Source organism: Anabrus simplex, chromosome 1 (assembly GCF_040414725.1).
Source record: "Anabrus simplex isolate iqAnaSimp1 chromosome 1, ASM4041472v1, whole genome shotgun sequence".
Classification (NCBI taxonomy): domain Eukaryota; kingdom Metazoa; phylum Arthropoda; class Insecta; order Orthoptera; family Tettigoniidae; genus Anabrus; species Anabrus simplex.
This window is the reverse complement of record NC_090265.1, coordinates 888,467,748-888,720,943: the sequence shown is the minus strand read 5'-3', so window position 1 is coordinate 888,720,943 and position 253,196 is coordinate 888,467,748. Positions and strand designations below refer to the sequence as shown.

At 39.2% G+C, this 253,196-nt stretch overlaps 1 protein-coding gene and 1 long non-coding RNA gene across 5 annotated transcripts; one reads left to right on the top strand and one right to left on the bottom strand.

The window, feature by feature from the left end:
- Window positions 1–70,354: 70,354 nt before the first annotated feature.
- On the top strand, window positions 70,355–252,893 carry LOC136857695 (cystathionine gamma-lyase-like). Of its 3 annotated transcripts, none has more exons than XM_068225278.1 (8): window positions 70,355–70,478; window positions 151,370–151,525; window positions 174,823–175,242; window positions 189,686–189,821; window positions 192,990–193,142; window positions 199,417–199,591; window positions 230,871–231,009; window positions 250,244–252,893. In XM_068225278.1, the coding sequence occupies exons 2-8, from the start codon at window positions 151,373–151,375 to the stop codon at window positions 250,250–250,252; spliced, it is 1,185 nt and encodes a 394-aa protein (XP_068081379.1). In that variant the 5' UTR covers window positions 70,355–70,478; window positions 151,370–151,372; the 3' UTR covers window positions 250,253–252,893. The 3 variants fall into 3 exon arrangements, with proteins under 3 accessions (XP_068081379.1, XP_068081378.1, XP_068081377.1); XM_068225277.1 differs by lacking the exon at window positions 70,355–70,478 and adding an exon at window positions 80,080–80,228 and having other exon boundaries at window positions 230,871–231,002; XM_068225276.1 differs by lacking the exon at window positions 70,355–70,478 and adding an exon at window positions 80,081–80,228.
- LOC137496990 (uncharacterized) lies at window positions 201,148–231,620 on the bottom strand. Of its 2 annotated transcripts, XR_011017571.1 has the most exons (3): window positions 231,314–231,620; window positions 203,670–203,903; window positions 201,148–203,565 (listed from the first exon to the last, which is right to left on the bottom strand). It is a non-coding gene; the product is annotated as an uncharacterized lncRNA (long non-coding RNA). The 2 variants fall into 2 exon arrangements; XR_011017570.1 differs by lacking the exon at window positions 231,314–231,620 and having other exon boundaries at window positions 203,670–204,194.
- Window positions 252,894–253,196: the final 303 nt, after the last annotated feature.

Sequence of the window (253,196 nt, the reverse complement as noted above, 5' to 3'; positions counted from 1 at the left end):
ATGGTCATAACAATTGGCGATGAGGATAAACTTTCAAAACGTCAGAGGAAAATGATAATATTGTGTCTGAATACAAATATGTTCTGCGATTAGTGACTGAACGGGAATACGACTGTCGTGTTACGTATATAACCTCAACTACGTAAATGTCATATTCCTAACCTTCAATTATTTTTGTGGGAAACATAACTCAAACATTTCTCCATGGATGCAGACCAGTTTAAGCGATTTTTGGCAGCAATGCATGCCAATCAACTAGCACTCTTAGATTAACTGAGAACTCAAGCACCAGTTCAATCTACTCAACCTATTATTAATTCCAATACATTTCTAATTCCAGCCTTCGAATGTTTCAACCCACAAGCAGAGAACTTTCGAAATTACCGGCAACGTTTCGAAAACTATCTACAATTGAAAAATGTGTTCACCAACAAGAAATACGCCGCTCAGATGCTACTTAATTCAATTGGATCTACAAGTTATAACATATTATCTGCATTAGTGGCACCAAAAACACCTAGTGATTTCGATTATGACGATTTAATTGAAACCCTAGAGAAACATCTTTGTCCTAAGAAGAATGTTCTGGTAGCCCAACATAGGTTTTTATCCCCTTACCAGCTTGAAAATCAACCTATTGCTGACTATGTTGCTACATCAAGGCGTGCTACAATTGACTGCGACTTCAATTCTACATGTGAATGTAAGGTAAGCATTGCAGATGTATTTCTAAGAGCACAGTTAATTAGGGGGATTTATGACAGTTCAATTCGTGAACAATTACTCCAGGCAAATGTTTATTGAAATTTATTGAAATTGTAACAAAAGCTATCGCTCTTGAAACATGTAAGTTAGACAGCAAGGAACTATCACCATCAGCTGTATACAAGGGTACTTATAATGATTCTGTTCAAAAAATCACTCACAAATCAAGACAGGACGTATCTCACGATGATCAAAACCAAGCAACACCTGTAAGCAAGGCCAGATCAAAAATTGACTACAAGGAATTGGGAATTCAAAATATGTGTTTACGTTGTGGTAGAGACAATCATCTAGCGAAGGACTGTAGGACTGATTTTAACAATCTGAAGTGCAGTTCATGTGGGAAATTCGGCCACCTTAAGAAAGTGTGTATACGTACTTTGTTAGCAACGAGAAGGAATTCCAAAATCGACTCTCATTTTCTTCAGGAAGAAGATATTACTCAAACATTCGGTGTTAGCCATATAATAGACATCTTTCAATATCACGAATATCCACATGCGAAGAAATTTTATGCTACAGTTCTTATAGAAGGAATACTCCAGAGATTTGAAGTAGATTCTGGAGCCGGTTTTACCTTGCTATCACGTTCTAGTTTCAAAGCGCTTGACTTACGTGTACAACTCCAGAAAGCAGATGTTGCATTTCGTTCTTATACTAAGAATGTGTTTTTATCTGATGGCAAGGTTAATGTTATTGTTTCTTATCAGAATAGAACTTCATCTGAAGTGTTATATGTAGTACCGGACGACTTCGAACCGCTTCTGGGGCGTGTCTGGATCCGTCACCTTGGTATTAATCTTCAAGAAAATGACCGTGAAGCGGAATCAAATACTAGTCATATCGATATACAGTCAGTCGGTAGTATTACTGAGATAATCAAGAGATTTCCAGAAATTTTCGAAGAAAAGATAGGGTATGTGTCAAATTTGAAAGTGTCTCTTCAGCTCCGAAAGGATGCCAAGCCAGTCTTTCATAAAGAACGTGATGTTCCATATGCCTTACGGGAGAAAGTAGAAAAAGAATTAGACGATTTAGAAGCAGGTGGGATAATCTCAAAAATCAATTACAGTGATTGGGGTTCGCCACTAGTAGTGATTCCAAAGTCCGATGGCGGAGTTCGACTTTGCGTTGATTACAAGATAGGCGTCAATGACAAATTAGTAGCAGCAAACTACCCAATTCGGAAAGTGGATGACATCCTAAATAGCTTGAAGAACTCGAGGTACTTTTGACGCCTGGACATATATAAAGGATATCTTCATCTCCAGGTTGATGATGAGAGCAACAATATCCAAACCATATCAACACATCGAGGTACAAATCGCATGCATCATCTTCCCTTTGGTATAAAAACAGCTCCGTCCGAATTTAATAGAATCATAGATCAAGTTTCATCTGGACTATCAAAAACTCATTCATATTTTAATGACATTATTATTCATGGTTTTACAGAAACAGAATGTCAACAAAACCTATTTGCCTGCCTTCAAAGGCTCAAAGAATTCGACTTACATCTAAATCAAAGGAAGTGTGCTTTCTTTGAAACCAGCATCGAATATCTGGGCCTTGTTATTGAATATAATAAAATCATGAAGTCACCAGCCAAAGTTAAAGCAATACTTGAAATGCCTCGTCCGGTCAATACGGACGATGTTCGAAGATTTCTTGGAATGATAACATATTATTCAAGATTCATTCCCAATACTTCAACTATGATCTCCCCCTTGAGGCAGCTTCACCGCAAGAATAAGAAGTTTTATTGGACTAGTTCTTGTGAATCAGCATTTGCCAAACTAAAGGACGAGATCGCAAGTGATCGAGTGCTGATACCTTATAATGCAGATCTACCACTGGTTCTAGCTTGTGACGCCAGTTCAACAGGTATTGCTGGAGTCCTGTCACACATTGTTGATGATGTGGAAAAGCCTATCTCATTTGCTTCAAGGTCCTTGTCTTCAGCTGAACGTAACTACAGCCAGCTGGATCGTGAGGCTCTAGCAATTATGTTCGCTGTCAACTATTTTTATATGTATCTATTTGGACACAAGTTTAAGTTGATAACAGACAATAGTCCACTTAGCAGAATCTTCCATCAGAATTCAAGATTACCAGCTATGACTTCTGCTAGATTATTAAGATATGCTTCATTTCATTCGGGATTTGACTATGAAGTTGTATATAAAAAGGTTCAGAACATACCAACGTTGACTGCTTGTCAAGAGCAGCGATCATTCAATCACACATTTCAAAGGATATAGTGTTCAGTGACGAAGTTCATAAATTCTGTTATTCAACCATCGCTGAAATAGCAACCACGGAATTAAATCCTGACAGTATTCGAATTTCAACAGAAAAGGATGAATTGTTATCAAAAATCAAAGCAGAGCTCATGTCATCTGAATCCATAGACAATGAATTCACGCTAGATGATGGAATCGTATCCAAAGGTCAAAGAGTCGTCATTCCGTCAAAACTCCAGCCATTAGTCCTGAAGGAATTACATAGCACACACATAGGGATTACAAAAATGAAACAATTAGCAAGGCGTTATTGCTACTGGAAGAATATTGATAAGGATATTGAAAAAATGGTAAAATCTTGTCGGGCCTGCGCTGACATTCGATCCTCTACAGCGAAAGCACCGATTCACCATTGGGACGTCCCTACAGACAACTGGAGCCGCGTCCACATGGATTATGCAGGTCCATTTCAAGGATTCTACTTCCTTCTAATTGTTGATGCAAAATCCAGGTGGGCAGAAATCAAAGTAATTCGAGAATTCCGACATCTGTGAAGACAATTGAGCTATTAAGAGAAATATTTTCATTTCATGGATTTCCAATAGCGATAGTCGCTAATAACGCTACAATTTTTTTAAGTGACCTGTTCAAATCGTTCTGTAGAGAACACGGTATATTCCAAAAATTCACAGCTCCTGGACATCCCGCAACTAATGGAATGGCTGAACGAAACACCCAGACGCTAAAACGTCGACTAAAAGCTATGTCGAATGAGCCCTTGTCTATATCCAGAAAAGTGCAAGAGATCCTTCTGAAATATCGTGCCACCCCTCTAGAGTGTGGAAAATCACCAGCTGAACTGTACCTGAACAGACCGTTACGGATCAAACTAGACGCAATTCGCCCAATCAAACAGGAAGGAAATCAAGAGGAGACTCATGGACATCGCAATCTAAGCGTGGGAAACAGAGTCCAAGTGAAATTCTATGAAGGGAATAAAATGTCATGGAAGTATGGAGTAGTCATTGGAAAGTTCGGTCATTTACATTACCAGATTCAGCTAGACGATGGTTATAGTCTCAAAAGACATATTGACCAAATACTTAGAACGGAGGTCCCGAAGAAGACAGGTACAATCACTGATCAGCAATTAGGCCCAAGTCAACAAGAACAACATCCTGAATATAAACAACCTTTCATCTTCACTGACTGGATGAATGAGCCAATCCCTGGGAGTAATCAAGGATTAGAGGCAGAAGAAGACATGCAAAATCGAAGACTTGAAGCAGAAGAAAACGGACCTCCACCCCCAAACCTAACCTGCCGACCAGATAGGACACGCCGTCCGCCGCAGTACCTTAAGGACTATGTTACTTAAATGATCACCAAATTCTCTTCTTCAAAATTAAGCGTGGGAGACTGTTATATCCCAGTAGAATGCGCGCATGTCGACCACAGCATTTATATAGAAACTGTATTGTTCTTTGTAGAGGTTGCTTTATGTCAGTGTATCACGAGACACTTTTCATTACAGTGTTGGTGTAAGCAAGGTGTTCGTGTTTAATTATAAATGTCATTCGTGTATGGTCATAACACAACAGATTATGTACGGTCATATAAAAACTCACATAACTAAGTAAATGAAAAATGGTCGACCAAAGTCAAAAAATATAATATCTTCGTAATTTTATTCGCCCTCCAAAACATCACTTGAGACGGCAGTGAAAATAGAAGTTACCACTGTTTAAAAGAAATCCAGCTTTGTTCATTAGATTGAGCGCATTTTCGGGGAAATTGTACGAATAGAAACACTGTTCTGGCTGTAATTGCCGAAACTTATTCGGTGCTCGGCTGGTGTGGAATGCAAACAACTTAATTCACTGAAGCAAGTGAGATATTCTTCTGAATTGCTGACATGGGCAGCAACATTTTACTATTTCCCAACCCCTCTCTCCATGGGGATTATCACATGTTGAGGAATATACATGTGATGACTTTATCATATCCTGTCTATTTAGGACACTTTTTGACAAAAATAAGTCCAAATAGCACGCCCTTTTCAAAAAGCATTTTGAAGGTGAAGGCTAAACTTCTCCAACACAATGATAGAGTTGTGATATTGACGTTGGATGAAGTCTTTGTCAGTCCTTAACTGACATATAAAGCTGGAAAGATTTTAGGAGTGGCAGAAAATAGTTCTGAGCTGGACCCAACTACTACAATTCAGGTTTGTATGCCCTTTTCAATATTTTATTGCCACAAAGATGTTATTGGCCTCTTCCCAGTAACAAAACTAAATACAGAAATACTTTCGAAACTCACAATAGAGGTTCTAAAACTTATGAATGAATTAGGGTTTGAAGATGTGTGCATTATCTCTGACAATCATAGTACATACAGAAGAATGTTTGAACAGTTGTGTGGTGGTTCTCTTAAACCTTGTTTTCCAAACCCATTTAATTCATTGCGTGTCATTTTTCTTCCTTTTGAAATGTTCACATACTCAAGTTTATCACAAATAACAGGCTAAATAGGTACAATGAAACATTCACTATTCCAAATGTTTAAGGGACTTTTCCAGTACCGTAATTAGTAACATGCTCAGTATTCCTGATGGCACTGCTATATGTCATCCCCCTGTGGGTGGGGGTGGTAGAAGAACATCCAAGGTATCCCCTGCCTGTCGTAAGAGGCGACTAAAAGGGGTCCCAGGGGCTCTGAACTTGGGAGCGTGGGTTGGCGGCCACGGGGCCCTTAGCTGAGTCCTGGCGTTGCATCCACTTACTTGTGCCTGGCTCCTCACTTTCATCTTTTCTATCTGACCTTACTTGGTCAACTCTTATTCTTTTCCGACCCCGACGGTATTACGTATGGAGGCCTGGGAAGTCTTTCATTTTCACGCCCTTCATGGCACTCGTCTTCCTTTTGCCGATTCCTTCATTTTTCGAAGATTCGTGTCCCTTCCACATTTTCTCTTTGATTAGGGTTATATAGAGGATGGTTGCCCATTTGTACATCTTAAAACAGTAATCACCACCACCACCACTGCTATATGTCAGTATTCTACAGTTGAAGCTAGGCTTGCAGATTTGAAAGATGCATTCCACTAAGAAAAAAACATTATTTCGAAACAGACTCCGAATTTATCAAGAAAAGTCCTATTTCCCACTTCAGTAGAATGGCGGAATGTTTCTTTGGCAGTAAATATTTTTGATGTGAAAAATATTGCAGCTCTAGAAGTGTTGAAGAGTGAAGGTGTTGATATGGCTATTGGCACAATTCAGTTCTTGAAGCTAACTGGTGGGTGGTGAACAATATCCAATGTTCAGCATCCAATGAAGGAAAAATATACCAAAAATGATTACTCCAATCCCATAAATGGTCCTAATGATCCTAAATTTAATTTCCTAGGAAGTTTGAAAGTTTACATTGACGTTTGGCACATGTCGCATGCTAAACAGAAACTGAGTAATGAAACTCATCTTGCTTTGACCCATACTTTGACAGCATGAGTTCAGTTGTGTAGGTACATTTTTAGTAATTTTAACTGTCAAGTTACAGACTGATAGTTTGGAATGAAGGATTGTAGCCTATAGAAGGTAAGTGGGTGTGCTTATAATGTTTCAGATTCTTGAGTCGTAGAGAAAATGAAATGAAAGTGTTGAGCGTACTAAAAGGGCAATCTGGTAAACTTGGTGAATTCTATGGCGAATTTCCCACACATGCGATTGATGTGTTACATCCCTTGTATTTTCAACAAAAACGAAGTATTCATTGTTCGAATTTTAATGGAAGTTATCTACAGTGGCTTAGAAAAGTATAAGGACACCGAGCAAAAATTGCTTTCTTGTCACATTACACTGATAATTTTATTACAAAGAAATTACAAAAGGTCTCAAAAATGTTTCATAGAATTCCCTATACATTTAGTAGTTAATATGACCACCACGAGTCTTCCTTCAAGGGTCAACACTTTGTGGCATATTGTCAATCATGGCTCGGCATTGATCCCTAGAAATGGTACGCCAGAGCTCAACAAGATGATGTTTCATATCCTCCTTGTTTTTGGGCTTTCTTTCCTGAATTCTGGCTGCCATTGAGTTTCACAAGTTCTCCATCGGGTTTAGGTCGGGGAACTAGCGGGCCAGGGTAGGACCTCGACGTCATGATTCTGGAACCATGCCATAGTAGCATCGTAGCCTTGGACTTGTGACATGATGCGTAACCTTGTTGGAACAAGAAATTGGTTAAATCGCGCATTCCTATCTACGAAATGTCATCGTAAGATTTGTCGCAAATGGGACATAATAATAGTTTTTACTTATGTGAAGTGAAAAATCTGCGGTAAATTAAGAAATACCGTCGTTATTAGAGAAATGTGAATACATACTTAAGGCCTGTATACAGGACTCCTTTATGACGTATTTCGCTGCTGGTGCCGTCTTTTGTTAATTCCTTGAGGTACAGGGCTAGCACCGAGAAATGGGAGTGTTATGTCTGTGGGCTCGTATTATCTTTGTCCATATGAATAGAGCGGCCGGTTGAAACAGCAAAATGGAGGTCAGTAGCATTCACGATAAGAAAAATAGCATGATCCCTGGACCAATAATTTTTAATTTTGTCCACAGAATTCTTCTTATGTACATTGGCCATAGCTTTTTGTCGTCTATTAAATCTTGCATATCGCGATACAATTCCGGAAATTATGTCATTGACACCTGAAGCAATAAAACGAAAGCAAAGAACTTCAGTGAACACAGACATCACACACGAAATTTTGAAAGTAAAGAAAAACAAAAGACATACGTGTGTTACTGTGAGCGTAGCACCAAAAGTACTTGTAAAGTAGTAAAGTAAGTATACATAAATTCATATTCTCCAAAAATAAAATGTATCTTAATTTGCCGCAGATTTTAGACTTCAACTGAGTAAGAAAAATTATTATGTTCCATTTGTGACAAATTTTACAGTGAGATTTCGTAGATAGGAATGCGCGACGTAACCCAAGAAATTCTCACGCATTAATCCATTAACTGATAGAAACATAACCTCTTCCATAATATCACAATATTGAGTGGAATTCATGGTTCCATCAACAACCTTGACCTCTTCTGGGCCATCACTGGTGATACAGCCCTAAATAATCACAGCTTCGACACCTTGCTGAACGGCAGGACCTTGACAAACAGGGAGAAATTTCTCGGTTCTTGTTCTCCCCTCAAACCGACTTTCATGGGAAAATACAACTCTACGTCATCCAGTTCTTTCGTTCCCTACACCATTTAAGACGCCTTTCCTTGTGGAGGTTGTTCGTTAGTGCTTTGCATAAAGCGGCGCAAGACATCAATCCAGCGTCTTGGAGTCTTTTTCATGCAGTGAAAGTGCTGATTTCCACACCATAATGTCTTCTCATATCCACACGGCAAAGGAGCCGTAAGGTTTGCTTTGCTTTCCAGGATCGAAGCCCTGTCCTGTCGTGGTGAAGTTCGCTTAGGCCGTCCAGATCTGTGACCATTAGCTACACTGTCGGTCGCTTTAATTATTTTTACGATTTGTTCCACGCAAGTTTTGCTCTCCTTTAACTCCATTCCTATGCTTCTAAGAGACTGACCAGCCTTATGCATGCTAATAATCACCCACTTCACACTTTCGCTGACACTGGCACGGGGCATATTGCAAAACAAAGACCTACAAAATCTAAGAAGAAGTGATAAAACCGTAATTAAGCAACAGTGACTCACTGCTGGAATATTGAAAGTGCATTGTTGTTTCCAACTGTTGGGTAGACGGGAAGGAACCTTATGAGTAGGGCTGTGAAATCGCAAGTCAAGAAGACGGAAAAATTTAATTATTTTACGACCATGGACAAATTCATAATTTCCGCTTAATTTGATCTTCCAAACTTAGACATTCCAACCTAGCTGGGTCAAGAAGAACTAGTCCTAGAATAAACTTGACTTCTAATGCTGAAATCTTTCTGATAGAGCTTCATTTCTACCAAAAATGAAAATTGTACCCTAGTTGGTTGGCAAGTTATTTACTTCTCATATTAAAATACTTGATTAATTTTATGCACAGAGAGAAAAACACAAAATAATCAATAACTCTTATTTTTAAAACCTAGAGAGTTCTAGTTCTCACCAATGCAATTAAATTCTAATACAAATAAGACAAAGACAAGACAAAGTCACCTCTGTACAGGCCATGAAGGCCCTTGGAGAAGTGGAAGGTAAAGGCTTCCATCTTGTTAACCGCGGCACGTGATGGGGTAGAGTGGTTAGTTCTACGCCCGGCCGCCTGGTACTCATTTTTGGTGTAGGCTGAGTGAACCTCAGGGCCATATGCACCTCCGGAAGTGGAAGTCTCGTTTCTTAAATCTTACGACTTCCTGACGGGGATTCGAACTCACGTCTTTCCGAGCGAACAGAGCACGCCTTTACCGCCTCGGCCAGGCAGCCCCATCTAATACAAATGACCCAAAGCTTATCACATTATTTGATATTAGAAAAGTATAAGTGCAGATGATCATCTACATATATAAGAAGGTGTCCTTATACTTTTCTAAGCCACTGTATATAAAATTCGAACGCACAGCTATGATACTCAGAGATGGTTGAAACGAGCGTGGCTCTTTAGTGAGTTCTAATAATTACCAAACCACTCCAGAGATGCTAGAACGAGCATTGAACCCTTGTTAGTTGTTGATCTCTTTCGTCGGGTTGGAACGCGGAACGATTAGAAATCCGTCTAGAAGGCGCTGCAAGGTGGAATCCTGTAAGTTATCGCGTGTGGCCGGCATTTATTTGCTATTGCGAGAAATACTGGAGTTCTTGCTTGTGAGTGGTTCTTTTCTTGTGCTATAAATGATAACAGCAACAGGGAAAATAAATGAAATGTTAGTGGGCATTCGACCAGTGCAGGCTATTGTAAATAAAAATGTGTGTTAAAAAAATCCCCTGGTCCATGGAGTTTGGACAGCCAAAGTAGGAGTCTGCCTGTAGGGGTGAAGTACAGTGGGGACTTCGAGGGCCCTGGGACCGCTACGGTAGCTGTGAAGGCCCTTCAGGAACTCTGAAAAGTGGTGGCAAAAGGGGGCTCTGGTTAAGACACAGCAGGTCGTTATGCTACTTAGGTTCCAAAATGGGTAAAAAAAAAGTAAATAAATGCAACGTAAATTTTAATCTTATACCAGTTGCATAGTATTATTTGAAGTAATTCCACATACTGTATATGAGTTGACTATGTTTGTAAGTATAGGAGATATTATAAGTAGAATTTTGTAAACAATATAAATTTATTAAGGATGATCTGTTTGTTTAATAGAAGAAATTGTTAGCATAAATTGTATATTATTGTATTCTAGAAAAAATTTCTTCTCTTGTTAATTTAAAATTTAGTGCTTGACAATAATGTATTTTGGTGTACCATTTGCCACCGAGGTAGACACCTCATTTGGAAATAAGGAGATTTTTATTTGATTTGATTTGATCAATCAATCAATCACTTATCAATCACTTACTGATCTGCATTTAGGGCAGTCACACCCAGGTGGCAGATTCCCTTTCTGTTGTTTTCCTACCCTTTTCTTAAATGATTTCAAAGAAATCTGAAATTTATTGAACATCGCCCTTGGTAAGTTATTCTAATTCCTAACTCCCCTTCCTATAAACTAATATTTGCCCCAGTTTGTCCTGTTGAATTCCAGCTTTATCTTCATATGGTGATCTTTCCTACTTTTAGAGACACCACTCAAATTTATTAGCCTACTGATGACATTCCACGCCATCTCTCCACTGACAGCTCAGAACATACCACTTTTTTGTCTGTGTAAATTTTATTGTGTGTTATTTTCCACCTATTCAATACAATAAAAAATTTACACATATAAAAGAAGTAACTATCAATACGGATTTAAAAAACAATGAATTTTATAACTTACATACCAATTAGTCCAGCAGCTCGTCTCCTTTCTCTCAAGTCTTCCCAGCCCAAACTTTGCAACATTTTTGTAAGGCTACTCTTTTTTTTTTGAAATCACCCAGAGCAAATCGAGCTGCTTTTCTTTGGATTTTTTTCCAGTTCTTGAATCAGGTAATCCTAGTAAGGGTCCCATACACGAACCATACTCTAGTTGGGGTCTTACCAGAGACTTATATGCCCTCTCCTTTACATTCTTAATACAACCCCTAAACACCCTCATAACCATATGCAAAGATCTGTACCCTTTATTTACAATCATATTTATGTGATTACCCCAATATTAATACCTAGGTACTTACAGTGATCCCCATAAGGAACTTTCACTCCATCATCGCAGTAATTAAAACTGAGAGGACTTTTCCTATTTTGCGAAACTCACAACCTGACTTTTAACCCCATTTATCATAATACCATTGCTTGCTGTCCATCTCATAACATTACCGAGGTCATTTTGCAGCTGCTCACAATCTTCTAACATATTTACCGGTGTTACTCTATACAGAATAACATCATCTGCAAAAAGCCTGATTTGATTTGATTTGATTTGAATTGATTTGATTTGATTTGATTTGATTTGATTTGATTTGATTTGATTTGATTTGATTTGATTTGATTTGATTTGATTTGATTTGATTTGATTTGATTTGATTTGATTTGATTTGATTTGATTTGATTTGATTTGATTTGATTTGATTTGATTTGATTTGATTTGATTTGATTTGATTTGATTTGATTTGATTTGATTTGATTTGATTTGATTTGATTTGATTTGATTTGATTTGATTTGATTTGATTTGATTTGATTTGATTTGATTTGATTTGATTTGATTTGATTTGATTTGATTTGATTTGATAACATATGACGTGTGTGTTGTAATAAAAATAATTCAGTTTCATGTGCTTGTAGTGTAAATATCAAACAAGAAAATGCGGGAATGATGCGATTTCGAAATGACATCACACCGATCAGAGAGTAGCTCAACAGGCATGGATGAAGGAGCGCCAGGGTCAAGCGTTTCTACCGCACAAACATAATTGAATTCTAAATATTGTGTAATTGAACGACTATTAAGAGAACCATTCAGTATACTTTCTTTTGCGGAGAAAATCAGAATTATAAATGAAGGACAGCCGCGTTCAACTTTAAGTTTAACTACACAACTTAAATCCAGTGTTCGTCATTTCAACAGGAATATTTATGAAACAGACCATTGGATTAGTGGACGTGAGATCTTAAATACCGTAATGTTTTCTGTTGGCTTTGTTTGTTGTTTTCTCTTGAAAAATATGTTTGGAATGACAGTCTCTTTGCGTTGATGTTTGCAATTTTTTCGGTTACATCCCCTAACCCAGAGGTTAAGAGTCGCCACTGGTGAATTTACACTCGATGATATTTCAACTGAACTACACAATGTCCAGAAGAAACACGTTCAGAATTTAGGCAGGATAGAGCTAGCATTAAATGACATTGAGTGTGTAACAATCCCACCTCACTCACAGAGGATTCTCATTTGTATTGCCAGCTATACTAGTATGAAAATCATGGAGAAGATTAAGAATTATAACAATTGTGCTGATTGTGTTGAGATGCTACAGCCAGAAGAATGAATGGTGATAGACTGTGATGTTGACAAAATGCTCTCATATTTTAGGCAGTTAAACAGAGGTGCACATCATCGACCATGGTTTCTACTGTATGTGTATATTCATGCACTTTCAGGTCGTCATAAGTAGTGCTTATGAAACAGAATTTTTAAAATTAGGAAACGTAAGGGATGCAATAGTTGCTTTAGGACTTAAAGCCTTCCGTCGTAGCGTTGATAATGCAAGTGATGTGTGCAAGTGTGGTGTTCCTTTGACCAGAATTATGACGAAATGTGTGAAGATTCTGGCCGATATTTTACACAATTACACTATTACACAAAATTCTTAAATGAAAAGAAGATCTCCCAAGAAATTGCAAAGAAACGTGAAATACAGGGTGCTAAGAGAAAGACTGATGAAACAACTCTAGGGCATAAACAGCACATTAGGAAAAAGTTGAAACTCAGCAGCAAGTAATCTTAACCATTTCCCACGGACTATCTTTGACTCACTGTCTGGCGAAACCTAGAGTAATAATTGCTTCTCAGGTATAGTTGTGGAGTACCTTCACTAAATAATTTATTCTGTAAAAACCATTTAAGATATTGCTTTCAAATTTTGTAACAATGGAAAATACACTATCATTATTCTAAAATGATACAGTGAGGCCACCTAATTACACGCAGGACCCTCCTCCCGCCTGTTCAGAATGACACATCAAGAAGCATCCAATACGGTGCATAATTTTAAATTGCTTGTTCATGAAGTCTGTCTGAACTGTCCGACCTGATGGTGCACTTATTTTCTTTTTAATGCAGAGAACGCAGGAATTCAACCTGAATCTCCCAATTTATTTCATTTTCGGGATCCGCCGGATGAAGATATTAAGATAGCAAATCATACTTCATCTCGGACATACAAATTATAAACAGTGTTTTACTGAATGGGATTGGAAGATAAATTGACATCAGTTGGAATAATATGTAATTACGTAGAGGTGCATAGTCCGAAACAGAATTAACTGGACAATGAAAGCTGATAACTATGTTTTGTACAAGTAGGTCTAATATTTCAAAAGTAGACGGTACCTGATTGAACATTTCCTGTTCTGTGCCGTATTTCAATTAGATTCCCAACTGCTTCCCATACCATTTTTATTATCATACCTACAATTTCAAACTCACTACCATTGCATTCGACAACATATTAATCTAATTTGTAACAAATGTCCCCTGCACTCGACTGGTTATGAGCAGCCACGTTGCTGCAATGTGTTTACATTCAGTCAGCTGTCTGTTCTAGCTAATAATAATAATAATAATAATAATAATAATAATAATAATAATAATAATAATAATAATAATAATAATAATAATAATAATAATAATAATAATATTTTATTGCAGCCAATGGCCAAAAGATATTTACATTAATACACAACATTAGTCATCTCTGCAGAAGGTTATTATCGATTCGCGCCGACAAGTACAAATCATGGCATGATATCGTTCACAGCTCCTACCACAACGTTCACATACACAGTCCGTGTCTGGTTGATGAAATTTCTTTGTTTTACACACCTTATAATGAATTCCGTGTATTGCAAAGCGTGTAATCAAGTGTCTGAGCTCATATCCTCCTGCTTGCCAGTCTTTGTAAACCATTGCGTCCGTCGAGTAAAATTCGTTCCATATTGTTGTTGTTGTTGGAGAGGTTATGGGCTCTATTATTTCACCCAGCCACTACACTTATTATCGTGATATTACACTTATAATGCGAAATCACACGCAATTATTCACACTACGAAGGTCACACGCAATGAATCTCACTACGAAGGTCACAATAACAGAGTTGAGCATCATGTCTATGTACACATCTTAAGTAGCGCGTAACATAACAAAGGAAGTGCGTAGAAGCAAAAAACAGTGGAAGCAGGAGTATGTAACCGTGCGAACAATAAAAAGACAGTAATTTACAAATGAATATGAGAGTCATCCAAATAATGATTGATAGCATGTAGTGGGGAGAGCTTTCTGAAGACTGAGAAGACGAGAAATAAAAGCCGAACGAAAAGAATCATACACAGGACATTGGAATAATAAATGATTTACATCAGCACTCAGAGTACCACATAGACAGGAGGAGTGGGGGGAGAGGTTAAAACGATGTTTATACAGAGGAGTAAGGGCATGATTAAAGCGAAGACGAATAATGTTGGTAATGTGACGGCGAGAATAGTTACCCTTCAAATACCAAGGATAGGGAGGAATACAAGGCTGGATGTTGTAATAATAGTGACCTTTATAAGAAGCTGATCGAGTCCAATCTTCTTGCCACTGACGATAAGCGGAATGTTTAAGAACAGGGTAAAAATCGGGTAGAGGAACTGCAAGTTTAAGTAGGGATTTTCCATCACGAGCAGCTCGCTTAGCGAATAAATCCGACTGTTCATTCCCATAGATACCTATATGACTAGGGACCAAGACAAAAGTGAGAATCATCCCAGATTGATGCAGATGAGATGACATGAGCGACTGAACTGCACTGAGATAATCCGTATAAATAGCTGCTTTAGGTATAGAATGATGCTTAATGTACATGAGAGCTTGACGAATAGCAAAAATTTCCGCACTGCAGATAGAAAAGTCACTGGGTAAACGATAGAGTTTAGCAACATTGGTATTGACAATATAGAACGCTGCTCCAACGCCAGAAGAATATAGTGTATGTTGACGCCAGAATCACTTAGAGCAAAACGTAGCTTCTTAAAAGGAGGGCCAGTCAACGAAGAACCAGGAATAGAAGAGGAAAAAGAAGATGTAGGGGAGATAATGATAGAAGGGACAAAAAATAAACAGACAAAATTTACTGAATAAATGGGGGAAGAAGCAGTGCGTAAGATAGTTTTTTTATAGGAGAGAAGAAATTGATATGCATACAACAAAGCAGGCATCTCACGACGGCGGGCCTGTGAAAGAAGAGAATATTCATCTAATAACTGCAATTTAGGAAGCAATGGGTGTTGAGCGAGAGCAAATCATTTAAGTAAATATTTAGATGTTATCATTTTACGGCGAATTGGATGAGGGAGCTCACCGGTCTCGACAAGGAGAGCATTAGTAGGGGTAGACAACAATGCTCCAACACAAGTTCTCAGGGCTTTAAATTGTAAAGTATTTAAGTGGTTAAGAAAAGAATCCGGCGCAGTATCTATAACTTGCGCACAGTAGTCGAGTCTAGAGCGAATAGTAGCGGAATATAACAACTGAGCTGTGCCAGGGTCAGCACCCCATGATCGTCTAGTAACCACATGGAGAATTTTAATATACGTATCAGAAGAACTACGTAACTGAGTAATATGATGTTTCCAAGATAACGAGCGGTCTAGCATAACACCAAGGTATTTATGGGAGGAACAAAAAGGAATGACATGAGAATCGAAAACAAGTGGCTCAGAGTTAAACCTACGCTTAGAGGTAAAAAACATTGCACAGCATTTGGAGGTAGAAAGTTGAAGACCATGGAAAGTAAGCCATGTAATGACTTGCTCCATTAGGTGATATATATGGTGACGACACACATCGACATTACTATGAGAGTAATAAAGAACTATATCATCAGCATAAAAGAGAATGTGAGCTTTTTGTGTAACCAATTGTTCAAGATTACTCATATACAGGGCGAAAAGCAGACCACTTAAAATGTCCCCCTGAGGAACACCGACAGATGACAGACGACAGGTAAGAGAAGACTAAGCGAATTTAAGTGAAAGTTTCCGATACGTAAACAAATTACGCAAGATGTGGAGAAAATGAGCAGGAAAACCTTTCTGTGCGAGATTAGTCCAGAGAAGATGAAGTGGTATGGAGTCAAAAGCTCCTCGTATGTCCAAAAAATAGCAATAAGACAATCCTTACGAATTTGCGCTAATTAGATATCTATAAGTAAAATGTTAATAGCATCTTGAGCACAACGACATTTAAAGTAGGCGAATTGATATTTGGGAACTAAATTATAATATTCAAGAAACCACAGGATTCGTTGAAGGAGAATTTTTAAAAACGTCTTGCGGATACACGAACCAAGGACAATCCCTTGAAAGCTGTTAGCGTTAGTGTGAAGTTGACCAGGTTTGGGGATAGGCACTAAAAAAATCATTCCAAGAGGTAGGAACAGAAGTAGTGAGAAGTATATTATTATAGAGAGCTAATAAAGCTTGTTTAACACGTAGAGGGAGGTTCCGGAGCATATCATATGATATATAATCAGGGCCTGGAGACGAACTCTTTGCGTTACACAAGGTGGCCTCAAGTTCAGAAAGGTGTATAGGTTGGAGTAATACAGAAAAGCGGGAAGAGCATGGAGACAGGGGGATAGTAAAGTTGGACCCGACATAATCAGGAGTGAGGGAGTTGAGAAAGATAGATATAATCTGTGGAGGGGTGACAGAGGGTGGAATGTATTGAGAAGCTCGGGTAAGTGAACGAATTGCACTCCATAAGTGAGAAGACGAAGTATGAGCGTTTAGGGAGGAAATAAAGGATCGCCATGCAGCACGGCGTTTAGAAAGAAAAACTCGTCTAGCGTAAGCAATATGTTGTTTAAGACGGAAATAATGATGGGGGCTAATGTTTTCGTATATATCCGGAATAAACGCCTTCGTTTAAGAACCAGATTATGGCACTCTGAGTCCCACCATCGTAAAAGCGAAGAGGGACGAGCAGAGTGAGAAGAAATAGGTTTATAGGGATGGTAAAGATCGAGATAATCTTGTATAAATTGAAAGAGAGTAGAAAATGACAAAATAGTATCCGAAATAAGCTTAATACGATGGGTAACATAAGAAATAAAAGATACTCTATCAAAGTGACGGAGGGAGCGAACGTTACTGATACATGTAGGAGCGGAAGAAGAACTAGGAAACCTACCAAGACCATACGTAAGAATAATCGGGAAATGGTCGCTAGAATGTGTATCAGTAAGACGGTGCCAAGTTACAATCGAAGCCATTGCAGGACGACATTATGATAAATCCACAGCACTGGGAGGAGAGCCGGGGGGAGTGAGGCGCGTGGGAGAACCATCGTTTAAAATGACAAAGTCATGCGATTGGGAAGAAGTGAGGAAATAAGAACCCAGGGAAGTATCACTACTGCTTCCCCACATAGAATGATGAAGATTGAAGTCCCCTAAGAGGAGAAGCTCGTTATGAGAAGAAAATTGCTGCAAGAATCGACACCATTGAATATGAGAAATAGAAAGATCTGGAGGGCAATAAAGATTAATAATGGAAAGGCGATTATATGAGATACCAATAACAAACGTATGGGGTAGACAATACGAGATGTGAAGACGTTGATAGGATAAACTATGGTGAATAAATAAAGCAACACCACCGTAACCAACACCATCACAGCGTTCAAAATAAAGCCATTTAAATAAAACTCAGAGGATGGGGAAAACCAAGTCTCCTATAATGCTATAATGAAAGGGGGAATTTCATTTATCAAAAATTGTAACTCATACCGTTTAGAAGGAATACTCCTAGCATTCCACAGCAGGATACGTAGCATCTACAGAGAACATAGTGTGCACACAGTCACGAAGCTTATAAAATGTATGTGCGACATGTGGCTGGTCCCCTAATAATTGAATAAGTTGTAGAAATAGTTAATGAATACCACTTTGGAGATACGCCTTTTGGGGTAGCACAGGGGAACTAGATGATTGAGAAGGAGCTGAAGGTAAACACAGAATTACGGGACGTAGACGGAATCGGGGACGGGGAGGATGAAGATGAAGTGGATGGAAAGACCGAGGTATGTGAAGACACTGGAGTGGGTCGGATGAGATTAAGATGCCCAGACTTATCGAAACCAGGTGTTGGAATGGGACGGGGCTCTTTCATAACCACCTGAGTAAATTTACGTTTCCTCGGCGTTTCCACAGGTGAAGAGGAACTAGTAGAAGGAAGAGGTGGAAAATGATGGGTATTATTGGACATGTCAAATTGGGTCGAGGGTATTCTAGCAGACGGCTCGGAAAAGGATATCTTTTCTGTACACATAAGCTTTTTAAGGGCAGTTTGCTGTTGATGAGTAGGGCAGTTTGATGGGCCAGTATAATGTTCCTGATGACCGTGAACACAGCGGCGAATATTTTCCTGACACTCTGATGTAAGGTGATGTAACGCACAATGTCCACATCGGGGTGACTTAGCCTGACAGTGTATCCATATCGTTGAAATTTTGAACATATAATCGGAGAAAATATGAAAGGGTAAACCTCTAAATGCACTTGAAACAAAGAGACGTATTGAGGAAGAGTCTGAGAGCGAAAAACAATCTTAACTGTTCCAGTAGGAACGTAGGTCACTCCACTGAGCTCCACAACCTTACGGTTAAGCCGCTTGACCGATTTGACCCGAACATCAGATTTGAGGTATTTAAGAATGTCAGAATCAGAAACATTCTTTTCCACACCGCGTATAAGTCCAACACGAAAGATATTGGAACTGGGAATATATGCTTTCAAAGAGTGAGTTGCAAGTGTTGAATGACGTAGAAAGGAATTAGCTTGGATCGCGGAACTAAATTCCACCAATAATCTATTTCGTCCTTTGGGCGTTATACCTTTCACAAAAATATCATTATCGTAAAACAAGCGCCCAAGCGCCATGGGATGTAGCCCACCAATATTTTTCGACGTAGTTGATTCAACAAAGACAATAAATGGACCAAAATGAGCCTGTTGATAAACCTCCAACTCTTCAGGAGGTGGGGGAGGTGGAGGAGGTGGCTGAGCGTCATTAGACTGTTGAGGTTGTAAAGGCTGCTGTAATGAATTCATATTTGAAGTAAGATTAATCAAATCGGTTTGCATCGGCACCGTTTCTTCACGACCAACATTGCCATTAGATGAGGGATCCGGTGCCTCATCTCCACTATCAGTATCCATCACCAAAGCTTACACAGACAAACACTCGCCAAATGTTCACACACTACTTGTCACCGCAGGCAAACACCAGACTACAACCAAAGAACGTTCCGCACCGTACGAGACACACGAACGGACTCACTATATCAGCTGATCTGATGTCAAACGGAATTGAATCAAACAAAACACAACAGTCGACATTGATTCGCTCCATATGTCTCTCTTCTTTGCTCGCAATTTCTCTATGAACTGTAGATATGTTGGTGTAGTTGGTAGCAGTAGGTGACAACGGACATCTTCTACATAGAAAGGTTTGCGAGTTAATTCATATACAAGTCTTGAAGGTGTATACTTCGAGACACATAGTGCCTTTTTCAGAAACATAACTTTCACTTTTTCTAATTGCTCGAACTGTTTCATTTTTAGATGCGGCCATACAATTTCTAATCCATAGGTGATCACTGGTGACACTTTGAGGTCAAATAGTTTCTGGGCTGTTTTGATAGATAACTTATTCAAATTCTGTATGTCGTTGATGGCTCTAATTGCTGCATTTGTCCTGTCATTGATGTGGGTAGAGAAAACATTACCTCTAGTTTGTAGTGTGACCCCCAAATACTTGATGTTCGATACATCCTTTAGTGGTCTCCCATGTATATGAAACTCTGATGCTTTACCTCCTTTCCTAAATGTCATTGTTACTGTCTTTTTCTCATTTAACTGAAGTTCATTCTCTTCTGTCCATTTCACCAGCGCGTCAAATGTCTCTTGCAGTTTCTCGCTGGACCTCGAGGCAATCACGATATCGTCTGCATACGTATATATGCTTGTTTCTTCAGGGATTACTTCTATAACGTCGGCCGTAGCAATTATAAATAGTAGTGGGCTTAGTGGATCCCCTTGTAGTACACCGGTGGTTTGTTGAATTGGGTTGGACTTCGCTATTCCGTTACTAATTTCTATGCAGTTTGAGGCCAGTATGTTCTGAATTAGTCGTTTGAGACTTGCATTACTTCTCATTAATCTGTCTAGTTTCTCCATTATAATTTTTCGGCTGATAGAGTCGAATGCTTTGGAGAAGTCGACGAAAATGGTATACAGCTTGCTTCCCGCCCTAGTTGTACCTGCTTCAGTATCATCCAGTAGACACTTGATGGCCTGAATCGTGTTCCTCCCTCTTCTAAAACCGAATTGTTCTTTGGTAGTTTGGAATCGCCTTCTCTAGTCAGGCGTTTACATAAGAGTTTTGTTAGGATCTTTAGCATCGTACATTCGAGAGCGACGCATCTATAAGCGTTTGGATCTTCAGTGCTTCCCTTTCCTTTATATATCTAGCTAAGAAAACGTATAAAAGAACACCATATTTAGGATTCCTTGCATGCAGGTTGTATCTTGGAAGCGTAAGGAAATCACTGGTTTCAAAAAGTTATGGGCTGATTGCAGAAACAATGACTAGTTTTAAGCCTTAGACATCGTCTACCAACACAACGTCTAAATCGACCACGATCTTCCATTGCATAAACAATCTTCAGTCGATGTTTATCTAGACATCGTTTAAAGTTTCAATTTTGGTTTGAAAATGGAGACAGAAGTATCTTTCATGCAAACCTTTGCTTGTCGCAACCAATGAAATTCGTCGTTGCGCGCGCCGAACGCCAGTCAGCTGTTTGTCTTCCTACAGATTACCAAATGCAGTAGAGACAATACGCGACACTTCTGGATATAGCCTTGTTAAAATGAGAGACAATTCGCAAGTGGCGCTCCTAGAGGCGTGACCTGAAAATTCGCGCTAAAATCAAATATCAATGGAACTATATATACGGATATTGATAAATAAATTACGTCTAGAAAGAAAGTGTTGCTAAAATATTAACTTCAAAGTTGCTAAAGCAATTCTGGAACATGAATGAAGAATTATTTAACAGGTTATTATTTAAAAAACTGAAATTAGACATATAATCAAGATGTGAAATGGACTGCTGTGAAAGGGCTTGATTTTCAATTTATGCATTACTTTTATAGCTTTAGCATACCGGCCTGAACTTTTACATGTAAATGTGTCTTTTTTCTCATTTAAAAGCATTGTACACCACATTAGGACACGTGTCAATAAAGATATCGGCACATTCCTTACACACGTGATTCAATGAATTTACATTTAAGAGCTGGACATGTTTCCTTTTAACCTGAAGCCTACTAACAGAAAGAAAATCTATAAATTTAGCCGCAAAAACATTCCAAATTTCCCTATAAGCAATACTTGCAATTACATTAGGATAAAGCAAATTTGCATCATCATCACATTTCTCAACTTCCCCATATTTTCTCAGTGCTTCACAACGCATTACGGCATTTCAAATGGGGTAACTTGGAACACAACCAGCCACATACATATGCATATGCATTTTCCTGAATTAAATGAAAACTCACAGATCACACCTACAACAACACATCGGTATTGAAGGTTAACTGCTGCACTGATACAATAAAATAAACTTATTATATTTTAAGCCGGTTTAAATATGGGTCACCGGGCGAGTTGGCCGTGCGCGTAGAGGCGCGCGGCTGTGAGCTTGCATCCGGGAGATAGTAGGTTCGAATCCCACTATCGGCAGCCCTGAAGATGGTTTTCCGTGGTTTCCCATTTTCACACCAGGCAAATGCTGGGGCTGTACCTTAATTAAGGCCACGGCCGCTTCCTTCCAACTGCTAGGCCTTTCCTATCCCATCGTCGCCATAAGACCTATCTGTGTCGGTGCGACGTAAAGCCCCTAGCAAAAAAATATGGGTCGCGCAGGTCAGAAGTTTAGGAAGTAGGCCTGCTATAAAAATATCTTTGTAACTGGAAGAATATATATGCAAACACAGTACTTACATTTTCTTGTCACAAGGGAAACGGAAGAAAGACCGCGAATCCTTCTTCATTTCATAGTTATTGCATCCAAACGCAGCACATATCTTTCCACTCATATTGACAGGAGATATAAAGGAATGACACACGCTATTATTTACTTATGTCAACTAAATGCAAACGCATAAATAACCCCAAAAACTTCACAAACAAACCCACATGCTCTTACGACAGAATCAGTAACTCCCAGGTCACTCCGCTAGATAGAGCTTAATCCCTGTCCTTCGATATCTCGCAGAGTGTCGCGTATTGTCTCTACTGTATTTGATATTACTTACTCAAATATGGCTTAGCATGACTTGCCCACAGATAAGAGTATCACTTTCGGTGGAAATTAAATCTCATTATATTATCGACACTAAAGCGACACGCCACCGTACGGGGAAGTGTAGTTTCATTATAGCGTTGTTACAGTGAGTGTAATCTACCCATAAATACGGTAGCTACGACGAAGGGAAGCTGAAGCAATACTAATGTGTAACCGAGTGTGTTATACGGGCCATACAGATGCAGCTTGCATTCTGGAGATCATAGATTCGAAACGCATCATCGGCAGGCCTGAAGATTGTTTTCCGTAGTTTCCCTATTTTACACCATGCAAATACTAGGGCTGTTATTATGGCCACGGCTCTTCTTCCAGAGTCCTCTTTAAACAATAGGCTAATCACTACCACTTCCTTTTCCTATCTGATAGTTGCCGAAAACTTATACTATTAAATATATTAACCCATACAACCTACTTTTTAGTTTTCACGATTCTGTGTGTTTACTTGGCAGTAAATATAAGTGAATCCCTCCCGGTTGACGATCGGGACACGTAATTCTGATATGTACTGTATGTAGTCGAAGTGACTTATAATTCCATGGAAATTACCCCATGTATATAATAAAATATATCAGTTGCCAAGAATTGTATTCATGTTGACAGTTACCGGACTGTCACTTCGTCGGTCTCAAGAAACGAGTCTCTCGAAAAGCGAAACCTTATTTTAAGGTCTATCTCCCCGTACGTGTCAAATGAATTGCTGCGATTTAGCAGCAGGTGACCCAGAGAGAGGCCATGGGACTAACCTTTCTTCCAGAAATCGTCTCAACATGATAATACAAATTACATATTTCACGGTACATAACCTCTGATTGTGATTCACTCCTCTCATTTGAGGTTAAACAGTGCTCTCGACAATGCTTAAACATGACCGGTTGAACATCGGTTTTAGACAGTGTCTAAGTGTTAAATAACGTCTATGCAATGCGGCAGCCATACTTAGGCATTGTTTAACCGTAGACATCGTCTAAATACCGTTTCTTCAATCGGCCTTATATGTTTAGCGGGCAGATGGCAGAGGAGGTTGGTTTGAAGGTCGAGTACGCTTTACTACGCAACCCGCGGGAAAGAGTTACAATAAATTAATCAACTTTGAGTCATTAACTAATGTTTATTTTCTGGAATAGACATTTTATTTAAAATTTGTTGTTGGATATGAACAGTGCTAGTTTTGTTCGACTGCAATATTTTGATGAACGGTGAATAATGAGCGAATTAGTATGTTGTGCTAGTGTTGTTCGACTGCAGTATTTTGGTGATGGATGAATAATGAGCTAATAGGTATGTTGTGCTAGTGTTAAGAGAAGGAAAACTGATTTTTTTGTTGGTGTTGTTTTACTTAGTCTCCAATTTCTTGAATATGTATTTACATTTAAATGAAGGTGTACTTTTAACCTGCTGTTTGTTGTAAAGCTTTAAAAGTTCGCTCTATGTAACATTCTCTCCTAGATAAAGTACAATTAAAATTACCACTGTTATTTTATATTTCAAATATTTCGTCCTACAAATTTCTTACGATTATTATTAGGTTATACGTAACCACGTCAGCTTTGGCCCAGTACGACTGCCACGTTTTTTCTGCATTGTGGTCTGAGGATTGTAGTTGGTCTCAGCCATAGATTTGATGATGATGATGATGATGCTTGTTGTTTAAAGGGGCCTAACATCGAAGGTCATCGGCCCAGCCATAGATTTACGGTAGTAAATAATACACCAGCGGTATCGTTCAAATCCCAGTCACTCCATGTGAGATTTATGCTGGACAAAGCGGAGGCAAGACAGGCTTTTCTCAGGGTACTCCGGTTTTCCCTGTCGTATTTCATTCCAGCAACACTCTGCAATATCATTTCATTTCATCTGTCATTCATTAATCATTGACCCAGAGGAGTGCGACAGGCCTCGACAGCCACTAGATTGGGTCTTCATTCATTCCATACCTGACCCGGTCGGATGACTGGAAACAGGCTGTGGATTTTCATTTTTCACGCCAGCGGTAGGACTGGCGCCGCACTCGCTTGCGAAGTCGAACGAGTGTGTTGATTGGCAAAAGCTGGATTGTTTGACACCACGATTATTATTAGGTTATACGTCACCACGTCAGCTTTGGCCCGGTACGACAGCCACGTTTTTTCGGCATTGTGGTCGGAGGATTGTAGTTGGTCTCAGCCATAGAGTTAGTAAATAATACACCAGCGGTATGGTTCAAATCCCGGTCACTCCATGTGAGATTTGTGCTGGACAGAGCGGAGGCAAGACAGGAGTTTCTAGATAAATTGAGGACTTATACTTCTCTTAAGGAAAATGTCAGTCTCCTGGGCAGCTTATGGGTGCACAGGGAGGTTCATAAATGGTAAAGGAGTACCATTTTACAAGTATGTCTATTTGAAATTCATTTTCCTGCGAATAAAATAATAATTTGTGCGACATTTATCGCCATGCGGATTGGCCTACTTCGCCGACTTCGCGGTTTCTTTTTCTATCGGCGTGAATGAGATTCTTTGGACTTTACGATGAAGACTGAAATTAATGTTTTAGGAAATATAGGGGAGGACATGTTTCTTTCAATGAATGACCATGTTTTTAAAGCCTATATTACACTATCACATTTCTGTGTCAGAGAATATGATAATTTTTTTGATCACATGAATGTGATCAAATTTGCTCATTAAAGACTTATTGAGTATATTTTTTTTGCTAGGGGCTTTACGTCGCACCAACACAGATAGGTCTTATGGCGACGATGGGATGGGAAAGGCCTAGGAGTTGGAAGGAAGCGGCCGTGGCCTTAATTAAGGTACAGCCCCAGCATTTGCCTGGTGTGAAAATGGGAAACCACGGAAAACCATCTTCAGGGCTGCCGATAGTGGGATTCGAACCTACTATCTCCCGGATGCAAGCTCACAGCCGCGCGCCTCTACGCGCACGGCCAACTCGCCCGGTATTTTGTATATTACACTATGTCAAAGCTTTTATCATATGTTATATCACAGTACTGTACGTATAATGATGAATCCAGGCTCCGGGGCCAGATGAGATATAGTACCTCCGATACTCCTACAGGAAGGACGGAAGATACTCGTCAATGCCCTGACGGACCTCTTCAGAGCTAGTCTAACTTTAGGGTACGGCCCGAAATCATGGTCTGAAGCTAAAGCAGTATTCATACCTAAACCTGGAAGGGCTAACTATACCCAAACCAAAGCATACAGACCATTGTGTTTAACCTCGTTCATGCTGAAAACAATAGAGAAAATTCTGGATAAATATATCAGAAGAACGGTGCAACTGAACTCAACGTTACAAAAAAAATAATCATAGAAAGAGATGCCAAGATTATAGAACGTTAAGCTTTGTAACACATGCCTCCAAAATTATTACAAGAATTGTTTACCATCGCACGGAGAAAAGAATAGAAGAGAAAACGTTTGAAAATGTTAACTGGAATATTATGCTTAATGCCCTTAGAAGTGTGAAAGTGGACTACAGAGATCGAAAAATCATCTATCAGCTGCACAAGAACCAGATAGCGCTTATTGGAAAGGAGAAAATCAACGCAAAAATAAGGAGTACGGCAAGGATGTGGTCTGTCACCTCTATTATTAAATGTGTATTTAGAAGAAGCAATGAAAGAGTTTTCAGCCACTTCCACCCATGGAATAAAAATAAATGGCCAACTATAACAAACAATACGTTTTGCGGATGATATTGCTCTCATAGCTGAAACTGAGAAAGAGATACAGACCTCACTAAAGGAATGGAATGATCTACTAATACTAAAGTGTAACATGAATGTTACCGAGCTCGATAGCTGCAGTCGCTTAACTGCGGCCAGTATCCAGTAATCGGGAGATAGTGGGTTCGAGCCCCACTGTCGGCAGCCCTGAAGATGGTTTTCCGTGGTTTACCATTTTCACACCAGGCAAATGCCGGGGCTGTACCTTAATTAAAACCACGGCCACTTCCTTCCAATTCCTAGGCCTATCCTATCCCATCGTCGCCATAAGACCTATCTGTGTCGGTGAGACGTAAAGCAAATAGCAACATGAATGTTAACAAAACAAAAACCAAGATAATGAAATGTACTCCGGATGGTAAACAGTATGTTAATATTTGGTTGAAAGGAGAGAAACTGACTCAAGTTAATCAGTTCATTTATTTGGGAAGCATCATTACATCTGATTGAAGGTGTGAAAAGGACGTCCGTTCTCAAATACCCCAGGCTAAAGAAGCTTTCACTAAATAAAAAGAGGCCTGTTGACCTCCAAGGCAATATCCCTACCAGTAAGAAAGCATTTCATTAAGAGCTTCATTTGGAGCGTTGCGACCTATGGCTCTGAAACCTGGACTCTATTAAAGGCTGATAAGAAAAGAATAGATGCATTCGAAATGTGGTGCTGGCGTCGAATGTTACGAATACCCTGAACTCACAGGCTAACAAATGAAGAAGTTCTCAAGAGAGCTGAAGAAACCATCAGTCTAGAGAAAATTATCGCGAAAAGAAGATGTAGTTGGATAGGTCATTTACTCCGACATTCACCATGGTCCACCACACTGCTTGAAGGGAAACTGGAAGGAAAGACTAGAAGAGGACGACCAAGATCTGGGTTCCTCGATGGCATTAAAGGGCGACGTCCATATCAACTAATCAAGCAGCTGGCTCAGGATAGACGGTCGTTGGACGAGGACAGTCATGCTACCCACCAATCATCAGGTTGAGGAGAACGAGAGAGAGAGAGAGAGAGAGAGAGAGCCTTTAATAGAGTCCAGGTTTCAAAGCCATAGGTCGCAATGCTCCAAATGAATCTCCTAATGAAATGCTTTCTTTCTAGTAGGGATGTTGCCTTGGAGGTCAACAGGCTTCTTTTTTATTGAAAGCTTCTTTAGCCTGGGCTATTCGAGAACGGACGTCCTTTCCACACCTCCGATCAGATGTAATGATGCTTCTCAACTAAGAGAACTGATTAACTTGAGTCAATTTTTCTCCTTCCAACCAAACATTAACATCCTGTTTACCATGCGGAGTGCGTTTCATTATCTTGGTTTTTGTTTTGTCAACATTCATGTTACACTTTAGTATTAGTAGATCATTCAATTTTTTTAGTGAGGTCTGTATCTCTTTCTCAGTTTCAGCTATGAGAGCAATATCATCCGCGAAACCTATCGTTTGGTATAGTTGGCCATTTATTTTTATACCATGGGTGGAGGTGGCTGAAAAATCTTTTATTGCTTCTTTTAAATACACATTGAATAATAGAGGTGACAGAGCACATCCTTGCCGTACTCCATTCTTATTTTCTCGTTAATTTTATCCTTTCCTATAAGCGCTGTCTGGTTCTTGTGCAGCTGATAGGTGATTTTCCGATCTCTGTAGTCCACTTTCAGACTTCTAAGGGCTTTAAGCATACCTATTCCAGTTAACATTATCAAACGCTTTCTCTATATCAATGAAAGCAATTAGGACGTTCTAATTGATTCTTAAAGCTTGTTCAATAATTGTTATAAGGCTCAGAATTGCTTCTCTTGTTCCTCTGTTTCTTCTAAACCCACATTGATCCTCTGAGAGATTTTCTTCTATTCTTTTTTCCATGCGATGGTAAACAATTCTTGAAATAATTTTGGAGGCATGTGTTACCATGTGTTAACGTTCTATAATCTTGACATGTCTTCTATGATTACATTTTATAACGTTGAGTTCAGTTTCACCGTTCTCCTCATATATATTTATCCAAAATTTTCTCCATTGCTTTCAGCATGAAGGAGGTTAGACATAATTGTCTGTGTGGTTCGGTTTGGGCATAGTTTGCCCTTCCAGGCTTAGGTATGAATACTGATTTAGCTTCAGACCATGATTTCGGGCCGTATCCTAAAGCTAGACTAGCTCTGAAGAGGTCCGTCAGGACATTTACGCGTATCTCCCATCCTTCCTGTAGGAGTATCGGAGGTACTATATCTCATCTGCCACGGAGCCTGGATTCATAATTACAGTACTGTGACATAACATATGATAAAAGCTTTGACATAGTGTAATATACCCAAGAAGACTTTAATGAGCAAATTTGATCACATTCATGTGATCAAAGATTTTATCATATTCTGTGACACAGAAATGTGATAGTGTAATATAGGCCTAACACTGTAAAATATTTTATCACATAGACATTATCAAACTTATGTGACACAGAGGTGTGATAGTGTAATATAGGCCTAAAGGCGAACATCCAGAAAATCCAGTCAAAGAGTATACAAATATAGATATGTATACATCGTGTTGGCAGATCATACAAGCATGATCCCAATGCTAGAAGTACGTTAGCAAAGACAATTTTGTTTCGTAACCATTAGGTTGATACACTGTTACTGTTCATTATAATGAAAAAGTAATGTTGATTTCACAACATATTTCTTATAGCGCTGATTATATTGACAGGTATAATTGGTTCCTTATGACCATGATTTCTCAGTGTTTAGAGGTTAACCTGATGTACTTCCTTTCCTTTCTTGTAATGTCACTGATGTCATTGATACTGAGAGAGTAGCTGCGAGTTTTGGGTTGCGTAGCTGTGAACTTGCATGCGGGAGATAGTGAGTTCGAACTCAACAGTCAGTAGCTCTGAGAATGCTTTTTCCGGGGTTTCGTATTTTTACACCGCGACTAGGCAAAGGCTTACGTTAATTAAGGCCACGGTCGCTTCCTTACCACTCTAGCACTTTCCTACCACATCGTCTCCATAAGTTCTGCCTGTGTCGGTGCGACGTAAATCGAACTGTAAACAAACCAAATATTATTGTAAAGATTTTTTTCTGTTCTCTTCAACCATATCATTTATTACTCCCACTTTCCATTGAAGGAAGTCATTTTACAACTTAAAATCTGAAATCAAATCAAATATTTTACAAGAAGCTAAACAAAAACTCAACATTAGACTTGTAGCAGATTTTAGAAGGTAGTGAAAGACAAGAGACAAAAGAAATAACAGAAAAAATGAAAGGAGGAACCCGATATCGAGAATTCATTAATATATGTTTTTGCTTGTAAAGTCTTATTTTTGTACATACAGCAGAATAAATAAATGCATTAAATACTGATTAGTGACCAGGAGTTTTAAGCAGTAACACTGGTGACCTCCGACGTGATAAAAACAATGGCAAGTTTTCGAAGTGTAGTAAAGTGAAACATAAAGAAGCCGCCAATTAAACAACAGCACACTGTTACGTGAGTAGAAGTTTCCAGTCGCATTTATTTCATAAAGTGAAACATAAAGAAGCCGCCAATTAAACAACAGCACACTGTTACGTGAGTAGAAGTTTTCAGTCGCATTTATTTCATCATCCTGTGATGAATATACATCTTAGGCCGTAGACTGTGTTGTAAATTGTGTATTCAGAAACCTATACAATAGGAACTAACCCTGAAATGGCAACCCAGGGACACAAAGATATTCCAACTGTAGGATGCGAAGCTAACAAGGTTAGCGTAAATATTCCTCCGTTTTGGTCAGAGAAGCCCGAAATTTGTTTTTCCAAGTAGAAGCCCAGTTCAACATTAATAGAATCACATCCGAAGAAACCAAGTTTAATTACATAATTGCACAACTCGAACCAAAATATTTCTATAATATTTGGGGTATAATAACAGGACCAGGAACTGCTAAATATACGGTCGCCAAATCACGACTCCCGGATATTTTTAAAGAGAGTGAAGATGTTTACTGGTGTAGAGTTAGGAGATTACAAACCTAGTCAGCTTCTTAGAAAAATACAGTCGTAAGCTGGAAAGGATGTGACTGATAAGGTTATTATAACCCTTTGGTTAGATAAAATTCCAGATTCGATAAAAATATCCTAGTCGTGAGCGAAGAGTGCCTGGAGCGTTTCGCAGTGATGGCTGTTAAGATGATGGAGATGAACCTCCGCAATGACGTATTCAAGGTTGATACCCAAGACCCAAAAGGTACTATTATTAATGAGCTAGTTACTGAGATTGCTCATTTGAAACAACATATCGCTACGATGTCCGTAGGACAACTCAGCAGTCGAAATCGTAGTTCCCGCCGGCGAAGCTCTAGTCGTAACCGCAGCCGAAGTAGAAGAAGATACCACCCGAAAGGCAAGTACTGCTATTATCACTTCCGATTTGGTCAACAGTGCACTCCAGAGAAATGTAAACAGCCTTGTTCATGGAAGTCGTCGGAAAACTCCAACGGGCAGTAGAATTAGCGGCTAGTTCACCTGCCGAGAACCATGATAGAAGCCGCAAACACCGGTTATTCGTAACAGATAATAAAACAGGCCTGCGGTTTCTTGTTGACAGTGGGGCAGATGTGTGAATAATTCCACCAAAGAACTGTGATCGAATCGATGATTCGTTTAAACTTTATGCTGGCTATGGGACTGTAATTCCAACGTATGGCATAAAATCCCTAACTTTGGATTTAGGTTTACGCTGTCAACTTCAGTGGCCATTTGTAATGGGGCGTGAAGCCAATAACATTATTATTATTATTATTATTATTATTATTATTATTATTATTATTATTATTATTATTATTACATTTTCCTCCACAGCTTTATACATATCTCTGACAATGACGCGAATAATGCACAACTTCCTCCAAAAATATACGAGATAAGTCCAGTATTTGACCATCTGTTAGCAAAATTTTCAGAAGCTTATACCCCTGATGGCAAAATGTCAATTGATGAGAACCTCTTGCTATGGAAAGAGTGGCTAGGGTGGAAATTTTACATAAGAGGAAAACGATCACGTTTCGAAGGTGAGACAGGTTATATAATATGACCTGCTTAGATGTGTATCATAATGAACAGCTGTAAAAGACATAACACTGTGAAGACTGTAAATACGATAAATATTACCTGTATTGTAGTGTAATGTAATAAAACGAAAATACTAAGCCCAGAGAGTCGACCACTTAAAATGGGAAACCAATAAATAGAAGCTGTCGATGAGTACATCTATCTTGGACACAAGATAAAACTTGGAAAAGACAACCAACGTGCAGAAATTCCTCGCAGAATAGGTATAAGTTGGACTGCATTCCGAAAACTAAGATTCATCTTCACCAACAAGGATGTTCCAATTAACCTGAAGACCAAGGTTTATAATACGTGCGTGCTGCCAGTTACAACTTACGGTCTGGAAACGATGACTCTGACGAAGGAAAGTGCTCGCAAGCTTCAGCGAACACAACGAGCCATGGAGCGACAGATGCTAGGGATCAGCCTTAGGGATAAGATCCGTTCAGAGGACATCAGGAGAAGAACTAATGTAACAGACATCCTAGAGATAGTAGCAAGACTAAAATGGCAATGGGTAGGACACGTAGCTCGACAAGACTACAACAGGTGGACCTCTAGGATTGTTCACTGGAGACCATGGGGACACAAGAGAGGCATTGGAAGACCCCTGAAGAGATGGCTCGACGACATAAAGCTGTTGGCTGGAACACGCTGGTTCCAAGTGGCTCAAGACCGAAGACGATGGACGCACATGGAAGAGGCCTATATCCAGCAGTGGATTGAAATAGGCTAGAAAAGAAGAAGAAGAAGAAGAAGTGTAATGTAGTCCGTTTATGTCACTTAGTAATTGTAGGGAGGCTATATAAACTTGATCCCTCGAAAGCGCTAACCAACATAACAGAAAATTTCCTATTATAATAATTTATTCCATTGCACATCTTTTAAGTATATGTAAACTTTGTAAATCTACAATTTACATATAAAGAAACATTTATTTCCAGGCAGGGATTGATAGTAAACTAACTAAAATATTCAGGTAAAAGTTACTCTATAACAAAAACCAGAGCTTTGCTGTTATGAAGAAGCAATCTCGATATCACAGTGTGAAAGCACTTAGTACGTTTTTGCACAAAGTATTGAAGAATTAAAATAATATAATTTTTCAAGAATTAAATACATTATATTCAAGTAAATATTTCTCTTAGGGGCTGCCTGGCCGAGGCGGTAAAGGCGTGCTCGGTTCTCCCGGAAGGACGTGGGTTCGAATCCCCGCCAGGAAGTCGTAAAATTTAAGAAACGAGATTTCCACTTCCGGAGGTGCATATGGCCCTGAGGTTCACTCAGCCTGCACCAAAAATGAGTACCAGGTTAATTCCTGGGGGTAAAGGCGGCCGGGCGTAGAGCTAAACACTCTACCCCATCACGTGCCGTGGTTAGCAATGATCCCTTTACCTTCCACTCCTCCAAGGGCCTTCATGGCCTGAACGGAGGTGTATTTGTCTTTTGTCTTTTAAATATTTCTGTTATGGCACTTTAATAGTTCATTTTAGTCTAAGATTGTTTTAAATCAAGTAAAATATTTTCTTCAATCAGGGAAATCGCTCCCCACCTGAGAGTGAGGTAGTGTGTACCGAGCTCCCCGCTTAAGGGGTTAACATTAAATTCAGTGTAGACCAATTGTAAGCCTTCCTTAAAATATGTTCCTGCATGTAATGGTATTACACAACAATGGAATTGTAAATAAAGTTCACAGATCTCTGCTCATGGTTATGAGGGTGTTTAGGGGTTGTAGTAAGGATATAAAGGAGAGGGCATACAATTCTCTGGTAAGAACCCAATTAGAGTATGGTTCCAGTATATGGGACTCTCACCATGATTACTTGATTCAAGAACTGGAAAAATCCAAAGAAAAGCAGCTCGATTTGTTCTGGGAGATTTCCGACAAAAAAGTAGCGTTACAAAAATTTTGCAAAGTTTGGGCATGGAAGACTTGGGAGAAAGGAGACGAGCTGCTCGACTATGTGATATGTTCCGAGCTCTGATTGGAAAGATGGCGTGGAATGACATTAGTAGACGAATAAGTTTGCATGGTGCCTTTAAATGTAGGAAAGATCACAAAATGAATATAAAATTGGAATTCAAGGGGAAAAATTGGGGCAAATATTCGTTTATAGGAAGAGGAGTCTGGGTATGGAATAACTTACCACGGAAGATGATCAATAAATTTCCAATTTCTTTGAAAGCATTCAAGAAAGGTCTAAGAAAACAACAGGTAGAAAATCTGCCAGCTGGGCAACTGCCCTAAATGCAGATCAGTACAAAGTGATTGATTGAATAAAGCGGGTGCTCTCCTACCAGACTTCTGATGTCGAAATGATGGGAGCGCCCTCAGAGGTTGAGATACCCAAGTTCTGAGTGGCCTGTTGACGATGTTATGCCAGATGAAGAAAAAGTCAGTGAAGAGAAAAAAGAATGTCTACTATTTAATTTCCTCCAAATCAGAAGAAAAATAGTATTTTCAATATTTTTCGCAGTACACAAAAGTTTTTATTATAACATCCTGCATTTTGCGATACATGTACAACACTTCAGGAAAGAGAGAACGACTCATTTCATGGGAACTTGAAATGGAATAATTGAAAATAGCTGAAAGGAGGCTATTGAAGATTGTGACACATGAGGTGCTTGGATAAATTGTGCAATCATAACTCAAATCTCCCAATGTGTTTGAAGATGAACGTGGGTTACTTCGAGTCAAGACGAGGTTAATAAGGAGAAAGGATGAAGAATTATTCCTTCCTGCCATTCTGATACCTGCTAATCATAAGCTAGTTCGCATGATGATCATGGAAAAACATCTGGAATTACCTCATGCTGGAATACAACTTCTAATCTCTACTTTGCGAGAGTGATTTTGGATCGTCAAAGGTAGAAGAACCATAAGAAATGTTTTTTTCTGGCTGAGTCAAGTGTATAAGGTACGGAGTGAAAATGATTACTGCAGAGGTCGCACATTTCCCGCATGATTCAATGTGGATGCTTCTGTTTTTGAGATAGTAGGAGTGGATTTGGCTGGCCTATTACATCTCCGAGTGGGTAAAAACGCGTGGATAGTTTTCAGAGCTCTACACTTTGATCTCGTCATGACTTTGTCTATTCCTGGTGTCCTTCAGGCATTACGAAGATTCATTGCTTGGAGAGGGAGGCCGAATGTAATTTACAGTGAAAATGGAAGGAATTCTGTGACATATGAAAATGCATTCCGTGATATTGAGTGGACGAAAATGAGTGTACTGTAGAGGTTAGTTTTCTGAGAACTTCTTGGAAATTCAATCCTCCCGCAGCTGCATGTTGGGGAGCCTTTTGGGAACGTATTGTTCAGATGTTAAAGAAGTCGTTGCGATGAATCCCTTAGTCGTTCCTCTTTAGATTACGAGGTACTGTTGACAGTACTGATGGACAATGAAGCAGTTATTAATTCCCGACCATTGACTTACTTACCTGAAGACCGTTATGATTTACTAGCGTTGACCCCAACAATGTTTCTTCAGGATATTTCTAGGGTTGGAGTTCCCGTTATTGATATATTGAGCACGTTGATCAGATAAGCCATGACAAGGTATTCAGATATATACAGCATCTGAGAACAAAATTACTGAAGAGATTCAAGATAGAGTACTTAGGGCAACTTAAACCGGGGAAAGGTCAGGCGAACTCACATCGAGAGTTTAAGGTGGGGAAAGTAGTGATCCTTGGAAGTGACGGAGCATGTGGAATTGACTGGACTTAGGAAGAGCGGTTGCTGTATATCCCGGAAAAGACAATGTTGTCAGGGTGGTCAAGGTAAAGACTGCTGGGACAGGTATGTGCAGATCATCTATCCACTAGAAACAACTCCCATTACTGAGAGCCAGAATCCGGAAGAGGTCCAAGGGAAGAGCCCAGCTGTGCCTGTATCTAGCAGAACCAGTGACTGTGGGCTCCCAGGAGCACATGAGCACGTGAACACACAATTCTAATGCGTATTCACGCATTCATGGATAATTCAAAATTGTTTCCTTTGTTTCGACCTGATTGAGTCAATCGATTACAATCATTCGACTTATATCGAAGTTCCGTTACAGTGACAATTGTTCGCTTCGACTCATAATGCAGGAAGCACACTGGCTGTTGTGCTACGAGCCTGAAGACTATACGCATGCGCATACCGATGGCATCACAATTCGCACACATAAACTCCATAAGCGAGGGTCACGGTAAGGCATGTGCCTTTCTGTCTTAAGCCATCCTCAAACCAGAGAATGCATTACAGTTAGCCACAAAGGTCCGCCACCTCCGCTGTTACTGCTGGCCACAGCTCCCAGAAGTTACTATTGCATTGCATCGCCGAAATATTTCGCCCGTAGGTGATTCTGAACTGATGTTCGTAATCGTGGGAAGAAGTTTTTTTTTACAATATAGGCGGAGAATCGTTTCCAGTGAAATTAATTTGAGCACCGCTAAATGTGGTACATTTTTATGCTTGTTGGTATACCTAGGTGAACCTGGTGCTATGTAAAACCAGGAATTGTGTTCACATATTTTAATATTCTCTACAATAGCCTACAGCATTGTAGCAAAGTTGCTGTGTATTTTATTTTCACCGAGATGAGTAGCGTCGGCTAACAACGGCCACGGATTTGCTATGGCTTTTCGGGATGTGGTAGAGCTGGTATCTTCCTCCTGTCCGCTGACCTGAGAATAGTTTACCGTGGTTTTCCATTCTCTTCTCTTAAACGAATGATGAAATATACCGATACTTGCTTTTATAGGCCGCGGGCACTCCTCTCTCACGTTCTTCTCACCTCAAATCACCGCAGCACATCTCCTAAGAGGACGTCGCCCTCTAGTTGGCCTACCACCAGGGTACGGATAGAAAACATTTTAGTAGTAGTAGCCGTAATTTGATTAATAATAATGACGATATTATTTTTACGTCCCACTAACTATGTTTACGGTTTCTGGAGAAGCCGAGGTGTCGGAATTTAGTCCTGCAGGATTTCTCTTACGTGCCAGTCAATCTGCCGACACGAGACTGACGTATTTGAGCAGTATCGAACACGCTAATTTGGGGTCTGAAGGCCACCGCTTCAACCGTCTGAGCCACTCAGCCCGGCAGTGGTAATTTTAGTTTTGTTGTACACTCAGATTAATCTCGGAAAAATTCATCCTCGGCTGCAGTGGTTGTACCACATTATGAGAGGAGAAGGAAGTGTACAAGTAACTTTTAGTAAAATGATCTAAGTAAGTTGTTTTGTACTGATTTGCGTTCTAATTTGATACATTTAAGACGTGAACAAATATGTTGCTGTGAACCCCATGAAAGTTTTTTCATTAGCCGCCACTGTGCGGAACAGTTCCGCGAATGGTTACTACAAGATGTGGGAGGAAGGTACGAATTCCCTCTCTTCTCAGTTTGTAGATTCTTTCTTTGCTTTGTTTTTGTTGTAAGTTTAGTTGTTTGAATCATACGGTAATATGATTACGGTAAAAGGTGGGAGGAAGTTAAGAAAATGCGGATCAAACTGAAATTGACCAAGAAGAAGAAAGTGACACAGGATCACATTACTGACAAAAATGTTCTCCAAGATATTGGGTAATGAATAAGGCCAAAACTCCAGCAAGTATCGTACACGAGGAAGGATCAGCTTTCCAAACATGGGACAACCTCAAGACAATCATTAACTCTTCTCTCCCTGAACCATTTACTAAGACTCCCAAGCTAAGCACCCCTGGATATCGAAAACCACTCTGCTGCTGATAGAAGAGAAGAGCATACCGAAGAAACGTGGCATTCAAACCAAGCAAGACGAAGAAGCATACAATGAACTTTGCCGTGAAATACAGCGCAATTGCAGAACTGACAAGACACAGTATCTTACCAGTATTTTTAATGAAATAGACCTACATCAAAGGCTGAATCAAACACGTAATCTTTTAAAAACGTCAACAGAATTACTCGTGAGTTCAAAACACGCACATGGGTGATTGAAGATGAAGATGGCAACATTATTACTCATAAGAACAAAGCAATAGAGATGTGGAAACAATACTGTGAAATGCTGTATTGAAAAGGAAATAATTCTGCCGAATAGAAAATTTCTATAAGGTATGACAAAGAACCTGATATTTTATTCTCTGAAATTGTGAATCATTTGAAGAACAATAAAGCCCAGGTATGGATGGTATTTCGGGAGAAATGCTGAAAGTGATGGGGGAGGAGGGCATGAGTGCTTCATATTCGGTATGTAATATGGTGTGGAAAACTGGTGAATGGCCCAAGGACCGGACAACATCAATACTAATCTCTCTTCACAAAAAGGGGTCCACAAGGGATTGTTCCAATAGGGAACATGCATAATTTTCAAATTTTTTTTTTTGAAAAGTACACCACTGAAATAGTACGTAAACGTATTACATTGTGGTAAGTTGCCTTGTTTTCTGCCATTAAAACTATTTAAAAGTGCCTTTCCGCAAGGCGAGTGAAACGGCCTCTGACGTAAGCGGCGCGCTGTGACGTCACGATCCAGTACCGCATGCAGCTCTACCAGCCATTGTGCATCAGCTGTTACTAAAAGCCGATTATTTACTATTCGTGATCGCGAAAAACTTCAAAATGACAGAAGAAAGGTTCAAAACAGCACAGTCAGACAATCTACCATGTGTTGATGTCATCATTCTTGAAAAATAGTAACTTTTGTGGCCGCAGAAATTCGCGGATAAAAGCAACTTTGTAAGTGGCATATTTTATATACGTGCAATGTACTGTAACTCACAGTATTAGCATAACAACGAACCTGGATAGAAATCACATCACTTCCAACATTTCCTTCTAGACTGATTCCCATATTAAAGAATAACATTACATTTTCGGTGTTTCAGCATTAGTAAAGTAAGAAATCGGATTTCAGCACTAACATAAGCATATAGGTAGCATTATAGTACTAGTCCGCCTTTGTGGGGTAGTGGTTAATGTGATTAGCTGCCACCCCCGCAGGCCCGGTTTCGATTCCCGGCTCAGCCATGAAAGTTGTAAACAAATAGTACGAGGGTTGAAACGGGGTATACTCAGCCTCGGGAGGTCAACTGTGTAGAGGGGTTTCGAATCCCACCTCAGCCATCCTCGAAGGGGTTTTTCGTATTTTCCCACTTCTCCTCCAGGCACCTAAGACCACGGCCGTTTCCTTCCCTATTCCTTGTCTATCCCTTCCGATCTTCCCACCCTCCAACAAGGCCACTGTTGAGCATAGCAGTTGAGGCCGCCTGGGCGAGGTAATGGCCCTCCTCATCAGTTGTATCACCATGCCCAAAGTCTCACGCTCCAGGACACTGCCCTTGAAGCGGTAGAGGTGAAATTCCTCTCTGAGTCCGAGGGAGAAACCAACCCTGAAGGATAAACTGATTAAGAAAGAAGGAAAGAAACGTCATAGTACTATAGGTCTATAAAATATCATTCCCGAAAAACCGAGCTCGATAGCTGCAGTCGCTTAAGTGCGGCCAGTATCCAGTATTCGGGAGATAGTAGGTTCGAGCCCCACTGTCGGCAGCCCTGAAAATGGTCTTCCGTGGTTTTCCATTTTCACACCAGGCAAATGCTGCGGCTGTACATTAATTAAGGCCACGGCCACTTCCTTCCCACTCCTAGCCCTCCCCTGTCCCATCGTCGCCATAAGACCTGTGTCGGTGCGACGTAAAGCAACTAGCATTCCCGAAAACATATATATTTATGGTTGGGGCAACTGGCCTACCCACTTCCGGGGCCCATGAAAGAGAAACATTAAATATCTTGGTGGAGGGAAAAAGTTTAACGTGATAAAGATAAAGATAAATATGACTTCATCTAGTTTTCACAAGTTGGGCTGAGTGGTTCAGACGGTTGAGGTGCTGGCCTTCTGACCCCAACTTGGCAGGTTCGATCCTGGTTCAGTCCGGTGGTAGTTGAAGGTGCTCAAATACGTCATCCTCGTGTCGGTAGATTTACTGGCACGTAAAAGAACTCCTGCAGGACTAAATTCCTGCACATCGGCGTCTCCGAAAACCGTAGAAGTAGTTAGTGGGGCGTAAAGCCAATAACATTAATTACATTTGGCTTTTAACAAGCTGAACATATCACGCAAGAAAAGTGTCTTGCTGACATTTTAGTCATTCAATACAGGAATGTCTTTGGGTGCTGTGACTTTTACCCTTCTTTTTCTTCAATTTGCTTTAAGTCGCACAGTCACAGATAGATCTTATGGCGACGATGGGACAGGAAAGGCCTTGGAATGGGAAGAAAGCGGCCGTGGTCTTAATTAAGGTACAGCCCAAGCATTTGCCTGATGTGAAAATGGGAAACCGCGGAAAACCATCTTCATGGCTGCCGACAGTGGGGTTCGAACCACTATTTCCCGGATGTGAGCTCACAGCTGCGCGCTCCTAACCGCACGGCCAACTCGCTCGGTATTTTACTCTTCGGTTTATTGACTTGGCTTGTATAACCTAAAACTAAGGCTGAGTTGGATAATATTTTAAACACCAGCATCACTATTTTCACCTGTGTGCAATTATGTTATTTATTTATTTAATTTTATGTTGAGTATTATAATTGAGCATTGTTAACTTATAAGACCCCAACAAACAAGCATTAGTTTTGTGTAGAGATACACATTTGTTAAATTCACGTTGTTTTTATGATGTATACGCCTATTTTTTGTTATATTCTTTTTTGTTATATTTCTTTACAAATGTAGGCTCTTCAATAAAGACATAAATAACTGTCGCATGCCAAGATAAATTGGTATAATTAGAGCTGTCAATATGATTCATAACCCCTTTGATTTATTACCTTGACATGGATCACCCAAAACATAGGTTAGGTTTGGAGAATACTTTAATAATCAGCATTAATGAATGCACTGTTTATTACTTTCATATTCCAAGATGTTATTGAAGCATTTAATTAAAGCATCATACATTAAAATTTAAAGTTTTACCACTAGAAGAGCTCACATGAAAAAGTGATTGAAAATTCAATCAAATTCAACTTACGTTAAAGTGATCTTAAAAAACTGTAGACTTTTCCGATATATCAGTAGCATTTCTCCGGCTCGCCAAAATCCATTTCTCCCTAGTTTTTGGGGTCTTTGGAACATTTATAAACAATTTGCTTGGGATGGTATGCGATGTGCTATTGCCCATCGTAACTATACACCATTTATAAGTTTTCTGCCTAACTGTCTGCGCAGGATTCATTTTAAGTCTAAAATATACCACTCATATTATTATCCAATGTATAGACCTCGAATTTAACTATACCAGACACTAACATAAAGAAAAAATACGCAAAGTGTATCCTGCTTCTCATAGCACACTATGTGTTATTTCGTCTGCTAATTCAGTCAACCTGTACGATGACGTCAGAGCAATGAGATGGTGTACTTGCGTCACGTGACATTTTTGTACTTTAATTTAGATTTTTATCATATTTAGATTTATTATTTGTACATTCTGATCACATTTTTTGAATTCTGCATGAAATTTTGTATCAGATTAGCATATTTTTAATTAAAACCCTGGATCATGCATGTTCCCTATTATCGTACTATTGCATTAATATCCCATTCAAGCAAAGTTCTGCTCTACATAATATATCAACGCCTAAAACCATTCCTGCAACCTCAGATATCCGCGGAATAAATAGGCTTTGTTGCAGGTAAAGGAACACGAGAGTCAATCCTGAACATGAGACAGATAATTGAGAAATGTCGCAAGTTTTGTGTCCCTGCTTTTATTTGCTTTCTGGACTACAAGAAGGCCTTAGATTGTGTTATGTGAGAGATGTTGTGACAGGTGCTAAAGGAATTTGGTGTTGCACTGCATGTAATATCGTTATTGAAAAGCCTGTATAAAAACCATGCAACAACCGTCAAGGTGGATGGTGATCTCTCAGGCATTTTCAGTGTGACAAATGGAGTAAGCCAAGGTTGTATATTATCACTCAACTCTACATCTATGCAGAGTGTGTCATCAAAAGTGCTCTCAATGGCTGGAATAGTGGAATCTCGATTGGTGGCAGAAAAATTAACAACCTGCGCTTTTCAGATGACACTTCCCTCATCGCTGGAAGTGAAGAGGAACTTTTTGACTTGCTTACAAGGGTGAAGAACACTAGTCTTCAGTATGGTTTAGAGATAAACATTAAAAAGCTCAAACTAATGGTAGTTGATGGGTAAGGTCAAATCCGACTTACAGGATGCGTAAGGGAGCTGGATATAGTAAAGGAAATTGTATACCTGGGGTCAGTCATCATGACACGGGAAGGTGAAATAAAGAGGTAAAAAGAGGTATTGTCTTAGGTCGTGTTGCAATGGTTAAACTTACTAAGATCTGGCAGAAACCGGCAATATCAAAAGCTACGAAGATGCGCTTGGTAGAATCACTAGAGTTCTCCGTCTTTTTGTACAGCTGTGAGACCTGGACTGTGAATGCTAAAGACAAAAAGCGCATTGATGCCTTTGAGATGTGGTGTTGGCGGAGAATGCTACGTGTACCCTGGACAGAAAGAACTAATGTTTCCATTCTAGACGAACTCTGCGTCAAGAAACTTCTATCTTCCCGTGTGAGTGAGTGTTACCTCCAGTTCCTTGGTCACATTTTCAGACGAGACGGAGAGGACTTAGAAAAGATCGTTTTGCAAGGCAAAATCGAAGGCAGTAGACCACGAGGAAGAACAGCAAGTAGATGGATAGATCAGACGAAAACGATCACTGGTCTACCACTTCAGATCATATAGAAATGTGAAAACCGCTCGGGATGGAGCCAGCTCGTCAAGGTTGCAACACGGAAATGATAGAGTTATGAGGTCACGATGCTCAGTAATGAGCATAACGACTAATGATGATGATAATTTGCTCCTGGTCTCTAAATGATGGACACTGGCTGGAGCTCAATGTGGTACTTGGAGTCTGTGGCGGGTGGAGTGTGTATCGTAGAGATAGGAATGGTAGGAGGGGGAGTATTCATTCTGGTGAAAGAAGAATTTGTAAGCTAAGAAAAAGTTCAGGAAGAAAAACATAAAGTTCTGGGTGTGAGGCTCATCTCTAAAGATAATAGGCAACTTGATGTCTTTGGAGTGTACATACCGGGGATGAGGTAGCGCTGACGCTGATCCAGAATTATTTGATAAGAAAATCAGCTATGTGGGAAACGATAAGGAAAGGAACGTGATTGTAGCGGGTGATCTCAATTTACCAAATGTCAATTGGGAAGGTAATGCGAACGACAGGAAGCATGAACAACAAATGGCAAATAAGTTAATATGGGAAGGGCACCTGATTCAGAAAGTGATGGAACCAACTAGAGGGAAGAATATTTTGGATGTGGTTCTGATAAAACTGATGAGCTCTATAGAGAAACAGATGTAATAGATGGTATTAGTGATCACGAAGCTGTTTTCGTCGTAGTTAAAAATAAATGTGAAAGAATGGAAGATATTGCAATTAGGACTATTAGGCAGTACCATTTGGCTGATAAAGCAGGGATGAGGAAGTTTCTAAAAAGTAACTATGATCGCTGGAAAATGGTAAATAGACTCTGGGATGGGTTTAAAGCACTTGTTGAGGAATGTGAAAACAGGTTTGTACCTTTAAAGGTGGTAAGGAATGGTAAGGACCCACCTTATTATAATAGGGAAATAAAGAGATTAAGAAGGAGGTGCAGATTGGAAAGAAATAGAGTTAGAAATGGCCGTGTAAGTAAGGAGAAATTCAAGGAACTTACTAGGAAATTGAATCTAGCAAAGAAGGCAGCTAAGGATAACATGATGGCAAGCATAATTGGCAGTCATACAAATTTTAGTGAAAAATGGAAGGGCATGTATAGGTATTTTAAGTCAGAAACAGGTTCTAAGAAGGATATTCCAGGAATAATTAATTAAAAAGAATACTCAGTCAATCAATACTGATCTGCATTTATGGGAGTCGCCCAGGTGGCAGATTCCCTATCTGCTGTTTTCCTACCTTTTTCCTAAATGATTTCAAAGAAATTGGAAATTTATTCAACGTCTCCCTTGGTAAGTTATTCCAATCCCTAACTCCCCTTCCTATAAATGAATATTTTCCCCAATTTGTCCTCTTGAATTCCAACCTTATCTTCATATTGTGATCTTTCCTACCTTTAATAAACGCCACTCAAACTTATTCGTCTACTAATGTCATTCCACGCCATCTCTCCGCTGACAGGTCGGAACATACCACTTAGTCGAGCAGCTCTTCTTCTTTCTCTAAATTCCTCCCAACCCAAACTCCGCAACATTTTTGTAACGCTACTCTTTTGTCGGAAATCACCCGGAACAAATCGAGCTGCTTTTCTTTGGATTTTTTTCAGTTCTTTAATCAGTTAATCCTGGTGAGGGTCCCATATACTGGAACCATACTCTAGCTGGGTTCTTACCAGAGACTTATATGCCCTCTACTTTACATCCTTACTACAATCCCTAAACACCCTCATAACTATGTGTAGAGATCTGTACCCTTTATTTACAATCCCATTTATGTGATTACCCGAATGAAGATCTTTCCTTATATTAACACCTAGATACTTGCAATGATCCCCAAAGGTACTTTCCCCCCATCAACGCATTAATTAAAACTGAGAGGACTTTTCCTATTTGTGAAACTCACAACCTGACTTTTAACCCCGTTTATCATCATACAATTGCCTTCTGTCCATCTCACAACATTTACGAGGTCACGCTGCAGTTGCTCACAATCTTGTAACTTATTTATTACTCTATAGAGAATAACATCATCCGCAAAAACCTTACCTCCGATTCCACTCCTTTACTCATATCATTTCTATATATAAGAAAACATAAAGGTCCGATAATACTGCCTTGAAGAATTCCCCTCTTAATTATTACAGGGTCAAATAAAGCTTCGCCTACTCTAATTCTCTGAGATCTATTTTCTAGAAATATAGCAACCCATTAAGTCACTCTTTTGTCTAGTCCAATTGCACTCATTTTTGCCAGTAGTCTCCCATGATCCACCCTATCAAATGCTTTAGACAGGTCAATCGCGATACAGTCCATTTGACCTCCAGAATCCATTATATCTGCTATATCTTGCTGGAATCCTACAAGTTGAGCTTCAGTGGAATAACCTTTCCTAAAACCGAACTGCCTTCTATCGAACCAGTTATTAATTCCACAAACATGTCTAATATAATCAGAAAGAATGCCTTCCCAAAGCTTACATACAATGCACGTCAAACTTACTGGCCTGTAATTTTCAGCTTTATGTCTATCACCCTTTCCTTTATACACAGGGCTTAGTATAGCAACTCTCCATTCATCTAGTATAGCTCTTCTGACCAAACAATAATCAAGTAAGTACTTCAGATATGGTATTATATCCCAACCCATTGTATTTAGAATATCCCCAGAAATCTGATCAATTCCAGCCGCTTTTCTAGTTTTCAACTTTTGTGTCTTATTGTAAATGTCATTGTTATCATATGTAAATTTTAATACTTCTTTGGCCTTAGTCTCCTCCTCTACCTGGACATTATCCTTGTAACCAACAATATTTACATACTGCTGACTGAATACTTCTGCCTTTTGAAGATCCTCACATACACACTCTCCTTGTTCATTAATTATTCCTGGAATGTCCTTCTTGGAACCTGTTTCTGCCTTAAAATACCTATACATACCCTTCCATTTTTCACTAAAATTTGTATGACTGCCAATTATGCTTGCCATCATGTTATCCTTAGCTGCCTTCTTTGCTAGATTCAATTTTCTAGTAAGTTCCTTCAATTTCTCCTTACTTCCACAGCCATTTCTAACTCCTTTCCAGTCTGCACCTCCTTCTTTTTCTCTTTATTTCTCTATTGTAATAAGGTGGGTCTTTACCATTCCTTACCACCCTTAAAGGTACAAACCTGTTTTCGCATTCCTCAACAATTTCTTTAAACTCAGTCTGTTTACATTTTTATTTACCGTTTTCCAGCGATCATAGTTACTTTTTAGAAACTCACTCATGCCTGCTTTATCAGCCAAATGGTACTGCCTAATAGTCCTAATTGCAATACCTTCCTTCTTTCACATTTATTTTTAACTACGACGAAAACAGCTTCGTGATCACGAATACCATCTATTACATCTGTTTCCCTATAGAGCTCATCAGGTTTTATCAGAACCACATCCAAAATATTCTTCCCTCTAGTTGGATCCATCACTTTCTGAATCAGCTGTCCTTCCCATATTAACTTATTTGCCATTTGTTGGTCATGCTTCCTGTCGTTCGCATTTCCTTCCCAATTGACATCTGGCAAATTCAGATCTCCTGCTACAATCACATTTCTTTCAATGTCGCTTCCCACATAGCTGACTATCCTATCAAATAATTCCGAATCCGCGTCAGTGTTACCCTTTCCTGGTCTGTACACTCCAAATATATCAAGTTGCCTATTATCTTTAGAGATGAGCCTTACACCTAGAATTTCATGTTTCTCATCTTTAACTTTTTCGTAGCTTACAAATTCTTCTCTCACCAGAATGAATACTCCCCCTCCCACCGTTCCTATCCTATCTCTACGATACACACTCCAGTGCCGTGAGAAAATTTCTGCATCCATTATATCATTTCTCAGCCATGATTCAACTCCTATTACAATATCCGGAAAATATATATCTATTAAATTATTTAGTTCTATTCCGTTCTTTACAATACTTCTACAGTTCAACACTAACAATTTTATGTCATCCCTACTTGATTTCCAGTTCCCTGTTCCCTTATCACCGCTCCCAAGGCCATCCCGTTTCCCTGAATGTACCTTCCTATTACCCTTCCAAACAAATTTCCTAACTTATACGTACCACTGCGGTTTAAATGAAGGCCATCCGAGCGCAGATCCCTATCTCCTACCCACCCATTAGGATCTAGAAATTTCACTCCCAGTTTCCCACGTACCCACTCCATTGTCTCATTTAAATCCCCAATCACCCTCCAGTCAGTATCCCTCCTACACAGTATTCCACTAATAACAATCTCCGCTTTCTTAAACTTCACACGTGCTGCATTTACCAGATCCCACACATCTCCAACTATGTTGGTACTTATATCAGCTTACCTTACGTTGTTGGTCCCAACGTGAAACACTACCACCTTCTCCTTCCCCTCCTCCCTCTCTTCTACTTTCCTCAACATCTGCCTCAACCTAATTCCTGGATAACATTCTACCCTGGTTCCCTTTCCTCCACACACTTTCCCCACGTGTCTAACGATGGAATCCCCCATGACCAGAGCCTCAACCCTACCCACCTCATTTGATCCCCTCCCCTCCTGGTCAGCCCTATCTTTCCTGATAGCTGCAGAAGCTACTTCCTCCTCCCTTTTCTCCTTCCCATGACCCTGTTCCACCTGTCTTTTCCTATCCTCTACTCTACATTTCCCTTTCCTACCTTTTCCCCTCCTCCTACTTCCATGCATCTCAGCAACAGTTCGCTGTCCCTCATCTTCCCTCTGTTGTTCTACCTGGAGTGACTCGTACCGATTTCGCACAGACACCTGTCCTGAATTCTGATCCTGAATAGAGCCCTTGGCCTGCAATCTCCTTCCCGTTAGAACATTAGACCACCTGTCTTCTACAACTCCTCCCTTTCCTTCCCCTCCCTCTTGTACACCTACTGTAACCTGTACATTGTTTGAGGGAGTCCTATCTTCCTTCCTGTCTTCTGTGAGAATCCTAATTATCTCCATCAAACTTTCCAACTCCTCCCTCATACCCCTCAATGCCTCACCACACCCACAATAAGTACACTCGCGCTTCTTAGCCATTCTGTACGGGGGGAAAATTTTAAATTAAAAAATAAAGTAATTTATTTGCAAACAAATAAATGAACGGAGGGATATATTGTCTGGGATAGTACACAACAATAAGGTAATTAATATACGACTACACTACAATACTACTTAGTCGTGCTCTATTCTTTTTAAAATCCTACAACCCCCAACAGGATAAAAACTGCTGTTAATTACTGAATATCAAAAATAATACACAAGAACGACACAATTCCAAACTGCAATTAAGCCTATCCTAATTTCAACAATATTTTAGTAAGAGTTTCTACAGATACCTCTACTACACCAGTACTACACAAATATTTTACAATAATAAAATAAGCACACTAAATTCTAATAGGACTCTTTGGTCACATCAATTCAGAAAACATGGCATTACAGAGGAAGTCTCTACACTTTGAGGGAGTCCTATCTTCTTTCCTGTCTTCTGTGAGAATCCTAATTATCTCCGTCAAACTCTCCAACTCCTCCCTCATACCCCTCAATGCCTCGCCACACCCACAGTTCGTACACTCGCGCTCCTTAGCCATATATATAAATATATATAAATATATATATATATATATAAATATATATATAAAAAAATATATAAATATAAAATAACTTATTTGCAAAAAATAAATGAACGGAGGGATATATTGTCTGGGATAGTACTCAAAGATTACACTACAATAAGGTAATTTATATACGACTACACTACTATACTACTTAGTCGTACTGAATTTTTTATCCTACAAACCCTAACAGGATAAAAACTGCTGTTAATTACTGAATATCGTAATACACAAGAACTATACAATTCCAAACTGCAATTAAGCCTATTCTAATTACAACAACAGAATTTTAGTAAGAGTTTCTACGGATACCTCTACTACACCAGTACTACACCAATATTTTACGATAATAAAACAAGCACACTATATTCTAATAGGATATTACTCGTATACTACTGTACAGTACATTACAGTAATTTTTAAACTACTTTCAGACGTATCCTAATTACGATACCGGTAGCTTATGTCACTACTAAGCACAAACAGAAATGAAATTTGGAAGAACTACTGTACTCGAAGATTACCATCAAAGCTAAATGCTTAGACAAATTATTATTAATACTACGCTCTAATAGATACACACGTAAGATAACACACGAATACAGCAGGCAAGATACAGCACTATATGAATGTACTGTATTTATGCTACAATGTATCTACACTACAATTTTCAGCTGAAGTGTGGTTATATGAACTTTTGCCGCTGGTGGATTAGTATTATTTTCCGTACTACGCGGGACGGAGAATAAAAGTGTCCTTAAATGCTGAGAATAAGAGGTCGTCTACTATAATTTCTGTCAAAACCACGCCGGGGGTTTGAAGGGCAATATTATTGGGATATAGGAATTTGATTTTTAACTTTTACTCGATGAATAAACGAAGGTGGAAAGTACAAAGTATGCAGGGAACTAAGACTATAAATTATCGGAATAATGATTCAGCTGACTTTGTACTTATTTACACTACTATCATGTGCATGTAGCAACAATCGCAACAATCCAAAAAACTGTTAAGTACCGTAATTATCCAGTGAAATTACCGTGAATTCTCTTTAACTTCTCTTTAAATCGATGGTCACAGGCTTACCGTGTTATTTAATGTAATAAATTATCACCTTCGTGATAGTTAGAACGGATATCTGTACGAAATATCGGAAAAGTAGCGGCGGAAATTACAATGAGTTACAACTCCCTATGATAATCTGCCTTAGTAAGTATAATACCAACAACAGAATTTTAGTAAGAGTTTCTACGGATACCTCTACTACACCAGTACTACACCAATATTTTACGATAATAAAACAAGCACACTATATTCTAATTATTTAAAATATTTAAAAATATAGTTTTAAAAGTTAATATTATTACCTAAAGAATTTCCTAAACCTAAATTCGAAACAAAGTACACCTAGCTAGCCTACTAACCTAGTAAACGTAATCTACAAAACACCAAATGAATTACTTGTTATAAAATTCAAATAAATAACACTACTCCCAATTTCTACCAACAAGCACTAAACACCAATATACAAATAGCACTAAATGGAACGCACACACACAAAATTTAAATTATTTCAATAGGTTTTAACTACTTTTTCACTACAATAATGCAAGAGCTCTCTCAACAGCCAGCCATTCACAAGCGGATCCAACAATCCACAAAAGGGGAGTGTGTATGTGAGGATTTTCAAAATGCAGAAGTATTCAGTCAGCAGCATGTAAAGATTGTTGGTTACAAGGATAATGTCCAGATGGAGGAGGAGACAAATGCTAAAGAAGTATTAAAATGTACATATGATAACAATGGCATTTACATTAAGATACAAAAGTTGAAAACTAGAAAAGCAGCTGGAATTGATATTATTTCTGGGGATATACTAAAAGCAATGGGTTGGGATATAGTACCATATCTGAAATAATTATTTGATTATTGTTTGGTTGAAGGAGCTATACCAAATGAATGGAGAGTTGCTATAGTTGCTCCTGTGTATAAAGAAAAGGGTGATAGAAATAAAGCTGAAAATTACAGGCCAGTCAGTTTGACATGCATTGCATGTAAGCTTTGGGAAAGCATTCTTTCTGATTATATCAGACATGTTTGCGAAATTAATAACTAGTTTTACACAAGGCAGTTTGGGTTTAGGAAAGGTTATTCGACTGAAGCTCAGCTTGTAGGATTTCAGCAAGATATAGCAGATATCCTGGCTTCAGGGGGCCAAATGGACTGTATTGCGATCGACCTATCTGAGGCATTCGATAGGGTAGATTAAGGAAAACTACTGGCAAAATTGAGTGCAATTGGACTAGGAAAAAGTGTGGCTGAATGCGTGGCTCTATTTCTAGAAAATAGAACTCAGAGAATTAGAGTAGGCGAAGCTTTATCTGACCCTGTAATAATTAAGAGGGGAATACCTCAAGGCAGTATTACTGGACCTTTATATTTTCTTATATGTATCAATGATATGTGTAAAGAAGTGGAATAAGAGATAACGCTGTTTTCAGATGCTGTTATTTTGTACAGAGTATAAAATAAGTTACAAGATTGTGAGCGGCTGCAGGGTGACCTCGATAGCGTTGTGAGATGGACGCTGGATAATGGTATGGTGATAAACGGAGTTAAATGTCAGGTTGTGAGTTTCAGAAATAGGAAAAGTCCTCTCAGTTTTAATTACTGTGTTGATGGGGTGAAAGTTCGTTTCTGGGATCATTGTATGTACCCAGATGTTAATATAAGAAAAGACCTCCATTGGTGTAATCACATAAATATGATTGTAAATAAAGGGTACAGATCTCTGCACATGGTTATGAGGGCATGGATGGATGGATGGATGGATGGATGGATGGATGGTCGTACCACCATGAAACTGTTACAATGAACCTTAGGTAATCTTTTAGCATGGTTCAATCAATCAGTCACTACTGATCTGCATTAAGGGCAGTCGCCCAGATGGCAGCTCCCCTATCTGTTGTTTTCCTATCTCTTTTCTCGAATGATTCAAAGAAATTGGAAATTTATTAAACATCTCAGTTTGTAAGTTGTTGTTATAAACGGGTATTTGCCCCAATTTGTCCTCCTGAATTTCAACTTTATCTTCATATTGTGATCTTTCCTACTTTTAAAGACACCACTCAAACTTATTCGTCTACTCATGTCATTCCACACCATCTCCGAACAAACCACTTAGTCGAGCTGCTCGTCTTCATTCACCGAAGTCTTCCCAGCCCAAACTTTGCAGCGGTTTTGTAACGCTATTCTTTTGTCGGAAATTACCCAGAACAAATTGAGCTGCTTTTTTTGGTTTTTTTTCCAGTTCTTGAATGAAGTAATCCTGGTGAGGGTCCCATACACTGGAACCATTCTCTATTTGGGGCCTTAGCAGAGCGTTGTTTACTGAGCTCGATAGCTGCAGTTACTTAAGTGCGGCCAGTATCCAGTATTCGGGAGATAGTAGGTTCGAACCCCACTGTCGGCAGTCCTGAAGTTGTTTTTCCGTAGTTTCCCATTTTCACACCAGGCAAATGCTGGGACTGTACTTTAATTAAGTCCCTGGCCGCTTCCTTCCCAATCCTAGCCATCTCCTATTCCATAGTCGCCGTAAGACCTATCTGTGTCGGTGCGACGTAAAGCAAATTGTAAAAAAAAAAGAAAAAGAGACTTGTTTACCCTAGGCTCTGTCAAAAATTGAGACCAACAATAACTTCGCCAATTGCATACTGTCATCTGATGAAGCTAACTTTTATGTAATATGTGAAAGAACTGACGGATTGGTCCAATTTTCTTTTAGACAGCTGTGGATGGAGAAATATTTCGGAACATTTCCAAGTATCTTGAATCTCGGGGAAGAATATCCTACCTGGTTTTGACCAACATTTCCCTGAACTATGGACTGATCCAGATTAATTGATGTGGAACTGCCTCTGTGCAGTCGTGACCTAACATCCCTTGAATTTATTTGTGGCTTCACTTGGAAGAGATAGTATGGTATATGGAGAAAATATAATATTACTTCTGTGATCACAACTACTTGGAAAAAACTAACAACATAAGATATGTCCTCTTCTGCTTTGACTTATGTAGACAGGAAAACAGCCAGCACTTCAAACATACATGCGACCTGTTATGCGGAAATGATCCCAAAGTCGGCAATGAAAATTTTACAGCAAGTGACTAGGTTTTAAAAATTGCTTCGCAATGTTTTGACTTCTTGCGCTACCTATGGGTCTTCTTGACAAACTTACACAGCAGCTCGAATCTTTAACACTGAATGTCATGAGAACTTTGTGCAATTGGTAAGAAAATTAGTGAAAGCTGTAATTGTGTTTTTCTCAGAATAAAGTTTTCTTAATATTGGAACTTGAAATACCGTACAATCCCAGCATTTTCATTGAGACTGTGCAATGCCTCAATATAGCAACACCAGTTAAGATTATTTTAACTTTTCGAAGAATATTAGAATTGTTTTAATATATCGGCTTATCAGTAATAGCTTGTCCTTTAAATGTTCGATAAATTTCCAAGTTCCTTGAAATCATTTAAGAAAAGACTACAGAATGTAAATCATTGACAGAGAATCTGCCACCTGGGCGACAGTCCTAAATGTGTAATGATGACTGACTGAGTGACAAAATTCCAGCATCTCGGCATCTCTGATAACCGAAAAGCAGTTAGTGAAATGTAAAAACAATAACATTATTATTTCTTGTCACAACCTTTCTAACAGGAAGGTCAGGGTTTCCTCCACAGTTGTACACTTTGCTGGAACTGAGCACTCCACTGATGCTGTTACTTCCAGGGGAAACATTCTCTGGATGGGCCTTGTGGTATAGACTGAAGGTATTTTCAAATGCACCATTCGCATTTTACCATCTTTATCAGCATACAGTTTTATCACCTTTGCCATGGGCTAGTTGATTAGCTTTTTGTTCTCTCTTCTCTTTTTTTTTCAAAATGGCGCCCGGTAATGACGACGTAGTGTTTTATTCTCCGAGTAAATTAACCGTAAAATGTGACGAAAAGTGCGGAAAATGTCGAAAATTAGTGAAAAATGGAATGTTGTGTGATTCATGTGATCGATGGTGGCATTATAAGTGCGGAAATTGCCCTAGAGACGTAAAAACTAATGAAAATGTTGACTGGATTTGTGAGCAGTGTGTTCGGAATGTTGTTGTTGGGGACGGCGTTGACGAAGCACCGAAAACAGTCGATGAGGAATATAAAAGTGCATTAGAAATTATAAACATTCTAAAAAAGGACAATGAGACTCTTAAAGTTGAAAATCAAGAATTAAAAGAAAGACTGCGATCGCTAGAATTTGGGACTGACCATTCTTCGAGTGATATACCGGTACAAGTAACAAACTCGAGCACGTGGTGTCAAGTAGTTCGTGGATGGCCGGCTAAGAAGAAATCTACAACTGAATTTCCGGAAATAAACATTAGAAATAGGTTTTCTGCCCTAAATAATTTAATCCTGGAAGAAAGTGATCGCGCGCGTGAAACCAAATCATCGCGATCCGTTGCCCTGCCGAGTTTAAAATTTAGGCCTAGAATTCAGACTCAAGACCCAATTAGGCCTAAATCAGCGAAGGTAGCTGTGTTTGGTGATAGCCAAGGAAGGGGAATTGCGGGAGTGATTAACGACGAGAACATAGCAGCAACCGGAGAAATATATCCAGGAGCTTCTATCAGCAGTGTTGTGGAAAACGTAGAAGCAACAACTAGGAACTTCGGGAGCGGCGATGCAGTGCTTATCATCGGTGGGACGAACGACGTAGCTCGCGACGACGCCAAGAATGTAAGATCCCAACTTAAACATACACTAGGGAAGCTGACCCACACTAACGTTTTTGTAGTGAACGTGCCCCACAGGCATGATTTGAGTAGAGACTCGTGTGTGAACATTGAAGTGGACAAGGTCAATACAGATATTGTTAAAATTTGTAAACATTTTCGGAATACTCAGGTTATAGAATGCAGCAGTTTTGAGAGATACTGTTATACAAAACATGGCCTCCATCTAAACAATTCAGGTAAACGAAAGATAGCAAATATTGTTCTAGATTTTATTAATCTTAAGATATGAACTGTAAAACAGGCAACTCCCTTGAGTTATAATACTGACCAGGAAAACTAGTAGAAAGAGCCAGCTGTACTTCAAGCTGGCTCAGTCAACTAGAAAAAGAAACTCAGGATAGTAAGGAATTTCAAGTTACCCAATTGCAACAGTCAAGTTTTAGGGAGGAAGGGGGTCTGAGATTGCTCTTGGTAAACTGTCAAAGTGTAGTAAATAAACAATTAAAATTCGGTACATTGATGGAATCTTATGAGACTGATGTGGTGATAGAGTGGAATCGTGGTTGAAAGAAGGGGTGGGTAATAGAGAAATATTTCCAGAAGGGTACACAGTCTATCGTAGAGACCGAGGAGATAAAAAGAGAGGGGGGGTGTTTATTCTGGTGAAGGAAACTTACTGTTCACATGAATGGTTTACCGATGAAAGGGATGAAATATTAGGGATAAAATTAGTTTGTGATAATATGAAGGAGGTGGGAATTATAGGAACATACAGGCCTGGAAGAGAGGAAAGAGACATGGAAATCTTTGAAAAAATAATAGATTATACTCGTAAAAACAATAATAATGATATGGTAATAATTGGGGGAGATCTAAATTTGCCTGAAGTTGAATGGAAAGGAGCTGCAAGTGAAGCCCATGAACAGAAACTGGCAAATAAGTTAATTTGGGAGGGAGGATTTACACAAGTAGTACAAGAACCGACTCGTCTCAATAACTTACTAGATGTATTCTTGGTTAAACCATGGGAAATTGTTGATAAAACTGAGGTAATTGAAGGAATAGGAGACCATAAGGCTGTAATAATGGATGTAGGACTCGTACCAAAAAGGCTTAATAAGAGGGTTACACAAGACAAGAAATTGTACAGAAAAACTAAAGTTGATGAATTTGGGACTTACCTTAAATCACAGTTCAGTTGTTGGATAAGTGAAGGGAGTAACGTGGATACACTTTGGGCTAAATTTAAAGGAATTATTTGGGAAGGAGAGAAGAGATTTGTACCTGTTAAGAAGGGTAAAATGACCTCAGACCCTGTTTATTATACAAGGGAAATAAGAAAATTAAAAAGAAAATGTAGAATAGTAAACAGGAAAATCAAAGAGGGTAGGGAGAGTAGAGAAACTAGAAAACAGCTAATGAGGGAACTGAATAGAGTGAAAAAGGAAGCAAAAGAGAATTATATGAATGGCATACTTCAAGAGGGTAATGACCACAAAGGGAAATGGAAAAAGCTGTATTCATATATCAGGAATCAAAAAGGAAAAGGAATCCAAATTCCTACAATGGTGGGAGAAGGGGGTGAACACTATTTAACAGATACTGAGAAAGCAAACCTATTTAGTAGGGAATTTAGAGATTCAGTAGATGATTGTCAAGAGTTGGAAACCGAAACAGAAGATAGAGAGGGAGAGAGACAGAGGGAAACAAGAAGCTTCTCATTCACAAACGAAGATATTTTCAGAGAAATCCAACTGCTTCAGCAAGGAAAAGCAGCAGGAAGTGATCAAATTACTGGGGAGGTATTAAAGACAATGGGGTGGTACATAGTGCCTTATTTAAAATTTCTCTTTGACTATGTCATAAATAATAGTGTAATACCAAAGGAATGGAAGGAATCTATAATAATACCAATTTATAAAGGAAAGGGTGATAAAAGGAAACCAGAGAACTACAGACCAATCAGCCTGACCAGTATAGTTTGTAAAATTCTGGAGAGTTTAATATCGAAGTACATCAGAGGGATATGTGATGATAAAAATTGGTTCATGAGGAGCCAGTATGGATTTAGAAAGAAATTTTCTTGTGAGGCACAACTGGTGGGATTTCAGCAGGACATATCAGATCAGTTGGATTCAGGAGGCCAGTTAGATTGCATAGCCATAGATCTTTCCAAAGCCTTTGATAGAGTGGAACATGGAATATTATTAAAGAAATTGGAGGGAATAGGATTGGACGTAAGGGTTACACGTTGGATAAAAGCATTTCTAAATTCAAGGGTTCAGAAAGTCAAAGTAGGAAATAATGTATCTCAGGAAGAGAAAGTTTGGAAGGGAATTGCACAGGGTAGTATAATCGGTCCGTTACTTTTCTTAATATACGCAAATGATTTAGGGAACAATATAACATCAAAAATAAGATTGTATGCAGATGACATAATTCTTTATAGAGAAATAAATAACATTGAGGATTGTTCAGAATTGCAAAGGGACCTTGAAAGTATCCAACAATGGGTTGAAGAAAATAATATGAAGGTTAATGGAGGCAAATCAACTGTTACAACTTTTACAAACAGGAGCTTTAAAACTGAATTTGAATATACTTTGGATGAGGTAGTTATCCCAAAAGATGGCAAGTGCAAATACTTAGGTGTGAGATTTGAAAGTAATTTGCACTGGAAGGATCATATTGATGACATTGTTGGGAAAGCATACAGGTCATTACATGTCATAATGAGGCTACTTAAAGGATGCAACAAAGAATTAAAAGAAAAAAGTTACTTGAGTATGGTTCGTCCATTATTGGAATATGCAAACAGTGTTTGGGATCCTCACCATGAATACCTAATAAAAGAAATAGATAGTGTGCAGAGGAAAGCAGCAAGATTTGTAACAGGGGATTTCAGGAGAAAGAGTAGTGTATCAGAAATGTTAAAGGAACTTGGGTGGGAAACTTTAAGTAAGAGAAGGGAGAAAACTAGACTTACAGGATTATATAGAGCCTATACAGGAGAAGAAGCATGGGGAGATATCCGTGAGAGGCTTCAGTTGGAAAATAATTATATCGGCAGGACTGACCACAAATATAAAATTAGAAGGAATTTTAGCAGAAGCGATTGGGGTAAATTTTCATTCATTGGGAAGGGTGTGAAGGAGTGGAACAGTTTACCAGGGGTAGTGTTTGATCCTTTTCCAAAATCTGTACAGATATTCAAGAAGAGAATAAACAGCAACAGAGAAAATAAATGAAGTGTTAGAGGGCATTCGACCAGTGCAGGTTATTGTAAATTAAAAAAAATGTGTGTGAATAAATTAATTCCATCCCCTGGTCTAAGGAGTTTGGACAGCCAAAGTAGGGGACTGCCTGTAGGGGTGAAGTACAGTGGGGACTTCGAGGGCCCTGGGACCGCTACGGTAGCTGTGAAGGCCCTTCAGGAACTCTGAAAAGTGGTGGCAAAAGGGGCTCTGGTTAAGACGCAGCTGGTCGTTATGCTACTTAGGATCCAGAACGGGTAAAAAAAAAGTAAATAAATAAATGCAATGTAAATATTAATCTTATACCAGTTGTATAGTATCATTTGAAGAAGTAATTCCACATACTGTATATCAGTTGACTATATTTGTAAGTAGTACAGGAGATATTATAAGTAGAATTTTGTAAACAATATAAATTTATTAAGGACGAGCTGTGTGTTTAATAGAAAACATTGTTAGCGTAAATTGTATAATATTGTATTATAGGAAATATTTTCTTCTCTTGTTAATTTAATATTTAGTGCTTGACAATAATGTATTTTAGTGTACCATTTGCCACCGAGGTAGACACCTCATTTGCAAATAAAGAGATTTTGATTTGATTTGACTTCATAAAGATCAAAACTAGCATCACCTATAATAATACCCTGTATTTTCTTCCTAGGGTTAGACACTTATTCCTTAATATTTTTCATGGTACCCTTGATTCTTGTGAAAATTTTAATAACGTACATGCATTATTATTATTATTATTATTATTATTATTATTATTATTATTATTATTATAGACCATTATGCCTTTCAGCGTTCACTCTGCAAGCCCCTGTGAATTTACTAAACGTCGCCACAATTTGCAACTAGTGCTGTGGCCTCATTTTGTTCTGTATCTCTTATCTTTAAATCATTAGAAACTGAGTCTAAACATCACAGTGTTGGTCTCCCTATACTTCTCTTACCCTCCATAACAGAGCCCATTATTCTCTTACGTAACCTATCCTCATCCATTCCCCTCAGACGATCCCACCACCAAAGCCGGTTTATGTGTACAGTTTCATTTATCGAGTTCATTCCTAACTTAGCCTTGATCTCGTCATTCTGAGGACCCTCTTGCCATTGTTCCCACCTGTTTGTACCAGCAATCATTCTCATTACTTTCATATGTGTTACTTGTAACTTTTAAGATATACTTAGTCAACCCAGCTTTCGCTCACATAAAGCAAAGTTGGTGATGTAAAGATAGTTTTGTCCAGGGGCAGACTTCCTTCTTACAGAATACTGTTCATCGCAAATGCAAGCTCACTGCATTAGCTTTACTACACTTTGACTCAATCTCACTTACTATATTACCATCCTGAGATAACACACGATCTAAATACTTAAAATTATCTACCTGTTCCACCTTTGTATCACCGATCTGACATCCAATTCTGTTGAATTTCTTAGCTACCGATATCAATTTAGTCTTCGAAAGGCTAATTTTCATACCATACTTATTGCACCTATTTTCAAGTTCCAAGATATTAAACTACAGGCTTTTGGCCCAATCTGCCATTAAGACAAAGTCGTCAGCATAGGCCAGACTGCTTACTACATTTCCACCTAACTGAATCCCTCCCTGTCACTTTATACCTTTCAGTAGATGATCCATGTAAAGTACGAACAGCAAAGGTGAAAGATTACAGCCTTGTCTAACCCCTGTAATTACCCTGAACCAAGAATTCATTCTACCATCAATTCTCACTGCAGCCCAATTGTCAACATAAATGCCTCTGATTGATTTTTAATAATCTACCCTTAATTCCATAGTTCCCCAGTATGGCGAACATCTTTTCCCTTGGTACCCTGTCACATGCTTTCTCTAGATCTACAAAACATAAACATGACTGTTTATTCCTCTCGTAACATTTTTCAGTAACCTGATGCATACTGAAAATCTGATAATTAGGATACGGATCTGCAGATAGGGATCTGCACTCAGATGGCCTTCGCTTAAACCGCAGTGGTACGTATAAGTTAGGAAATTTGTTTGGAGGGGTAATTGGGAGGTACATTCAGGGAAATGGGTTTGTCTAGGGAGCGGTGATAAGGGTACAGAGATCTGGAAGTCAAGTAGGGATGACATAAAAATGTTAGTGTTGAACTGTAGAAGTATTGTAAAGAAAGGAATAGAATTAAGTAATTTAATAGATATATATTTACCAGATATTGTAATAGGAGTTGAATCATGGCTGAGAAATGATATAATGGATGCAGAATTTTTCCCATGGAACTGGAGTGTGTATCGTAGAGATAGGATAGGAATGGTGGGAGGGGGAGTATTCATTCTGGTGAAAGAAGAATTTGTAAGCTACGAAAAAGTTAAAGATGAGAAACATGAAATTCTAGGTGTAAGGCTCATTTCTAAAGATATTAGGCAACGTGATGTCTTTGGAGTGTACAAACCGGGAAAGGGTAGCGCTGACACGAATTCAGAATTATTTCATAAGATAATCAGCTATGTGAGAAACGACATGGAAAGGAATGTGATTGTAGCGGGAGGTCTGAATTTACGAAATGTCAATTGGGAAGGAAATGCAAACGACAGGAAGCATGACCAACAAATGGCAAATAAGCTAATATGGGAAGGAGAGCTGATTCAGAAATTGCTGGAACCAACTAGAGGGGAAAATATCCTGTACGTGGTACTGGTAAAACCAGACGAACTCTATAGAGAAACCGAAGTAATAGATGGTATTAGTGATCATGAAGCTGTTTTTGTCGTAGTTAAAAATGAATGTGATAGAAAGGAGGGTTTTAAAAGTAGGAATATTAGGCAGTACCATATGGCTGATAAAGCAGGTGGAGGCAGTTTTTAACCCTTGAGGACTTGCGCGAAGAAATATAAATTGAAGACTGGCATATGGGTGCATTTGACCCGGATTTTTAAAATCAATTTTTAGCCATCATGCACTACGTACGAAATGATTTTGCACATGGACTGTTCTAATGAACTGCTGTATTCTAAATCGTTTAATGTGATTTCTAAACATGTATTCAATATAACATGCAAAATATTTACAATAATTTCATGAACTGTAAAATAGGCCTTAATATTGGAAGGTAAGTATTTATCTTCAATTTCAGTCACTTAGGATCAAAAATTCTAACCAATACTCGCATGAATATATAACACAAGTCTCAATAAACGTTTTCAATCACTCAGAAATCATTACCAATATTCTTCAAAATGTGCCCTTTCATTCACGCTAGCTGCTAGCGATATCCGCACACTGGGGACGTTTTGGCGTATTGACCACAAATCATTATTCCACAGTTGTTGCACTCAGTTTTCGTCTTCCTGTCAGCCCTGGAAGGGCAATACCCACATCTTGTTCGGCCTTTCTTAGCTGGAGGTCCTGTCATCGGAGTTTGCATATCCAGCTATATTCGACCTCAGTGAACGAAGAAAGTTCTCCATTACGTCTGGGCTTTTCATATGTTCGTGGACAATTTCTTGAGACAGTTGCTTGAGAAAAGCTTGTCTAACTACCTTATCAGGTCCCTTTGGTGGACAATGAGAGTATTTATGCCAGCTACATTCTTTGCTTTTTTTGCTAATTGCTTTACGTCGCACCGACCTAGATAGGTCTTATGGCGACCATGCGACAGGGAAGAGCTAGGAGTGGGAGGGAAGCGGCCTTGGCCTTAATTAAGGTACAGCCCCAGCATTTTCCTGGTTTGAAAATGGGAAACAACGGAAAACCATCTTCAGGGCTGCCGACAGTGGGGTTCGAACCTACTATTGCCCGATTACTGGATACTAGTCGCACTTATCAGCTACATTCAGCATGGCATAAAATACCGTTAGTGGCCAGCGGTTACTCACACGTACAACGTTGCATGTTGCACAAAGCTCGTCAACAACATCAACGCCAGACTTTGTGCAGTTGTAAAATTTATTCATCTCCGGCTTATGTTTGTCATGGTTACTCCATCAATGGCTAATTATAGGCCAATATTTAATTCTCTGGTCAAAAACACCTATGTGCCAGTCTTCACAGGTTAAAAAGTAATTATGATCGGTGGAAAACGGTAAATAAGAATGTAAACAGACTCTGGAATGGGTTTTAAGAAATTGTTGAGGAATATGAAAACAGGTTTGTACCTTTAAATGTGGTAAGGAATGGTAAAGATCCACCTTTATTCCTCTCGTAACGCCTTATTATAGTAGAGAAATAAAGAGACTAAGAAGGAGGTGCAGATTGGAAAGAAATATAGAAATGGCTGTGGAAGTAAGGAGAAATTGAAGAAACTTACTAGGAAATTGAATCTAGCAAAGAAGGCAGCTAAGGGTAACATGATGGCAAGCGTAATTATTGCCAGTCATACAAATTTTAGTGAAAAATGGAAGGGAGTGTATAGGTAGGCCTACTTTAAGGCAGAAACAGGTTCCAAGAAGGGCATTCTAGGAATAATTAATGAACAAGGAGAGTGTGTATGTGAGGATCTTCAAAATGCAGAAGTATTCAGTCAACAGTATGTAAAGATTGTTGGTTACAAGGATAATGTCCAGTTAGAGGAGGTGACTAATGCTAAAGAGGTATTAAAATTTACATATGATAACAATGATATATATTTATAATAAGATACAAAAGTCGAAAACTAGAAAAGCGGCTGGAATTAATAAGATTTCTGGGGATATACTAAAGACAACGGGTTGGGATATAATACCATATCTGAAGTACTTATTTGATTATCGTTTGGTTGAAGGAGCTATACCAAATGAATGGAGAGTTGCTATAGTAGCCCCTGTGTATAAAGGAAAGGGTGATAGGCATAAAGCTGAAAATTACAGGCCAGTAAGATTGACATGCATTGCATGTAAGGTTTGGGAAGGCATTCTTTCTGATTGCATTAGACATGTTTGTGAAATTAATAACTGGTTCGATAGAAGGCAGTTCTATCATCCATTAGCTTACAAGTATAACATAAGTATTGGAACTTGACACCAGAATGTCAGTGATTCTTGATAAACTCTTAGAATTGTATCCAATTTCAAACTCAGCAAATACAATTTTTGAAATATGTAGAAATCGTGCGGCCAGGGAAGAAGCCCTCTAACCCCCAAAACTGTACCATATGTATATATCTAACCCTTAAATAATTTTAGATTAGTGGCATTCTTGTATATTTTAATAGCATTCTTGTTTAACTTTTATTTATTTTGTACAGTCGCTATTAAGCAGTTTCTTCAACAGCTGAAGATGACCTATTTGCAGGTCGAAACCGGTACTGTCCTTTTATGTAAATAATATTGACACTATGTAAAATTAAGTGTTGATTAGGTAGAGAATTCATCTTTCATACTTGTGTGCTAGAAGGCAGTTCGGTTTTGGGAAAGGTTTTTCCACTGAAACTCAACTTGTAGGGTTCCAGTAAGATATAGCAGATATCTTGCATTCAGGAGGTCAAATGGACTGTATCGCGATTGACCTGTCTAAATCATTTGATAGGGTAGATCATGGGAGACTACTGGCAAAAATGAGTGCAATTGGACTAGACAAAAGAGTGACTGAATGGGTTGCTATATTTCTAGAAAATAGATCTCAGATAATTAGAGTACCGGTAGGCGAAGCTTTACCTGACCCTGTAATAATTAAGAGGGGAATACCTCAAGGCAGTATTATTGGACCTTTATGTTTTCTTATATATATGACTAGCAGAATTACCCGTTCTTCGTACGGGTTATCAGAAACTGGCTCTATTTACTCATAGTATCGGTGTGACTGACTTCTTTGGATATTTATATCACTGGTGTATTGACTTAAATACGTAGAAATTATTTGCCATGTTCGGAATTATAGTGTAAGTATCTTCTTCCTCTTCTTCTTCTTTTCTTCATGGGGTCTCTAAATATTAGTTCTTAATTAGCGTCGAACTCTAACTCTTTTCCTACCATGATTTTCCTTCATTCCCACCTAGATATACATGCTCCCTTCACAAAGCTGCAGCTTTAGTGTAAGTATACTTCCGCTGGATAGTACCACAAATATAAATACACTGACTGACAGAGCAAATGCAACACCAAGGAGGAGTGGTTCGAAAGGGATGAAAGTTGGGAAAAAAACAGAGTCGGCACGGAAGAATAATTGATGTTTATTTCAAACCGATATGCAGGTTACACAATGCGCACGGCATCGACTCAGTAGGATGTAGGACCACCGCGAGCGGCGATGCACGCAGAAACACGTCGAGGTACAGAGTCAATAAGAGTGCGGATGGTGTCCTGAGGGATGGTTCTCCATTCTCTGTCAACCATTTGCCACAGTTGGTCGTCCGTACGAGGCTGGGGCAGAGTTTGCAAACGGCGTCCAATGAGATCCCACACGTGTTCGATTGGTGAGAGATCCGGAGAGTAAGCTGGCCACGGAAGCATCTGTACACCTCGTAGAGCCTGTTGGGAGACGCGAGCAGTGTGTGGGCGGGCATTATCCTGCTGAAACAGAGCATTGGGCAGCCCCTGAAGGTACGGGAGTGCCACCGGCCGCAGCACATGCTGCACGTAACGGTGGGCATTTAATGTGCCTTGAATACGCACTAGAGGTGACGTGGAATCATACGCAATAGCGCTCCAAACCATGATGCCGCGTTGTCTAGCGGTAGGGCGCTCCACAGTTACTGCCGGATTTGACCTTTCTCCACGCCGACGCCACACTCGTCTGCGGTGACTATCACTGACAGAACAGAAGCGTGACTCATCGGAGAACACGACGTTCCGCCATTCCCTCATCCAAGTCGCTCTAGCCCGGCACCATGCCAGGCGTGCACGTCTATGCTGTGGAGTCAATGGTAGTCTTCTGAGCGGACGCCGGGAGTGCAGGCCTCCTTCAACCAATCGACGGGAAATTGTTCTGGTCGAAATTGGAACAGCCAGGGTGTCTTGCACATGCTGAAGAATGGCGGTTGACGTGGCGTGCGGGGCTGCCACCGCTTGGCGGCGGATGCGCCGATCCTCGCGTGCTGACGTCACTCGGGCTGCGCCTGGACCCCTTGCACGTGCCACATGTCCCTGCGCCAACCATCTTCGCCACAGGCGCTGCACCGTGGACACATCCCTATGGGTATCGGCTGCGATTTGACGAAGCGACCAACCTGCCCTTCTCAGCCCGATCACCATACCCCTCGTAAAGTCGTCTGTCTGCTGGAAATGCCTCCGTTGATGGCGGCCTGGCATTCTTAGCTATACACGTGTCCTGTGGCACACGACAAAACGTTCTACAATGACTGTCGGCTGAGAAATCACGGTACGAAGTGGGCCATTCGCCAACGCCGTGTCCCATTTATCGTTCGCTACGTGCGCAGCAGAGCGGCGCATTTCACATCATGAGCATACTTCAGTGACGTCAGTCTACCCTGCAATTGGCATAAAGTTCTGACCACTCCTTCTTGGTGTTGCATTTGCTCTGTCAGTCAGTGTATTATTTAATATATTTGTTTGATCCAACATTTCGAACTATTACAAATGTTCAAGAAAATGCGCGATGTATAAAAACTACTATCATTATCGAGAATTATAATTCTCAGGGCTTGTCATTCATGTCGCACATCATATAATGAATGTTGACAAATTAATTCAAATCATGGGTGCACCATCTTAACAATTGTGTATAGGTTGTTTTCATGGGTACAATGATCATAAAAGTGGACCAAAATATCGGTACTAATAACATCACTGATACTACTACTCCATGATTTGATAGAAAATAGTTTAAACTGTAGGTAACAGGCTCCGCAAAATGCTGAAACCTAAGCCAGTACGTAAAAACGGAGGTCCGTTGGCAACCGCTGGTCGCCGTACTACGGAGATCTCCGGTGGTATTATTTTTATACTTCACTCCCTATCCATCCCCGCCCAAAGGAGTGCTATGTGCGTCTTACCCAATAGTTTATTTTTTGCAGTTAGTAAGTCGTATGTGCATCAATTTTGGCTGGCAGCTATGACCAAACGTACATGCATAATCTAGCTGCTGTAGAATCCTGGAGCTGACGTTGCCATGTTTACAGCCGTTTGTTTCTTTATCCGATTCCTAGAGCAGGGGTAGTGTGGTTCCAACACCTCCACAACGATTGGTTTTAGGGGCTTAAGACATTGTTTACGGACCCGTAGGATTTACCACGTTTTATTCTTTGCGTCATGGGGCTTAAAGTGAGCTTTGTCTCATCCTTGTACGACAAATTCGATTTCGCCTATATTAGCCTATCATTTTAATATTTTTATATCTTCCCCCGTCGCCCCTCCCCACGAATTGTTTTGAAAGTGAAATACAGCCCAAGTTACTCACTGGCAATGTAGCTTTCTATAGGTGAAGTAATTTTTAAAATCGGTTCAGTATTTTTGAGTCTACCCGTTACAAACCAATATACACATTTTTCCGCTTTATAATATTAGCATGGAAGTATAAATTACACCACTACACATACGGTAGGAAGGGCATCCAGACGTAAAACAGGGTCAAATCCACATGTGCGACGTAGTTCGCACCCGCAACCCCAGAGGTGTGGGAAAAGCGATAGAAGAAGATACTCATTTTAAAAATCCACCCCTGTTTTTATTCTCTTCAACCCCTTAAGTGGCTTTTCCAAGAAAGTGTGTTCATTTTTAAAGGAGATTCCATGTACCAATTTTAAAGTCTGTAATTCATTTTTTGAGATATATGTATCCTGACATAAATAATTCAACTCCTTCCTCACTTCTTTTCACACCCCTCCCACTTAAGTAGATTTTCTGAAAACGAATATTTGTGTTCTTTTATTTTAAAAGGGGATTCCAAATATCAATTTTCATGTCTGTAACATGTTAGGTTTTTGTGATTTATTGTAGATAATTTCGCTGCTGTAGAATCCTAGAGCTGACGTTGCCATGGTTACGGCAGTTCATTACTTTATGGGATTCCTAGAGGAGGGGTAGTGTGGTGTCAATATCTCCGTAACGGTTGGTCTTAGGGCGTTAAAACATGGTTTTCGGGCCTATAGGGCTTACCAAGTTTTTTTCTTTGCGTGAATAGGATTAAATTGAGCTTTGTCTCGTCCTTATATGACAAATTCGATATTTTGCCAATATTAGCCTATTATTTTTACATCTCCCCCCCCCCGTGGCCCCCACCTCGAATTGTTTTGAAAATGAAATACAGCCCATGTTACTCACTTGCAATGTAGCTTTCTATAGGTGAAGTAATTTTTAAAATCGGTTTAGTAGTTTTTGAGTCTATTTGTTACAAACAAATTTTTCCTTTTTATAATATTAGTATAGATGTGAGTAAAGGAGTGGAATCAGATGTAAGGCTTTTTGTGGATGATGTTATTCTGTATAGGGTAAAGTTACAAGATTGTGAGCAACTGCAAAATGACCTCGATAATGTTGTGAGATGGTATGATTATAAACGGGTTAAAAGTCAGGTTGTGAGTTTCACGATTAGGAAAATTCCTCTTAGTTTTAATTACTGTGTTGATGGGGGTGAAAGTTCCTTTTGGGGATCATTGTAAGTATCTGGGTGTTAATATAAGGAAAGTCCGACTCGTTGGATGAATGGTCAGCGTACTGGCCTTCGGTTCAGAGGGGCCCAGGTTTGATTCCCAGAGGGATTGGGGATTTTAACCTGCATTGGTTAATTCCAATGGCCCGGGTGCTGGGTGTTTGTGCTGTCCCCAACATCCCTGCAACTCACACACCACACATAACACTATCCTTCACCACAATAACACGCAGTTACCTACACATGGCAGATGCCGCCCACCCTCATTGGAGGGTCTGCCTTACAAGGGCTGCACTCGGCTAGAAATAGCCACAGAAATTTAAAAATATATAAGGAAAGATCTTCATTGGGGTAATCACATTAATATAATACAATACAAGACAATACAATAGATTTATTTTGTCTGGCAAGATTAAGGCCATTAGGCCCTCTCTTCCATCTAACCAGAAAATACAGTTTTTACATGTGCAAAATTGAAATAAACACACTTACAATTGAAACATTTTGCAACTACTAAACAATACAATATTATGATTTTAAAAATAAGAAATAGGATAAAAATATGAGAAAGATGATGGTGATGATGAATATGATTATTTACATAATTATGACATGATTAGCTCATTTCTATTATCCTTGGTAATAACAGTGGGATTATATAAATTCTATAGTTTGAGGAAAGCTAAATCTACAATATTTCCATAGCATTACTTAGTAAGTAGCAGTGACAAAGTTGCCTAAAACTAGCAGGTGAGGCTCCTCTGACAGAGACGGGTAGTGCATTCCATTGTCGTGCCGAAGAAATAACAAATGAGTTTGTGTATCGTGTGGTGCGGTGAGGTGGAATAGATAAGAGTGTATCAGATTTTGACCATGTTCCAAAACTGTGATTGGATGAGAGGTGGTGTAATTGACTGTACAAGTAGGGAGGTGAGCAAGAGCAGAGTATTCGACGAAGAAGGCATAAAGCATGAAGATTACGGCGCTGTTTGAGTTTTAGCCAACCGAGTTCATCGTAGGCAGGTGTAATATGGTCAATGTAACGTAGGTCACATATATAGCGAACACAGGCGTTTTGCACGCGTTGTAGTTTGTCGTTAAGAGTAGTAGTCAGGTCGTTGTACACGGCGTCACAGTAGTCGAAATGAAGTAATACCAGAATGCAAATGAGGCATTCTTTTAATACTCGAGAAAATATGTTGCGGAACCTTCTAAGTGAGTTAAGTGTCGCAAATACTTTCCTGGAGATGCTGGTAACCTGCTGCTTCCAAGAATGATGTTCGTCTATCATAACGCCGAGATCTTTGACAGATTCACTGAAATCAATGGATGAATTTTGTAGGTAGAGTTTTGGAAAAGTGAATTTGCTTATAGTTTTTGAACAAAGCCGAGGATGTGAAATTATTATAGCTTGAGATTTTACGTTATTTAATCCAAGTCCATGCATGTCAGTCCAGTTACAGTTTTCTTGTAAGTCTCTATTGAAATTTTTAATTTCATCGGTTAGTCCTTCCGGTTCACAGTGCAAGTTTATAATTGTATATCGTCAGTGTACATGTGGTGTCTGCAGCTGTTTACCGACGACGTAATATCATTGATATACACAGAAAGTAGAAGCGGTCCTAGGACAGACCCCTGAGGAACACCAACCTCTACGGATCGCCAGGATGAATATTCATTATTGTTATTTCTTACACACTGCAGACGACCTTGGAAGTATGAATTCATCCACTGAAGACTGTTTGTCGAGAACTGGCGTTTAAATAGTTTGGAAAGTAGTATGTCTATGTCAACAGAGTCAAAAGCTTTAGAGAAGTCAAGAAGAGCTAGTATGGTATCTTGTCTTTTGTCCACCGCATTGCGAATGTCGTCTGTAACCTTAAGTAGTGCAGTACTAGTGCTGTGGTTACGTCGGAAACAAGACTGGTGTTCGTCAAGAATATCGTGTATTTGCAAGTAGTTGGAGACATGTTGGTGTACAATGAATTCTAGGGCTTTTGAAAGGACCGATAATATGCTCACAGGTCTATAGTCAGTTACGTCTTCAGGCGATGATTTTTAGCGAGCGGGACGACGACGGCAGCTTTCCATAACGAGGGATACGTGCCAGTCATTAGTGAGTGGTTAAATATGTGAGTTACAGCAGGTAAAATTATGTCAATTACTGTCTTAAAAAGTTCTATTTCTACGTTGTCTATCCCTTTGGAATTCGATTTTATTCTAAATATGGCTTGTTTAACTTGCAAGGGTGTCACATGTGAAAAGTAGAATTTTTCTGTCAGGTGCAGGGGAGTTGTAATTGCTGTATAGTGTTCTAAGTTTCCTTTCTCTGTCAATGGTATGTCCGGGAGTGGTAAAATATGTATTGAGGGTGTCCAGGAATATGTCAATAGGATTATCGTCTCTTTGTTTACCTATTCCCACGTGTCTTAGTTCTTCCCAAGCCATTGTAGGTCTAGTATTTTGTTTTAGCAGGGTACCGGTATGTGCATGTCTAATTCTAGCGTTGCGTAGGCTACTGCCTGCGATGTCTTATTTCGTAGCCGTTTAAATGCGTCAAAATTGTCTTGTGTCGATTGTCGCTTAAACTTTCTATGTGTGGCATCTCTGCGCATGGTTATGAAGGTGTTTAGGGGTTGTAGTAAAGATGTAAAGGAGAGGGCATATAAGTCTCTGGTAAGACCCCAACTAGAGTATGGTTCCAGTGTATGGGATCCCCACCAGGATTACTTGATTCAAGAACTGGAAAAAATCCAAAGTAATTTTTTTTTGCTAGGGGCTTTACGTCGCACCGACACAGATAGGTCTTATGGCGACGATGGGATAGGAAAGGCCTAGGAGTTGGAAGGAAGCGGCCGTGGCTTTAATTAAGGTACAGCCCCAGCATTTGCCTGGTGTGAAAATGGGAAACCACGGAAAACCATCTTCAGGGCTGCCGATAGTGGGATTCGAACCTACTATCTCCCGGATGCAAGCTCACAGCCGCGCGCCTCTACGCGCACGGCCAACTTGCCCGGTAAATCCAAAGTAAAACAGCTCGATTTGTTCTGAGTGATTTCCGACAAAAGAGTAGTCTAGTGTAACAAAAATATTGCTAAATTTGGGCTGGGAAGAACTGGGAGAAAGAAGACGAGCTGCTCGACTAAGTGGTACGTTCCGAGCTGTCAGCGGAGAAATGGCGTGGAATAACATTAGTAGACGAATAAGTTTGAGTGGCGTCTTTAAAAGTAGGAAAGATCAAAATATGAAGGTAATGTTGGAATTCAAGGGGAAAGATTGGGGCAAATATTCATTTATAGGAAGGGGAGTTAGGGATTGGAATAACTTACCAAGGGAGACGTTCAATAAATTTCCAATGTCATTGAAATCATTTAAGAAAAAGCTAGGAAAACAACAGATAGATAATGTGCCATCTGGGCAGCTGTCCTAAATGGAGATCAGTATTGATTGATTGATCCTGATAGCCCCTCTGTGGTCTGAAATCACACTGGTTTTCATCCAACTTCCTCTCAACTGCTGATCGCACCCTCCTTTCCAGGATGCCAGAGAATACTTTGCCTGGTGTACTAATCCATGATATACCTCGATAGTTGTTGCAACCCTTCCTGTTCCCTTGCTTATAGATAGGTGCAATTACTGCTTTTCTCCAACCTGAAGGTAAAAAAAAATAAAAAATAAAAAAGAAGACTTCTTAAAATCCGAAGAGATGTATTTCTGACGATAGTTAGCAACACGATTATTGGGACTGTGATCTGACTAGATAAAATTTGAGTCATTTCTCTTCGCAAATGTGTTTCAACCTTGGCCTACTTAGGTTATCTTCTTAACAAACATCATGACTCTGAAGGTCACTTAGTACTGATAACGAGCGAAAGTCAGCGAAGGACATCTTATATATAGCCGGTAAACCACATCATCCTTCACCTATTCTCTTTGGTTCACTTCGAAAGCAATTAACCAACACCGCTGTTGAATTATCAGGTGAGTGACGTGTATATACGTATATTTTGATCTGTAGTTTAAAACATAGAATAGAGACATAATAAAACGTTTACAGGAAAGTGCATTAATTTGCACGATGTTCGAATAGACCTATTTCTGTACCGTAGCAGAAAGAAGTTTGTGACATTCTCAGCGACCTTCGTCTACACGGCGAGGCCGAGTTCAAACAAGAGGCAAGTTTTCTGTTCTTGACATACGTTTTGTCCATTAACAGTACATTGCTGTAAAGAGATTCATGTAAACTTACAGTATTTGTATTTACATATACGTTGTGTTTTGTAGATCATGCTCAGACTATCCCATTGCATATTAATTGTCAAGCATTAAGTGACCTCCTGTAGGTCTAAGTTGTAAAAGCATGCGGTTAGGGCTTTAGGGCAATGCAGGACTCTCGAAAATCGTTATTGTTGCATTTTGTACTAAATATTATGTATAGCCTAGTGATTTTTTTAACTTTACACTTTTCAGTGTTCCTTTTGATTCACTTGATCTCGACCAATTCGGTTGTAGTTAGTTAACTGCATCATTTTTACGACGGGTTAATGCTAAGGAACAGTCAAATGGCACCACACAAGGAACACTAACAATTTCTTCCGTAACATAAAAGGATCCACAGACACAAATCATCAGTCATCAATGCGCCCAGTCAGGCTCCATGGCTAAATGGTTAGCGTGCTTGCCTTTGTTCACAGGGGTCCCGGGTTCGATTCCCGGCAGGTTCGGGAATTTTAGCCATAATTGATTAATTCCGCTGGCACGGAGACTGGGTGTCTGTGTCGTCTTCATCATAATTTCATCCTCACCACGACGCGCAGGTCACCTACGGACGTCAAATAATAAAGACCTGCACCCGGCGAGACGCAGTCCTCGGACACATCCCGGCACTAAAAGCCATACGCTATTTCATTATTTCAATGAGCTCAAATCGTATTTTGACACCTATCACCCGATTAATTACAAAACTCAAACCACAAATAATCCGACGTACTCAATTCGTTGGTGGGATAAGGATTAGGCGACGGAAATGCCTGTTGAAAAATTTACGGAAACATTTCACACTAACCATAAAAAAGTCTTGTCTTGTCTTATCTTGTCTTGTCTTGTCTTGTCTTATCTTATCTTGTTAATTTAATGGGCTTCGCGTGATAGCGGTGTACCCAGTCATTGACCCTATAATGAACATCAAAGTATGGAGGAGGCGAAAACGCCAGAGATAAAGTTTTAAAAAAGGAGGTTATGAATTCCACAACTAATCTACAACACACAGGAGTAACACAAGGACACAAGGTACAACGGTTCACGCCAGAGCGACCTATCTCTGCGACTTGCTACCACACGAACATGACCGGGTCAACTCTAAAAGATAGAGACAAAGGGACAAAGACTAAAGGAAAGGGTTGTTTTCAGAAAGGAAGTTCGATAGAGCTACCACCGTAGTGGGCGTGGGATTGAGTATCCAACATTACAATTAAGTGGGTAAAGCTAATTGTTGCCTAAAGAGCGGCTGTAATCATTTTATTCTACTAACTTCGAGCAATGAACATTGAAACAAGATATGGTTAATTGTACCAACCGAAGTACGACATTTACAGAGGTTAGACTCGACCAATTTCATACGAAATAACTGATCAAGCGTGCACATATGATTTAGCCGCAAACGAATAATATTAGTTATGTGACGTCTAGTATAACAATGTTGAGCAAACCACGGAGATTTCGGAATATTCGGAAGGAGCGTAAACAAACTACGACCTGTTCGACACGAGGGTGACTCCAATGATCCTGCTATAATTGTCTGATCTTAGCTCGACAACCGCTCCAATAATCAGTGAAGGGTAATGCCAAATGATACGCAACGTCTTGACCTTGAGCTGCCACAAGAGCCAAGGCATCAGATTGTTCATTATCTTTAATATTTGAATGACCCGGAATCCAAATTAAGGTAACCTTTTTACCTAATTGGTGTAAATCGAAACAGAGTTTGCGAAGATTTTGAATATATCAATTTTTCAATTTTTCCGGGAAACTGGGATTATTTAAGGCTTGGAGCACACTCAGGGAATCAGAAGCAGTCTAGTGGCGAATACTTTATGCATAGTAAGGCTTGACGGTTTGCGAAAGTCTCCGCCGTAAAAATTGCTGTCTCCGACGGGAGTGAATATTGTTTTGAAATGTGTAAATCGGGTAAGAAAACAGCAGCTCCTACACCTGGAGGGTTGTGAAGTTTGGACCCAACAGTATAGAATATTGGTGAAAGGTAATGAATATCCTGGGACAAAGCTGGACGTACGTACTTCCTAGCACTGTGCGTCCAGAACGGGCTAAAGGGTTGAGAACCACCGAATGATGGTAAAATAAGAGAAGGGACATAATAGTTTGCTTGAAAGGGAAGAAGATAATTAGATGTGGACGGGGTACGAATAATAGAAGTGCGAAGGGAGTTAAAGTAATTAAATGCCCAGGCAAGGGCTGGGTAACGGCGTAGTGGAGTACCTCTTTCCTGATAGTAGCGTACGAGTAATGATAATTTGGGAAGGAGTGGGTGTGAGGGGTAAGAGAGAGAGTCCTGAGAATAAACTCGGAGGCAAGCGATTTTGTCCTTAAATGTAATGGGAATTCTGCAGCCTCGAACAAGGTTGTATTATTGGGGGAAGATTGCAGAGTTCCAATACAGAGTTTAATAAATTGGACCTGAATCGAGTCTAATTTAGCAAGCTTTTGATTGGTCGCCGTGTCTATGAAACCCGAGCCATAATCAAAGGTCGAACGAATAATGTTTCGATACAACAGTCGCATTGTACTGGGATCCGATCCCCACGATCTCTGCCGTAAGGAAAAACATAATGTTTTTTTTTCGGAAGAGACTTTCCCACAATGTATTGAACGCGAGTGCGCCATAATAGTTTCCTGTCGAGGTAAATACTTAAATATTTAGTCGACTGGTCAATCGGGATCGGAAACCTTGAAAGAGGACAGGCGGGTGATCAGTACGCTGGGACCAGGAGAAAATTACCGCTCTACATTTATCGTAGGCCACTTCTAATTGATGATCGTGAAGCCAAGTAACAAAATCCAGAAGAGTCGTATATGTAAGGAATTGCAAATAGCGTCGAGGGACGGGAGACCAAGATATATAACCAGGGGTCTGTTCGACGAACGAACTTTACAACTTTTCACTTTTCAGTTCAGATTTTGTTTCACCATCACTTTTCAGATTTAGCTTGCAAAGTGAAAAGTGAAAAGTGGAAAGATAAGAATCTTTTCACTTTTCAAGCCTGTTATGTTCTTCCAGTGGTACAGAAATGCAAAGTGCAAAGAAATGAAGTGAAAAGTTTTCATAAATCTTTCAAATAGATGATTCCCTTTTCATATGTTAATTAACAAGTATGTACACTAGTTTCTCGGCGTAGAATTTGGTTTAGTGATATAAGCACGTTACGACGTGAGCTTTTGTTAGCATCAAGTGAGGACAGTGATGAAGAATCCAATAAGAGAACGTACAAAGACAGGATTAATTGTCATATACTCACTTCGACGTAATTTCGCGAGTGTTCGTATTACCCCAACACAGGCTGGGGCTGGCTATATTCTTGAAATGATCGGCCATTTATTGAAACGTGCAACAAAAAGAAGTCAATTCCTTTCCGAAAAAGAACAAATTCTTATACGCTTATATACATTGGTTAGTAAATGGTGCCTAGCTGCACGGTGTAGCAGCAATGCATGGGACATCAAAATCAAATATTTGCAGAACTGTTATCAAAGTCGTATTTGTTATAGTAGATGTAATATTTCCTAACAGTACGTTGGCCTGATAATCCACTTAATATAGCGACAGGATTTCTAATGAAGGGTGAATTTCTTTCTGTGTGTGGATGTATTGACGGTAGCCTACTCTCGTTAACATTGATGTGTGTCATCATTTGAGTGGTTATCTTTAAAGTTGTCAAAAAAGGATGTCACGTTTATCCTTGACAACTTCCAGCACAGCCAGCTTCTTGTAATAACCTTTCTTTCCCATGATAAACACTTTAACGGCACGACAATTATACTGCCAAGTTCGCCGCGAAAAGTAAAGCATTAAAATCATAGAGTATTCGGCCTATAGAGTTTGCTTATGGAATAAACTCGATCGGATTACTCATTCACAAAGACTTTTCAATTTGCGAAAAATTGAAAAGTACAACGTAGATCATGGTGGAACAGAAAGACTTTGCACTTTGCAAGAATAGAAAAGTGAAAAGTGCAAGTTGAAAAGTTGCAAAGTTCGTTTGTGGAACAGGCCCCAGGTCATCGGCAAATTGTAACATACGAGCACTGCGTGTTAAAATTTTCTCTAGGGACATCGAATATAGTGTAAATAAAATAGGACTGAGAATGTCACCTTAAGGAAGCCCCGTAGACGTCATGCGTGTCTGAACATGAGGAAAATGTTTTAATTGAAGAATTCTGTGCGAAAGCATGTTCAAGAGAAGATTAACAAAGAGGAGCGGAAGTTATAAAGGAGCAATTTTTGAAGTAACACTTGGAGGTCAACATTATCATAAGCCCCACGAAAATAAAAAATATAGCCATCAAGGGTTTTTTCCGACAGCGTGCTAGAGTAATATCGGTTAACAAAAGGTTAATAATAGTATCAGTGGCAGAACGACCCGGTAGAAAGGCAAATTGGTATTTGGGAAGTACTGTAAATTTTTATAGTTTAGAGACCATTTAAGTCGTTCAAAAATAATGTTTTGGAAAATTTTCCGAAGGCATTGTCCCAGGTATATGCCCCTATAACTGCCGGGAAGTAAAGGGCTTTTCCCTCGTTTCAAGATGGGAAACAAATAAAATTCTTTCCAGGTGGAAGGAATCTGAACAGACTCGAGGCAACAATTGAAAATCTACAGTAAGGTCTGGCGCGCCTAGGGTGGAAGTTGTTTTAATACTGAATGCGATATATCATCCCGTCCAGAGGCCGAAGTATGTGATGTTTGGATAGCCAGATTTAATTCGTTGATATCAACTGGACTAAGGAGAGAAGACAGTTTATTGGAGATAGGAAGAATACGGAAGCAATAATGTGGGGATAGAAAATCCGGGGTTAGTTGATGAAAGAAACGTAAAAGAGCATACATATTGAAGTGTACCGTATATGGAGTACGAATAAAACGGTTGGACAGGCCGGCAATCACTCGCCATATGTGTTTGGATGATGATTATCTATTAAGAGAGGAAATAAAGGCTTTCCAAGCCAGGCGGTGTTTTTCGTTAAATACTTTTTTAATTTGGCCGACCAGTTATTTATAATGTAAGTATGCTTGGAAAGTTCCAAAACGTCGAAAGGAGCGAAGTGCTGCCTTCCGTTGTGAAATTAAAGCAGCACACTCAGCATCCCACCAGCGTGCATATTGTATAGTTTTGGGTAGGATGTGTGGCCGTTTAGGATGGTATAGATCTAAATACTGAGTGATAATTGATGTAAAAGTATTATAGGGCATATATTGACCGTCAAAAACAGATTTGTTAACCAAACACTGTTGAAACTGGGTAGTATTGAAGGGTAACATGCGCCTACTCACTTGAAGCGGGGGCATAGCGGCAGGTTGACTGTCAGCAAAGACAATAAAGACGGGGAAATGATCACTCGAATAAGTGTCCTTTACTACCTCCCATTTGACTCTGTGTGCCAGGTCGCTAGTATATATTGTTAAATCGACAACACCCTTTTTTTCATAAAGTGACGTCACTCGAGTAGGCAATCCGTCATTCAAAATGCGTAAATTACATCATGCAGCTATTTTAGCTATTTTATTCCCTTTAGGACTAGAGACCTCGCATCCCCAGCTCTGATGGCGACAGTTTAGATCTCTCCCGAGGATAAAAGGGTGCGGAAGTTGCGAGAAAAAGTGTGTCCAATTAGAGTATGAGCCTTGGATTTTCGGTGGACTATAGAGAGGAGTAAAACGTATGTTTGCGATAGCAATGGCGACCACCTTTGTACCAGGTATTCTGTAATGCAAGTATGCCGAATGGAACTGTAGTTGGTTAGACACCAAAATACAAGCCCCATCATAGTCATAGTTATCATGTAGAATACAGATGTAGTTTGGGATATGAAATTGTTTGGCTGGCCAAGTTTCACTGATCAAAATTATGTGAGGGAGTAAAAATAGTTTGTGTTTCTTATGTACGACACTATGTGAATTCCACTGGACAATAATCATGATTGGAGAAAGACAGTGCTAAGGTATTGAGAAGTGCCAGGACTTCATCCTACATGGCGAGAAGCATCTTAGACCATTTAGAATCATTTTCTGCTGCCAGAGCATAGGCAGATATTTTATCAGAAATTGCTGTAATTGTGGCAGTTACCGGAGGCGAGTCCAGGAGGCGTTCTTTGGATATAGTATTAGCAGTATCAACCGGCCTAGGAGGAACCGGTATGCGATTCCCAGATACAGAAGGCATGGGAGTAAATGCACTCCTGGAGGAGGAAGGCATTTGGAGAATTGCACGGTATCCCCGTACATCGTATCCTGGGCAACGATCGTGTTTAAGCGGAGGCGATGTGACAACCGTCGTGAATTTTCTTTTCCTGGACGGAGGAGATTGTGGAACTTGGGAAGAAGTTCGCGTGAGAGGGGGGAAGTGTTGGAGAGACTCGAGTGGGCCGAATCGATTTTCTACAGGGGTGAAAAAAGACTCAGGAGTTGAAGTATTAACGTCCATAGCCAGCTTTTTCTTCAATTCCTGTTGGCGCTTATGTTCGGGGCAGTGAATGGATCCCACTTGATGTTCCCTTGAACAGTTGATACATTGTCTGCGAGAATCCGTACACTCTTGGGTCTCGTGATTTTGTGCGCAATTGGCACACCTAGGGCCTTGAGCTCGAAAATTTTTCTGGTATGTCCATAGTGTTGACACTTACGGCAGATTGTAGGTTGTAAAACAAAGGGTTCAACCGGGGTTCGAACCTTATAAATAGAAACGAATGGAGGTAGCTTCTGACTACGGAAGGTTATCTTAATGGTTCCTGTGGGAACATATGTGACCTTGCCATCCAGCATAGAACGTCTGTTCATCTGCTGAGCGCCGACTATATGTACGGATGTTTCAAATCCCTATCCACACCTCTAATCACGCGAACCTTATAGATAGAAGCTGAAGGAATAAAGGCTTTAAGATACTTTTCCTGTAAAATAGGATTTGATAGGAAAAGATTGGCCTTGGTTCGTGTTTGAAATTCAATTTGTAGCCAATGTTTACCTCTACGAGAGATTTGGGTAACCCCAACAAATTTCCGTTCATAAAAAAGTTTCCAAGGGCCATTGGATGTAAACTACCCAATTTTTTACTTTCGTCAACAGCTTCCACAAAGACTATATATGGGCCGGTATGGTGAGCATCGTATGACTGGACGTCAGGTTTTAGAGCAGAAGGGACCGATATTAGCAGGTAGAGCAGACTTACGTTCAGGTAGGGGATTATCAGGAAGCACAATCGTTTCCTCCATGGGTATTTCGCGACTTTCAAGCACAACTGATTCCTCCATACTTTTACCGCCACTCGACTCCACCATGAGGCCAGGAGTGTGGGAGAAAATCAACACATAACAATTGCGAGACTCTCTCACCACTTCCAGTGAACAGAGAGAAGGAATAAAACACAACACCAAAACTGAACACTACTTGCACAACAAGCACAGTTAACCGCTAGCGCCTCGGGACGCTACATCAAACTTCTAAATTGACGTTTCGGCAGATTTTGGCTATGTCTGGTGGTTATGCGCTGAAGCATAGACACCAACCAATCCCAAGGTGCCATTCTTCTTCTTCTTCTTGCATATTATTGGGCTTAGTTTGACCGTTGCCTACGAGATATACAAGGCCGGGAAGTGGACCGATAGAAATGCAAGTCGCAAGTAGTTTTACGAACGTCCGCTAGAGGTCTCGACAATGTGCTATGCTGTTCGCGCGAAATACGTTAGGACCAACTAAATGTGATTTAGAGTGATTGGATGTAAAGTGAAGCACATTTAAGTGATACTTGGAATTATTTTATCTGAAGTCAAGTGCAATTAATAATAAAAGCAGTACATTAAAATGATTTACCATGATCACTGCTTGTATCACTCACATTTTTACGATCTTCCAACTTAAAAGCTTTGTCCTGAAGTTCTTTTCCAAGTCAAGAGCATCTGTCATTTTATGAGCTTCATTGTCGAGAATTGGTTTTAAAAGTTTTGTAATGAGAGTTACAGTCAGTGCTCTCTGATCACACTCGTCACATTTGAATTCCTCAATGAACTTTGGAACAACAAAAACGTTAAGTTTTTTAAACTAAATTCGTATTGCCCAGGGGTGACGCGTAAAAAATTCAACATGTTTTGCAGAAAGTAAACAAATTTTCTTGGGTGTTAGCGTAATGCTCCACGATCTTTCATTCTAATGAGGCACATCAGCAGACTGTCAGTAGGCCTAGTGGCCGAGGATATCTGTCCCAAGAATGATTCACAATTGGAATTTTCTTCCGCAACTCGAACAAGATTACAACCTATCACGGCCAAGGAAGACAACTCCAGAATGACAGGTTTCTCTGAAAAGGCATGGTCATTCTAAATATCAACAGCGTCCACGATTATAAAACTTGCAGATATCTTAGGCCTATTAAAAATAGCCCATCAGAAAGAAAAGAAAATAATCGCGAATTGATTAGTTAGCTTACCTTCGAGTATCTCATCAAATAATTCCAAACGGAGCTTGATAGCTGTAGTCGCTTAAGTGCGACCAGTATCTAGTATTCGGGAGATAGTGGGTTCGAACCCCACTGTCGGAAGCCCTGAAGATGGTTTTTCGTGGTTTCCCATTTTCACACCAGGCAAATGCTGTAGCTGTACCTTAATTAAGGCCACGCCCACTTCCTTCCAACACCTAGCCCCTTCTTGTCCCATCGTCGCCATAAAACCTATCTGAGTCGGTGCGACGTAAAGCAACTTGTGAAAAAAATCCAAAACTGTTGTTGGTCGAGATTACGATTATAGTGTACTCTGGGCTTGATAGCCATTTCAACAATGATGAAATGAAATGCCGTATGGCTTTTAGTGCCGGGAGTGTCCGAGGAAAATTTCGGCTCGCCACGTGCAGGTCTTTTGATTTGACCCACGTTGGCGACCTGCGCGTCGTGATGAGGATGAAATGATGATGATGTAGTAGTAGTAGTAGATTTATTTTCTCCAGATTGTACAGGTTTTCAACCAAATTAATCTTTACGGAGAAAATAAAAGAGAGAACAAACCCAAAAAGAAAACATATAAAATGCACACCACGATACAATCAAAACAAGATGTAAATAATGGAAAATCCTATTGAATCACGTCTTTCGGCAACACGGCTAACAAGGCAAAAACAAACAAAAAATAGCAAACTATAGCAGTCCACTACAATGGGCGTACGCCCTCGGTCAGCTGTCCGAGTCTTCCAGCAGAGTCGAGAAGCTGAGCCCTGACCTAGGACGCCACTCGTGCATGCCCGTTATCTCTCCTCACTCTGCTAACCAGCAGTGTGAGGATCTTATTTCTCTGCTGCTCATCTCATCACTCCCTGCTGACCTGTCTCCTCAGCAACATAATCGCTACGACAGGAAGTACAATATGCAGTGCATAACAGTCTTATTTGTACACCCGACTTAGCAGGTTTAATGTCTTCATAATTTCTAAATAAATCATTATCAATGCACGAGACTTGGGTAAGTTATTGCACAAGGTATTGAGAACTTAATGTTAGAGATCAAAAGTCTCGATACATCATTTTAAAAGAATAGAAATTAAAAATGCTGTGTAGTGGCCTATTTGCTTGCAACAGTCTTGTTTGTACATGTTCACTCCCTTGTGTTCGCTCCGGAACACTCCTATAGCAATCGCAACGTAAAGCAATACCCCAGAAAGTAAATATCGCCGCCCGATGCTCTTCATTTCTCTTTGTTGTAATGGCTGATCACTGCTGCCAACATGCCTGGTTACATATTAAAATCACCAGACATAACCTTAACAAACTAACCTCAATGTAAAAACCGATAATGAATGTTTCCCTACCCTAGTAAATGATAAAAGTTAAGATGAAATAAATCAAGATATTCATAATTAAGTCGGTTTCCACGCTCAATGAGGAATTAAGGAAATAAACACACTCTATCACTCAAATTAATGTTACATATATCTGCCTTTATTTTGATATACAGTAGGCGTACTATAACTATATTCTTGAAAAGAGGGGCGTGTTAAACGATGCAATTTATTTAATAAGTCTTTGCAGTGTGATTTTTGAAAGTTCCAGACATCCAATAACTTCCCTTTCTTTTGCGCGAACATATCCTTCTCTCTTCAATACCGGTAGCCAGTAAGGAGAGAGATTATTGGGCATATTTTCAGCCTGCAGGCTGGTTATATCTTCAAACTTATCAGAAAACATATAGGAATACTAATGTGCCAAGCTCCGTGAACGGAAATAAGGTCAGCTTTCGAGTTCACTGTGGATTTGAAAATAATAAAGTTATAAGTTCTACTGCCAAAATTTCGTCCCGCAAGAGTTATTTCATGAACCGGTAGATGTAGACATGAGACTGGCGTATTTGTGTACTTTCAAATACCGCCGGACTCGAACCCACCATATAGGAACACTAATTTGCCAAGCTACATGAACGGAAATTAGGTCAGCTTTTAAGCTCACGGCAGAATTGAATATTAGTTCTACTATCTACTTCTATCGTTTGCATATACTCCGAGGTGCCAGTATTTCGTCCCGCAAGAGTTCTTTATGTACCGGTAGATCTAGACATGAAGCTGGCGTATTTGAGCACTTTCAAATACCGCCGAACTCGAATCCGCCAGCCTGAGCTAGTCATACATTCTCTCCTTCACTCGCTTAAATTAATTTTAAACATTTCCTGCCTTTATTCTGATGTACGCATTACTATAACTGCATTCTTAAAGGAAGGGGGGAGGGAATATAAATTGTATAATTCATTGCGATTTCTGCAAGTTCAAGGACTTACCACATAAGACATATCTGTCCTTGCTTTTAATAATAATGCTAACAGCTTTACGTCCCACTAAGTACTTTTACGGTTTTCGGCATTTGGCATTTAAAACATATTTTCAGCTTACAAGTTGGTGTATCTCAAGCTTAAAACATTACGGAAACCAATGTACAGGAGCACTATGAGTCAAACAACATTACCAGATTTTTACAAATATAATTGGCTTAAATCACATGAAGACAGGTTGTGAGGCAAGAACGGGATAGGAAAGAGGGCTAGGATTTAAAATGTTTAAAATGTAAATAAGCGTACAGACACAGCACTAGCCTGAATTGAAAATGACGGGCGAAAAACTTCAGACCTACCGACTGTGGGCTTCGAATCCATCACCATATCCTGAAACCAAGCTCACAGCAATGTGATCAAACTGCACAGCCAGTTCACTCAATTTCCTATGACGCGTAATAGGCCTACCACATGGGCGACCCACTTACCTGTATATGGATCTTCAGCTCTTCAATTATACATGTATGCAAAAACATTATGCACCTTAGTAAAAGGTACTTCCCTAGTTGGTTGTCTGATTGGTGCACGTATAACAAATATGTTTGGGAAGAAATACTTTTATTTTATATTTATTTATATCATAAAGAAGTCATGTTGCCATAGCAAAAAGAATATGCAACGAAAAAATGAATCCAAAGATATAAGCATTATTTACTGTATTAAATATTAGTTTATTTACGTGTTAAGCGATATGTAGTAGTAATAATAATAACAACAAACGTGTGCAATAAGGAAAAAGAAAATAAATACAAGTAAATATAAATTTAAATTTACAACATTTAGAGCCATTCCATGGTCACTGAATTACAAAGCACGGTATGAATAAACAAACATAATAAACCTGAATACTAATATTTAAAAAGCAAAAAGCAAAGTCATCTCCGTACAAACCATGAAAGCCGTTGGCACTTGGTGGGCTGGAGTGGTTAGCACTACGCATTACCGTCTTTGCCCCCCAGTAGTTAACCTGGTACTCATTTATCATACGCAAAACGTTAAACCCCTGTCACTCATTATTATTATTATTATTATTATTATTATTATTATTATTATTATTATTATTATTATTATTATTATTATTATTATTATTATTATTATTATTAATAATAATAATAAATTGCAAATGGGAAATACCCCGGTGGCAACGGTCACTTACAGTAATGTAATAATAAAGTAAAGTTAACATAATTACCCAACAACAACAAACAAACAAACAAATAAGCAAAGAACAAGAGTACAAGAAGCAGATATATGGAAGGAGAATAATATAAGAATTACTGCTAGTTTAATATTCTAAATCGAGCAACATCACAGACAAATTCACACACAACTTAATTATTTACAGTGCTTAACAATATGGCTTACAATATTATAGGTTGACCTTACTACTAGCTTAACATTATAAGTGATAATAAAGTGAAGTTAAACCGTAATTACCGTACTACAACAACATTACAACAAGCAAGAAATACTACTAATTTAACTATCTAAATCCAGTGTCATTATATACATATTCGCACACAACGTAAGTATTTCCAGTACTTAACACTACAAATTACAATACTATAAATTGAACTTACTACTAGCTTAACACTACAAGTGATAATAAAGTTAAAACATACTACCCAACAACTACAACAACTCAAGTACAAAAAGGAATTCCATGGAAAAAATTTTACAAGACATACTACTAGTCATTCTAAATTCAGCATCATGTACAGTTTCATACACAATTTAATTGTTTCCAATACTTGACACTATGGCTTACAAAACTATAGATTGAGGTTACTACTAGCTTAACGTTACAACTGATAATAAAATAAAGTTAAAAACATTGTTAATTAACCAAGAAGAACAACAATAACAAAAACATGAGTACAGCAAGCAATTCCCTGGAAAGAGAATACCATAAGAAAAAACCTCCTAGTTTCACAATTGAAACCCAGCAGATAATCACAAATTCAGTGCCCGTAATTTAAAACTTTTACTTTTCACTTTACACAAACACTAATGGTCTTCTTAAATGACTTGATACCAGAAGGGAATCTATCAAAGACTGCTGCAGGTATTTTATTCCAATCCCTTATGGTCCTGTTGACGAAGGAAAACTTGCCCACATCCGTATGCTGGTTTCTGACCCTAATTTTATGCTTATGATAATTTCTCGATAAGTATGAGGGAGGTTCCAACCTATTCCTAATACAACTCCAAGCAGCCCTTCCCGTATATCTCTTATAAAGACCACACAGGTGAGCTCTAGTTCTTCTAGATTTAAGACTTTCCCAATTAATGGTATTCCTCCTATTCCCAGTTACGAAACGCATCGCTCTTCTTTGAACTTTCTCTAGGGAACTTATTAAACCCATCCTTTACGCATCCCAGCATTCAGATCCATATTCGAGAATGGGTCTTACGAAGCATTTATAAGGCTTATTTATACCTACTGGGGTGGTGAACACAAAAATAAGAATTCCAATGAAAGTATCTTCCTTCTGGACATTCATGCCGGACAGATTTTTTTAAAGAAATTGTTTTCACTATAATATGATTTATCTATAGAGCGAAACCGCTATGCAGTGTGCGTCTCATAGCTATCGAGATAGAATTGGTAATGTACTATGTATTTGCAGAGCCTATATATAAGACTTTTTACAATTACCTCCAAAGTGACATTTTAGCTATGTGACAACGCTAAAAAGACTGTGGACTTCGAGATTGGCATTCCTGAAGAGAGTTTTCTGCACTTTCCCATTTTCACACATTGATTGAAGAGTCTGTATTGGCTTGTGACAAAACTACTGTAATCTTCCGAAAACCACTGATAGGGACAGGTTTGGTTGTGATCCACCGAAAACAAATTCTAATGACCGGTTAGGTTGTGATCCACCGAAAATTGTCGCAGGGTTATGTTAGGTTCGACAGTATTTGTACTTGAGCGACTGTTGCCATTGAAAGCATTGTCGTGACGACTGAAGGCAATGAACATTAATCTGAATCCATTGGTCTACAAAGTTTTCATTCAGTAGATACGCTAGGAACTGGCGAACCAACACCGTACATACAAAGTTTACAGGAATCAACAAAACAGGATATTAATTCGTGGTACTCACCTTTCTTTAAAGAGAAGAAATATCCAGTCAACAATAGTCAACAATAGCTGCAGTGAACGTGGTTTTTCACTATTATTGTTCGGCCCAATGGCTAAATGGTTAGCGTGCTGGCCTTTGGTCACAGGGTGCGGGTTCGATTCCAGACAGGGTCGGGAATTTGAACCACCGTTGGTTAATTTCTCTGGCACGGGGGCTGGGTGTATGTCGTCTTCATCAACATTTCACTATTATTGTGTAAAATAGAAACTTACTAGTTTTGGCAAGTACAGTATGTTCAGCAGCGACTCATGAATGATGACAGGCAGGATGTCCAACCTCACTAATCTATGTTTCAGACTATTTCTACTTAAATAATTTATTTGTCCTCTAATGTGATTTTGCAATTTTTGCTGAATATTTATGTGGCTGAAATGAAGGTGGATAACCTGCATGGTCTCTTTTTTATAGGGGGAATGTATCGTGGAAATGAAACTCAATTTCGGTTTCATGTACATTACAGTTTCTCTAAGATATGTTGATAGTAATTCAGTCATGTACGACGACGATGTATTTCATGGTAAAGACAGCTGCCTCTGTGGATCAGTGGTAGAGTGACGGCCTCCGGATCCCAAGATAGCGGGTTCAAACCCGGCAGAGGTAGTCGGATTTTTGAAGGGCGGAAAAAAGTCCATTTGACACTCCATGTCGTATGATGTCGGCATGTAAAAGATCTCTGGTGACACCCGACAAAATTATTTGAATCTCAGCCATAGACGCCCAAGAGAGTTTCGGTTTACTCGGTCTGCCATCTAGTGGGCCTAGCGTAAAACGGAACGTCAAAATTGACGAGCAGACAGCCAGATGGCGTCAACTTGAAATGTCTGCACACGGTAGCTGAGGCCATACGATTATTATTATTATTATTATTATTATTATTATTATTATTATTATTATTATTATTATTATTATTATTATTATTATGGTAAAGACGAATTACTTCGCAATGCTATCTGTCTTAATGGTAATGTACTACACCCGTCGATTGGGTGGTTAAATTTATGTTCTCAGGGTGTATATGACAATTTCGTTAATGAATACGGTTTATTAAAGTATCCGTAGGTTCCGCTGAAGAGTGAGCATAATCGCTTGTAAGCCAATCTAACTCCCAAATGATAGCAGATAATCCAATATCTCTCATATCATCTCATAAATTCTTACTATAATCATATATCCTAACACTACATATCATTAGCTACTTTCAGAAAGAAAACGCAGGAATTGCCCTAATACTAGTTTATTAGCATGCTAATGCGGTATTAAACAAAATTATCTTGATTTGGAAATCGTAGAGAAAAGAAAAACATATTACGTTACATATTTCGTTTCAAATACAGTATTTTCTCAATTAACATAATTGAAATTGGGATTCCTTTCATCTTTCATCCATAACTTTCCGTTAATAACTTGTTAACTCAATACAGTCCATCATTATTACACAAAAGAAATTCAAGGGTTGTAAATGAGGTTTGATTCTTTATTATAGGAGGACAGGGTATTCTTCATATTTATTTTGTTGGATTTTTGTGTTAGCATTTCGGAATACAAGATAGTTAATAAGTTCCCTTTTGTGTGGTATCAACTGACCTTCCACATTAAATTACTATATCCATGGTAATACCAAGCAAATATAGTCATATTTATACATTTACACCAGTGAAAATCAAATATCTTATCATTAAGTGCCATTCATAGAATTATCAATCAGTATAAATTATGCAACTCGTGCTGTACATTCACATATTCATGTGCTACTATCATTGAAGAACATTCATATTATTTACCGCTGTGCCATTACTATATTGTAATTCAATACCAATTTACCTTCTCATTGGAAAACAGTCATTCAGTACGGCGATGTCTCTTACTATCCCTACATCTACTCCGTTAAATATGTGAGACTCATTTAAGCTTTCGTAAACTTTCATAACATACTACCATTCGACATTAATTCATTTGGACTGTACCTACATACTCATATAAACATAACTTAACCTTGCAGCTAGCGCCCCATTTACCATACAACATCCATAATTGACATATGAATCCGTAACAACTACTTCCTGCCATTACTCACACAATAAAATAAAATATCTTCCCATACCACCATTATTTCACATTTCTCTTATATCTCTTCTTATAACTTCACTCGCATTCATAATTCTCAACTCATTCCTTCTAAAATAACATCTCTGTTACGGTATTCAAATCCATCGACGTCATATTCTTCTTATTTAATTGCGAATTCCCAATATACATTTCTTCTTACAGTACAGCCATAATTACCTTGTCTGCCGATCTGGTCTCTTCAATATGTAGGTTTTACACTGCAATGCAATTATTCCGATGCTAATCTCACCTAGTTCAACGCTAATGACATTTCCGAGTAGTTTGATACATAACCATCAATATACACATTCCGTTCAAGCTTACAATAACCTAAATTCACATTAGGGATATAACTATCAATCAAATTGGCACGCGTTTGCGGTTAACTTCTCAAAATCTAGCATTGTGAATCACATAATGGCACATACACTTTATCTATAGGCAATTTCACACTCCTACAATTTTATTTCATTAACTACTAATAATTTTAGAATGAAAATCTGAGAATCTTATTACTTATCTCGATCCGATTTTGTCATCTGCTTACTTCTGCTGGTTTCACGCCATCTCTGCACAATCAGCTCCCGTTTCCGTCTACTTCACAGCTTGGCAATGGTCTGAGCATCTCGGCTTGGGCTACGTCATCCAAGGCGGCCTTCCTCCACCATTTTATGCGTACATCATCATATCGCCGGTTTCCATGCAATAAGAAAATAATATTAGTTGGGCGAAATGAACAGTTAGATCTTCCATTATAAGTCTTCTAACATATATGAATGGTCATTGGTATTCCTTAATGCTTCAGAAATGTTCTCTAAATATATATCCAATAAGGCTTTTTCTCATAAAATATATCGTCAGCTGAGTGTTGACTAATGCTCCTAACTAATATTTCTGTTGTTCTTGATGGTATTAGGCCGCTTATTTTCTCAGCTTTATACTGGATCGTATCATTTTCTGTCTCCGATATTTTAAAATGCGATGTATGCGTATTTCCTTATTCCCGGTTTATCTTGCACGCGTAAATGACTAAATCCAGCGCTAAGATGAATATTATCTCTCGGTTTTCCTTCCGTACGTTGACTCAACTCTTCTTGATTTGCAGTACAAGTTTACTATATTTTCCAAACTCGTTCTTCACTTACCAAGTACTTAAGAATAGCATGAATTCAACTATTTTCTTTTGGACCATAGTTGTTTCATCAAAGAACCTCTTTTCTCGTCGGTCTTCATAAGTCTACGCCTTCTAATTACGGTCAATTCGCATAGATGTTCGCACTGTTTGAAGCTACTCCGCGCCATTTTCTCCGCTACATCTGCATGTCAACGAACATCTCGACTGTAACGTAATGGTACAGTACTATGTACCTGTACTAGTGTTTGGCTACTGAGTGCATGATTCGAAGCAGTGTATCGATTCATTCAAGTGTCCGAGTGAATCGATTCACAGGAACGGCAAGCTCACGGCACACAAATCATGCACAATCACGGCTCAGTAAGCCACACGACACACACGGCTCCTTATCGGCACACTAGACACTGGCGGGGAGCCGGGCTTCCGCTGCAGCGAGACACAGTGAATCATGACACACTGAAAGAATCGTACGCAGTCACGGATCAGTGAGACACAACACACACACGGTTCATTATCGGTACACTGGACATTGGCGGGGAGCCGAACTTCCTCTGAAGCAATACATACAGAGTCATGGTACACTGAAAAATTCGTGGGACTCTCGAGCTCAGCTTATTTGAAAATAATACCCACTCGCATTCTCTGTCCTCTTCTGACAGGGAGTTTTAAATAATAGATGGATTTATTTGCAGTGTTAAAAAGATAGTCAGAACATAATTCCAAAGTAACCGAGCTTGTAAGTAGGTAGGCAATTAGGTTATTCTAATTACCGTATTAGTTTAATAAATCAGTATTTTTATAACTAGTTGACGTTCGACAATTACTTAAACTCGGCTCTCTAGCCTCCACGCCTGGCTGAGTGGCTTAGACGGTTGAGACGCTGGCCTTCTGAACCCAACTTGGCAGGGTCGATCCTGGCTCAGTGCGATGGTATTTGAAGGTGCTCAGCCTCGTGTCAGTAGATTTACTGGCACATAAAAGAGCTCCTGCAGGACTAAATTCCAGCACCTCGACATCTCAAAAAAACCATAAAAGTTGTTAGTGGGACATAAAGCCAATAACATTATTATTTAGCCTACTCTATGACTATGAGTCATGCTCATGACCACAGGAAATTGTCTGTTTTATACTCGGAAGAACCACTCGGTATTCTCTCAGTTTGTATGTCGCATCATTGCACAATACTTCAATAATCGAATTACGATGTTACCGGTGTACGCGGACAGTGAGTATGCAAGTAGACTGATGCAATAACTTAAATAAATGATGTTTAATCAGAAAACCAGTGGGCTACTGTACATCTCGTGTACCGGTAGCCTATACAAAATATGACGATTTTAAAAAAGCCTCTGCTGATAGAAAATGACATTTTCAAAGATGACCGAGTTAGTTAGCCGTGCGTTTAGGGTCGCGTAGCTATGAGCTTGCATTCGGGGAATGGTGGGTTCGAACCCTACCGTCGGCAGCCGTTAAAATTGTTTTCGGTGGTTTCCCATTTTCACAGCAGACACATGCTTGTGCTGTACCTTAATTAAGACCACGGCCGCTTCCTTCCCACTTCTAGCCCTTTCCTATCTTTTCTATTCTCTTTGTGGCCATAAGACCTATCTGTGTTGGTGCAACGTAAAGCAAATTATTTGATTTATATTTAATATGTGGGCTACTTATTGTGGACACAGGTATTTTTATATGTAATTCTCTCTCTATATATACAGTATATATGAGTTGTGACTTTCAGAGAACTATGGAAAACCATTAAATAGTGTATAAAATTTGAGTTATGTCAATAATAATACTTATTATTATTATTAACTAAGTAAGCTTTGTGCTGTAATATAATAAGCAAGTGTAGTACTGAATCTGAAAGTTAGATGACGCATATGAAAGCAGTTCATAGAATGATGACCAGATGGCAGCAGCAAGTATTGAATGTTCTTGCTGCTGTCTTATCAGTTCACACTACAGAGATGCAATAGGATCGATGACTCTAATGAGCTGGGAATCGGCACTGTATCGATTCAGTAACGTGAACGGATTTTTTTAGTATTAAAACTTCATTTTTTGTCAGTATTGACTCAAGATTTTACAATGCTTGGTAGAGCTAAAGGTTCCACCTATTCAATACATTATCATAATGGTCTGTTTAGAACATTACATATTGATTTAACGTATTGTAAAATACATCTTTGGGACCGGTTTCGGCAATCCACTATGCCATCATCAGCCATTGGAAGTTTAATAGCAAGGAACATTCAAAAAAGTAAAAATATGCTATAAAATCATTATAAAATGTATGTTTGGCATACTTTTAACAGCAAGTCCTATTCTACATGAAAAACATTAAAAATAGCTAGATAACATTGACCCATTATACTATACAAATAACATGTCTTTTTTGAAAAAGTACAGTATTATTTGGTGCGTCAAAAATTCTTTTGTATATAATTGAAAGAGTCTATGATTTGGTATAGCTTATGTACAAGAAATTTATATGAAATTAATAAGTGATTCTACAAAGCATTTGCCATTTTAAACTACAGTTTTTTTAAACAGCAAGTCTTATTCTACATAAAAGACATTAAAAATGCCCATTGTATTATACAGGTCTTTTTAGAAAAATACAGTATTATTTGGTGCGTCTAAAATTGTTTTTTAGGTGATTGAAAAAGTCTATAAATTTGGTGTAGTTGATGTACAGGAAGTTCATATCAAATTGATAAAAATCTATAAAACATCTGCCATTATTAAAGCGCAGTTTTTCGGTTCCTCATAATATGCGACTTATACTGTTTGATAATATATACAGGTTTTTCTTTCTTAAAAGTTATTGACAAATCAGTCTATGTTTGACTAATGTAAGGAGTATCAGATTTCTGATATGTTTAGTCTTATTTTAGTATTTGAACCTTGCTTCGTAATATTTTCAAGATAAATAACTGTATGGCTGAGGCCGAAACTATAGTTGAGATCTTGAATATTATTTTATATGCCAGGTGGAAGTGGGCAGTAATTGGTATTAATCTCGAACCAGCACGGACCTCAGGTTGAATGTAACGGCGTGTAGAGAGAGTGAGGAACAAATGCAAAATATTACGAAGCAAAGTTCAAATACTAAAATAAGACTAAACATATCAGAAATCTGCTACTCCTTACATTAGTCAAACATAGACTGATTTGTCAATAACTTTTAAGAAAGAAGAACCTGTACATATTATCAAACAGTATAAGTAACATTATGAGGAACCAAAAAACTGTGCTTTAATAATGGCAGATGTTTTGTAGATTTTTAATCAATTTTATATGAACTACCTGTACATCAACCACACCAAATTTATAGACTGTTTCAATCACCTAAAAACAATTTTAGACGCACCAAATAATACTGTATTTTTTAACAAAGACCTGTATAATACAACGGTCATTTTTAATGTCTTTCATGTAGAATAAGACTTGCTGTTTAAAAAAACTGTAGTTTAAAATGGCAAATGCTTTGTAGAATCACTTATCAATTTCATATACATTTCTTGTACATAAGCTATACCTAATCATAGACTCTTTCAATTATATACAAAAGAATTTTAGAAGCACCAAATAATACTGTATTTTTCAAAAAAAGACATGTTATTTGTATAGTACAATGGGTCAATGTTATCTAACTATTTTTAATGTTTTTCATGTAGAATAGGACTTGCTGTTAAAAGTATGCCAAACATACATTTTATAATGATTTTATAGCATATTTTTACTTTTTTGAATGTTCCTTGCTATTAAACTTCCAATGGCTGATGATGGCATAGTGAATTGCCGAAACCGGTCCCAAAAATGTATTTTACAATAAGTTAAATAAATATGTAATGTTCTAAACAGACCATTATGATAATGTATTGAATAGGTGGAACCTTTACCTTTACCAAGCATTGTAAAAACGTAAACGGAATAAAATGAATCAATTCATTAAAATGAATCGAATATCCTGTCACTAATCTGTACAGCCTATATATAAGACTTTTTATAATTACCTCTCAAGTGACATTTTAGCTGAGTGACAATGCTAAAAAGACTGTGAACTTAAGAGACTGGTGGTTCAAGTCGACCCGTCGCCAGGAATTTATAACCGGTAAGTTAAATTCACGTAAGGTGCAAATATATATGGTGTAAATAAATGTAAGACAAAAGAAGTATAAATTAATTCCAAGTTTGGTGATTACTGCGTTATGATTTAAAAGAAATGCATACGTATTTTAACAGGCGTACAATGTTCACATGGTGTATTGGTGTCACAGTGCTGTCTCCCCCCCCCTTCTCTCTCTCTCTCTCTCTCTCTCTCTCTCTCTCTCCCTCGCCCGCTCCTCCTCACATTTCGCCACAGCAGTTCTAGATAATTTCACTCCGATTGGACACTGATCTCCACCTGCACATCTACTGTATACCGCCCTGTAACTATTAGATACACAATTCCCACAAATTTCAAATGTAACTTCGTTATATCTGAAAGGACAGGGCAAACAGAAATGTATTATTTCCCAGCAAAGTTATAACATTCTTAATCTCATGGAATGGCTCTTACAATGGTACAGGTAACTCCTCGGCTTCTCCTTCTCCTCTTCTTCTTCTTCTTCTTCTTCTTCTTCTTCTTCTTCTTCCTCTTCCTCCTCTGATTCACTGCTTCCATGATGAATGACTAGTTCCTCCACTTCAGGAAGACCTCTCACCTCATTATTGTAGAACTCGACAATCTTCTTCTCAGTGTGTTTCACTTCATTTCTCCACATCTCTGCTGTCACCTATAGGATATATTGAAGTATCACAACCTGAGAAGTATACCGGCACTATAAACTCCACTTGCCTATAGCCAATAAATAACATTTCCACTTGGCCTACCTGATCAAGAGATTCTTTCCACGCAGCTTTAGCTCTGTCCAATCCGTGACCAGGTCTTGAAACCACTGTTTCGTTGTAATACTGTTTTGTCACAGACCATACAAATTCGATGGCATTGAAAAATGAGTTATATGGAGGAAGTCGTAGGAGAGTGTGGCCTTCACTGTGCAGCATCTCGTCAACAATGTACCTGGTTGTAAGGAAACAGAGAAATATTGTTATGCATACATGAAAGTCAACTACATGAGTGTAAACAACATTATCTAAACTTATGTTTAGGTGCTTCTGTACCTCTTTAAGTGACTTCGATTCATATTAGACAACCTTTGCAGCTCATCTTTTGTAGCATTTTCTGGTGGAGAAACTCCATTCTGCCATAACCATGACTGTAAATTAAAGGAAAATTAAAAATTAATTTCTGTAACATCATTAAATACCATTCAGTAGAAGGAAATATTCAATGAAGTTACAGTGATATGGTGCATTATCCATTACAATAACACAGGGTCCTATATTTCTTAATCCTACGATTAATTGCGTTTCCACCCACATCTGAAATTTCTCACTGTTCATAGCACCATGATAATCTTGATTTCTCTTCAAGTTTGTAGCAAATATCAAATCAGCACCTGTACGAATTTTAAGTTTCTGTATGAAGTTATTTCTTCTAAAAAAGTATTCCCTAAAAATATGAGATCACCCCTCTTCAAGGATGGGTCTATTGATTGATAAAAAAATGTGATTTCTGTTGAATGATGCAAAAAGATGTCTGATTTTAAGTGAAACCAACTACTATGTAGCAAAGTCACCTGATGAGGAAGTCAATGAATTACTACTTACACTACTTTATCCTAACATCTCTCATGAATTTATTTCCATTAGTAGGCCTATATCTGGATTAGAAGTCCACGATCACTTGCATTAAAGATGTAAGTATAAACACCCATTTCAATACCTTAGAACAAATGTAATTTCTGCGAACACTGAACCTATATCAGGCAGTAAAGAATAAGAAGCTTGGGAGGTGTTTAACAGTCAGGTATCAAGCACTGATTCAGGTGGAGATTGTCGAATGCAGAATAAACATAATAAATAGGCCTACAATACAAGTAATTTACTGATGCAAATATCCAGTAATATTATATGAAAATGCACTGGGGAAGTTTTGATTGAAGTACCTTTCTAAGGTTAATCATTGGCCTAAAGTGAATAACTGCAAGTCTTTTAATAACCGAGAGATCCCTTAACAGTGGAGAAGTCAAAATCAAAAACCACGTACAGAACCCAATGAGCGGTAAGTTATAGTGCCACTTCCGATCTCGTGCCAGTCAATTTCAATCAATCAGTCACCACTGATCTGCACTTAGGACAGTCGCCCAGGTGGAAGGTGTAGTTTCAGGGATAGGCCTAGTCTTTTCTTCAATAATTGCAAAGAATTTGGAAATTTATTGAACATCTCCCTTGGTATATTACTCCAATCCCTAACTCCATTCTTAAAGAAACAAATATTTGCTCCACTTTTCATCCTCAACTTTATCATTGCACTGTGATCTTACCTACTTTTAAAACACCACTGAAACGTATTCGTCTACCAATGTCATTCCACACCACTTCTCCACCGACAGCTCGGAACATACCACTTAGTCCAGCAGCTCGTCTCCTTTCACCCAAGTCTTCCCAGCTCAAACTCGACAAATTTTTGTAACGCTACACTTATTTCAGAAATCACCCACAACAAATCGTGCTACTTTCTTTTGAACTTTTCCAGCTCTCAAATCAAGTAATCCTAGTGAGGGTCTCATACACGGGAACTGTACTCAAGTTGGGGTCTTATCAGGGATTTATGTGCCCTCCCCTTTACATTCGTACTACAAACCCTAAATACCCTCATAACTATGTAAAGAGAGATCACTTCACTATAATAAAATGAAGTAAAATAAAGTAAGAACATACCAGGTACAAAGCAATCTTTCGTTCCAGCATGAACAATAACCAGTCTTCCTCCCTCAGACACAGGTCGACGAATTACTCCTTGAACATCTTGTCCAGATTTGTGTGGTTTATTCCAGGAGTATGTGGGTGACCCTGAAAGAGAAATGCACATCTGAAACCAAAGACACCTGATGAAGATAAACTATTCTAAGATTTTATATAAAATATAATATATAACATATATATTCACCATTCATAAAAATCCAAGTCTCATCCAAGAAAACATCAGGTTTTGGTTTCTCACTGTCCTTATTACGCATGTATTCCCTCAGAAAACAGGATCTCTTAAAACAAATGTCTTCACTTTCTCTCACATAGGCATAGGGATCCCCTTTACTCCACACAAATCCCATGGCCTTCAAAATTCTCCTTAATGATGTTTCTGAGCCCTTGTACAAATAATTGTTATAATTTGCTTTCATGTGGTCGAAAACCTTTCTTACAGTTACAACTTCTCCTGTGGGAAGAAAAAAGAGAGTTACAAGGGGCTCAAAAGGGCTGTATGTCAATACATGCACAAAACATTTCGGGGAGGTTATCTCACCTGCGTGCCAATTTCTATAAATAATGTTGCAATAGATTCCTTGTGAAGTTACCTTACCTTTATGTAATTTATCATAAATAAACCTTGCTATCGCTTCCTTAGAAAAACTGTCTATGCCGGTCACTGGATGTTTACGCTTCCGGCGTTTACCTGGTGTAGAAAATTCAACTCCTTTCCTGAAATTTCCTATTACTTTTCGGACTAAACCGAAACTGCACTGTAAGAATACACACACAGAAATATATTACATACACATATACCGTAAGTGAACAGGAATACACAAAGGTTAAGTCTTCAAACCGTATCGAAGTCGACACAAGACATGGTATAGGCCTACATGATTAGGTTAGGTTAGGTTAGGTTCAGAATGAAATACTGCTCCATTTCAACTGATTGTCATTATGTCAGAAACTTATCATAGAAACAAGATAAAAACGAACACTTACCCCAGTTAATAATGAAACTCTTGCCATTAGCTTCGTATCACTACGACTGATACCTTCTGCGTCGTCTTCGTAGCAATGTATACAAGCATTTCTTGACCTGATGTTTGTAAAGGACGTAACCTTGCTTTCCTTTTCGGAGGAGTTCTTGCAGATTTTTCTTCCTTCTTAGACATCCCAATCGAATTCTGTTCGTATAAGTATGGGGCGAAATCGGAACGTAATTAATAAAATGATGTGCTCATCATTTCACACAAACTATGTTATTAAATGCACTATCCGAACATACCACAATTCTACTTACCTGGTATTAGCCAAATAGATTTACAATTCAGCAGAAAAAGACAATATGCTTTAAATATTCTCGCAAATGTATCACTAGTGACTTTAACAGCAATGCGGTGGCAACACGCAATTCACACTAGAACAGTGATTGAACGTTGCCAACGTGCCAGATTAACGGTAAATGTAAGATGTCGTATCGGAAAGTAGGGTCCCTAAACTGTATGGTTACTGACACTGAAAAAGACCCAACAGCAAGAAAAGTAACTATAAATCAATACCTTAATATTACAGGGGAGAAAGTGTAAGGTTGCACCCTTAGGGTACGTCCTTACACGGAGACTACTATGGTTAGCTGGTGAGTATCTGTGCTGTGCTAGTGTAAATAGTTTCGCAGTTAGTGCACCAGGCCGTGTGTTACATAATGGATAAAAGAACAGAGTTTTAAGTGACGAACTAAAAATTGTAAGTGTATCTCTCGGATTGCGAGGGTGCGTAAAATTGGACGCAAAGTAAATAAACCGCATTCCACAATACACTATGTGTTGAACAAATTCAGGTATAGATGAGCCACAAAGAATTTGCCAAGGAAAGCAGAAGAAAAGGTACTGAGTAGGCGGGATGAACGCTATATTGTGAAACAAGTAAAACGAATCCACAATTAAGTGAGCCAATGATCCGCGTAATGCTGGAAGGAAGTACGATGAAGAAAATGCCAAGTCATACAATTCGTATTATATTGTGGGAATATGATTATCACGGTAGACGACCACGGAAAAGGCCGGTTGTTGCTAAGAAAAATTGACGAGCCAGAATGAAATTTTGCAGAGAGTTTGAAAACAAATATTGTATGTTCTGGAACAAAGTTATTTGGTCAGAAGAGACCAAAGTATCTCTGTACGGTTCGGATGGAACAGTTATGTATGGAGAAAAGTAAATACAGCCAATAAACCTGCAAATTAGCTACCCACCCTAAGTCATCTAGATGGATCAAGTATGATTTGCGGGTGCATATCTTCTTATGGAAAGGGAAATATCGAAATCATCAATGGCATCATGGACAGATGAGGTTATTTAAACGTTTGAAAGAACAATGTCAAACAGAGTGCAGTAAAAATGGGGTTGGGGACTCGCTACATCTTTCAGCACGACAAGGACTCAAAGCACACAGCTGATATTTGCAAGCAGTGGCTGATATGGAACGTACCAACGCAACTGCGAACTCCTGCCCAATGCCCTGATTTGAACCACATAGAACATGTGTGGGTCGATCTAAAAATAAGGGTTCATGTAAGGAAACCTCAATCACTTGACCAGTTAAGAAGTATAGTCAACAAAGAATGGGGTAAAACCGACCCAAAAAGATGTGATAAACTGGTTCATTCCATGCAGCGAATATCCAAGGCAGTTTTCAAGGCCAGAGGATACTCATGGTGGTATTAAATGCAAGATAACAAGTGTTTTTGAGTGAACTTTTCATTTTCTTCTGCAAGTGTACAAACAAGATTGTTGCACAATGAAACGTCCAGTTTTGGTACATTACTTGTAATTGTGTTAAGTTGTAAGATCACAGATCTGTATTTTATTATTTTCATTGTTTATTAGTGTATCAATTACGAGAGGGGCAATAAAATACAACGAAATAATTGTATACAAAATTTTAACCGTTATTTCGGTGCAATAAGTTGGTCTACAAACAAGACTGTTATGCACTGTATACCTGTACCTCACTGCAATCTTCTAACTTCAGTTTCCTTTAATCTCTTTATGCAACGTTTCGTAATAGCCTCTAAAAACTTGTTGAACTTCCCAGGTTCTTTCCACTCTCTCGCTATCCAGTGAATGGTCTTCCAGTCATTGTCCGACAATTTCATGGCTTCCAAGTGTCCCTCACTCATGAATTTCTCTCTCTCCGCACGAGTTCCGTTACACGCTATCAACAAGTGTAACTCCTCTCTTGTCTCCCCACACAATAAACAAATTGAGTTGTCGTTCAATCTTGTCCACCCTTTATTTCTGTGAGTCCCAACATCCACCAAATTATTGCTCTTCTCTCTAATCTATTCACATTATCTATTCTTATATTTACTACTTGTTTGATTAAAGGCTAGTAAAACAACAGACAGGAAATCTGCCACCTGGGCGATTGCCCTAAATGCAAGTCAGTAGTGACTGAATGATAAACATGTTTAGGGACGCCCTTCTCACGCACTCAGTCTCCAGCTCCTGTGAATGAATATCTTTAATCCTTTTTAATGTGTTCCTTCGACGAACTGCATTCCTTCTTTCCCAGTCCCTCCCCGAATAAATTACTAAACACGATCTCTCAATGATATTTTTCACCCTGTCAATCCAATAGTCTCCAAAGGAACTCTTCATTTGGTGCTGGTAGACCGTTTGCAGGAGTAGGCCGCCCGCTCCCGTTTCCAATCTTCTCCAGTACCCCAACACTCTCTTCATGATATCAACATCTAAGCACACATTAAACGTGTCTCTTTCCGCTGCGTTGTCCGTACAATTTGGGAGGTCCATTACAATTTTTCCAAATCTACTAACAACCTGATTTAATATACTAAAATCCTTTTCAACCCCGCATATTTCTGCTCCATATAACACCTTACTTAGATCGACTGTTTTAAATACAATTTTCTGTACTTCGTAATCGACCCCTGGAAATGTATTTTCCAGTATTCTTATAACTTAAAATGCTGCAAGCCCCTTCCACTTGGCTGGATTAATTTGTTCGGACCATTTACCACTCCTACTTATACAAACACCCAGATACTCTAGCTTATATGTCTCCTATATTACCTCCCCATTTATCACACAGTGCTTCTTTGTCTTCCAATTCCTGCTTTTCCTACATACCATTACCTTTGTCTTTGTACTATTTACTCTCAACGACGACTTCCTGGCGCACTCCGATACTTTATTTAAACTTCTCTGTAATCCTCCCTCCGTCAGCGTCATCAATAATACATCGTCTGCAAATATCAGACAAGGGATCTCTATATCACCTAATTCAGGACTAGCCCACTCCTTCCCATACCCTTCTAATATATCATTGATAACGGAAATGGGAGATAATTTGTAGCCCTGTTTTAGACCTACATTTGATTCGATCAGACCACTTACAACCCCTTCCTCTAATCTTAAACTACAGTACACTTCCTCATATATAGTCTCAATAGCAAGTCTCGTTTTTTGGAAATTCCCACCCTACCCAGTCTCTCAAGCAGCGCCTTCCTACTCACTTTGTCGAAGGCCTTTTCGAAATCAACCGCTGCTATATACACCTTGCTTCCTTCCTTCCTCACATACTTATCAATTATTGTCTTCACTATCATCACGTTATCCATTGTTCTACGTCCCTTTCTGAACCCACTCTGGTAGATCGATAAAATACAAAACTCTTCCGCCCATTTACTCAATCTATTCGCTAATACACCCGTGTACACCTTACACAATACATCTAATAGAGTTATGCCCCTATCGTTACTCGGGTTGCTCCTCGCTACTTTCTTCTTATGGATAGTGCATACGATCCTTTCTTGCCACTCTTTCGGGAAACTGGTACCTTCGAACACCTTATTAAATAACTTCACTATACACTCCCTCATCATATTAATCTTTATCGCTTTTTTCCAAAATGCATTTGTTATTTCGCTCCCACCCCCAGCTGGCCTATTTTTGGATTTGCCTAGCACTTCCAATACCTCTTCTCCTGATATTTTTTTATCCAACTTATCATTCCCTACTGCCAGCTCCCTCCCAGTCGCCTCCATCCCTCTCCCCCCTCCATCTATCCTTCCCTCCTAACAGTTTACGGAAATATTCCATATTTCGTAATCAATTTTAGGTTTACTATCCCTCCTCTGTCCCCTATTAATTTTGTTAATTCTCTCCCATACATTTTCCCCTTCCTTACTTTTGCATTCCCTATTGATCGCCACCACTTGTTCCTTTTTCCATAACTTTTTCCTTTCTATTATCTTGGCTTTGTATTTCTTCATCAGTCTACAAAACCTTTCCCTTCCTTCTCCCCCTCCGTACTTCCTAAAGTCTTTCAGCGCCCTTAGAACTACTCTCCTCAGTCCCTTACACTCACTATCGAACCACCCGTCTGTCTCTTCTACCCTTTTACCCCTACGACGTATCACCTCTGCTACCCTCTTAATGGGATGTTCTACTAGCTCTAAGCCCTGTCCACATTATTACATCTCAATGCTACTTCGCACCCTACATTAATAATATGGAATTCATTTTGTAAATACTCATCAAGCCTTGTTTTAGTCTCCTTTGTACATCCATATTTAATGAGACTCATGCCCTTTTCTCTATCACTCATTATTTTTCCCAGTCTTTCCCCGTGTTCTCCTCTCCACAGGTTTATATATATCGGGACATGGTGAGATTCAGCCCAGTTAATCACTTCCATTTTATTTATGCTCACCAACATTTCCTCCGAGCTGATTACCACGTCAATAACACTCCCTCCTTGCTTTGTAATATATGTCAACTCCTCCTCATTATCCCCAGTCCCCCATCCATTCAGAATGTATAAATTACTTGCCGAACATAATTCAAGCAGTTTCTGCCCATACCCATTTATTCCATTATCTTTAATCCTTCTTTCGCTCCTCCTGATTCCTTTCGCCTCTTTATTATATAAGGGGCTTAAGTTCGCTATTCTCGCATTCCAGTCGCCCATCAATATCATCCCTGCTTCTTCGTACTTCTCCTTTATCCCACTAATTTCCACTATCAGCTCTTCAAAGAAACTATCATTTGCATATACAGAACCACTGGGGTGGTTGTATAAAAAAGGCCAGGCATACCTCTTTCGGCTCGCCCCCACCTAGGTTAACCCTCACCCAAACCACCCCTTCCATCTGATTTTCTAAAACTTCGATCATGTCGCATATTTCTTCCTTTATTTGTAATGCTATTCCACCTGGATTTCTTCCCGTCCTTCCCCGTTTATCTTAATTATGTTCCTTACCACATACCGCTTCCAGGTTAAGCCACCAGCGAGGTAAACTCACCACACTAGCGGTTAGCAAACATGCACCGGCCGGTACTACCTATAAACCGGTGTTAAATAAATAATATTTATTAAACAAATTAAGGAAAACAGACACAAGTATAGGAAAATTACATCCAACAGTTACTTACCCAGCAAGGCCCAAATAAAACTCGCAGAGGAAATGGATAAAAATCCCTTGTTTTGGCGTTGAACCACACAGATAATGAAATAAGACACTGGTTTCAATCAAATAAGCTTTTAATTAAAGAATGAAAACTTAACATGAAACCAAAAGAATATCGTCCTACCTGAGGGAATAAAAGTATTTTAAGTAGTTCAAAAAAACAATTAGTGAATAATAGAAAATACACGGATGAAACTGAAAAACGTAGTCCTTTTCAGAAAATGATACTGATGGAAATCATTAACTTAAAACAGAAAATTGTACTAATTAAAGACACTAAATCCATCACCAGAAATAGTACACTTTGATAACATAATCATAATAACAGGAAATGATACGAATTAAAACTTAAATTGTTTACAGAAGGTTTACACGGGCCCGTTTGTTAGACTTACTAAAATGAAATAAAAGCTAACGTATTAAACCTAGGGAAAGCCAATCAATTAACGAGTTTCGCTGAACTTTCTTAGTAAGATGAGGCTTCGCAGGAGCATAGAACTCTAGCCCAATTAATAAACTACAAGGGGTCAAATAAGATCAGCAAACGGACAAAACACAGTTAAATAGGGGGAAAAGGAAGAAAACCGTAAGAGATCAAGTGAGGAGCAAAGAAATCTTCCACATAAATCGAAAATGCTTAAGTAAAACTCAGGTTCCACAATCAACACGCCAAACCCACAGGCAACAATCACCATCACGCCCCCAAAAGCAAATCGTTACCATAGCAACGAAAACATACGCCCACAAACCAATCATGGTACAAGGCACAACAAAGGCCAGAAACACAAAAATAAAATCAGGAAACACGAAAGTATAAAATACCAGAAAAATAGAAGAAGCAAGTTGTTTTTTAAAACAAGAAAACTAGAATTATATGCTTCTGCAGATCCTCACGCAGTATAAAGGCCACTAATTGCCCAACACATTTTGAATTTACATGATGAATGAAATACATTAACGGGTAAAAATGATAGTTAATTTAAAAAGGATTTCCTTATTTTCGTAGTCTTTACATACCAATAATTTTGATATATTATTAGAATTAGCCACACGTCCGTCCGCTTAGTAATTTCCAAAATAATTATTTTCACTAAATTCCACATTGAAAGAGTTAATTTCAAGACACGGATCACACGAATTTCCTTGCAATTTCATAATCACAGGATATAACTTGCCAAATGATGAAGCCACTTACTTGGGTGAAGCTGACGCTCAGGCTTGATGAGCTAGTTCCTCACATACTTACAGATGCTTGCTGATGAGTTTGGTTTCCCTGGTCAAAATTAGCTGAAAAGTATCATAATAGGACGATGCAGGAAACAAAGTAATTTGGGTTTAAAACCCACATCTCAAGACCCTCAGCCGGGGTCTATACTCCAACATGACGCCAACATCTTAAGAATCCAATTAACACAACCGCACGCCATGACTTCCCCACGCGTACTGTCAGCGGTCAAAATGGCGAGGTTTGCTCCAGCAGGAAGTAGCCGCGCTCTGATAGGTAGAAGAGCGCTTGGGGAGGGGAAACTTATTGTGGGTGACTGGCGGAAGATTGCAGCACTTATTAGAAGAGAAATGAAACAGTCCGTACAATACAGAAATGCGATAATCCAAAGACGTTGCCATCAGTCCACAATAAGAAATATAAATAAGTTCGATGAGTATCACCAAAGCACATAGTAGTACGAGGGAAACCATCCGCTTAGACATATAGAAAGATTAAGATTTTCTACGGCGATATTGCCAGTTCAAAATAGGTTCTCGGGGGAGGTTTTAAATTGTGTTACTCCGTAACAAGGTCATACTCGCTCCTTCTCCTAACTATGTCTCCAAAAGGGCCACAATGTCAAAGCTCTCCACTACTTTTATCACTCCCCCGTTGCCCAATTTACTCAGTACCCCCTCAATATTTACAAACCCTATTTTCCAATATAGGTATTTATTCCCCTCTCCCTCTTCTAACCCTTCCTCCCTTAAATTTATTTCCTTCTGTTGTGTTGATCATTCTACTTCTCGTTACCCTCGCTCCTTCTCTTTCAGCTACCCCTCTTCCTTTTTATTCATTTTGGCACTCTCCTTACTGGCCTTATAATCGTGACCTTTGTTTTCACCCCACGAGTCTTTTAAGCTTAGACTCCTTCTCCTACCCAGACCTTCTCGACGTATTATTTCTTCTCCTTCCACAGCTCTACTTGCGTATGACAGCACCAACCTCTCCTCACTCGGCGATCTACCCGACGCTCCTTAATCCTCTGGGCACTGGACGTCGGTCACTTCGTCACAGTTATACACTACTGCGTCAGCACACTCGGCACTTGCTTCGAATTTCCTTTCACCTTCACCCGCCACTTGTTCACTAACCTGTTGATACCTGTCATCCATTTCCTGGAGCTTGTTCACTCCCCACACACGGGACCACTGGCCGTTTCCAACTACCAACTGTCGATCTCTAATATGTGCTCTCAAACCTTGTTTTCTCGCTACCCAAAGATGTTTCTTCAGAATTTTCAGCTCTTTAATTGCTTCCCTGTCAATATCACTCTTCAACCATACTTTCTCCCCTTTTAAATTCCCTGCACTCCTTAGCACAATATCCGCCATCACGGTGGATAATAGCGACACTTTAATAAGCCTATTGCCCTTCCTTCTCCCCACTCTGTAAACATCATCAATGTCAAGCTCGCTGAAGTTGATCTTCATTTTGTTTTGCACCACATCCACCACCTTATACACTAAGTCCACTTTATTTTTTGGCCCCTTCTTGAATTCAATAAATAAAAATGTTTTTCCTTCTTCTTTCCTGATCGCCATTAAACCTTCCCATCTTCGCATTTACACGCTCCTCCTCCAAGTTTTTGACTTTCCGCAGTATTTCTATCTCTTCTCTGTTGTTCTCCACCTTCCTCTTAAGATCTTTCATCTCCTCCTTGATACATTGCTTGATATCCTGAGCCTGGTTCGTTAACAGATCCCGTACATGGTCTGCCTGACAAGCGTCCTTCACTAGCTCCTTTATTGCCTCAATTTCTTCCCATCCAAGAGCGCCCACATTGCCTGGATCTGGTCCTGGGTTCGTCTCAACTCCCCCGATCATTAGCAACACTGCCACCACCACTGCTACAAGCATCGCTGCCATTAGCCCCTCTTTCGTATCCTTCGTCTTCAAATCCTTTAAACCATTACTCTTCCATCTGCTCTGCCAACTTTCATTCGCAGCTCTATTTTGTTGCACGGTGTTCCCCATTCCGCAGCACTCACTAAGCACATCCGTTCCGTTCAGTTGCTTATTCAAGACTGATGAAATTATGATGAAGACGACACATACACCCAGCCCCCGTGCCAGCGAAATTAACCAATTATGGTTAAAATTCCCGATCCTTCCTGGAATCGAACCTGGGACCCCTGTGACCAAAGGCCAGCACGCTAACCATTTAGCCTTGGAGCCGGACAAAGGGATCCTAAAGTTTCCTCCACGCATGTCAAATTCGTGGCTTCGTAATGGAGCCTTTCTTTAATGAGGGATGTTATTTCAGTTTCTCCATTCAAAAAGCCGACATAATTCTTAAAGTATGTTTTGATGCGGAAGTCAGAAGGAGTGAAGTGATCGAATAAATCTGTAGCCCATAAACTGAAGTCTCAATATTAAAATGTAAATTACATACTCTGGATGACATCCCAGGCGACCAATGGGAACCTAATTTGCAGCCCTGTCTGGATACAGCAATTCTCCACTACTCCCTTAAAACTGGATCGGCAGGAAACGATTGTAAATTCCAATGTTCTCCTTTCTTTGACGAATTGGATTTACAGTACAATATACAATATATTATAGTGTATATTAAATCTACTTGAAGGGGCCGATGACCTTCGATGTTAGGCCCCTTAAAACAACAAGCATAATCATCATCATCATCAAATCTACTTGGAGTTAATTTGAACACTAAAAATAAGTGAAATATATACGTAAACTTATTAAAACATTTTTCTCCATGTGATATGCACTACAGTACATGCAAACTATAGCACGATGTTGAGACATCTGGCGGCGGTACTACGAACCTGGTTGGGGACGATTTTTATGCTCGGAACTAGCGCACAGTTTCCGGCCTTGTATATCTCGTAGGCAACGGTTTGACTCTGTACTCATTAACCGCACTGTTTATTTATTACATTTGTTTGTGTTGATCTAATATTTTTAGGTTGGTAGTCATGAGAAGTTGTTAACTTGGAAGTTGGGTTTAGAGGTTGAGAATGAAGTGAAAGAGTGTGTTTGTGCTCGTAAAAGATGATTAAAATAATATGCTAGTCCGACAGTAAATTTGGAAAGTCGTTTAGTTTCGCCTGTATGCGACATCGAGTTTGGAGTTTAAAGTTCTGTAGAGGCGGGCTAACCTTTTATTTTCCAATAACATGTTCCAACATTCCAGTTCCACTGAAACAACATGTTCCAGTAAAGGCCAGTCTCCACTGATTAACATTTAACACCAACATGTTAAATTTAATATGTTACAATTGACATGTATATTGTGATTGTGCCTTCCAATTGACTTTGCTTGTTAACTCAGAATGTTGAGGTAAACTCTTTTAACATGTTGGCGTGTTTTCCGCTGCAAGTGGAAAACATGTCAAGTCAATTCGTTGTTCGTGAGATGTCGGCACAGCTTCAGCAATTTCCGTGCTGTTTCCATTCCAACGGATAGCCTAAACGACGCAAACGACGTACTTCTCGTGAAGTGGGATTATAGTTACAACATTCCGCAGTACTCATTCTCTTTGTTATAAGCTACAAATACAATACGCGCACGTATGTCTTTCTCTCTGCACTATACCGGTACTAAAATTTATAGTCAGAAATGGAATGGAGAAAGGAGACTCCTCTGGACTTAATTCATGATACAAAGTATAATAGAAAGGCCTTGTTTGTGGGATATCTCATCAAAGGAATACAGAGTTAAAGCGAAAAAAAGTCGACAGTTTCCAGGAAATCGAAATTATCTATAATTGTTCCCGTGAGTGCATCGAAAAAACTAGCGTCCCTCCGCTCCCAGTACAGTCGAGAATTGTAAAATGTTCAGAAAATTTGGAAGCGGGAGCGGACGTTTATACTTCAAAGTGGTTTGCTTTTGAAGCAATGAGCAGGATGAGGGGAGAAATAGTGCCTAACAAAACTGCACTTCTAAATCATAACAAGAATCAACAGTGGCAATAACAAAAGCCAAATCCTCTTATTCTTTTTTTCTTTTTTCCTAGTGGCTTTACGTCGCACCGACACACAGATAGGTCTTATGGCGACGACGGGATAGAAAGGCTTAGGATTTGGAAGGAAGCGACCGTGGCCTTAATTAAGGTACAGCCCCAGCCCTTGCCGGGTGTGAAAATGGGAAAACACGGGAAAATGTCATCAGGGTTGACGACAGGGGATTCGAACCCACTATCTGCCGGATGCAAGCTCACAGCCGCGTGCCCTTACCGCACGGCCAACTCGCCCGGTAATCCTCTTCATCAGTCTAACCTTGTCAGCGATCGGGAACAAACGTGCTGAGTGGAGTGTGCCGGTAGTTTGGGAGTAAGGGTAAGTGCTAAATGGAAAAGTAAAACGGGAGGGAAGAGGAAGATGATTGGTGTGGATCAATAATGGGTAGTCATTGAAAGATGGCAGGGGAGGTGGAAGAAGGGAACAGCCAGGAATGAAGGAGGTAAAGTGGAAACAAGAATGATGGGTGAGATGATACTGGTAGCAGCTGTGGTTATGGTACTGCTAGTTATAGGGGGTGTGGAAATAATAAGCTCCGGCCCGACTTCCAGTGGCAACATGAACTGGAAAGACGTGGAGTGGTTAAAGAAGTTGTGGAAGAAGTTTGCCCGTTTGAGCAGATTAAAATATGATGAATGAACAAATGAATGAATTTGAAAATATGAGGCGTTGGATACAGGGAAAAACAGAGGAAACAATGAACAAAGTGGTAAACAACGAGAAAGAAATTATATCACTCAAGGTAAAAATAAGGGAGATGGAGGAAGATGTAGTGAAGCTGAAGGCAGAAATAGAAGACAGTAGCCAAGAACGCAGGAGGAAATGTTTATTTATATATAGAGTGCCGGAAGAAATAGGAGAGGACAAAGTGTTGACAACCTACAAAGTTGTGGAAGTCATCCAAAATATTATGAAAATTGACTTTAGTGAAGCTGATATTGATGATGTGGAAAGGATAGGCAAAGCACGGGGTAATAGGCCGATAAAAGTGAAATTGTTTCACACCCTCATGGCGGAAATAATGATAAGAGGAGCGGACAATATACGGAGTACAAAAATTTGGCTTAAAAGAGACATGGGAAGAGAAGGAATTAAGAATATAAACTCTCTGAAGAATCATTTAGCCTGGGCTAAAATGCAAGGGTTAAGAGCCTACATTAAGGGTGAACAATTAGTGGTAACAAATGGACAATGGACCAGATTCTGGACAGTAAAGGAATTACGGGAAATAGACGAGAATATGAAGAAGGAAGTGGTAATGGGAAAGAAAGTGGAAGAAAGGCAAGTTAGAGACAGTAAAGCTGGTGAAGACGGGCATGGGGAGAAAGAAAAAACCGCCATTGGAACAGAGCTTGCAGCAAGAAGAAATCAGCAGGGCAGAGGAAGGCGTGCATGCTATCTTCGAATCAATCGTAGAAGGAGCCAAGGAAGCAGCAATTGAGATGAGGAGGGAGATGAGGTGGGAAACCAGGACATTAGGTAAGGAGCTGAGGACTGAGGCCAGTATGCGTGAAGAAAGGAAGATACAGGGAGTGAATGAAGCACAAGATGTGACAAGTGCACATAAACGAAGTGAAAATACGGCTTGGACGGAGGAAGCAGAATCAAAAGATGTCTTGGCGAAAGGGAGAAGCTTGAGCCTAAAAGAGATATGGGGTAAGAAGAGCAAATTGGATGAAGGTGTAGTGACAAGAAGTATAAAAAACAGTAACAGAAAGTAAACTATTTAAGCACAGGAGAATAGTGAAGTGTGTGTGTTATTTGTAACTGAGACAAGAGCGGTCAAGTAGTTAAATTAGTAGGTGGTGAAGTGTTTATTATAAGGGCTGTCATTAGATGGTATTGGAAGACTGTAATCAAGATGAGGTGGGTATTAGGTTAGTGAGTAAGAAAGTGAGTGATTGTAAGACATGGATGGTATATGAGCTTATGGTCTAAGTTAATTTTAGTGAATAATGTAGTAGAGTGGATGTGAAAATTGTGATGAGTTAAGGCTGACGGATGAGTAGGGAGATAGTGATGTTTGGTTGGTAACGTATGGAATGGCAAGTGAGATGTTTTCATTTAATCTGGAGAATTGTCTGAAAGAGTTGAACAATGGACAATAGTAATGAAATGTAAGGAGAATAATTGCACACCGGCGCGACAGTGGATGTAATATGTAAACTAGGTTTGCAACTTAAGCAAAGCAACAGAGAGGTCAGTGTACAGGAAGGATTGCGCTGAGTTGCGAACTCGGCCGGAAGTGACATACACTTTGTTTAATTGCAGATGCCGCCTGCCGACACTATTGTTCTCCACTCAGCAATGTCATTATTTTAGATTTTTATTATCATGCTGCCGTAATGCCTTATGTCATGGCCATCAGACCACCATTAAGGGTTGATCTTAGGCCAGGCGACAGTGTTTATCCTGTCTCATTACCATTTTATTATTATTTATATTATTTTATAATTACCATTATTATTTATGGTTTTCTTCATGTGTCTGCCTATCTGGTGGCATTCTTTTCCTTTTCTTTTTGTGAGCTGATCTAGGTCAGACTTGTTATTTTTTCTCTCCATAAATTGATCATATACATTCTATGTAGAGAAAAATAAAGAAAGAAATCAATCAATCAATCAATCAATCAATCAATCAATCAATCAATCAATCAATCAATCAATCAATCAATCAATCAATCAATCAATCAATCAATCAATCAATCATCCTGTTAATCTGAGTCCACTGTCCTTGTTTGAAAATACTAGACAAACCCTAAATGTATTACCGCAAATTGATATATTGAACTACCTGTATATAGATAAAGGAAGTCAAGTTTAACATATTTATTAAGTGTGGACAGAATGTTAAATGAAACAGTATTTAACATGTTGATGGTGCCACAAGTTAACATTTACCACTTTTAACATTTAACATGTTGTTGTTAAATGTTAATCAGTGGAGACCGGCCTTAAGATGTTATAAAATAACATGTTGCAAAACTAACAAAGCATAATGTTACTGAACGAAGTTTTTGTTTGAAGGTGCCAGATATTTTGACGGATGAGTCAATCTGCACAATCTGTCGAAGGGATGGAGTTTCTCGAGAATTATTCTGGTGCAGTCTATCGCCATGTGCCTCTGACCACACAGCCACGTGTAGCGTAGTGTACTACGCCGACAGCTGTATAAACTGGGTGTGGGAAAGAGAAGAAACGCCCCGCTGATAGCCGCGTCGATATCGATTAATTACTACCGGTAAAAGTGAATCATACAGAAATAGGAGAAAACTGAATCTAGGAAATATTTTATATGTACTCGGGTTCACTCTTTGCACTAGACCTTCCATATTTCTGTACTGAATTGTAGTAAATGAATAATAATAAATGCTGTAGATTCAAAAAACAAAATGAGACCTACACAAACAATGATAGGCTTTGACTTAGATGTGTGTTTGCATTCGATAGATCGTGGGTTCGAACTCCACTGTCGACAGCCCGGAAGAAGGTCTTCCGTGGTCTCTCATTTATACACCAGGAAAATGCTGGCACAGTATCTTAAATGAGGCCATTACCACTTCCTTCCCACACCTAGGACTTCCCTATCCGATCGTCGCAGAGGCCTCTCTGTGTCGGTGCGACGTAAAGCCAATTTAAAAAGGAAAATCAAATATAAAATCAGTGAACATAAAATGAATATGGCAATGATTAAACATTCTTATAAATACCTTTTATCGTGAAAATTAGGTCTCGAAATAATACGCAAAACAAATAAGTTGAAACAATTAACGAACTTACCGCTCAATATCCGTAACCAACTTCTACTATTTCACTGGACAACGGACAACCGTACATTAAAATCAAATTCGGTGACTAGTAAATCAGGAAAGAGAAGGCAACACGAAATATCACACACTGGAACAAGACCACATATTTTAGGAAAACCTTTTTCAGTATAAATGTTACAAAACAACAACAACAACAACAACAAACCGATATCTGTTTCCCTGTGATAGGTTGTGGTGAATGAGATGACTGGGTTTCGTCTGTGGGTGTGTTGGGTATAATGTCAATGTCTCTTTTAGCATTTTCATTTCAAATTGAAGGCATAGTAGGCCATATTTATGTAGAGTCATCTTCGTCTCAACATTGGCGGTGATTGTGAAGGAGGGGGGCAGTCGCCCCACACTTTGTGGAGAAAACATTACATATATGTTCAATTTTAGCCACCTGAAACTAAAAATTATAGGAATGATTAAAAAAAGCAATTTGTACAAGCCCTGTTGTCTTATCAGCTAATTCGTTGCTTTATTTTTTAATTATTAACAAACCCATGTAGTTTTTCTTGCCGTAATTGTTTCACCCCCTCTCCACTTTTTATTGCCAAACACCACTACTATTCTTTATGTTGTGAGTAGGCCTACCGGTAGATACTGAAGGGACTGAATTTGAATGGGTTCTCATATTTAGATTGAAATTTTTTAAATTAGTGACTTTGATACAATAATACCGTACGAAGTGAGTTTATTCACTGAAAAATATTTCTTTGTATAGGCTAACCTGTGTTCGATCTTTTATTCATTATAAATCTGAGCGGAGACCTTTCGAAACGTTACGTCTTCACAGAATAATATTACGCTTCAGGAATTACATGCTGTGGCTGTTACGAGGCTGTAGTACTCTTCTTCTTCTTCTTGGTGAGTTTTTGGACATCGTCGTAAGACGCTACGTCCAGTCACTGGTGTGCGGGATAATTAATGTCTAGGAGAGGTACCAACATTAGAAGAAAATAGTACACTACAAGATAGTAGGGTTAGCTATGTAATGAAGCTAATGACAGCCGGGAATAATGAAACTGAGGAAAATACCAAGAATATGGAGGCTAATCTATCGAGGACAACACAAATAACACTGGGACACAGGGTTCTAACGCTTCACGTCTGTGTGGTCTGCCACGACGTCTTACTACGAACAAAACAGACCGGACCACATATAAGGGTTAGGATGCAAAAGTTCATACCTATAGGGAAGGAAAAGGTTACTATTGGATGTTACAGGTAACTAAAAATTTAAGGATTAAGTCTACCACGCGAAAAGACGGTTGAAACACTAAACACGAAACAGTTAACGGCAGTTAGTACCCCACATGAAGAAGCTTAGCTATGAATTCTCGACGGTGATGTTCATATGTCTGACACTGAAAAAAAATATGGTTGACAGTACCTACTGCCCGACCGCATGGACATAAGTTACTTTCGATAAGATTAAGGCGATAGAGATGAGCAGGCGTACGCACATGATTTAAGCGAAGCCGTATAATTGTAGTAATATGACGCCGAGTGAAGTTACCAAAAGCGAAACACAGTTTATTAGGAATATCAGGCAGAAGTGTGAATAAGTGCTTACCTTTCAACGGGGAAGTTCGGCGCCATACTGCACACTACTGATCGTGGATGAAGTGACGACAGTGGTCCCATAAGTCTGTGTGTGAAACTGCGATATAGTAATCCAATCCAGAACCCTGGGCAGCCTCTTTAGCTAGGATATCCGCTGTGACGTTACCGTGTATGCCAGAATGGCCCGGAAGCCATGCGAATAATACTTTAACAAGTCATAGCTTAATTTGCGTAAATTTTTAATGTACCAATTATTGGTACGTTCGGGATTGTCTAAAGCCTTCAAGGTGCTTAAAGTACAAATGAGAGCTTGTGATATTCCAGAATATTTTATGTAAAACCTGTCATACGAAAATGAAGAGGGGATTGTAACCAAGTTTCGCTCAAGAAAATTACCACAGGATCAAAAGAATTTATTAAACTCACTAATTCATGTTACTTAGTTAATATGCTCCGACAATTTCATTGCAGGAGCCGCAAGTTTTACTTGACGGTAGGGGGAGATTCCACAACTTGAACAAGATCATCAAATATTGATTTTAACTCTTTCTTCCATATGCCGGTTGTATCAATTGTTGCGATTACATCTGCAAATCTGTTAAAGAGAGGTCGACATAGTTCTTTAGGGTTAACGTTTGCTTTACCCTGTAAAGCCATGACAGAGGAAGATGACGATATTGGCGCGTGGGTATCCGAAGTTTGCCCTTGAGGACTTGGCTTCAGTGATGTAGAGGCAGTCTCGGTAGGAGGAGCAGGTATCAAACGCACTAGGGGAGGGCCAGAATGTTCTGGAACCGTTTGCGGATTACTTAGTAACCGCAAATATGATGCCCTATCATACCCTGGGGTGACAGGTGGGCGGGGGGGGTTATTAACCACCATAGTAAATTTACGCTTTCGAGGATGAGTTTCTTCCGATGGAGTTGATCTAGTGGGTAAAGGAGGAAAATGTTGGGGTATCAGAAGGGGGTTAGATAGGGACTGTAATGGGGCAAAATAGTTTTTCACTTCAAAATAGGATTTGTTTTCAACACTCATAATGCGTTTAATTTCTTTTTGTTGTTTGTGGATTTCACAATGTTCTGCTCCAGCAGGATGATTTCCGCCACAGTTAGCACATTTAACGACTTGGTGAGTGCAATCTTCAGTAGAATGAGTAAGGGAACACTTTCCACATCTCGGCTCCCTAGAACGACAATTAGAAGCGGTGTGTCCATACCGCTGACATCGTTTGCATATTAAAGGAGAAAAAATGTAGGCCTGAACCTCTATCATGACTTTAAAAATAGACACGCTTTTCGGAAGGTGTTGACTCTCGAATACAACCTTCACAGTACCTGTAGGGATATATTCAGTTTTTCCGTCTTTAGATGAGCGTCTATTTAGACGTTGTACTTTCACTACAGGATAAGGTGAATCTAAATAAGTGAGAATGTCGGATTCGGAAATAGTAGTGTCTACTCCCCTTATGACCCCTACACGCTGAATATTCGAAGACGGAATAAAAGCTTTCAATTTCTTTTCTGCAAGAATGGGATGAGAAAGAAAGGCGTTTGCAGCCTTACTAGACATAAAAGTAACTTGAATTCTATTTCGTCCCTTCCTATGGATGGCCTTGACGTCACCAATTTGCCTCTCGTAGAAAATCCGTCCCAGTGCCATAGGGTGAATATGTCCTATTTTATTTGTAGAGTCAATCGATTCAACAAATACTATGTAAGGGCCAAGATGAGTCGTAGAATAGGTAGATACAGGAACTTGCGGGCGCTGATCCGAATCACATATTGTATCGTGAGAACTGTCTCGTTGAGTAACAGTATTACTAACGTCCATGGGTAAATCCTTACGCACGGCACCTTTAGCAATATCAGGAGGTCGGCCTAAAGGGCCACCACCACTATCTACAGACATAATAGTCCAAAAGGAATTACCCTATACTAGCACCAGAACAACCACAAAAGAAAATTACTAGGATACAAACACAAACATAAAACACTCTACTTATCTACAAACAGGAAAAAAGCCGCTGCACCAGTGACCGGAGCTAGACGTGTACACCGCACAACAGCCGAACGCTGAGGCTGTAGTACTCGATTGTGGTGGAACGATGTTCCATAGAGCTGAGGGTGTTATATCGACAGAACATTAATTGTGATGTAACACTATTCCACAGAATAACACAACGGATCGTATTAGGAAGCACGCTATCGGTGTTACCTCAAGAGAACTCTCGTTGCGATGAAACAGTTTTTCACACAGCTGATGCTTTTATCTCGACACAACACTCATTGCGATGGAACACTCTTCCACAGAATAAGAGACTACGAAACGCAATCATGCTAAATCGCAATTAACTAAAATAACTTCAGTACTTATCAACTAACGTAGAATGACGAAATGACTAATGAAATAATGAAGGGTTGAGGAAGAATTGCTACCTATTACAAACATAACAGGGTTAATTTACTAACATGTTATTCTGGTAAAATGTTAGCAGGCTGGAACATTGTTATCTTAACTGTTACGTTATATACCGCCCATCCCTAGAGTTCTGCTATATTCGGTTAGTTGAGTATAGTACTGTCGATTTTCGAATAAAGATTAAGTGAAAAGGCCGGAGTATGCGTTGTATGTGTGATAATGATAATGCAGGTAATGAAATTAGGGAGCTTGTAAGCGATTGTAACTTATAATGTGATTTTACATTCATCAATAAAATTATTATTTTAACTAACGGCACTGTAGGAGTGTGAGTGAGGCAAAATACACTTGTTGGGAAAGGAACTGTATGGTCAGTTAGTGCTTGGTTTCCGTTGGTTGGAGTAGTTAGAACATTGGAATACTGTGTGGTGGATGGTGCCAAGATCTTGGTGACAGGAGCAGGTTTCTGTGTCGCTTATGTGAAATCTGTAGGTACTTATATTCGGGCGTTAGCGCATAATTGAATCTTAGGCGGATTATAGTGGTAATATGTCTCCTTGAGTATTTGCCCGTGATGAACCAGGGGGCTCGTTGAAGCTCCGGTTGTATTTGGTAATAAGATTTGCCCTTCGTTTTCGCGAAATCTTTTCAGAGGGAAGCCCTGTTTATGGAGTGTTTTCTGTTTGATAGTGAGGGAATAATCCGTGTGCGGAATAGCTAGTTGATAAGCGAGTCCTGTACCTTTAGCTGCCGCTTTTGCTAACCTATCGACCTGAATGTTACCGGGTATATTACAATGACTTAGTACCTGACTTTCGCCAGTACATCTCGGCGGAAATTTCTTGTGTAAAGGAGGAGTTACTAGTTGTTCAACAGCGTCTTGACCAGCACGAAGCCAGGGCTGACGAAGCCGAACAATACAGTAGACGGAACTGTCTACTCATACACGGGGTGAAAGAAGAACCGGCTGAGAATGTCTATGCCAAAGTGATAGAGACAGTAAAATCTTACCTACAAGTGGAATTATCGATGGATGACATCGATCGCTGTCATAGATTGGGACCTCTACGCAGATCAGCTGCGGAAGTCGTGACCTCGGGAAACAGGCCGATTATAGTCAAATTCGTCCGGTTTCATGTTCGCGATCGTGTCTGGCGCGCTAAGAAGCTCTTCAAAGGCAGCAAACTATTGGTTACGGAGTCACTGACTGCTTCTAGAAAAGATCTGTTAAATCGAGCCCGAGACCAGCTCGGAGTGCGTAACGTTTGGACCCAGGAAGGAAGAATAGTAGTTCTAGGCAAAAACAAAAACAAATTCACTGTGACCACTACAGCGGAACTAAATGCTGTTATTTCAGGGCTAGGTGATTAGTAGAGTACATGACTCATGGATTTACGATTTAATTATAAGTGGTTTTATTATAAGTTTAGTGTGAGTGAATGTTTAAATGATTTAAGTGGCTTACGTAGGCAAGAGGAAACCATGGTAAGTTGCCCTCTGTTTATTTTTGATTATGGCTAACACAGGTAATAACGTAGCTTTCTCCCTGGGCAGGGTAAACAACCTTCACCTTGATACTGAACCCTCCCACCCTTCTCTTTCCCTGACCCCCTCTCACCCCGCCCGCAGTCACCTGGAGAGAGAATTCTCGTCCTTTCCCCGCTCATTATTGTGTGCCCATGTCAATGCTCAGTCTATAATTGCCCATCACACTGAGCTGAAAGCTATTTTTGAAGGAAGCATGGTAAATGTTGTAGCAATTAGTGAGAGTTGGATGAAGGACTCGGTCCCTCTGAATTCGGTAAATATAGAAGGATTTAATGCAGTTTTTCACAATAGACCGAAGCGCCGTGGAGGAGGAGTAGCTCTATACTACAAAAATAATTTAACGGGGAAGATTATACATACTTCGACATTATCTACCGATACCTTAACTGAATATATGTTTGTAGAACTGTCTGTTGATAAGACTAAAGTACTGATTGGAGTTGTTTACAAACCACCAAAAGCAGGAAACTTCACAGACTTCGAAGAAAATTTACTAAGACTCCTACCTATCTACGAACATGTACTCATATTTGGCGACTTTAACACAAACCTGTTAATAGACTCCGTTGAAGCAAATCGTTTACAGAACATACTTACCTCTTGTAACATGTCAGTGTTGCCACTTAATCCCACTCACCACGTGCACACGGCTAACGGATCCTCACACACTCTAATAGATTTACTTATCACAAATAATCCTCAGAAAATACTAAAACACGGACAAACTTCTGTACCTGGTATTTCATACCACGATCTCATATATTTAGCTTATTCTTTGAAAGTTCCCAAAACAAAGCCGAAGTGGATAACCTATAGAGACATGAAAAATTTAAATCCTCAACAATTGATACAAGATGCTAATCTCTGCCCGTGGGACGAAATACTGCACTTGACTGACAATGACGAAAAAGTAAAGAGGTTTAACACATTATTGTTGGGATTGTATAACAAACACGTACCTAAACGTACTGCTAGGGTGACTCGAAAAGCTGCTCCATGGTTAACAAATGACATTAAGTCCGCAATGGCTGAACGAGATGCACTACACAGATGTTACAAGCAGACATTATCATCTGAAGATTTTGAAAAGTACCGTGTGCTTAGAAATAAAGTTAAACAAATAATCAGAAACAAAAAATATGCGTACTTCCAACAATTAGCCAGTAACTTAAACACAAAAAGTACCTGGAAACAACTCAGATCCGTAGGTATTGGGAGGCAAACTACAAACTCCAATACGCATGACATAAATCCAGATGAATTAAATGCCCACTTTACTAGAGAAATAGTTAATACCCACCCTCATATTATACAAACAACAATAAATTCTCTTCAATCTACTCCATTACCACAACGGCCTTTGTTCAAATTTCGTAAAGTAAATGAAAACGATGTAAGAAGAAAACTAACATCAATCAAATCGCAAGCAATCGGAGTGGACGACATCCCGATATCCTTCGTCGTTACCTTGATAGATGTAGTACTGCCAATTTTAACCCACATATGTAACTCATGTCTTTTGGAAGGCTACTTCCCAACTGTTTGGAAGGATGCCTTAATTTTCCCAGTACCAAAAAAATCTCTAGCAAATTCTCCATCTGACTATCGACCTGTCTGTATACTTTCTTCACTTTCGAAAGTCTTAGAAAAACTCATGCATGAACAACTGCTCCAATATTTGATGCATCATTCGTTACTTGATCACCTGCAATCTGGATTTAAAAAAGGACATAGTACATCTACTGCTCTTCTAAAAGTTACGGATGACGTAAGAAAAGCAATGGACGAACGCAAAGTGACCGTGCTCATTCTCCTAGACTTCAGCAGTGCTTTTGACACTATCAGTACGGACATATTAATAGCGAAATTGCATTCCTACCATTTTAGCCACGCTGCTCTCAAATTGTTCGCTTCCTACCTCCATAACCGACGACAGTGTGTTGTCATGAATGATAAGAGAACGGAGTGGAAGTACAAAGTTAATGGTGTGCCACAAGGTTCTATACTCGGCCCCCTGTTGTTTATTTTATATTTGAATGACATCTCTTCTAAGTTGAAAAACTGCAACTACCATCTCTATGCCGACGACCTTCAAATTTACTGTCACACAAAAGTGAATGACATAAATGCAGCTATTGAAAATATGAACCGAAACTTAGAACAGATCAGCTGTTATGCAGCTGAGAATTCTCTCTCCATCAACCCAACGAAAACACAAGCTATTATACTAGGCCAGAGGAAACTGCTTGCCCATCTACACAGTCTACAAATTCCAGTCATTCAACTAAATGGCGTTGCTATCCCATTCTGTAAATCAGTAAAAAGCCTTGGAGTCACTATAAATGAAACTTTAAACTGGGATGAGCATGTCACTAACATATGCAGGAAAGTTCACTCATCACTTCATCCCCTTAAGATTCACCAGACCGTATTACCTCTCAACTTAAAAATAAAACTGGTTCAAACATTGATACTTCCAATTTTTAACTATTGTGATGTTGTGTTGCTGGATGCTACCAGTGAACAAAATAGGAAATTGCAGAGAGCTTTAAACTCCTGCATTAGATTTATTTTTTCATTGAATTTTGCCTCGCATGTATCCCCTTTTTATGCACAACTTTCTTGGTTAAAAGTAGAGAAGCAGAGGAATCACCATGTATCAACCCTTATCTATCGACTCTTGACCGAAAATATACCTGAATATCTCTCCAGTAATTTCCGTTTTCTATCCTCCTTTCATGACCGTGACACGCGATCTGGGTCAACAATTGCAATACCTCCACATCATACATCTGCCTTCAGTAATTCTTTCCTTGTGTCGGGCGCTAGAATTTGGAATGCTTTACCCCCTGAAATTAGAAACTGTTCCTCATTAATTACCTTCAAAAGACAGTCTAAAGATTTCCTCTTGAATACGTAGGCTATATCATGTAGTTATGTGTGAATGTGAGAGTGAATGTCTGTAGTAAATAGTTCCCAAAAGTTTACATAAATTACTGTTATATTTTATGATTTCGACCTAGAGTAGTTAATATTGAATTTATTTTTCTAAATTTAGACTTAGGATGTAATCTTTTAGTTTTAGAGTTTATTAAGTTATATTACTATTATATTATATACACTGTGTTAAGTTTGAATATTAAGTTTGGATTCAGTATTAAGCCGCATAATGTGGTTAAGTGTAAGAGAGGGCCAAGAGCCCTAACTTCGCCACAAATAAAGACATCAATATTATATCGTGCTGATTTAAAGAGAGGGTGTGTAACAACTTGCGGATGTTCCAGATATACCAAGAGGTAGATTCATTTGGGGTTTGAATGCTTTGGAATAGACTTAAGGAATCGGTACATATGATGGCATTGGGGATATTATATTGTTTTATGCATAAAAGAGTTTGGGAATAGCGAAGGTTTCTGCCGCGTAAATTGAGGCATTAGCTGGTAGAGTAAACTTTTGCTGTATGTTATGCTGAGGTATGTAGTAGGCAGCTCCTGTAACCTCTGATGACTTGGATCCGTCGGTAAAGCAATTGGTATATTGTTTGTGCGGATGGAGAAATGCCTGTAAAGTTTTATTAACCAGAGTGGGATTATTTTTCAAGTTGCCAGGAAGGTGCTCGAAGGTTGTAGTAATAACGGAAGGTTGGTATGTGATTATGCTGTATTGGTAAGGGTATGCCGGTAACGATCTTGTTTGTATGACATTGTTCCTAAAGGGGATGCGTACAATATATGCCTGCAGAAGAGCCGGTATGTTGCTTGTTTTCAATTTGTGCCGTTGTAGATACTCTCTTAAATGTTGCAGTTATGGCAATATGGGTTGTTGGTTCAGAGATATCCTTCTAGATAAATATTTGGACGATAGATATTCCCGTCGCATAGCCAAGGGTAGCTCTGCTGCTTCAACCAATAAGGCGTTAGTGGGTGTTGTCCTTAATGCACCTAATATGATTCGAAGTGAATTGAATTGCAACGTGTCTAATCTTTTTAGGGTGGTCGCTGAAGCTATGTCGAAGAAATGGCATCCATAATCCATCCTTGCTCTGATTGATTTTTTATATAAAAGCAGTAACGTGGCCGGACCAGAACCCCATTTTCTGTGAGTTAAGAACTTAAAGATGTGAATGGTGTTTTCAATTCTATAATTCAGCTGGGCGAAATGTGTTTCCAGTTTAATTGATAGTCAGTGTAGACTCTCAAATATTTGGTATAGGATTTAATGGCAAAATGTTGAGTTGCATATTTCCGTTTTTGGGCGAAAACAATCGCGGAATTTTAGAGTAAGTTATTTCTAACCCATGCTGTTCCATCCAAATATGTATATGTGAGAGGGCTTGCGTGATTGAGTGACGACATATATCAACGTTATGTTGTGTGGAGTATATGAGTATGTCATCTGCAAATTGCAGTATGCGTGCATACGGAGTCACAACATTTTACAAATTACTTGTATATAATGCGAATAGTATGCCGCTTAGTATATCCCCCTGTGGAAGCCCAACGTTAACATGTCGTGCGTTAGAATTAAATTGATAATTTTTCAAATGTAATGTGCGAATTACTAGCAGGTTTTTGAAGATATGAATGAGGGATAGTGGGAGGTTTATCTTTTGTAATTTTGGGAGCAGAATGTTAAGGTCAACATTATCGTATGCTCTATCGTATCTAAGAAAACGCCTATGGTGTCTTGTTTTCAGCATGGTGCTAATAATAGGTCCGTTAAAAATGTTTAAGGCGTCAGTGGTACTTCTGCCTTTTATGAAGGCGAATTGAAATGTCGGTAAAGCGTTATAATGTTCTAGATTCCATATTAATCTTCGGGGAAGTATTCATTGAAAGGTTTTGCGTAGACATGACACTAATATTATACCTCTGTAATTTTGAGGGTGTAAGGGGTCCGTTCCTGTCTCATGTATTGGAATAATGTCACAAATGTTCCAATCTGATGGTATTACTGTGTCGGTTAAAATCTTATTATACTGGTTAAAATGATTGATTTAGTCCTAAATGGTAAGGAGATGCGTATCTTATACAAGTTATTAAATCTGGCCCTGAGGATGTAGTTTTTGTGAAGAGCGATATCTAATTCCTGATATGTAATCGAATTCAGTAAGGTTTGATATTTAGTACAGGGGTGTGTATAAGTTAATGAATCTTCAGGGTGAACGAAATCTGGTGTTAGATTGCGATGCAATTGATATAATTTAGGAGGTGGTAGGTCGACAGGCTGTGGTTTGCACCTAGAGTTATTAAGGGAGCGAATTTTGACCCATGTGCTTTTACTGGGTGTAGTACTATTTATACCCTCTACGAAGACCTTTCATGCGGCTCTACGTTTAGTGTTGAATATATATGTAATTTTTTGCACAGATTCGTTTATATTGCGAATAGTTAGCGTGAATGTTTCCGTAAATCTTTCGTCGGACTTCTTCGTCGTCTAATCCGGAGCTCACATTAGTTATCCCACCAACGAATGGTGTACGTCGGATTATTTGTGGTTGGAGTTTTATAAATAATCGGAAAATAGATATCACGATACGATTTTATACATTGTAGGAGCGAATCATATTCCGCTGATGTCGATTTGGAGGCATGGCTGAAATAGTCCTGTATAAAATGCGTAAAAAGATCGTAAACAATATTATGCAAATTACGTATAGGTATCTTAGAAAGCGTGTTGCAGTAGGGAGGCTTGCTATTGGAACATATAACAAGAATGGGGAAATGATCACTAGCATGAAGATCTTTAATAGTTTGCCAAGTCAATTTATGTGCTATATCCGTAGTATGCATAGTTAGATCCACCACACTCGGAGTGTTTGAAAGGGCTGTTAACAGCGTGGGTGATCCGTCATTAAGGAGGTTCTCTTGAAGGGAGGAGTTAAATATGTGTGTTCCTTTGTAGCTATTGCTGGTGCTTCCCCAGGTTATATGATGAGCATTGAAATCACCAAATATAATATTATGATTCGTACTGGTAAATTGGGTAAACAAATTAAGCCAATGTTAATAGGAGCCATGTATGTTGGGAGGACAGTAAAAGTTAGAAATGATAATATATTTTATTTGTATGCGATGGAAGTAAGTGTCTGATAAGGCTTGTTCCGATTGTATAAGATTATAGGGTATGTGATTCTTAATGAGTGTTGCAATTCCGGCGTATCGTAGGGCATCTAATCGTTCGATATTATATACTTTGATTATAATTTTTTAATTGGAAGCCAAGTTTCTTGTAATAAGATAAGATTGGATTGGAAATCGTTAATGAGTAAAATTAGCTCATATAGTTTGTTCATTACACGCCTACAGTTCCATTGCAGTATCTGCATACTTGGGGTCTAAAATTGTGATTATCTTATCGTGTATCAGTTTTAAGTGTTTCCATTGGGTGTTTTGACCCATAATTTCCATTAGATTGATGAAGTCGTCCTGAATCTCTTTACGTAAATCTTTAACGTGGAGTTTATGTGGTGTGGAAGGGGTTATTCCCTTGTCATTTTCGCAAGCAATAATTGTAGGTTCCGCCGGTGTTGTTGTATGGGTGTTCGGAGTTAGTGTAGTTGGTTGTTGTTCCATTTGAGGGGTTCTTATTATGTTGAGATATGTCTCTCTATCATTGCCGGACGCGGGGGTGGGTGGTTCACCCTGTGTACGTACGTAGTTATTTTGCGCTTTCGCGGCTTGGCATTGCGAGGCCTATTTACTAGGGTTCCATTTAAGGATGGGAAATGATTTGGTATAATCGTCAGGTTATAGGTGTATGGCTGCAGTCTATATTTGGCTTCTTCGAAAGAAGTGTTTTCAGTACACATGTGTTTCTTAATAGCAGTCTGTTGTTGATCTACAGCACATCGAGAGTATCCTACCGGGTGATTTTGACTACAGTGGAGGCATTTGACGAGCGTTTGTTGACATTTTCTTGTGTTATGATTATTGCTACATCGGCCACAACGGGGCATTTCTGCTCGACAATTAGTTGCTGTATGCCCTTAGCGCTGACAATTTTTGCAAATGATAGGATTAAATATGAAGACTTGTACATCTAAGATGACACTGAAATAGAAATCTGCTGTGGTAGAGTTTGAGTTTCGAATGTGATTTTCACAGTTGCAGTTGGTATATACTCGAATGAGTCGTCTGTAGATTTCCTTCTATTATGTCGTTGGACACTTATAACCGGGACCGGCGAGTCTATAAATTGCTTAATTTTATCTTCAGATAAATTCAAATCCACTCCCCTGACTAGACCAATACGGAATACATTGGAATAAGGTATATAAGATTTTAGGATTTTCTCATTGAGGATGGAGTGTCGCATAAGAATGTTAGCAGCGTCAGCTGTGAAAAAAGTTCACTGGATACGGTTTTTCCCTTTTCTATGAATAGCTCTGATGCCCGGAATTTTCCGTTCATAAAAGAGCCTACACAATGTCATTGGGTGTAAGTTGCCTACATTATTGGTGGCATTTGCTTCGACGAACAATAGGTAGGGGCCCATATGATTGCCTGGGTATAGTGTCGATGGTGGAATCTTACTCCTGAGAGGCATTGATGGTTATGAATTTCATGTTTTTGGTCCGTATTGAACAATATATAAGTAATAATAATAATAACTTAAATGTTTCCACCTTTTCAATACAATATATTCACAAAATTACAAAATTATACGGTACTAGTTTCGACCCATCTAGGGGTCATCATCAGCCGTATTGGAGCAAAGATCATTTGTGGCGAAATCCTAAGACAATATTATTTTAAAGAATAATAATAATTTTAAAGAATAATAATTATTATTTTAAAGAATAATAATATTGTCTTAGGATTTCGCCACAAATGATCTTTGCTCCAATACGGCTGATGATGACCCCTAGATGGGTCGAAACTAGTACCGTATAATTTTGTAATTTTGTGAATATATTGTATTGAAAAGGTGGAAACATTTAAGTTATTATTATTATTATTACTCCTGAGAGGCATTTGTGAATTATTATTAATTCCATCCCCAGGCTGGAGATTATCTGACTGCTGAGTAAGGGTACCTGGTGTTTGTGGTAAGTTAGTAAGGCTACCCGCTTGTGAATCGATAGAGACATATGCTCCATTAGTTGAATTGAAGATAATTGAATCGCCCATATCAACTGTTCCATCTACCAATAAATCGTCACCCGCAAGGTGGTTCGGATCAAGATTAGCTCCTCCCCCACTGTCAAAAGCCATTGTGAAGAAATTACATTAAATTCATTAAAGAACACTGAATGTAGCACACGATATATAACACCAGGTCACTATGCTATCAAGGTAGCTACTTGCACACGCTATGAACAATCACATTCGTATCTGCGTTGTGAACGACTGCACTTGATGAGAGTTCGCACACGAACGAAGCTTCATATCGATTTATATCGGCATAGTACGATCTCGAAACCTAGTTACCAACCCTAATGTTTACATTCACCACGTGGTTAACCTGTCTCGCTCAGCATGTATGGTATTCGGTACGGTTCGCGATCTTTTGCATTTTCCTTCAGTAATTAGTGTGCTTTTCATATTAGTATTTTCTCTCTACTAGAGTACAGTATAGTTTAGCATAGCATAAGTTAGTACAATATAGGTTTAATTATTCAGAGTATAAAATAGCTGTAGTTTTATTTACGTCCGTTTATAAATGTACATAGTTCGTCGTGTTTACGATGTCTCAGTGCAGTTCGGGAAAGACAAGTGGCAAGAAATCGAAAGGTGCGGGACAAGGCACGCCCTTGAGAATCCAGGCCCGTGAAATTGTGTCCAGCATGCACGAGTACTTTGAGAAAGAAAAGGAAAACGGTGCTACATTGTTTCCTTTAGCACATACCGTACAGAGAACTGCCAACCCTACCAAAGTAAGTAAATACACAGTAGTGACAGTTAGAAAGGAGAAATACCACACTGAGGAACATTCTCCTGGATCCTTTAAGTTCGAAACGCCGGTTAAGGAAAGGAATCGGGCCAAACCAGTGACGAATTTGGACAGTTTCCCGAAAGATGCCATTCTTCGGCATATTTATGACTACTACAGCAGAAAAGACCACCCTACTCTTGCAAAACTACGTCAGTCTCTGAGGGAAAGCGAACTATTTAAGGGAAGTAAGATTTCACTGAATGTTGTGGTAAAGGAACTGGGATTCCGTTACAAGAAATTAAACGGCCGGCGAGTATTAATGGAGAGAAGTGATATAGTGATGTGGCGCTGCCGGTTTTTAAGGGACGTTATGAAGGAAAATTTTGATTCGATCATGCGGTTAGATGAACATAGATCAATGCAAACCATACCGTAGGAAAAGCCTTGTCAGGTGATAGTCTGGAAGGTATAATGACAGTGCCCATTGGCAAGGGGGGGAGTTATTTTGCTACATGCCGATACCGCAAACGGATTTTTACCTGTTTATATTGCCCCCTTCTGACCGGGCAGAGCTCAGCCGGAGAACGAGAGTCCCGAGCGTGGACCGCTCGTTATTTGGCTTTACTTATTTTCGAAGGCAGGAAAAGAGACAAGAACTAGCGACAATAACACAAAAATATAAAACAACAGGTTCTGACATTTATTATCAACTAACACATTTAACAATAACAATTTTAATTAACAATCTTGATGAGAAATTTATTTTTCTTCTCTGCCAGTTCCTTTTCAACTGTACATAATCTCCAATATTCTCGGTCGACGTTATTATGGAAATATACACACGTTTATTAGCATACTTCTGGCTCAACGAAATAATAACAAAAATAAAAATTTTGTGGGAGGACCTCAATAATGATATTATTCTTTATAAGTTAAAAGAAAGTGAAAATGGTCTCATTCCTATTTCTCTTGAACGTCGAATTACCATATTGATTCATTTCAACATTTATCTCAAGCAAATCCTTCCTCCTTCAATGTGCTGAATAAAGCGTTACCTCAATTAAATTGAAAATTAATGAAACCAAAATCTTATCATAATATTACTCAAAAATGTCTCCATTGGATTAAATTTTGCACCATTGTGCCCGTACAATAATTATTCCTCTTAATCTTCCTCTAATATTTTGTCTGACAAACGTAAATCAATCTTTGATATTTGACACTCCTAAGGAAAATTTTAACGTCGTAGGCTTTACAAAATTAAATGGTGAACCGATTCCACGGAAATGATCCTTCCTTATTCATTACCATGTGATACTCTGAACCTTTCTTTACTTAAATGCCAAATAAAATTCACTAATGGTTTAAATTTCAAAAAGTTATGCCAACACAAACAACGACGCTGACAGTCAGGACTCATCGTAACGAACACGTGGTCGAGTCAAAATCATGGTCAAAGAAAATATCACAATGCACTGAAATAATATCAATCACACACACACACACACACAGCATTCACACTAAGGCACACGAGAATTATTTACACTATTTACAACGAATTCTAGCCTTTGAATATTAATTTTTGATTTTTAATCCTAAATATTTGAAATTTCTCGATGACGGTATCGGGGAAAGAAAAAAATATTTTCGTCCCTCAGGAATGTGATGAAGTCTGGATAATCACTTAATTAAAGAAGGCGAAATTAACAACGTTGATCATGATAATATCGGCGGTTGATGTCTGAAGAAATTGTCGACTACAGAAACGCACATAGAACAGGTCAAATATAAGCATTCGCCCTCCAGATTCATGAGTCACGACATTATTATTACTCAACTCCACGTCTATCAATTAACACGTGCTCCACTTGAAAAAATTACGTTCAACAACACGTATTCTCCAAAATAAGACGCAACAAATGGATTCACAAGTCCATAACACACAGTAAATAATCCATCCTCAAGTCAATAAAATATAATAAATAATCCGACGAGAATCCGCCATATTCCAGGCTCATATTCACCCTAATTGAGCACACATTAACACCATACACACAAGATCAAGCAATATTTAAACTCATGACCCCTATTCATTTATTTAACCCGAGATGAAAATTTATTATTATTATTATTATTATTATTATTATTATTATTATTATTATTATTAGATGTGCGAGATCTCAAATTCGCGGAACTGGGATTCGACAATATGCCAGATGACACTAACACGCCTTAAATCACACATGAAGAAAATCTTACATAGAAATCCGGCGTAACACAACATGCCGTAAATCTGTCCCACACGACTTCAAAAAATATTTTCAAAAATTAAATTGTTAATTATCGGTGGGGACAATGATTTTTAAACACACTAGCCTATTAAATGGGACAGCTAGAATAATCGTAGAAGACACACACACGTTCTAGCTAGATTAATAGAGATCAATAATCATTCACACACAAATGACAAAACTACTATCTCCTACATGAAAGAAGAGTGAAAATATTCAAATCTACTGCAAGACTAGAAGAAATATTACCGCTAATGAATAAGAAAGCATTATTTCTACAAAGATGAACAGATAAACATTAGTAAAGTGTACTTAAATGAATGATGGAACTGGATCTTCGCCGATGATCTGGAACAGGTGGAAAGTTATCTGCCCGTGGTCGCTATCTTCCCATGCCGGAGATCGCCTACATTTTACCAGAACATCGTAGCCTCGAGGTTCCAAGTAAAGTTGCGGCAAACTTCCTCTTCACAACGTAACAGCATCTTGAAACACTCGTTCCAACACGTGGCGATTTTCTTCCTTCTTCTCGTGGAGTAGAAGCTGAAACTGACAAACAATTTTAAGATGTGCTCCACACACACGCGCGATGAAATTAATGATTGAAAAATACGTAACTTGTTTCTAAGAAATCTGCCAGGCTCGTTGATCCAACTACTAGTGAATGGTGACTGATTTTACTGCCAAATAATTAATTCAAGAAGTAACAATCTCGGAGAAGACGTCAAATAGCATGTCGAAGTCCACAGCACGTCTAAGTTCGCAGCATAAGAACACGTCGAAGTTCGCAGCACAGCACAGCTAGAAGAACACAGCCAAAAGAGAACGTTTCTTTTGGAAACACGAGTTTTTATGCATATCCAGGGAAAGGGGTGTGGCACTATAATCGTCCGTAATTGGTCGACGTCTAGCGTTCAATTCTCGACAGTACTTCTGCCTGAGATTTGACATGTGCTGTCCGCGTGTCGAGACGACCTTGGCCCGCTCCCTAGTGCGTCACGTGGGCCAGCTGATAGCTCCGTAAAAAATCAGTACATCTCACCCCTACCAATAAGACCGGTTTTGAACTGCTGAAGCTGTCTCTGTAGTGCATGGCTGGAAAATATCGTTCGCGCTAATGAAATAAATCTTACACACGCAAATACAATAAATGCTTATTGTAGGCCAATTTGAAGGGGACAATATGTAGTGAGGTGTAAGGCGGTTACCACGAGGAGATTAATATTGTTAATTTTCAGAACTGGTTTGAATACACGTTAATGGATAACCTGTCTGAAAATTGTACGATAATAATGGATAACGCCCCCTGCCATTCCGTAATTCAGGAAAAAGTTCCGACAGTGGCAGAAAAGAAGTGGATTCTTGCTGAGTGTTTTAAGAGGCACAACATCCCTGTGCGGGACGACATGAAGAAAGGAGAACTGTTGCGGCTTGTGAAAGAAAACAAGCCACAATTTCCAGTGCATTAATTGGATGGAATAACAAGACGTCATGGACATGAAGTTATTTGACTTCCACCTTAGCATTGTCATTTCAATGCAAGAGAGAAAATTTGGGCTCAGATTAAGGGTTATGTTGCAACCAAAAATAAGCGGTTTACAGTATCCGAGGTGGAAAACCTGTTAGCCGAAGCTGTGGCGAATGTCAGTGCTGATGACTGTAGGAAAGTTGTGCGCAGTACACAAGGCTTAATACGTGAGGCGTGGGAAAATGAAGATGTAGTGGATAACGTCATCGAAAGTTTCATAATATCTTTGGGAGCTGGTGATGGTGACAGTGATTCACTGTTGGAGGGTGCCAGTGACTCTGAGATCAGTGGAGTGTTCCCTTTTTAGTCTATAACCCCTGTTTATACTCTGATAGATTATTCATCCAGATGATTGCAGCCTCATCTGAAGAAGAATATAAACAAATTGACTTTGAAAACACAATTCAGCACACTAGGGCCGAGGTAGCCTACAACATACTTGCAGCTGATTTGTAAAATAGAAAAAACCAACAGAAGTATAGTGAACTTGTATGTGGATCTTCAACAAGTATTATTTTGTCCCGTTACACCATTTTTCTGTGTTTTATCGACGTAACAACACTGCTTTCATGTATTTCTGGCATGAAAGTATTGCCAGAAGGAGGGCAGCAGAGATATGATCATGCATATTGAAATACGTTACTACACACTTCAATCCACTTAAAGATGGTGAAATTTGTTACCTGATAGTCTGGTCTGACCACCGTATTGGTCAAAATAATAATTGGCGAATGTTAGTTCTGTACCGAAATCTGATCGTCTAAATATGTTTTACAGCTGTGGAACAAAAATTATTTATCACAGGGACTTCACCATTATAGAGAGGAACAAAAATTCATTTTCTGTGTATGGGCCATTTGAATGAGTACCGGTACCTGGTTTTCTGGTTTCCACGATGTAAAGTAGTTAAGCATTAACCATTTTTTGTTCTCCTGTAAAATTTAATTTTGTTGGATACAACGTTGTTCGAGTGCCGTGTGGCAGTCCTCCTTCCGGCCTTCGTGAAGGGAAGCCAGTATTTTCTGTAAGCTGAAGATAGGTCATGGACGTTCCATGCACTCTTATCACCTAAAGATGGAAGACCCTCCTTATGTGTTCTTGTGGTGCAGAATTCATTGTGGACCACCTCACAGAATGTATGGATTTCTCTGACCTAAGACAGAACCTCAGCCTGCAGGAGAAACGCGAACTCATACTAGCCGACGATGAGAGTACTGCTGATCTCATCATTCGGTTTATGTGTGGGAATAATTTAATCAAGGGCACATCAGTTTCAAGGGTTTCTATCCCTCTTGGCTTAGTAAAATACTTTTTGTTTAATTTGTTAAATCCTTTTTAAATTTCCTTGTTGAATATTTTATTGTTGTTTCCACTTAATTTGTTTATAGGATGGTTACCTAGTTGTACTTCCTCTTAAAACAAGTCACCACCACACAGCTTTAGCCCTGGAACACTGTGTGGTTGAATGCTGATGCCCAACTTGTTTGAACAATATTCACTCCAGGAAAAGAGATGTGCTGCTCAGTCAGGCCATGCAAATAATTACAGGCTGTATAAGTAGCACAAGCTGTTTTAGTAACATTCCACCTCCAGCTATACAAAGATCAGAAATGCTCTTGAAAATCTGGAGAAACATTCAAAATAATCTGTAGCTACCCAACAACACCAGTGCCTGAAGTCATGAAAACCACCATGGCGTACAGCAGTTTATCTTGAAGAGTTTTCTGGCAGTGTCAGTATAGCATGAAAAACTCAGTGGGAACAGTTATCAATATTCAACAAAAATCTGATTGGAAACTCCTCCATATATGTCGTAGGATTTGACTTTCTGACGCACTAGTGGTGGATCATCAACCAGATCCGCCCAGAAAGGGCTAGACTGCATCTGCAGGTTGTGACTGTGGGACCACCTTACAAATTATTGCACATTTTTGTCAACTGCCCAATACAGTCATTTAATGGCTCAGTAATGGACATCCATTTTGCCTCTGCTGAAACGGTTAAATAGACTAATAACGTGGACTGTGAGATATAAGATTTTACTGTTTACCTTATTCACAAACTTGAGATTTTACGCAATTTGTTAACATTCTGTGTCTGTATGTATACTACTGTCAAAATTTTAAACTTGCTATTAGGCAGCAGATCCGTGATATTTCAAATGACATATATTTCTAAACCTGGCGAATAGGCTGATAAGTCACATTAACAAAAATGAGATGTCTACACCAATTTAGTCTCATTTACATCTTCCACATTCATTCATAAACAGGTCATCACTGACCCTTCTCCTTGTTGCATACAGGCAATGTGTATAAGCACACATCTACATTTGAGATATGTGGTTATGTGTTTAACCAGATAAGTTAATTTTATGACTTACCAGCTTATTCACAGGAGGCATCAATATACAAATGTAGGCATCCAATATACACAAACCAACACAATTTAAAGCTATTTATGCTTCAAATAATGGAAAACTACACTGTTCAAAACCTGTGCTTGTCTGTTGCTTTTGTTATTGAACCAACACTGACTTTTCTTTAGTAACTTACTGTTCTCATTTTTGCAGGATAGAGACTGAAAAAAGAAAAAATTAAAAACCCTAACATAAGTGAAGAAAAGGATGCTACCATAAGTGCCTACAAGTTAGCACTTGTCGGCTCTGATTACTGCTCCGCAAATACGTGGCTTTCTTCTGATTAGTTTTCCCAACATCTTTGAGTTATAGTTCCCCATGCTTGCAAAATATTGTTTGAGATCTTTACAACTGTTTGCCTTAATGTCGAGTTCATCACAACAACTCGATGTGTGATAAATTGGGTACTGAAGGGGCCAAGTCATTACTTGTAGAATTGGTGTGTCTTTGTTTCTTAAATACTTCTTGCACAGATTTTACGTGTGTTTGAGTCCATCCTGCTGCAGAACAAGCCCTCTTACAATAATTTGGGTCCAGATGGTACTGCGTTGGCACTGCTCCTTCCTCAAGATACCTTCCATTCTCACCAAATATTACACTTTATTGATACCAAAACAAACCCAAACCACAGCACTACCACCCCGATGCTTCAATCTTGGTGATAGGCAGTCTTCTAACATTCTTTCTCCTTGACATCGGTGGACATAACGATGATGATTTGACCCAAACTTCTCAAATAATTTGTACTCATCAGTCTATAGCACACATGTCTTCACTGGTCTGTGGTCTAGTTCTTGTGATTTCTGGCCCACCAAAGTCTCCGAGATTTATGCCTACGTGTTAAGAGGATTTTTGGCAGACACACGACCACACAACCCAATATCATTTAAATGATCCTTAACAGTCAACACTGACACTGGTTATTCTCTATTTCTGTTGATTTCAGCAGCAGATGTTCTTGTATGATGTCCACTATATACTCTATCTTTGTGAGTGCCCATGTCCTGCCTTTGCTTCGCAGCAGAGCAAATGCCAAATTCAGAAATCCCTAATTTTGCAGCAGTCTGCTGGTTTGACCAACTGGCTGACTTGTAGGCACTTTTCTTCACTTATGTCAGGGTTTATAATTTTTCTTTTTTCAGTCTCTATCCTGCAAAAATGAGAACAGTAAGTTAGTGAAGAAAAGTCAGTGTTGGTTCAATAACAAAAACAACAGAATCTGTTAACGTTTGTAAATGTAACCTTGTTTCAGCTTACACCAACAAATAAACTTAAAAGGTTATGAATTTTAAACGCATAATGAAAACATTAGAAAACACACGAGAATGACAGACTCGAAGCAGCATAAAACCTAAAGAGCTTGGGAAACTTGACGACTATCAAAGGACGTGGGAAACGGCATGGAAACCCTATGAGGTAGATGGAGTGTATTACTTGTAAAAGAAAAATTGATAGAAGGTAATTACCCTTCGACAACTTCATTTTTAATAAACTAACAGACCAGTATAAAAGGCCAACTCAAAATGAAACAATAACGAAAGTAAACAAATGCATTTACAAAATGAATGTGATTTCTAACTTCATCTACAGATGTGCGTTACATACGACGACAATATCAAATTACACTTAAAAAGGAAAAATAGAAGGAACTTTACATGGTTTATAAAGAGAGCTAATCCCTTATTACTAACTTAAGAGGAAAGAAATAAATTAAAACTTAACACAGAGGCCAATTAAGTTGCTTCCTTTCTAAGAACACCTCTAGCAAGGAGCAAAGCTTTAATTGGTTTGAGTTAACTCAAACAGCACTACGGGAGATAAGCTCAAGGGAAATCTAAATTACATGTTCGTTACAATGTTCCTAAACAAAAGAAAAGGGAATTGCCTCCAAAGAAACAATGATATGACTTTAGTAGAAGGCTAAGTCATTATAACGATTTTTAATATGAATGTAAATTCCGGGGGTAAATTCCTACGCTAAAAGGGAAATTTACATTTGAATAAAGTTACAGTCCGAAAAACAAGGAGAAATAGTGCTTACCCCGAGGCCGGTATCCCATCACGGGACGGATGCAGGAGCGCGACCGCTCGCAAGGCAGGTCCGAAGGAAAGACACAGATGCAAGCTTCGCTCTCACGAAGAAGCGAGAAGTCGGAAATTGTGCAACAACCGAGGTGACCAATCAGGCAATAGAATTTTACTACTATTACTAAACGTGTTTATTCCTCCCCTGAAGGTGGAGGCGAGACTGTTAGACGTTGACACCGTCTCTCAGGCCGGGAGATTTGTTACGGCGAAGGAGATGTGCGGAGAAGGTGACGGGGGTGGACGGCCGTGGTCTATACTACGAACTGTCCCTGCATTCGCCTTAGTGCAGGAGAATGGAAAACTACGGAAAACCATTCTCAGGACAGCCGACGACTGGGGCCAGCCGTGAGGTCCAGCCGTGTTTCTTCTCCCGAATGTAGAGGCGTAGAGCCACGGTAAAGCCGTGGCCACCTCTCCTCTGCTCGGTTGGCCGGTCAGAGTACAGAGCTGTTGAACCACGGACAAGCCGTGGCCTCTCAAGGGACGAAACCCACTCTTCATCTACCGACCTAGAATTTTACTCCCGAATTTCACATTTGTGACAATATTACAGTAATATATATATTGTACCGGAAACGCCGCTACGAGAGATGTCCGAAGTATGTTTGTTGAACTTCGCGCGAGGAGGAAGGTAGGCAGCCCGCCGAACGTAGTGACGTACCCAGCGAGTGACGTGGCCGCCGTAAGCCAGCTATTCGTGCCATATATGGTAATGTTCCAACTCACCCTCAAAAGTACATTTTGAGCTACTTTATCGCTATTTTGACACTGCCATCTTAAAAACCTTTACAATGGACGTCATCTGTCAAGATTTCAAGAAAATCCACCGAGTATTATAGAAGTTGTAAGGGTAGATAGTAACCGAGTTCTAGACACTTCCATGCGAACGTGTATAAAAGGAGGACCGCCCGACCTACGAATTCAGTGTCAGTCACTCCGCCATCTCTGTGACACGGGTGACAAAAGAAGTATTGTGTGTGTCGAACTTCTGGTTGACAGTCTGCGAAATCCAAGTATTGGAACTTCGGTATTTTCTCTAAGTGTTGTATCGGGACTTCATCATATTCTTGAAGTGCCTGAATGGGACTTTGTTACTTTCTGCGAGCATCGTATTGGAATTTTTTCATATTGACACATTGGAACATTGTTATTTTTCCTGTGTCGTAATTGGACTTTGATATTTTCTTAAAGTGCCATATAGGAACTTCGTTATTTTTTCGGAAGCGTTTCATTGGAACTTTTTTATTTTCGCCAAGTGTCGCGATAAGACTTTATTATTTTCTTAAGGTGACATATTGGAACATTGTCATCGAAACTTTATTTTCTTCGAGTGTCATGTTGGGACTTTAATATTTTTGACATATCGGAACTTTGTTATTTCTACACATTGGAACTTTATTTTTTTGAAGTGCCACATAGGGACTTGCTTATTCGACGACGATTGAAAGGACTTTGAATTTTCACGAGTGTTGTGTACCGCATTGAACTTACGTTTCGAACTTATTCGAACTTGTATTTTTTTGAATCAATTTCTGGAACATTGAAATTTTCCGAGCGTGTAGGATGAACTTGTGCCCTACCAACATAAACTTTCGTGTGAACGATATGACTTGTTTTCTCAAGTGCCTCACTGAATTTACGCCGTGTAAAGACTATGAAACTTAGGGGACGTTCAACATTACGTTTAATTGCGAAATATGCAATACTTTCCAAGTGCTGCACAGGGACTTATGTTTTGATTCTTAAAGACTGTGACAATTCAGAATACGTATATCGCGTTCCCAGAAAGCCTAGAACTTTCCAGTATTTTGAGTGATCCATAATTTATGAAGTCAGACTTTTTCTTTCAAATATTATTTTCTTTAATGGCTATTCACTTCGCCTATTGACGGAACAGGACAGTTTCCGAGTGCTACTTATTCAGTTCATTGCCAATATGTTTTAAATCTTCAGAACTATGCGTTTAGGACTGCAGTGACTGTAATCCTCTAAAACATTCTGACTTGCAGTGAGCTTGCATTATGAACTTGCATTTCTACCAGTACTTGTTCTTCGAATGATTATTCCAGAACGTTTTGATTGAATAGCTAGAGTGCAGCAACCATAATTAAAAAGTCATATCTGTTCAGACAGTGCCATGAATGTGTGGAGTGCCGTGCAGGAAATTCAAGTGTGAATTACGTCTCGAATCGAACCCAGGAACGTGTGCCAATCTTCGAGATATTCCAGAACGTCGAGATTTCCAGAACGTCGAGACTTTTCCAGAACCTCTAGACATTCCAGAACTCCTCATCCGAGCAGGTGTGGTCCCTGCCCAGTCGATGTCCAGCACCATCCCAGGACTTGGAGGTACCAACCAGCCACGACACTTCCACGCTGCTGTACCAAGGTGATATTAACTTCCTCTTGATGATCAATAAACTCAATTTATCAAAAGAATCTCTAAAATTGATAACTATACCTCTCTCTGTACCAGCTCCAATGATGAAGCCACTCCCTAGGTTAAGAATCATGCTCGTTAATCTAATATCAAGCGCCTTAAAGATATGCACACATATTTACGGGTACAATATATATTTAAATTTGGATCTGACTGTATTCGAGAAGTCGTACAATTAAATTACGTATCCGTATGGCACGGCTAATCTATATGATGAGGCGCATGGAACATTTGCCTACGTTTCTCCGGCTCATTACATATAAGACTATTGTAGTACATCGTCACCGGATTATTCTCAAACCTTTCTCCTGTTTGGCAGTATGTGTTGTGTATCAGACAGCAAAGTGAACTCCGACGGCCTCTCCAGAGCGCCCAATGATCGCTAGACATTACCGTTCTCAGGCGGTCTTCTTCGGCAAGGGGCTGTCTGCCGTTAGAACTCATTGTAGACGGACGCTGGCAGTCATGCCTCCGCTTTCATCACTTAAAATGAGCGATAATAATACAGGAATCGGATCAAGCTCTTCTGAGAATCCCTTTAAGGGATCAAACTAAGTTTTGGTTTTTAAAATTAGAATGTAAGATCTTGTAAATACTGTACTTGTTTGGTAACGGTAATTGCCACCGCATGGGTCAGCATTTGGGTATGAGGCTATCGTATATTTCTTCACGACTGTAAGTACCTTAGTTTCTTTTCATTTTCTTTGTGGAGTCATAATATACCTCAATGATGTCTCATTGTGATTTTGCTGCGGGGATTTTTGTGAGATTTGGTGTATGTTCTACTCATATTCGCCGTTTGTACTTCATGTTGGTACCATTTAAATTATATGTCATTGTTTGAACGGAAACTTTGAAATTCGTTTTGGCTTTTCTAAATTTTATTTTTCCCCACTGAAATATTTTTATTCTGCTCGTTTGGCTTGTGTTTCATGATATTAATTCCGTGGTGTGTGTGTTTTGCTATTAATTCTGTTTGCGGGTCGTTGCTATGCAATTCTTGCCTGTATTGGTGTTAATTTTCATTTTGTCTTTCCGTTCTGGATTAATTGATTTTCATTCCGTTGGTTTCGACTCCGTAATGACCGTGTGTTGACCTATGTGCTTCGTAATCACCATTTGTCATCCTTCACTTTTCTTCTTCTTAGTTAATATACTTAATTATTATTAATAATTCATTTTAGCCCAGTAAAGTGTATATCTTCCTTTATATTAATAGCTTTCATTTAATTAGAACTTCATTTTAAATACAAGATTTCTGTTCCTATACATATAAATGTAAATTCTGGAACGTACAAAATATTAAGTTGGTTTTATTTCAAGTTGTAGTTTTAATAGTGTAACATTCTAAGGTGGCAGTTCTTTAAAATTATATGTTTCTTTGTGGGCTTTTGGACAGTCCTTAGTGATGGTTTTCTAACGTTCGGTATCCTTATCTTTGTCACATTGTTGTATTATTTTATCTCTGCCTGGTCATTACATAACTGTGTCATTGTTGCTCTTATCTTGTGATTGCTTCTTGTTTTTGCGTGGCGTCGCTAATGATAATTACATTAATTGCTTTGATCCTGACGGAAGATCGTGTTTGACTCTTGGTGTATATTGATGTTTTGTGTTACCTGACCTGAATTGTTCTTGATTTTACTGACTATGGATATTAATTTTCTTGATTTTCTTATATGTTGGATTTTATTGGGATGTGAGTTAAATTAATTTATGTTATTATTGTTCTAATTTTGGGCCGGCTGATGTGTTAAATATTTTTTGGCGGGATATTTTTATCGTTTTAATTTCGTGTGATGTGTTATGGAACTATGCTTTCCGACCGTGTTTCTGGTGTAAAATTCCTCCGCCAGGGTTTGTTCTAAGACACTCAACGTCATCTCCTTGATTTGCCTGGGTAAACAAAATTTAAGTCAGTTAAAGGAGCTCCTTACATAGTTTGTTAAGTAAATGAAATATATTTATTTTACAAATGCTCTATTTATTTTAATTTCATCGTTTCGTTTTTGTTTTAAAAGATTTTATTATATTCAATATAGATTTGTTTATTTATATTTTAAAATTTTTCTTTTACATTTCTAAGTAGCTGAAAAATTTTCAAAATTTCTCATTTAGCAACCACTAAAGGTTTTAATTTTATTTAATGTACAAATTTCATTTAATCTAGGATATAGTGTTTTTTAAAATGGTGTTATTTTTTAGTAGTTAGTTCAGCAATCCCTGTAGATCTTCGACTTTTTCATGGGATGGGCTCACATCGCAGATTCTTGCTTCCACTGATGTATGATAAGTTATTTATCTGAAGTGTTGTATTGTATTATTGTTTTGTCCTTCTATCACTTGTCGTACACGTTACCCTATGGCGTTGTCAGCGTAACGTCATTCTTTGTCATATCGGGGTGGCGTTGCAGATTCACAAATAAAATTTGTTGTTATTCATACCAATTAGAGTTCTCTTCGAGATATTTCTTTTACGGAACATTACGCACACCGCACACTAATTTCGCCACCAAAAACGGCACGTGTAAGTACACGCTGCCTCATAAGTAGATACATAATTTCAAAACATACAGCTACATGATAATTTAAACACAATATTTTTCCAAACGTAATTCTTCCAAATAGATATCTTACACAAATAATTTTTTAAATAGACATGATATAGGCTTTTGGGCTTATGCTGTGTCAAGAAAATAAGGTGAAATTCTTTAAGTTTCGCAGATAACTGTGCTCTGCGTCATCAGAAGATAATCTCAACTGTCACGAGAAAGGCTTCTTAAACAACACTACGAGCCTTCAAATCTTTACGCGCATGATGCCAAGTAGCACGGATCGTTTCTGGATTGGCGACCTCAGGTAGAAAATCGTTAATGGACCATAGATTCGAAAGTGGAGAATTAGGAGTAAAAGCTAGCATTAATGAAGCAGGCGTTTGCTTATGACTCTCATTGACAGCAGTATCAAATGCAAACCACAACCGAGTGATGAATCCCACTTAGAGTGGTCAGCAGAGTGATAGGCAACAAGAGCATATCTAAGATTTCTATTAACTCTTTCGGTGTAATTTGGCCTCGGATAAAACGGTGTAGTGGCTACATGAGATTTTGACGAATCAAAACAAAAATTACGGAACTGAATAGAGGTAAAAGCTCTGGCATTGTCCCTGACTAAAAATTGACAATGTCCAAAGGAAGCAAAGATCTGTTTCAAACAAGAGATTGTAGTTTTAGCATTAGACATACGAGCTGGGAACAGCCACAAAAAACGCGAGAAGGCGTCAACACACACAAGTATGAGTCGTTGGTCGGTTTGTGACCTCGGGAAAGGACCAATGTAATCTATGAATAATCTCTCCATAGGACGAAAAGCTAGCTCAGATGACAACAGACCTAGGCGAGTATTAGGAACATGTTTACTAATGTTACAGGTTTTGCAAGATTTGATAAGCGTACGGATTTCACCTTTCATGGATTTACAAATGAAATGCTCACTGATTTTCTCTCTTTTTTGAAAACACCAAGATGGCTACCAATTGGGGACTCATGATAATATTTGAAAAGAGCAGGAACTAGGTTAGATGGAACGGCAATTTGGTGGTCTCTTCGATCGCGAACAGGACAACATAGAACACCATTTGTAGGAACATAAGGTTTAACATGTTCACCAGATTTAATTCTGCCAATAATAGCCTTTAATTCTGCATCATCTTCCTGATGTTTGAAAATATCTTTGAAAAGAAAAGGCGAATTAGGTAGAACTACATTCACAGAGGCCGAAACTTGGTTAAGAGAGGAATCTGAAGGCTCTGATTGAGGATCAGATCTACCTGGATAGAACATTCTACTGAGGCAATCAGCTACAACGTTTTCAGTGCCACGACTGTGACGAGCTGCGAACTGAAATGCTGAGATGCGTACTACCCAACGCGCAAGACGACTGCTCCGTCTTGGTTTGGCCAATACCGAACTCAATGCGTGATTATCAGTTTCAAGATCGAAAGGGATATGTTCAAGGTACATTGTGAACCATTCTAAAGAAAAAACAAAAGCTAAGGCTTCCAATTCATAAATAGAATAGTTTCGCTCAGTAGGATTTAGACCACGTTAAGCATAAGAAATGGGACGATGTCCATCTTCAAATTCCTGAAGAAGAACACCAGATATTCCTGTGGAAGAGGCACCAGTTTGAAGGATGAAACGTTTAGAAAAATCTGGCATCACCAGAACAGGAGTGTTTCATAAGGTAGATTTCAAATCATGAAAGGCTTCAAGTTGGGCATCAGCCCACACGAATTTTGTATCCTTTCTTCTCAAAGTATTTAATGGGGATGCTCTTTCAGCGAAATTGGGGATGAATTTACGAAAGAAATTGACTATGCCAATTAATCTGGCTACAGCTCTGACATCTTTAGGGGTAGGAAAAATTTGGGTGGCAGCTGTACGTGACTGATCAATGGAGACAACCCTCTTGGACACAATATGCCCAAATAATAACATTTGGGGTTGTGCGAAAGTAACATTTCTAGCCTTAAGGGTTAGCCCTGCTTTGCGCAGCCTTTCAGGGACTTCGTTGAGATGGATAAGGTGCTCTTCCAATGTTTCAATGAAAATGACCAAATCGTCAAGGTAATTGTACACAAGCTTGAATTTAATATCTGACAGAATATTATCTAGCAACCGAGTAAGGACAAGTACACCCGTACTTAAAACGAACGGCACCCTTTCAAATTCATACAGGCTCCAATCAGTGGCAAACGAAATGAGGTGCTTGGGTTCCTCAGCAAGGGGTATCTGATAATATGCCTGATTCAAATGAAAAGTAGTAAACAATTTTGGCATTAGCAACCCAAGAAAAACACGAGTGAAAAGCAGGAAGGGGAACAGATTGAAGGGCAAATCTTTTGTTCAAGATTCAATAATCAATGACAGAACGAAAACCACCCTGCGGTTTAGGGACAAGAAACATAGGGGTAGAATAAGCAGATTTAGAAGGACGTATTACACCGTCAGCAAGCATTTGGTCGATAATGGCTTTAAGGGATTTCATTTTGGGTGCAGACAGGTGATACGGAGGAGAACGAATAGGGATGTTATCATTGACTTCAATTTTGTACTCTAAAACATTAGTTTCACCTAACTTGTCAGTAAATATACCTGGAAATTTATCGCAGAGATTCTTAAGTTGGTTGGCCTGAGCAGATGATCAAAATCAAAAGCTTTGGGTTCACCCGTATATTCAGGAATAGCACTGACATGACAAGGAAGAATAGGGGAGTGATTACACAGCTTATAGATAAGCATGGAAAATTTAAAATGGAATTTATTGACCTGCAGGTCCAAAATAATACCAGTTTTAGCAATAAAATTTGCACCTAAAATGAAAGGACAAGATAAATCTTTGAAACTAGTACAGGCATTTTCCATGCAAAAGCGCGGATTCTGATTTTGACACTTAGACATCCTACTATATTCAAAGGGTTAGAATTAGCAGTATGGCAAGTTAAGGATACTGATTCCAGTGGAGGTAACTTACAAGGATTTCTCATTGAATTATACAAATTCTCACTTAGTGTGAGGCTTCCTCCTGAATCTACGAATGCACATAAGGTTCATTATTTACCTCTAAGCATATGCAAGGTAACTTACAAGGGGGAATAGCAGAAATGCCACAAGATTGTAGAAAATTTACATTAGGTTCGGACTGGGACGTAACATCAGCCTGAGAATTAGGTTAAACATCCTTTAACATAAAAAACAAAATTTGAAGCTACCATTTGAGGTTCATCACAATGATTGGCCGTTATTCATCTAGAATTACTAATGCCAGGCACCCAAGTGCAGAAGAATTACGTGGGCACTGTCTAGAGAAATGCCTATTCGACCCACAGTATTGACAATAATTATTAGTGGATGAGATTCTACCCACATCAGGTTTCGAAATGCCTAAGGGCCCAATCTTAGGACAATTCGTATGGAAATGTTCAGTAGAACCACAACTAAAGCATGCACGAGAATTACGTGGCTTTGAAGAAAGGGAAGAAGCGGTTTAGTAACTTGAGAAAAATACATGCTCATAGGAGGGGGAGCTAATACAATGCATAGCTGGTCGATATATCTAAGAACTTAGGCAGAAATAGTAATAGCTACCAATTAAGCAAAAGTTACTGGTCGTGGTGAAAGAGCAAGACATGACCGGTAGTTAGGAGCAAGACCATCAACAATGCTGGCAACCATTTGAGACACAGAATAGTTAAGCATAACAATTCTAGCATAGAATTTAATATCCTTAATATACTCTGACAAAGATTCATTCAAATGCTGAACTCTGAAATAGTGTTTCTGCACTAACAAAGACAAGGCACGAGGAGGAATGAAGAATTCAAGTACCTGCACATGAAACTGATCCACAGTTCATCTTTCAGAAATGGCTCTAATGATATGCTCAGAAAGAGTTCCAGATACATGTGGATATAAGACTTGAAAAATGTGATCGCTACTTAAATTATACACAATAACCTGAGCCTTAAATTTGATTAAAAATCGAAGGAAAGAAATAACCTCGTCAATAGAATTAGCAGTAAATTTAGACACTCCCTTAAATAAAATTGTCAATGGATGAGGTAAATTGGAGAAAATCTTGGAGAAGGCAGGTTCAGGAGATACATGGGAAGGACTGGAGTAGCCCTGAGAAGGAATTACAGCAGTGCAATAATCCTGATTCGAGCGCCCTTGAGAAAAGAATGGGGTATTGAAGGTGCGGTTAGGACTAGCATTAGACTGTAAGGTAACAGGGCAGATATCCTCATCTGCGAAACGTTTTTACAAATTTGAGAAAATATCGGCGCATTGACCACGTGTTTAGGGGTTGTACAATCTAAAGAAACATCTGGTACAGATGGCACTTGGATAGGAGAATAGTTTTGCACTATCGCATGAGAAACAGGCTGTGCAGCAAAAGTAGGCTGACACCGAGACATGGTAGAGTTACAAGGTTCCATAGAAATATTAGCTGGCATTCCAACATGTGCAGAAGACACATCACATGCATAATTTATAGGCGCCAAAGCACTTGAAAAGAGAGCAGAAGTAGAACCTTGGGGAACGTTACCCACATTAGATTCCCGAATAATATTATCACTAGTGACCACGGTGCAAGCTTGAGAAGCTGTAGAAATAGAAATTGGAGTAACGCTTTCACTTGTTTGAGGCACAACTGAAGATTCGATCTGTAGGAAATTACAATCACTTTCACAGGATCCAGAAGAGGTAGACACTTGAACATCAGATACGGTATTGAGTTACACAATTCATGTCCTTCAAGCAAGCTTACAATTTTGTCAAACAACTTGGAAAGTGATGTTAACAATGATTCACACTCCTTCCGCTCATTTTATTGGAAATTAAGAGACAACACATCCCGAATACGATCCGTGTAATGTTGTAATTGACCTTTAACACATACTAATTGATTTTTTGAGGGCCCAGAAGAACGGAAGGACAAAATTGTAGCATTAAACTCACGTAATATATCTTGAATCACCGCCAAAGGCTCACGCAATTCATCAACAGTTAGCACATGAACAGTCCTCGGTAAGTTAAGAGAAGATATTACTAAGCTCATATCGTCCCTAACATTTCTTGTGGAAATGGCAGACATAGACGCAGAATGTTCTAAACTTATTCTAATGATGACAGCCTACAAAACACTATGCAGTATGGTCATATGTTCACTGAAGCTCGTAAATTACATTAGTAATATTAAATATCGGCAATATTACCTGTATGAAGTCGCAGTAGGCCTCTTCGTAACGTAATTCCTCCTTTCTCAAATGAGAAGGAGGTAGGAACGGCTCGAGACATAATGAAAGGAAGAAACTAGAACACAAGATAATTCTGTGCATTTACAATTTAAATTTTTAGGTTAGCTGAGGGCATTACTGCACATTAATCTTTCGTTCTGTTACCAAAAGTGTAACCTTGTTACAGGTCACACCAACGTAATAATAATAATAATAATAATAATAATAATAATAATAATAATAATAATAATAATAATAATAATAAACTTACAAGGTTATGAATTTCAAACGCATAGTAAAAACATTAGATCACACACAAATATGTCAGACTCGAAGAAAATACAGTAGATACAATTCGCGGCACTTCCGGATTTAGCCTTGTCAAAATGAGAGACAATTCGCAAGTGGCACTCCGAGTGGCGTGACCTGAAAATTCACGCTAAATTCAAATATCAATGGAAATGTATATACAGAAATCGATAAATAATTTACGTCTAGAAAGAAAGTGTTGCTAAAATATTAACTTCAAAGTTGCTAAAACAATTCTGGATACACGAATGAAGAATTATTTAACAGGTTACTATTTAAAGACTCAAATTAGACATATAATCAAGATGTGAAATGGAGTGCTGTGAAAGGGCTTGATCTTTCATTTATGCATGACTTTTTTAGCTTTAGCATACCTGCCTGAACTGTCTTTTTTTTTCATTTAAAAGCATTGTACATCACATTAGGACACTTGCCAATAAAAATATCGGCACATTCCTTACACACATGATTCAATGAATTTACATTTAAGAGCTGGCCAATTTTCCTCTTAACTTGAAGCCTACTAACAGAAAGAAAATCTATTAATTTAGCCGCAAAAACATTCAAAATTTCCCTGTAAGCAATACTTGCCATTACATTAGGGTAAAGCAAATTTGTATCATCATCATCATCACATTTCTTAAATCAGTCAGTGCTTGACAACGCATTACGGCATTCCAAATGGGGTAACTTGGAACACAACTAGCTACACACATATGCATATGCATTTTCCTGAATTAAATCAATACCCACAGATCACACCTACAACTCCTCATCGGTATTGATGGTTAACTGTTGCACTAATACAATAAAATAAGCTTATTATATTTTAAGCCAGTTAAAATACGGGTCACGCAGGTCAGAAGTTTAGGAAGTAGGCCTTCTATAAAAAATATCTTTGTAACTGGAAGAATATGTATGCAAACACAGTAGTAACTTACATTTTCTTGTCACGAGGGAAACTAATCCTTCTGCACTTCATAGTTATTGCAGCCAAACGCAGCACATATCTTTCCACTCATATTGCCAGGAGATATAAAGGAATGTCACACGCTATTATTTACTTGTGTCAACTTAAAGCAAACGCATAAGTAACCCAAAAAACTTCACAAACAAATACGTGCTCTTATGACAGAATCAGTAACTCTCAGGTCACTCCGCTAGACAGATCTCTAATCGCTGTCCCTCGATATCTCGCAGAGTATCGTGTATTGTCCCTACTGTTATTTGCTCGAAGCACCGCCGTCTCGATCCTCCTATACTGCCTGCTCTATGCGAGCCTTTTTGCGACTACGCTGCGACAAAATTTCTCCGCATGATGGCAGACATAGACGCAGAATGTTCTAAACTTATTCTAATGATGACAGCCTACAAAACACTATGCAGTATGGTCATATGTTCACTGAAGCTCGTAAATTACATTAGTAATATTAAATATCGGCAATATTACCTGTATGAAGTCGCAGTAGGCCTCTTCATGCACAATTTAAAGATTTTCCTGGACTAAGGCTTGGAGTGGTACCGTACTTTTTGTGTTCTTGCCAACGCAATATCAAATACCGTAATAGAGGTCTTACGAACTTGGTTAGGATAATATAATTAACAGTTTGCTGATGTTCTTTGACCTAACGCTGTTACAAAATACATTCGGAAAGTTTTTTTAATATTTGTTTTACGTCGCACCGACACAGATAGGTCTTATGGCGACGATGGGATAGGAATGGCCTAGGAATGGGAAGGAAGTTTTTTTTTGCTAGGGGCTTTACGTCGCACCGACACAGATAGGTCTTATGGCGACGATGGGATAGGGAAGGCCTAGGAGTTGAAAGGAAGCGGCCGTGGCCTTAATTAAGGTACAGCCCCAGCATTTGCCTGGTGTGAAAATGGGCAACCACGGAAAACCACATTCAGGGCTACCGACAGTGGTGTTTGAACCCACTATCTCCCGGATGCAAGCTCACAGCTGCGCGCTCCTAACCGCACGGCCAACTCGCCCGGTATTCTGAAAGGGAAGACGTCGCAAGTCCTCGTATTACTCTCGTACGTTTGAAGGACTTCGACAATAGAGCACAGCAGCTTAAACGAACTCCTGCAGATGCTTCACCAGAACAATAAAACAAGGTTTTGGGTATCAAACTCCTCCCCTGTCCTGATGCATAATCATTTCCATTTAGCGGTGTCTAAGCAATGAGACGTTGCTGACACAAATGTCACATTCCCTCCTCTCTTCAATAACACGAACCTTGTACCCGCAAATTCGGATCTGATTTCCTGTTTCTAGTTTAATTGGAATATTATTGTCTGGATATCTGAGGTTGTCCAAAATGTGATTGTCTGTCACAATTCTTATCGCAAGGAATCCACTATCCTCCACAGCTTTAATCACCTTCTGGAAAAAATCCGCAGCCTGTTTCCAGTCATTCGACCGGGTCAGGAATGGAATGAATGAATCCTCATCTAGGAGCGAGGATAGGAATTTTGCCGGCTGCCGAAGCCTGTCCAGGGCAACGATTAATTAATGACAGATGAAATGAAATGATATTCGAGAGTGTTGCTGGAATGAAATATGACAGGGAAACCCGGAGTATTTGAAGAAAAAATTGTCCCGCCTCCGCTTTGTCCAGCACAAATCTCAATGGAGTGACCGGGATTTGAACCACAGAACCCAGCGGGGAGAGGCCGGCGCACTGTCGCCTGAGCCGCGCAGGCTCCATTACCTTCTGAAATAAGGTGAAAAGCCACAGATGCCTAGAGAAAGCCAACAGCCGCTTTTCTCTTAATTCCCTTCTAGACGGTATTTCATGGAGTCGTATCTTTTCTGGCTGCGAACCACCTTGCCGAGATTGGCAAAATGGTATACAACAGTTGAATATTTCGGGGAAGGAATCTGAAGTTTCAGTTCTACAAAAATATACCTTGCACGAATGGAAAGAAACAAGTACCAACACCTTAAAATCACTTTTGAAATATCTATAAGCATAACATAATTAATTCATTTCACAGTTCTATACAAAATATCTCTTGTACGAACGGAAGTGACCAGACACGTTTACTCATAGTACGAAATAACTTGTTTTCACACACATTCATGCACCAATAACACAGTGCTACACCCAAACTGACAGCGAAGATTGTGCGTCTACTGCTGCACTCTTACGGCGACTTGGAGAAATATTGGTAGTCGCGCCTTCCTGTGTTAAACTAGTGGCATAGAGCAGGCAGTATAAGAGGATCGAGACGGTGGTGGCTCGAAGCAACATAAAACGTAAACAGTAGTGGTGGGGACGGAGCGGTGCGGAGCGGAGCAGTTGTTGTGACGTCATCACCCGGTTGTACCGAGTGAACGTACTGTGGCGGCACGTTTAAATACGTTATTGGTATTGCAACGTAAATTCTTTGTCCTTTTCTCATAACATAACTGTTTTGCTGAATACAGCAATGTTGTTTTCTGCTGGAGAAGTCGACCAGCTCATTTCGCCCTTGTGATGCCTCTTGATATGATCCCACAAATTTGATCCTACGCCACTACCCGGCGCATAAATGCGGCCGCAAAAGTTCAATTTCGCTGATTTTTACGATCAGTAATTTCAAAGAACTGCCATGCATCAGACGGTACGAATTTCTGTAAAAATGTATTCAATTCATTAAATATCTTAAAACATGAATACCATATAAAATGGGATTAAATATCAAACTAATACCACAATTATTATTATTATGTAATATACGTTGCATTATCTACAAAACACAACAAGTGAAGGAATTATGACGCAAATAAAGAAGCGCAGATTGAATACAGGTGCAATACACTTACACGGGAAGGCCACGACGTTCGGATCACAGAGCATCTTCAAACTTTGTACACATTTAGTAGTCCATTAGGACAAGATAGTAAATTGTACTACTAAGGCGTTCTCGAGAAAATCGCAAAGAACTTTTCGCGTCTAATATGAACCGGTGCGTTGCGATTAGGGCCACGAAGCGGCAGTGGTCGAGGGGTTAACGTTCAAGCTCCGTAATCACTGGTTCGCTGGATCGAGTTCCGCTTGTCGTTTTTTTTGGTTCTTTTCGTTCATATATATTACAATTCAAAGGTAATATAATTAAAAAGTTGTATTTGCATGGACTTTTATTGGACTTCCAATGTCATTTGGCTCTTTCTTTCATTCTTTCTTTCTTAATCTGTTAACACTCCAGGGTTGGTTTTTCCCTCGGACTCAGCGATGCATCCCACCTCTACAACCACAAGGGCAGTGTCCTGCAGCGCGAGACTTTGGGTCGGGGATACAACTGGGAAGAATGACCAGTACCTCACCCAGGTGGCCTCACCTGTTAAGCTGAACAGGGGCCCTGTGCAGGGATGGGAAGATTGGAAGAGATAGGCAAGGAAGAGGGAAGGAAGCGGCTGTGGCCTTATGTTAGGTAGGGGTCTACATCCCGGCATTTGCCTGGATGAGAAATGGGAAACCACGGAAAACCACTTCGAGGTTGGCTGAAGAGGGAATCGAACCCCCTCTACTCAGTTGACCTCCGAGGCTGAGTGAACCCCATTCCGGCCCTCGTACCACTTTTAAAATTTCGTGGTGGAGCCGGGAATCGAACCCGAGCCTCCGGGGGTGGCAGCTAATCACATTAATCATTCTACCATAGAGGCGGACTACAAATATATATATTATTTATAATTATCAACAAGTAAACAACCAAATGCATAAAGTTTTCCTGAAAATGTATGCCTGTCGTGATTTGCGAAATCCCTCATACCTGACAGTGAAATCGGGTAAGGTACCCGGAACTGCTTTGCACCTGGACGCTCTGACCTACAATGTATATGAAATAATATGACCAGTGTTGAAAAACATAAAATCATTGAGCTGGACTCGATCCAGTGATCCAGCGATTACGGAGCTTGATCACTAATCACTCGACCGTTGCCACCTTATGCTCGTGACCGCAATGCACTGGTATATATTCAACGCGAAAATTCTCTTGCTATTTGATCAAAAACGCCTAAGTACTACACCTTACTATTTGAAAATTATCTTGTCCTAATGGACTACTAAAAGTGTACAAAGTTTGAATGTCGTGGTCTCCCCTTTTTAAACATGTTACCTGTGCTACACAGTGCTCTGGTCCTCCGTGAGTACTTGCAGTTTTAAGCGGAGGGGATTGGTGGTGGGTTCTACCGCTACAACCGGATTACTCATCGGTATTACTCGCTCCATTCCCACCTCTAGTAAACAGCTTGGGAAACTTGACGACTATCAAAAGATGTGAGAAACGGCATGGAAACCCTATGAGGCAGATGGAGTGTATTACTCGTAAAAGAAAAATTGATAGAAGGTAATTACCCTTTGACAACTTCATTTTTAATAAACTAACAAACCAATATAAAAGGCCGACTCAAAAAGAAACAATAACGAAAGTAAACAAATGCATTTACAAAATGAATGTGATTTCTAACAGCATCCACAGATGTGTGTTACATACGATGACAATATCAAATTACACTTAAAAAGGAAAAATAGAAGGAACTTTACATGGTTTTTAAAGAGGGCTAATCCCTTATTACTAACTTAAGAGGAAATAAATAAATTAAAACTTAACACAGAGGCCAATTAAGTTGCTTCCATTCTAAAAACACTTCTAGGAAGGAGCAGAGCTTTAATTGGTTTGAGGAAAATCTAAATTACATGTTAGTTACAATGTTCCTAAACAAAAGAAAAGGGAATTGCCTCCAAAGAAACTACGTCATTGCCAACTGGATCAAGTTTTCATTTTCATGGTTCACTTCTATGCAAGAAAGCTAGCTGATAAAATGAAAAGGAGTATCATATATTGGTCATTCATTTATAAATGGTCGCAAGGAAGATAAGCAATCACAGGTTCTTTAATTCTGATAACTTTATCATTCACAGGAATTAAGTATATTTTAATTTAGCAATAGTAGAAGAATACTCACATAATTGTACACTAATATTTGTTCACCTCAAGAAATAAAAATTATTTATTAAAGCTCCCACTCTCACTAAGTGAATTAGTTGCATGCCTTGCAAACACTGTCAGGTTAAAAAGCTCACTCACTCTTTTCACCTAGCTGTTAGCATAATAGCTTTCTGTCCTGTTGAACTAGGTTTGATTCCCAGCTCTGCTGTTAATTTAGGATTTGCTTGTGTATTTGGAACATACCTCAGATGAGAATTTGGTTAATATTCCTCCCTGGGCCATTCAGGATGAGGACATTCTAGTAGTGATTTTCTATAACACCTGGACAACACTGGAATTGTACAGCCTGTTCTTCCCAATACTCATCTCCATTAATCACCAATATATACAGTGTGTATACCGGATGGTTCACCAACCCCTTGCAGTTTAGTTTCATACATCCCGTTGTGTTTACTACAATTCCAAAATATATCAGCCCCTCTCCCTAAACTGTGAAAATATAATGAAATACGTGGTTACAGGCTAAAAACCAGCAGGAAATATGAGCACCACTACTAATTATTTGCGAGTACCCCGAATAAATCCATAAAACAAGCACAGATATGAAGAATACGTACCTTACAACAGCAGGTGCACAGACAAACCAGGAACATAATATTGCATATGCTGGAAACTGGGCGCTGTATGTCAAGCCTCACAATCGCTCACTTGGTGGAGGTGCGCTCAAAGGTTTGAATCCCACACACGCTGCATTTTTTTTCCAGCCAGTTGACTGAGATGTTGCACTTCCTTGTTTATCCCTTCCAATCTTCCCATCCCCCACAAGGCCCCTGTTCTACATAGCAGGCGAGGCCACCTGGACGAGCTACTGGTCCTCTGCCCCTGTTTTATTCCCGACCAAATGTCTCATGCTCCAGACCTGCCGTTGAGGCGGTAGAGTGGGATTCCTCGCTGAGTCTGAGGGAAAAATCAACCCTGGAGGGTAAATGGATTAAAGAGATAAATAAATCTGCCTGTGGAAGCTATCGAGTATGCAACATCACCACATCCCATGCGATTGGCTCAAAAAATAAGAAGAAGAATCTTGCATGGGATTCAAACCTTGGAGCAATGTCCACTATTACAACTCCCACCATGCCTCTGCCAAGTGAGCTATTGCAGTGCTTGACATGCAGTGTGCAGTTTCCAGTCTTTACAATATCCTGGTCTGTGTGTGCACCACCTGTTGTAATGTACATATTCTTTGTATCTGTGCTCGCTTAACAGGCTCATTCGGGGTACTCACAATGAGTTAATAGTGGTGCTCATGATTCCTGCAGGTTCTTAGCCCATAATCACGCATCTCTTTTGACCATTAAAAATTGCCTTAAGCAATCATTGTATCGACTAGGTGGAAAATAAATAAATACTTAATTGTGAATCTATTGAAGTGCGATACGGACCATGAAGCTAATTTTATGTAATCTCTTTATATTGCCATGGTTTAGGGAGAGGGACCAATGTACGTATTTCAGAATTGTAGTAAATGTGACGGGATGCATAAAACTAAATTGCAACAGGTTGCTGAACCCCCCTGTCTATATATGCCCTTCAGTACAGAGAGGTTTACCATACAGGTTATTAGACAGCCTTGACACACATGAAGTATAGAAGGGCCCATTGACCATGATGTATAAAGCAGCAGCAGCAAGAACCATAATACGTAAAGCCAATTTTCCTGGATTCAGGAATTACGTTTTTGTTTCAGAAAATGTCTGGAGAGGGATATTTGGTCCAGGAACCTGGATTTGACACAAAGGCGATCCATGCTGGGCAGGATCCAGAACGGTGGTCATCGTGGTGTATGGTACCACCCATCATCCTGTCGACTACTTTCAAACAGGAGGCTCCACCTCAGCACAAGGTGAATCCCTATGATTATAGTTATAATATTTTAATAGTTACAGTAACATTGTTCCATAATTGGAAAGGTTTTGAAACTTTGGGCATTTTTGAGATGATGTAATTTATGACCATGCTCTTTAACAGGTGATATTGTTCCTTATATGATAATGAAGCAGATTTTAAAAATACATTTCAAGGGCTATAAATATTATTTGGGAAAGGTAAGATAAATTGCGTGCAATGAATGGAGTTGTGAGTTGAATGTACATTAAAAATCCTAGATGACTGAACTGGTCATAGTTTAAAAAATAGTTTTTCTGTAATTTTTAGTGCCTTAGTTTGGGGAAATGATTACTGATCAGTCATACTGGGCTCCAATTTAGTTACCCGCTAATATATATAGTCCTAAATCTTTTGCAGTTTAGTGATGTTAAAGTAGTAAATCTTCATAACAGACCAAATTGAAACCCTTGTTTATGCCAACAGTAGTAGTCCTTTTTACTAAATTGAACATTATGAAGACTTTGTACTGTGTATGTTCTACATATTTCAGTAAATTACATTGGTAAATGTTAATTCTCTCAAAAAGTGCTGCCATTTATCTTATCTCCATTCTTCTGTGAGCAAGTCTTATCTCTGGTTTGTCCTGAATAGGAAATTGTTTATTTACTATTAGCCATTGGCACCCTTACAAAAACATGTTTTGAGAAAAAAATGCAGATTTTAAAAAATGAATACACCTTTCATTTCAAGAATAACTCTAGAACTTAACTAACAAAACAACTGACACACAGCTTTGGATTGTAGTAGATTAAACATATGAATGGAAAGGCCAAAGTTTAACTATGAAATGGCAATAGGAAAAAAAGATCAGTGAAGTGGAATGGAGAGTTACAATAGAATTGAATGGAGGAATATTTGCCCCCAACTCGACTAGGGTAAATGGTGAATTTCAATAAATGAACATTCAAACTCAGAAAATATAAATTTCTTTGTGTGGTACATTTTTTCCATACAGTACTATGATGTCATCTTCCTGTGAATCAAGCTTAGGATCAAAGATTTCCCCATCTAGAGGAATTTTCAGGTATTTTTCAGGAAGTTGAGTGTGCACATTAGCTTTTCTGATAAAATATTGAACATGTTTGAAAATATATACAGTATTTATATTCGATATAGAAGAATAGGAAGCACATTTTATTTCACTGAACAGCGGCCCCAGTAACTCTGCAATTGTCTGATGTCAGACACTGTGACTGATCTCAAAAACATCAGTTAAGATTTCAGTGAGCCGGTACACGTCATTGCTCACAGCTGGCTGCTGTCTTGCCTCGCATAGCGTCTCCGCATTTTCTGTCAAATACTTTACTTGCGTCTGTTCACCACTGTTCCCCACCATATATGACTGCCTGTAGTTGTGTCATGGCTGTGTTATACCAGAAGACGAGTTAGGATGGATGGATGTGATTTGGAATATTTGAATAACAAAGATCACTTCATTAACGAATGAATAAACAATAAATAATGGTTGTAACAAAACACTACTTAATACACACAAATTAATACAGAATCAAATTTCTTCATCATCATGATTACATTCAAACTGGTCAAGTGTTGACCTTGTTCTAACACAGTCTGGCATTAGTTTATTGTTCATGTCATGATAGAGAAATTCTATTGCAGCACAGTGTGGCATGAGTTTCTTTGTTTATGACATAAAAGAGAAAGTCTAGCATAAATTGTGAATAACCAAACCAAGAGAAAAATTGTGTGCAAATTATTCAAAACTCTGAACACAATACATTTTTAAAAGTTTAAAACATACTCAAAAACAAGAAGTCTGTAAGTTTTAATGTTATACAGCCAGCCCCCTTATTTTCAATATAAATGTCTTCATGCTTCATTTTACTGACAAAGGACTTAGACACTCCTGTTGTGTCTGAAATAATCACTAGAGCTGACTGCAGTGGTATAGTGAGTCCATGTTTGGCTTCTTTTTCCATGAACTTCGTCACTCCATAAATCATCTCCCTTGCTTGCACATGCAGCCGCTTGTTCACTTTTAGTTCACAGGTGGCATTGAGTTAAACATAACTAATATCGCAGTCACTAAATCTATTTATTGAACCTACACTAAATGAGTTTACTTCTCACACTATCACTTATTGTAACATAATAAGAGAAAAACTTCATAGTTTGTAGAGGTTGGCTTTAAATAGGTGTATTTAATATTGTTGTGTAAGTACTAAATACAGCCTATCTATTATTCTTTTGCCTACAAATTGACCATTTATTAAAGTTATCATTAAAACAGGATGAACAAATTATACTTTCTAATCTTCTGGGAAAATAAGTCGCTTCAGCAAGGCTACAGTTACAATGTACGGTGAAGTCATTTGCTTCTCAACAAGCCTTGGCTCATTCTGAGCTAGAGCTCCCCTGTGAGATGAGAATGATGATGGAGGCTGGCAAATTGATCACTCAGAGATAACCTGAAGTAGAAAAAATTGTAATGGAGGTGCTTGGCTATTCCACCCACAGGCAGAATCTCTCTTGCCTCCTTCTTTCATCATTGGTTTCCCCTCATATAATAACCACCACGAGTTGCACAGTTACAGTGGCACATATATCTCATGGATATATCACAATATTTTTCTGAAAATCCTAGCTTAAAACTTAGGCAGTAAGGCATATGCGGGAATTTAGGTATATCGTACATGCAAGGAGTTAGTAAATCGAACTTGATTAGAATTAGGTTACTTTTCTTAAAAGTAACAGAGCCCCACAATTTTATTATGTTCTGTAACATTTTATTGAATATTAATAAAAGTACAGTAGAACCTACCCTAACAGACACCTTTATTCAGCAGACACCTCCCTATATGTCCCTATATGGACATTTTTCAATGGAACCAATTTTATTTTACATGGACACATGTTAAATAAGCCTCATTTAAGTGGACACCTGAAATTCCAGAGAGTTTACTTGTTCCAGGAAAAGTTTTTACACCCAGCTATGTCATACTTTCTTTTAAAACAATTCTGCAGACATACAGAAAGCCCTTGTGCATTTTGTAAATATTTCGAGTCCAAGGAAAAGAGGGAAAGAAATGTACCGTACATAAAAATGATGTAGTAGCCAAGTTAATTCTTCTGTACAGGGCTCTTTCCAATCCTTTTGTTATGGTTGTCTTATGTTCTAATTTGTGTACATTCTGAGAATTCTAGTTGCCTGGGATTGCTGTTAGTGACTCCGTTTACTCACAAGATACCAAGGGATTTTCCAACCTAGTTTGCATAATTCTGTTCATGACTCAGATTGCCGCTGATAAGGTTGAGGGGACTAGTAGTTCATTTAAACTTGAAAAGGAAGAGACTTGTGGGCTGTTGTTGGGACATAAATACTGTGTGCCCAGTAAACCTGAGTTACAATGGACGACGAATTTCAGTGAGAAAGCACCCTGAAAAATTCAAATGCTGGAAAACTCAAACATACATACATACATACATACATACATACATACATACATACATACATACATACATACATACATACATACATACATACATACATACATACATACATACATACATACATACTGCACCCGTCCCCTACCTAACTGGCACCGGCATGAGATCTACAGGGTCGCTGACAGGTCAAGAAGAAAAAAATAAATAGGCGCTGAACTAAAGTAAGCTTATAGGCGTACAAGGAAGGAGAAGCGGGGCATATAACTAAAAATGAGAACATATTCGAATTAAAATATTTAACTCACAAACCGGTTTATTGAACCTTAATGATAATGGGAAATGATGCATTAAATAACAGTAATGAATTACATTAAAATTTACAAATGCTTGTTGTAGGATGTTTGTGGACCTCTGTCCGTTATACGTGATAGAAACGAGTACGTTATCGCGAAGCGATGTATCGTGACATATAGCGAATGGAAATTTTATCATAACACTGAGGCTATATTATCGCTAACACATAAAACTAACATGCGTCCGACCACACGTCTGAGCAATCCCTATTCTAATAAAGACCTAGATTTCCCAATGAAATGACGAAAAAATGAAAATACACACATATGATACAACACCTGGGATCGAACCGACCCTCGCTATTCTAGGCATCGTCGAGCTGATGGACAGAACCACCACTGACCTTATGTACAACCACACATGACATAAAAACACATTCATGGTACATGATATGCAAGAAAAATACGTAAAAGGCACTTGATCTTCCTTCTGACACTGTAGGCCTCCAATGCCTACGTTGAGCATCGAACTGACAACCTCTTGCGATGAAGGCAGGGTCCTGTAATCCCTATCTAATTATACTCGTACAATTAACAACGATTCATTGGCAAACATTACCATTATCGGCCGGGTCGCTTGCTAATTATTACGCTGCTCTGGTGTGTTAGGTAAATCACATTATTTCGCCGTTGAAAGAAACCAAGTTCATTTCCACAGCCAAGTCCCTCCTTCCTCACTTACGGGACATTCAAACAAAAAAGAAACACACTGGGCCAAGGCCAGACGGCGGTTGACCCTCCCCTAAGGTCAACACCCACATAACCTTCCCTTTCCAAAGGGAACCGTAACATTTCACTCGGAAGTACATCTCCAATATCCTGCAGCCTTACCAGACTCGCGCAAATCACTTTGAATCAAACACATATCTACCCAGCAGTATCATATCATTTTTTACAACACGACTCCCGTATCATAATGGTAATCTTTGCCTGATTGTTATTATTATTATTATTATTATTATTATTATTATTATTATTATTATATTTATTATTATTATTATTGCCGTCCTACATAGCCTACCCGCTACCTTACTTATGCATGGTCATCGTGCGGAATCTATTCAGCAACTACAACACACTTAAGCACTCGCGCAGCAATTAACATCTGATTACTGTCTGCTAATTAATCGATGGTCGGCACATGGCTACATTATCACACGGCAATACATGCATTAATTAATTAATTTTCACACGAATCGATGTTTAACACACTTATTATGATCACTTCCTGGTATACTTAATCACAGAATCAATTTAAACTTATCACTCCCTATCTAAGTATTTCAAAGGGTGGAGTTGCTGTCGTGGCTGTCAGTCCGGCCATTGAATCTCGCAGCTGCGTGCCTTACGTACTATAGCACTTACCGTTTCACATACCATACACTTATCAAAATAATGAATACTCTAATAACTACTCTCACTGCACTCCCATAAACTAATTATTACTGGTCTTCTGACGCTCGTAAACAAACAGAATCTCCCAAGAAATAAATAAATGAATGAATCTCTATCTCATGCAAATCTAAAGTATTATATTCCCTTAATTATTTACACTCGATTACTCAGACCTGTAGTCGGTTTCCTAAGCTAAGACTTAATTACTACGCGCCCATTCCGGCGCTCTATTTCAACATGACTACATCTTTAAATCTCTTATAGCGTCAGTTTACAATAAATATTCCCATCCCTTCTATGCATGCCAGATATTAGAACTTTGTACTCATCTCTATCACATGATGATGCCTTCGTCAACTCGGGAAGTCCATTCTGAGTTTACTCCTCCTCCATGGGCACCACGGTGATGACTTCCATTACCGTTCCATCTTGAAGTTGATGAGCCATTGTTTGATGATGTTGGAGCCGCTAACACTTAATCCTGTACAGACACAACGTCACTGTTTAAGTCACACTCCGGTTAACAGCGTTCAATGTGAACGTCCGGTCACGATCTCCTATGCGACTACGTAAGATTATTATATTATAGTAATCATAATAATATGACTTTTCACGTCACGGTTTTCCAAAAAGTTAACACTGGCGTCACAGAAATCAAACTAAACACTGTTTATGCAAATTGTATTATTTCACTTAAAATAGGAATTAATTTCACTTGAACAAAGACCTAACGAGGGCTTAACGGAGCATAGCTTCGCCGTCGATAAGCCGCAAACCCCGACTGAACGCTTGTCCCTTCCGGCAGTAGTTTTTACTAGGGAGCGATACCCCTTCCACTAATTTGCGTAGCGCCTATTCCCGGCGTACTCGAGGTAGGATAGTACGGGTGACCGGTGACCAATATCTAGTTGGTGCGATTGAGACATAACCACTCAATTATCCTTCGGTGAATCTCTTTAAATTAATTAAAATATGTTCTGCTTCCCCTACCACACGGGGTGAAGTCCCGATCTCGAGGAGCTGTCGTGAGACTAAACAGATGGCCCCAGTACTTTTCCACGCAGAAACAACACAGTATTCTTTCTTCGGCTGAAAGTTATCACGGAAGAGGACATTAAACACTCTAAATAAATGTCCCAATGACATTTATCCCTTTTAAATCGGGAGATGAGCCCCTAATTCGAGTTTTATTAATTTTCTATCTCGTAGGTAATTAAGTTGGCCAGTCCGATTCCAAGATGGCTCCTATATTCCGTTTCGAAAAAGTTAGTTTCCCCTCATTCTGTGAGTCTTGAGGAGGGATGTCTTCTCTCGAGTGATGTCACAGGGAATCCCCATTCGTAACCCCTCCCGGGTCTAAGTTAGCTTGGCTTCATCTGCCGGGCCCCCGCTACACAAAGGATAATACTGCGCAATAAGTCGCAGACAAAGAAATCTCGTAGAATAATTTTAAAATACACAATTTATCTATCACAATGGTATGAATATTAATTAGTTTTGGTATGACCTCTATTAATAATATGAATATTAATCATTTTCAGCGTTCTTTCCCTTTAATAGCATTGCGTGCGTAATTACGGAGATCGATATCAACCTAAGGTCCTTGGATCATGCCCCTGTCGGGTTCATATTCCCCTCTTCCCGAGAAGAAATGGGTACAGGCACTGGACACATTTCGTCGCTAAATATTCAATTGGCAATATCGATTCACAACTGTTTCCAAACCTTTGCTTTCTGGCGAAGTTCCTGGTTCTCTCTTTCCAAATAATATGCTATCTGACGCAATGCTTCTCTGTAGTTCTCCAGGTACTGACATTCTGGACATTCTTCATCCCCAAGATCTCTCTGTGAAAACAAATTCTCTAAATAATTGACTTCTTCGGCTTCCTCATTTGGTCCCGACTCTTCATCTGACACGTCACGTCGATCTTCTTCTCCGTCTTCCTCATCGTCTTCTTCTTCCGTTTCCCCAAGTTCTTCAGCGTTGTCCACGTCTTCTAAGTTGCCTCCGGACGTATGGTACTTCAGATTTGCCGTGTTGTAGATGGTTTCGGTCGCGCCGTCCATGCTTTGCACCTTGTACGCGTTGTTGTCGAGGTTCTGGATGACTCGGTAAGGACCGATGTACAGTTCAGCGAACTTGTGGTAGAACTTGTTAGGTGGATCGGAAACTGTTGGTCGTTTAACGAGAACAAGTTCCCCTACGTGCAGTGGTCGATGGTACCTCTTGTTACGGAGACGACGTAATCTTCGCTCTGCTTGGGCCTTCAAATGTTTTGCTGTCTCCTGTATGCATAGCTCAACCGATAGCCTAGGATCCTGCGGACATTTTAAGACCTCGTGCCATGGTCTCTTTGGAAAACTGTCGAAATGAATCACTGACGGAATTTGGCCGGTGGATTCGTGGATAGTGCCGTTGATACTTTCTGTGATAGCAGGAATCACGTCCACCCAACGCCAATGTTGTCTAGGACAGTAAATACGGCAAAATTTTGCGATTTCTCGCATTATCCGTTCTGCGGGATTCGACTCCGGATGCCTAATTGAACTTAGATGATGTTTGATGTTTAAGTTGTCGATGTCTCGCTTGAAGTTTCCCGATGTGAACTGCGACCCATGATCAGTGAGGACACATTCGGGCTTGCCCATACGTGGTATGATTTTAGTCTTCAACTGATTTATGACGGCTCTAGTGTTTGCCTTCTGGATTGGACAGAGAGTGACGAATTTTGAAAACACATCCACGCATACCGAAATGTATTGAAGCCCTCTCTTTCCCTTGGGAAGTGGTCCGTAAAAGTCTAAAGCGAACAGTTCCCGAGGTTTACTTGGCAACAACGGCTTCGGTTTTTGCTTAAGTAGGTATGGATTGGGTTTTACTCGTTGGCAAATGTCGCAAGTAAGGAGTACCTGCTGAACAGTTTTCCTCAAATTTTTCCAGATAAAAGTTTCCCGAAGTGTAGCAATCACTTTATCTCTCCCTGCGTGACCTGTAACGTGATGAGCGAGCCAAACTAAATCAACCTGCAACGTCGTTGGAATCACGATCCTGAATTGCGTGTGGTCCTTGTCCACGAATTTATGCAGCATGCCATTAAAAAATTGGTACTTCTCGGATCTTTTCTGAAGTTCACGGTATTCATCCGTCCCTGGCTGTATTCTACGTTGGAGGAAATCGATCAACTTCTTCATTTCCGGACATTTCTGCTGTTCTTCACCAATAGTCCGCAGCCTTTCTATGATTTCGCGGTCCCCTTGTTCTATCAACTGTATTTGGTTAACCACGATAGGTTCCGGATCTGGATTTCTACTGAGGGCATCTGCAATTACATTTGCCTTTCCGGCGCAGTGCTCAACTGTAATGTCGAATTGCTGCACAAACAAGCACCACCGGCTGACTCTCTCGCTTGTTAATGCAGATTTCATCATGAACGTCAGAGCTTTGTGATCCGTCCTTAACACAATTGGATACCCATAAATGTATTTCTTCCAATGGTTAAGAGCGGTCACGATCGCGAGCATCTTTAGTTCGGTCACGGTGTATTTCAACTCATGCGACCCTAATTTGCGACTCATGAACGCCAAATAGGTGATCCTCTGTTCGGGTCCGGGCGTCTCTTGATATAGTACTGCCCCAACTCCTATAATAGACGCATCAGTTTGCACAATAAACTTTTGTGTATAGTCCGTATATCCTAATTTTACACTATGGGCCAACAGATCCTTTGCTTTAGCAAATGCTTCATCGCATGCGAGGTCCCATTTCCACCTATTGTTTTTCTTGAGGAGATCTTGTAATGGCGCAACTATACTGGTGTATTTCGGACAATGATCCGCGAAAAAGTTACAAACTCCTAAAAACTGCCTGACATGTTTCACTTTCGTCGGCTTCGGAAAATTTTGAATTGCCTTTAATTTAACAGGATTGGGCATAATTCCTTCTGAGTCGATCACATGACCTAAGAATAGGATACTCCTTTGGCAGAAATTAGACTTGGGTAGGTTCACCTTGAAGTTGTTCCTTTCTAAATCAGCTAATAGTTTATCAAGTTTCTCCAGGTGCTCTGGCAAAATTTCAGATGCAATAAGGATGTCATCCACGTACCTCACCGCAAAACTGTTTAACTTCGTCACTGAGGTTACGATCTAGTGCCCTAATGAGCGCTGACCCTGCTATTTTCAATCCGAAAGGTAACCGGTTAAAAACGTAGGTTTGCCCATCAAACAGAAACCCGGTCAAAATTTTGGTGGCTGGGTCAAGTTCAACGTGATGAAATGATGATGTCAGATCAACTCCACTAAATAGTTTCATGCCCCGGTACTTCTTAAGGACCTCTTTTATACACGGGGCCTGGTCATACTGTGGGATTAATCGCTGGTTTATTGCTCGCGCGTCGAGGCAAACCCGCAACGAACCGTTGCCCTTCTCCACCACGGCCAACGGATTCAAAAATGGTGTGGGTGATTTTGATATAATTCCGTTATCTTCCATCTCCTGTATAATTTTCTTCACTCCAGCGTGAAACCTTTCAGGTATCGGATATGGTCGTTGCCGGAATGGTTCCCAATTGTTGACGACTAAGGAATATTTGAAATTTGGAATTTTCCCTGGACGTGAACCAAATACATTTTCGTGTCTCTCTATGACTTTCTGTAATGTGCCTTTGTCTTCCTCCCCTATCTTCCCTTCGTCAATCTTTTCTTGGACTACCTCCGCCAGTGATGGTCCTTCATTCTCCGCTTCTAACTTGAAAATCATCCCTTCAAACTCCTTGATCATCTCGTCCCGATAGGCATCCCAATTTGGGAAGCAATCTCCTCCTTCATGTTTCAATTGTTCTATCTCCATGGTCCAAATTTTCTCCTCCCCGTGTTGTCCCTCGAAGTCGTTCAACCTTACATCTCCCTGAATTGAATCGTTCCTGAATCTAATATCATTCTTGTCCATGTCAATGACCGCTATGAATTCCCGGAGAAAATCAGCTCCAATGATGATATTATATTCCATTCTAGTCAGAATTATAAATGGATGTGATATGAGGTTGTTCCCAATTTCCAAATCTAGATAGGCCTGGCTATTGCATGTAGTTATGCGGTCCGGAATTATTCCTCGAACCTTAATATTCGAAATCGGAATGATTGGTATATGTTGTTTCGATTCCAGTTCTTTAACTAATACTTTAGATACCACGCTGACGCTCGCGCCTGTGTCTACGAGGCAACGAACCAGCAACTGGTTGACACGGACATAAATGACGGGTAACGCTCTAATTGGTTTTGGACATGCCTGAACGGGATATTCAACGAGATCACCGGGCTGGACTATCCAAGATGCGATGGTCACGGATGTCCACGGTTTCCCCTTTGCGTCGGTAGTCCTCGAAAATCCGACTATCTCCTCACTCGGTTTTCCTAATTTTTTTAGCTGACCTCCGCCTCCACTTGAATATGGTGGTGCGCGGGGATCAAGATTACTGGCACGGTTTGCCGCATTATGTGCCTGTAGTTCGAGGATCTCTGCCCCTCGACACTCATCCGACTTAGCAAACTGATGCATCGAATCTTTCCACCGATCGTTTCCGGCCTGGGTATCTTGCAGATCTCTGACGTAACGGCGTGACTCATTTCTCCTGTCATTTAGGTCACCCCGATAGTATTCTCGCAGTTTGTTGTTCTGTCGACCACAGTTACCCCAGTATGAATTGGGTGTTCTCTCGTAAGGTCGTCGCCCTCGTGCGCCGATCTGTCCATGGTTGTATCTCCCTGACTGATACCATTGACTCCTACCCTGGTCATTTCGATACTTCCATTGGTGGTTTTCCCACTTCGGAGATCTCCAATCCCTATTATTCCTGTTCTGGTTGCCTATCTGAGCGTCAGTCTGAGTACTTATCACCTGAGTACTCCGGTTTACCGACTGATCTCCCTCTCGAACATTTAGCGTGTTGATGGCTTCTACGTTTCTAGCTCGACCATGCCCGACATGAGATGTCTGATCCAACTGTCTTAACACGTGCTCGGCTTCCACTGCCGTACGAATGTTTGCCGCAATCAACATGCGCTGGACGTCAGCTGGGAACTGCCTCGTAATGGCGGTTATTAATTCATTTTCTGTCGGCGGGCTGTCCAGTTCGCGCATCTTCACCAGCTGAGACGTGAAATAGTCACAGAACCTCGTGGGTCCTCCCGAAGCGTACCTCCTCGAGTAAAGCTCTAACCTCAGCCCTTGCTGCGTGTCCAAACCCCAGTATTTTTCCAAAAATAGCTTCTTAAAGCCTTCGTAGCTATCGAAACAGTAGCGGAAAGCTTTAAACCATTCAAGGGCCTGGTCTTCCAAGAATTTTTCCACTACTCGTAATTTCCTATCCGCTGGTACCCGATGATCCGCCATATAATCATCTACCTCGCGGAGGAACTTTTTGGCGTAGTCCTAGTGCCTGGTTTGAACTTCTTTGGCTTATCGTCCGCCGAACGTAAGAGGCTATACATAGGTAACGAATTTTGGCCAAGCAAGGTCGACGTCCTCTCGTCTATCGCCGGTAACTTATATTCTTCATTGCCAGGTAATTGTTCCTTGAACAGACTGTAGCCTAACTGGTGCGATCCGCTACCTAATTCCATTTTCTTCATTCCAGCTGTTTCCATTTTGAAATGTGGTTCATCCTGAATGTCTAATTTCTTCATTCCCTCTATTTCTTCGCGAAGTGCGTTAATTTGTTCTTCGTAGATCTCCAATTTCACCATCATTTTCGAGCCTTTCTCTTCGCTCCACTCGTGGATCTGTTTAGCAGTCTCTCCTACTATTTGTCCTGACACTTCCTTCCGTAACCTGGCAAAAGTTAGTTTCGTATCGGACTGCGCTGCTTGCGATACCGACGTAATCTTCTCGTCCAGGGCCTCGATTACCGCCATTGCTTTCTCCGTCCTTTCTTCAACGATCCTGATATTTGTCTGATTATCCTCGACCTGCTCCCTTATCTCTTCGATCTTCGTGTCGCAGTCATTCGCTTTGGACCTAACCTGTTCCATTTCACCATTCAGCTGATCGATTTTCCCTTTGACATCCACGACTTCGCCATTCACGCGAGTTATGTCTCTCTCGATACCGGTCTCAACCTGATCAAGCCGCTCAACTATTCCCTCGACCTTTATTTCAACAACGGCATTGAGCTGAGAAACCGCGTCTATTTTATCGCTTAGTTCCTTAGCCCCCTTTTCGCATTGTTGTTGAACCTCCTGAATTTTGTTCATTAAACTACTGCATTTCTCCTCGATCATCTTACTAGTCTCGGTTCGGTTTTCTTCCAATTTAACCTCAAAATGTGTTAATTTACCGTCAAAGTTCTCTAGTTGTTCCCTGACCTCCGCGCGCCCCTGTTTGCATTCATTTTCAAGCGTCTTAATATCGTCCTTCACGCTGTCCCTGATCTGCGCAATATTCTCCTCCATCTTATTTTCCATCGCCTTCCTGCTCTCTTCCATCTTATTTTCAAGCGCACTCCGCGTCTCCTCACTACTTTTCTTTAAATCGTCCTTCACGCTGTTCTTAATCTCCCTAATCTCCTCCATCAAAGCCCGCACGGCTTCACTATCCATGTCGCTATCCTTTGAGATGACAGGACCCCCCTCGCTAACGTCGGCATCAACAATCCACAACAATATATAATTATTATTTATTTTAAAAGAAAAGATTCCTCTATCCAAACTTTACGTTCTTCCAGCTTCAAAATAAAAAAAAAATTAACTTTAATTACCATTGCAAATTAAGCCTCAAAAACGGCTATCATTGAAGCTGCCTAACTGCCTAACATCATTAAGGTTCATGAAATGTATATGAAAAGCAACGGGAAATTTCCGAAAATGATTATAATATTAGCCCTCAAATTCTATTAACAAACTTGCCGGTTGGCCTGTAATTCTAAAATTGGGCTCGATTTTAAATACCAACACATGTGGTATAGTGCCAGTAAATCAACCCATGCCCTCAGCCTTGAGGTCCTTCAAACTCACAAAGTCATCAGAATCTCAAACTGAACCCATGAAATCAACCTACTGCCACTCGAAAAAGAGGAAGAAGGCGTGAGGTTACCTCTTCTCATCCACGGTTATGCTAACATAAAATATATTTCCTAATAGCAGGTTGTTTGGTGAAGAAACACACACCACTGGCTAATATCCGTGAATAGATATGCACTAAGAAAGAGCCACTATTCACTTCGAACCTCACTTATGGGAAATTCATTTTATTGTTTCCCGGGATTCGAACCAATCCCCTTGAATTTTGGATACGCCCCTGCTGACGCGAATGTCATGGCTCTGCCCATATCATTGGACCATGACTGTGTTCTCATTCATAAAACGATTTAAGATGGACATCAAGGTGTCACTTATTCAACTATAATGAACTGGGCCTCGCGTGGAAATGTCAGAAGCAGACATGGGTTACCAAAATAATCGTGCCCACTCCTGGAAGCCGCACAAGTATGCCTTGCCTATTAAACGACACAACACGCCCCTATCTTCGCATTAATAGTATGCGATAGGTGGGATAATTATGCGCCTATTAAACATGAAAATACGTCCATTAAACCGTAAAACATGTCCCACCTTGGGCCGTACGTTGCTCAGCTACCATGTCTACTATGGCGCTAAATTTCCTACATCTGGGTAGCCCTTATTTACGGACATATCGAGCCCCACAGTTCACTTACGCCCTTTTATCTAGCACCACGTTGGACGCGCCATTTATTATATGCACCCGTCTCCTACCTGACTGGCACCGGCATGAGATCTACAGGGTCGCTGACAGGTCGAGAAGAAAAAAATAAATAGGCGCTGAACTAAAGTAAGCTTATAGGCGTACATGGGAGGAGAAGCGGGGCATATAACTAAAAATGAGAACATATTCGAATTAAAATATTTAACTCACAAACCGGTTTATTGAACCTTAATGATAATGGGAAATGATGCATTAAATAACAGTAATGAATTACATTAAAATGTACAAATGCTTGTTGTAGGTTGTTTGTGGACCTCTGTCCGTTATACGTGATAGAAACGAGTACGTTATCGCGAAGCGATGTATCGTGACATATAGCGAATGGAAATTTTATCATAACACTGAGGCTATATTATCGCTAACACATAAAACTAACATGCGTCCGACCACACGTCTGAGCAATCCCTATTCTAATAAAGACCTAGATTTCCCAATGAAATGACGAAAAAATGAAAATACACACATATGATACAACACCTGGGATCGAACCGACCCTCGCTATTCTAGGCATCGTCGAGCTGATGGACAGAACCACCACTGACCTTATGTACAACCACACATGACATAAAAACACATTCATGGTACATGATATGCAAGAAAAATACGTAAAAGGCACTTGATCTTCCTTCTGACACTGTAGGCCTCCAATGCCTACGTTGAGCATCGAACTGACAACCTCTTGCGATGAAGGCAGGGTCCTGTAATCCCTATCTAATTATACTCGTACAATTAACAACGATTCATTGGCAAACATTACCATTATCGGCCGGGTCGCTTGCTAATTATTACGCTGCTCTGGTGTGTTAGGTAAATCACATTATTTCGCCGTTGAAAGAAACCAAGTTCATTTTCACAGCCAAGTCCCTCCTTCCTCACTTACGGGACATTCAAACAAAAAAGAAACACACTGGGCCAAGGCCAGACGGCGGTTGACCCTCCCCTAAGGTCAACACCCACATAACCTTCCCTTTCCAAAGGGAACCGTAACATTTCACTCGGAAGTACATCTCCAATATCCTGCAGCCTTACCAGACTCGCGCAAATCACTTTGAATCAAACACATATCTACCCAGCAGTATCATATCATTTTTTACAACACGACTCCCGTATCATAATGGTAATCTTTGCCTGATTGTTATTATTATTATTATTATTATTATTATTATTATTATTATTATTATTATTATATTTATTATTATTATTATTGCCGTCCTACATAGCCTACCCGCTACCTTACTTATGCATGGTCATCGTGCGGAATCTATTCAGCAACTACAACACACTTAAGCACTCGCGCAGCAATTAACATCTGATTACTGACTGCTAATTAATCGATGGTCGGCACATGGCTACATTATCACACGGCAATACATGCATTAATTAATTAATTTTCACACGAATCGATGTTTAACACACTTATTATGATCACTTCCTGGTATATTTAATCACAGAATCAATTTAAACTTATCACTCCCTATCTAAGTATTTCAAAGGGTGGAGTTGCTGTCGTGGCTGTCAGTCCGGCCATTGAATCTCGCAGCTGCGTGCCTTACGTACTATAGCACTTACCGTTTCACATACCATACACTTATCAAAATAATGAATACTCTAATAACTACTCTCACTGCACTCCCATAAACTAATTATTACGGGTCTTCTGACGCTCGTAAACAAACAGAATCTCCCAAGAAAGAAATAAATGAATGAATCTCTATCCCATGCAAATCTAAAGTATTATATTCCCTTAATTATTTACACTCGATTACTCAGACCTGTAGTCGGTTTCCTAAGCTAAGACTTAATTACTACGCGCCCATTCCGGCGCTCTATTTCAACATGACTACATCTTTAAATCTCTTATAGCGTCAGTTTACAATAAATATTCCCATCCCTTCTATGCATGCCAGATATTAGAACTTTGTACTCATCTCTATCACATGATGATGCCTTCGTCAACTCGGAAAGTCCATTCTGAGTTTACTCCTCCTCCATGGGCACCACGGTGATGACTTCCATTACCGTTCCATCTTGAAGTTGATGAGCCATTGTTTGATGATGTTGGAGCCGCTAACACTTAATCCTGTACAGACACAACGTCACTGTTTAAGTCACACTCCGGTTAACAGCGTTCAATGTGAACGTCCGGTCACGATCTCCTATGCGACTACGTAAGATTATTATATTATAGTAATCATAATAATATGACTTTTCACGTCACGGTTTTCCAAAAAGTTAACACTGGCGTCACAGAAATCAAACTAAACACTGTTTATGCAAATTGTATTATTTCACTTAAAATAGGAATTAATTTCACTTGAACAAAGACCTAACGAGGGCTTAACGGAGCATAGCTTCGCCGTCGATAAGCCGCAAACCCCGACTGAACGCTTGTCCCTTCCGGCAGTAGTTTTTACTAGGGAGCGATACCCCTTCCACTAATTTGCGTAGCGCCTATTCCCGGCGTACTCGAGGTAGGATAGTACGGGTGACCGGTGACCAATATCTAGTTGGTGCGATTGAGACATAACCACTCAATTATCCTTCGGTGAATCTCTTTAAATTAATTAAAATATGTTCTGCTTCCCCTACCACACGGGGTGAAGTCCCGATCTCGAGGAGCTGTCGTGAGACTAAACAGATGGCCCCAGTACTTTTCCACGCAGAAACAACACAGTATTCTTTCTTCGGCTGAAAGTTATCACGGAAGAGGACATTAAACACTCTAAATAAATGTCCCAATGACATTTATCCCTTTTAAATCGGGAGATGAGCCCCTAATTCGAGTTTTATTAATTTTCTATCTCGTAGGTAATTAAGTTGGCCAGTCCGATTCCAAGATGGCTCCTATATTCCGTTTCGAAAAAGTTAGTTTCCCCTCATTCTGTGAGTCTTGAGGAGGGATGTCTTCTCTCGAGTGATGTCACAGGGAATCCCCATTCGTAACCCCTCCCGGGTCTAAGTTAGCTTGGCTTCATCTGCCGGGCCCCCGCTACACAAAGGATAATACTGCGCAATAAGTCGCAGACAAAGAAATCTCGTAGAATAATTTTAAAATACACAATTTATCTATCACAATGGTATGAATATTAATTAGTTTTGGTATGACCTCTATTAATAATATGAATATTAATCATTTTCAGCGTTCTTTCCCTTTAATAGCATTGCGTGCGTAATTACGGAGATCGATATCAACCTAAGGTCCTTGGATCATGCCCCTGTCGGGTTCAATACATACATACATGCATACATACATACATACATACATACATATGTACGTAGAAACTGAGTCTAACCATTGTCGTCTTGGTCTAGAGTCCATTAATCTTCTAGGTAACCTATCCTCCTCCATTCACCTCACATGACCCCACAATCGGAGCCGGTTTATGAGTACAGCTTCATCCATCGAGTTCATTCCTAAATTAGCCTTTATCTCCTCATTCCGAGTACCCTCCTGCGATTGTTCCCACCTGTTTGTACCAGCAATCATTCTCGCTACATTCATGTCTGTTACTTCTAACATATGAACAAGACATCCCGAGTCCACCCAGCTTTCGCTCCCGTAAAGCAAAGTTGGTCTGAAAACAGACCGATGTAAACATAGTTTCATCTGGGAGCTGACTTCCTTCTTACATAATACTGCTGATCACAACTGCGTGCTCACTGCATTAGCTTTACTACATCTTGATTCAATCTCACTTACTATATTACCATAATGGGAGAACACACAACCTAAATACTTGAAATTATCGACCTGTTCTAGCTTTGTATCACCAATCTGCCATTCAATTCTCTTGAATTTCTTACCTACTGACATCAATTTAGTCTTCAAGAGGCTAATATTCATACCATACTCATTGCACCTATTTTCAAGTTGCAAGATATTAGACTGCAGGCTTTCGGCACAATCTGCCATTAGGACCAAGTCATCAGCATAGGCCAGACTGCTTACTACATTTCCACCTAACTGAATCCCTCCCTGCCATTTTATACCTTTCAGCAGATGATCCGTGTAAACTACGAACAGCAAAGGTGAAAGATTACAGCCTTGTCTAACCCCTGTAAGTACCCTGAACCAAGAACTCATTCTACCATCAATTCTCACTGAAGTCCAATTGTCAACATAAATGCCTTTGATTGATTTTAATAATCGACCTTTAATTCCATAGTCCCCCAGTATGGCAGACATCTTTTCCCTTGGTACCCTGTCATATGCTTTCTCTAGATCTACAAAACATAAACACAACTGCCTATTCCTCTCGTAGCATTTTTCAATTACCTGGCGCATACCGAAAATCTGATCCTGACAGCCTCTCTGTGGTCTGAAACCACACTGGTTTTCATCCAACTTTCTCTCAACGACTGATCGCATTCTCCCTTCCAAGATGCCAGTGAATACTTTGCCTCGTACACTAATCAATGAGATACCTTGATAGTCGTTGCAATCCTTCCTGTTCCCTTGCTTATAGATAGGTGAAATTACTGCTGTTGTCCAATCTAAAGGTACCTTACCAATATTCCATGCTAATCTTATTATTCTATGAAGCTATTTCATCCCTGCCTTCCCACTATACTCACCATGTCAGGTCTAATTTCATCTATTCCTGCTGCTTTATGACAATGGAGTATATTTACCATCCTTTCCACTTCCTCAAGCTTTCAGCAACATCATTTTCCTCCTCCTTATGAGCTTGGCTGTTCGCAACACCACCAGGAAGATTTCCTTTTACGTTGAGAAGATGTTCAAAATACTCCCTCCACCTCTCCAGTGATTCCCTGGGATCTGTTCACCTGAATTGCTCAAAACACTGTCCATTTCCTTTTTCCCTCCCTACCAGAAAGGTTTCCCTGCTGCTTGACCTAGCTTTTCCAGTTTATTACCAAAATCTTCCCAAGAATACTTTTTGGATTCATCAACTCTATGTTTCGCTCTGTTTCTTTCATCTACATACAGATCCCTGTCTGCCTCGGCCCTTGTTTGGAGCCATTTCTGATAAGCCTTCTTTTTACGTTTACAAGCTGCTCTCACTTCATCATTCCACCAAGATGTTCGCCTTTTCCCATCTTTACACACAGTTGTTGTTGCTGTTTCTACTACAGCATCCCGTATGCCACCCATTCTCTTTCTATATCCTGAACCTGCTTACTGTCTACTGTTCAAAACTTTTCACTAATCATATCCATGTACTTCTGTCTAATTTTCTCGTCCTGGAGATTTTCTACCCTTATCTGTTTGCAGACAGATTTCACTTTCTCTATCCTAGCCTAGAGGTACTCATTTAACTACAGATCAGATAGTGGACTGTATCATCGAAAAATCCCTGGAAAACTCATACATTCCTAACAGATTTTCTGAATTCAAAGTTGGTTAAGATATAGTCTATTATGGATCTGGTACCCCTAGCTTCCCATGTGTAGCTGTGAATAGCTTTATGCTTGAAAAATGTATTTGTAACTGCTAAACCCATACTAGCACAGAAGTCCAGGAAACGCTTACCATTCCTATTAACTTCCATATATTCCCCACATTTACCAATCACCCTTTTGCATCCTTCAATTCTATTTCCAACTCTCGCATTGAAATCGCCCATTAGCACTATCCTATCCTTCCTGTTAACCCTGACTACGATGTCACTCAATGCTTCATAAAACTTGTCAACATCATCCTCATCTGCACCCTCACATGGTCAATACACTGAGACAGTTCTCGTCCTAATTCCTCCAACTGCCAAATCTACCCACATCATTCACTCATTTATGTGCCTAACAGAAATTATGTTGCATGCAATGGTATTCCTGATAAACAGCCCTACCCCATACTCTGCCTTTCCCTTTCTAACACCCGTCAAGTACACTTTATAATCTCCTATCTCTTCCTCGTTATCTCCCCTTACCCAAATATTACTTACTCCTAGCACATCCAGATGCATCCTCTATATTGATAGCTCCCCATCGAATTCCATTTCATTCGCTAAGTTGTTTCCAAGGAGTCCCTCGCCTGTCAAATTGGAGTGGGACTCCGTTACTCCCATAGGTCCGAGGCTTGCTTAAAATGTTCTGAGCTTGGTAAATTCATGAAGCAGGATGCTACCCTACTTACACATAGTCCAAGTGAGGATCTCTCCTCTAATAGGTTATGGACCACTGGTAGATTGTATAGTCCTAGCCGCCTGAGCACAAGGCTCAGAATATGTCTGAGATGCCCACTCCCATTCCATAGCAACTGGTATCCCGACTCTCAGGACCACTTACTAGGCCACTCAACCATTGCCCATGGTTCACGAACTAGGACATGATTACAATAACCCACAAACATGAACCACAGTCAAACATAATTGTGAAAAATTAAAATGAAATTTTAAGTGAGTGGGAGGAAAATAGGAGTCATTTATACAGAAGTGAACATTGTGGTATATAAGTGGTTCAAGTGTGTTTGAACAAAAGAACTGTGAGCGAGTGGGAGTATGTTACAAGGAAAACCCCAAATAATCTGAAAGTTGATATTCTTTGCTAGGGGCTTTACGTCGCACCGACACAGATAGGTCTTATGGCGACGATGGGATAGGAAAGGCCTAGGAGTTGGAAGGAAGCGGCCGTGGCCTTAATTAAGGTACAGCCCCAGCATTTGCCTGGTGTGAAAATGGGAAACCACGGAAAACCATTTTCAGGGCTGCCGATAGTGGGATTCGAACCTACTATCTCCCGGATGCAAGCTCACAGCCGCGCGCCTCTACGCGCACGACCAACTCACCCGGTAGTTGATATTCTTAAGCAGATGAAGAATTCATCTGTCATGCTATATCATGAGTATGGGGATACAACAATGGAACCATTTAACAGAATTTATTCCCTTTTCTAGAATGTTGCAGTAAAGAAAATCTGTGCCAAATTTACACACACACAGCTGAAGGATGTTTGTAAAGACTGTAAAATAACTTAATATCTCCCAGGCAAAAATTTAGTTAGAAGTAATTTAGATTAATCAAAATCAATATATATGCTTATATTTAAGATGGCTGTTCTTTGCCATAAAAATGTTCGATTAATCTTTGCAAACTTGTTTCAGTGGACACCTCTTGTAATGGACATTTTTCTACGGAACCATTGGTGTCCGCAGAAGAGAAGTTTGACTGTATTAAATTTAGTAGGATTCCATTCGTAGCCGAATATTCTACCCTGCTGTTTCTGCTTCCATTTCACTTCATTGAAAAAGAAGAAAGATGTTAGACCTATTACTAGCTGTCATCATGTAATATGCAAGACCTGCTTACTGTATTCTCATCACTGCTGTCAAATTCTGAACTGCTCTCCTATGGATATCTGAGAATCGAGACAAACTTTTCTTTGTAATCTTTCGGCATTCTCTGACACAGGGGTATTCGCCACCAAAGAGAGTGTCTGTTTCTCTTCAAGAATCAGGCTATCCTGCGATGGCTCAACTTGAGTTCCATACAGCTAATAACCTGCTTTATTATTATTTCTCAAGTTTGTAGCATTTCAAATGACATTACACAGTTCAAAGCACCACATCATACAAAACTACCTTGTTACTGCAATATTGGTAACAGGCACTCCTATCCCAGGAGTCGGTTTTTGTGGGAACAGCTGTTCAAAAGTCCTTCCTGATGTCAACATTATGTGGAGTGATGTATTCACTGTCACACATTTCTCTGGTGATGTGTATATGAAGGGGAGTGTTTAGGGACAAACACAAACATCCAGTCCTTGAGTCAAGAAGAATTAACCGAACTCTGTTAAAATCCCCGACTCCAACAGGAATCGAACCTGGGACACTAAACCAAAGGCCTTGACACTAACCATTCAACCAAGGAGCTAGAATGTGAAAAGTATTTGATCGAGATAATTAATTTACCCCCACAAGCCATAATTGAGTCAAATACATTTTAATTTTTATCATCAGGGCTCTTTTTCTGGGGGATGTTTACTCAAATTTTCAGGGACTGAGTAAGTTGGCTACATGGTTTGGGTCACATAACTGTGAGTTTGCATTTGGTTGATAGCGGGTTCGAATCCCTCTGTCGGCACCCCCAAATATGGTTTTCTGTGGTTTCCCATTTTCCTTACCATTCCTAGCCCTGACATATCTCATCATCTCCTAAGACCTGTCTGTGTCTGTGTGAAATAGGCAAAATATTCAGGCCTCAGAGAAGGAAAAAATAGTTATTTCCATTTTTAACGGTAAATTTTTGAAATCCATGTCTTTTTTGTGATTCATTGCCATATCTCGTTAGTCATGTTCTTGAATTGTAATTAACACTAGTGTTTGTTTCTAGTTACTAGTGTTATTGACATTTTTACTATTACCTGAAAGAATTGATAGAGTACCACCTTCTGCAAACAGAGAGGGTTTCTTTTCTAGAATATGTTTAATTGTTGGACTATTCAACTTGGCCAGATAGTCCTGGAATTACTTACAGAAATAAAATAATTTTGCAGTTGATTTGGGCTTCCTGATAGATGAATTGTTTAATATTTCCAGAGTTATCTTGAGGAAAAGAAACTTCCATCATCCCTTTTTTCCTCTTATGAACACAGTGAAGTGTCTCCCTATGTTCATTAGTGAGTGTGAGCATCAAGTTTCTCTAATTAATCTAATTATCACACCACACGTTTCTATTGCTACCAATCTCCTGTTTATCAAGTTTGTTAGTCTTCCACTGGAGCTGTTTAAACCTATGGTTTATGTAAATTCCTGGTTTCTGAAAGGACGATATTTTGCAGTTTCCACAGAGAGTAAGGAAAGAAGACGTGATGACTATAGCACTGACAAACTGACTGTGCCTAATTGGAAGTTGCTGTGATATAAAGTAATTTATGTTATATAGGCCTGTTAATTACATTGTTGTCCTACCACCTCTATCTCTTTGGAAGGAAACTTCAAATTCATGCTTACCGATTATGTTCAGTCCCAGACAAGGGTACCCCTAATCTTTTTTCTTTAGGAAGAGAGCCCTGCTTGTCATCACTATTTAATAGATATAAACAGTGAAAATTTAACAAAAGTAGGGACATGGTAGGTTTGTAGTGAAAAATCTGCCTAGGCCTTATAGTTGGAGTCAGAATGGAACTAGACTGTATCGAAGGAAATTTGCACCAAAAGGTGAAAGGAAAGAGGTCGTCACAAATAGCAATGTGTGTAATAGTTTTTCCTACATAATATAAATAACCGGTGTGAACGCCAACTTTGAAAGCCTAGAAATGAAGATCTTTCTTATAATTTAAAGTGTACTGTACATTTTCAAAATATTAGAATCTGCTGTATTTTATAGTACGATATATTTGCTGTTTTATTGACTTCAGGGTTTTGTTTATGCTCGAGATGGCAACCCTTCGAGGGAAGTTCTGGAACAGTGTCTGGCATCACTAGATAATGGAAAATATGGTTTGTGTTTTTCTTCGGGACTTGCTGCTACAACAAATGTTATCAGTTTGCTGAATGCTGGTGATCACATAGTTGCTATGGATGATATGTATGGTGGTACATATGAACTACTTTCCAAAGTATTTGATCGCATGAACATAAAAACAACATTTGTGGATGCTAGAGATCCAGAGAAAGTAGGTGAAGCAATTCAAGAAAACACCAAATTAGTGTGGATAGAGACACCTACAAATCCATTGTTGAAAGTAGTGGATATCAAGCGAGTTGCGGAGATTGTTCATGCTCACAAAGGAGTCATTCTGGCTGTCGACAATACTTTCTTGAGTTCTTATTTCCAGGTATGTACTTACACTCATAATATTTGTTTAAGGGTTAACTGTATCAGGTAAATAATTTCTTTCCTTGTGTTGTATTTTGTTGCCATTTGCATGTATGAAAATATGTTTATATATTTCCAGATTTAATTAAGGCATTTTTAATCCACCTATTTAAATTCATGCAAATATTATGTCACCATATTGATTATATTCATGATTTTTCATGTTTCCATTACTAAATATATGATGAAAAGATTTCCAATTTGAAGAAATTTAAAAAATGAGAAGAAATGATAAACTATAAGTCTCTCCATTCTTGCTAGGTAATAGACAATAATGTTTTGATAGGTCCTTAAAGAAATTGAGACTTATTGTATAGAGATGACATGGCAGGATAAATAGTCAGATAGTACTTAATGAAACAAAGCTTCCTTAATCTCTTAACTGGGGAGTTTTGACTGAGAAACGAACATTCGTAGCAGGGAATATATTTTGACTGAAAAGGAGTTAATTTGTCACCCATATAATCATGATGTGTGTGATGAGCTACCTTGCCAAGCCCATTATCTTCCACGAATTGCTTCCATGAATGACAAAGGAATGCATCCCACCCATTATGCATGCAGCCCATTTTGACATAAATATGTCTTATAGCTGGTGGTTATCTGAAAATTTGCATTACGGAAGTTAGCGTCACAAAATGTGTGATGGAAGTGTAACTCTTGCAGGCTGTGATGTGAGGTATGGATCGATGGTCATACAGTGCGGCGCAGCAAGTTTGGAACCTACTGACATCTATAAAGTGGTCATAGAACTACACTCAACAACAATAAGGGACGAAATAACAGGTCCCGCCTAGCAGATAATAATTTTCAAAGGCTCATCATTACCCAATTGAGTAGCAACTATTGGTAGACGAATCAACTCGTAATGCCCGGTTAAGAGGTTAAAGGGGTAGTCTGGTGTAAAATGATATAAGGCTAGAAATATAAGGGCTTGATTAAATAAACACAACTACATTTTTCGCATGAGAATATGGCACGCATTAGGCTGTGTTGCACGTAGTGACATCATATCTGCTATTTTCTAGTTCAGCATCAAGCAGTAGCATGCACATAATGAGATTACTGCAGTTCTAAAATAAATCAATGATAGTTGCAAGATGCCTCAGTTTTGTGAGTTTGGTTGCAATTCTAATACTGAAAAGAACAAACTCTCTCTTTTCATTGGTTTCCTAATAGTGAAAAATCACTCAAACAATTTAAATCCTGGGAAATTAAAATAGCTAGAAAAAACTTTAAACCTTCTGGAACAAATGTAGTGTATTCAGAATACTTCACAAAGGATGACTTCGAGTCTTCAGTAAAGCAATTTGTAATATAGGACTGTAAAGTTAACACTGCATTGAAAAGAACAGCGGTGGTGATTCTTTACATGAAAGGCAAATGTTATAGAACCATTACTTACCTGAGAGAAAGGATTGTTGTCAAGGCAGTAGCTGAAACAAGTAAAGATAATCTTGAAACTGTTACGGTTGTTTCAGAATCTACTTCCGAATGTACGGAAAATAATAAATTGATTCAGTGTGTTTAGATTGGTGGAGAAATTTTCCATAACATAGAGCATACAAGTGAAGACGGGCTATTGATCTTGTTTACATCATCCCTAATTTAAGATGAAGAGTCAGAAGAGGAAGGGCTGATGACCTAGATGTTAGGCCCCTTTAAACAACAAGCAAGCATCAGAAGAGGAAATATCTGAAGAAATGGCAACCACAATGGGTGCCAGGATGAGAGACGTAATCATTGTCTTCTTTTTATTCTCCTTCCTGTCCAACTCGTTGGCTGAATGGTCAGCAGACTGGCCTTCGGTTCAGAGGGTCCCGGGTTCGATTTTAACCTTAATTGGTTAATTCCAATGGCTCGGGGGCTGGATGTGTGTGGCGTATTCAACATTAGTAATCATCCTAGGTAGGGCCCTCATTTTCACAGACATGCAGGTCGCCTAATAGGCCGTCTACTAGAAAAAGACCTGCACCAGGTCTCTCCGGAGGCCATACGCCATTATTATTATTATTATTATTATTATTATTATTATTATTATTATTATTATTATTATTATTATTCCTGACCTTTTCCCAGTTACCTGGGGTTGGTACTTACTGTAGATTTAAGCCACGTTTTAAATCTTTCCTGTTGCCAACCCTACATGGAGGGATGTATTCACTTTTGGGTGTTTCTGTGGGGATTTCTAGTTTGATGTGTTGTATGAAAATGAAGATGTGTATTGAGGTGAACATAAACATCCATATCCCGAGCTAGAGAAATTAACCAGACAAGGTTAAAAATTTGCAACTCAGCTGGGAATTGAACCCGGGTCACTGTGAACCAAACGTCAATGTGCTGACCATTCATCTAAGGAGTGGGACAAAAATGAGTGGTCTAGTGCATTTATTAATACAGTACTTTATTTTCTGCTGCAAGCGGAACTCAAGATGACATTTTTGAATGACTTCTGACTCATGAACTAGGCTGCATGAAACCAGCTGTAAAATCCTGACCTCTAAGTGGTGGTGGTGATGGTGGTGGTGGTGGTGGTGGTGATAATTGTTTTATGAGGAAGTACAACTAGGCAACTATGCTCTATATAATACAAATCAGAAAGAAAAATGGAAGGGATCCAACACCTCAAAAAATGAAGGTATCAGCCAAAGAAAGACAAGGTCCATGAAGGGCATGAAAATTAAGGCTCCCTGGCCTCGAGTGCTCTAATACCGTTGGTGTTCGAAAAATATAAGAGTTGACCACGGGAGGTCAGATAGAATAGATGAAAGTGAGAAGCCTGGCACAAATGGAAGCAATGCCAAGACTCAGCTAAGAGCCTCGTGGTCGCAACCCACACTTCCAAGTTGAGAGCCCCTGGGGGCCCTTTTAGTTGCCTCTTACGACAGGCAGGGGATGCTGTGGGTGTTATTCTACTGCCCCCCACCCACAGGGTACTGACCTCTAAAATATCGTAGAATGTCTGTAAGAATTAAAAAGAACGCAATAAACAAAGTAAAGGGGTTTATAACTGTTGGTTGTTCATTTGATAACCCAATTCTTGTTATAGAGGTGCTTAATGTAACAGAACATAACTTAGCTGTAAAAACGAACAGTTCTAAAAAGAACCTTGACAGTCTGAAAAGATGTGGAGATTCATTGCGTGTAAACAGTTCGTAAGCTGGATTAATTCGTGGACTGCAACCTGGTTGTAAAGTCATGTTATATCATTATGTGCAGTTAATTGGGTAAGAAACAATTTCCTTGAACCTGATGCAATTGATCAAATCAGCTGCTGAGGATGTTCTGCCAGCTTAAGTTGCTGTTTATTTAGAAAGATGAGTAAGTAATAATTATATTATGTATATCTTAGTAGAACTTTGTAATCCAGTTGTGTTTTATTGGTATGATTTTATTACTTGAATGTACAACTGAATGCCTCTACTATGTATATGGATGACAGTGAGCAGAGTAAGTGACGTCGCGTGTATTTTATCAAGCTCCGAGTATCTGTTTCTTGTAATCGCATCACATTGGGACAAAAATACACATTCTTGTGATTTTTCATTGTACAGTTCTTATTTAGGCAATCATATGACAAGTTATTTTGGACCAAATAATTCAAGATAATCTTAGGTGGTTAACTGTAATTTAATACTACAATTGATGAATTTAATCTTATTTCAATATCTGTGCTAACAAAATATCCAATTGTCAAGTGAAAAAGTTAAATAGGTGGAAGTTTCACTTGACAATTGGATACTGTAATTTAAATAATAAACAGGAAATCGTCCTTGATACTAGCTTAAGTCAGGTCAGGTACATCCTGCTACCATATGTGACAGTAGATGGTACTATCTGCGACTGTCTAGCCGAGGGTTGGGCGGCTGTTAGCAAACCTGACAAACTAAGGGGGAACCAATGGCTATGGGCAGAGGAGTTCACCCTTAGGGGGTTTGTTGAATCCATTGTGTAGGAAATGACACATAAATTCAACTGGAAGCTGCTGCCTTGCACATGTGGCAGGGGACTGCTAAAGGCTAAGGGAGATAACCCTGACAGAAAATCTTCTCCAACGTTATGCCTAGCAAAGTGAGTTGGAGAGTAACTGCAATCTCTTTCAACACTTATACAAGCCTCGGATGCAAACAAAGAACTTGGAGTAGACAACAGCACCCGCAGACCCACGCCAGGTATGATAGCTTACGCCCTGATGATAGGCCAAGCCATGCAGTTGTGCAACAACCCCGGAGAAGACAACACACTCGAATAGGAACAATCAATGTAATGAGTTTGACTGGGAAATTTGAAGAGTTAGTGGAAATCATGGAGAGAAGGAAAATTTCAATCCTAGGACTGAGTAAAACTAAATGGAAAGGTAAAGGGTAGAAAGAGTTGAGGAAAAACTATACCCTCTACTGGAATGGTAACAACAGAGAGATGAGAAATGGAGTAGGATTGATATTGTCTAAAGAGATGGTATTACAGAGATCCAGTACATCAATGAGAGGATAGTAAAGGCAACAGTTCACCTTGGAAAGAGAAGGTGACACTGGTGCAAGTGTATGCCCCTCAGACGGGTTACAATCAAGATGAAAAGAACAAGTTTCTCGAAGACCTAGAAGAGATCATCAGTGAAGAGAGGGCAATCATCATCGGGGACCTCAACGCACAGCTTGGGACAGACAGGAATAACTATGAGAAGGTGATGGGACCACATGGCTATGGGAGAAGGAATTCAGAAGGTGGATATCTCCTAGACTTCCGCATAAGAAACTGTTTGGTAGTAAAAAACAGTTGGTTCAATAAAAGAGTCAGTCACAAGATTACCCGTTACAGCTGGGATGCAAAGAGCAAGATGGTCATTGACTATGTTATTACAGATAAAGAAAGAAGTAGACTTGTGGCTGATGTCAAGGTGATTCCAAGTGAGAACCTCAATAGCGACCGCTAGTTATTAGTAGCAGATCTGAAAGATATTAATGTACCAAAGATAACAACCAGGAAATTACCTAAGATTAAGGTGTGGGAACTGCAACAGATTGGAAAAAGGACCGACTATCAAGACCGTATAAGAGGACAAATGCCTACGGAAGAAGTGTAGAGTGGTGAGGTAGAGTAGACAAGATTTAATAACACCTTAATAAAAGAAGCAATAGAGGTTTGTTGGAAGACAAGTGTGGGAGTAAGGGAAAAAGAGACACCCTAGTGGAATGAGAGAGTAAGATCCTCAATAAAGGAAAGGAACATGGCACAAAAAGAATGAGATAGAGAGAAATCCAAGCCAGAACCTCAACCTCAAGCAAGTTTACTGGGATGAGAAATTGAGAGTTAAAAGAGTAGTAGAAGAGGAGAATTAAAATTAAATTAAAAGGAAAAAATTAAATTAAAGGAGTGCTGGGAGAAATTTACTCAAAAACTGAAGGAAGACAGCAAAGGAAATATGAAACTATTGTTCAGAGGGATCAAAAACAAAAGGAATTCAGTTGAAACCATCAAAGCAATTGAGGATGCTAATGGAAACCTGACCGGGAAAGAAGAGGACATCAGAGAGGTTCTGAGGAATCATTTTGATCACCTATTGAACAGGACAGAAGCAGATCAGAGAACAAAAGAATCAGCTGTTGAAACCTGCACAGAGGTACCTCCCATTATATGGGCAAAAACAGAAGCAGCCCTTAAGAAGATGCCGCAAGGGAAATCTCCAGGAATCGATGAAGTCAGCACAGACATGATTAAAGCAGCAGGAGTCCAGGTTTTACAGTGGCTACACAGAGTGCTTAATGCAGTTTGGAAAGATGGCAAGATACCTACTGATTGGAGCAAGGGTGTCATTATCCCCCTGTTTAAGAAAGGAAATTGCCAAAATTGCTCCAAGTATTGGGGAATAACACTTCTTTCTCATGGGCTTAAGATTCTTGAGAAAATCTTAGAGAGCAGATTGCGAGTCATATTAGAGCCACAGTTTGAAGAGGAACAGTATGGCTTTAGGCCTAAAAGGTCCACAACAGACCTAATTTTCAGTGTCCATATGTTAATGGAAAAATATTGGGAAAAAGACAAAGATCTGTTTATGGTTTTCTTTGACACTGAGAAGGCATATGACAGCATTGCAAGAGAGAAAATATGGGAATGCCTGAGAAAAAGGAATATGCCAGAGGGACTGGTGAGGTAAGTTCAGATGCTGTAGGAGAGCTGTACCAGCTGTGTGCGATTGGGTAACGGATATTCATCCTGGTTCAAGACCAAAAGTGGAGTCCAGCAAGGCTTTCCCATTATTCAATCAATCAATACTGATCTGCATTTAGGGCAGTCGCCCAGGTGGCAGATTCCCTATCTGTTGCTTTCCTAGCCTTTTCCGAAATGATTTCAAAGAAATTGGAGATTTATTGAACATCTCCCTTGGTAAGTTATTCCAATCCCTAACTCCCCTTACTTTGTTTTGCAGTAAGCTGAATGATCCAGAACTTACTATTTCTGTCTAAAATTCCTCACTAATATCGAATATGCACCTTTGCGGCAGCGATTATTTGCGAGTTAGAAACCAGGTTCACTAACTTTATTCTTTCTTTCTTAATCTGTTCACCCTCCAGGGTTGGTTTCTCCCTCAGACTCAGCGAGAGACCCCACGTCTACCGCCTCAAGGGCAGTGTCCTGGAGCGTGAGACTTGGGTCTGGGGATACAACTGGGGAGGCTATCAATCAATACTGATCTGCATTTAGGGCAGTCGCACAGGTGGCAGATTGTTATTGTTATTGTTTATCACCATCATGGATGACATAATGAAGAACATCAAGAAAACCTCTGGTGAACTAAATGCAATAGCCTTTGCTGATGATGTTATGATCTGGGGAGAAACTGAGGAACAAGTACAGTCGAGACTCAATGAATGGAAGGTTAAGTTCCAGCAGTTCAATCTCAAGATAAGCGAACTCAAAACAGTAGTGACGGCAATAAACAGAGAGGGTCGACCAGCGAGCATCATACTAAGAAACCATCCACAAGAAAGTATGGAAAGCTTTACATACCTCGGCAGTGTAATATCTCGAGATACACTAGCCACGAAGGAGGTGGCAAATAGAGTGCAGAAGAGCTCTCACTTTTACCAGCAAGTATGAACACTCCTCTGAGATTCCAAAGTACCAACAAAATCAAAGCACTTGATTTCAATCAGTACTTCATACCAGTCTTAACCTATGGTATTGAAACCTGCACCCTCACTAAGAAAGACTCATCAAGGTTGCAGGCATCCAAGATGAAGTTCCTCAGATCCACAATTCAAAAAACCAAACTGGGCAAGTTGAGGAATGATGTGGTTAGGAAAGAAGCTGAGATTGTTACATCATTGTTAGATCGGATCAGCAGGTCCAGGCTGAGGTGGTTTGGACATGTAATGAGGATAGAGCCAACAAGAACAGCATATGTTAACTTGGAGCGACATGTGGCAAGGAAATGGATGGTGGGAAGACCAAGAACCCACTGGATGGACATCATAAAGATGGGCATTGCAGATCAGAGAAGGACACTGGAGGACGTCATTAACAACAGAATGTATCTCAATAAGACAGAATGGAAGAGGCTCGCCATCAGTACCTAGGAAACTGGAACTGTAAAAGGATGATTATGACTAGCTTAAAATTGTGGCTGGATTAGAGATTTGTGAAGTCAGAAATTAGAATCTACATGTACAAAATATGTTATTACGGTTAACAGTTAACAATCATTTTTTATTTTATGATGTACTGTACTTGCTATGCCTATGGTTTTGGCCACATTGAAGTGACACCGTTGTTAACAATAATGAACAGTGCATTAGTAATTTACCTCTAATCAATTTGTCATATTTCGTCTCTCTTATGGGCCTCTACATCAATTAGCATGTCCTGGGTGACAACAAGGGCACATTAGTTGTTCTAATAGTTTAGACATTCTCTTTTATATGCCTCAGGCGTATATTTTCTTTGGTTTGCTCTACATTTTCTTCCATCTTAACCAACTGTCTCTTACAGAATGAGGAAGTGTAATAATTGTTGAACGTGCATTACTAATGAATACAAATATGTATTTTCACCCATAAATTACTCGGTTGTACCACACTCAACATGCAAGCACTTCTGGCCGCATGCTCGAAATGCTCCTTTAACATGTAAAGGTGTAAGTTCCTGGCAAACCCTTAAGAGTTGCCAAGATACATGTGAAAATATTTTTCCATCTTTTCTGGAACCATTCAGTAATGTGCTTTAAAAGATCCGTCCGTCTGTCCATCTCTGCATTTAGGGCAGTTGCCCAGGTGGCAAATTCCCTACTGTTGTTTCCTAGCCTTTTCTTAAATGATTTCAAAGAAATTGGAAATTTATTGAACATCTCCCTCGGTAAGTTATTCCAATCCCTAACTCCCCTTCCTATAAACTAATATTTGCCCCAGTTTGTCCTCTTGAATTCCAACTTTATCTTCATACTGTGATCTGAGATCTATTTTCTAGAAATATAGCAACCCAATCAGTCACTATTTAGTCCAATCCAATTACACTCATTTTTGCCAGTAGTATCCAATGATCCACCCTATCAAATGCTTTAGACAGGTCAATCGTGATACAGTTTTGTTTGCTGTATATGGATTTTGCCAATCTTTTTAAAATGACACTGGGGAATTGCGAGAGGATCAAGTAGGTAATGATCAGTTTCCATATCTAGTCGTATATGAAGTCTAACATCAAGTGTTTACTGTAACATCAGTAACTAGCTTCAGTAACTTGTCATTGTATAGGTCTATTATAAAATAGAAAATCTGCCAATTAAGCTATCAAAATGCATTACAACAACAGTGTACAGTAGATACAACTGATTTTTATAACAACTTGGTATAGATATGAGCATGGGCACTGACAGAGTTACTTGCAAGTAATTTTTGCAATTTTTACTTCTTTACCTTTCTTGTTAATCTGAAGTAAAATGGGCCTGTAGAACAGTCTTACAAAGTAACAAGGGCTATTTTTTTTTTGAGGTTATGGTACATCATCATCAGTAATCAATTTACTCATGACAATGTTGTGACCCACTGGTTTTGTTTCTGCTTGTCATATCTCTGCCATAGTTTTGCCATTATGGGCAGTCCTCGGCTTTCCTTAGGGCATATTGGAAAGGCAAATCAGTGATGTTCTTGACTTTCCTCATCCATTTAATTGCAATCCTTCCTTGTGGTCTACTGCCCTCAATGTTCCCTTCCATGATGACTTTTCTATATTTTTCCACTTCATCTCACAATGTGTTAGAAGAACTGGAGTATTCTTCCATTGATGCGAGAAGAAGAGTATTTTAAAATTTTTAGCTCCTGAAGTGTGGATATATTGATTCTTCATGCAGTCCCAGGCACACTTAGCATCCTACGCCAGCACCGCATTTCAAAGGCATTGATGTAGTGTTTTTTCTTTCTTTCTTTCTTTCTTTCTTTCTTTCTTTCTTTCTTTCTTTCTTTCTTTCTCTGTCTCAGGCCTTTATGGTCCAGGTCTCACAGCCATATGAGAAGAGAGAGTACAAGGATTTTAGTGAGCCAAATCTTTGTATTGTTAGTTATCTTCTTGTTCTGTTAGAGGTTATAGTTAAAGATTCAAAATGTTATAGTTGATGATGCCACATATGATGTCTGGAAATATGAAGGAATCCCAAATTAATTCCTTGAGTATGCTGATTTAATTTATCAAGTGAGGCGATCAAGATCGACCCAACTTTCCCAATGACAAGTACTATTGAATGCACATCCAGTACAATACGGCGCTTCAAGACTTAGAATTGGTCTACAATGGGAGACAGTAGGCCAAGTGGATTATGCATGTCCATTGTTCATAGCAAGAGTGTGCAAGAGAACACTGATCATTGACATTGCGACAAACAAATTTGGACAGCAACCAAGAAGGCTAAAGGTTTTTGTTCCAACACTATTTGTTTTTAACCCTCTTGGAGCCAGGAGCTGATCTGGTCGGCCGCTCACTAGCAGCTGGAAGAGGCCAGAGCTCCGCCTGCACTCTACTACTGTAAAGTGCCAGGCCCTTTTTAGTAGAATTACGGGCATTTTAACATTTGCGTATATCTACCGGTGTATGTCAAATACCGACAAGAAATTTTCTACACGTCGACTACATAAAATAAACAACTGATTTAGAGTGATATAAGGAATTAAAAAGTATTATTGTTGATATTATGGTTGTCGATAACGTTTACTTTTAGGAAGAGAAAAACATTTTCGCACTTTCTCTCTCAATATCTACTTTGAAAATATCATCTACGATACAAAAGAATATACGTGATAATGTAGAATTTATTTCTAAATATAATTCTACGAAATAATTATTTTGAACACGAATAATAAAAATATAAAAAATTAAAATTCAAACGTATGTCCCTAATGAAAATAAGACAATTTTACTCACCGATAAAATTCATGTATATATCGATGTATGGCGAACACTTAAGATAAATTTTATATGTGTGGACTAGATTGTATAAAAATAGTTCTGAGTTATTCAAAAGTAAAAAATAATAGTTGAGATTATAGTTTTTATTTTATCGGAAATCCCCTTTTCTAGTTTTCTATTTCAGTATATATTTTTAAAAACATTTTACAATGCAATACAATATGCGTAATTAAAACATCTATGGCACTAAAGCCCTGATGGGCCTTGGTCTACTAAGCGACTGCTGCTCAGTCCGAAGACCTGCAGTTTACGAGGTGACGCATGGTCAGTGAGACGAATTCTCTCGTTCATTATTCATGGTTTTCTAGACCAAGGTAGCTCTCTTAGCCTAAGATCTCTCCTCGATTGTCATCACTTAGTGTCACTTAGTTTGAGTGGACCTCGAACCAACACTCAGACCCAGGTAAAAATCGTTCACCTGTCCGGGAATCGAACCCATGACCTCCGAGTGAAAGGCAGGCACACTACACTCGACCCGTGGGGACCGGCATTTACGTAATGATAGAGAATTCATTTATGAACAGAATAATTACTCTGAACGAGAAAAAGAAAAACAAAAAATGCAAACACAAATTTACTATGTCACTAGTAAAAAAGAAGGAAAATGACAAAATAAATTTACTCACCAAAAATTTTTGAGAAGAAGACTCGTCACCGCTATATAATGTTGTTCAAAGTTCGAGACCACTGTTGAAGCACTTCAGGGTATTTACACTAACACTAATCACTTATCACTAACACTAATCACTTATCACTAACACTAATAGGAGCAATAAAAAGCGTAACGCAACGTCGTATAAAATCTCTGTTTTTTGTTCAAGTAGAACTTTAAATATATTTTGTTTATTTAGGGCACTTATGAAGAGCTGCACATTTAGTATGCAGGCTTTTATCGCACTTGATGCACACAGTTCGCGACCTCTTTCTCTGTTGCGGAGAGCTACATACAACGCACCATCTTTCTAATGTACCTGACAAAAGTTTTACGCCACACACAGGAATATTCGTGATAATCTTTTGTCTGTTCTCAAACCATTCAGTACTCAGAGATTCAATTATACTGGAGTAGAACTGGAGCCTAGTCATTTTCTTTCCGTTACAGTTTTCTAAATACATCAAATAAGCATTTAAGACCATTCTCGAAATTATATTGAATGCAACTTTTTTCCAGAATTTCAAAGTTCTACGTTCATGTAATTAAAAATACACCATCATGTCATTTGTATCAATGCCACCCATATAACGATTATAGTCTAAGATCACATTAGGTTTCCTCTTAGGTTGATTAATGTTTCTAGCAGTTGCAGGCACTTCTGTTTCTATTGCAGCTTCGCGTGTACTTATAACCACCACCTGATTTTTCTGAGATTTTTTCTGTTTGGATCCCACTAGTAAAATTGGCCCCTGTCTGAAATATTTATTACAAACTAATTTAAATGGATTTTTCAGAGCATCTGGTAGTCCCTTCCTGTTTCTTCGTACAGTGCCGGTAATAAATGTTCCAACTGAATATAAATGTTTTGCAAGGGGGATTGACGTAAAATAATTATCTGCGTAAACGTGAAAACCTTTCATAAAATAATTCCCTAGGGACATGAGTTTGGTCACTACAGTGTAGGCCAGTCCATTAATTCTGATTTTGTTTCTGTCTTCAGTGGATCTTGCTCCTCGGTAGGTATAAAAACCAACACAATATTTACTAACTGCATCACACAACATCCAAAATTTTATCCCCCACTTGTGATGGTGCTTATTCGGCATGTATTGGAGTAGTTGTGTATGGCATTTAGTTCCAACTAAACTTTCGTCTATGGAAAGTTGCTGATGAGGAGTATAATGATGTCTAAATAGCCTATTAGCATGATCTACAAGAGGCTGGAATTGAGCACAGGGATCATTGTTTGGAGAGCCAGGAGGAGAAAGCTTACTGTTGTCAACTAAATGAAAAAAATTCAAAATAAGCTGAAACCTATTCCTTGAGAACATTTCACCAAACCAAGGAGTAATGAAATGGTCTAAAGTACTCCAGTGCGAAACAATGGTAGGTTTCTTATCAGTCCCATATTAAGGGTGACAGCAATGAACGCCCTTATTTCATCAATCATAGTGCGTCTCCAACATCAAGAGCGGGGATTGGGTGACAGTTCATTACAAGTAAGGAGCTGGTCAGCGTAGCGATTGGTCTCTGTGACTATAAGGTTTAGCAGAGAAAAAGTGAAAAATAAATTGAAGTATGATATGGGCAGAGAATCAGGCAGAGGGGCATGTTTAGGTCCAGGAAGTTCCATGAACGAAACAGGAGGCTGAGGAACGTTGTCAGGTTCATTGGGAGAAATTTCCACAAAATGTTCTCCAGAGACATCATCATCATCATCATCATCATCATCATCATCATCATCATCATCATCATCATCATCATCGTCATCACTAGTTTCATCAACAACAGTATTCACAGTAGCTTTACTGATATTAGAAACAAACGCATCTTCTTTAGCTGTGGTGATCCCAGGGGCGTGTCTGGTATAATTTCATCACTACTCTCTGAACTAAATTCACTATCGCTATCCGATAAATCATCCGCGTTCACTTCGCATTGTTCCAAATATTCCATTAATTTATCGTCATCAATACCTGCTGAAAATATATCACGTGATCCACTTGCCATTCTGCTGTAAAGAATCCACTCACTGCAAGGAGCAATCTTGTACTGACCGGTTAGCGGTATTTCTAAACACAGGAAACAACTCTTGTGAAAGCTAGAACACCCTCTTAGAAATTCCAAAGCAAGGTCAGGCACACAATAATTTGTAGCCCCTTTACTACAGGTTGTCACAAAAGTATGCACGTAACTATAGACTGCCAAAAAATTATGTATATCATAGAATTTCCAGCCGGCCGATGTAATCGGCTCTGGCAACTTCTGCACGGATATTTAAAGGCCGATCTCATCGGCTCTGGCAATTTAAAGGGCGGACGCTCGCAGTACCGCCTGGCTCCAAGAGAGTTAAAAAAGACCAGATCTTTCAAAGTTTTATTATGTTTCATTTACTTTGTCTGGCTCCATGGCTAAATGGTTAGCGTGCTGGCTTTTGGTCACACGGGTCCCTGGTTCAATTCCTGGTAGGGTCAGGATTTTTAACCTTAATTGGTTAATTTCGCTGGCACGAGGGCTGGGTGTATGTGTCGTCTTCATCATCATTTCATTCTCATCACGACGCTCAGGTCGCCTACGGGCGTCAAATCAAAAGACCTGCATTTGGCAAAACGAACTTGTCCTCAGACACTCACGGCACTAAAAGCCATATGCCATTTCATTTTCATTTACTTTCATGCACTGAATTTCTCTTCTGTTAAATAAATTACATTCTACATTGTACGGCCTGTATTTCTTGCAGATTTTCCTACTTCAGCGTACCATTCTCATGAACCATGGAGGTTCAAGCACCCTTGCATCCCCCTTGCGGTGCTCATGAATATTTGCACTGATGTCAATACTTAAATAATAACATTGCAAATGACTGTGCTGCTACTATTCTGATAGTCATAATTCTATTCAATTTGCTCATAAGTATAAGTAGAAGAGTTGACAGGTCATCTTTCTACACATGATACTTTTGGAAAACAGGGGCTTTTGAAATCATCACATCACTATTACTCTGAAAGTTCATGGCAGTACGATTATTTTATAGATAATTCAAATAGCTATTAAATTTAACATTAGTGAATCTGTGTTATATGTTCCAGCATATGCCTTGAACCCTTAAATTGCTTGTCTACTTACTATATTTGATATGTCAGGTTTTCACATTAATAATTTTACTGTATATTGTTGTAGTTTTTAATTTTTTTTCCACTTAATTTTGTGCTTTTACTTTGCTATATTCATTTCTTGACCATATTAAATTGTAATACTATGTGCAGTAGTTATTTTGAGAACTTGATTGTTACAGCGGCCACTGATGCTGGGAGCTGATCTTGTTGTGTACTCTCTCACTAAGTACATGAATGGTCATACAGATGTTGTCATGGGTGCTGTAGTGACTAATTCCCAGGAACTTCATGAGAGGCTCAAGTTTCTTCAAATGAGTATGTTGATACCATTTTGCATATATGCTGTAGTAGCCTATTGTTTGTTGCTGAATGATTGTGTTCATGGTTCTTTTTCCTTCCTTGCTCTGTATGTAACTTACAAAGATACTATTGAATCGTTTGGACTAAGTAACATACGAGGAATAATACAATATTCTTAATGGCAGTCTCAAAGGAGCATGTCTTAACTTATAGTTTAATATTTGAAAGAAAGAACATGACAGATATGGTACAAGAGGAAAATAGCTTTCATTGCCAATTTATTTCAACAGCTGGTCCATAATGTGAACATATTAATATAAATATTGTTTCAATGAATACAAAATAATCTGTTAGTTTTAAACATTCTTATTTTAAAGAAGGATGCCATTCTTTTTCAGTGTCGATTCAGTTAATATAACTTTAAATTTGAAAAGACTGAAAAACTCTAAAATTTTAAAAATCATCACTCAAAGTTAGCTAAACATAACATATTATAAAATGATATAACTAGTCAAGTTAATTCTCTCCATTATATTCAGTTAACCCTCGGACACTCGCGCTAGTCATAGATGCAGCGTTACTTGCACGGGCTACGTATGTAGCCCAAACTGAAACTCAATCTGAATGACTTGCACATGCTATTTTTAGGTTTCTTTGGTAATAATATCTTAAATAGTACTATATATAGATATTCTAAGCCAAATTTGAAGACCATATATACTGTAGGTTTTTCTTTTGTTGAGAAGAAGAAATAGAAACCCTTGAAGAAAAATTTGATTCTATCTCACACTAAATGAAATCTACCATGGAAACATAAGTAAAAGAATTACAGCTTTTAAATTTATATATATATACCCAAATACTTACATTAGAGCATATATCCATGGTAAATGAATAAAAACAATATCAGGTTAAAAAACTGTCCTAGAATTTCTGTGAGAATTTTAAGGAATTTTAGCACTTTAAAAATATCTCCTCTGATTGTTTTTCGATTTTTGCCTTTGTGACCTACACATTTTGACTGAAAACTCTATAAGCATGATCACACTTCACACTTCATCTTCACTGAAGCACTCTGCACAAATGTACATAGAATGATTCGGACAGACTTTTCTGTAGCACTTTCTGCAGCTCTTCCTTGTTGATTTATCCCTGCCTCGTCCACACAAGAAGCAGCCATGATGTAAGCATAACACAGTAAAAAAACTCGCTCTTTGAAATCCAATTTATCACATGTAATCGAAGCAAAATTGTCATCTCATACACATCTGTGCACAAAAAAACAGCAACCCAATTGCCAGTCAATGTAGAGAACTTTTTGGTTCAGTTATATTACTATCTTGATAAGAGTTCTAAAAGGCAAAACACGTTGAAAGTTTATCAGCCTGTTCGTGGCACAGAGGTTCACAAAATTTTGAAATATGTTAGTACCCATTGGCTCTCGCTTCTTCAGTCTATTGATAGAGTTCTTGAGCAGTGGAAACCTTTGACACTCATGTTTTGTAATGAGACCCACCATAAAAATGAGACCACCAAGCAGTTTGAAATTGTGAAATCTTTCATACAAGACCCACACACAAAACTGTTTTGCTACTTTCTTCAGAGTTCACTTCCTGTTTTTAACTCTGTGAATATATTTCTGCAACAAGATGCTCCAGCCATACATCTTCTTAGCAGGAAACACTTACTGGTCTTTTAACCGACCTATTGGTCAGATTTGTTCAGCCATGTTCTCTTCAGACAGAATCTACCTCCCTTTTGAGTGTTGAATTCAAGAGGAGGAAATACCAGAAAGTCAATGAGGGCTTGGTAATTGGAGCAAAATCTAGGGCATACTTGAAAGATAATGACTGTGATGAAGATATGTTTTATAATTCTGTCAGAGAGTTTTATATGGCAGCTTGCAGTTACATTACCAGGAAATTTCCTCTTGATGATGAATTTCTTCATCATGCCGAAGTTGTAGACATCTCTCTCAGAATGAAGGTTTCCTATTCATCTCTTGAATATTTTGTTCGAAGATTCCCAACTTTGGTCAAGGAAAGTGAACATGACAAATTTGAAGAGGAATTTGCACTTTATCAGTGTGATACTTTCCCTGAATACATTGTACATGGACCTAACATTGATGTGAATTGGGGCAACATTGCAGAGCTTAAAAATGAAAGTGGACTGGCTGCTAAACGTGTGCTTGCAATTTTTTAAGCTACCTTTGTCTTCTCACTAACGTGGAAGATTGGCTTTAGTTATGCCGTATTTCTTGTGGCTGCACAATTATTTCCATGTGCTTAATAACCATTAACTTAAAATTAGCATCATAATATTGAAGAGAACCAGTTGAAGATTTGCCGGCCTGTTCCACGTGTCTCTAAAATATGATGATCCATGACGAAAATATTCCTGCTGTCTATAAAACTGTTAATTTTACTAAGCGCCAGGTATAGTAGACGTGTTATAACTTGGCCACTGAGTAGTCGTGGCCTTTCTAAGAGTTTGAAGGCTTGCATGTTTTGAAGCCATTCTCCGTATTTGAGAAACGTTTTTATAGAGGCTGATAGAATGTCATTCTCTCATCACTATTTTCCGAGAACCAGTGATGTTACACAACCGGTTGTTGTGGCTAACGATGTATAATATAGAAGCGGACGTTGATGGTCAATGAGTTCTGCGTGCGCGGGTGTGGGGGTGAAGGGAAGCAGCATGGTTACCGTGGTAGCTGCCAGTCGTGTTCATTACTCTTAGGTCACGACTGCAAGATGGCCCTTGACTTTTCACATGAGATTTGACAAAAAAAATCATCTTGGATTCGGAGAAACACGGTGTTACATAATCTCATTTTAGGAGTAATATTTGGAGTTTGTTTCCATGTAGTGATACATGTCAAGTAATGAAATCATTTCAAATATGTACTGAGCAAGTGGTTGCATGATAGCTATCAGTTTGTATTCTGGAGATAGTAGGTTTGAACCCCCACTGTCGGCAGCCCTGAAGATGGTTTTCCGTGGTTTCCCATTTTCATACCAGGAAAGTACTGGGGGTGTACCTTAATTAAGGCCATGGTCGCTTCCTTCCCATCCCTAGCTCTTTCCTATCCCATCATCGCCATAAGACCTATCTGTGTTGGTGCGACGTAGAAAAGAAAACAACATTTCAACTATTTTGAGTTTTATATTTAATGTTTAGCTATAGGTGCAGTTCCTTCTCCATTTGACTGTTACTTGGTGTATCGCGGCTTGAAGACATTACCTCTCCGCATGGAGCAGCACATGAAAAATTGTCTAGCTGTTGGACGCTTTTTGGAACAACATCCATGTGTGGAGAAAGTTTTGAACCCAGGTATGATTTCTTTAATAGTTAGAAGGAATTTATAATTAAAATATCATAGCAGTCACATATTATTTATGCAGAAGTGGAAAGGTTCTGTAAGAATTCTTGCATAAGAGTTCATAGAGATAAATGTGGAAGAAAATATCATCATTGTCATCGGCTGTTACTCATATCCAGGTGTTTGTTTCTCTCCTGCAATTCTTTCATTACCTGTTTACTCTATGTAGATGTTATTGGTGACTAAACAAACCATGCTGCGCGTAAAACCTGCAGCCACATGTTACACCTGATGGAGGGAGGAAAACATGGCTGAACCTGGCGTTTCCATCTTTGACGGATATCTATTTCCTGTCTTTGATGCACACATTCAAATTGCAATGATAGTTGAGCATCAACAAGAGCAATCTTCTGTAAGAGTATGTCAAACGCTCTAGTTTATGTTTTTGCTCTTCATGATCACTTCAAAGGGTCACCATGAGACCTTCTGCCAGCTCTGATTTCAGTATACTGGATTTGCTGAGGAAGTCTGTTGTCTCCCATATGCTAGATATATCTAATCCATCTAAGCCAATAGTAGTGGCCTGTATGCCTTACATCTCAGGAACTACAACACCGGATACATAGTAATCCTATTTGATATTCATAAAGGATGTAAGTTTTTGCTGGTGCAAACGTTCAAATTTCTTGATGTCCTGTTGATATAGAGTCTAGGTTTCACATCCAAAGAATAATGTTGAGACAGCAGCAGCCCAGTACACTATTGGTTTGGTCATCTGCAAATTGCAATTCGGTGATCCAGATGAGGTTGGTTGGCCTTTGTGCATGTAATCTGGCCGGATTAAAAAGTCTAATTAATACACCTGCATCTTTTGTAGATGATACCTTGTAGAACATGGCTGCCAGGTACAGGGCACAAAGTGTAAGAGCAAGTATAATTGGAAATTCTTCACATTAGTCATCCTGATAAAGCACCTGTCCAGCCATACCATCATGAATTGCTTGAATGAATCCAACAAAATGTTCAGTGCAACCAAATCTCCTTATAACCATCCACATCTCATTTCCAGGCATTGTGCCTTTTTTCCCTGCAGATTGTAAAATAAAAGCAGAGATTTTTGTTATTGTTTGCACTTCTGCAGTTGTCTGGTATGGAAGATCATATTCATAGTGATTCTGGAGGTCTGAAATCCACACTGAGATTCTGGAAGTATTTTCTCAGAAACTAAACGGAGGCAATTCATTAGGATTCTAGCAAAACCTTTTCCCGTTATGGAGAGCAAGAAAATACCATGATAATTACCACAGATACTTTTGTCACTTTTTTTTAAAAGATGCTGACAGTAATTGAACTCTTCATGCCAGGTGTTCATCTTTTGGTTTCCCATATTAGAAGGATCAGAGAAAAGAACCTGGTTTCAGCGGTAAAACGCCTCTTTGAATGAGCTCTAGGGGAATGCTGTCTGGTCCAGGAGCCTTTCTTGCTTTCAGAATGTTGAGAGCTTCAGACATTCTTGACATGTCTTGGAGACATTCTTGTAAATTTGGAGCGGCAGCCATCTTAGGCTGTGGAGGATGTTGTGGTTCATACTGGAGGAAGTCTTCTGCCACAATGGAGCTGTGATTAAAAAGTGAGCTGAAGTTTTCTTTCCATGCTTCAGAATATCTAGACTGTCAGTAAGAATGATGGTACTGTCATTGGCTTTCAAGGCACCTGATGAGAAATGGACAGGTCTGTAGAGGTCTTTTACACCATAAGAAAGTTCTGTAGGTCCCTGGTAGGGTTGCCAGGTTTTGGTGAGCAAAAAATGAAGATTTTCAGGTTTTGGTCAAGAAAAAAAGATTTTATGTCTTACTGAAAAATATCTCTGGTAGTTTTATTTTAATACACTACCTACAAAAATAGGGTTGCCACTTTCTTCACAAAAAGAAGGAAGATTTTTCATGGACATATTTTTTAATGACTCATGCATTCATATTTTTATTAAATGCCATTTTCGATCAAAAACCACTCACATTTACGTCTTAAACCCTACTGCTTCATATCCCTTTTATATTTTGAAACTGATTTAGCTTTATCTAGGAATCTACTGTCATTCATTACTAGGTTATAAAACTCTTTGCAGGACATGTCAAAATTTATTACAATTTGAAGCTCTGATTTTATGAGTTCTGGTGAACGCCTGTTCCTAACATCAGTCCACTTGTTCTTCATCATCGAAAACACTCGTTCCACAAAAGCATTTGAACCTGGTATACTTAGTAGGTATAAAACATATGAGGTGAGAGATATTTGTCACTTTTTGTTGAGGCACTAGTGTGAAGAATTTCACCCACTTAGACACAACATCACCATCCTTGGTGATACAGTCAGTAAAGTTATCTTTCACCTCACAAAATTCTTCATATAGCTGTTCCAGGTTGACTTGATTTTGTTGATTATTTCAACTGCAAGTTCAAAGTCGCAATATTGTATTTCCCCATTCAAAGAAAGAGGTTCCAACCTTGCATACTTAATACTAGCTGAGAAGTCATAATGGTTTTCAAGATATTTTGGCAATGTGTCATAGAAACGATCAAATTCACATGAAATCTTCTTAAGGGATGTTGATGAAATCTCTCTCATTAATTTCTTAGTTTCACTCCCACAGAATTTATCGTTCTTTCTTTGTGTGATCTTGTTATAGATCATGCACAGACTGTTATGAGATTCAATAATACTTAGCTCTCATTTTTCCAGGTATTTTGATACTGATTGCATTTGACCTCCTATATTTGACACAAAATGCAAATATATTTCAGGAATAATTTCCTTCTCTGGGTCTTCAGCTAAAAATACTGATGCAAGCTGCTTTGGACAGGCATCAATGCTCTTGAAATAGCTCTTTATAGCTGGCCAGTACACAATCAGTCTGTTACTGGCAGGAGTTATGGAGAGCCGTCGTGTGGGCACATGCCTTAATATTTCAGACCACTCAAAATCCATATTCAAAAATGATTTCAATACCTCATGCCTTTTAGCTGAGAAATGATTATAGATCTTCAAAACATGATCCTCTACATCCATTTCCAGCTCTTCCATGGCATGCTTTATCACATTATGAACCATGTGATTTGAATAACTGGCTTTTTGCAGGTTGAGATTCTTGGAAAGCAACAATTGATAAACAGATTGTTTCCTGCCAAAATTCACATTAGCATTGTCAGCACTATATGCTGTTAAATTATTAATATTTAGTGATTCATTTTGCCACTGCATTTGAAGATTCATCAGACTGTTCAATAAATACCAACAGTTTATTCTGTACACCTACTAACGGTTCAAAGTATCTTATACAAATTGGGAACATCTTTTTGTTGCCTCTGTTGGAAGCATCTGTTGCTACTGAGAAAAACTTACTACTTTCAGGAGATTTTAGAATATTAACAAAATCACTGACACTTTTAGGTGCTAATGCGTTTTTCACTAACATTTCTGCCTTTGTCTTGCCACAGGAAAGTTTTACAGCTGTTTCTGAATCTGAGAATATACATGACGTCAATTTATTGCCACAATCCAAACTTGCATAACTCAGGTTATGTTTGACTGTGTGATACAAAAGTCCTAACTCACAAGCTGTGACAACATTTGCTTTAGATTTCTTAGTGTTCACAAAATATTTAGACACTTTCGTCGTTTGATTACTTGCTTTCTCCTTTAACTGATGTCCTTTGTACTAGGCATGTTGCTTGAGATCAAACTGTCCACCATGAAAAATGCTGAATTCCTTCCTGCACAATGTACAAAAAGCATGTGTATCACCTGAACCAGGTCTAACCCACATGAAAGTATCTTCCCATTTCTTCAAGTACACTTGACTGTACTGCTGTTGCTTGCAGCGTTTCTTCTTCACTGGTGAACTCATTACGATTCTCGAACAAAACTAGGGGAACTGTATGGATTCAATAAATTATCACTGCAATGAAGTTTATGAACATGTGTGAAACAGCTAATCGGAATTGAAGTATATCGACAACACTATCAATTGTGCGATCGAGTGATCTTCAGAAGTACCAAACTAAACATAGACTACCATAAAATCTATATCCGAATGGTAATAATAACAAATATCAAATTAATGTGCATATTTCTTATATTTATATTAAGGGGAAGTATTGTGTTGGGTTCTACGATAAGCCAGCGCTAAATATTAAAAATCGGAAGAAAGTGTCGTACCGGGAAATAAAAAACGTAAGGCTAAATTAACAGTAAAAAAAGTAAGAATACGGGAAAAACGTACAACCTGGCAACCCTAGTCCCTGGCATCACACAGATTATGAGTTTGTTTAATTTGCTCTGATTTCAGTCTGACATTTTTGCTTTAGCTCTTGAAATCATGCTTTCATCTCACTGGAGGTTGGGTGTTAATTAACCCTGACAGTAACACCATACGTTTTTCTGACGTGTTGTGCGAATGAATGCCATCTATTCCTCTTAAGGAGGGGAGAGTTATTCCCTCCACCACCTCTATTCCTTGTTCATTCCATCTGGTAACTTTAATGTAACTTTAAATAATAGGCTTTGAGTGACACGTCTTCGAAACGTGTGGTGTAACTAAAGCGATATTTATAGACGTGTTACTGTCAGGGTTAATAGATAGGCTTCCCTCTTGGCACTGATGAGTAGAAATTAGATTTGTACAGTGCCGGATTAAGGTGTTTGGGGGCCCTGGGCTATTTAAAAATGTGGGGCCCCTTCTTCGTAACATCACGTAAGACTAGCATACTGAAGTCGTTATAGAACTACTTCCACTTAAATTGATGAATAGGGAAGTGTTGAAATAGACTAAAATTTTTCTCTATTTTTCATGTTAATATTTTATAATGCCAAAACATATTTTACATTTGTCTCATCATCACTATCAAATCAACATACAAAACAGAACTTACATTTTTTGGCACCACTAGGATATTTTCTATCCATTTTACAAGAACATTACAGTTGTAACTTACGAATGGTTCAATAATCAGAGATGAACTGGTAGTTTTCTTCCTGATGCAAAGATATAGCATAGCATGCACATTCCACCATGCTTCCCCTGTCCCCTCCCGCTCACTTCCTAGACCTCTTACCCCCTCCCCCCACTCTGCCCGTACTCGCAAGCTGCCAGATTTAAATTTTCATCAACAATAACCTTTACAATAATTACAGTATGTAAGTAGCGAGGATTCGTGTCTCCAGACGGTAACTGATTCTAGCAATGATGAAATATTAACGCGGACAGCTGATAAGAAGCTGATATTTTGCAAGCATAAATATTCATATACATGCACGGAGGTGGAGCAGCAGACCTTTTTATGCAATTTTAGCCTTTAACCCCACCTTGATCCGGCCCTGGATTTGTATGCACTAAAATTATCTACTGTAAAATATGCATGCATTTATTCTGTCAAAATCTTTAAAATATGTTTAAAATTTTGAAGATATGCAATGAAATATGCTGTTATAAAGAAAATATATATGTTTTATAGATCTAAACACATTGAATGAACTTCCTTATATGTCTTCCTCGAGGCTGAAATTTTCTTTACAATAACCTGTATGATGATGACTTTTTCCTAATATTGAGGAGTAAATGGATGCCATTTATCGGTTAATATCAGTTTATGTGCAGAGAAGGACCTCTCAAGATCCACAGACGAAATTGGACACACTTTGTCCTTGTGGCAGCCTCCGCATGGGGGAAGTTGTAATAATAATAATAAGAACTAACAAGCTCTGAAGGAATTTCCTCTGGAAGTTGTGCACTGTCACCTTGAAGATATTTGTTTAAAATATTGAAATCGGGATTTCTTTGAAATACACTGCACATTTTTGCACTTTAGTTCACTTTTCTCATTCTCAAGGATTGAAATAGAGTCATGAAGGCACTTTCATAGTTTGTCTAGTGCATGGGAAGGAGTTTTGAAATGTGCCTTTATTACACTCGAGTCCCTCTGGAATCTTTCATTTTTGAAAATGTTCTTTGGATGCTCAATTGATAAAGCAGCACTTGGATTTAGACTGCAAGCAACTGGGCGATCGCCCTAAATGCAGATCATTGATTGATAAGTTTGCATTTGGTGACTTACAAGACTTTTTCCTGTCTTTTGTCTATGTATGATGTAGGTAGATGCTATTTCTTAATATATCTTGATTTATAGGTCATCATTTATAACTGTGTGTGTGTGTGTGTGTGTGTATGCGCACGTAATCCTCTCTTTCTAGTGTGTCTTTTAAGAATGTCTTAATCTTTCTTTGTTTTAGGACTTCCTTCTCATCCTCAGCATCAGTTGGTGAAAAGGCAAAGTTCTGGGTACAGTGGTATGATGTCCTTCTACCTGAAAGGTGGCCTAGAAGAATCACGCAAGTTCCTTAGTGCACTGAAGGTGTTCACTCTAGCAGAAAGTTTGGGTGGTTACGAGAGCCTTGCTGAGCTGCCGTGAGTTTGGTTATCATAATTTTTTTTAATGAACTAGAGTGAATGATCTAGATCTTGCACCTGTGTCCATATGTTTGATTTCACTGTCCATTGTGAAATGGGAATTCCAACATCATTAAGAGTGGATTCCAAAACTGCAATTGAGCAAGCAGGATGGGAATTGGGCAGTAATTTGAGGCAACATTATCCAGTTGCTCCGTGCTCATGTTTGAGTAAGAGTCTCTGCAGACTTTGGCCACCTCACACTGCAATACACTACTATATTCTTTGAGACATAGGTCAGTAATATTCTAGATCACTTCCTGCACCATTGTGCCCATGATTGCTACAGTGTAAGAGTGTTTGTTCCACAGTTCATAGTGACTGATGGGATTTATTCAGTCTCCTACCTGTCAAGCCCCACACATGTTCAGTAGAACTTCAGTACGAGAATCTGGCAGGCCATTGTAAAGTTGTGATGTCGTGGAGAGTTTCTGTGGAATTCTATGCTGTGTGAGTGTGGGCATAGTCATAACATATGGTGTTAGCTCCATGCATCTCTCTACAGAAAGATCGGTTTGGCTTTTCTCCCTACTGGTCCTTGGGCACAATTGCAATGATGATTGAGGTCAGGATAAAAATGCATTTCTTCACTAAAAACAACATTATGCCATTTATTCGCCCAACGTGATCCTTCAAATTTTTGCGGGAACCACTTTGCATGCTTGCGGTGAATGACGTCTGCACTGTTTCTGCCTTGAGATGGTAGAATGTTGAATACCAAGAGGAGAACTTCGTTTGGCATCACATCTTTTCCTTTTTATATTGCTCTATTGACTTATAGGTTATCATTTAGTAAAATTTTCTTTCTAGTCTGTATTTTAAGAATGATCTTAACATGTGAGAACTTCACCACTTATATCTTCATGACACAATTGTTTGAATTTGCACTGATGTTGGTCAGGGATCCCCCATGGCCAACAGAATGGTGTGGTGATCCTACCACCATTTGTTTTTCATTGGATTAGTCCTGTATCAGGTCAACAAACATGTGCCTTCATTTGATCACTACTGTTATTTATGTAGTACTACAGATACATGCAGCCAGTATGTGCAGTTATAGCCCTTGATGTCTCATTCTGACACAGACTAATTACCTAAGCATTGTTAGGTATAAGTTTTGATATGTCCTATGGTAGTTACTGAGATAACAGTGCCAAATAGTTGAATGAGCCCACGGGATAATACGCGGGTTGGGGCATGTCATTGAAACTATTTTTTTCCTCACATTTGCACAATGATACCATACAATGGCCATATGTCCTGTTCTAGTATGCAGGACTTCTTAAATTTCTGTTGATGCGTAGATGGCCGACAACTCAGACTTGAAATGTCATTGAAGTAGCTATCATATTATTTAACCTGAGATTTGAATGGCTGACCCAGGGAAAGAGTCGATGGATGTTTCAAACAAGTCAAAATCCAAAAGAGATAGAAATTCCAGCTTATTCAGTTTGGAAAAAGTGTTAGATTACAGTATATGTTGAACCATTACTTCAAGAACTCACTATACAGTCTCAGTATGATTTCTGTTTATTGTTTCTTTAGTACATAATAAATGTTAACATCACAAATTCTCGAAACTGACTTTCAACCTATTAGGTTGTGTTACGTACATTTAGTACGTGTGGATGAGATGTTAAGTACAGAACAAAAATGGCCAACCAGACACCAGTGGGATCCGAACCCACAACCTCCCAATTTCGCGTCGGTTGCTCTACCAATTGAGCCATGGTGGCCTAGGCCACCTTTGTTCTGTTGGAAAGGATCTAAGCTACAGGTCTGGTACTACTACCATCACACTGTAGAGTGCGTTTAAGTTGCCCGTGAGGGCCAAGTCAATGAATATTGAATTTTCACGACCGCATTGTAATCGAAACCGACTTTCAACCTATTAGGTCGTGTTACGTACATATTTTCAACTGAGGAAAGGGCACGAAGATCGGAGCGTCTGAAGAAGTACTGGGAGGACCGCAAAGCCCGAACAATCCCTTCAAAGAGACCTGAACGGCGGACTGACTAAAGTGATCGTATGTGGTCATAAAAGAAGAAGAAGAAGTAGATATACCAGTACTATTAATCACATGTTCCTATATTAAATAAACTCATATTAATATACATACAGCAAATGTTCGTCACATAACCTCACTTACAACACACAAATAATAAGAGCACAATTTATACCAAATAAAGTCTGGAAACAACAACAACAAACAATAATTCCATTATTTACCCAAGGGTTAGAGAATATTGTTTCCAATTTATACTAGTCTATTACACTTGCATCAATATCTCCCCTATAACTTGAAACAATTTCAACAGTATATCACACTCGTCGACTTTGCTTTGGTCATAGATTATATATTCTCTCTTCTTCTCTCTCCTTGATGTCCTGCTGCTGCTTATGCTGCTACTCTGCTAGGGAAACAGCTGTATCATCTTGACCAGAAGTGGGTGGTGGACGAATCTCCCAATCGCCAGTGACGTATAGCTGTCGATCAAAAAACAAGCTTCGTTGGGAAATAACCAGTGATATGGTTGATGCGTCGTCGCAGGGCAAAGAGTGATTTCGGTATCTGACAGTCCCACAGTCGATGTTCCTTGTCTGTTAGTTGGACTCGTAGCATTCTTTTTAGCTCCTGGTTCCGTTGGTCCATTGAATTGGCCCTTGGGTAGTAGATAGGGGTGGTCCAGTGCTCCACACCCCATTCAGTCATCATCTGTTGCCACTTCCTTGACGTGAACTGACTCCCATTGTCTGACAGAATGCACCATGGATAACCGTACCAGCTGAATACCTCACCTTGTAGAAGACCACTGATGCGTCCTGTCGTGGCTTCTGGTATCGGAAAGGCCTCAATCCATCTTGTGAAGAGGTCACTGATTACTAGCAATCCTGTTTTACCCCTTGGTGTTCTAGGGTAAGGACCATCAAGTCCAAGGCTATGACCTCCCAAGGGCGTTGTTGCCGTCTTCCTCGATGACTGGAATCTGCCTTCTTGTTGCTCGCCTTGGTGCAGATGTAGTAACCTTTCACATAATAAAGGATGTCTTTCCGCATGTTGACCCAGAAGAATCTTTGTCGAATAGAGTGGTGTGTCTCTTCACCTCTTGGATATTCGGCTTCAGTGCTGTCATGGAACTTCTCGAAGATGTCCATCGTGTGCTGCCTAGGGATCACCACTACTTCAGGCGTTTCGGAGAGAATTGTGAATTTGTCTAATGGCTGGAAACTAATCATGTACTAGCTGATGATGGCCGTTAAGGGCCGAAACCGGTACTAGTGTAATCTATTTACAATAAATCGTGTATTGATTGGAGGAAAAACACATTTCTTGTCTATACAAATTAGTATTCTATCGACTGGTCACACTCCTCATCGTCCTAACGTACTAACAAAAATGAACTTAACTTTTATATAGAAAATAAAATAAAAGTACGCTAATAATAACACTTGCTGCTTTACAGAACCCAATAGTTTGGCCTATCTTCCTTCTTGTTCAAATTTTGCCAATATTTTAGTTTTTCGTTCCTAATGTTTAGTTTTAACTCTTTTATTTCCATTTCTTTCCCATGTTCCTTTCTTATTACTTCTAACTGATAATCCAACACTAAAATTCTTCTTTAACGGGAATCTGTAATTTTGTCTCTGGGTGTTGACAGTCTACACCGATGAGATTTAGCTCTATCTGATAATACAGTATCAGCTGATGTTGAAGGTTGTACTGCTGTATGTGAAGACGGTAGGCATGCTGGTTGTGTCATTGAATTCATGGGAAGTTTGAGTAAGGGATTCAGTGCTTCTGCTTGACCTTGGCTTTCAGTACAAGTTTCTTCCGCATCAGCAGATGGTGCTACTACAGCTGCAGTGTTCCTGTTTCATGTGCTTCAGTTTCTTTCTTCCAGTGCCACGTCATCAAACAGAAGGACTAAGACTGAAAAAAAAGAAGAAAACGTGTAATTAATATGTTAAGTTGGAGGTTAACAGTTAAATGCCTGATGAAAATTGCATTAATGTACTCTGTGTCCATACACTTACCTTCATTCACATGTCCGTGGTATAAAGCATCTGAGTCATGAGCGTACATAAGTAGTGTGATAGTCAGTTCTATTAGGGCCATAATCTTTTCAGTAGTTTTAGACAATGTGGGCTTAAAGTTACCACCACCAATTGCTTTCATCATCACTTAATTGTCTGCACATAGTTTTCTTGTTTTCCTTTTGAAGTTCTCATAACAGGTCTTCAAATTTCTTGCACTTCTGCAAGAGACACCTGAAAAAAAGAACAGAACTATAACATGCTGGTGTGATAACACTATTTTGCTTTCACTATGTATGAAATTAAAGATCATCTACTTTTAATTATAGTTTTGTAGTATTGTTTTTGAAAATAATCTGAATTTAGAAGGCTTTGAACCAAAATATAGCACAGAAATAGAATTGAGGGGTTACCGGCCAGAACCCCACTGGTAAAAAAAAAAATCAGAAAACGAGTTATAGGCGACATCTTGTAGTGTTCACCATTACGCACGTGATTACACAACCGATTCTGTCAAAAACACCTCAAGGCCTCTAAACATACGGCGATTCGGCATAAACCCAACAAGTCTGGACTGTTGCTAGCGAGAACACCACTAGTCAGTGGAGCTTCAGGCAGGTGCTGTGAGAGCGCTCTGTTCAACTCCCAATAAACCACTGATAAGCTACACTTTTATTTACAACTGCCGCGTTTCCCTAGGTTGTACTCCTGTTCTACTAGGTTGTACATTAATATGGACACAAATGGTCCAACAAGGTTATCTCAATGCTGCTACATTTCATAAATAGCATCCCACACTCCGAGTTAATGGATGAGCTGGTTTTAATAAATGACAGCTGTCCTGGGCAAAACAAAAATAAAACAATGGTTTACTTCCTCTTCTGTGTAGTGCACATTCTCAAACTATTTAAAAGGGTTGCATACTTTCTCCCGTTCGTGGTCATAGCTACCTACCAAACGACCAGGACTTTCCACTATTTTCTGCTCAACGCAGGAAGACTATCATTGCTAAACTTCCTGAAGACTGGAATGAAAGGATTCTGAAGGCCCGAACGCGTCCATCTCCATTTGGTTTGGAGATATTCACCCACTATGATTTCAAGGATATGAAAAAAGAAACTGTCCGTTCGTTTTGTAAAAAAACTGATGCCAGCATTCAGGCTTCGGTGTGTTCAATCTATGTGGTGTGACTTCAAACATAAAGCTGTACAGTATATTTGTGATAAACGTTCCATCGTCCTTGGAGCCGTCACATCATCACAGATCCGAAGTTCAAAACTCTTGACAAAATCAACTTACCAGGAGCTTTCCCATCCCCTTCTGCAGTGAAACCTGTGAAGGTTAAGAACATATTAAAACTTGCCGAATACCTCGCAAATCCTGCAAGCAAAGAGTACTACTTAAGTATCTTTGGCACAGCTCCATCAGTAGATATACCTACAACCAGTTGTGACTATGAAAGAGACAATGATGACAATAGTGATGGATGTAAAAATTAAGGATTTGTCTTGACCTACCTGTCCTGCGAGACGTTCTAGTAGGTTGGTCACCGGCCGTTGATGTTGCTGTGTTACCTGTCCTGCCAAGCGGTTCTGTAGGGAGGTAAAATTGTAGGTGCGAACTCTGTCCCGCAACTCCCAAAATAATAGATGAAGTAAAAAATCACTGTCCTTTATTACTTAGGACGACTATGTACACTATATACAAATATATTTACAGGTTCTGAGTATGTTAGTCTGACGAGAGCTTGCTTCACGAGCCTAGCCTACGGCTACACGCTAAGTCCGAATTCTGCCCTGCGGCACTTATGTATAACTTTACTGTCACAACTGACTGCTCGAAGGAGCCCGGTCATAAGAGTACCAATTACTGGTCGAGAGAGAGCCTAGTGCCATCTTGGCTTAGGGTTATATCTGCTCTCCTTGAAGCAAAGGTCGGTCCCTTCCCACTACCTTAGGGCTTGGATCCATGAGTGTTACCTGGCTGATCGCTTTGTTAGATGGCACCCTCAATTACTATTATGAACTAATTGTCCCAGTAGGTGCTGCTCTCTGGGTACTACTGTCTCTGTCCTTCTCCTTGCACTTTTGTTTCCTTGTCTTTACTAGAGTACAACTGTACTGGCTTTGATCTCTTTGTCGGCGAGCCACGTGCTCCAGTACCGACTATTAGACTCTGCTTGTCAATAACCAAACAAACAAACATCCTCTTCTATAAACATTGTTATTGTAGGCGCGTATCACAAGCTCTCTGCCTGACTAATGCTCTCCACTACTTGTAACTTCACTGAAAAGTTCCTTCTTCCTTCTAATTATTAAATCTTAATAAAATAACATACAAATGTTCTGATCTACAAGGTGTCCCATATTACTGGTTATTACTCTGATACTGATTTATTTCCCTTGATCCTCCCTTAGCGAAGAAATGGATGCAACCTTACATTGCGTCCATTTCTCTCCTATACTATTCACACTCTGATGTCGCCTGTGCACAAGGATCGGCGACCCTGTGGTGAAGGGGAAGGTTGTTCTCTAATCTGATTAACACTTGTATCTATTTCTACTGCTTCTATAGATCTCATAGGCGTACTGAGCCGTCCCCCAGTAGGCCTGGAGTGTAATTCCATGATCTCCTCAGACATCTCTGAGCGTCTCCGGATCTGTCTGGGATGTTGGAATATAGTTAAATCTTCGCCTGAAGTCGTAACCTTATCTCCCTTCATAATAACCGTTTGCTTTATACAAATATTTGGGCAATGAGCTCGTGCATCATCGAACCATCTCTTTGCTGGAAACCCTAATTTCGGACAGCAACAATTACAACAATAACATCTTAAAATTAAACTTATGATACTAATGACTATCCACACGACATATTTGTACACATTAATATGCTTATAAATCATTTGTCTTCGCATTTCCTCTTCCTTTTCTTTCACCATTTCTTCCACTTCCTGTGTCTTATGGGTAGCCCATTTTAAATCTTCAATGTGATTGAACAGGTTATTCAATGACTTATTCATTTCAGGTTTCTGTTCTAATTTGATTTTACTACCTATCCGTTCGCAACAGTCATAATCAAGCGTTACTTCTGGTACAAAATCTTTGCTCTGTGTAGTGTTCACTTCACCTACACCTTGTATTTTACTATGCGGGCCATATACTGTACAGCCTGCACTTAAAACAAGAATACCAGTGCCTGTGAACCTAATATCACTGGTGGTATCCTTACACATACATGTTACCTTGGTTTCTTCTGGGGATACATACATATATACAGTGATTTAGTTGTAACGAAATATTTACAGGAACTCACCTTAGCAATTTACAAATGAACTCGTATTGGGTGTCAAAATCAGCGGCCTCATGTTTCCGACTAGTTGTTTTATCAGCTAAACGTCTCCCCTTTCGTAGCCATGACTTGACATATAGATGTGGGTTAAATATATGCACAGGATGTCCAACGCTGCTTATGAAAGTAAGACCGCTTGATCTTTCATCCAGCAGCCTATTTCTCTTTTCGGTGAGGATCTCATTCATGGTACTGAAAGCTCCTTCAGCTTCTGTTGAAGAGATGGGAATGGTCTGTACAGTCTTGATTAAAGGCATCAGCTCCACTGGGATTTCCTTGGTCTTGACATACTTTCTAAAAGCATTAATGTACCTCGTCTTGTCTGATACATGGAAAAAGTCACAAAGGTTGCCAACACTCTCATCACCATAGTATATATACAAAGTAGAAGCGGAGGGCCAGTTATTTTTGTATAGTACCTTTGAATCACTGATACCTTTTGTCATCCTATCATGTCTCTGCTGACTAGAGCTGGAACCAAGATGAGATGATTTGGACACATTTTCCATAAGCCTGTTGTTTAAATTGTTCATAAGACTTCTGAAAAACTGCTTTCTGACAATTTTTTTTTAGAATCATGTAATCCTATGTTTCTAAACATTTTGTTTTCTGCTGCTTTAAGAACTGTTCTGTAGTATTCTCCAGGATCTGAGTTACACATAGATTCAAACACTTTTATAGTGTGCTTGATTGCATTTTGAGCCTCTGTCAGACTTGTCTCTCTTTTCTGCAACTCTAATGACAAATCAGCTAACTCAACAAGAGCATCATACATAATTGCTCTATTTTCTAGGAATTCTACACATGTTAACATATTTTCTAGGCCTTGGAATTTTGCCCTTTCTTTGGAGTCTCTCTGGTGGTCATTTTTGGGCTCACAAAAATGTTTTACTACTGCACTATAGTTTTCCCAGACAGCTTTTACAGTTCTCTGGCTCGATGCTACCCATCTTACTGTAAATATTTTGGATTCACTTGGATTCACACAAACATAACAAGTGGAAGAAGGTTGTTGTGCTCACTTCCCGCTCACCGAATCCAATAGCAGTGTAGTCAACATTAGAGAACCAGAAAACCACCCAGGAGTGTGAAATCGACCTATCTTATGAACATAAAACCGTAAGTTTCTGTATTAGTCCGCTAGAGTACACCCATGACGTTTCAGTGCTATGTATAGATTATAAGATTTTCTTACTGAATGTAAAAATCTTACGTCATTGTAAAGCGGGAAAATATTTTCCGGCACGGCGTTCCGGCTCATTCCGGTCCAACTAAACCACTGCATATATATATTCGCTCTAATAAGTATTCACACAAGCTGTTGAACCGGAAGTACTCTTTTATCACAATTATCTGGAATCTGACTAACTCCAATAAGGAGCTTGATCGTGCAACTGTTTTGAGCATACACTGTATTAATGGGGAATTTAAATTGACAATTTCCAACTGGGTGTTACTATTTACATTACTTTATCTGATCTTTATGTAATTGAATATACGTTTGTTTTTCTTTCTCCATAAGGATATAATTCTTGGTCTCTTGAATATAGACAAAATGGTGTGGATTACTTTTCCTATACATGGGGAATGGAATCATGTGATACAACGTATAAGTTACTCTACCTGTAAGGGGTGTCTTTATGATGTACACTAAATAATTCTTATTTGCGAACACTTCCACTGTGGCTATTTTGTAAATCAAGTAACCGTAAGCTGATTTTAAATGAAATGGCAAAGACAATCCTAAAGGATTTGAGCTTTCTTATAACCCTTAATGATATCACCTGGTGAAATTATTTGCACTTGAATGACTTGCATGATGCATTCATTATACCTGACAATACAACACTGTAATGCTCATACAGTTGTATGAGAAGGCCTTCAATCTCAATCAAATGTCTATTTACTGAATTTTCTAATTCCACTTGTTTAATTGCTTCTGCAATCTGAAGCGTGCTATTGACAAGATAAGATCTAATTTCTGCAATATTCTGAGTTAATCTCTGCTCATTCGCTGTGACATCACAAATGGTGCTGTTCATAGATTGCAATGTTGATTTTACCATTATCATTTGGTCTTCTTGCAATTTTCATGATTGATAGTTGTTCTTGTTCTAACTCACTGATATTTTACTCATATTTGTCTGCGTCCTCCTGACTTAATGTTCCAAATAACGCCTTTGCAATGGAACCTGCTGTGTTAATTAAGCGTTGCTTTTGCCTAGTGTTATCAGATTCCCCTATTGGTTTAGTAATCCGAGTAATTAATTCCTTTGATTCTTTAATTCTCTCCAACTGTGCACTTGGCATTTTAACATCCTGCTGACATGTTAAATTAGTACTTCTTTCTAATTGTGTACATACTAACTGAGTCCAGTGTATGTGTCTTTTGATATTCAAAAATACATCACTTAATTTATTCAGGTCACATAGGTAACTAATGTCCATTCAGTATGATATAATTGTATCTCACCCTGATTGTCGAAGTATGTCCCTGGAGTGCTCTCATATGGAGTCACCTGGACATCCAGTACTACTCCGGTTATTCCCTAGCGGTGTGACGTCATGGCTATCACTGCTACTACGATGGAAAAAATCCTAGCATTCGCGCCCTAATCTTCTGTCTACCTGCAAGGTAAAGACAGGATGTGCGTTACCTTTCTACCTGTGGATACTTTTGCTTCCCAGTTCTCACTTCATTCATCTACAAATACAGTTTCAAACGATTTTTATGCACCTTAACACTTTTTCCTTTCTTATTCAACTGTAGGGTGAAGTTCACCCCTAAAACTTCTACTATCTCATAAGGACCTTTGAAGGGTGGGTTTAGCTTCCTAGATTTTCCGCAATGTGTCATTGTGCAAAAGAACCTTGTGACCTACTTGAAAGGTGATCTCATTTTGCTTTCTCTAATTCTTTTCGCTCAATTAAGGTTTTTTCTGCTGGCCTCGTGATTTCGCCTTAGCTGTGACGTCAGTTCCTCCACCACGTTCTGGTGCTCATTATAATTCATTTCGGGTGGCTTTTGCAGCACACCTGGGATATTTGCTTTCTTTTCAAGGAGAATCATGACACTCCTTCAGAATGGCAAGTTTTCGGCTTCGTCTAATTCGTTCTTTTCCTCAGATGAGTTATTCTCGGGCAAAATTTCCTCTGCGTTAGCATCCTCGGAAACCTCGCTACCGTCCGCTTCAAGTCTCTCTGCCGTAGCGTCCTCGGGTTTTGAAGACAGTACCTCCTCTCTATTCTCGTCTGAGGCCTGAGTTTCTGCTGTTGTCTCTGGATGAGACCTGTGTTAACCCGAGTTTACCACTCGCGCTTGGCACTTGAGTTCAGTGGGATTCCTACTCAGGTCATCGGCATTGCAGTTCCGTTTGCCCTGCTTATATACGACGTCGAAGTCGTATTCCGCCAGCTTCAGCCTGAACTTTAGCAGGCGTGAAGACAGATCCTGCACATTGAAGACCCACTTCAACGGCTTATGGTCTGCCACAACAGTTAATTTTCTCCCAAACAAGTACGGTCTGAAGTATTTTACTGCACACACTATTGCCAACAATTCCTTCTCAGTTACACTGTAATTCATTTCTGCTTTATTAAGCGTTCTGCTTGCATAGGCAATTGGAAGGTCTTTTCCAACAGGTCCTTGTGACAGTACTGCCCCAACCACTTTGTTGCTGGCATCAGTGGTAACAACGAAAAGTTTTTCAAAGTCCAGATACTGTAGTATAGGTTCCTCAATTAACTTTTGCTTCAGTGTTTGGAACGCTTGTTCCTGATCATCTCCCCACACAAAGGGAACGTCCTTCTTCACTAACTGATATAGTGGTTTCACAATTTTGCTGTAGTTATGTATGAATTTCCTATAGTACCCACTCAATCCGCAGAACTGCTTGATCTGACGGCTAGTGGATGGCTTCGGAAAGTCCTTAATGGCCTGTACCTTACGCGGGTCTGGTAAGACACCTTCATCAATAATCACATGTCCTAGGAACGCTACCTCCGTTCGTAGGAATTCACACTTGTCTGGCTGGAGTTTCAACGTGTTCTCTCTCAGCCTTTGAAATGCATTCCTTAACTTCACGTTGTGCTCCTGGTTCGAGCTACCATACAGAATGACGTCATCCAGGTAACACAAACATTTTATACCTGTTAGCCCTGTGAGCACAGTGTTCATCAGCCTCGTAAATGTGGCTGGCGCATCTTTCAATCCATTGGCATTTTCTTGAATTCGTACTTGCGCCCTAGCACAGAGAATGCCGTCTTTGGCCTGTCTTCAGGTTTCAATAACACCTGGTGATAGCCACTCGCGAGATCTAGAGTTGAAAAATATCTTGCCTTGCTTAGGGCATCTAATAGTTCTGAAGTTAATGGAAGGCGATAACTGATTCCTATCGTTATTTCGTTCAATTTTCCTAAATCGATCACAACCCTTCATTTCTGTTTCCCTGAGGCGTCTAATTTATTAGGTATTAAGAGCAAAGGTGCGTTCCAACCTGATATGCTAGGTGTGATTATCTCATCACTTAGCATCTTGTCTATCTGAGCTTGTATCTCCCCCTTCTGTGTTTCGGGAAGTCCATATGGTCGTACATTAATTGGAGGTTGATCTAGGTGTGTAGGGATCTCATGCTGTAGTACGTCAGTGTGAATCAGTTTGTCTCCCTCAAGATGGAAAATATCATTGTACTCAGCACAGATGGCATATATCCCTTCTTTATCCGCTTGCGTGAGGTGATCAACTCGCAGACATTCTATTACCCGCTGTGATCGGGACTTCTGTGTGGCCGATTGTCCGTTTGCCACTCTACTGTTCTGCTCTACCTTCTGCACTTGTGCTAGGCAGGTCTTATCTACCTCCTGTATGTGCACTGGTGGACTGCGCAAAGTCACCTTCTTTTCAGTGGTATCCATCATGCTAACCTCTGCTTTGTTGTGCTCTGATTTGGTCAGTCACCCTGCGATGTACACTGCTGGTATCACCTAATAATTCCCAAAGGAAGTTTTCGATCTACTTCTATGACAACAACATTTTGTGACCTTGGTTCGAGATGGATTACCTTCGTCTCTCGCACTCCCATAGGGTATTGTCGTCCTCTTATGGTGACATGACCCTTTTTATAGTCAATCACGCTATCCGTCAGGATGTCTCGTACAACTATACCATCCTGTGTTAATTGGAAGTTACTCTCTACGACATGAAATGTGTGACTTGTATTTCCAATGGCAAAATGTACAGTACCTTGGGTGTAAATTATCCCTTTACTTACACCCATTAATTCAATTGGTTCGCTCCTGACAATCAGGCTGTCCTTGGGTACCGATTGCCTCTCTACTAGGCTGACATCGGATCCAGTATCTATAAGGAATCTCAACGGTCTTCCTTGGTTTGTGACCTGGATTAGCACTGTGACTTCTACATCGGAATTCTCGCGACCTTTTGGTCTGCGGGCCTCCGTAACTGTCCCCTTGCTACGGGCCCGTTCTAGTTTGCCGCCTCCGTGGCTTTTGTGGCGTGCGTACTGCCACTCCCAGTGATGAACCAACAGTCTTGAGTTTGGTGTGACCACCTATCACAATGTTCACATTGGGCTTGGTATTTTACGGTCCTGCCCCCTATGCGACCACCCTGAGTTTGGCCTTTCATGGCCCTATTTCCCTTGCGCTTGTCTTGGGCTCTCCGGCAATTTCTTTGGGTATGGCCCTGTCGGCCACACGAATAGCACCTGCGGCAAACCGTTCGCATCACTGGAGTGCGTGCACCTTGTCGACAATTCACCTGTATGTGCCCTTTCTGGTCGCAATGATAACAAGTTCTGTTTTCACCTCCCACTGTGCTTGGTCGTGTGCGCACTATGTGCACTGTCTCTCGTACCTGTTTCCTTATCCCTTTGTTTCTTTCTACAGTCACGTTCATTGTGCCCTGTCTTCCCACAATAGCGACATTTTAATTTACTGGTTGTGTCCCCTGTAGCTGTGTTGGAACTAGCGGTCTGTGTAGTGTGAGCCCCTTGCGTTCATGTGTTCTTACAATTCTTTGCTATGTGGCCTTCTTTATTACAATTGTAGCAGACCACCCTATCAGTAGCATGTGTTGACTTAGTATGCCACTTTGGTGCTGCACTGCGCACCTGTTCTGGTCTGCGCTTGCTGAACCCTGAGCTATGTTTGTGTTGTAGGCCCTCTCGTGCCTTCTTTGACAATATTACGGTTTCTTCTTGTTGTGCAAGTGCAACTGCCTTTTCAAAAGTGATGCCCTTTTGTGACTGTACTCTGGCTTGTATTCTAGGATTGGCTAACCCTTGTATGAAACTACCTACACATATTTTTTCTTGTAATTTTTAACTGTGCATCGCAATCTTCCTCCAGTTCGTCTTCAATTATTGCCTCTCTTAAAAAGCTGACAATGTCTCTATTTAATGTGCCCAATTCGGGACTGTTTCTCGCGGGTCCTGCGCTGTTTGTAACATTTGACATATGTACAAATCTAGTGTGCCTTGTTGGCCATAATATTTTGTTAATGCCCGCTTGGCTCTCTCCCAATTAAGTATATCACGTCTGACCAATAATTTATCTCGGGCCCTGCTCGTAATCTTTGTTAATATATACTTAGAAGGCAACTCTTGGTCCTCATCCTTAATCATACGAACAGCAGCATTGACATTTGCTATAAACTCATGCAATCTGTCTGGCCGACTGCCATCAAACTCTCGTCCAATGAGGCAATGTCCTTCTACCACTGTTACACAAGGCCCACTCATACTTACTGATTCCTCATCCGCAAGCACCTCAGTGCCTCGCGGGTCCTGCTGGTACTGAACTATTTCGTCCTGCCATTTGAATTAATGTTCAGCTTACCTTAAATCTTTAATGCTGCTTCACTGCTGGGCTGGATGAGTAGTCGGCTGTAGTGCTGCGTCTCCACCGGATGGCGTCGTCTGCTGATGGATGCTACCCCTCTGCTGGGCTGGCTTAGTAGGCTGCGGTAGCGCGGTCCGGACAATCTTCTGCGAAGTCGTGGTTTTCTCACACGGAAATCTTCTACGAAGTCGCGGTTCTCTTACGGACAATCTTCTACGAAGTCGCGGTTCTCTCACGTTATTTCGGTGAGTTGACTCTGTTCGAGAATCAAACTCGGGGACCCTGCACTACCTGACACCAGAAATTAGGCCTGTCGTGACCTACCTGTCCTGCGAGACGTTCTAGTAGGTTGGTCACCGGCCGTTGATGTTGATGTGTTACCTGTCCTGCCGAGCGGTTCTGTAGGGAGGTAAAATTGTAGGTGCGAACTCTGTCCCGCAACTCCCAAAATAATAGATGAAGTAAAAAATCGCTGTCCTTTATTACTTAGGACGACTGTGTACACTATATACAAATATATTTACTGGTTCTGAGTATGTTAGTCTGACGAGAGCTTGCTTCACGAGCCTAGCCTACGGCCACACGCTAAGTCCAAATTCTGCCCTGCGGCACTTATGTACAACTTCACTGTCACGACTTACTGCTCGAAAAAGCCCGGTCATACGAGTACGAATTACTGGTCGAGAGAGAGCCCCGCGCCATCTTGGCTTAGGGTTATATCTGCTCTCCTTGAAGCAAAGGTCGGTCCCTTCCCACTACCTTAGGGGTTGGATCCATGGGCGTTACCTGGCTGATCGCCTTGTTAGTTGGCGCCCTCAATTACTATTATAAACTAATTGTCCCAGTAGGTGCTGCTGTCTGGGCACTACTGTCTCTGTCCTTCTCCTTGCACTTTTGTTTCCTTGTCTTTACTAGAGTACAACTGTACTGGCTTTGATCTCTTTGTCGGAGAGCCGCGTGCTCCAGTACCGGCTATTAGACTCTGCTTGTCAATAAACAAACAAGCAAACATCTTCTGCTATAAAAATGTTATTGTAGGCACGTTTCACAAGCTCTCTGCCTGACTAATGCTCTCTACTACTTGTAACTTCACTGAAAAGTTTCTTCTTCCTTCTAATTATTAAATCTTAGTAAAGTAACATACAAATGTTCTGACACTACAAGGTGTCCCGTATTACTGGTTATTACTCTGATACTGATTTATTTCCCTTGATACTCTAAGATCAAATCTCGGCTGCGAATCCCGGCTGCCGTTTATCTGACAATCCGCCGGTTCGAACCCTTGGGGAGGTCGGTACACGACAGATTTTGAGTTGTCATCGTATGCTGTAAAACACATTTCCCTCCTCTTTATTTAATAAATAAAAAAGTGAAGCATGTCAATCACACAGAAATAGCGCAGGGCTATCATTTACGTGTGATAAATCGTGTTTTGAAAATTCAATATAGGCGAATAATGATCTGATGCAGTGCAAATGTATACCTTCATGAGAGATAGTGTTATCTAGGTCTGGTTTGCTATTCGTATGGTGAATTGAAACATTTGGATATCTTCGGAATTTGTGTTGGAGCTGCCATTTTAATATTTGGCCAAGAATTATTTGCCTAGGAGTAATCGTAAGATATAAAACTCCATTGACTATCTTAGAGTTCATAATTACCCGTGACAATTAACGACATCTATCAGTCATAAAGCGTAGCGTCAAGGATACGAGATCTTTTCCAACTGAAAGTACCCGAGACCAAGGAATATCCAACTAACTCATATATTACTTGCAGATATATTATCTAGGGGAGTGGATATTGGATTGTGGATTGAGAGTGACATTGAACTTTTCTTTACGGATAGCAATAAGTCGCCATGTTGACGTCTTGACAATGACAAGCCGCAAGGAGAATACAGAGTCAGGAGCGGAGCAGATAACGACTGAGATGCAGTGTGACATCTGCAGGAAACCAGTGGGAGATGAAGACCCCGCCATTGAATGTGATAGTTGCAACAGATGGGAGCACCGGGAATGTACCGGCATGATCAGGGGTGAATATGATATGAAGAAAAGAAAGAACTGCAAACTGACTTGGTTATGCAGTAGCTGCAAACCCCACGCGCTAAAATGGAATGACGATAGAGACCGGAAAATAAACGAAATAGATCAGAAGTTGAATTTTCTCATAAAGTATCTGACTGATCGCATCCCGACTATGATCAAGGAAACGGTGGAAGAAACAAAGAAGGAATTAGCAGATATCAGAACAACTGTCACCGGACAACATACCAGAACCCCTTCAGTAGGTATAGGAGGCATAATAACTCCGGATACCAACAAAAAGATGATTAAGGAAACGGTGGAACAAACAAAGAAAGAATTAGCAGTTATTAGACCAACCGTCGCCGGACAACATACCAGATCCCCTACAGTAGGTATAGGTGACATAACAACTCCGGATACCAACAAACAAAAAATAGGGGAAGAAATCCCGAACAACATAGCGAGGAACCAACAGGCCTGACCGGCCCATCCAATTCCACGAAGAGCTTCAGGGAGGTGGCTAGTCAAGAAAAACATCACTGGCAGGAAACCCAACCAGCAACACAACCCGAAGCAAAGGTATACCCCAATGGGGGAAAGGAATCGTCCATACGGGAGAACATACCTGATCATAGAGACAGAACAGATCCAAAACGGAAGGCTCGCGAAATGTTACCCGATATGCATACTGTTGGACGACAAGGTACAGACAGCGATGAAGAGCACCTCCAGTGGAGAATAGTAGATAAAAAGAAATACAAGAAATGACAATTTATCATTGGAAATAGGACACCTGAAAACCATCAACTAAGAGCAGGAGATAAATCAGCTTGGTTATATGTCAGCCGAATACACGAAATGGTCAAAGATGCAGATCTTGTAGCGTATTTAAAAGATAATGGTATTGCCGGGAAGATTGAGTGTGCTCAGCTAAAAGCAGTCGGTAACAATAATTCATTCAGAGTAGGAATACAGTTCAAACTGAGAGAGTTAGTAGAACAACCACACTTCTGGCCGAAAGGTGTCTTAGTAAGGCATTCGATATGTTACCAAATGATGATTTAGCGGACTATGATTTGATCATTTTAACAGAAACTTTTCTAACTAGAGAGTGGAATATTCCCACTTTTTATACGATGCATGTTTTTGCCACTCAAGGACAAATGGGTAGACCAGTGCGAGGAATCTCATGCCTTCTCAAACCCAAAATGGCCCCCTTTAAATTGCTGTACGAAGTACCGGAGATGATAATAGTCAAAACAAAACTGTGCACAGTGATAGGCGTATACTTCCCACCACGATACAAGGCAGAAAACATTGTGGATATTATTAGTGCTGGGCTTCATAGAATACAACCACAGGATCCAGTAATACTCACGGGAGATCTGAATTGCAGGATAGATATTTGCAACTCTAAAACAGAGGTACTTCTGGAATACCTCAAGACAGAAGGGTTAAGCCTTATTAAGGAACCAAGTGAAAAGTCATATATGCCATAATGGAAGTAACACTATAGATCTGTCATTTTCCAATATGACGGACGTCGAAATGATTTCTCAGACAGTTCTACGCACGGCAACCAGGAAGCACTTACCAGTGGCAACAACACTGATGCTGCGAGAGAGAACCAGGGCCGTCACTGAAACTACGGAATTATCAAGGAAAATCGACATGCAGGTAATATCATAGTCTAATGCACTAATAGATTTGGTGTCCCTACATGTCCAAGATGGTGATATTGATAGTACAGTATCGAAACTACAAAACATTATCCTAAATTCCGCTATAAAATATAGTCAAACTGAGAAAAGAGCAAAACCATGGTTCAACAGGTCCTGTTACCAGGCTAGATATGAAACAATCAAACTCCTTCATACTGCTGCAGACACGCTAGAAGAAGTAGCACTAATAATGTACGCCTGGAAAAGAAGGGAATACAAAAAGCTAATAAGGGAAACTAAAGAGAAATACTATGAAGAGACAGCACTAAGACAGATAGAAGAGGAAGAAAACAACCCTTACATGGTTATCAAGCCAAAACGACCAACATTCCCTCAGAATATTCCCATGAGCACGTGCACGGCTCATTACACACAGGTTTTGACATTTAAGGACATGAGACCACGCATAATCAATGATAGCACCGAAATTGACAGACCAATAGGTATGTTCAGCGCACAGGAGATACAGGTGGTACTCTTAAATTTGAAAAATAACAAAGCTCACAGGCCAGACATGATCTATAATGAACATCTGAAGAGTTTGGCTCCTGTTCTCTTTGAACCCCTTACTAGCCTATTCAACGAATGTGTTAAGCAGGGAAGAATACCAGATCGATGGCGGACTTTAACGATAAAGACCCTTTATAAAGGGAAGGGAGACTTAAGCGACCCTAACTTATATCGAGTAGTAGCACTAGAATGCACATTATTGAAGATATTGACTAAACTGTTAATGTAAAGGCTCAATGCTTTAGTAGATCAGTATCTCCCAGAAGAGCAATTTGGATTTAGGAAGAACCGGTCCACAATACAGGCTATAGAATGCCTTCAGAATGATATTCATGAAGCCTTTAGATTAAAGAAGGGAAAGCTACATGTTATATTCGTGGATTATTCGGAAGCCTTTGATACAATTTGTCGAACACAAGTCATATCAAAGATTAAGGATCTCAAAAGGAAAAAATAATCCATTATTGCAATTAGTAAAAACCATCCTGGCAAAGAATGAGGTGCAAATAGACGATTCGATCACAATATCCGATCCAATGGATCAGACTACTGGTGTACTACAGGGTGATCCTTTAAGCCCTCTCCTTTTTAACGTCGCAACACATGATGTCATTCAGGCAACGAAGACAGAAGGCACGAACATTTATATGTATGCAGATGACATGGTTTTAGTGTCCAGATCAATACCTGCTCTGCAGTTGGCATTTGATCGACTCGTAGAGTGGACTAAAACAAATGACCTTCATGTTAACAGAAGTAAAACCATGACTACGACCTTTAGGAAAGGAGGCAGACATGCAGCAAGTGATGTGATATATTTGGATGGAGAACCATTAACCAGTGTGAATAAATTTAAATACCTCGGAATAACACTGCATATACAAGGAACCAATTTCACAGCGCATATCAAACTAAGATTAACAGCAGCAGTGGTAGCTATTAATGACATCAAATATTTGTATAAAATATCCCTTCAGACAGCGTTGAAGTTTTTCAGAGAGAAAATAGCACCTGTAATAACCTATGGCATCTCCAGTATCTGGCAGCATCTGTCGGTAGGAAACTTAAAGGATGTGGAGAAGATAAAAGCAACATTTTTAAAGAGAGCCCTATGTTTATGGAAATTCACCTCTTCGAGACTGGTGTATGAGCTAACTAGGAAAATGATGTTTTTGAGGAAATACAGGACAAATTCTCTCTCCCATCAACTCCAGCGTACCAAAGTTTATTTCGCAAACATCAGAGAAAGAAATCGGAAATATGGTTGGACTTCTATAGTATGGAAGCGATGATGAATGACAAATGGAAGGAAGCCAACTACGAGTTACGGCATGTATCAACAAGGCTTGCAGTTCACGCATGGTTTTCACTTCAAACTATGCTCCACGACGAAGTATCACTCGCCAAATGAGGGATGCATGTGTGCTTTGTGTGGGAAGTAGTGTGATCGCTATCACGTACTAAGGTGTGCAGGAAGGAAAATTCCTCTAATTATGTTCTACATTGAATAATTTTGTTTATTCTTTGTATATGGCAATTAGCTGCAATAAACATATTATTATAAATATGATATTATTAAGCATTATATTAGTGGTGTTGTATTGAATTCTGCTAAAACCCCACTAGTCCAAATCATTTTCCTTCTTCACGCCCAGAGAATATAATTTGGTATCACTCAATGAGTTCTGATAACATCCCTGTATTTAGACAAAACAAAAAAATTAGCTATTTATGGGACGAAGATGTGCGGTTTTTCTCATTTTCCCACAATTGTGATTTTCTGACAAGTGGGGTTATTGCCGGTAACCCCTCAATTATAATACTCTGGTGTATTAATATTGATTCGTCATACGATTTTACGGGAATAAATAAACCCAAGTACTTTTAGTTGTAGTTTTGCAGTATTGTACAGGGAATAGTCTGCCATACTATATACGGTATTCTGTTGACCGATTTTCATAACCGAACTCGAAATACTGTATTAAATCACAATAGTACAGAGAAATATAATTGCTTGTCTGCAATAGAATTGAATTCTTCTGTGATTTTCTTCCATGTTTCATCTTTCTGCTTTACTGTAACTCCATTTGTCTTTTTATTTTCTATGACATCTTTGTGTCTGATCTCTAATTCAGCCACAATATTGGTTTCAAAATCCAAAAAATTAGACGACCTTTTCCTCTTTTGTTTATCCATGTTTCTAATAAGTACTTCCACCTTCCGGCAAAGAATAGAGTAATATTCCTCCTTCTTTCTCTCCTTCCTGAGAGGTGTGGTTCTAACAAAAGTAACATGAAATCGTCGAAGCGCGTTCACTATTCTTCACTACCAGGTAAACATCAGGGTTGTGTTTAATTCTACTGCCAGCTAAACTTGCTTAACTAAACATTGATTAAGAATGGTGCTCCACGCTTCCCTCTAACCCAGGGTTCCCAACCTGGGGGGCGTGGGGCTTTATCAGCGGGGGTGAAGTGATTTCCGAATTAAATTTTTTAACTCGAAAATTACAATTTTGTGTAATAAACATTTTTTGAATCTCTCTAAGTGATTGTCGCACCAAGTCAATCGTTCAAAAGCACTGGTAATTGCCAACTGTCGGCACAAACCTCTGTGGAGCTGCGAGGTTGGAGGTGAAATAAGGAATTTGCTGTGTTGTGAGGAGCAAAATGAAGCCTGAGAGCAGGTGCGGGAACAAGACCACTCAACGCACGTTTAATTGCACACTTTGTGGACCTACTTGCGTGAAAGTAAACTATTACCATACGCGACATGATTCTACTCATCAACGATGTAGTAGTTGCTTTCATTTTCTAGTATTATTGTTACATACTCTACAAGGTTTTTCTCATAAACAAAATATAGTACATGAAGGAGGTACTTCTATAAATGTCGGTATTATGTCAAATTGATTTAGTGGCGAGAACAACAGGAGATAAGGTAATAATAGTAGGCTAAATTATAATAAATGTATTTAATATAACATGTTAGGCTTTCACGGCTAGCGTGAAATTCTATGTAGGCCTACTTATATTTTGGGCTACAACTAATCAATGTTTAACCACAGCAATTAATGAAACAGTGACATTGTCTCACCAAATATCTTAACTGGCAATAAGTTACTACAGTCAGGAGTCGACATTAACTCTGAAGAACAAAGAATATCAGAGTTTCAGAAGCAACAAGCAAGTTTGAAAACAACTTCGAAAGCTTGTGATGTGTTTTCTGCCATCGATAGTTTTTTCAAAGAACATGGACTTTCCTGGGAAAATGTAGTGGGTGCATGTACGGATGGTGCACCTGCTATGATTGGGTCACGTTCTGGGTTTCTCAAATTGGCCAAAGATAAAAACCCAAACATCATGGGAACCCACTGTATAATCCACAGACAGGCTTTGGCGGCCAAAATCTTGCCCCAAGATTTTAATAACACTCTGAAAGTGGCTATAAGAATTGTGAATTTTGTGAAGACAGTTCTTTACAGACAAGATTATTTGAAGCCCTTTGTGTTGACCTTCAAGCCGATCACAAAACTCTCCTTTTCGCTGGCTATCAAAAGGGAACATGTTTGGTCGGCTGTTTGAATTAAAGTCTGAAGTTGAAATTGTTCTTCTTGGTGAAGGTAAGAACGATCTGTATGATGTGTTTACTGATGCCAATTTTATCGTGTCATTGGCATATCTTTGTGATTTTTTGAAGCTTTGAACAGTTTGAACTTAAAGCTCGAAGGCCAAAAAAAACCAATATTATGCTTGCTTATGATGCCATCAGAGCTTTCCTGGAAAAAATACAGTTATGGAAACGCCGGCTTCAGTTGAACAACTTCTCATCCTTTCACCACCTTAATGAAATTTTGCCGGAAATTGAACGTGATCGTAATAAACTTAAGGCGCAAATTCAGTCACATTTTGATTCCCTGGCACAAGAATTAAATTTCTATTTTCCTGATATCTCGTCAGATGAATGGTCCTGGATTTTAACAAGAAATCCGTTGGCCATTGAAGCATTGCCAGCACAACTTCAAGAAGAAGCCATAGATTTGAAGTGTGATTCAAAGCTAAAAGATGATTACAAAATATTAGGATTGGGCGACGTTTGGGTAAACTGTCTTGCAGTGTATCCTGAAATAGCCAAAGTAGCATTGTGTGTCATTGTCCCATTTTCAACGACATATTTATGCGAGTCAGGATTTTCAACGCTGAGTGTCATAAAAACAATGTAGCGCTGTCGGCTTGATGTTGCAAGTGATCTCCGCTGTGCTCTGTCAAATATCAAACCAAACATACCGAATATTACCAAGAGAAACCAGTGTCAACCCTCTCACTGACATTTGTTGACTAATTTAAGGATTTATTGTAAAAGTGTGTTCTTTGTATTGTGCTAAAATTAAGTTAGTATGTCATAGATATAAAGCGCGTATTTCATATTATTTTTTTCGTAAATAATTGAATAATGGAATAATTCATTATGTAGTGTCATTAGGTTATGTCTATATCCTCCTGGTCAGTTTATCGGAGAGGTTATAGAAATGATGGGAGAGGGGGGGGCGATGACCACACGTATCTGAAAAGGGGGCGTCAGCTAGAAAAGTTTGGGAACCACTGCTTTAACCAGTTCTGAAATTTAAACCATGTTTACGTACACACTGGTTAGCTGAATCTTAAATGAGGTTGGTGCACTTGGCCATTACACTCATATTCCGAAATTTATTGTTCAGTCCTTTGTTACGGTAGCCAATGTTGTGGCCACAAAGACGCACACAAAATGCTGTCAATTGTGTACACTATTTTATTTACAAATTACACACACGCGCGCGCGCGCGCGCACACACACACACACACACACACGACTACTATGCTCTTGAACAAAACACTGTTACAGAGAATAATAATAATAAGAAGACTGCCACAATAGCATGTTAACGTACTACCAATCACAACATGAATTCACATACTCGATTAACTAATCTCTGTAACAATTTGTACTCACAAGTCTGGTTAAGCAACAGCTCTACTCAACCCTCCAGACTGCCCCTTTATATACATTGCCCAGCCAGGTTTCTAGAAGAATATGACACAACATGTTTTCTCGTAATTTCGAGAGTCTCCAATAGCCTATTTACATTGTAAGGAATTTTCTACACAATTCCAGCCACACATTGCATTGTTCTGGATTATTACAGTGTGTTAGACAACATAGCATTGGATTATACATCAAGTATACAGGTAATAATAAATTTTATACTATTAACTGTGTTCTTACATTAAATAAACTCATATTAATATACATACAGCAGATGTTTCATGACATAACCTCACATACAACACATAAATAATAACAATGCAGATAATAACAATAATACTAATAGACATAAACAACTTCATAGCTAACAATAAATAAGTGGGGGACGATTTGTGGGCGATGAGTATTAAAAGGAGGGAAAATTAAAATGGTACTGTACAGTAGATGTTGCCAGGTAGCTCGAGTCACTGGGTATTAGCCGGGCAGTTCACTGCACTCATCCCTCTCCACAGTCCTCATCTGTTGTTGCTAACAAAGCAATTTTATTAGCTTATGTGAGGTTTATCAATGAACAAAAGGAAATTACCGAGGAAATGTTGTTTGCTAGAACTCTGATCACTGATACAAAGGGATTGTCAATTTTCAAAGTGGTGCAAGATTATTTTGAGGAAAAAGAGATTCCCCTAACAAATGTAAGTGCTTGCACAACAGACGGTGCTCCTGCCATGTCAGGTCATTGTGCTGGGTTTCTAGCCCACCTTAAGAAAGAAGTGGCAAAGCTCATCACTATTTACTGTGTCATTCATCGTCAACATTTAGCTGTGGAAAAATTGAGTGGTGTCCTGCATGAAACCCTACAACTGGGTATTATTGGTGTCAACAATATCAAAGCTAATTCCGTCAATGACCGTCTGTTCCGACAATTTTGCCATGAAAATGATGAATTCGAACTATTGCTTCTACATATGGCCGTGAGGTGTCTATCCAAAGGAAACTGTTTGCGCTGTTTCTTCAAATTATTTGACATGGTTACTGAGTTTCTCGACACTTCTGATCCCGTTTTAACTGAGTATTTGAAACAACGCAAGTTGGACACATATTTTTGAAAAAATAAACAAAGTCAATGTAAGGCTTCAAGGAAACAAGATGAACCTTATCAGGGCCAAAGGAATTATTTCTACATTCATCACCAAGTTTGATATTCATAAGGTAAATATTGGCTGTAGAAAGGTGATTCAGTTTCCGACCCTTAAAATGTGTTCACTGTCAGATAACGAGCCTCCTGAACTCCCAGAAGACAAAATCCTAATTTTTACTGATCATCTTGACCAGGTAAAAACTGACATGGATTCAAGATTTGAAGATTTGATCAAGTTACAAATTCCGGAATGGATTCTAGATCCATTCTCGTTTGAAGCTGTGGATAAGCTTGATGACTCTTTGTAGACAGAGTTTCTAGATCTGAAGTGTGACTGTGAGGGGAAAATCATTTTCAACCAGAGTGGTTATGAGTTAGCCTGAGTGGAGCTTATGGACACGTATCCACAACTGTGGGAAAAACTGAACCACTTCTCATCTCGTTTCTGTCAACATATTTAGTTGAAAAGAGATTTAGTACTGTTGTCCAGCTCCTCACAAAACAAAGAAATAAGTTGGACATTTGCCTCAAAGGAGACTTGCTCCTGAACTTGATGAACATTAAGCCGGATATTCAAGCTTTAACTGAAATCCACCAAGCACAAGGCAGGCATTGAAAAGGTAAAATAAAACAATAACAAAGTTTTCAAACTTTCATTTATTTTTTTCAAATTTTAACTGTCAGCTTTCTCAATTTCTCCAGATTCTAATTTGAAAATGAAAACATGTACTCCTGTTTTTTAAACATACGTCAATGATCTTAGTTAATTATTTTACTTCTTAAAAAATCTGTAAAAATGTACATTTTAATTTTTTGTTTTATTTAAGAGTGACCGAATAAAACTTTTTTGGTTGTTCTTATATATGGTAATAAAATTGTTTAAAACAATAAAACTGCTTTATTATTTACACATTACTTCAAATTAAAATTAGACATACAATGAAGATGAAAAGGAGGCGATAGGTATTGACCACTGATCTCTATATATGGATCGCTGATGCCAGCTCTCCGCTGCAGGAGAAAAGTACGCCAAGTTGAGTGCGCGGTTCGCCATGTTGGTGTACCTATCCTAGAACTCTCCTTATAGGGAGCAATGATAATATAATCAATTTTAAACCGCAATTAATGGCGCATTGGAATAATTAAAAATATAGAGACATGTTCACTCAAAGCATAAGAATATTGGGAACATCGACAAGTCATTCTGAGGTCAGTAAAACTTCGGGATAGCAATAAAAATGAGTGTATAATAACGGCCGACAAATATTACCTTAGGTGCTGAATACATGCAATTAGCGATCGGTAATACAATAGGAGTGAAAAACAGTTTCTGGAAACGTTGCTGTAAATTTTATACATGTATGCCACGAAATTATGCATTCTTAAGGGGAGGTATGACTGAATTTTTCGTATTTTGAGCGAAAAACTCGGTTTTTCTTTTTATTCATACAAAAATAGCCCTGTTCTTCCTGTTTCATAAAATGTTTTTATTTTAGTAATTTCGACTTGTTTAAAGCTTGTAGAAGCCATTTAATATGAGCCCGCAGACATTTAAAAGCCCAGAACTACACCCACTTCTCCTGTAACGGCATAATGATAGTTTACTGTGTGTTTTTCGCCGGATATTCAAGTATTTCGCGGCGTATTTGCCGTAGGAGTACACCTGGGCATGCTGACAGTCACTTGTTTACTACATAATCAATACAATTACGTTATGTTAGAAAATATTGTAACTTGAACTGACGGAGAGAATGTTGTACCTCTTCCAAATAGCACTCAATTTATATCTGCCACACATGTATACTTTGATAGTTTAAATATATTATGTATTTGTATTATTTACATTTAGGAATTCGTATTTGTGTTGATTGTAGTAGTACAAGCATGGCTCCCTTGTTTGTTTTACTAACATGCAGAAGTAACATGTGGTTTCAATTCAGCGAGTGAACTATCTAAACTAGTGATTTCTCATTGATGTATTTCATCTTAATTCCTTTGTAAATGTGTGGGGTATTGTAATAACACAGCACAGAACACCCGTGGAACTACAATCAAGAGGCCTGGCGTCACTGAACTGAGTATGAACAAAGCAAGCGCGCTCCTCGGTGTCTACTGCACCGTGCGCTCGCTGCCATCTTACTACGCCAGTCATCTTCTATTCGGCTTACTGCTACCCAAGCTACAAGCCATCCATGTATAGAGATCAGTGGTGTTGACCAACCTCCAGAAAGGGGACATGGACAAAAAAAGACTGGGAGCCACTGGGTTAGAGAATATTGTTTCCAAGTTATACTAGTCCATTTCACTTGCATCAACTCCTTATTTGCAAGGAACTGACAGAATTCCTCATCTTGGGCATGAACACTCTAATACCAACACCACCAGAAAACAATCCGCCACATGATAAAAGAAGTTTATCAAGCACTTGATGCGATGAAACATTACAAAACACCAGGAGAAAGTCAGACGTTTGTATGGATCTGGAAATATGCAGGAAGATGAGCAAATTTGCTCTTCATCAACAGTTTGTCAACATATAAATTAAAGAAAAATTAACAGAAAGAACACTGGATGACAGCCACCATCCACCCAGTGCACAAAAAAGTCAACAAAAAGAGATCCTGCCTACCACAGGGAAATGTCACTCTTAGACATTATGTACAAAATCCTTTCAAGATTCATCCTTAACAGAATCAGGTCACAAATTGAGAAGGAACCAGGAGACACTGGAGGAGTTGTCCTGACCAGATCATGGATTACAACAGGCTAAGAAACAGAGATATGGTGATAACATTTATAGACTTCAAAAAAGCGTACAGTTGCATCCACAGGGAATCTGTACTGAAAATTCTAAGACACCTCGGACTACACCGCAGATTAATAAATTTGATAAAATCGACCCTCACAAACACCAAGTCAAAAGTAGTCAAAACAGGACTATGCCATGGTGATGGACTCTCATCCCTACTGTTCGCCTGTGTTCTAGAAATGGTAATGAGGGAATGGTTTTAGAAATGCCCCCACCCCAAAAAATTTGGAAAATCAAAACAAACTGCCTTGGTTTCGCTGACAATTTTGCATTACTAGCAACTGACTTATCTGAAACTAAAACACAGATATCAGAACTTCAAAACATTGCAACTAAAATTGGCTTTAAAATATCATTCAAAAAGACAGAAATTATGTTCCAAAAACCAATATCATTAAAAGAAATAAGCATAAATTGTAATAACCCTCAATCCAGATAAGAACAAACAAGCCAGCTAAAGCACAAAAATTAACCTAGGTCAACTACAAAAAAAGCCTTACCATACACTAAAAAACTAAAACACGACAACACAGTTATAAAACTGGAAGCGGCATAAACATCAGTAGAGACCTTCTTTCACCCAAATGAACAATCAAAGACTGACAGAATCCAGAAGATTGAGAAAGAATTGGACGAACCTGCATCAACAAAAAGTACCAGAAAGATGGACCGTTGTTGACAGTACCCAACAAAGTCATGTACAAGGAGTTGGAACTCATTACTGATACTATACGTAAGAGGAGACTGGGCCTTGGAGACATAATGACAAAGCAGGATTCAAGACTTCTGAAACAGGGCTCTGCTATCACAGTTCAAGCACCTCATGACTAAAGAGAAAACATCATGGTTGCTAGACAGCAGCCATGGTCTGAAAGCCTTTGCCATTTCCTTGAAAACAGAAAAGAAAAATGTTTACAGCCAAAATAATAAAGATAACATTGTACATGGTGATTAATTTAGAAGTTCAGAGCGGAGTGCCGAGGATTAGGCGCGTTGAGAAGCAGAGACAGCGAGCGCAGTGCCCACAATGACAAGCAGGCATAGTCGGCTCAAAGAAGCGGCATGATTGCGCCTATAGAAACTAAACGAATCTGAACTCACCAGCTACATAGATGCTCTGGACAAATAAGTAAATGAATAAACAAATAAATCAACTAGGAAATTAAACTGAACTCATCAGTATTTACAGACAACGCTAAAGGTACAATACAAGCTTCACATCTTGTAATGAGATTTTGAAACACACTTTGTAATTCATGGACACCGATAGAACGCACAATGTACCTAATTTCAATTTTTAATTCTTCTGCAGTTCGAGGATTATTCCTGTAAACTTTTCCTTTGAGATTTCCCAATAGACAAAAATCACATGTGCTATAATCTGGTGAACGAGGGGACCATAAGCCTTTACTGATGATCTGATCATCATCGAACACTTCCCGTAACCGTCGCATAGAGCTACGCGCCGTATGGGCCGTTGCACTACCCTGCTGGAAATAGCCGTACCTCTTCTCTTCTTCAGTCAGTTCAGCAAAAAATGGTTCCACAATGTTGTGAATATAACGGTCAGAAGTAATCATGTCTTGAAAAACTATCGGGCACTGATAGCGCACCACACACCCACCTTCGCATCGTGCAGAGGTCTCGGTAAAATATGCAGTTCGTCTGTACCCCAGATTCTATTGTTCTGTGAATTGACATATCCACTCAAATGAAACCAGGCTTCGTCGCTCATAAAAAAGAAAGTTTGGATCCACAATACCGTCGTGGACACTATTCATTAGCCACTTGAAAAATCGTATTCTTGTATTGAAATCTGTAGGCAGTATGTTATGGACTGAATGAGTCCAATAAGATCGTAAATGTAACAATTTTGTTGCATTACATGCTGAAGAAGGTGAAATACCACTTTCCTGAGCTACTCTCCGAAGCGACTTATGTGAACTGACCTGGAGTCTTGCCTGTATATCTTCTAACCTCTCCCGTGTGAGAGCTGTTCTCCTTCACTTCTTTTTCTTATTGCTTATGGAACCAGTACTACGCCACTTGTAAACGAGCTGTTGCACGTAACATTTTGATGGTACTGTCGCACCGGGAAATTGTCTACGGAATTTTCAAAGGCACCTTTTAACTGGTTTCTTTTTCTTGTGCAAATAACACTTGACCAAAAATATTCTTTGCTCTATAGTGTATTTAACCATCATGATAATAACGTCACAACACACCAATAGTTTCTAGTGAACTAGGGGACAGGGTGCTAAACAGTTGCGCGCAGGCAGTGAACACTTCTTATCTCGCTAGTGTTGACAGAAGCCATATGGCGCTCGCTCGGGACTTCCCAGGACATGCAGGCAGAAGTCTGAACACTAAAATTATTCCCTGTATAACTGAATAGCACACCACATAAGTTCGCCTTTGCTACGTTTGTCCATCTCGTTACATAATCAATTACAGAGTGAAATAACATTCAATGTTGAAAAGGCGGCAGGGCAGCGCCCAATAGCCCTTCATGCACAAATTCCCACTGCTTTTAGTGAACAGTTATGGTAGACAAGAGATACCATGAATGTATTATACTGCCCCCACCTACATGGGGTGGTTTGGGCTGTGGAGCTCTTAGCCTGGATTCGGGAGATGGTGGATTTCATCCCCCACTGTAAGTAGCCCTGAAGATAGTTTTCTGTGGTTAACCATTTTCACACCAGGAAAATGTTGTGGCAGTATCTTAATGAAGGCCACAGTGGCTTCCTTCCCAGTCCTAGCCCATCATCACCATAAGACCTCACTGATTCGATGCGACTTAAGACCAATATACAAAACCACAATGGCTCGAATACTTAGGAGTATGCCTTGATTATTTTGCAGGAGTACATCATAGTGACATAGAGGCCTCTCAATAGAACTGTTCAAGACATCAGAGAATAATAGTCTCATGGGTGAGATTGCTTGCTGGGAATTTCAGACAAGCTACCTGCGAGTCCTAGCAGAATGTGTGCTAATGAGATAAATGTCTGCATTAAATCATCTCATCTGTGGACACAAGTCTTAAAATTTATATTAACAAAGAATATGCACATTCACCTCAGAGGTAAAAAAATAAAGTAAAATCGTGTCCTCATCCCGAGGTGGTGCAGCTCTTTTCAGGCACACCCCCAATTGAGGAGAGCTGCATGTACCATTTCAACCACATACCAGCCCTCCTGCCATTCTTAAATTTCTGGCAGTACCAGGAATCAAACGTGGGCCACCGAGGATGGCAGCTAATAGTGCTAACCGTTACGCTTCAAAGGTGGACGCCTCAGAGGTGATGACACCACAGGCGTCCAATTGTCACAGCTTCTTTTTAAAATGGTTTTATTCCTGTCCAGGTCAGGTTTTTTTTTACCTGGATCTGAGGGCTGGTTTGAGGTCCATTCAGCCTACATGATTACAGTTAAGGAGCTATCTGACAGCAAGATAAAGGTCCCAGTCTAGAAAGCCAAGAATAACTGCTCAGAGGATTCATCATGCCGATCACAAGACTCCTCATAATCTGCATACCTTCAGGCTGAGCAGTGGTTGCTTGGTGGGCCTTGGCCCTTCAGGGCTGTTGTGCCATGGTGATTGTTTTTTAATAAGTGAAGTAACTTTTGGTTGAGATTATGATATATATATATATATATATATATTAATTCAGCTATGTTTATGCTATGTTTCTAGGAACTCTTTTAGTGTACGTCTTTTCCGTGTGAAATGACCATAGTATTAATTACTGTTTCATAGTTCACTCATGACCCATGTCTCCGTCCCAGCTGAAGAACGAGCTCGCATTGGTCTTACAGACAACCTTATCCGCCTAGCTGTGGGGTTGGAATCCACACAGGACCTCATAGATGATTTGGATCAAGCCTTAAGGTTAGCTGTAAGTAGAAGTGAATATTATATCTTTGGAAAATGTTAATGAGAAGTGAATAAGAAGAGAAAATTAATTATTCTGTTGATGTTTGTTCATAAAATTGATGTTTTTGGTACTGAGCATTTAAGTTACATTTACAGAAAGCATACAACAATGATAGCTTTGAAAGTTGGAATGTATGAACATAACTCTGCACAATACTGATTAGTGTTGGTTCTATCCAGAGTTCCAAGTGTTCTAAACTAGAAAACTAGGACTTTAAAAAAGATACATACATACATACATACATACATTACATTACATTACATACATACATATCCAATGTTGTTCCATCTATACACTGGGTCGGCAAATGAAGTCCCTCCACCAACTTCTGTCTTTGTACTTTTTTCCTTCTTCATTGTTGTCCCAGTCCCCTCCTCGTTGCTGAATGTCGTTTTTAACAATGTCTGTATATCGCATTCCTGGCCGCCCTCTTGTTTACCCTCTTGGTCTTGGATATTTTAACTGCAGATCATATATTTTTCTGGGTATGCGATCAGGATTCATACTTCGCATGTGACCATACCATTTGAGTCTATGCAGAGTTATGTTATCTTGCATTCTGCCAACCTCAGCCATGTCCCTGTTGTTCTCATTACGAATTTTATCTCGTCGTGTTTTGCCAACCATCGCTCAGATGAATCTCATTTCGTCTGCCTGAATCCTTGCTTCATCTTTTTTTCTCATGGTCCAGGTCTCACTCTCATATGTCAAAATTGGCATGTAATAAGTCAGATAAATTGTTCACTTGCATTTCAATGGTACTTTTGGGTTCCATATTAGCTCTCGGACAACTCTATAGAATGTTCCTCCAGCTTGAATCCTGCTGTTAGTTCCTCTCCAATGGAGCCTGTTGCTGATATCATGCTTCCTAGATATTTGAATTTGTTGGACATATTGAGTTGTTTACCCTCTATTTCAATGTAACCTTCAGGTTGACCATTTCTCTGCATAACCAACACTTCACTTTTTTCCTGACTGAAACTTAGGCCATACCCTTTAGCTGATCTGATCCTGAATTTCCTCCTTGGAATCTCGCCATATAGAGATGTCATCAGCAAATAGCATGACTTTCATTTTGTTGTCACCAAAGTTTTGGCATACTTTTTGTTGAATCTCATTCATCACAGTAATGAAGAGAAGAGGTGACAGAACTCCGCCTTGTCTTAGACCCGTTGTTATTCTAAAGGGTTCCGTCATTCCTGATGGTATTTTGACGTGACTACTGATGTCTTCATTTAAATTCTCTTCGTTTTGTTATATCATTATTGATTCCACTGTTTCTCAGCACTTTCCAGACTTTGTCCCTGCTTACAGCATCAGAGGCCTTTTTGATATCCAGGAAGGCCAGCCAAAGGACCTTATTATGTTCATAATACTTCTCCATTAGCTGATGCAGTCCAAATATTACATCAACTGTTGATCTGCCTTTCTGTAATCCGAATTGTTCCTCTGATAACTATAATTCTATCAATGGTCTTATTTTCCTTTCTAAAATCATTTCATACAGCTTTCCCACTTGGGAAGTTAATGTAATTTCTCTGTAATTGGAACATTTCTTCCTGTCACCTTTCTTAATGAGTGGAATGATACCTTTTCCCCAATCTGCTGGTATCTGCCCATCCTTCCATATCTTGTGAAAAAGTCTATACATCCACTGCTTTCCTGCATCATCCATAGACGTGATCATTTCACCACACACTTCATCAATGCCTGGAGATTTTCCTGTTTTGATGTATTTTTGTGCGTATTCTACAGTATATCATTCCATGTCAGATCTGTTATAGTGTCTTCCATCCTTCCATCATTAACTAATCTATCTAATGGAATGTTTGTGATATTATTCACATTTAACAGCTTATCAAAATAATTCTTCCATTCCTTTGATCTCTCTGTCATCTGTAATGAGATACCCCCTATTACTAGTCAGATAATCAGTCTGTTCTTTGTCCCTCCTCCTATTCATCATTCCATACAACATTTTTCTGTTACCATCTACATCTTCATTTAGTTAATCACTCCATTCATTCAACCATTTTTCTCTTTCTGCTCTGACAACCTGCTTAGATTCTTTTTTGCCAACTTCTTTGTCCTTATCTGTTCAACTTTTGAAATATTTTCTGTAGGCATTGTTCTTTTTAAGGACTGTGTCTCTTGTTTTAACATTTCACCATGGTGTCTCTTTCCATTTCCTTTTGCCATTTGTTCTTCTACATGTCTCCTCTGTTGTCTTCACCAAGCATTCCTTGAAATTTTTCCATTCTTCTTCAACTGTCCCAGTGTCTGTTTTTGGTATTTGCTACTGGATTTTTTCTTGATATTCTGTGGCCTTCTCTTTATCCTTCAATTTCCATACCTTTAATTTCTTGTCCTGGATGGTTCTTATTTCCTTCAACTTTGTAAACCTGAAACAACTAACAAGTAGCCTGTGATCACTGTCAAGAGACATATTTGAGATTACTTTCACATCCAGCAACATTTCTTGTATATGTTTATCTACCATAATATAATCAATGATGGACTCCTGTTGCCCATTCCATCCATATCTGGTGATTTTATGATTTTTCTGTTTGTGATACCAGGTATTACCAATAACTATGTTATTTCTCAGACAGAAATCTAGGACATTACAAGATATTAGAATCTTCCGTATTGACGGTTTTCACTTTACAATGACGAAAAATGAGAGTATCCTCCTATTCAATACATCATATATTCCGTTATTAGACGGAGCAAACAAATTCAGACATGTTTCGGCTCGCTTGAGTCATCTTCAGTGAAAAAAATTAGGGGGGTTGGAATAATTTACATAATATAAGTTGAAAAAATGCTAAAAACATAATGAAAGACCAAATGAAAAAACAAACAAAAGAGAGCCTAGACGGAAACAAAATTAGCACAAATATACAATATTTACATCAATATGCAGAGCAAAAAACAACTTATTGCGACAAAATTCAGTGAAACAGGTGTTAATTTGAAATAATAATTGATACTAAAAACTGCGTTAACCTAAGAAACAAGGGAATGAGAAAACAAATGATGCAGATGGAAATGAATAATAGTAGCACATGGTGAGGTTGTGGACCTCATAGTTTACAAATTATTGGTTTAGTAAAAATGACAAAACAGTTTGAAATTGCTGTCAAAATCATCCTAGTGGAAACCCATCACATCCAATTGGTCAGGAGGAGAGCGGGAGCAAACATTTTTGAGAGAAACCAAGCCTGATATAACCTGCAGGCGAAAAGCCTGTGACAAGGAGAAAAAAACACCATGAAGTTTAAGGCTTTAGAAATAGCAGCATTCTCAATATCTTCTCAATCTAGCGGTCCCTTTCTTCATTATTGTTTCATAATGTTGGCTGGTGTTTTGCCTTATTATAGAGGGGTCAGAAGGGCCGCGTATAAAAATTGAGAAGCTGTGTTAGGTAGAAGACAGATGCATAGTAAATTGTAGTAATCTAGTGGAAACCGTCAATGAAGTTCTAATCTGTAATGGAAAAAATGAGGTTGTATGAGAAACATGGGTTGATAAGTAAAAAGTGTGGAATGGTTGTGAAGAAAGCTTAAACTTACGGTGTGCAGTAGGTGGTTGTCCCCTCTAATGGCCTGGCTTTCTCAAAGTAACGGTCTCGTTCGCGTGATCGAGTCTATTGTTGGTTCGGCTGTGTTTGCTAGGATGGAAGGAGCGGAGGGGGAAGGGGAGGTGCAGGGCTGGTTTGAGGAAGGGAGGGGTGGTGAGTTGGAGAGATGGAGGTGGGGTTTGTTTGGCAAATATAAGGAATGAATGTTTCAAGAGGATGTTAGTTTACTCGCTGACTTCTAAAGCTCGAATGGCGTGGCCTTCTCAAAGTGATGGTCTCGGTCGCGTGATCGAGTTTATTGTTGGTTTGGCTGTGTTTGCTAGGCTGGAAGGAGCGGAGGGGGAGGGTTGGTGTGAGGAGGGGGGAGTGGTGGTGAGTCGGGGAGATAATAGTGGCATTTACCAAATTTCTAATATTTTCAAGAAACACAACATCAAAATAGCTTACAGAACCTCCCACACCAACTCCAAACTCATTTTCAATCCACACACTGTCACCAATAACAATAGCAACATCAACAACAAATATTTGAACTCCGGAGTTTACAAACTAAAGTGCCAATCCTGTAATTCCAGCTACATAGGTCAAACAGGCCGCAATTTTGTCATAAGATACGCCGAACATCGCAACGCTCTCAAATATAATTGTTTTTCAGCTATGAGCGAACACCATAAAGCATCCAGCCACGAACACACTTCAATAGATAAAGACCTGAAGATCTTGCATTATGAGCAAAAAGGCACCTTGATCAACGTTCTCGAGAGCATCCACATCGATTTAGATCAGTTTATGAATCCCACTCACAATTTAAATGAAGTCAGCGAGAAAAAGAACATTCTACTTGAAACATTCATTCCATACATTTGTCAGAATTTCCATAACACAAACAAACCCCACCTCCATCTCCCCGACTCACCACCACTCCCCCCTCCTCACACCAACCCTCCCCCTCCGCTTCTTCCAGCCTAGCAAACACAGCTAAACCAACAATAAACTCGATCACGCGACCGAGACCATCACTTTGAGAAGGCCACGCCATTCGAGCTTTAGAAGTCAGCGAGTAAACTAACATCCTCTTGAAACATTCATTCCTTATATTTGCCAAACAAACCCCACCTCCATCTCTCCAACTCACCACCCCTCCCTTCCTCAAACCAGCCCTGCACCTCCCCTTCCCCTCCGCTCCTTTCATCCTAGCAAACACAGCCGAACCAACAATAGACTCGATCACGCGAACGAGACCGTTACTTTGAGAAAGCCAGGCCATTAGAGAGGACAACCACCTACTGCACACCGTAAGTTTAAGCTTTCTTCACAACCATTCCACACTTTTTACTTATCAACCCATGTTTCTCATACAACCTCATTTTTTCCATTACAGATTAGAACTTCATTGACGGTTTCCACTAGATTACTACAATTTACTATGCATCTGTCTTCTACCTAACACAGCTTCTAAATTTTTATACGCGGCCCTTCTGGCCCCTCTATAATAAGGCAAAACACCAGCCAACATTATGAAACAATAATGAAGAAAGGGACCGCTAGATTGAGAAGATATTGAGAATGCTGCTATTTCTAAAGCCTTAAACTTCATGGTGTTTTTTTCTCCTTGTCACAGGCTTTTCGCCTGCAGGTTATATCAGGCTTGGTTTCTCTCAAAAATGTTTGCTCCCGCTCTCCTCCTGACCAATTGGATGTGATGGGTTTCCACTAGGATGATTTTGACAGCAATTTCAAACTGTTTTGTCATTTTTACTAAACCAATAATTTGTAAACTATGAGGTCCACAACCTCACCATGTGCTACTATTATTCATTTCCATCTGCATCATTTGTTTTCTCATTCCCTTGTTTCTTAGGTTAACGCAGTTTTTAGTATCAATTATTATTTCAAATTAACACCTGTTTCACTGAATTTTGTCGCAATAAGTTGTTTTTTGCTCTGCATATTGATGTAAATATTGTATATTTGTGCTAATTTTGTTTCCGTCTGGGCTCTCTTTTGTTTGTTTTTTCATTTGGTCTTTCATTATGTTTTTTAGCATTTTTTCAACTTATATTATGTAAATTATTCCAACCCCCTAATTTTTTTAACTGAAGATGGCTCAAGCGAGCCGAAACATGTCTGAATTTGTTTGCTCCGTCTAATGACAGAATATATGATGTATTGAATAGGAGGATACTCTCATTTGTCGCCATTGTAAAGTGAAATCTAGGAGTCTGCTTCCCTCAGTGTTCCTTGGTCCCCATCCATGTGTGTCCATGATGCTCTCATAACCTTGCCTATCAGACCCTACTCTGGCATTCATGTCATCAATAACAATGGTTCCTTCACCTCTAACTTGCTCTCCAAGGATTCTTCAATTAGGTCTTTCTCTGAACTATCACAAACTACTTGCAGGGCATAGCACTGAACGATACTAATGTTCTGGGTAGTGTTTAATTTTAGATTGACTTGGATAATCCTGTTAGATTGGAAGTTCACCCCTATTACATGCTTTTTCATTGAATGGTCCATTATAACACTCATTCCATTCTTAGCTGAACTTCCTCCCAACCAATATAGATGGTAACTTTCTCTGAGTTCTTTTGACCCTTGTCCCTTCCACTTTGTTTCACTCAGTCCTAGTACACTAATATTCCTCATTTTCATCAAATCAACACACTCTTCTATTTTTCCTGTAAAAGTAATGATATTCAGAGTTGCTACTCTGATTGTAGTCATTATCTTGTAGATTTTGGTCTCTTGCTGGATCTTGAAGGAGCATCGAGCGTTGAGCTGTCATTAATATCAATACCAGGAGAACTTGCGTTCTTATTGGGTTTGTTTAACACTCTGAGGCTTCTTTTGGTTTTGAAAGCAATTAAAATGTCTCTCTTCCAGTGACTTGCTAGGCCTAACGTTTCAGGAGATTTTCTGTCAGGGGTTGTCTCCCTTAGCCTTTGGCAGTTCCCTGTCTCACTGCAAGGCAACAGCTGATGAGTTTATGTGTTGTTTCCTACACAAAGGTCTCATCTAACCTTCTAAGGGAAAACTCCTCCACCCGTAGCTGTTGGATTTCCCCTAGTTTGTCAGGTTTGGAATACTGGAAACATAAGAAAGAGCATAAAAGTTCTTTTTTCCTCTCTATTGTTATTAATTTAAATATCCAAGTGATCAATATTCATGCTGACATAATTTTGTTACTGGAAGACCTGTTTGCTTTATACTTCTCTAAAACTCTTTGTGTAAGAATAGTTAGTAGCTGATATATGAGATAGGATCTAAAAGTTTGGAGACTTAATATGTAGTCCATAATTGTATTTATTTATTTGTCAGTGGCAATACATGAATAAGAAATCAAGTACAAACACTCCAAGAAATATACAAAGAAATGTATAGGCCTACATGAAAGAAGTAATGTTCCAGCGTCCATAATTTAAAACAAAATTTACTCTGAAAGTAGTTACAACAAATATTGAAAGTGTAATCCTAATTTTGTAACCATATTTATATATAAAAATTAAATTATTCTAACTTTCATAACTAGGGCTCAGATAGGTATGTATTAAAAATGTAAAATATGTATGTAATTATGCAATTTAAAACAGGGAAACATGCATTAACAATCCAGAAAATATATTGTACCGGTAACGGCGGTACAAACTAAGTCCCCGTCATAGAAATTTTAAAAACTTACGTGTTGCGTTCCGGGCCGCCTACGAAAGACTGACTGGACGGCGAGCAACAGCTGTGTGCGTGTGACGTAGAGAGTGGAAGACGTCACAGCATGCCTCGCCCGAGATACAGAGCCTAGACTGATGTGGAATGTTCTTCGAACTTCTATGGGTAATAACTTTCCCCACAATAATAATTAAACAAATTTAACAACATCACCATATAACTCGATCCCTTCCTGCCGAGTTTCGCGTAAATCTGACATGAGGCGATAAAGTTATGGAACGAGAGGTGAAGGCCCGGATCAGATATAAATACGTACTTCTTCGCTCAGCAGACCAGTGTGTTGCCAGTGTGTGCTGCCAGTGTGTGGCCTGAGTATTATCTGCGCACTTTTTAGTGATAGATTTACACCCTAGTGCTGAAGCGGTCGACTTTGGTTATCTTCGAGATTCGTATTGGCAACCTTTGAAACATAAACTAAGAATCGCTTATCATCGCTGTGCGCCATCTGGCGTACACTTTAAGTACTCGTACTGTTGTTGTTTACACAGCAAAGCCAAACTATAGAATTCATGCTAGGAACACGTTTCGCAACGGGAAATGTTATATAGTATTAAATATTGTGTGTGTGACACAGTTGTTTGTTTAAAATAATAAAGGTTTATAAAATTCATATTGATCGATCATATTATCGATTCAATTCAGATTTCATTTCCATTCAGTTGTCAGTAATAACGGAACCCTTCTTACTTCTCCAACGAGTACAAAAATCTATCACTAAAAAGTGCGCGCAGTCTCGTTCGCTCTGTCGTGTGGTGCGGTTGTACAGCGCGTGCGCTTGTATCGAGTCGGTTCTAGAGTGTTCTACTTAGTGCTTGCCGAGTGGTAGCGTGCAACTCGTAGGTCGACATGGATAGTGACAGTGGCGGAGGTGAAGAACCTGATCCTTTAGCTAATGACAATGTCGATCATGAAGAAACAGTGAAGACGAATCACCATTCTGCAACTATCTCTAAGAATTCCTCGGTGACTAATAATCATAAACCTTCTAATACTCCTAATTCGACTACTATAACCACTAACCATAATCTTGCTGCATATAGCTACCCTACTAATCATCAGGGACCATATATTGTATTTGTGTCCGGTAAAAGTACGAATAACATTGGCAACCTACACCCAATGGCACTCGGAAGACTTCTACATGAAAATAATTTCCATGTTCACTCCATTCAACCCAAAGGGAGAAACAGGATTCAGGTCGTTTTTCTATCTGCATTACATGCTAACTCATTTTTACAAAGTAAATTTCTTGCCTCACATAACTTACATGCATTTATTCCACACTCAAACCTATTTCGCATAGGTATAATTTGAGGAGTTGACAAAAATCTTACTGAACCTGACATATTAGCTCTAATCAAAAGTGATATTAAGGTCCATTCTGTACAACGGTTAAATCGTAAGACGGTCGAAGACGGGAAAGTCGTATACGTGCCGACTGGATCACTCAAAGTAGTCTTTTGGGCGAAACATCTTCCCAAATATGTATCTATTTTTCAAGTTGTGTTAGAAGTTACTCCATTTATTTTTTCTCCAATTCTTTGTGGGAAATGCCATAGATATGGTCACACTCTCAGAAATTGTCAGTCGTCCACTTTTAGATGCAAAAATTGTGCCTTAAACCACGCGACAGCTGATTGCCTATCTAATATAATACAATGTTTGCACTGTAATAAGCAACACGCATCAGGAGTAACTGAATGTGAAGTACACAAACGCCAAATTGAAATCAAAAAACTAATGTGCCTCGAGAATGTATCTTATTCTGAGGCTGCTTCGCGTCTATACCCACAGACTATAGCCCCACAAGACACTCTTCAAAATTTTCCCCCCTTGCAAACTCCTGCGCCTACACCGGTTGTTGAAGCTCCGCGCAAGCGGAAGTTTACACAGGTTATTGTTAAAGATTTGCCACCCAAGCCGACTCCCGGATATGATCGTATGGGGCACCTGCAAATTCTGCAGAACTATCAAATTCCTCGGCACCCAGCGATGCCAGCTCAGCACCACCCCCCTTCACATCTTCACCAGACCCCAACTACATCACGACAACCCTTATCGCAGCAAACGGTAAACGAAGCAGCTTTGACATCTCAACATGATATGCAAAAAGACCAAGTCATACAATGCTTACGTGCGCTCATGTTGCTATTACCCCCATTACTTAAGGACCAACCGAATATGTTATCCATGATTGGACAATTCTGCGACAGCCTACAGTCCCTATTCTCTAAAGACAATGAAGATAATTCAATGGAATGCTAGAAGTATTCGGAATAAATACCATGAATTGAAAATATTAATAAAAGAAACATCACCGGATATAGTACTCTTACAAGAAACATGGCTTGCGCCCGATAGTGTTTTTTCTATACCTTATTATCAAATTGAACGCATAGATGGCCCGGGGTATGATGGAGTAGCGTTTTTAATACATCAATCATTCACCTATCAGCTATTTCATCCCCAATGTCAAATACCTAACGTATATGTACTTGGTATAATAATTAATAATATACATGTCATAAATATATATTGCCCACCTGACCAATATATATCATATAGACAATGGCAACAATTTTTTCAACAATTCCATGCCCAAAACCAGCTACTTATTTTAGGGGACATGAATATTCACCATACCCATTGGGGTTCCCAAGTGGACACACCTAGGGGAACTAACTTCTTAAACGCAATACAGCGAAGTAATCTAGTAATTCTCAATGATGGGTCACCGACCAGACTAATTTCCCCTGGAGCACCTCCAAGTGCAGTGGATATTTCATTATGCAGTTATACTATAGCATCCACAACTACTTGGCGTACATTGTGTGATACACATAGCAGTGATCATTATCCAATATTTATAACTCATGGTTCTGGATCTATAATGAAACCCCCATGGTCCAATCAAGTAATGAGTACAACACGCTCTTTACATAAGTTTGATCCCGAGACGTTCAAGGTATTTATACTAAAACAGGTTGAAAAATATACAGTCGATGAGTTTAATTACAATAAGCTCTATCAAATTATATATCAATATCTCGACTGTTATCACCCATTTAACCGAACACCCAATGCACACTCCCACAATATTGGTGGCCTCAGATGGTGGGATGATGAATGTCACCACCTCATTCTTAAAAGGAAACGCCTTTTTAAAATCTATCGGAAAACACTAAACTTAGTGAATTATATTCGCCTGAAACGTCATACTGCTACAATACGTCGCATATTTCATCAAAAAAGGCGCACAGCTTGGAAAGCCTTTATTAATTCTTTCCATAAATATATATCCGTGACCAGATTATGGAACGCGGTTAGGGCACTAGCACGTGTCTCCACACAAATTACTAGACCTTTAATTCAGACAGATATTTTGGAACAATTCCTTTATTCATTAACTCCCAATACGGTGGTCCCACAGTTCGTCCCTAATTGTAACGATTCTCCACTATCGTTTTCAGTTTTGCTACAGAACACCACCCTACGTGAACTCACAGCAACGCTACAAAAATGTAACACATCCACACCTGGTCCGGACTACATTACTTACACAATGATAAAAGCACTCCCCAACCCGGCATTGCAAGCACTTGTTAATCACTACAATCACATACTACAAACCTCTACCCCTCCGGACGACTGGAATAAATTTTTCTTAATACCTATTCCAAAACCTCGGCTACCGTTGAATAATCATAAACATATTCGTGGAATTGTATTAGCCTCTTGTATACGCAAAGCATTTTTAAAACTACTACTACAACGTTTTTTATGGTACCTAGAATACTATGACTTGGTTCCCAAATGCCAATATGCCTATTTTAAAGGTCGCAGTTCACAAGATGCCATTAATATACTAATAACTGACATATTACTTGCTAAAACAAGAAAATATCACACAATTGCCATCTTTCTGGACATACGGGGAGCGTTTGACTCAGTCCCATTGCATATGTTATGGGCCGCATTATCATCCAAAGGACTTCCTACTCCGTTCATCACACTACTCCGAAACCTCCATACATATCGAAAGCTTATAATAAAACACCCTGATGCACCACCTATTTCACGTCAGGCTACAGATGGACTTCCACAGGGCGATATTTTTAGTGGCATATTATTTGCCTTGTATCTCTCAAACCTCGAACAGCTTGTACTCCAACATGCACGTATCTTACTCTATGCTGATGATATAGTCATATATACATCAGGGAAGGATATTAATGGTGCCCGTAATACTATTACTAAAGTCATGCTTGACGTACAGAACTGGTTAAGTGACCATGGTTTATCAATATCTCCAACTAAGTGTTCAACACTCATTTTTACGCAGAAACGGGTCTACAACACTGAACCATTAAAAGTGGCTTCCTATGAGATACCGATACATACATATCATAAATATCTCGGCATCATCCTAGATAATAAACTAACCTTTACTAGACATATCCAGTACCTCAGAAATATGGCGGATAATTATACAAAACTACTCAAAGCTATAACAAGACGATCATGGGGGGCAGACCCTACAACAGCCAAGACAGTATACTGTGCTACAATTCGCTCCAGATTAGATTATTGCGCTCATATCATTGATATTGCTAATCCCGCAACACTGAATAAGCTAAATACTATACAACACCGCGCATTACGTATATGTTTTGGTGCATTAAAATCTACACCCACGAATGCTCTACAAGTGGAAACGGGAGAACCACCACTCCATATACGTCGGCAGTTCCTTACTTCCAAGTACCTCATACGACGTTTCATAACAGTTTCTCATCCTATTGTACCGAAACTCCAACTACTACATGAAAGATACAATTCATATAATATCAGAGACAAAAGAACCCCTGCTCTAATAACCGTATTCCAATATGTATCGACATTAACAACCAATATCATAAGGTGCGCCAAACTTCCCCACTATACGGTACCGTATGAGGTAGTACAATACTACACAGATGCTATCCAAGCTACAACTACTACTTTTGCATTCCTACAGTATAAAACCTCTATGTTTTCAACACCCTTGAAAAAACTTCGTTTAACATACTCTAACATTGGACATAATTTCTATACCGATGGATCTCGGAATTCATGCGGGGTAGGAGCAGCATTTTATTATGAACGAATACAACACATTGAGCTATATAAACTCCACTTGGATTTCTCTATCTTTACTGCAGAACTTATAGCGATCAGACAAACACTCCTGTATATAAAAAACGAAGCAATCCCGAACGCTAATATCTTCACAGATTCTCTATCAGCATTACAATCGATCCAGTCTTCTAAATTCACGATGAACTGGTATGTTTATAATGTTAAGCAACTATTATATGACCTACGTACTACTGGTACTCAGATTACAATTATATGGATTCCAGCTCATAAAAATATTCCCGGTAATGAAAAAGCGGATAAAGCTGCCAAACAAGCATCACTGCTCAACACCCCTCCAATGACATTTATGACTCCAGTTACCGATCTAATTCCACTACTAAAGCAACATCAAAAAGCAACATGGCAACAGTTCTGGAATGACACTGCAAGAATAAAAGGGAAATTCTATTACAGTATCCAACCCTCTCTGCCAATCCAACACTGGTATCAACGATCAACTTACACACGGCGTCATATAATAACTATTATTAGGCTACGTTTCAACCATTCGCTTACGCCCATGTTAAAGTACCGTTTCAATATTGTCAGCCAACCGACATGTCAGTGTGGTTCAAATGAGGCGGATGCAAATCACCTCATTCTCCAGTGTCCGTTATATACTCAGGCTCGAACACGATTAATTGCAAGTCTACTCTGTTTACGAATACCGCTTCCAACAAGTGTTGCTTGTCTTGTTTACAATCCGTCACCGGACATAATATACATATTAAACAAATATTTAGATGAAACGGACATCATATTATAAACATACCATAAGATTCACGTTTCATTAATAGTTGCGTCACTTACATAGTCTTCATAACACTCCCGACTATGCCTACTTAGGTTTTGTTTAATTTTTGTTATTATACAACTCTAGCAGAAAATGAGCACAATGTTCGCGTTACTATTGTCTTTTGTCGCCTCTAGCACATATGTTAATGCGTTGTTCTTTTGTTACAAAGATCTAGATTCCGTAGGTAAATTCTCATTGGTAGGTCAGATGCTCTTTGATAGGTATGGTTTAGGGTAACACGTCGTTAGTCATATCACATGTCATTGGTAAGCTTTCATTACACTTTGCGCGTTATCTACATTCTAACCCTCTATTTGTGTTATTCCATCCTTAATACTAGATCCTTTAGTTGTTGTGTTCTATCCTTTGTCCTTCCCAATTGTCGACCCGTTCCGTATGTCAAAGTAGAAGACGCCAAGATGGGTCACTTCGGCGTGAAGATATAGTACCTTGTGTCCCCATGCTTACTCCTATGTCTATTACACTTACACCCACAAGATGTAGATTTTCACCCATACCAGTGATCTTTGCCCTGTGAGATGAAGTATTTCTTAGTCACCATAACTAAATGTTTCTGAGTGTACGACAGTGTTTCATTTACAAAGTATTGGAACTGGGTGTTAGTTAAATACAGAGCCCAACCAAATATCAAGAAAGAAAGAAAGAAAAAGTGCGCGGATAATATGTATGTGCACGCTAGGCAGTGGAGTTCCCAGTCGGTTCGCGAGCACCGTGATCGAGCGTGAAGCAGCTATTAATCTTCGAGTCCGTGGACTTTAACCTAATCGCGTCGAATATGGACTTGTGTGGATTTCTTTATACTGTGAGTGACAACTTTTTACTCCGACGGGACGTGATATAAATTGTGCTTCGTCTGAACATTATCAAGTGACTGTTATTTTACACGAGTGTCTAAGACTTGCGAATGTTTTTGAGTGCTCGTAATTTGAAGTTTCATGTTATGGACAGGACTTAGAACACTTTGCTCCTTACAGAGTACTAAATATTTCAAGTCTATGAGACTGTGTTTGAATCCAAATTTACTTTACCATTTCATGAACTATGTAAATATTTTTAGGTCATGAACTGTGAACTGTGCATTTCAATTCTACTAAACAGCACATTTCAATTCTACGAACATTCAGTTTACGAACAGTCGAACCGAGGACTGTCAATACTCGATTTATTTCGTCTTTTGATTTCATGTTATTATCAATACGTGAATGAGTTCTAATTCACGAGTGGAACATCTTTATTTTCAATTAAATTATGTTGAACAGTGCTTCAAAGAACTCAGTCGTGCGGCATTACTTTACATTGTACCAAGTGCCACAAACTTTAAGTGACTCTGTTAAAACTCGACGATAAGTTTCGAGTGGACTTTTATTTTTATGAGTATTAAACGTACATGTTCATTCGAGTCTAGTGGCCTTCTTTCATTTAACACGGGACAAAATTTAGTGACATTTCACCGTGTGATAAACTCTCAAGGATACATTTTTGTGTTTGAACCTTGTTAAAACATTAATAAACTTTCCTCTCATCTGTGCAGAAGCAGTCTTTGCATTAACTCGCCCCAAGGCTTAACGATGTTCATTCACGTTCACTACCTCAACGCCCTTCATCCGCATCGTATAGATCTTCAAGACGTCGAATGGATTTTCTAGAACTTCCATCGGGGGATGCATGGTGGTTCACTGGTATGGGAAAAGGAGCTGCCGGAATCCAAGGACATCGCCAGCCCTAGGACGAGGAACGTTTTCTACTGTATCTGCTGTACAGAGGTGACATGACTTTGAATTTATTAATAAACTCAGAGGAAAAAATTTTAAGATTTATTTCTAAACAAACCCTCTCCCTCTGTACGCACTTCAACGAATGGTACACACCCTGCGTCTCGTGTCTACCGAAGTACCACATTTACTGTTACAATATACTGTCCAAAACCTCACAAAAAAATTAAATAATGAAAAGAAATCAAAATTATGTTATTTTCATCCATTGTTTTTGACATTAAAAAATTAACATAATCTACCAAAGCAATAAAAATGTTGTCAAACTTACCAAATTTGTAGACTGGAACTGCTGCTGAAGTGAAGTTAACTCTTCCTGTTATGGTATACAGAGTGAATCACCTAAAACTTGTATCCCAAATTTTTCTGAAATGGAAGGTGCTATTGATGTGCTGTTTCCACAGAAATGAAGTGTAACCAAAGACTCATAATTGCAGCCCATACACAGATTTAACAAATTATTAGAATGTATATTTATTTTATATAGCTAATTTTTTTTCAGACTGAACAATGCCTATTGACATTAACAAAATAAAACTACAGTAAATTAGAATGTCAGTGGTGTTTCAAGATTTTAGTACAAGCTGAGCTATTCTAGTTGCAAAATTGTAAATACTGGCAGTTGTTTGCTCCATTTGTCAACACTAACTTAAGGAAACAAAGTGAATAAACAAATTCTTTGGATTCTAAAAAACAAACAGAATTGGCCTTCAAAGGTTGTGTTCCAAATGATGCCCACCAGCTTCAGTACAAGCTTCCAGTCTGCCATGTAAAAATTCATGCACACTTTCTAGCATTTCATCAGAAATTTTAGTGCAGGCAGCAGCAGTACATTGTTTCATATTATCTGTTGTAATGTGTATGACCTTGTAAACAGTGCTTTTTAGCTTTACCCAGAGAAAAAGAATCTAAACGGGTCAAATCTGGTGAACGGGGCCAGCCAGGGTACAGTTCCCCTTCGTCCAAATCCAGCAAATTGGAAGCAATCGGTGAAGACAAGCTGTAGTACGTACGTCATGCACTATGAGCTGAACAGCCATCATGCTGACACCACTGTTTCTCCTGGTCTGCAGTGGAACATCTACTGACATCTGTGGAAGTTGGTCTGTTAAGAGGTTCACATACTTTTGAGAATCTAGTGTTCCTTCTATGAAAAAAAGGCCTATGAGCTGGTGGTTCACAATCCCACACCACACATTTAAATAAACTTCATGCATGCAGACTTTCCACCTGACAAAACCAATGAATTGTTTTGGACCAATAGAGCATGTTTCAGAGATTCACTTAGTCATGATTTTTAAATGTTGTTTCATCACTAAACAAGATACATGCTAAACCTGGTGTATCTTGTCTTAATGCCCATCTACAAAGGTTAACATGATTTCAAAATCATTACCATGCAGCTCTTCATAAAATACAGATACCGGTAGAACTTATGATAGGATAATGCATAGTACACTTGTCTGACTCATCCCACTTTCTCATGCGATTGCACAGAAACTAACATGCGGATCTGCAACGATAACAGCTAGAACATTAGTTTCAAACTCTTCTCCAGTCATTCTTTGTTTATGTTACGTTTTCTAGGTGTTACACTTCCAGTTTTACATAATTGGTTGAAGAGTTTCACAAATAATTGTCGAGATGGGTGATATCTGTTGGGATATCGTTCTGCATACAGAGCACAACAACAAATTGTTTTCTTCCTATATTTCCATACACTTTTAACATGTTGGCTTTTCCAGCACATCCAACTTCTTGAACTACCACAAAGTAAGTGACAAAGAAGCCACAATGCAATTAGTGTACTGTAAAGTCAGACATAAGAACATCATAGCCTCACGACCAAGCAGTTGAATGGAGCACACAACTGTCTATATTTATAATTTTCAAATTACTATAGCTCATAAAATACTTGTATTAGAATCCCGTAAGAAACAACATTTGCCATTCTAATTTACTCTAGTTTTATTTTGTTAATGTCAGTATGCATTGTTCCATTTGAAAAAATATAACTTTCTAAACTAATACAAATTCTAATAATTATTAACATTTGTATCTTGGCTACACTTATGAGCCGCTGGTTACACTTTATTTCTGTGAAAACAGCACATCAATAGCACCTTCCATTTCCAAAATATTTGGAGTGAAAGTTTTAGGTGATTCACCTGTGTAACAGGAATCATTGTATTTAAAAACAGAAATGATTCTCTCTTACTTCTAAGAATGAATTTGTATTGAGAAAAACAAAGTTTGGCTGCAACAGACATTATAGGTGCATATTTAAAGTTACTGTTTCTTCCAGTGACACTGTTTCTTCAATATCCAACAATTTGTTCTGTATTTTGCTAGACAAGGTACTGCTAATATGTTGTAATGCATGGCATCCCAGATTTTTTTGTAGTACATACGTACATTTTTCTACTTCTTTCTTTGCAATTTCACCTGGTGCAGATTTAAACTCTAATAAGGGATTTTCTGTTAGACTTGTGTTGTGTTGTGTTGTGTTGTGGCTTGCCTCAAAGGAGGGGAGTTCTCACAGCTACATGCCTACCTGCCATCGCATGTTGTTATCATTCCAATGGGGCACACTTTTCCCTACCTGTGGTTTACGAAGCTTGGAACATGTACGTCGTAGTTCATTGATTGCGTGAGTCCCAGCCACAGACCATCACCTCCTCATCCTTGTCCAACCCAGCTCAATACCCTATGCCACAATACATACGGCCCATTGCAGGGCCAAATAAACAAATCTATCTGTGGAAGCCATCAAGTATGCAACCTTACCACATCCCAGGCAATTGGTGTCAAAAGTTTAAAAAATTCAAAAATACCTTTGTGGGATTCGAACCTTTGAGCACCGTCCACTATCACAATTCCCACATACCCCTGCCAAGTGAGCTATTGTGAGGCTTGATGTTCAGCATGCAGTTTCCAGCCTATATAATACCTGCTTCTGGTCTATGTGGACCTCCTGTTGTAAGGTACGTGTTCTTCGTATCTGTGTTCATTTACGGGTTCATTCCATGTACCCATAATGAATTAATAGGGGTAATCACGATTCCTGCTGTCTTCTAGCCCGTAAACACACATCTCATTGTATCACCACAGTTTACAGAGAGGGACTGATGTACAGTAAGAATGGTGGAATGCATAAAACTAAATTGCAAGAGGCTGGTGAACCACCTGGTATATTAACATACAAATGGCATGTTAAATTTTCATTTAAATGTGATCGTATACCTATGTGTAAAAACCCATAAATGAAATGCATGTTTGAAATAAATTTATATGTAAAAATCTGAGTGTAAAAGTCATATGTTTGATGAAATATATAAAGGAAGTTTTACTGTATCCGCTTTCCTCGAGTGATTGTGGAAATACAGCCAGGAAGAAACTCACTCAAGAAAGCTGCTATCAATCATCCAACAGTGTATATTCTTAATTCTAGAAATGTACTCGGCCTCATTGTAGAGGAATAAACCATCAATAAACCTCCATGTGTTGGGTATTCAGCCCGAAGGCTGGTTGGATCCTCCACAGCTTCACCAACAGCTGTCATAGATAGCCTAGGTGTCACTGAAGAGGCATACTAGGGAAATGAGGAGTGAGATAGTTTCCTGTTGCTTTCCTCACTGAGCCAGAAGTTGCTATTACACATCAGCCTGCCAAACCCACTGAAATGCATGCACCAACCGACACTATGAGTGATATTTTCATACCATTCATAACAGGGACTGTCTGCATAAGGAATGGTATTACTAACATTGCTCATACCTCAGTCACTTTCATATTGTCAAAGCCAAGGGAGAGAATGTGACAGGTCAATGAAAGTAACACATTTATTCTAGCCCATGCCAGAAGACACAGTGCACTGTAAACACTATATCTCACCAGCAAAGGAGTATTATTTTTATATTATTCATGGTGTAAAAGGAAGTGCTTGGCAACCATGTGTTGCTTCAGCTGTATCACTCAGTGGAATATAATTATATCCATCTATAATTAGCATCACATTTCCATTGTGATCTTTCCTGACATGAATACATAATTCATACTTTGCATTTATTTCTTTATAACAGTAGAAAAATAACTTCAAATGTATTCTTCAATTTTCAGGTGAAGTAGATGCTGCTCCATTGGTCACAGCATACGTCAACAGAAACAGTGGTTACCGGCATGTGAAAAACTTGGATAGCATATTGATTCAACATTTTTGTAAAAGATAAAAATTTGAAAACTTTTGATCAATTATGAGTTTGCTTCTTCTTCTTATGCATATCTAGATGTGTGTGTATGTTCGAACCTCAGCCCTAAGGCTTGTTTGATCCTTAACAACTCTGCCATCAGCTGTCATAGATGGTCTAGGCATCACTAAAGAGGCATACTAGGGAAATGAAGAGTGAGGTTGTTTCCCATTGCTTTCCTCACTGAGCCAGAAGTTGCTATTACACATCAGTCTGCCAAGTCCACTGAAATGCATGCATCATCTGACCCTATGAGCAACATTTTTACACCATTCATAGCAGGGACTGGCTGCACAAGGAATGGCATTACTAGCATTGCTCATACCTCAGTCACTTTCATATTGTCAAAGCCAAGGTTGAGGCTGAGACAGGTCAAGGAAATAATAATTATTAAATTAATGTCATAATGGTCCACCTTTCAATACTATAATATGCAATATTTTGAATTACATTAACTAGGGACTAGTTTCAGCCTGGGCTGACCATCTTCAGCTTTAATGTAAAACCTCTAATAAGTAAACAAATGTACACACACACAATTGACATAAAACAAAAGAACAAATATACAATTGACATTAAAAACTGGGATGAAATTATGAGTAAATTTGAAAATAAATTAGGCTCTAAATTCTTAGCATGTTGAGTATGTTCATCATCCAGACTCTTTCATGTACTAATATTCATAGAACTGTTAGTTTCATCACTGCTAATCATTACAATTTCAATTGTAAAATGGGAACTGGAAAATGTTGATTCTGTAGTCAACCATCAAATCTACTTGAGTGGTGTTGGCCGTATGCAAGTCACAGGACACTGCTGTGAATAACCACCAGCTGACTGCCAGATGGTGTTTCAACATCAGTCAACTTAATAAAATGAAGTGCTGTCATAGTTCTTGTTAAAATCATGCTAAAATGTTGTTGGACACTGCCTGGATGGCACATGAAGATATTGTTAAAACAGATACGTTGTAGCTGGTATAAAATTTACAATTCATTGTGGTGTCCATGAAGTTAACCTCTCATTGCGGCATGTGGTGTGAGGCCTGTTGTTGTGTGTGCCTCATACTAACGGTTGAATCAACATTTACCAGTTCCCGTTTTACAATTGAAATTGTAATGATTAGCAGTGTTGGAACTAACAGTTCTATGAATATTAGTACATGAAAGTGTCTGGATGATGAGCATACTCAAGATGCTAAGAATTTAGAGCCTACCGGTAATTTATTTTCGAATTTATTCATAATTTCATGCCAGTTTTTAATGCCAATTGTATAGATGATTTTTTGTTTTATGTCAATTGTGTTTTGTACATTTGTTTAGTTGTTAGATGTTTTACATTAAGGCTGAAGATGGCCAGCCCAGGCCAAAACTAGTCCCTAGTTAATGTAATTCAAAATATTGCATATTATAGTATTGAAAGGTGGACCATTATGACATTAATTTAATAATTATTATTGTGGTTACAATTCAATATGCATCAGAACCATGAATTTTATATCCTGAGAGGTCAAGGAAAGTAACAAAATTGCTCTAGCCTATACCAGAAGACATAGTGCACTGTCAACACTAGGTCCTGCCAGCAAAGGCATATCTAGTTCCCTGTGAATAAAGATGAATTCAACTATGCACATTCAAAGTTGGGAAGTAATTGAGTAAAAGTAATTGAATTACTTGTAGTGAATACTTTTTTAGTAATTCTTTCAAAATGCAGTTTTTACTCGTAAATTACTTCTTGAAATAAAATTATAAGTGATCATGAAGAACGTTTTCAGTTTTACCACAGCAAAACCAGTAACTTCACTAGCTTCCCAGCTTTGAATGTGCATAGTTCAATTCATCTTTATTCACAGTAACTAGATATGCCTTTGCTGGTAGGACCTAGTGTTGACAGTGCACTATGTCTTCTCCGTGCTTCCAAAGAAATCAAATTCATCCTACAATATCTACCAGCCTAGACCATGTATCTTTAGGGTAAAAGCCAAAAAAGGCCTATTGTAATGTTTCTACCGATATTTTCTGTTTAAAGTTCAAATGCCTATTTTGTCCACAGAGTCACATCTTAGAAAAAGAAAAGAAAAAAGACTGTAGTGTTCTTTGAAAGGTTGGAAATGTTGCAAAAATCAGCAATGGCAAGATGTTGAGCAGGTTGTGCTGTAACAGGATAGCTAGACTGCAACACTATGGACATTGTACAGTGGTATATGTATCTTGTCTCCCTTGTCATTAAAATCTCACTTGTAGCCCATTACTTTGTGGGTGGGGTTTGAAAACAAGTTTTGATGGTGAGTAGCTCTTTCACTTTCCTTGTATATCACTTTCTCTTTGAAGTGAGGCAAGGCTACGTCACCTGTTGAACAGGGTAGGTTCCATTTTCATGTGAGTGCTCTGGTGACAGTGCCAAAAGTAGCAAGTTCCAAAGCAAGCCGTATAAGGCAGTGGCTTCAAGAATTTCCAAACTTTATGACAGATGGATAAATTATATTCTGCCAAGCATATAATAAAGAGGTTGTTATCTTTCAATTCTTTGAAGTTATTCTTGACTTTACTTCAGTTATACTTTTCTGTTCACTGTATTATTAGATGAATGCGTTAGATCTAATATTAAACACATATCCAGCAGAAGATATTACTTTCAAATTATCTGAATAATTATCAAATGATTTGCTATCTGCACTATATACATATAGGATCTTTCCTTTCTTTAGGTTTGGAGTGATAACAAGTCCCATTTAATTCACCATCCTTAAAGAACGGTACATATAGCAAATGCCAAATGCAAATCTAAACTTAAGCAAGCTCTCTTGACATTATCATCTGAAGAAT

Excerpts from the sequence above, each read along its gene's own strand:
- LOC136857695 (XM_068225276.1), top strand. Across the intron at positions 193,143-199,416 it reads GGAGAAAGTTTTGAACCCAG|GACTTCCTTCTCATCCTCAG; the intron begins GTATGATTTCTT and ends TCTTTGTTTTAG. Across the intron at positions 199,592-230,870 it reads GAGAGCCTTGCTGAGCTGCC|TTCACTCATGACCCATGTCT; the intron begins GTGAGTTTGGTT and ends ACTGTTTCATAG.